Here is a 288,358-nt window from a genome sequence, read left to right as displayed (position 1 = left end):
CAGAGTTCAAGAGATTATGAATGTGGCGTGCAATGATTACATGGCTCAATGATTGTTTGTCATGTAGGAGGCAGTATAGATATGTTCTCGAGGGAAGCAGAAGGTCAGCACTGCACTGACCGGGTCACAGTCGGCAGAAATAGCTTGGACATCTTTTCACCTGTACGAGATGGTGAGGGAACTTTTCCATCCGGTCTTTCACAGATTTGGCCTCTATTTAATATATGTACACCTACTACCATTGGCATTTTTAAGATTTGTTCATTTAAAAAAATTCTCCAAGGCTGCATTTATCGATCAAAATTTACAATTTCATATATTCCTGGTGCGAAGCTGAATTTTCAGCATCATTACTCCAGTCTTCAGTGTCACATGATCCTTCAGAATTCATTCTAATATGCTGATTTGCTGCTCAAGAAACATTTATCATCATCAAATTTATTAATTGAAACTATGTATGTATATACACTAATTAAACCATCAAACTTCCTATTATCATCAATTTTGAAAACAGTTGTACTGCTTAATATTTGGTGGAAACTGTAATAAAAATTTTTTCAAGATTCTTTGATTAGAACAGCATTTATTTGAAATGTAATCTTTATGACACTTTTGATCAATTGAATGTGTCCTTTATGAATACAAGTACATACTGAGCTTACTGACCCCAAACTTTTCATTGATAGAGTATGTGTGTGTACACATGTATATACATATTTACTAATTAAACCATATCTCTATAGATTACAAAGGACACAGACTGAGTGATGCATCTAGTGGAAAGAAAGGCAAGTTTGTACTAATGACATTTTAATAAACTGTAATGAGCAAAACAACATGGTTTTATCTACCTTTACCAACATAAACACTTCCTGTGTTACTAGACTTTGAATACCTACCTCATTTCCCTGGTGGGTCGTCCCAGAGGAAGACCCCATTGGGCACTCCAGGAAGTCGCTGCTACAGTCCATCTGTGGTTCAGACTCCTCCATCAATCAAAGAAGAGGAGCCCATCACTACCCCACCACAACAGACTGATGTACAGAATGCCACCAAGGTCCAACTCGTTTTGATTATCATCCAACACATTTTTGTATTCATGAATTCAACTTACTTTCCTCTGGATTATTAGCCTGGGAAAACCCAGACAACTTCCGGCAAATTTAGATTTGCTCTGCAAGTAGTCTGGCAAAGAGCTCATTCAAGCCCATTTCTAATCCGTCGAAATCGCAGCACCAATCAGAAACGTTGGGGCGGGCTTTACACGATGACGATCGCTCTGATTGGTTTTAGGTCTATCCAATTGCGCCCAGAGGCATTTGAGCGACGTGCGTTGGTGAAGCGCAGCAACTTTTAAATGCATTATTATATTAAAATTACAAACACATGAGGACAGTCTCCATGAAAGACCCACTGGCAGATGAACGTGCTTCTACATTTCTCTCCGAAATGGTAGGAAATGAAATAGATTTAAAAGAGGATTTTAACTGTGACAAGATGATTGACAGGGCAGTTTACGTGACAGGACGCACGCGACAGATCCGTCCGATAAAGATGACGAAGTAGTATGTCCCAAAGCTTGCCTACTTTTTTGCTACACATTCAAAAGTAAATACCTTTTCTTCACAAAAAGAGTACATACTTTTATGGCGTAGTGTAACTTAGGCGAATTGGGACGCAGCATATGGCTTTACATGATGACGACCGCTCTGATTGGTTTTAGGTCTATCCAATTGTGCCCAGAGGCATTTGAGCGACGTCCGTTGGTGACGCCCCTTTGGAAATGAGTTATTAATGAAGCTTTGCCAGACCATAACTCAGTTACTACTGAGAATGGTCTGGTTTTAACCAGGCTACTGGATTATTGACAGATGGAGAAAAATAACGGCCTCCGCCAGGAGTATGATGTCTCAACCACGCCACCTGCTGCTCAGAGCACACGCGTTCAGTCCACGCAGCCGCTCAACACTCCCGAGGCCAATCAGAGGAGAGATCTGCTCACCCAGCTCACCTATGATTCGCCTGTCAGCGGAGCTCCTCCTGCAGCTGCACCCGGTATGTTTGAATGGGCCACAATTAGATTAAAAGTAATTTCAATGGGACACAATGTGTGACAGATGTTTTGATCTAAAGCTCCAGCGGCAGCAGTCGTATCTGGAGCCGAGGGCCGTGGAGCTCCACTCACCGCCGTTCAGATGAGCTTTGTCCGTAACATGATCCACGAGGCACTGGAGGACTTCAGGTGAGTCACCACATATTTGTCATTAGATTCATTTCGAGATAACAGACTGGGTAAACTTTTTTTTTTTTTTTTTAATGTCATTTATTCCTGTGATGCAAAGCTGAATTTTCAGCATCATTACTCCAGTATTCAGTGTCACATGATCCTTCAGAAATCATTCTGATATGCTGATTTGCTGCTCAAGAAACATTTATCATCATCAAATGTATTAATTGAAACTATGTATGTATATACACTAATTAAACCATACATTCTTTAGACATTTACATATTACTGACTAATCTAACTCGAATTTTTTTGTTGTTTCCTCCAGGGACACCTGTCATAGAGACATCATCAATTTACAGGTGGAGATGGTTCGCCAGTTCTATATTCAGCTGGTACATTTGTTTCTTTTACCAACCAAATCCATAATTAAATAGCTAGAAAAATAAATGTAAAGGTAAAAATTAATATTACACCCCTTTAATAGTGACATTTATCTTTTACAGAATGAAATCCATGGTCTGATTGAGAAGTACTCGGTGAACGATTCGCTCATGGAGGAGATAGAAAGACTGAAGGAGGAAAACAAACGACTGCGAGCCAATTATTAATGACATCCATGGACCCGTGTCTCCCACTGCGGCGGTCCGGAATACTGACCGGAATCAGAGGACGGATAGTAGCTCAAGATTCTACTGGTGCCTTTACTCTGCAGACCACCGCTCACAGTCTGCTTTTCCATTTGTCATATTGGCACACGATTTTGTATTTGTTTCAGGTTATAAAGCGTTTTGTAAGATTTATATGCCTTATAATCAGATAGCAAGGAAGAGAACACGCTTTGTTTTTTCTCCAAGGTGTGTGTTTTGTATATCCTGACTAGTTTACAGGAAAAAAATGACACGTATTGGCACTTAGGATTGTAAAAAGCATGAATGTGATAGAGTGAAGAAACATCTCAGCGTGGATTTTGCCACTTTTGAATTGTGCTCGTTTGAAATTGTTATCCGGATCATTTTTGCAAACCACATGCCAAAAATGAAAGGCCACTGGTGTTTTTGTCTAAGAGTAGAACTGTAGGTGTTTTCCAGCTTTAAAAGGAGTGTATGGAGATTGTGTGAATGCTAGTGCTTCAATACATGACTTCTTTTGAATTAGTTTCATACGATCTTGACAGTGCATTTGGCAACAAAAAGCAAAAGACTAACTCAAAAACATTGTCCTGTACACTGTGCACCTAATCTGCATTTGTAAGGTGTCTTGGCCTAAATAAATTATTTCTGCATTCATCTAAAGCTGTGTTTTCTGTTTTGTACAAGCATGACTATCAAATGAAAAGGTATGCGTAAACAATTGTTTTATGTCAAGCGCTAGGATTGTTTTTACCTTTGAGGACTTTTATTTTGCCTAAGATGTCTATGGTCAGTAAATAAAATGTATATTTTTACGTAAATATCACCTTGAACTGTTTACGTATAATAGCAGCAATAACATTCTATTTGTAGCCAGCTAGTGTATCAATTATTTAAACCTTTGAGGACTTCTATTTTGACTTCATGTTTTCGACGACTGCAGATGTAACACTCCTGCTTATGGTTTTCAAAGCGGCCAAAGGGCAATATGACACATTAGCAAGTAAGTAGATTAAAAACAACTCTTGTCCTTTTTAGTTTTTCAGTGTTACGGTTGAAATCTTTTCAGTATTCAGTCTTAAGATTTTATGGCAGTCTGCTTTGAAAAAACATTCAAGGTTGAGTCAACAGTCCAGTCATTTTATGAAAAAATGTAGGACAAGTTGCAACGGAAGCAAACTCAACTGATTTTGTATTCTCAATATGTCCTGAGGGAAATAAAATCCCCTAAGAATCCCATCAGGGGGAAGTTTCGGAAAAGACCCAAATAAAGCCTATTCATACGCCTATTCATTATTTTTCTTCACGTGAATAAGGTAAAAATGTTAACCTTTAGATATCGCCATGAAAATTACTGAGTTGATTATTTACATCAAGACAAACAAAAAATGTTTTACAATTGTTTTGAAATAGTTTGTTAACATGGACAAACGGTGCATAATCTAATTGCGTGCTAATCTGGATAAATACCACAACAGATCTAAACATTGGGTATAGCCAGGTGAAAATGTCTTGATGAATTTTGTAAAAGACAATGTTAAGGTTTGAATGGAACCCATTTAGGCTACCCATGAGCACTAATACATAGAGGCAGGAAGAAGTTACCAGCCTTTATTAATTATAATAGCAGAGATGGGGTTTGGGGCTGGGTCCATGGGACTGTTTCTGGGGATTCACTTTTTATTTTACCTACCTTTTGTCTTCTGCATTCTCCTTACCCATGTCTCCTGTTCTTCCCTCAGACTCATCCCCCAGAAACAGTCCCACGGTAGCCTAAATGGGTTCCATTCAGACCTTAACAAAGCATTTTACTGTTATATATCAACAAGACATTTTCACCTGGCTATACCCAATGTTTAGATCTGTTGTGGTATTTATGCAAATTAGCACATACATAATTAGATTATGCACCGTTTGTCTTTGTTTACACTTTAAAAAAAAAAAAAAACTTGTAATACATTTTTTGTTTGTCTTGATGCAAGTAATCAACTCAGTCATTTTCATGGTGATATCTAAAGGATAACATTTTTACCCTATTCACCTGAGAAAAAGAATGAATAGGCATGAATAGGCTATATGGGTCTTTTCCAAAACTTTCCCCTGATGGGATTCTTCAGGGCTTTTTTTCTTTTTCTTACTCAGGACATATTGAGGATACAAAATCAGTTGAGTTTGCTTCTGTTGCAATTTGTCCTATGTTGACCCCCATTATGGCTTAAAATGACTGGACTATTATACGCAGGTTGTGTTAGGCTGAGATCAGAACAATCACTGGGAAATGGCCAATCCACTCCGAGCAGAGGTAGCACAACTATACAAAACTGTGAGTACACTGCCCCCTTCATGCTTTTAAATGCCATATGTAATATGCACATACATAGTATGCATCACTAAATTTATAATTGTAAGTGTCACAGGGGTTTTAAATCTGAGTAACTACAAGGTATTGAGTCAAAAGTCCAGCTACAGTGAAAATGTCCCATTATTTTTGGTAGCAAAACAACTTTTGTTGTCTATGCACCAAATGACCTTCAAAAATATCTATACACTCAAATATATTAATTGTAGTAAACCGTGTGACAACTAGCCACGGTCTACGTCACAACCTTCCTTTATATCAAGAAAATAAACATATTAAAGTATTTCTACTGCCTGCAAACATCTGTGACTCCTGTAATCCTGTCTTATGATTCTTCTGCTTGAAGTTGCTGTTTCTTGGACGGGAGTATCCGAAAGGAGCCGACTATTTCAGAGACAGACTGAGGGCTGCGTTTGCCAAGAATAAAGATGTGCGAGACCCAGAGAAGATCAAAGAGCTCATCAGCCGAGGAGAATTTGTGGTGAAAGAGCTCGAAGCGCTGTATTACCTCCGGAAGTACAGAGCTTTGAAGAAGCGATATTATGAAACGGAGTGAATTTAGCCTGTCATTTACATAAACAACAGAACAATAGCAATGTAAAGACTGTAATAGCTACATGTATAATCACAAAAGTCACTGTTACAATAAAAACAGGCAAAAATGTACAGAAATTTATTTTATTTGAAGATCATAACAAATGCAAGTTTCGCTATTGCTAACAGTGTCGAATTGTTGCCACTGGTGTGATTTTCATATCTGATATGTTTTAGAAGGATCTTTCTAATAAATCAGTTGGTTGGCAGTGCCTTATGCTGGTTCAAACACCAGACAATACTACTCATTTAAAAAGTGTTAAATAACACTCAAAATAAGACTAAAAGACAAACGGAGTCACATGACCAGCTGTGAGGTAGAAACTGAGTCCTGAAGTTGTGCACGCTCAAGAAAAACCACCACTGATATCTGATATATCCGCTCTGCAGATGGGACAGGTGGCGTTTTCCTGTAAGAAAAGAAGGAAAAATGATTAGCAAAACATGACTTTGAAATGAATTATGGGATTGTGTCGTTAAAGCGAGCCAGACCTTTAGCCAGCGGTCGATGCATTTCACGTGGTAATCGTGGAGACATGGAAGCATCCTGAGTCGTTCACCCGTCTTGTACTCGCTGAAACAGATCTGGCAGCTGCAAAGAGAGTATGATTACAATATTGCATTATGGGAAATCTCATTTGTGGCGTCCTGCTCTGTGACTTACTCTGTCTTTCCTGCGCTGTGTGCGGGATCGTAGGTTTTTATGGGCAGCCGTTCGATCTCGGCCTTAGTCAGAGTGTTCTTGGATACTACAGCACCTTGTTGCTCCTCGAACGCTAAGAGAGCCTTATAAAACAATGAATAATACCGAAGATGAGGAAGCACGCAATAATTAAGCATGTGATATCTGTGAAGTAGCATAACTCAAACCTCATAATTATTTCCCTGGCTGTCATCAAACAAGTTCGTTTGTGAGCGGGCCGGTCTGCGTCGGGAATTCTGAGTTCTGCTGGATTGCCGACGACCCTGTTGTCTGCCTGTCCAAATTCAAAATGAAATAAAACTAAATGTATATATTTTAAAATAAATTAACAAATATACATGTATACACTACCATTCAAAGGTCTTTTTTTAAATACATTTTTTTTTTAAGATGCATAAAATGTATTTTATATAAATGCTGTTCTTTTGAATGTTCTATTCATCAAAGAATCCTAAAACATCTATCACAGTTTCCACAAAAATATTACTCTTTTCAACATTGATAGTAATAAGAAATGTTTCTTGAGCAGCAAATCAGCATATTCGATTGATTTCTGAAGGATCATGTGACACTGAACACTGGAGTAATGATCCTGAATATTCAGATTTGCCTCACAGGAATAAATGACATTTTAACTTACAGTAAAAAATAAAATAAAACTTACTGTATATATTACTGATAATATTATTCACAATATCACTGATTTTACAGTATTTTAGATCAAGTAAATGCATACGTGATGAGTATAAGAGACTTTTTCCAAAAATATTTTTAAATCTTACTGACCCCAACTTTTGGCTAGCAGTGTATATATTTATTTTGAATTATTTAATTATATAAATATATAAGTTATTAAAATCTTTAAATAAAATGAAATCATCAGGACAGAATCAAATGATTTCTATTTGAGCTGATATATCTGGATCATCTATGGTGACTTACGGGGTTGTTCTCCAAAGATGGCCTGCTGTAGCTCTGCAAGCTCAGTGTCTCCATGTGAGAACGAAGCCGAGTTCATCAATGAGGCCCAAGGAGAGATCCAGCCCAAACCAACATAGGGATCAACCTGCATGAAACCTGCATCACTTTCTGTTTGCTTATGATCACACAGCACCATCATTCAGTGCTCGGAAGAAAAACAGCAATACGAATAAAGTAGGGCTGCATCTAACGATTATTTTTGTTGTCGATTAATCTATCGATTATTTCTTCGATTAGTCGACTAATCTAACGATTATTTTTCCGATTAATCTAATGATTATTTTTGGGATTACCTGATTTATGCATTGGCAAACTTTCCAATAAATAATAAGTACAACAATATATCAGCTGTATTTTGAAGAGGGTAGTGCATCTGTATATTATTTTAACATGAAATCTATAAATGATGACAAAAAAAATTGTATTTCAGAAAGGGTAATTGTCATTTTATTATGAAATATGCGAACAAGAAGCATTTTTTACTTTATTTTTAATGGTACTATTTCATAAAATGTAAGATACACAGGCCTATTTAGGAAATGTGTTTACTATAGTCTGTTATTAATTACCGTAGTGGGAGTATGATTTACTCAATTAACTTGTCCGAAAATGCACTTGTGTTTATCTGCAAAAAGGTTCACATACACTAGATTGCAGCCTAGGCTACTGTTAAATATAATGTTAGTCGTTTGTTTTTAAAGTCTACATTAGACATCTGCGCGGGATGGATTTCTCCCTTAATAATTCCTAAAAAGCTGACATCTCAGTTCATCGTGATCTCACAAATCTCTGTTATTATAAATGAAACTGGCTGCACAATGAATCTTTCATAATATCTACACTTTGTTTGCTATAATCAGATGATTTGCCAGTATGCAGAATTCAGCACTGAACAAAAAGTCCATTTTGAGCGGTGAGGGGATTCTATCTTAAATGCATCTGATTGGCGTTCAAGAAATCAACACATATGTCTGTGATTGGCTACATTGTTCAACGCTGCAAACATGTTATAAATAGATAGAGACTCTGGCCTGTAAATCGTTTCTATTTTGTTTTAGTTGTTCTTGTTGCTTTTGTGCAACAGATGAATGACAATTTATTAGTTTTTAGATGTTCAATTTATAGATAATTCTATTTTGCGGGAGTCCCGCGAATCGTTTTATTCTCCCGCAACCAGCACACACACGAGTGCATTACCGCCCGCGCCCGCACTCGGCCATCAGATCTATGTTCCCGCGCCGCACTCGGCCATCAGATCTATATTCCCGCGCCGCACTCGGCCATCAGATCGTGGGTCCCGCGGGAGTGCAGGTCTAGTCTACATGTGCATACACAACTTTTAAAAACTGCCAAATGCACTGAAAGCTTCGTTAACAGATTTAAGTTTAAGTTATAAATTAAAGTCCATTTTATCGTCGCCGAATGGGGCATAGTTTGCATAGTGAACAAAGCACCTTTCTGTTCGGCCGTAGTTTAAAGTATTCCCATACTTTGGATGATCGTGGTCTGTCATTTTCACCATGAGAGGGAGCAGAAGCCAACATTACTCGATATTTAAACGTAAATAATGAATGTGACGCATCGACGCATTTCATGCGTGTCGACGTATTTTCATAGTCGACGTAATCGATGACGTCGACACGTCGTTGCAGCCCTAGAATAAAGTAAAAAACAACAACTGACCATATGGTTGTGGCTGTTTCTACTTGGCGATCTGTTCTGTTGCCTCTGCTGCTCCATCCGCTCCTCCATATCAAACTGTTCCTGCACACACCAGAATAACAGAGTTAGTCACTTCCCTAATGTTGCTTGATAAGGACCAGCAGAGCGAGTCGTACCTGAAGGCTTTTGGCATACGCCTCATCATCAGCCATCTGAACGAAGCGGGCCATGCTCTCGTCATCATCAACATCGTCCTCTATGATGACAATATCTTCTGGTATCGGACATAGAGGTGAACTTGCTGGCCCTTGCATTCTCTTTGCTATAAACAAACAGAAAGACTCATTATAGAATGAGAATAGGTTAATGAGGAATATCCAAACGTGTGGATCCTGGTTAACTGTACCTGCATCCAGTAGTAAAGCTTCATCCTCAGTGGCGAGTAAAGGGAAGTGTGCTGTTGTACTTTTAGAGGCTTTAGATTTGGTCTTGCTGTAGATGCTCTTTTTGGACCTCTGTTCTTTTCCATTACTTGCGTTTAGTGTCTTTCGCATAGAGGTACGACCGGTCACTAGCAGCTTGTTTAAATATGTCGGATCACTAGTTTGATCCGGTGCACATGTGGAAGACCCAGCTGAGGACGAAGGCTTGCAAGATGCAGAAACATGAGAGGCAGAGGAGGTTGCTGGACGTGGAGACTCCAACCATGTAAAATCAGAGGGTAAAAGAGACGAGGCCGTTACAAATCCATTTGCTCCCGGCGTAATGCCGGAGTATTCGAGCAGTGCACTCGGATTTGAGTCCTCCAGTCTGCGCCGCTTCATTGTTCTTAGGGAGGCTGGAGTGGTGCTGAGGTATCCTGGGATGTGTTCTCGTCTTTCCCATTTTTTCTCATACAAACAGGACGAAGTCGCCTACAATTAAGAACAACGTTTTAATCAAGCATGAAAACATTTATAAATATAATAGAATTTTTTTTATCTTCTGAATGGAATACTATAATTCTGAAATTGCATTCTGTTTTGTACTGTACTGTATTGCAATTTCATATCACTTCAGGTGTCTTGGTAGCAGAGGTGGACAGTAACAAAGTACATTTACTGTACTTAACTACACTTTTTGAGTATCTGTACTTTGAGTATGATTTTTTCTGGAAACTTTTTACTTTACTTCACTACATTTGAAAGACAAATATCGTACTTTTTACTCCACTTCATTTCTGTCAGGTCCTTAAGTAAAAAATAGTAACGTCACTCAGGGGATGATTTTGGTTGCAGGGGATGATTTTGGTTGGAAATTAAAGTCGGGTTGATGTCAGAACCCGACTGATGTTGGTTTCTGACGTCAACCCCTATTTTCATTTTCAACCACAATACAACGTCTGTCCAACGTTGGAGATTAACGTCAATCTGACGTTGGATTCCGACATCAGCCTGATCTTAATTTTCAACATTTGGTTTGGTCTTCTAAATGCAAATTTTGTCATTGTTTTGTAGCACACTAGCTTATAGATAACAGTATGGCAAACATATTCATACTAAAAGCCAAAAAACTTTAAATAGGGCACTTTAAGAGGGGACAGCCATTTGGGTGTCCGAAACCATTGTGGACGTTATTGAGTGCATTTATTCAATCTCACATTTAATCCCACTACTGGAACTGTGTTCTAGAAATAAATTTGATATTGATATGAGGGTAGGTAGGCAGACATAGATTCAGAGGCATAAGGTACAGTATTACAACAATGCAACAATAATAAAACAATGCATTGACATTTACATTTAAAAACGAGTCCTTCTGTACTTTTACTTAAGTAAAACTTAACAACTTTTACTTGTAACGGAGTAATATTTGACCAGTAGTATCTGTACTTTCACTCAAGTAAGAAAGTTGGGTACTTTTTCCACCTCTGCTTGGTAGTGCTGGAAATGAAAGGTTGCAGCATGCAGGGATACAGTATTCTCTGTTGCACACTGCACATTTTAGCAAATGTAGTAGGACATCCAATACTGGTATGCATACAGAAAATGTTATACTGTGCGTACTGCATACATACTGCAGAAATATATTAGTATAGTAGCATGGCAATGTGAACTAGCCCTTTTTCTCTTACCAGACTTTTGTCGTCATCTTTTTGGGAGTCTCGTTTTCCTCTGTGAATCAGTGGGCTGTAAAATTAAGTTATTTGCTCTCGTTAATATGAATTAACGACTTGTCTATTACATGCCAAACACACAAATAATTTATATTAATATGATATTTACAAATGAAATAGTACCTGGGGGTCTCGGGAACAAAAGTGGAGGAGAATTCATGAGACAGCTGAGGGTCTTCAAACAGGTAGTCACTGTCATTCAACAGACAGGCGTTGTTCAGGGAGTCCGGAGTGTCTGGCTCCATCCGAAGACTGTACAGAGGACAACCGGCCTCTGAGTCTGAGCTTTTCTGTAGGTCATCCATCCCTTCTGAATATGGCTTAAAGTGTTTGTACTTTGGCTATAGCTTAAAGGCTGTGTGCTGTTGAGTGTAGGAAGAGGGGAAACAAGACACGAAGATAAATAAAAGCCTCTTTAAACGCATCAAGACCATGACGATTTGTAATTATGCCCCCAATTTTAAACTTTAAATGTTCACCTTTTATACTTAATATCTTACGGACAGGCAAAAATGTACAGTTCTTTGTTAATGAATTAGTTATTCATGATATCCAGACAGGAATTCGCGGTCCTCCGGGTGTGAGGGTTTAACGTTACGTTAACTGACCTGCGGCGAAGCAGCCGGTTTGAGTCGACGTTTAACCGAAGCTGGTAACCGTTTAACAAGCAATTACATTAAAATCGTAGGGCCACAGTTTACTATGGCATTGAAATACACAACTCACCATCTTTACAAATCAAACCACTGTGTAAAGCAAAAATATTCGCTTATATACCGCATCGGCGAACAGGGAAGTCACAATGGAAAACACCGCCATAGACTTTTCGGGGGTTTTTTCCGGTGACGTCACTTCCGGAAGCTCCGGCACATGGATAGTTGTATTTAAAGGATCCTTATATTTTTTCCTACTCTCATGTAAAGAAAATACTTATCTTATTCAAATGTCAAGCGCGTTTAACTTTTGTCAAATGTTTAGTTATTTTTTTCTTGAAATCTATTTGAATGTTCATTGATATAAGCCACTTCACATAAATGTAACTAATGAGACATGCAAGTTCATTCAGTCTTATATATATATATATATATATATATATATACACACATACATATACATTTAAAAAGTACTTTTTCAAGAAAATGTATTGATGACTCATCCTGCACAACACATCATTTTGTCCAATCAAATGCTCTCTATCATGAGAATATCCCACCCACCAATGCCATCTGTAACCAACAAGCAAGCAGTAAAAAAAATATGCATGGCTGTGATGTGGGTTATTTAAAAAAATGGAAAGCTCTTTGACATGTCCCACCCAAACCATTCTGCTTCAATAGAAAATTCCTCAACACAGGAAGGAAAACTTTTAAACTTGACACTGGATTAAAAAAAAATAAAGAAACATCTATTTGGATAATTTTATATAATACAACAGGAGTACAATTATTTATTAAAATGAACAAATTGATGTAAAAGAAAAAACAGAGATAACTTATAAACTCATATTCAATAAAAGAAACCTTCCTTTTAGAACATAAGGTTAAGTCATCTACACCCTATTTCTATTGATGACATCAGAACAGAAATATGTTTTTTTTCTTCAGAACAGCATGGATTGGAGGGACTTCCGAACAGTGGCCATCTCCTGCTGTTGCTGTAATAATAAAATAAAAACATTGTTCATAAAAGTTAAATACATTTTCATTGTTTTGAAATTCATTCTTACATTGAACTGAATCTGCTATTTATGAAAAAAAAAAAATCTTGTTTTCCATAAATGAGCTCCAAGCCTGATTTAGTAACTTTGGTGATGTAGCATTCATTACATTGAAAGACTATTTAAAGCAGACATGTTTAATATCCAGAGTCTAAACTCTGTTGTGTGAAATCTTTTCGTGAAGCACTCACAGTGTCCATCATTATCTTCTTCTGCAGAAGAGCCATCTCCTTTCTAAGCTCCATCTGGGTGCCCTGCAGGAAGCCTTCGTGGCTTTTCTCCATCTCCTCCATGTTCTGCACAGAAATTAAAGACCACACTCGGTCAGACAAATTATGAAAAAAAAGGTCTTGGTTGATTTTCAAATAATTAAAGTGATGATTGCATCAGTAACCTTGACAAACTGCTCATACAGGTCTTTGATGGTTTTCATTTTTTGGTTTTGCACAACCCTTGCCTGCTGGAAGAGCTTCTGCTGCTGGCGAAACAAATTCTGTGAAAACAGAAATTAGGAAGTTCAAAGGCAAAGTGAGAGACGTTCACATCAAATATCTCTAAATGGCTGCTAGATATCCCAAAAATCGGTATTATATTTTTCACAAGACCCTTAATCCTACAATTAACATTTCCCTTAGTGGGATGTTGTGACCCAAAATGACATGTTGCAACTTTTAAAACTTCTTGGCTTCATCTTTATGACGAATCTCTGGCTCTTACACAGTGCCGGTCCTAGACTTCTGGGGGTCCTTAGCAAAACATTGTCTGGGGGCCCCTGTAAGTGCGTTCATAAAAAAAACCCCAAATGACCCCAAACCCCTTAATCTATTCTTTCAGGGCAGTTTCACTGTCAACCAACAACAGTGAGTTAAAATGTTCAGTAATACAATAAAAACTAAAAACAACAGGACTGTGGCAAGCAGGACGAGGGCCGTGAGAGAGCACCGGCACGAAGTATCTCGTATCTCTCACGGAGGAGCGGAAGCATAAGGAGGAGCGACTACAGTGGAGATTGAGAGAGGAACAGGCCTGGACTTGCGTTGAGTTTGATGTTTTATTATATGTGACAGCAGTCATCCGTGAGGGGCTGCTGTCTTTTACTTTCATTTTGTATTTGTTTCATTTTTGGCATTAAAATGTGTGTTAAAGTTCGCCGGTTCCCGCCTCCTTCCCATAACAACGAATTGCGTTACAAGGACAAATACAACAGAAAAAAAAAGAAGATATGAACGAAATGAACAATTTAGCCTACTGATACACCGATGTGAGAATTGTGGCCGATACCGATAACAATTTTGCTGTTATGGCCGATACAGATTAGGGATGGGGCCGATCCGATCCATTATCGGTATCGGGACCGATACCAGCGTAATTCACGTATCGGATTTTCCCGATCCAACCTGCAGAGATATCCGATATCCATGAGTCATGTCTGCGCTTTAACGTTGTCTGCTGAAATGACTCCAAAAGTGATTCCCGGCGGCTAGTCTGCAAGCTGGCTGCAAACTGCGGAATGGATTTCCTGAACGGAGGTGCGGCTCAATGAGACACAGAGTTATGAGACACGCCCCCGCTCAGGAAATCCATTCCGCAGTTTGTGGCTAGCCAACAACGTTCGCTGTGTGGAAATACTTCACACTGAAAAACACCGCAGACGCAGAGCAAGACAGCAAAATGCAATGTTTGCAAAGCCGTAATTCAGAACTCTTTGAAGCTCCCTCGTGTCGTACAACACAACGAACGCAATCAAACATTTAAAAAAGCACCACGTTACTGTGCGTTCACACCAAACGCGAATAGCGCGTCAAATTCTCGTCTACCGCGTCTAGTTGGACGCTTGAATATTTTAATCCATTCGCGCGTCCAGAGAAAAATGTACGTGCGTAAGATGAGGCAAAATCCGCTTGTCTGTTTGCAAGATGCTGATGTTGATCGAGCATTCATCGAGTTACCGCATCGGAGCGAGGATCACCCTTCAGATAGTGTGTGTGTAAGATGTTTACACTTGCACTTTTCTTATATTTCAAGACTCAAGTATTTGACATTTTGGGAATGTAATAAATATTGACATGATAATCAATTTGAAACCCTTACAGTTGCATTACGTTATTTGTTTTCAGAATGGGATTTTTCCTGTTAACAGGATTTCTTGTTTTTCTGACATCCTTTTCTGAACTTATACTTACCTCAAGTTGCCTTTTGGGACATACATGCATACATACGTACATATCATACTTGCCTGTTGAGAGAAGTTTATTTCAGCATCATATAAAATAAACAATAATGATAATAATAATATTAAAGCAAACACAGCTCTGGTATCGGAATAGTATCGGTATCGGCCGATATCCAAATTCTGGTATCGGGATCGGATCGGAAGTGAAAAAATGTGGATCGGTGTATCCCTAATACAGATATTTACCGATGTCGACATCTCTGTATAGGAAACACATTTTTATGATAATCAAATAAAGAGCTTTTTTCCATTTTTTACTTTTGTAATTTATTTTCAGAAATGACTGATATTGGGCACCTTTACCCGTGTGCAAAATATGTCATCAGATTTTCAGAAGAAAAAATACATTTTTATAAAGGATACAAGTGTGTCCTGAATTCACACTATGAATAAGGATGAAAAGGCAATGAATAAGCAATGTCAATGTCTGAGAGTTTTGTATAACATGCTCATTGGGTTAAATGGTGAGATTGACAAGTGGTGAGAAAAACTGTGCTGTTGAATTTACGCCTCCAGCTCAACGATTGTGTCGGCTGCTCTGTACCTAACCTGTCATTAAGGCGAGACACTACAGGTGAATAGCCCTTTTACTTTCACAATTGGTTGCTGATAAAAAGGAAATGACCATATTTGGATCCAACAGCATTGTAAAGGAGAGAGAGAGCTTTCCGGCGTGTGCGTGTGATGACAGGAAGAAGACAGAGATCGCGGTGCAGTGGGAGGATTAAGAACGCCAACTTTTGTTGAATTTATGAGAAATCTACAGACGCGAACAGAAAAGTGTAGTAAAATAAAGACCTAAATGTGTATTTCAGACTTTTTTTCACCACAAGTCTGAAAGAAGACATGTTATTGAAGACAAATATCCAAAAATCTCAAAATTGACCAGTAAAAAAGAAAACAATGTTTTTGCCTGCCGTGTCTCGCCTTAAGAAACATCCAGAAATTTCCCAGATATTTATAAACACCCCTCAGCGATCTCTGATATATTAGGGGAATCCCAACAAAATCCCAGTGCATAAACTTTCAATTATGTCCATGGTACACGTCAACACACGCTGAACACTTGCTACGTGTAGGCAGGGGCGTAGCACAAGATCCCGGGACCAATGCATAGGCAGTCCTGATGGGCCCCCATGTTCCTCAAAAAAATGTATAATAATAATAATATGGCCTCTGCACACATGAATCTGTAGACCTAGATATTTATAACGTAATAACTATTAACTGTAATGCTTAGAGTAGCCTGATAATTTGTCATGTGTGCACACACATTTCAAACCTCCTTTCAACATTCTCTAGCCTACTTTACTGTGGTTACTAAGTTTAAGCTAAATTATATTACAATATTTGTTTTGTATAACACCCAACGTAGGCTATATAATTGCAAATTTGAGATATTATAGCCTATTAATTTAAAATAAAACAGGTTTCAATTTAGGCTATTATAATGGTGTGTTGTATGCAAACAGCACTGTTAGTGTACAGTATATTTATTTAACCTCAGTTTACATGTATAACCTAATTATCATCTGAAAGTGTATGTTCTGCTCTTTCAGTGGGTTGTCTCAGTTCATTTTTAGCACCAACGATCGCGGAGATATTCAAGCAGTTTAGCACTATAGATTTCGTGTTCTTGATTGTGCTCACCTTTCTTTGAAAATAAGTCAGTTACCAATTGTTTCCCCTCATTTTGTTTTCTTTCCTTCTAATGTCGTTCCTTTCATTTTGGGGGGCCTGATTTGGCTTTCTTTGAGAAAGACATTTCTACCGCAGAAGTTTGCGCTCCACCAGATGCACTAACTAACATAAACAAAATGCGGGCAGATGGACTAAACCATTTGGCGCATTAGCAAGGGGTGGGACCAGTCAGTCAATCAACCAAGTAATTCAGCCAATACACTAACTTTACATTTCATCTGACATTCATTATGAAATTTAATTAAGAAATGAAAATATCCAGGTAACATAAAATATATTCCAGACTTTTCAAGGGCCCTCTCTCCCCTTGGGGCCCTGGTAATCAGTACTGGTTTTACCCCCAGTCCGACGCCCCTGCGTGTAGGCTTGAATAAAGTTGGGCTGCAGCTACAGTGGATATTTTAATTGTTAGCGTGCTTTTCATCCATTCAATGGTGAAACGAAACTCTTCTTATCACTCAAGGAAGATATTTTTCCACCTCCACATAGGCTGTTTTTTTTACTAGGGTGACAATACATCAAGACTTTAGAGCAAAAGCAAGTTGCAGCCGATCGATACTGTATAGGCTACTGACCCGGCCTGGAAGTGTACGTGCATAGCCCGAAGGTCGTTATAGCTTAATTTCTACTATGTCGCCAAATATATGGATTGAGCCAAACTGGACTGTTTGGCAAGACGACTGCTGTTCTTTGCAATTCCTATTACGACCATATAACTACATTCTACCTGATACTAGGACTGTCACTTTTGAGAAAATCTAATTCGAAACGGGTATCATATATCAAGAAATGTATTCGAATATCTACGAGTCAAAAAACGATCAGTCAAAAAATGCGTCATGAAGAGGAAAAAAACATATATAAGTCGCACTGGACTATAAGTCGCATTTATTTAGAAATTTATTTCACACACAAAAAAAACAATGTTACGGACGTGAGCGCTCTGAAAGCGGCACTAAAAGACTGCTTTAAAACTTTTACAGAGATCTCAAACAGAAAGCACAAAGCCTGTCTTTAAATGTAATTTCGTTTTGTATTAATTGTATCTTAATTGTAATCAATGTTTCATCAACCAATTGCCTGGATTTAAAGTAGGGCTGTGCGATATAGCTAAAAAAATTATCACGATATAATGTTTCATATCGTTCGGTATCGATAATTATTGACTTTTTTTTATAACCTTTTTTTTTTAAGACAAGTACAAAAGTTTGAATTTAAACCACTGTTTTTTTTTGTTTTTTTTTATCCACATTATTAAGGCAAACAACAAATGATATTAGTTTTAGCAGTCCAAAATTTAATGTAAACAAAAATATCTTCTTTATGTCTTATATTAAGATAAAAAAGTAAGCGTTAAAGAAACTCTTGAACTTAAATAAAATGTTACAAAATGTGTGCAATGTAAAAGTGTAAACGTAGAAGAATCAAGGTAACAGTTAGGTCTTGAAACTTTGAGGTAGGTCAACATCTGTAATAAGAAGGGGTGTAACGGTTCACAAAATTCACGTATCGATACGACACAGTGGTGTCACGGTTAGGTAAATGTTTTGATACAACAAAAAGAAAGAAATGCCAAAGAAATTTCCTTGATTTAAAAAATATATAATTATTAAAAGAGAAATTATTTTAAATAAGTTTAAAAAGAGTTTTCCCTACATCTTGAAACTTTTAGTTTTATAAATGGGGGTAATGTATTTGAAGGATGAACAAATAATGTTTCGGTCATCACATTACAAATAACATTTAAATATGATAATATTTGAGTTTTGAAGTGCTGGAAAAAGATGTGTGACGTACTTGAAAGCATTTTACTATTCCTGTCAAACTTCCATGGTTACAGTGAGTGTTACTACAGTAAAGCCATAGCCTATACAATTAATGTTGCTGATCTGTGGACTTAAAGCCTATAACTAGTTCATTCATGGCACAATGTTTCTCCTGGTTTCCACGTCAGCGCTGTTTGATCCGTTAATAACGGAGAAGTGTGAATGCTTCTCACTAGATCTTGCAGCGATGTTATTACTTCAGTGGCGAATTCAAATGCTTTCTTTACCGGATCTCTTAGAGCTGTGTAGTAACAGTGTCGCTTGATCAAGATCGGCTCACGCTGCACTCACTGACATTGATGGTCCAAACTGATAAACGGTCCGTAAAGCACAAAATAACGCAGTTTCGTTCCGCTTTCATTGCGCTTGCCATTTGATGTTGGGCAACGTTGTGGTGGTCGCGCGTGCATTTGAATGAAAATATTGAGCGCCATATCGAAAATTTTTCATATCGTTACCGACAATGGTGTACCGGCGATAAATACCGATACCGTTTTATCGCCCAGCCCTAATTTAAAGGGTAACTAAACCCCTGGTCAGAGCCTGACTCCACCCACTGGCAATATTTGAAAAATGCTGGAAAAGTGGGCAGAGCCCAGTGGAGAGGGGGCGTGCATCTGAGACACATCTCTCTGTAGGCAAGGGTGTGGTTAGCTGGTACCCTCTGACGTCAGAGGGTACCACAACTTCCAATAGGAAAATTCGACTGCAGTAGCCACTGTTCAACCTCAAGAGGGCAGCACTCAGACGTTTTTACACCATATATTGTAGAATTAAAACACTTTAAACCCAAATGTCAAAAAAATTACTTGAATTAATGAACAGCATTAATAAAGCCCCAGTCTTACAGATCATTAACTAAAAAAAGTTGTTTTAGGGTTTAGTTACCCTTTAAAGCACATGCAAATAATGAACTGCAAATTAATTGCAGTGTCCCGTACCTCTGCATTAACGTGTGATGTGTATGTACGTCACGTTGTACAGTATGTTGGGACGGCGATGCCAGAACTGCTACTAATAGAATGCACTGTAGCACAATACTATAATATTTTAAAAAAAGCAGATCGTGGAGACATTTTAATCGTCCACGATTAAAAATCATGATATCACACACCCCTAAAGTACAGGCTACTTTGGGCTTCTGGCATGCGCTTAAACGGACAAATACACAAAATGTGTCAATGTCCGTCCTGGGGACGCATTCAGTTATGCCTTCACTGAACATAAGCAGCTTGGAAAGTAATCGAATGCTTGTCAGCGTATTAGATCTGTGCATTTGATCTTAAAGTGAATCATGAGAAAATGAGAGAATCATTCACTGCTCTACACTGAATAACATTAGTAACTTTAATAAGAAGCAATGTGTATTTAATTTAAATAGAGTGAAGACTATGAATTTTTGTATTTATTTCTTAATTAAATTAATTTATTCAATTTCTATATAGTAGGCCAGGGGTGCCCAATCCTGCTCCTGCCGATCGACTGTCCTGTACAGTTCATCTCCAATCCTAATCAAACACACCTGAAGCAACCAATTAAGGTCTTCAGGATCACTTGAAAATTAAAGGCAGCTGTGTTTGATTAGTGTTGGAGATGAACTGTGCAGGACAGTCGATCGGCAGGAGCAGTACTGAGCACTATGGAGGTATTTTTGGTGCAAAACTACTGAACGCCTGTGACAGTGGAATTTGAAGTTGTAGAGAATAGCCACACATGTGTATCAGTAAATTTGAAGTCACAGAGAGAAATGTTTTAAGAGTTGCAAACTTGTAGACTTTTTTTTATCTTCCACAAACACAACACAACAGTTACACCTTCTCAAATTCTTCATTGCAGGTGCACAAATCCTATTCTACAAATCACAAATTAAGAAACTCATACGCTCACATTTTTGCTACAGTTGCTGCAGTGAATATGGTGCAAAACGCATTTTACACACCTGCATCAAAAAATGTGAAGTCACGGAGAAATTTTGCTCATCTGCAAATCAGTATGTGAATTCATCCAATGAGAGTTGCACACTTGTAGAATATTTTCTCATAAATGTCTTGTATATTTTTCTAGCACAAACACAAGTACATAACTACAGTTGCTTGAATCTGCTGCGACGAATCTCAAACACTGTTTTTCGCTTTCAAGTGACAAGTTTCGCGCGCTCTCCCTTTTGCACCAAGTGCACCGTGAAATGTGGGGCAAAAGTGAGTTGTGCATCTGTAGAGGCAGTGGGCGGAGCCTACATGAATATTCATGAGTTTCCCGGCCGGGCATGCGCGTGGAACTGCTCATTCTAGTTCACGCTCCTCGTTTCTCAGCAGGTTTAATGGATTATTTAAAAAAAGGTAAATATAGTTTCAGCGCCAACTTAAACTACAATTGTGTATCATTTCATAAAGTTCATAATGTTTTTATTAGCTTGCACGTTTTGTGCTCCGCCCACTGCCTCTACAGATGCACAACTCACTTTTGCCCCACATTTCACGGTGCACTTGGTGCAAAAGGGAGAGCGCGCGAAACTTGTCACTTGAAAGCGAAAAACAGTGTTTGAGATTCGTCGCAGCAGATTCAAGCAGCTGTAGTCATGTACTTGTGTTTGTGCTAGAAAAATATACAAGACATTTATGAGAAAATATTCTACAAGTGTGCAACTCACATTGGATGAATTCACATACTGATTTGCAGATGAGCAAAATTTCTCCGTGACTTCACATTTTTTGATGCAGGTGTGTAAATGCGTTTTGCACCATATTCACTGCAGCAACTGTAGCAAAAATGTGAGCGTATGAGTTTCTTAATTTGTGATTTGTAGAATAGGATTTGTGCACCTGCAATGAAGAATTTGAGAAGGTGTAACTGTTGTGTTGTGTTTGTGGAAGATAAAAAAAAAGTCTACAAGTTTGCAACTCTTAAAACATTTCTCTCTGTGACTTCAAATTTACTGATACACATGTGTGGCTATTCTCTACAACTTCAAATTCCACTGTCACAGGCGTTCAGTAGTTTTGCACCAAAAATACCTCCATAGAGCACCCCTGTAGTAGGCTATTAGTAGCAGTAGTGGTGCACGATATATCGGCCGCCGATATGGTAATTTTTTTTACACATAGGTATTGTTACGATGTCAAAATAGGGCCGATGTGAACAGGCCGATAATCATTCCTGTGTATTTGACGTGTGAAGTTGACGATGCTGACTCGCGATCTTCGCAGTTGTCAACGCGCCTGAGAGAAATGCACATTTCATACGAATGACAAGCAGAGAACAGTCAGTTTTCTTTCGTTTTGAATTGTTCTGTTTAAAAGTACACATTTCAAGCTTTCTATATATGTCTCAGGTCTGTGAGGCAAATAGGCTCCCTTATACGCTGAGTTTCGGTTAATTTATGAGACAAGCTCCAGGTTCACGCGCCGGCGCCTCCGTGTTGTGATTAAATATTTTCTACTATATTTACTTCTTATTTATTAACCTGTTAAGCTTCACCAGTGCGTCGGCACACTGAAGCGTTTTTTATTTATTTAGTTCAAAGTTACTATCAGATTTAATGTTATACCTTGACAAACTATACATCATTAAAAAGATATAAGACTCAAGTTTCAGTATTTGACCACTATTGTATTCTGAGAAACTTATAGTGACAGTTATGTCTTAATTTGTGTCAGGAGTTATGAAATGGAAAAATGCGTCGATACCTTTATATGAATTATGAGCGTCGGCTGCTCCATTCTGAAAAAAAAAAAAAACGTGCTGTCCTCATGACAGCGCTTCACAAAACAACGTCCCTCAGGGTTTTAGCTCAAAAATGTGCAGATTTGGAGAAATATTGATAGATTCTCATAGATTTACATCATGTTTCTATAGACAGGAATAATATTTACTGAATTTATACCCAAATGCATCGATGTAATCATTATGAGCGCTTTCATGCTCTGATCTATTGTGTTTTCAATCCATTACAGCAGCCTGAGGGCGCTATATGCACAGTATTAGTCCATTTAATGAGCATGAAGAAGAGCCATAATCATGTGACATTCCAGGAAGTCACAGACACACAAACAGCTAACAGAGATCGCTGTAACATGCAGATATATACATTTTGAAGACAATAAACATGATTGCAATGATATTTGATTTGCCTGTGTTCTTCAAGCCATGCCAGGTATTTTCATAATAATAGATTATATTTATAATGTAATGCTAATCGATATAGACTTTATTATCGTGCAGAATACAAAAAAATAATATATTTTCTGTCAGATTTTTTAATCTGAAGCCAAATTAGATCACAGAAGATTATTTAAAACACTCGACATGATCTTGAAAAACATTTAACTAAAAACAGAGTTTTAGACTTATCATCTCCAGGTTTTACATATAACATGGTCAGACATGTGGCTTTAGCTGTAGTGCATTTCTAGATTTGCTACAGGGCCAACTTCAATTTTATTTTCATGAGGATGTTTCATAAAAATACATTTCTAATAACTTTACAAACTTTGAAGCTATTTATATAAAAAAAATGAATTATGACAATAATTAATTCTACATTTACAATAAACTGCCAGGTGTCAGCTTTCAAATGAGATCATACGTGTGCTTTTAGTACAAAGGAGTCATGAACTGTATCTGTTTCAGTTTGGGTATGTCATTTCTGGGGATTTTCCAAAAGTGGGGTTGCAGCTTAACAGGTTAAAGCCTTGCCGGTTAAACATTTCATTCGCATGCTGATGTGCTGTTCTAACATGCACTTTTCTGAGTACATATACCCGAAGTGCACAGGCACTAAAAGTGCACTTGCAAAATAGTAAAACCAACTTGAAAAAGAATCGTGATAAAAATTGTGAATCGTGATTTTCCTGAAAAAAATCGTGATATGATATTTTTGCCATATCGCCCACCCCTACTGTACCAATGTCCGTGTTTCTCTCCATCTCGGATCGCGCGGACAAAAAAGCCACCTGTTGAACAGCGTCTCTTTTGTAGCTCAATAAGCTTTTGCACGTGGTGTTACATATTTGGACTGATTTGGATGTTGGGTGACAGCGCAAGTGGCATTATGTTTTCATAATCGTAGGAAGGCAAAACCAAAAACTAAACTAAAACACAGCTCTAAATCATTCTTGAGAGCTACGCGTATAAGGACCTGCACTGCTCTTACATTTAGTTTCTCCTCCTGCTCCTCAGATTTCTGAACGTCAGTCTCCCACTGCTGAAGCACAGACAACACCTGCTGAGAATAATCTTGTGTCAGCTTCTGCCTGCAAAAAAAATCAACATGAACATCAAAGTGGATGTGAATAAAGAAGAATGTGTCATTTTCTATTAGGGCTGGGCAAAAAAATCGATTTTTCGATTAATCGTTTTTTAAAATGTGGTCGATTCAAAATCGATTCTCAAACGCCAAGAATCGATTTTTTTCCATCTTTATGTATTAGTTTTCCTCCACTGTTCATAGGCTTGCAAACTCAATTTTATAGCTAATGCTGTGAGATTTTATGGTAGTTTTATCTAAATCATAAAATAACCTCAATTAGTGCTGCACGTTTAATCATATCGCAATCGCTATGACAAGCCGATACGCAATTAGGCTATATGACCAAAATGCTGCCAAAATGCTGTCGTGACTGTGACAGAAAAACTTGCGATGATATCGTGCGTGCGCACAAAACAGCACAGAATAGAATTATCTTTCGCGCTTGAACGAAGAACACACACAATTATGCCAAAATGTATTTTTGTCGAGTATCTTTATAACATAAGAGCAGTCTTATGACGAACGTGAAGAGTTGTGCCTCGTGAGAGAATGAGTCCGCGTGTGAGTTCCGCGTCTCTGTCAACAGCGGCTGGTCTTAAAGGGACAGTACACTGTAGCCACTAATTATCTTTGTCATTTAAGTTAATCAAAGAACAAAGAGAACAGAGAAAAACACTCACTGCTCTTGAATAAAGAACTTTTGTAACTTTGATTAGTCAATATATAATTTATAATTAATGCAACACAGACTGTTTGATAATTTTATTCAATTTCTGTATGGCCTAGCTGTTAGACAGGAAGGGCACATATTATATTATATGCAACGTTTTTATATGTGGGTTTATGTGAGGATTGTTAACCTGTTTGATCAAGACATGCGACTGTTCTGACTTGTCCAATTTTCAGCATCAATTTTTCATCTTGCATCAAAATCCTGTATATTCATTGTATGCATTTGAAATATAGAGTTCGGTTCTGTTTTAATGTACCCAAGTGTACCTAAAATAAAAAGAATTTAATATACAGGTTTGTAGCTCTTAATTTCTTTTTATTAATTAAACACTTGAAAACTTGTTCACTTTTTTTTCTTTTCTTTTTCTTTTTTTTAATAAATATAGGATTTGTATTTAATATTCACTGAGTATGTCGAATCGAAATTAATTTAGAATCGAAATTGGAAAAATCGAATCGAGAATCGAAATCGAAAATCGAATCGAGAATCGAAATCGAATCGAATTAGAGCTTGCGAATCGAAATCGAATCGAATTGTAACATCTGAATCGATACCCAGCCCTATTTTCTATACAGTGCTTTCATTTACCTCTGATTCTGCTGGCTTTTCCACATCTGCTCCAGTTTCAGAGTGCTGCCTTTTAAGGAGGTTTTGGTGAGAACCTCCAAGCGTTTCCTTTTGGTCTGCATGGCCTTGCTGATGTCCGCTAAATGGCAGTTCAGTCATGTTTTTGAGTATTAAACAGTATTTCAAAGCAGACTATATGCAGTTGTCGACTTCACTTACCACCGAATCTTTCCAGCATATTTTGAACCTCATTCCTGAGATAAAGGACAGCAAATGATTTTTCGATCCAGAGAAAGGCTTCATAACTTTGGGCTAGGTTTATATATCTTGCTGACTTACCCCATACCAGCATGTACTAGTTCATCATCATCAAACGTCTCTGCAGATCTTTTCTTGGTCAGCTTGTCAATGATTGGAGTTTCTAATAGATCAGAACAACATAAAACATGCTTCACAACTAACGTTACATGATTTGCTCCCTCCCTCTCTCTCTATACATATAAATTAAAGGTGCTCTAAGTGATGTCACGCGTTTTTTAGGCCAAAACATTTTTTGTCACATACAGAAAACATCTCCTCACTATCCGCTAGCTGCCTGTCCCCTGAACACACTGTAAAAAAACGCGGTCTCTCTAGACACCACAGGCTCCACAAATGGCAACAAAAACAAACTGGGCTCACCCGCACCACGAAACACAACAAACAGTGCTCCAGCCAATCACCGACAAGAAGTATTTGAGGGGTGTGGTTTGGGGGTTAGTGCGCGTGCACATGAAGGGGGTGTGTGGAGGAGAGAGAAGCATGAAGAGGGAAGTCTGAATTATGGCCGACACACGAATAAAGAGACGACGTTCCGATGAACAAATTGCAAAGAAGAGCAATAACAAGGATAAGACCCAAGAATAAGGAACGCGCGAAGTCCCGAATTTACATCGGAAAAACCCTCGAAAGGTGGCGAGAACTCCGCCGGCAGAAGGGCTTCCAATCCGACATTCAGTTGCTCTGTTTTTGCAGAACAGGTAAATCCATTTTTCTTTCTAAATTGACGTTCATGTTCGCCAAAGCAACACAAGGATGTAATTAGCTAGAACTATGCAGTCAGCGTTAGCTTTGGTGAATACAACATATATGTTTCAGCTAGCGGTCAATCTCTATTGTAAATGGTCAAGCAAATTCACAGTAGGGCGACAATTTGTGTGAATGATTGTTTTCACCCACTGTTTGTTATGGATTTGAATGTTCATTTATAGGCTATCGACAACTTTGACTAAATTTGTTTACGCCGCCGCCGTTGTTTATGCTCACTGGGAAACGCGAAGCTAACGTTATCTTGCTATTATTGCGTCCTTGTATGGGAGCTATAGTTATAACCTCAGGTGGCGAAACAATTTTAAGACAATGTTTCTCTTTTTCTGCATTCTGTTCTGCAATATATAGGCCTAAAAGCATTTATCTAACTTGGTGACACTACACATTGAATGAAGTATCAGTAAAACTTTACTTTGTTTTTAGTGACTACTTTGACTTTCCTTTATGCCGGAAGGGAGGGGAGGAGGGAGGAGACGGGATGAGGAGGAGGGAGGGTCTAGCTAGCCTCCGTTTTGTTTGACAACAATTCGAATGTCAACACTCCCGGCATCACTTAGAGCACCTTTAAATCGATTTTTATTTAAAAACAATTTAATTATGTAATTAATTACCACGGTAAAACCTTTTCACTTGTTTCTCTCTCTAGCTATATACACATATAAATATATAACTATATTTAAATTAAATAAACATTTTATATATCTGCTCCGGGTGTGTGTGTGTTCGATACTCACTGCTACCATGGTATTACCTGTAATGGCATCACTGTAACACCATTTACCTTTTTTTAATAGTATATAATTATAAAATAAACTATTTAGTAACAAAATAGACAGACACACCATCTCTCGGATCATCCTCAGATCCGCTTCCTTTCTTTTCCTCCAGATTTTTGAAGTCAAACGCTTTCAGGTCTGTGGAGCTGTCAGTGTGTTTGGTCTTCTTGTTTTGTTTTCTCCCTGAAGCTGCCATAGTCTCAATGTATGAAGAGTATTTAGCAGTAGTCTGAAGATCTAACGTTATTCAAATACAAAGCAGCAACAAATAACAAACCAGCACATGCTAATCAATTAAAAAAATGTATTAGCTTTAACGTTACTAGCTCTAACGTGGTATCGTTCATAATTAAAGCATCGTATTAAAATAATTTAAACCAGATATCATACGTTATATAAAACTATTTTTACTCACAAAAGCTAAAAAAAAATACTTTATGTAGGGTTAAGTTAACGTTACTCTCTGCAAGAATCATCTGGATCTTACCTGACGAGCGTGTGTGATCTCTTTACTCTAATCAATCCTTCCAGCCTAGAAAACTATCAAAAATGTAATGACTTTCACCAAGTATGAAATTAATCTATAACTACTTAGAGAAAAATATTTAATTCTTTTAATGTTTGGCGACGGTTTTATCTGCGTCTCTGAAGTGATTTTTCGCGCGGATTGTATTTTGAGCGCGAGAGGATGACGGCGCGCAGCTCACGTGACGTGCCTGAAGATGCACTTAATAATTATTAGACTAGAGAAATGATAGGTCTTTAACTGAAACGTAAGCTATTAATCATATAAAAAATTAGGTTAAATACATTTTCTTTCCAAGAAAAGGAGTAAAAAAAAAAGTAGCTTTATTTTACGGTTCACATTTTAATACAATAAGAAATGTCTTGTAAAAAAAAAAAAAAAAAAAGGGAAAGCAATAAAAATGTATCACATTCAAAGTCAAAAAGCCTACTGACTTGAGTAATATAGAGTGTAATGTACAGTTGCCAATGTACAGCTTAGTTTTCATACAAAAACATGTGCAGTGTTCATACAAAAACATGTGCAGTGTTCAATATTTCTGTACCAAAAGACAGATAATTCATATGCAGGTCAAATATCAAACTTCTCTTCACATACATAATGTCCATTTTCCTCATAATCGTCTCGTGTGACCACCATCTCTTCAAAGTCAGGATTTTCGGCCAATAACTTCCCTCCTTCCCATGGGTAGCAAATAGGACTGCAAACAAAAGTGAAATATTCAGTAAAGAATAACCAGACAAAATGTCAATCAATTTTTCAGAACTCTCAAAACATACTTCTGTGGCAGAACGACAGAAACTTCATATTCTACGGGAGCGAGTGCACGGACTTCTTTGTAAACCCGATCTCTGAATCCAGGGAACAATGTGTTGCCGCCAGTAAGAACAATGTTCTTATAGAAGTGGGATTGCATCTCTGGACATAAAAAGTAGGCATACATTAGAGTACTTAAAATGAAATAACATTTTAAACCATAAATACATCTAATGCCAGATGAAATCTACCTTCCGGCATGTTGTTAATGGAGTTGACCAAAGCCTCAGGTATGCCCATCTCCTGAATGCCGATGTCGGAGGGGTGAAAGAGCATCTCTGGGACTGCAAACCTCTCATTGGTGAGCCGCAAAATCTGCTCCCCTGTCTTATATTTTCCAGTAAAATTCATCTCCTCTCGAGGCTGCAGCACAAAAAAAAAAAAAAAAAGCTGTATTAGTAAAAGACAAAGTGTACTGTGTTTTATTTTTTCATAGTATGCCAAATGGTTTACCTTGCAAAATCCCTTTTTGATAGAGCTGAAATCTGGCAGCACATAGTCTTTCATGACCATATTATCTTCTCCTTTAAATCTGTCAAATCACCAGAATTATTTATACTACATATACACTACTGTCCATAAAGTTTGGGGTTGGTAAGATTTTTTTTAATGGGACAGTTCATCCCAAAAAATGGAAATTCTGTCATTAATTACTCACCCTCATGTCGTTTCAAACCTGTACGACCTTTGTTCATCTTCGGAACACAAATGAAGATCTTCGATGAAATCTGAGAGATTTCTGTCCCTCCATTGACAGCTGCGCAACTACCACTTTAACGCTTCAAAAAGTTCATAAAGAGATTAAAACTAATCCATATGAATTGAGTGGTTTAGTCCAAATTTTCTGAAGAGACTCGATCGCTTTATGTGATGAACATTTAATTTAGGCTTTCATTCCTATTTAAACATTGATCAGCAAACATAAACCGAAGCTCAACCGAACCAGCTTGACACTCGAGAACAAACCTCTTGCTGAAGCTCAAATGTGCTGCGTAACACGAGAATGAACCTCATTAGTTCTCACACGTCAAGCGAACATGCTTTTGCTTCCGTTTACCACAACTGATGTGCGAGTTGATCAATGTTTATATGTGAATAAAAGCCTAAATTCAAGCTGTTCATCATACATAGCGATGACTATCAATGGAGGGACAGAAAGCTTTCAGATTTCATCAAAAAGATCTTAATTTTTGCTCCAAAGATGAACAAAAGTCTTACGGGTTTGGAACGACATGAGGGTGACTAAATAATGACAGAAAATTCATTTTTGGATGAAGTAACCCTTTAATGTTTTTGAAAGAGGGCTATTATGCTCACCAAGGCTATATTTATTTGATCAAAAATACAGTAAAAACAGTAATATTGGGAAATATTACAATTTAAACTACATTTTACAATACATTTAAATAGGAGACAATGTATTCCTGTGATCAAAGCCGAATCAATTTGCTAATTTACGATCAAGTTGATGCAAACTTACTGTGCAATCTCCATGTCCTTGTAGAAATCCTGAGACACATAACACACATCCTCCTTGACCTGATTGATCACATGGGTCTCATCCATCACATGCAGCTGCCTTTAAGACAAAGATTGACACAAGCTCAAGGAGAAATCTGCTCTAAGGAAGAAACACCAAAGAATTTCCCTACTCAAATGGTGGCAAGTGTACCTGTATGAAATGGTCTCCTTCAAATGGTTGGTGAGCAGCTTTCCTCCTACATTTATTCTAGAAGTACACAGAGACTTATGAAATGTTCAGCGTTAATACGACTTATATGGCTAATGAGCAACTCACCTGCAAATGCCCTCTTTCATTTTTCTTCCCCTGCAATAAGGAACTATGTGTGTGAAGGAGAAGCCGCTGTCCACCACAATGCAACACAGCTCAGAGTTTTTCTCATGGAAGTATCGATGAGCACTCAATGATCCAGCTGTATAAAATAAAAAATAATAAATAAAAGAATTTACATCCAAGTTGGCTGCATCTTAGTACACTAAACTTACCATTAATCCTGAGGGCTGACTGGAACTGATATTCTTCGAATAAAATCTCATTCATGGATTCTTGAATTGAGGTGAAGTTGAAGTACGGTTCTGTTATCACAATGTTGGTATCAGCAAAGTCCACCTGCAAATGTGTTGCGTGCTCAATATCTCATACTGTACAATTATGAAGCAGATAATGTGATAGGTTTGTAATCATTTAAGTACCTTAAACATCTCCTTTCCAAACAGATGATCCCAGACTTTACGCTGCACATCCCAGTTCACAAGATAACCCTAATATAGATGCAGACGAGATCTGAAGTAAGACACAATACGATTTATATAGAATGCAGTTATAATTCATATCGATGCAATACCTTTTGAAACGGGAGGATATAGAAGAGTCCGGACGGGTCTTTGATTTCATCCAGCTGATTGGCAGTGAAAGTTTTCAACCTGGAGGTCTTCGAACGGAATTGGCTATTTGGGATAACACTAATGGGGGGGAAAATCGGTATGTAGCTCAACATAACTACCATATACTAGAATACGTTTTAAATAACAAGGAAATGCATAATAAAAACACTATACCTGACTTTCTCATGGCTGTAACCGATTTTGGCAAAGTACGCACCATTATCCAGTACGAGCGTTGTCATTTTTACATCTCAGTTATTCAAACGTACTGGTTTAAATCACAAGATGAGATAGTCAATTGCATTAAGGTACAAATTATTAATCAAACTGCATTTAACTGAGTGATCTAAATAAACATTGAATCAGCTCAATGATCATGCCGCTCTATGGGCGTCTTATTCTATATTTCAGATACTAGAGATCTAAAAACACTGAACGCGTACTGCCCCCTACTGTATGGGAGTTTATTTGTGTGCGAGCACATCATAAAAAAAATGACAACATTGTAAATTTAACATTTATTGTACCTTTTGGGGGAAATAGAATTCATCTCTAAAATACTTCAGATCACCATAATTACATACAATTATACACAACAGACGACACAAATAAAGAGAAGGTCACAATCGAAGACTAATAAAGCACAGCAGCATCCAAGCTCCCTCGTTAGATTCATTTCATCAGTTATTTGAAATGCTCCAGTTAATTTTTTTTCTTGGCACAGTTCCCAGTACATTTTGCAGGTCCTCTAAAAAGACAAGTCGATCAGTGGAGCCGCGTTCTCAGTATTTTCCTTCTTGTCCTCTGGACTCCACTTTATAAGAGGCGAACTCAGGTCAATTAACTGGGGGATGAATTAATAATTACAAATGAATATGTCATTTAAATAAACAGTATACATACATGAATAACGCAAGCAATATAAGAATTTACACTACAGTTCAAAAGCTTGGTATCTGAGGGGGCTTAGTTTAAGCCAGGATTAGGCCTTAGTTCAATTAGGACATTTGAGTAGCTTTTATAAACATGCCTAAAGAAAAAACATTACAGGTGTGCATCTTGAGACAAAAAAAAAAAATGGCACTGACATATTTAAAGATATATCAGTTGCTTTGCAACACGCATTTTAGTCTGGGACTCGAATTAAGCCTCGTCTGTGAAACCAGGGGATTCAGTTTTATTTTTACACTTTAATTCAGCATTGACAAATTAGATTGATTAAAGCAGCAGTAAAGAAATGCATAATGTTCTATTTCAAATAAATGCTGCCATTTAGAACTTTCTATTCATCAAAGAATCCTGCAAAAAATTGATTGTGGGTTCCACCAAATTTGTTTTCAACATTGATAAGATGATCTTATCGACATTGATCTTATCGACCCCAAACTTTTGAACGATACAGTGTATATGAAATGTCCTCTCACCTGTCCTCCCCAGGGCTTTTCAGAGGAGGTTTTGATCAGGTCTGGGGTGTTGGAGAGATCAATTAGCAGCTTCTCTGACAGCTGAAGTGTTTCAGATGCTAGAGGTGCAGGTGCATCCACAAGCAAAACCTACAATTGCAACATTTTCAGATCTGTTTAAGTTTTTCTAGCAAATTTGATCTAAAAATCGATTCAAACTGAGTTTATTTTACCTCTTTAACATCCTTTTTCTCCTTGTTCATGAGCAGGTTGTGTTTTTGGCTGTCGACTGTGTTTGGAAGTGTTGGAGGTTTCATGTCGACCTGAGGAGGCTCTGGATCACATGTCGAAGGCTCAGAGGGATTCTCCACAGCTGCTGGCTCACAGGCAGGAGGTCCTTCAGGCTCATCCTCCAAATTAAAGACCAGGGAGCAGGGCTGGAGGTCAGCTGGAGGGCAGGTCTCCTCATTTGACACTGAGGTTTGCTTATCTTCCTGCTTCTCAGTTTCCTTCATGTGGTCTGGGCTGCATAGATAGACAGTTTGATTTCTACTTATACAGAGAATGAGACAAGCTATAGATTAACTGAGATCAACTGAAGTATCTTAGAAGCCCATAAAGTAGCACCTTGGATGAGTGGCCACTTGGCTGGAGGTCGATGAGCGCTCCGTGAGCTGGGAAGGTTTACTCAGGCGTGACACGCTCTTGGGTGTGAGAGCAGGGATGCCAGAGATACGACGGTTGACTGGGGTGGGAAGAGCCGAGGGTCTCCGCAGTTTACTGCCCATAGCCGAGGGCGTCAGGAGGCCCGCAAGATGATCAGGAATACTACCAAAACATGTATCAGAGTTAAGAGAATCCTTTAAAAGAAATGGAATGATGTTCTGAGAAAATATTACTATATTACCTATCCACACTGCAAGCAGATAATAATTTCTTTGGCTTCATGATACGAGGAACGTCAGGCGAAGAGGAAACTATAAAAATCAATAGAAGTTAACATGACTGAATGCAAAAATGTTAAATCCCACAAAAAAACATGTTTCACAGGGCACATTTCACCTCAAAATCCCCCCCAAAAAATTTGGAAATTATATTCAACATAAAAATAACTCTCTGTAGGACCATTAAGATTTTTTTGCATTGTGAGATTATTTTCTTAAAATAAAATACACTTTTTTTTTGTTGCAAATTCTCATTGTAATAGATACTTTAAATACAATATTTTAGTAAGGTAATACGTATTAAATTAAATTAAATATAGAAATTATAAACAAAAATATTTATGTGTGCAAAAATAATATTTTAATATGAAAAAAAAAAGTCACTGTAAACATATATTGGGTATTTGTACAGCATTTTATTCTTTATTTTTCTCAAAATACTTTATTTTTCTTTAAAATGATTTCCTCCTCAAAAATGATTACGGTTAAGAGAATTTGTGGATAAAATGTCTTAAATGGTCAAGAAAACAATTTCAAGCAAAAAATCTTGATGGTCCAAAAAAAAAGCTTAATTTTCCATATTTTAGTGTGAAGTGCTCTTGACACAGGTTGAGTGAGATTCATCCTAACAGTTCCTATACATTAACACGATTATGTTTTTCCTCACCCTCGGATTTGTGAACTCCCTTCAGGTAGTTAGTGGGTGTTGGCACCACTGGGACCTTGAGTTTAGGGTTTCCCCGTAGAGCACTTCCAATCTTAGCATTAGATGCAGAGATGCTGGAAGTGGTGGTCTTTTCAGCAGTAGTCTTTGCTGGGGTATGAAACTGTGGAGGTGGGAATGGGTCCGTTTTCTTAACGGGCGTAGCTTTGACAGGCCTGGGGAGAAGTTCAGATGCTCTCCTCCCCTGTGTAGAGATGGAGGTCCGTCTGCTGACGGGGGGCTCTGGGTTTCTGGTAACAACAGAGGATTTGCGGCTAGAACTGGGCAACCTGCTCATACTGCTGTGTGAACGAGCACCGATGCTGTTAGTGCTGGAGTTCAAGGATGAATTGAGTTTGGCTGGTGAGAGAAGGAGTTGATATATGTAAATAACCAGCAGATGGCAGTAGATACATAAGTTGCATTAAGGTGCATCACTTGATCACAATGAAATCAAATTCAACCACATTTTCTTTTCAAAACTACATATTCATAGGCTTGTAAACAATTAAATCATAAGAAAATGAACAAATAAATCATTTTGAATGCCTCACATGGATTTAAGCATCACAGCATTATAATGTAAAGCATGAAAAATTGACACTCATTTTAAAATTTGCTAAAGATCATTATAACCTATTGAATTATTAAAAACTATAAGTAAGCATTAGATGATGGCAAAGGTCACCTTTGCTTCCTGGGGAGATAGTTAGACTAGAGTTGATGCTGGACACAGAAGACGACGAGGACGAGGTGTTTCTCCTCCTGTCCACAACCCTAGAGCTCTGAAGTGAAGGAGCTTTAAGAGCAGATGGAGCTCGCATTTCTGTCTGAAGGATATTGAAAAATGTTTAAATACATAAGTATATTTTATTCTGCATTGTCGAACAATTACCTAAATCGTGCATCCTCCAATATTAGTGGTAAATTGCACTAAATTACAAAACAAGCCTATTGTGCATTTTAAAAACAATGTACACTGCTGTTTAAAAGTCTGGTGAAAAGATATGCTTAAAGATATTAATACTTCTATTCAGAAAGGACGCATTCAGTTTTATCAAAAGTGACAGTAAAGATTTCCATTTCAAATAAATGCTGTTCTTTTGAAATAACTATCAAAGAGTCCTGAAAAAAAGTGTATCACTGTATCCACATAAATATTAAAGAGGTCATATAATGCTTTTTAATGGTTTCCTTTTCCTTTAGTGTGTAATGTATCGGTTTGTGCATGTATACGATCTGCAAAGTTACAAATGGCGCTTTTCCACTGCATGGTACGGCTCGGTACGTCTCACCTTTGGAGGGTTTTCCACTGTCAAAAGTACCTAGTACTTTTTTTAGTACCACCTTGGTTGAGGTTCCAAGCGAGTCGTACCGATACTAAAATGTGACGTGTAAACACTGCAAAACTAACACTGATTGGTCAGAGAGAATCGTCACTACCAGCGTCATTGGATTTGGTGCAACCTCAGCCTCGATCCAAGTTTAGATATTACTACCTCAAACGTACACAACGTAAAATATTGCCGCAAAGAGAGAAGACGAGGCTTCAGTGAATTGTAATCTTGTCACCATGTCACGGAGACGCTGATGCGAAAGCAAAACCACTTTTGCTTTCAGAGGTTAAGATTTATTTCTAAGATCTATTTCTGTTCCTGAGCAGTATAACCCAAAAGTTTGCTTGTGCATAGCGCTTTTTACAGAGGACTGCTTCCTGAACCTAGGAGAGCACAACACAGGCTATATACAAAGACTACTTACCACTGTTAAACATTCTGATCAAGTCATGCTTGCAAAGTTGGTAAAGTACGGTCAAAATGAAGACATTATTATCAACTGCGTGTTTACAAATGGTTTAGATTGAAGCTGAAGCTTGTGATTATGGTGAGGGGCGTTACATATCTGACACACGCTTGAGGTGTTCAGCCAATCACAAGGCACTGGGTCAGCTGGCCAATCAGAGCACTGAGCTTTCCGGAAGGAGAGGGTTTGTAGAAATCAGCTTTGTATTTTTTATCAAATAAATGCAGCCTTGTTGAGCATAACAGACTTCTATCAAAAATAATAATAAAATCTTACTAACCCCTGACATTTAAACAGTGATGTATGATCATTATCAACAATTGTTGAAGTACATTTACATTTTTTTACATTTATTCATTTAGCTGACGCTTTTATACAAAGCGACTTACAATTGCTATATATGTCAGAGGTCGCACGCCTCTGGAGCAACTAGGGGTTAAGTGTCTTGCTCAGGGACACATTGGTGTCTCACAGTGGATTCGAACCCGGGTCTCTCACACCAAAGGCATGTGTCTTATCCATTGCGCCACCACCACCCCTATAGACATTTGGTGCGTGTGCTTGGCTGAGGAGCCACTGGTGCGAAGCTACCATCTGCGGGATTATGACTGAACGCCTCTAAGTCAGAATCCCGCCTAGAAGGAACGATACCGCAGCGCCGCGGGACTTTGATTGGCCCCGGATAGCCGGCCCCCGGGCCGGCGAGGAAGGCCGTCCGTGACCGGAACCGGGGGGCGGCCGAAAGAGCGTCGCCCCTCTCCCCCTTATCGCACCTCAAGTTTGTGGAGAACCCGGTGCTAAATGACTCGTAGACGACCTGATACTGCAGTACTGCAGTATAAAACAACATACAACAACGACAGGTCCTTTTACCTTGTTCCGGGCTGGAATGCTGCTTCTTCCTTGCAAACTAGTGTTAAAAGAGGAATCGCTGACATCAGAAGCAACACTGGTGGTATCAGAGAGAAGGTCTTCAGAAGAACCAGCTATACTTGTGTTTCTACTGCTAGGACTGCGCTTCAGCCCAAAATTACCCTGAAAGACATTGAAACACTAAAAATAAATCTCATGTGTCAAACTGTAATGGTGTATAAATAAATGGAGAGAAGTATTAATACTTTGCTGGGAGGAGGAAGCCTAGTTTTAGTGGCTGCTGGCAGTTTTGTGCTGGAGGAAAGTCGTGAGTTCCTTTGTGCTGTGGGTTTGCTGGGTAACACCCCACTACTAGCCACAAGGGCTTTGCCTCTAGAAGGCATCTTAGGCTGCGTCACAACAGTCCTGACTGGACTCGACGTACTGAGACGTGGCTTGCCAAACCTGGCCATCCCGTTAGACTTCAGCATTTGCTTCTGGATGGCGGGTGGAAGCTGCTTCATCGGGCTGTCCTGCACAAGAAAGGTCTCTCTTTTGATGGGACTCAAAACAACAGCTGGCTTGATGAACATACTCAGTTTGGCTGTTGTGTCCTCCTCGAACGCCTCAGCTTGGCACGAGGACACTGCGCTGCTCTCGGCTGAAGAGTCAGTGATGGTTTGCTCGAGGTGGCTGGCGACCAGATGAGCTTCTTTGCAGATTTCATCAAACTTCTCTCCTGTGAGGGGGCTCCAGCTGGGCTGTTCTCCCAGAGACGGGCCGCTGCTCACACTGTCCTTCATGTGAATCTCCACTCCATGAGAAATGCATTTCTCTTTATGACCAACCGGACCCACGAAGACCTCATCCTCAACATCATAATCTCCTTTAGAGCTATGAGAGAACATTTCCATAGGACATACATCATCATAAAATGTTAAAACCACATTATAATTCATATTGTATAGCACACATTAAAATTGTAATGGCTATGGGAGTTAAAATGGGTTTTTTTTGTATTAATACTATAATAGTATTTATTCATTTTGTTGAAATAGCTTTTATTTTTATATTTTCACTTTTTTAATGTAAGGTCAAGTTTGAGTCATTTTGTTATGTACTTATGTCATTTTTATTAGATTATCTTTTATTATTTAACTTTCCTCCCCCCCCCCCAGTTTTTATTCTAACTTTCATTTTTTAAGTTTAATTTTGTTCTCTAGTATTTATATTTTATTTTATGTCACAAATAACAAATTATTTTTAATAGTTTTAGTTAACAATAACAACACTGCCTTAAACAAATTAAACATTGAAAACAAACCTCGCAGGAGACAATGAAACATCAAAGTCAAATTTCTCCTCAGCCAGTGAAACAAAATCTAGAAGTAAAAAACACACAGTTTTAACCACTGATAAAATTATGTTAAAATATATGTTTAAACATGCCAAATCAGTGTTTATTTTCTTTAGCTTGTTATACTACACTTACAAAAAAGTACAAATACTGTGGTGTTTCTGGCATGTACCAATTTAATGTTTTTTTTTTGGCTAGTACCACTACAGTACTTTTTTGTAAGTTTAGTTTAGACATATAGTGATCAGATAAAACGTCATTACCACTGTGAGCCATTGATGCCATCTTCAGCCAGGAAGGAAAACAAATGGAGGCCACAGTCCTGCTAACATCAGTTTACAGTTAATGTGGTTCCCCTTTTTGATTACAACACGTTTGAAACACCAAAAAGTACATTTTAACCCAAATGCAGTTTAAAATACTCGAAATAAAACGAACGGTACTCAATAAAACGAGCACTTTATCTTATAACTAACCAAATACATAAACATAATAGAAGTCGTGGAAGCTCATGGATTCATTCGGTTTAATCAACGATGCTATTCTAATTTAATCTTAAAAACAGATGATAAACATTTACTACAGCCAAAATACTTACTGTTCGCTTGCAGTACAGGGGTTATATTTATTAATCTTAGTGTTGTTGTCTGTTCACAAAAAATAACTGGCGATCTGTTTCCACATTTCAAATTTCGTGGCCAGTGGCCAGTCTGATTTCGAAGATCACGTGACAGGAATCCTGTGACAGGATTGGTGGAGCAAGTTTCCGGAACCCAGCAGTCGTCATGTTGACGTTGAGCAATGCGCAGAACAAAATCTAATGACTACTTAAAGTGATGTTCCAAACCTGTATGGGTGTTCTTTCTGTTGAACACACCTTAATATTTCTTGTTTTGTGTTCAACAGAACAAAGAAACTCATACAGGTTTATTAAGATATAGGCCTACTCATTAAGATGACAGAATTTACATTTTTGGGTGAACCCTTTAATTGAAAATGTGTATGACCATGATTATGCTATTATGTTTTTACTTGAATAACTTGAATAAGTCACTAAAAAACATAATGCTTAAGAAATTAGTAGTTCATGTATATTTAAATATGAATATATGAAGCAATTACATTTCTAATTTAGTTTAATGCACATTAATACTATTATATAATGTCATGATGCTCATATAAATGTGGAGTGTGTATTCTATAACCAATATCCAAATTAAAACCAATGATTAGGTTAAGCTAAATATGAATATTTTATTGGCAAAAACCATACACATACTTAAAGACTTCCAAATGTAAATTAAACCACAATAACCATTTACATTTACAAAATTATATTCCATAAACAGATGGAAAATATTCATTCCCAAAATGTGAATGAAACTACAGTGAAATAACAAAATTAACCCATAAATTCTCTCCAATTCTTTCCTATTTGCTTGTACTACTCTTATATTGTTTACACTTCTGTAACAAATCCTAAACCACATTCTGCTGAAACCATATTCATGTCCCCACATATTACCATCACAATATTTCATACAACAGGATCTTGACTGAACCTCATAATTGTGTACTGTGCTTGAGCCCTCGTCTGTAGTTTAAGGAGGTGGAGTGGATCAAAGCTGATAAAAACACTTTAAACAGAAAATACACTGTTACATTTTAGCGTGGCCTCCCTGAACTACCACATGTCCTTTCTTCATTTTTATTTGGTCAACTAAAGAAAGAAAGAATTTCATTCCCTTAATAACACCTTGGATGTGTCATTTTTGTGAGTACAGTTACTTTTCATGAAATAAGAGTCTCAAAATCAACATCTTTAAAGGTAAGGTAGGCAATTTTTTTCATAAACACTTTTTGTTACTCTCTTTACATCCTGATAGCAATCAATAATAGAAGTGGCCTAAATATATATTTTTTTACATATATAAGTGGAAGTCTCAGGACCAAAAAATTGGTCCGACTGCAATGATACAATGTCCTACTTGCCTGTCAACATATGTATTTACATACCTCCACGCACCTGCTCGCACAGACATCACACGTCATCAGCCTGTTCCGTAAGGCTATGCAGAGTTGTAAACAGACAGCCACCGAGCACCACAAACAAACAGCCGCCGCCTTTTACAGTTCCTTCTGAACCAAAACAACGAGCTTGTACTGCTCACGCCATCCCGTAACCATAATTACAAGATGGCAACCCGTGACGTTCTACCCGGAGCTGTTTGATAAGTCATCAACACTATCAGCGCAGACATGAATCTGCAGCAGTTAGGTGGTACAAGCGTTCATTATTATTGTAATGTTGTGTGCTTTGAGACACAAGTCTCTCGTGACACTTTGCAGACTCTGCTCTGGCTGTTTTGAAAAACACTCTGAAGGGAGGGTGGGATGTAATGCTTTCAAAGCTAGCTTGCTATTGCTAGCCTCTCCGAAATTGCCTACCCTACCTTTAACTGTCCTGCAGTACCCCTTAACATTTTTTTGAGGGATTGCATCTTTTCCCATTTAATTTTCATCTTCTAGCTTTCTAAAAATCAAAATCAAAACCTATTTAGAGGCAAATAGTGCACCTTCAAAAAGTTTTTGTGCTCACAATTAAACAGAGCAGCAACTACATGTGAATCTTTTTTTGTCCAAAAACGTCTCAAAATGGTTTAACTATATGAACAGCCACATCATTTATCAAAATTTATAAGTGAACAAAATATAAAAGGGAAAGAATTTGAACAATTGAGCAACACTTCATTCCCAAACCGTACACTTTCCATGTGTGCAGGTAAATAAAAAACAAAGAACGAAACAACCCCCCTATGAAATTAAAAACAAAACAAAAAAAAACAAGTTTTGCTACTTTTCCAGTTCACTATCAGAGGCCCAGAAGCCCTGACCTTGTCCTTAATGTGCCCTTGGTTGTTGGCGTGGTCTGACGTAGGTGGTAGTGGATTAGAGAGAGGTCTCCAGGCTGTGAAGGGGGCTTCCAGGAGTTGGAGGAAGGACAGTTTTTGCTAGATCTTTGTGGTGATGGTAGCCCCTGTTGTCGGTTGCATTATTGTTCTGATTAGGGGAGGATAAAACTAGAGGCAGTGGGGAAGGAACCGTGTTGCGTTTAGTAGGTGCGTCCTCCTCAGGGTCGGTGTCATCGATGAGGGGGATGGACGGCTCTGAATCCTCGATACGGAACTCTGGGTGGCTCATGAAGTTGTGAATGGAGCTGCGAGACTCCGGCGTCTCCAGGCCGTCGTAAGGGGACATGGTATCCCGGAAAGCATTAACAACACGGATCTGAAGAAAAAGCACCAAAACCCAATGGAAATCAGAGGTCAGTGAACTCAGAGAGCGAAACAACATAACCCTTCACCACCACCAACAACATCCCCAATTGGGCATTTCTTTAACCAATGACACTTTCTGCACTGCAGATTTAAAATATCAATTTAATGTTTGAGGTGGGTACGATTTTTTTCATATTTTTGAAAGAAGTCTCTTATTCTCACCAAGGCTGCATTTATTTGATCAAAAATACAATAAAAAAAAAAACTGATTTCTTCTATTTTAAAATGCAATTTATTCCTGTGATGCAAAGATGAATTTTCAGCATCATTACTCCAGTCTTCAGTGTCACATGATCATTCAGAAATTATTATAATATGCTGATTTTGGTGTTCAATAATCATTTTTATTATAAGCTATTTTTTAAGGATTCTTTAATGAATAAAAAAATCAATCAATTATTTGTCAACTAACCATGTCAAACAGTACACATATATTAGAGAAGTATTATTTAAATTAAATTCCACTACAGTGTCATTTATACCACACTGAATCAAATCAAAATTATGTATTGTTTTAATATCCTTCTGTGATGGATTACATTTTAAGTCTCAGGTGTCCCCAGAATGTGTCTGTGAATTTTTTAGCTCAAAATAGCCCACAGATCATTTACCATGTGGTAAATACCCATTTTTAAGTGGAAGCAAAAACATTATGTTTTCGTGCATGTATCTTTAAATGCAAATGAGTTGCTGCTTCCCATCCAGAATAGCACTGTGCCTTTCCAGCTCATGCCTTGGATACTCTGACAAAAACTAACAAAACATCTGTTTGGTTTTGATTATACTCTCACGCTTCGTCATCATGAAAGTTCATTATTTGCATGCGTTTTAAAGCCATATCAGTTTAAACCTTTGATATATAGTTTTCTGAGCGCACAGAAAGCTGGCTGTCAGACAGCAAGTCGAATGAGTATTAAACGAATTCCTCTTTCGCGTCTCATTGCGCTTAAAATAACAAATACACACAAGGTTATGTCTGTGAACCTAAAAAGCAGGGAGAGAAATCGCATGTGTATATTAGAACTGTGTATTAAAGTGAAAGCAGCGTAATAAACAGAATATCTACTGCTATATACAGTATGATGTTAATATGAATCAACAACAAAAGAAAAACAGAAAATCACTCACTGCTCTTGATTGAATAACTTTAGTAGCTTTAATAAGAATATATTTCTTACTTAAATGCTGCTGTTAAATGCTCTGGCAAGGAGATAAACATGGCGGACTGTGTACAGCTCACTCAGGGAGCTAAGGAGCTAAGCTAATAGGGCAGATTCAGTGCCAGTTGTGGGCGGGGCCTGTTCCAATGTGAAGTCACATTGGAGTACATTCCTGGGGTGCGTTTCCTAAAAGCATCGTTAGCCAACTATGTTCACAAGTTCCGTCGTTATCAGCATAGTTCAACGAGTCAGTGTTTCCCAAAACCATCATTCTAACGAACATTCACAAACAGCATCGCAAAGTTGTGTAGTTGGAACGACAGCTCTCGACCTTTGGTTAGAAGCATAGTTTCTAGTTTGCATGACATGTGGACTTAATAAATCCTTATCTTGAGCAAAATATGCAAGCTGACATTCAGTACAACCTGTGTCTTTTATTTAGAATACATACAAATGTCATTTACGTCTTTTAGTTTGTCAAGAGATTTTAAAGCACCGTTTTTGAAGAGTGCGCATGTGCGAACGTGCTCTACTATGTAAGAACGAGCCTATGATTGGAGTAACAAATGGAGTGGATGGATTTTACCACAATAGGGTGGTTGTGTACACACACTGCGGACACATAATTATGTTCAAAAAATATATTTTTGCATAACAGGTTAAACATTTTTGGAATAAAATGGAAAATTCCTTTGTCTTGCTAAGGCTAATTTCATAGCTAGCATTTTATTCATGTTAAATACACAAATATTTTCATATTTTATACATAATTTGTAAACAATTACAGCTTGATTGGCAATGACAAACAATTAATATATTCTGCTCACAATCTCTCACTGACACTGTTGTGTTTGTCTGGTTGAAATTGTGAATTTTGTGTAATTTTTGAAAAAATAATTTTCACAATATTTTTTTTCTCTTTTAGATTATAGGTCTTTAACATGTAATGATTTTTATGATGGATTTTATATTTTAAGATTGAGAATCTAGGACAGGGATAAAAACAAAATCTATGCATAGAAGGCATCTGAAAAGTAGCAGAAAGTATCAGTTTTGTGACCTTTGTGAATATATGTGACCTTTATATATTAAAAATAATGTTAGCTTTAATAAAAATGTAATACTGGGACATAAAAGTGCCTGAAGTTGAAGAAACATCCACATATTGATTAAAAAAACAACTAAAAAACAAAGGAGTGAAAACTTTATTCAGTACCTGTGTCTGAATTCTGTTGAGACCCCTACACCACAAAACCTGCCCCCTTCTCATCTCCATCTCAGCATGGTCGATTTCATCCATGTCTTCCATCTCCTCCAGCTCATCCTCAGGGATCTCCTCCTTCTGAGTGCCATGACCTGCTGTCATCAGGAACTTCAGGCGACTTGTGGGAATGGTGGTAACCAACTGTCAGAAGTCATAGGGGTTTTGGTGAGGAAAACTATACATTTCAACCAGTGCATCATATCAAAGTTCAGCAGGAGTTGTTGTATAGTAATTGATTGGTTGTTTTGTACATGTGTGGTTTCTTTAAGAAAAATTAAAACAAACAGACAAAAAAAGTCAGCAGGAGTTTAAATGCTCTAAAAGGCCTACCTGCCCCCAGAGAAGAGAGCCAAAACCGATGAAAACACACCACATCCACTGCTCAATAGAGAGACCTACACAGCTAAAAGGCTTCCCTCCAAACTGCACGATTACGATCTAAAAAACAAAACCGTGTTGGAATTCAGAACAACTGTTGATAATTGACGCAGGCTTTTAGAGATTAAAATGCAACGTACCTGGATTACAAAGGTCCCGAATACGATGGTGCAGAAGATCATGTTTTTGAAGATGCCCTCAAAAACGTTTCTCTCACCGTGGATCTTTCGAGCGTTGATCTCGTTGAAGAGCTGCATCATCACGAAGGTGTTGAAGACGATGGTGTAGTGCTCTGAAGGAGGAGCGTGAAGAGGAGCGTTCCTTCCGCTGTCAATGTCGAAGATCTGCTCACCTATGAGAAAGGTAAAGTCAGAGATATATTAGCCGGTTTACTCCGATTGGATGCTCTAAATATTTCGGGATGATGCTCACCGGCAAACAGCAGTGTGAAGATGATGGTTAGCTGATATACAGCATGTCCGAGGATGTTCTTCATCATGGTGCGGGAAATAAGGGGCTTGTTGCGGCCGTACGGTTTGCGCAACAGTAAAGCCTCATTAGGAGGCTCCGTCGCTAGAGCTAGTGACGCAAACGTGTCCATGATTAAATTAACCCACAGCATCTGTACAGCTTTGAGAGGGGAGTCCTGTATACAAAAAGCAAAAAGTTTAAGGGAAAGAATGAAGTGGTACAAGATAGATAGACAGAAGAAAGAAGAAGCAGTACTCTGACCTGTGTAATACAGGCTCCAGTGAACGCCACAATGACAGCCACCACGTTAACGGTCAGCTGAAACTGGAGGAACTTGGAGATACTGTCATAGACGTTCCTCCCCCACATCACTGCCTTCACAATGCTGCTAAAATTATCATCTGTCAGAATAATGTCTGATGCTTCTTTGGCCACATCTGTACCAGCAATGCCCTAAAAATGACACATTACTGTCAAAATGTATTCACTTACTCAACATTCATTCAATGTTCAACATGCATTCCTTTTCCAACTAAGTATGTTCATGCTATTTTTGCGATATTGCATTACAAATGAAAGTGACTTTGGTGCGAGTGGTTCTTCATGCATCGTTACACTATTGACAATGGATAAGGACCGTTATTTGCCCAAGAAATTTTAGTCTAATAGAATGTAATAATGCGACTGAATGTGGTTTAATGTGACCACACATTAAGATAAAAAAAAGATTAAATTAAATTAAATTAAATGTATTATATTTATTACTAACTTCCCTGGTGATTATCCTGGGGAATTTTCATTTGTGCTTATTTCGCCATAAGTAAACATTTTGTTCTCTTGAACACACGGGATGAAACACTGCTTCATTTGCTCATTATTTTTTGCAATATTCAGATTAAATTTGCAACATGGATTGAAACATAGTGAGATTTTTTCATTTGTCGTAACTTCAATACTCATTTGAAAGTGTTAGGTCTGTTACAGTGATGTGCTAATCAGTTGTTTAAAACTGAAAAATCATACCATCGCAAATCCAACATCAGCTTTTTTTAGCGCAGGACCATCATTGGTTCCGTCTCCAGTGACAGCAACTACTTGTCTCTGTTCAAGGACGGTGCTATCGATTATACCTTGAAGAAACAGCACAACATTTCAAATGCAGTCAGACTGTAATATGCACCACAAGTATTAGCAATAGTCCCGTTTTAAATTGATTACCTTTGACCAATGTATGCTTATCAGTTGGAGAAGATCTTGCAAGTACGCGCAGTTTGGGCCAGACCTTGTCCAGGCGCTCCTGCTCAATCTGAAAAGACGATGAGGCCTTTAATATCAACCTTTTATTTAAATGAAAAATGATCAAGAACTTTTTCTGACCACCTCACCTCTCCCAGCTCATTGCGTATCCGCCTGTTAAACTCTTTGCCTTCAATGCACAAGAAGTCGTCACCGGTATGGATAATGCCACACTTGGTTGCAATAGCTCGAGCGGTGTTAATGTTGTCTCCTGTGACCATGCGCACAGTGATACCTGCTCTCTGGCACTTCTTAATAGCATCGGGGACCTGTGGAGATTATACCACCCAGGGTTTAGGTGTTAACAAACACATGCTGACTCACAGTAATGAGCACTTCAGCTCGTCCTTGCTTTGTTTTCACTACCAAATGCACATTTTCCATGTATGAAAGTGGATGGAAGAGGATTAAGGGTCATGTGAGCAATTACCTCCGGTCGAACAGGATCCTCAATGCCCACCACACAAATGCAGGTGAGACCAGTCAGGATATCTGCCTCATCATCCCAATCAGGCTCTCCATCTGAAACAGGGAAGTCCCTGTAGGCGAGGCAGATGGTCCTCAAGCCCTCAGAGGCCATGGGCTCAATCACCTTTTTCACCATGTCATCCCGGTCTATGGGCTTGAAGACTCTGGCATCGCCATTGCTTGATAGGACTTTACAGCACCTGGGGAAATATAAAAGATTATAACTTGTAAGTTAATGATACAAGTACGTAGTCTCGCATTCAAAGCAATTAGTATTACTAAGCTTTCATTTGTAACATTATCATTTTCATTTGTATTAAATGTATTTGCAGTCATTTTTGATCAATTTATTGCATTCTAGGTAAATACAAGTGTTGATTTCTTTCAAAAACATAGAAATATCTAAAAACAGGAATCAGCAATATCTGTAATTTTTCATAAGGGTGAAACATTTCCCCAAGCATATCCAAGTTTTTGTCCCATATTTTTTCCATATGAATGGTGCTTTGTGCATCTATTGACAACAGACAATGGACCTTTTTTGGCAGTTAAATTTCACTAACATTTTGGTAATGTGACTGTGCCTTTAGTGTTTCCAAACTATTAAATGCTCCATCTCTTCCAGGAAAACTGGATCAAAATTAATGATGACTCACCCTGAACTATACAGATTTTTGTCCACTCAAATGCTGTATTGAGAATGTTTCTCCACCCTAATAATACCACCAGTAACCATCTAGCAAGTAGCAAATAATCTCAAAATCATTCTCATCTGAAATATTAAATGCGTACTTACTTTTTCAGGAGGATTTCTGATGCTCCTTTGCTGAACATACGGTAACTTCCATCTGAATTTTTGAGGATGGTACTCATGGATTTCCTGACTGAGTTAAATGTGTATACTTTGTACAGTTTTTCCTCAGGATATTCACAGCGAATGGCTTGGTAATCTTTCCGTAAATCAGTGGTAAACCCTAGCAAGGCACATTCAGTTTTGTTCCCAACTTGTCGTGGCAGACCACCCTCTTTCTCAGCAACCTAGACAGAAAAAAGGGATTTATAAAAATCATGAAACCAAGTCTAATCTAACAAAAAAAGAGCTTAAATCATTTAAATGATGACAAAAAAAGTTTTAACGTAGTGTGGTCCAAAAGTCTGAATCCACATTTATTTATCTTTAAATAAAAATATATATTTCTATAGACATGAATTAGAAATAAAGGTTATGACATAAAATGAAGAAATTAATTAAATATAGTATAATATACATAAAATGAAGAAGACATTTTTATATAATATATTATACTATATTATATTTTATCTATTATACTAACTTGTGACACTGATTATTTTACAGAAGCTTGTGGAGTTCACGCAGCTCATGTGTTGGTGCCATTAAATCAAAATGGGGCATAATTAAAGTCACTCAAATTTCTATACTAAGTGATAATATCATTTGTAATGAAAAAAAATATGCAAATTAGAGGCATTTTCTCCTGTGGTCACATTTTTTAGAACCCACTGTATATTTAAAAGTATGTTGATGACAGTTGCTGGTCTTTGAGGACTCTCTCACACAAACACACATTCGTGCAAAATATTGTTTCTTACCATTATTTTTGAAGTATACGCACAGTTAACACTGATGCCTGTGACGAGCAGATTCATGATGTTGCCAGGAATCATATCAGGTTCTGGGACCTTCCTGTAGTATCTGTCTCCAATATACACCTGAACCACTGTCATTCTGTTCATCGTAAGTGTGCCCGTTTTATCAGAGCAAATCGCAGTGGCGTTGCCCATCGTCTCGCAAGCGTCCAGATGTCTCACCAGATTGTTGTCCTTCATCATTTTCTACAGAGAATGACATAGATGACTTTACTACAGTATGTACCTTTTGTATGTATAAGTTTGTCATTAAAGTTCTGTAAACCACATACTTTCACAGAATAGGCCAATGAGATGGTGACGGCAAGGGGTAAACCCTCAGGCACGGCAACAACCAGCACAGTGACACCGATGATGAAGAACTTGACAAAGAACTGGATGTAGATGGGAGTGCATTCTTTGATCCACGGAAGCCCCTGGACCCAGAAAGTGTCCACCAAAAAGAACACGATAAGAATGATGACTGTGATGCCCGACATGAGGAGACCTGTCAAAAAAAAAGAAGAAAAAAACACGCACATGCACATCACCTCTATGAGTTGTGAAACAAGGCAACACATATAAATTGGACCAAAATGAATCGTAGTATCTAACAAATTTTAAGAAATCACAGATTTATGTTTTTTTTTTTACCTGCTTTCCCAATTTGTACAGCTAGTTTAGTAAGCTTCCCTTGAAGTACCGATTTCTCTTTCTTTGGCATCTTGTTTTTTTTCTGCTCTTCTTCTGTTCCATCATCACTGTTGAGGGGCTCCATCTCCACTGTGCCTCCATCCTTCTCTGAATGAGGCAGAAACCAAAAAGTTAAAGGTGCTCTAAGCGATGTCACACGTTTTTTTAGGTCTCGTTAAAAAACGCGGTCTCTGTAGACAGCCCAGGCTCCACAAACGGCAACAAAAACAAATTGGCCCAGCCTGGACCACGAAAGATAACAAACAATGTTCCAGCCAATAACCGACAAAAATGATTTGGGGACGGGATGAGGAGGAGGGAGGGTCGAGCTAGCCTCCGTTTTGTTTGACAATACTTCGAACGTCAACAAGAAGTGACGTCACCAAACATCGCTTAGAGTGCATGTATCGAACTGTTACTGAACTCAAATTATTTGTCATGTAACCTAAAAATGTGTCTTTTAAAATGAAGAGGTTTCATTGAAGTCAAAATGACTGAACCCGAATACATTGCGCTACGAAATACAAAATATACGAAATAGCTTCATAATGTAACTGCATGTTAACTTTTTACAGTGTTTATTAACTTTTCTATTTTAATATATTTAGGGCCCGAGCACCGATGGTGTGAAGACCCTATTGGAATTGCTCTGTTTATTTTAAAATGTAATTTATACCTGTAATGGCAAAGCTGAATTTTCTGCATAATTACTCCAGTCTTCAATGTCACATGATCTTTCCGAAATAATTCTAATATGCTGATTTGTTGCTCAAGAAACATTTCTCATTATTACCAAAAACAGTTGTTCTGCTTAATGCTTCTGTGGAAACTGTGACACATTGTTTACTGTGGAGATCTACAGTTTGTGTCTGCCTGCATGTGTTTGTATGTGGACAAGAGGAAAAAGTAGAGCTGTAAGGCCAAAGGCGTTAATCTTCTTACTGCTAATCATATCAATCTTCTTACTGCAAAAGAGCAACTATTGACTGAACAATGTCAGTGACTGCTACTTCCTGTAACTAATTTTCCTGTAGTGGTTCTCAACTGGTTTTGTCATGCAAAAGTGAAAATGTCCTTAATTTTTCCCCCCAAACCTGATTTTTCCCCCCAAACCTGTTCAGCGGAAATCCCGCCCTGATTCTAAAGATTTCATTGGTCATGTCAATCACTGTACTGATTGCCTACTAAACCAAACACTGATCCCTAAACCTAGCCGTCACTGTAACCTTAACCAATGAAATTAGCTGAAGGGCGGGAATTACGCTGAACTGGTTTGGGGGGGGGATCACGCTAAACATAAAACATTTATTAATATTATCACTGCATAGGCCCATCAAAATGACTTTGTGACAATGAGGTCATGTCATCTACCTAATTTGACTAGATTTATCCAAGTGGCAGATGAATTTGCACCAAAAAATACTGTCTCATTGGTTTGATTGATCAACAACCAAAGATATAAGAAGCAATGCCTGATTAAATGGTTAGTCACATTTTATCATTTGCATTTAGAAGTGTTTTTGTCAGTTGTCAAAATCTGCAACCCATCAGAACAGACTTGCGGCACATTTATGTCACGACCCACCAGCTGAAAACCACTGATCTAAAGGAAATGCTATGATCTACGACTACAGCATATGTGCTGATACACACCTTTCTTTTTATCTGTTGCATCTGGCTTTTTGTCTGTTGAAAAGTGACATGGATCAATCACATATTTGTGATATTTATAGATACAGACCATTTGGAGATGATGTGAGATTTTAGTCATGTATGTTTAAAATGATGCATCTACACAGTTCCTGGCCAAAATTACAAAAGAAATGCATTTCAAATTCTAAACTCGGTTAGAAAAGAATCGATACTTGAGGAATTATTTTGGAAATGCATTTCAGAAACTCATCTTGAGCAACGTACTTTTCTTTTTTTCTTTCTTCTCCTTCTTCTTCCTCTCTTTTTCTTTCTTTTTCTCCTCTTTCTCCCTCTTTTTCTCCTCCTTCTCCCTCTTTTTCCTCTCTTTCTCCTCATCGTCATCATCATCATCGTCATCATCTCCGCCTCCGAGCAGAGTGAAGATGATCCCCGTCTGAGAGTTCACCCCCACTGCAATGACCAGCATTTTTCCAGAGCCCTCCATCACATGCGTGCCTGAGCAAACAGGATAAAAATGAACATGTAAATAGGGATGTGAGTATTGCAATGGCCTTTTGAATTTTACGATTATTGTCACTCCAAGAAAAGCAAAGGAAAAACCTGAAAGAAGCATGGGGTCTTTGTCCAGAGTTTTTTTGACATGGTCTGACTCTCCAGTGAGGGAGCTCTCATCAATTTTCAGATCGTTGCCTTGGATTAGTACACCGTCAGCAGGAAGGAGGTCACCTGCAAGCACAAAGGACAGATGGTGTCGTCTGAGACACAATAGACAGATGTTTGCAAGCCAAAAGAGAGGTTTTAATCGAGCAAGACCGATGCAAACCAAAACGCAAGAACAAAAAACAGACTAATGCAAGAAACCTGTATTTTATTTTTAAAGGAATAAATAGTTCATCCAGAAAAGATGATTTTGTCATCCTCGTGTTGTTCCAAACCAGTATGCAGCTTGTTTCCCCTTCATACAGCTCTTTTCATTCAATGACAATTTAAAGAACCACAACACCAGTTCACATGACTCCCATTTACTGATAATATTGACTTCCCTTGAACCTTTCATCTAGCACTTTCACATGCAAAAAAAAAACAAAACAAGTGTCCTTTTTTTAAAGCTTGACAGATATGGTCACCATAAACTATCACTCTATGGCTAGAGCTGTATACATATTCTTCAAAAATTCCATCTAACAGCATAAAAAATATGTCAGACTATATTAAAAACAGTTTTGAATCAGAAGGGAGACCATCATTTTACCATATTTTACTTGCGCGATGTCTCCAACCACAATCTCGGACACAGGAATCTGAATGACTTGACCGCCTCGAAGCACAGTAAACTTCTGTTCTTGTTCGATGCGGCTCTGCAGTCCTCGGAATTGTTTTTCTTTGCTCCAGTCGTTGAATGCCGTGACAAGAACCACACAAACGACGGACAAGAGGATGGCAGCACCCTCAATCCAGCCCGCATCTGCCTCCCCCTCGTCCTCAGCTCCTCCAGCCGCCCTACCACAGTCTACACCAATGTGAAAGTAACTGTAAGAAATAGCTACAATGGCAACTTGTGTATATAAGTCTTAGATTTTAAGACTAGATATATGTTAAATGCACACTACCTTTCGAATTTTTCTTTTTTTTCCTTTTATTCAGCAATTAAATTCAGTTGTGACAGTTCAGCAGTGACTTTTATAATGTTACAAAAGATTTCTAGTTCAAATAAATGCTGTTTCTCTTTTACTTTCTATTCATCAAAAATGTATCACTGTTTCCACAAAAATAATAAGCAGCACAACTGTATTTTATCATTGATAATAATAAAGCAATTCAGCATATCAGAATGATTTCTGAAGGATCATGTGACACTGAAGACTAGAGCAATAATGCTGAAAATTCAGCTTTGTATCACAGGAATTATTTAAAATAGAAAACAGCTATGTTAAATTGTAATAATATTTCACAATATTACAGTTTTTACTGTATATTTTATCCAATAAATGCAGATGATTAGTGTATATAAGTCTGAAGTGTTAATTTAGGAGAATTTCAGGTACTTTAGTTGCATGTGCAGCATAAGCAGGGTCCAAATTTAACATTGAGAGACTGACTCATCTTGAATATGATGCTGCAACTGACCCATTGACCCATGTTTTTTCAAATAAAAATAATACAACATACTTGGGGCCAGCGCAAACCGTCTTTTGGCATTAAAAAACTACTGTCTGGATTTACTAAATACCCGCAGTGAAAAATCAGCGATGAAAGGGCATGGACACAGTAATTTTTACTCCTGACCTTATTGCATATGCATTTGTAGGACTTTCCTTTTCATCCGCAATATTTATGGGAGGAGAGTATTTAAATGGATCATGCAACATGATTTACTAAGGTTTGTGGTAATCAATTCACTGGTATTTGCAAGATTATTTAAAGCCACAAAAAAGCATGTCTTAACCCATTCTTTGCCTGTGTTGTCAGTAGATCACACACACCCGATTATCATCAGCTCTGTTTGTTTGCGACCTTATGCAAATTTGTCTGTGTCAGTAAATAGCATGCAGAACTTTCCACTCCCATTGGTGCTTTTACAGGATTGCAGTCTCACGTTAAAGGGATAGTTCACTTTGAAATTAATTTTTGGTATGTTTTAGCTTACCTCAAGGGCATCCAAGATGTAGGTGTCTTTTTTTCCGCAGTAGTTTCAATTTTTATATTTTTAGGTCAAACCGTTCTTGTCTGACAGTCATATAATGCAGGTCTATGGTCATTATCTCAAAACACAAGCACAGAGTCCAAATTAAAACAATTCCCCGTCGTCCAAATTAAACAATTCCCCATCGTAAGTACACATTGATGGCCTAAGACACGAAACGAGCGGTTTGTGTGAGAAAACGAACAGTATTTATATCGTTTTTACCTTTTATACGCAGCCATGTCGAAGTGATCTGATCTGACGTGTACGCAGACTGGTGCATAGATATATACACTAGATGTCGCCTTTAAGACATTCGTTCCAATGAACTGCCGTAGACAAGGCGACATCTAGTGTGTATATATCTATGCACCAGTCTGCGTACACGTCAGATCAGATCACTTCGACATGGCTGCGTATAAAAGGTAAAAACGATATAAATACTGTTCGTTTTCTCACACAAACCGCTCGTTTCGTGTCTTAGGCCATCAATATGTACTTACGATGGGGAATTGTTTAATTTGGACGATGGCGAATTGTTTTAATTTGGACTCTGTGCTTGTGTTTTGAGATAATGACCATAGACCTGCATTATATGACTGTCAGACAAGAACGGTTTGACCTAAAAATATAAAAATTGAAACTACTGCGGAAAAAAAGACACCTACATCTTGGATGCCCTTGAGGTAAGCTAAAACATACCAAAAATTTATTTCAAAGTGAACTATCCCTTTAAACTGGCCCATGGAAGGCAATTTCATAGATGGCAAAATGTCAGTTTTGCACCTTGTTTATAAGTAAAGGATGCCCTGCTGAAAATCCGGCATTGCTGTTAATCAATAAAAGGTGTGTTTTGCATGATGGTACCAGAATGGGAAACGGTAATGGGGGTGGACTAGCTACACCAGCTCAGTTTTGATTGAGAACCGCATGACTATTTTGGTTCACTAGCTATATCAGCACTATGGAATTTATGGAATTTATGCTGGATTTTTCAACAGGGTTTGCAGGACTTTACTGCTAAATGCAGAGCAGGGCTCAGATAAAAGTATTTTTTTAAATATTTTTTGCTAAAACCAGAAGCCCTGGGTGAGCTGAATGCATAATAGCACTACGTCACCTTCAGGCCATGTTACAATTTCAAATTCATTGTTATTCCAGAGTACCACTGAGCAAGAGATACAGAGGCATATTACTCATTGCAAGCTTAAAAGCCCAACGATACTCACATTCTCTCTCGCCATCAGGAGGTTTATAGAAGGAAAGGCCTAAGGATATTATGGCTGCAACTTCCAAAATAATTAGAGTCACATCCTGCAATGCTTCCCACACCAACTGAAGGAATGTTTTGGGCTTTTTAGGTGGTATAAAATTCTTTCCAAATTCTTCTTTTCTTCTTGCAATGTCATCAGAATTACCACTTAATCCTAGACAAAGAGAAAGAGCAGGGTAAAATTACTTATGCATTACTATTACAGAAAACATTAAGGTATAGATAATAAAAATGTTGTGCAATAAAACTGGATTTTAAGGGCAAATAACCACAACAAATATTGTATTTATAATATTGTATTAAAACAATTTCTTTTATCTAACAAGGTTATGGTTCTGATTGTAAAAATATTATACCGCCATTACAGTCAAAGAGGATTTTCTAATTGCATAATTTAACACCCCTGCATTGTTCAAAGATGAAGAGATTTCTGAAAGGTTTTTTAGTAAGATAATGTTTGGATTAGATTTGACTTTTAGATGACCTAAACATCTTTAAATCACACCTTATGGGGTATCTATGGCTACATTCACACTGTCAGTCCAAATCAGATTTTTGTGAATCTGATCTAAAATGATCGACTGTCCACATTGTGTATTGCACCTGTTCAGATCCGAATTTTGTCCTATGCCACTCTTTCATTTTCCAGAATATCTGCATCGGTTTCTATGGAAATGGCCTTGTCCTAAATGGCACACTTCATATGCACTTTCGGTCTTATGGACCTACAATGGCTGCCGTGTGCACGTGCGCATGTCCATTAAGTCCATGAGAACATAGGGTGTCCCATTTGTCATTTTAGGTTTCAAAAGAGTGCGAGCGCCCCCTTTGCAGTTGATAGGCACCCTTGATGCCCACTTTTGCAGAGACTTGTAAGAAGACTGCGAGCGTTTAAGGTGCCATTTTGGACAGGGCCAATGATGTTGCGTTGGTAGGTATACGCCAAAACACAACAACAACCGCAACATGGAGGGGTTTGCAATACAAATGTTGTCTTATTTACAAAATGACAATGTGTAGACGCCACGCTGGACTACTGTGTCTTATGAGGCAGTGGGAGAAACGTACAAGGCTGGTATGCGTGCCTTTATTCCAAAAAATGTATGTGGACTGAGTCTGAATAAGGCTGAGGTTAATATGTACTGAGTTTGCAATTGTAAATCATTTTGTAAAATGACAGTGACAGATGGATCAAGTTGAGTGAACAAGTCAATCCTCAAACTTGGACTTATTCTAGTTCTATTTTACAATGCTTGAGAAATTGAATTGGATTTGGAGAGGGTTTATATTTTGTGTTGTTTTTCATTTTAAACATAATGGATTCCAAAACATATCAAGCCAACCCCTGCGCAAAGCAAGAGCACAGCCTGAACACTAACACAGTGTAATCCCTCTCTTCCCGCCCTTGCTCAATTGCAAAACGCTAGTCCGCTGTCCCCACAAAGGTTTACCCACTGTTGGCAAGGGCAAAAATGAATGTAAACCCCATGCAGCAGAGCAGCGGCCAGTGAGATTAGCGTGAAGCGGTGCAATGAAGAGCCTGCCTCGGTTTGAGGTGAGTGGGATTACATGAGGTAAACTGATCTGGTCCCACCTGTCACAACTACAACTGTCTGTTATGGCTCATGACAGAGCTAAATATGTCAGCACAGAGCAGTAAGCCAGTGCAAATCGAACCAGACAATATAGATGGATGACAAGATAAATTGGACTTAATGCACCAATAATCAAGATCAGATTGTTACAAGAGAGTCTTTCAAAACAGACAGACCGTGTATTTATAATGCACATAAAAATCTTAAATGAAAGAATCACAAGAGTAGTTGTAAACATATTTCGCTGGAATTATCAAGGGAAACATAAGCTTATCATGGTGTAAGACAAATGATTGGAGTTGAGTTTGTTGAAATATTATGCAGATGGATTGGTCTAAAGCACAGAAGGAGATGAATAAAAAGGGAAATTTGCAAACTGGAAAGGGTCTGAAAAATCTAAGACGACATGGTCACTTTGATAACCATGACGATTAAGTGACAAATGCCAGATGCCTCTTGCTAAGCAAGAAAGGCAATCATTTCCAGTGGTTAAAAATATTTTAACTGACTGACACATAATAACTGAGATTTAACTACAAGTGGTGTAAGGCAGGTTAATTCAACTTTTAAAATATTTGTATTCATTATAGCTTTGATTCCTAACCAGGGGCACTTAGAAAGACTTGGAAAAACAGAAATAATGACTAAAATGTTAGGGTTGTCAATCATTTAAAATATCATTAATACTTTACAATAAGGTCCCATTAGTTCATGTTTGTTTATACATAAACTAACATAAAATAACAATGAGCAAAAAATACAAATGTTCATTGTCCATAAAAAAAATATTAACAACAGATACAACTTTTGATTTTAATAATGTATTAGTAAATGCTGAATTTTACATTAACTAAATAATAAATGCTACAAATATTTTCATTGTTACTGTAAGTTACTGTACAAATTAAACATTGTAAAGTTTTACCAAAATAATTACTATTATCGTGATTTTTTCATTTCCTTTTCTATGTAATGAAAATTATGTATGTTATTCATTGTACATGTTTTATAAATTTGTATTGATCACACTGTTTTTTATTTAAAAGTGACTTCAATGGTAATGCAAAATGACATAGGCCTATACTGTAAGACATGAGTTAAGGCCCATTCACACCAAGAACAATTACTATAACGATAACTATATTAGCGTTCACACTAATGCATGATATCCTTCTGTTTATTCTCAGTTTTGTAGCCTGCCGTTTTGAATGCTCACGCTCTTTAAAGCAGGATGGATTCTGATTGGCTGTCAATGCTTTTATGTTCATTAGCTGGAGAAAAAAATCTACACGCGCTAGATGAAAATCCTCCCTAATATGGTCAAAAATAGGCTGCATAAAGTGGTCACCTGGAGCATGCAGATGAACTATGTACCTCATTATGGGCTCCATCGTCCACAGGAGATGCTAAGAGAGTCTTCAAAGCTAATATATTGTCCTTGATCAAAGCTATATGGTCCTTGATGAAAGCTACAATGCTACGCACACAAGCAAATGGAAAAAGATGTCTGAAACGTCTAATTGCTAATTAGTTATTTAACTGACGCATTTATCCAAAGTGATTACAGTACACTTGTTACAGAGACAATCTTCCTGGTGGGGCCTGAGGTTAAATGCCTTGCTCAAGAGCGAAATGGTGAGAGGTCATGGATCAGATTCAACCTTTGCTCAGCTCAGATCTATAGTTTAACCACCAGACTAAATCAGCCTCAGCGTCACTAAACTATTTGGTTTAATAAGACCTGTGGCTCAGCAGAGCTGAAAGTGATGTTTTTTCTAGGCATGCATGATATATCGGTACCATATCGGTAACCGGACAATATTAGAGATTTTGTACATTTATCGGGATCAGTTTATATTGGATTTAATTGTGCATGCTTATTTCCTATGCACTGTAATGCAAATAAAAAAAGATTAATAAGTCATGGCAACAGTTTTTCCATTACTTTAATTTATCAAAATAATTTGACCAATTTCAACTTTATTTTTAAGTTATACAAGATTAATCTAGGCAATATTTAAAAAGAATAGTTGAAATGACTTTAACAGCTTGCCTTCTACAGTAAATTTGATAGTTTTCCAGGTTAACCAAATATAAAGTTAAATATTTACCCTCTGTTGGTGATGATTTTAACCTGGAGCAGAGTCCTTGAACATCTCCAAAGTACTCCTGAATCTTTTGTAATCCATCTGTCCCTCTGAATTCCATGAGAGAGCGTAGCTCTTTGAGTGTACAACCAAACTCTCCATCATGATTGGCCTCTGCCTTGTACTTCGACCCACGGAATGAGTTTCTGGCCATGGTCCCGAAGAAGCGCACCAAAAAACTGAGGAGAAGTGGCTTCCCCCTGGGCAAGCGGTGACAATATCCAGACTTATTTCCTCAGGGATGCAAAAAGCGACTCTTTTGATGACAAACCAGGTGTAATTCGAATGCCATTTCTACTTGATTTTCTGGTGTATCTTCTCTCATCTTCGTTTGATTGGGGTCACTGAAGGTCAAATCATCAGATGTGCACCAAGTTACATCTGAAACAAAACCATAAAGCGAGTTCATTACATGCTCTATCATTCAACGTCAGGTTTTATGAACATTTAGCTCTTGAAGCCAAATAAAATGTGACTATTCGTGTCCTGTCACAACTGCCAGATCCAGTGATACCACTGTCAATCAATAAAGGAAGTCACATCAAACCATGTGTCACTGTGATGTTGATAGGAATACAAAGTGACATTAGGCTTTTGTAATGACCCTTCAGTGGAAAGATCCGTTACGTCTGCTTTAAGAGCGGAATGCTAAAACTAGTTCTGTTACATAAAACTGGCATCTCGTCTAGAAGAGACCTGCCAAAAACAATAGACGTGACTCAAAAGTTCTGTTCAAAATACAGAGAGTGGGAAATAAAGTTTTAGAGGATATAACTGAATGAACAGATCAAACCAGTGTTATTTTAGTCTTATTTATACTATTATAGTTTTCATTAACATTTTGCAAATAGTTTACTTAACAATATTAACTCTGGATTGAACAAACAAACAAATGAACAAACAATTTACACTGCAAATCAGCAATAAAGTCCTGCATTATTGTAATTGTAAATTATGTTAGGATTTAAAGGCTGTTTGGTGTGACATCTAAAGTCCTCTCAAAGGTCATAGACAACACAATATGTTCTGGTTATCTTGAACAAATGTACAGTTTTAAGACTTTAAAGCACCTCATATTTCTTCAGACATTAAATGCAAATTTACTTTTGATCAGTGTCAAATAAGTCTATATTCCCAATTAGAGAAGAAAACAATAAAATCCAACCTTGACATGCCAATCAAACGACTGAAATCATTATTTTACAGAAGCGCTAAACTAGAACCCACCGTGACAGTCGGCATACTTCAATTCATTATCATTAAACCGACGAAAAAGTATATATACTCACAGATTTGTTTCCATTCCTGCAACGAGACAAATGCAGCACATTGACCAGCACAGTCAGAAGGTGCTGATTTCAGGGACTGTGTGACTCGCTGTCATGTACAATTACCCCAAACAACACAATAGTCCGTATTACAAATCGACATGCCAAAAATGATCCTTTACTTCAAATTATTTGACCTTCAGTTTACAGTCTTGAAGAGCACAGTCTCCATTAGAGAAAATGGCTTGCTGAATGATTATCTTAGGAAAGCTTCTTGCTTAATCTAATTAGACAATCCGTGGCAGTAGTGAGACACACAGCCAGGGCTTCTGTATGGAAGAGTATGCGCTGTTGAACACAGACAAACACATTTACTCATTCCTAGATAGTACCCTCAGTTCATTCAGACTTCTGAGGGAGCCAGACAGAGCCTGGGGCCCAAGTGTTGCTCTTCTGTATTTAAAAAAAAAGAAGACGCTTTTATTTGGTACATTTATTTGAATCACAAATAAACTTGTACCAGTAAAAGGGGAATTTTATAAAGAACAATATGTCACTATTTGAGGTTTTATACACAATAATTTGATGTGAGATCCAAACTGGTATTGTAAGATTATAAAATCTGACTTTTATAAAGAATGTCCACACACAGCTGCACCTTTTTCAATGTGTCAAACCAAAATCCATATTTATCCATGCTGTGAATAAGAGGTGTGAGTCACTTGCATCATGCTCTGGAAGTCAGATATGGAATAGTGAGAAGTGTTAATGAATGAGCATTTGACAGGAATATCTTGTTGTTTTACAGGACTTTAACTATATCTAATATGTTCAGTATTGTATATTTTTGCTGTATGACATCAAATATCACATGACTTTCACATAACTCTTATCACAATACACTTTCTATAGAGAGGCACAATGTCTATAGTCTATGTTGGCAATGGTTATTCCATATTTAGGCCTATGGCAGAAACAAGAATAACTAGTGTTTTAAAACGGCATCAAATAAAGTATTAAAAGCCTTTAAGGCATTAAGGGATTTTTATTTGATGTTTGTCGCACACCCCAGGTTGTCACCCCAGCGAGTTAATAGTTAGCTATCTTTAAGAACTTTTAAACCAAAATACTTGTGACAAATGTGTAAACCCATAATAAAAAGATAAATAGTGGTATGTACGTTTCATTGACGTGAGGAAACCTCTCGAGCAGCTAACTGTTGCTATGGTTATCACCATCTGTTCGCTAGTGTCTGTGTATATTAACTTTGTGGTTACTTCAACAACAACAAAAAAACGCTTTGAGATCCCATCAACGTTTTGGGTTACACTTTATTTGGTAACACTTTTTTTTACAGTGTCCTACATGTACTTACCATAATAATAACAGTAAATTATGCATAATTACAGGCAACTACTAACCCCTTAACAAAATCCTAATCCTACCCTAACCCTAAAGTAAGTACATGTTGCTTAATATTACTCAGTACTTAAATAGGCCTATATAATTACAATGTATCAATGACAACTTACAATAAAGTGTAACCCTTTATTTTAAGATGACGTAGTTACATTGTAATTACTCAAATAAGTGCTGAGTAATATTATTAACTACATGTACTTACTAGAGTTATGGTTAGGGTTTGGTTTAGGGTTAGTTACTTGTAATTATGCATCATTTACTGTCATTGCTATAGTAAGTACATGTGGTAACGTCACCTTAAAATAAAGTGTTAACATTACCACAATTTGTTTTGACTACTGCCCACAATTTGCACCCTCACTGAACAGGATAAAATGTTAATATTATGACATTCATCACCATCAAATTATAAACATATTCTACTATTGGTCTATTTTATAAACATAAAATTATAAACTTGAAATGACCTACAGACAAATCAAACCTAAAGCTCATGGCCCCCAAAGCAGAAAGCATGATGCAGGCAGTTATGATTATGAAGTCATTGTGTCATGCAAAAATCCTCCTGGCGACACAAACAGCATTGCGCGCAGTAATGGGCCCATAAAGGATCCCTGTGTTGCAAGCGCTTTATGGGCATGAAGTTGGGCTACAACAAGGAAGACTATCGAGTCTCAATCACAGTTCTCGTTTACTAACGATTCGACTGACACACGCGAACTTTATCAGAAAAAGGCCTTAGTATCTAAAAATGTAATACTGCTTTACATTAGATTCATCTGAGAGAAAAAAAAAAACACCATTATTTTTTTCTCCTCGTTGCATTGCCTAAGTCTGGTGGAATATTTAGAAAGGGACGGAACAGTAAGGAATTTTCATAAAGAATAATTTTTTGCTGTCAGAAAGTATAAAGCAGAACATAAGGAGGAAATCTTAACAGGCATGCAAAAACGACGCGATTTCCACAAGATAAATGTAAGAATAACTTCAAGTTGCCTATGTTTCCGCTATTAAACCGAATCTGTTATCACTTGCCATTTGATAAAATTTGAATTTGGTCCCCACTGTAATATCTGAAACAATCATATCAACATAATAATGCATTTTATTGCATACATGGGTAGGCTACTCACTTTGAACCGGTGCGCGTCAGTTCCACTTGGCATCAGTAGTCTCGCGCAGTGGATCTACAACTCGATCCGTAAAGACCCGCCCACCGCGCTGGAGTCTGTGGAAGATTTACGTCAGAGGCACGGCTCGGGATTTAACGCAGACTCCCATTGGCCAGCGCTTGTCCCAGGTACAGGTGTCATCCCATGTTGAAACAGCTGTCATCACCAGCAAAGATAGGGCGATGTGATGGACAAGCGGGCCATGATAAACTTGATGTATTATTATTAGCAACAAGAGGAGGGCCAACAGAATTATCTTATTGAAGGCTTTGGTTCCACTATCCAGCCACATAAGAGTGAATTGGTATTTTTTGTCTAAAGATTGAGAAGCCATTGAAGAATACTATTTATAAAATATATTTTTTTTCTTCTTGAAAATAGTTGGAATGTGTCGTCCCATATAAGCCAAATAAGCATAGAAAAATCCCCTGTGATATTTATAATGCTAAATAGCCCCTTGGGATGTGTTTTTTTGTTTTGTTTGGTACGATGAACCAAAAGCGCAGGCGATGCTCCTCGTACGCTGTCACGCGAGCGTTTAACTCCACGGCTCTGTCTCAGGGACGGTAGAGAGCATGACCTCGCTTAAACAGGATTAGCTATAAATAGTGCTGCCTATCCTCTACACTCGCGACGCGCGCTCCATCGCTAAACCCGCTGCACTGTAGCTCAGGTTTGATTGAGCATCCATCCCTACCTCCACCTTCGCTATAAGATGGAGGCACAATCAACCCCTGGTAAAAAAAAAAAAAGGGAAAAAAACAAGTGTGGTTATTTGAATGTACTGTGCACGTGTAGTGTACTTCAAACCTTAAATGAATATGTAAACAAAAAAAACTAAAAAACTAAAATAAGGGACTTGCAGATAGCCTAATATTAATCAAATAAAATGCTTCTTAAGTGTACTTAAATAGAGTATCATGATGTTTCTTAACACACTTAAGCACAGTTTTTAAAAAGTGCACTTTGTAATAAGGTCAAATTAAACATTTAACTTTAAAGTACATTTTGATTCATATTTTAATAATCCTTTGTCATGTTTTAAAGAAGTACATGTAACCCCTCAAGTCCTACTCGCCCCGCTCCGAGCGGGACTCTAACTGGCGTCTCCGGCATGGGAGGCGGGCGGACTAACAAGGACGTCAAAGACCGCAGTCTCTAGCGTCAGTCGCTACAGTGCCTCTTGTGGCCAGGCGAGTGAGGTTCACTCACAAAGCTCTTATTAGCTGGCCTCCGTTACACTCACCCCTCTAAACCTCACTCTCAACCGGGTCACGGCACCAAATGTAATCGGTCCTACTTGACCTGTTCCGAGCGGGATTCGAAACGGGTTCTCCGGCGTGGGAGGCAGGCGGACTAACAAGGACGCTAAAGACCGCAGCCTCTAGCGTCAGTCGCTTTACAGTGCCTCTTGAGGCCAGGGGAGTGAGGTTTACATGCACAGCTCTTACTAGCCTACTTCCCGCTCCGAGCGGGAACCAGCGTCTCGGCATAGGAGGCGGGCGCATTAACAAGGACGCTAAAGACCGCAATCTCTATAGCGTCAGTCGCTAGTACGCCTCTTGTGGCCAGCGGAGTGAGGTTTACATGCACAGCTCTTACTAGTTGGTCTCTGTTACATACACATATTTTGATGTGTTGACCAACATACCAAAGCAGATGTGAAGTAGGCCTACTTGATAATAATTAAGTGTAGTGTTATTTGATATTACATTTAGGTACTAAATTGCAACTTCATCACCACTACTGATCGCTTAAATAACACCTGGATTAATACACATTCCCATTTTTTAAACCCACAATATCTGCAGCATGACACCAGATTTTTAGATTGGTTAAAAAGTTGGAACAGCTGATCTGAGACTACTTACTATCTTCATCCTAACTCCAGTTTGTCATTCCGAACTGGTCGTTCCCCTCCCCCAGCCACGCCGCTGGTAATTTAGAGATCAAGCCAAATGTCTTTCCTGATCCAGGCCCTGCCCTCCTGTATCACCTCAGTGCCGCAATGACGGCTGATGATGTCAAACCCTGCCCACACATGGAGTCGAGTGTGTGCCTGTGCAGCCGGCCATATGGCGTAAATGATACTAAACGCACAAGGCATGTATGCTTTAACTTTGACGACCATTCACGTGCACAACTGCTCGCTGTCATAGGATTACATTGAAGACACACACTCGAGCGAACACATACATACACACACACACACACACACACACACACACACACACACACACACACACACACACACACACACACACACACACACACACACACACACACACACACACACACACACACACACACATAGCAGGATTACCAACACAGTTCCACACAGACATAGCAAGATTACAGAGACACATACAACCCCCTCTTCTTCCCCAACACAGGATACAGACTGCTGGATTAGAGAGACACAGATTCACATAGAGGGAAATTGCAATACAGTGCATGTCAAAAACTCTCTCAAATGCTCTGTTGAGAATAAAAACACATGCATGCTCTAATAAGATCGTATTTATACACCTAAATATGTTAAATACACATCCGTATCTGATCCAGATGTTGATTTTTTGTATAAAATGGCCATTTTGGTCATTTGAGTGACAGATGCAACACTTTACATAAGGGCCAACGTGATTCTGAAAGACAAGGGCTTGAGGTTTAATTGTTAGTTGGATCGATCAGGCTCTGTTGGAGTGCTCACATTGAGATATTGAATAGCATCCTTGCACAAACAGAACGTAGAAGTCACAAACAGAACGTAGAAGTCACAAACACACCATCAACCTTACACACTTCATGTGCACACGCGCAGGCACAAACACACCGTCACAGAATAACCTCACTAATCTTCTCTCAATGGTTTAAAGCCGCTGAAGAAGCTTAATAATTTAAGAGGAAAACAGCATCAGTGCTTTTAAGGACATATGCACAGAGATTAGCCCCCTTGCACCACGCAGAACAACAAAGGACACCCTTTCACATGACTGAACTGATGATGCAAAATGCATTTTGTTATCAATACGATAAAGTAGAGTGGGCAATATATCGATGTAACAGAGTTTTGCTCGTTCTACTTCTGTATGATGTTCAATATGTGCCAGAAAGGAATCGACTGCTTTTTACTATACATTTGTCTATGTCATTGAGTACTTAAAGTCCCCCTGTGGTGAAAATCAAGCTTTTAATGTTGTTTATATGTCTATGTGGTGTTTTGAATATGCTTTAAGACAAATCATGTGCAAATGCATAAGTTACACCATTGCTGAGTATTTTCTCCTTAAAACTGCAGTGAACAAAAGACAGTCTCAAAATTGCAGTTTGAAATCGCTGGTGTTTCTGACGTCACAAACCACCTTGTATTGTAACCAATCATGTCAACGAGCTGGTGCGAGTGAGTGGAGGTGGGGCTAATTTGCATATTCATAGAACTGCGTGTACTAAATAAGGCAACGGTGTAGAGTTACATTCAAGCTATTTTAAGGCATGAAGACATTGAAGGAAAAAACATTTAAATATGTAATTTTGGTGATCAAAGATGAGTTTTAAGGGATACAATTGTTGACGGGGAGGGCTTTATGAAAAATGAGATGTGTATGTTCTTTGTTTATGTCATGTTGTTCTGTCGTTTATGAAAGGCTGTTTTAAAAAAAATTACAGAATTCTGTTTGTGCCAAAAACAAAATCTGTTGGGGTGCTTTTACACAAGCAGTTTTGGTCAGCACTCGGGTGCGATTGAGGTCGGAGTTCGGTTTGTTTGGATGATGTGAACTCTGCTTTCCGAACTCAGGTGCGCACCTGCGAACCTTAGCCGAGTCCACATAAAAAGGTTTGGGGGTGAACATGATTTCACCAAGCAGAACATGTTCCTGGATCAACATTACAATCAACCAGTCAAATTGAGAGATATGCTTACAGTTTAGACTTAAAACAAGGGTTAGAGGCTTTTACATCATTCTTATTCACCTATCATTTCCCTCTGATTTTAGGGATAAGTAATGGGCATGGTTAGATTGCAGACTATGTTTTTGGCCAGGAATGTTGTTCCAGGATCAACAAAAGATGTTGATCCAGGAACATGTCTAATGTCTTTACTTGGCAAAATCACAGTGACCGGCAAGGGGTAGGGGTGAGCAATCAACCGCAGGTTCAGACCAGGCAATCGAACCACGTGTGAAAGCACCCTAAAACTATAAACATTATGACGGAGCATGAAGCTGAAACATAAAGACTATAGGCCAATTCACACTGCACCACCAGACACCGACAGACAGCAACAGACACTTCGTCTGGTTTTGTTGGATCAGTTTGTTAGCCCTGTCTGAGTCTGTTGGCATCTGTCTGTGCTTGTTTTCTCGGGATGAACATGGTGAATAGGCGCTTGTCGGGTTGTAGAATGTCAATACAGGTGAAACAATAGACATAGACAAATGCATTGTACAAAGCAATCAAACGGCAATCAAAAAAAATATGTTTTTGGCACAAACGGCATGCCATATTTACACACTTTCCTGTCTTTTAAATGCATCTGATAGTTTTATGCATCAGCTGCTTGGCAGATCTAAGCATTAACTGGGCCACATCTCTCTTGTCCAATTAGTTGATGATTTGTATGCTGACACTCCATCCTGACAGGACTTGTTGACTGTTTCTTCATTAGGGAAGAAGTCCCTCTCTATTATTAATAGTTTAGCAGAGGCTTGTAAAGGTCAAATGCATTGGTTGAGATTTCAAACATGCTACATGAAGATCTGGATAGGATAATAGCAGCTGTTCATTTATATAAAGAGCACTGTACTTATTTTATAAGTAAATCTTATGTGGAGATGTTTATAACCCATTATTATTATATTAATTATAACCCAGCTCACGTCGTGCCTTCGTGTAGAGTGATACAATGTTCTTTCACTGGGCAAAGGGCATATAGCCTACCTTTCATAGACCCAACTATTATTATTTAAACTTTTACATTTTAATCTTGTGGAATTTGTGGAAAGATGTACTTTTTCATATCCTTCATATCCATATTCATAAAACAACGTCCATCTGCTTATATTGGGATATCTCATTTCTCACCTTCACCATTGGGTGGAAATGTGTTGCTTGGTTATGTTTTCTATGATGGGACAAAAGTTGTCTTCCTCCAGGTGGCGCATGGCTGAGAACCGCAACCTCCACGAGTACATTAATAAAAATTTCAGGACGTTATTATTGGATACATTTGTTCACTAAAAAGTATAATTGGTTAAATCTATCAATAGCCTATGTTAAAACGTAGCATGCAAAACTGACCCACGAAAAATTATTTAAAAAAATCCTCATCTTCCCAAACGACTTTGATTGGTCAATTCTGATCATCGCTGAGAAAAGTAACAGTTGTCACCAGATTGTATTGTCCAGTGGTGCCTGTTATTTTTCTCAGCGCTGTTCGGGATAGACCAATCACAGTTGTTTGTGAATACCGTATGACAAGAATATAAACCTAAAAAATGACACTAAAAGACTAAAAGAGTCTTTTAAATGAAAATAAACAGAGAGGAGCTAAAAATGATAATTTATACATATTAGAGACAACCTCCGGTCCACTAAGCCACGCCCCGTTTAATGTTAATTCCTTTCTTTGGTCTTTAGTTTGGTCTATTCTAGCCAGTAGCCATAGAAAGAGCTCGTTAGTGCGTTTGAGTTTAATGATTTAAGCACACGTAGTAATTCTGTTTAGGTCAAACTAGATTTTGCATTTCGACACGTAGATCTATAAGCATTCCAAAGACGCATATTCGCTCCTTCAATATAAGGGCACTTAGTAGGCAGCCTATCCAGGATGTGCTCGTACGGCGCCATTTTCCTTGGGAGGGAATGTTAACAGAAGCACACTGCCAACGTGCACTATTAAGGGCCCTAGAAATCTGTTTTACGAAGTGATATAAAATATGGATTCAGCGTCGACCAGCTCTAAACACATCTATAAAAGTAAGTCGTTCGTTTTTGCGCGAAACTAATAAGTAATGTGAGCTTTAAGCTAACTAACTGCCTGTTTTATTTGCACTAGTGTCTACTGAGGATATCACAAAACTGATACAGCTGCGGTCGAGCAACTCAGCGCTTTTTGACGGGAGGAAAAATTCGTCAAAAACAGCCTGGAGGTGCGATTTTTAACCTTAGAATTTGCCCTGATCTCTCACAGCCTGTATTCTGATTAAAAGTTATTATATTGTTAATTGTTTCCCCCCAGTGCAATACTCAGAGAAATGGGGCTTGATGAAAAGATGACAACTGAGCAGATTGCCAAAAAGTGGGAAAACCTGAAGGCAAGATATAAGGTTGGTCTCACTGCCATTTGTGTTTTTCAAATGCCAACATATTCAACAGTTTAATGAATTTACCAATTAATTACAAGGATGCAAAATATCCTCCCACCGGTGTGGAGAAGAACCCCACCTGCTGGAAATGGTTCAATCTCATGGACGATGCTCTGAGTGAAGAGTTTGAAGAAAAGATCAGCCAGCAAGTGATCACGTCAGAAGCTGAAAATGATAATGCACCTCATCCGAGTAAGAAGTTACGCCAGATCAAAGTCGGAGGGGAAATATTGGAATTTCTGGAAGAGGAAGGAACTTCCGTGAACGTGCCAGCAGCCACCAAAACACATCTGGTTAAGCAGGGAATACAAAAAGGCAAACAGACAGCAGAGAGCTATTCATTGGACATGATGAGAACCAAACTTCAAAGAGATAGACAGCTTCTAGAGAAAGAGCTCGGAGGCCTGGACAGAGAAAAAGCCCTTCTGGAGCGGGAAAGGGCCCTTGCAGATCGGGAAAGAGCGGCTCTTCACCGGGACAGAGCCCAGGTAGAGAAGGACAAAGCTGCGGTTAAAAGAGACAAGGCGTCATTGGAACAGGACAGAGCCCGACTGCAGAAAGACAGAGACGCATTGGCCTGGGACAGAGCGGCCCTTGAAAGAGACAGAAGGTCGGTGGATTTCACAAATCACGTAAAAAGCAGTTCAGGATGCAATGGACTGGACTGTCCTCATGAAAAGAACAGAGAAAAATTAATATTCTTACTTGAAAGAGTAATTGAAAAAATGTGAAGCAACTCTGAGAATGAGGCAAACCTCAGGGAAAATACTGTGAGATAATGGGATATCTGAACACTCCTTAAGGATTGGGTTGTTGTCTTTGCAGTCTGAAGAGACATTAAAACACCTTATTTTTGACTATTAAAATTATTCAAAAAAAATGTGTTGTAATTTTCACTCCTAAATCAATCACATTTGTCAAACACAGTCTTGACCAGACTGGAGTTTACTTACCACATACATTGGCAGGGTGCACAAGGGCCCCTAAAATAAAATGTTTTTGAGATTTGTTAAATTATTTGTGAGTGTTGACTGAGAAACACGGAATGTGATGCTTTATTTCTGAGATAATGTAATATAATAGTGTCTGTCAGTAAAGTATACCGTTTGTGCCATACAATAAAGGTCAAAACCCAAGATTGGCGGTCCACTGTGTTTTCATTAAGATGCGCAAGGGAGAATTGAATATAGTTTACCAGGGTGTTAGTTTTGTAGCTTAACAGGTAAATGTATTACTTTAGTGTTAAAAGTTTGTTAAAAAGTATAAAAAGCTGTTTAATGACAGATTCCATCTTAGTCACAAATGGCTAATGTTTTTCCAATGAGCGGTAAGGTGTTCAACAATAAACCTACACTAAAAAATATACACTAGATTAAGTGAAACAACTAGGCCTAGTCTCAGTTTTTTTGTGTAATTTTCACTCAAATGTTAAAGCATGAAATAAAATAATAAATAAAATAATTATATTATTATGATAAATGTATATTAATAATGTATATTAAATAATGCAGATAAAATAAAATAAAACGATTAAATTAGCCTTTTTTTTCATGAAAATAATTCAAAATAAAAGCATTTAGACTTTTGGATCCAACTATATCAACGTGAACTCTTAATTCTCTCAGCAAAATCTAACTGTTGACAGTTGACAGTACTTACAAATTAGTCACTGATTGCAAATTACATGACAAAAAAAGGTAAATAGTTACGTAATTCATTACATTACTCATTTAAATTAAGATAATATGGCTTTTAGATTACTTTTGACCTAATGTCACAATGTGTTCGTCAGGAGTTGATTAGATATGCAGTGTTGCAATGTTAAAAAAAAAAAATAAACAAAACAGTTCGTGAAAAATGTTCTGTAAATCCTGTGATCATTTGCTTTGGATCTCAGTGTGGAATTCCACAAACCTGGAAGACCTTCTGAATGTGTATAAGCAGTAGACTTTTTTTAGAATAGGAAAATGAAAAAGATTTACAAAAAAAAGTAGGAGGGTGAATCAATGAATTATGAATAATTTACTGCCATTGTGAGAATAACATGTAATCATGTAATCAATAGAAAAGTAACTGTAGTCTAATTACTTATTAGCATAATTACTTAGTAGCATATTTAAAAATGTAGGCTAACAAGTACTTACTTTTTGGAATCAGATACATAATCCAGATTACATGTAAAAATTTACCCAGTGCCTGTTGATCAGCATTATTTTAGTGTTTACAGTTTTGAATAATCTTTTGAACTAACTTTTATTTTTAATATTTTCAGTTTTCATGTTAATTTTCTTTTTTTATGTTTTTTAATTTTTTTATTAGCTTTTCAGGATATTTTTCCAGTTATTTTATATTTCCAGTGATTTTAGTTGTTCATCTTAAACTTATTTCAGTTACTTGCCAGGAAAACATTTCTAATATTCCTTTAGTTTGAGTTTTTAATAATATTTATAATTATAATATGTTCGTTGAATTTTATTTTAGCTTTTATTTTATTAGCTTAAAAAAATGATTTAGCGTTTTTTGTTGTTGTAGGATTTAGACTCGATTTCTCATAAAACGTGTAGATTTAGGATCTTTAACTGATTATGAAATGTAATTTCATTCAGCTGTTTTGCTCCTGACAACTAGAGGGCAATAATCTGACATCATTCGTTTGGAAATGGGAAAAGCTGTGAAGAAGTGCTGTCTGCAACAGACACACTAACGGTTGATGAAGTGAAAGAAATCCATAATATTCATGATATTACGTTATATCTCATTAGAGGAGTTTGGCCACCTCTCTCACTTTAAGAAATGGCGCAACCATCTCAACAGTGTGAGTGTCATTCTGTAAAGCTGCACTGAGTCTCCACGCATGCAAAACTTTCGCACATTTCTGTAACTCTCTTTTATGAGTTCATGTGTAATTCAGCGTGGATTTAAAACCAGTTTAATGTACATGACATACGCAGTTGCATTAGCTTAATAAATAAGGATTTATTACTATTATTTCAGACAGCCAGTTATCAGTGTTTATAATGTGGTTTGACTGGGCTGTTTGTTTTGTATATAAAATCACATACAAACCTACAGTGAATTCATATTGTCCTGTTTGTTTGCATTGCGGTTCTGTTTCAGGGTCTCACAAGGACACAGAGACACTGATCAGGTGGCGCATGGCCCATGGCTATTTATTCTCAGGCTGGAGAAACACATGCAGAAATGGCTGGGAGTATGTATTCATTGTGATTCATTTTGCATCTGTAGTACATGTTTATATACTCATTTTCTATGCTTATTGTTTTTTGTTGCAATTGTTTTACAATATAGGGGTTTTCACATTTTTCTTACCAGGGACCCCCATTTATGGTAACCGCCTTTCTAAAATTTTAAGTCACATACTTCATCTATTATAATTACCCATATTGTGTTATATTAACAATACAAATATTGATTATATTAATTATTGGCTGTATTATATATAAATTATTTACGTTTATTTTTTATAAGTTGCTATGCAATTTATAATAATCTTTAATCAATTAATATTTTTTAATGTTTAGTTATGATTTAGTTATTTTAATTTGATTTATGTATTTGTTGCTACTCACTTTAGATTAGTTAGATTACAATTTAATGTTAAATACATTTAATAATTTTAGCAGTCTTCACAATAAATATAGTTACAAAGCAGATTTACAGAGAATATTTTCTTACAGCACCAAACAAGCCAGATTAAGGTCACAATGGCAAAAGAGATCTCATTAGAAATAAACAGCACAAGTAATGGTTCAAATATAATATATTTTTAGAAATTATTCTTAAATAATTAAATAACAATATAAAAAATCTATAAATATAATAAGATAATAATTGTGTTAAACATGAAAAAATAGTAAAACAATTAAAAAAAAATTAAATATCTCACATTTTTCATAGACATTAGTGTCACCCAAACAGTTCTAAAAACCCCAGTCTTAATCTATATTCAGTTGCAAAATCAATTGAAATTGACAAAGAGAGTTTTCTGTTTGTAGGATGTTCATTCAAGAGACAAAATCAAACCTGGATGGAAATATTACTTGTCAAAGAGCAAAACGAAAGTGGGAGAACTTAAAATGCAAATACAAGGTAAGATGGATGCATAGGGTGTCTTATATTATTAAAATGATTTACTTGTATAGCTGCACACCACTCATATTTTATTTTCTTCAGAAAATATACAAATCTAGTTATAAATTAAATATATTTGCATGCAATTGTTTTCTCTACGCTTTTTGCCTAGGTTTTAAAAGCTCTTGCGAAGGATGTCGAAACGGTTAAACCTGAATCCTGGCGGTGGTTCAGGCTCATGGAAAAGGCAGTAGATGGCGATCCCACTGAAGTCGACCCTCCTAAACCGACCTTACTGACCAACCTGGCGGATGAGACCGAATGTGCAGCCCAGCCCTGCAAGAAGATGTATCAGGTAGAAATGGGGAGTGATATTTTAGAATTACTGACTCATTCGGTCATCGAGGTCAATACTCAAGCGACGGTAGCCGATGATGGACCCTCATCAGATACAGCAGAAAGCGTGAAAGAGAGACCGATGGAAAAAAGCCCCCCAGAGACTAATGACGAGCTACACTTTGAAAGAGCCAAACTCAGAAGAGAGCGACAGCTTCTGGAGAAGGAGCACGCGGACCTGGACCGAGAGCGAGTGCTGTTGGAGCGCGAGAGAGCTGTCGCTGACAGAGAGAAAACGGCATTGGAGAGAGACAGAGCCCAGTTGGAAAAGGACCGAGCTGCAATTGACAGGGAAAGAGCGTCTCTGGAACAGGACAGAGCGAGACTGGAGCGGGACAGAGCGGCCCTTGAAAGAGACAGAGAGACTTTAACCGCCATGGCTCTTGAGACAAATGGCACAGGACACACTGAACCACACTCCCCATATGCCGAGGACAGAAAAAGATTAATATTTTTGTTCGAGAAACTAATCGAGAGATTTTGAAATCATTCTGAAGCACTTAAAAGCATCAATGTTGCTCATTCTGTAGGTATTTAAAATAATAAATTATTTAAGGTAAAGTGTTTCATGTTAAGGTGCCCCTTTTACTTTAGACACATTTAGAGGAAATGTGTTCAGAGCAGTAAAGTTCTAGTTCATTGGAGTTCAGTACAATACATAATGGATAATTCATGTTAAGTTTATTCCCCCTATTTTCAGGTTCTTGGATGCATTGATTAAAGTTATTGTTTCAGTTTTTGAGCTGAATCATTCATATTTATTTAGTGCCACACAATCTAGGCCCTGGTTTCACAGACAGGGTTTAGATTAAGCCAGGATTGGGCCTTGGTTCAATTAGCTTTTAGAAACGTGGCTTAGAAAAATACATTACTGCTGTGCCTTTTGAGACAAAACAATGGCACTGACATGTTTTAAGATCTGTCAGTGCAAGTTGCTTTCAGTTGAGACAGCTCAAACATGCAATTTGGTCTGGGACTATTTTTAAGCCTTGTCTGTGAAACCGGGCACTAGACTAGAAGAAGAGCTGTGTCCCTTTTTGAAGGCTGCATATGTCATTGAGGATTTCTCATTTCAGAAAAGTAACCATTATAAAACTGACAGTTATTCCTCACGGAGCATGAATTACTCTAATATCATTCTTGCTTTGGAATGTAATGGTTACTTTTCTGAAATGAGGCAGCTTCAATTATGTATGTATGTGACCAACAAATGTGACCTCAGGAGGATGTAGCCTTCGAAATGAGAATTTTTTTTTTTATGGAGATATTAAGTAGAATATGTTTTCCTATTGTTTTGTTCATAGAGAGTTGCTGATGAGGTGACTCATTTCGAGCATTGAAATGACAGCTTAAATTGAGATTAAAGGAGGGCTCGCATTTACCATTTACTGTAAATTTTAGCTGTGAAAATCCAGTAATTTTAATAGAAATCCACGCAAACTGGAATTACACACGAGGGTTGAATATTTCCCCATTGCAGATTTTGTAACATGGATTTGCTGTGTTGACCAACAGAAAGCTACTTGGTTTGAATTAGAATTTTTTTGTTACTGTAAAATCTGCAAATCATTTACTGAAACTGCATGGCAGGTTTGCATTAAACAACATATGCAAAAGACAAAACAAAACATATTTTTATTAGATTTTGCAATTCAGCTTTTGTGGTAACTGTTTCCTCATTCAGGTCTCGCCAATAATATCATAGCTTAAATATACAGCACAGCGACTGTCTTTCAATAATTTACTCATTGTGGAATCTGAGTCTGTTAAACTATTAAAAATGGACTTTAAGAAAACAATTATTTTCCAAGTGTGATAGTTGAAAAATAAGCACATGAAACACGCTAATACAATTTCTATACGAATCAACTAGTTCCCATAAAACAATGACCAAAACCATGGTATATTTGCATTCTGTTCTTCCCTTATTTTTTCCCTAACTCAAGGTCGGTTCAAGTGCTGACCATATCCTTTCTGTAAAACTAAATTCTGCTTATGGTTTACTATTGTTATCTGTGGAGCCCCCTCCCAAAACCACAGACAATATTAAACCTATAAAAGTTTCATAGTATGCATTTGACACTGAATTGCCAGGACTTATTGTCTGACCAAACTTTCTAATTGAAACTAGTTCTCATTAAAACACATTTGCAGCTAAAAGAAAGCACTTTTAAGTTGTTTTAGGATCAATCAGTGAGATTTATATCATTTCAGTCATGGACAGCTCACCAGAAATATTGGATTTTGATTCTTCAGATGAAAATGGGTAAGGAACTTTTTTTTATTCTGCACTTAAACTTACAAAGCAGGCTTCAAACTTTCTACAAATCAACCATGCTTCTTTTTGGAAACAAATTCAGTGTAACTGTCAAATGTGCGTTTTTAAGTCCCGAGAACAGTGGAATATTTCTGCAGCAGTGGGACGCACAGGTTCGGCCCTACATTGAGATGATTGACTTCATGAGGCGGATTGGCATTGAGAGGGAACTTGCACTGCCGGCCATTGCAGTGGTGGGAGACCAGAGCTCAGGGAAAAGCTCTGTTCTAGAGGCGCTGTCAGGAGTCGCTCTGCCTCGTGGGAGTGGTATGTTGTACACCTACAATATACTGTATATATCTTATTTACATTCTTCTGCTTATGTTGGGAGGCATCTGTATATTCTGATGGTCCATTCAGGTATTGTCACTCGCTGTCCACTGGAGCTTAAACTCAGGAAACTGAGTATTGGGAGCAACTGGACCGCCATAATCTCTTACAATGATGTGCGAGAGACCTTTCATGATCCCACACAAGTTGAAAGTTACGTCAGAAGGGGTGAGGTTATATTTCAAGCTATTATCATTTATAAATAATCATTATAATATTAGCTTAATATATAATGAATGAATGAATGTTGAGTAAGTATGTAGTATTTGTCTTTAACAGCACAAAATATGCTTGCTGGAGATGGGGTAGGAATCTGCGATGATCTCATCAGTTTAGAGATCGCATCACCTGATGTTTGCGACCTCACACTGATCGATCTACCTGGTATAACAAGAGTACCCGTAAAAGGGCAACCGGAAGACATTGGAGACCAGGTGATACGAAAATTGTTGCACTTCATTTTACAGTATGTGCACTTAAATTTACTTACAGCGTATTTACCTAAGAAGTACTGGATAATATAAGGTAATAATATGGGTTAGGTTTAGGGGTAGGTTCATGGTTAGTACCTAGTTATTACTCCATTATTACTAGAATAAGTCCTGTTCCCCGTGTACATACTATGTACTTATTACAATAAGTTTAAAGTTTGTACTAATTACAATAACTGGGTGTAACTAGGTATTAACCCCTGTAGTTACCTTATAATACCCATTATTTTCTTGGTACAGTGTAAGTACATGCAAGTACACGTATTGTAAAATAAGGTGCATCCAAAAATGAGGAAAAAAAATCATGAATTAAAACCTGCAACATGATGATGTTACATGCATACTATCTAGCTGTAAACTCTGTTCACAGTAATAGTTATCTGTATATTATATTCATAGGACAATCTATCTGTAAATTTTTGTTTATAATAGTATTCAACTCTATATTTATTCAGTACATATCCATGTTCTGCACTTATGGAACCACTGTATATCCTGCACTTGCTGCTATTGCACTTCTGGTTAGACCTAAACTGCATTTCGTTGCCTTGTACCTGTACTTGTGTAATGACAATAAAGTTGAATCTAATCTAAAAAAAAAAAATACTACAGTTTTAAATGTTTCAGGTCTTCATTGTCTTATAAATTAGCCTTTGATTAACTGCAGATTCGACGCCTGATAATGAAATTCATTGGAAAAAAAGAAACCATTAATTTGGTTGTTGTTCCCTGCAATGTTGACGTCGCAACCACAGAAGCACTTAGAATGGCTCAGGGTGTTGATCCTGATGGCTCAAGGACTTTAGGTATTATTACACATCTTAGTACTTAGATTAGAAAATGAGTTTTGCTTGATACAACACATAATATCACAGCATGGCAATTTCATTCATGTCTGTTCAAACACTTTTTATTGCTTCAGCAATATTGACAAAGCCAGACCTGGTAGATAAAGGAGCAGAGGCTGACGTCTTACAAGTACTGCAGGGTAAAGTGGTTACTCTCAAAAAGGGCTTCACCATTGTCCGATGTAGAGGCCAGAGTGACATCAATGAAAACGTTTCTCTGGCTGAAGCCACGAGACAGGAAAAGGAGTTCTTCGCCAATAACACGCACTTCAGGTATTACGTTGCATTTAACCTGGTAGATATTCTTTAGTTATCTGTTATTTTATGTAATGTTCAAAGCCACTTAAGAGTCTTTTATTCTGTTGCCACCAGTTATCTTCTTGAAGAGCAGAGAGCCACAATATCCTGCCTGGCCACCAGACTCACTAAAGAGCTGGTCGAACACATCAAGGCAAGTCTAAACATTGCAAAATAATCTAAAACTTACTCTAAACACTAAAGTTATGAGTTATTCCTTATTTTACAGGCTTCACTTCCATCTCTAAGAGATCAAATTCACATCAACTTGTCTGCAGTGAGATTTGAGCTCAAGAGTTATGATGATGGTCCTCCTTTAGAACATGAGCGCATGGGGCCTTATCTCAGCAAGGTACAGTAAGTGCAAGCATTAGCTGTTACTTGTAATGTCCAATATCTGAGCAGTCCTGGCTGAAATGAACTTCTGTTTCTCTGCACGTGTAGAAAATCTTGGAGTTCAGTGACCAGATAAGTGAGTTGTGTAGAACAGGAGATTCAGACAATGGGAACATCTACTCGCTCCTTCGACCAGTGTTCAAGCAATGGGAATGTCAGCTGAGTAACTCCAAAGCATTGTGTAGGTCATACGTCATTGTGACTTAACATTGTTGAGAACCATTTTTTCTTCAGTTTTTTTTAGTCTTGGTATGATTTAGCACAATTTGGATATTCTGTCTCCACCCATTAGGCCCAAATTACATTCGCTCCTCCTCGCTGGACATATATAGCGAGTAAGGCTATGTTCACACTTAGCGTCTTTTTTCAAACTGCCAGCGTCTGTTCTACATTATAACCCTATGGAGTAAACCGTTTTTTCAAAAAAGTCCTGAGCGCTTTTTTAGACGCCACCGCCGGCGTCTTTTTCTGCAGCTCAGAGCGTCTTTTTAAGTTGAAAAAAGTTCAACTTTTCTGAAAAGAACGCCCTACGTCAAGCGCCTTTTTGACAGCTGACCAATGACAAGCGAGTAGCGAGACCTGTCGTTTCCATAACAACAAGAACAACTGTCTGTCGTGCACCCACAAACGTCTTTGTGAACCGACATTCTCCTCCCCGGTAACTTCAAAAGCCAACGCAAGAGCCAACTTTCTCTTTCTTGACATTTTTTGCATCACACAGCACTAGGCTACTGTTGCAGCTGTTGTTATAGCAACAAAAGACGCGCTCGGCTGCTATTTGTAACCGAACGCTGCCGGCGTTTTTTTTTTGCTAAAAAAACGCCGTTGTCAACTTTTTCTTGTCAAAAAAGACGCTAAGTGTGAACATAGCCTAATACAGTGAAAAGAACAAAGTGCTGCTGCTCAACCAATCAAATTTGAGGAACTAACATACAAAACTTTCACCATTGACCTTTAATCTTATAATTTGTGGTAACTATCCTAAGTTTATTTTATTTTAGTCAGAGAGTCTGTAAAAGAGATGACAGAAAAATATGACGAGGCCCATCGTGGGAGAGAAGTGGTGACCTTCAGTGACTACTGTGTGTATGAATCAATGGTAAAGAAACATGTTGGAGATCTTAAACAACCAGCATTGGATACTTTGAGGCTCATCCGAGGTAGCTGCCTGAACTTTAACTGGCTTTTTTTTTTAAACGTTGTATATGGATTTCATTTGAAAGTATTTATAATAACAGTTCTCATTTAAATATAACCTTAGGTATTGTGCAAAAGGAGTTCAGGGTCGTGTGTGAGCTGTGTTTCCCAAACTTCCCTCATCTGAGACACGTAATACTGGTGTGTTAAAATTACACTTGTTGATCACATTAAATCATCTTAAAAGACAATAAAAGTATTAAACATAACATATCTGATGTTCCCTTAGAACCATATCGACGAAATTCACTCAAAGCAAGAAAGCAAGGTGGATAAGAGGATCCATGAGTACATTAACATGGAGAAGCTTGTGTACACACAGGATCCCATTTTTACCCAGAAAATTGTAGACTTCAAGTTTGTGGAAATGAGACAGCAGCATGAGTCCATTTGTTTGGATACGGGAGAGAACGCAACCTCACCCAACAACTGTGCTGTGTTTGACACCAGGAGCCTGACACCTGATAAACTGATCATCTACTACGAGGTGTAAATCAGTTTCTGACTTCATTAGCTGCTCGTGTTCTTTAATATTTGGTTTTGATTGCACTGAAAAACTCCCACATGGTCTCTCAATCAAACAGATTGTGTATCAGCGGCTGGCCGACTACATTCCCATGGTGATCCTGCTGTTCATACTGAAAGAAGCTGCCGTGATTCTGCGGGCTCATGCGATGGACCTGCGGGATGGAGCGGATGTTGTGAAGCTGCTCCTGGAGGACACAGAGGCTGGTCGGAAGAGAGCAGACTTACACCAACGCATGGAGCGGCTGCGTCTGGCACAAGAACAAATCACTATACATCTCTGAGACAGAAGTTTTCTCTGGTAAAGAGCTGTCCTAATGGACCAGCCACTAAAAATTAAACAGGCTATTTTATGGTCAGCAGCAAAGGAAAGATGATGATCAACATTATAATCTTCTTACAAAGAGTCCAGTGTTTGTGGGATTTAATGAACATATAGATTTTTCTTAAATGTATTTGATCAGATTGAAACTGTTTAAGCTCCATTTAAAAATAGATATGTATCTGAAATAATAAACCCTCACCAAGATAAATGACTATGTGGTTAACTATATAACATTTGTAAATGATAAACCATCAGTGATAGTTTGCTAAGCTACTGTAATAAAGATCATGTATACTCATGTATATAACATACCGACATGTATACTTACATTTAAAATACAAATGATCTTACAAATAATGTCTTCATTCAAATAAAATGTCATCATACGTTTTCTTATATATTTTTAAATATACAGAAATCAATTTCTTATAATACAGTGCAACATCACCTCGCATTGTTATTTTGTGTGAGAAAAATCACACTAAAAGAAAGAGACAAAAACGTTTTTTCATTTTTTCCTTGATTAAAATTACTCGCGTTTGATTGGCTTATACAGTGATTATTTTATATATACAGTGGCTTATGAGTGCTTATAGATTATTTTATTAATGAATCCTGTCAAGTGAAATTAAATAAAAGACAACTCTGATCAATCCAATTCAAGAACAAATCCTTGAGTCGGAATTGCCAGCTCGCTCAACTGATTCACTGAAAAGAAATATGAACTACCAGCTCAGGATGACCTAATAATAAATGTTTCAAATTACAACATGGAAGGCACATAGCCTGAGGCAGAGACTGTTGTAAAATATAGCACACCTCTACAGCCATGATGTAGCCATGGTTAGCATATTTTGTGATGCAGGACTAACCCACATCCCTAAAAAACACATGGGGTGCTTCTCATTTCTTATTTGTGCATCCTCGTTTCCTTTCCTCGCTTCCTTTCCTCGCGTCTCAGCTCCGCCCCCTGTAGGATGCGAGGGAAGGCTGCAAGGAAAAGACGCGAGGACGGAGGAATCGAATGTAACTTTTTTAAAAACATTGGAATACTTGATCACTCAAGCGTCACTTCATCGCGTCATCAGCAGCGCTCAAAGGATCTGCCCTTATGTTGTTGAAGTTTGTTTATTTAAGAAATTCATAATAAATAATAATAAAGCAAGATACCCTGTTGAAATATGTGAGATGTGTGGTGTATATAAACTGCAAAGGTAAAGTATAAATTAAAATGATTGTGACCGATGTGAAGGGGGAGGAGAATTTAGACGTGCGTCACGTTTAAGTCGATAAAACTCTTCCGCATAGGATACACCTGTGTATCCTTGCTCATGACTCCTCAGGAAGCCTCCTAACTCCTCGATCCTCGACTCCTCGCGGTGCAATTAGAGAATTGAGATGTCCTTCAAGATGGCTGAGCTCGATCGGTTTCCGGGTCATAGGATGGAGGACGGAGGAGAGAGGAGACGAGGAGGGATATTGAAAAGCACCCATAGTGTGGATGAGAGCACAAGAGCCTAAACATCCATTATGATTATTTCCCCTTCCTTACTGGGGCCCATTAAAATCTATTGCTTTTAAATTCATCCTTAATTGAGTAAATCCTGCAAAGACCAAAACAATGGTACATGTTTATTCATAACTGAATCAAGACTCCAAACAAATAATTCATTCCTATCTGTGAACTTCAGCAGGATGAATAAAACACAGTATGTTTGTTTATTTGGTTACACTTTTTTAAGGTGTCCTTGTTACTGTCACGTGAGGTTGCAGGAAGGCAGACGGAGACAAGGATATATTTCCAACACAAATGTTTAATGCTAAATGATAACAGAACAGGAAGCAACACGGGGATCGGACAAAGACTGACTGAACAGACGGAACTTTAATGCAAACACAGATGACACTGATTAACGGAACAAAGGTGATACAGATGAACTGATAATGACAGTGAAGATGATACGTGACGTGACGACAGGCAGACAAGTCCAAATGAGAACAAACTAAACCAAACACCACTGTGACAGTTACAGTGTAATTATACATTTAAGTACAGAGTATAATTATCAATTACGTTATAGGGTAAGGGTTTGGATGAGGGTTTGGTTCAGTTGCATGTAATTATGCATAATCTAGTTATTACTAGTAACTAAATGTAACCTGTAATAAGGACACTGTAAATAAAGTCTTACCATTTTTTCCAGACTTTGATCATCCATTCAAGTGGATAAAAGCTGTATGACCAGTGTTGGGGAAAGTTACTTTTTAAAAGTAACTTGTTTGTTTTTAACAACAATAAAAGTTCTATTTTTTGGCAAATGTAAAGGCCCTTTCACACCAAAAGTAAAATGAATAAGCCTCAGGCTGAAGGAAATGCAAATTCATGCCTGTACAGTAGAGGGTGCAGCACAAACAAACCTTTCAGCTGTGCTTTCATTTTGGATCGAAGAATAGGATGCAGGAAAAGAAAGTTCAACAAGCTTACTTCAGCAATAAAAGAAAAAAAAGAAACATAAATGTGATGTTTATCAAAAGTCATTTTAGCTTATTAGTAGGCCTATAGGTTGAAGTGGAACCTGTCGAAATTCAGCAGCAAATACATTGGTTAATAAAGTGAGATTATATTAAAGTATATTTGTGCAATTTAATATATTTAATTATTGTAGGTTTGCGTAATATTGTGAGATTGTATTTCACTGTTTTTATCAAATTTGAGTAATTCTGAATCTTTTTTTATTTTTTTGTTTTGCAAGTGAGATGAGTAAATGCCTGCTCACATTTAGTCTAAAACTACAATAACTATCAGTTTTACACAGCGCACACAACACCTCTGCACTTAAAATTTCTCTCAACATAACTCATAACTTGCATATTCAGATATTGTATTGTAAATTTAAAAGTAATGCATTACTTAGTTACTTGTAATCTGATTACGTAACTCAAGTTACTTGTAATGCATTACCCCTAAGATTGTATATGACTACAAGTATATGTTTGGAAATAGCTGTCTGGATGCAATACCAATATTTTAATCCCTGAAATGTGTCACAGTGTCTGGTTTTGTGTATCCCCGGGTAACCACTAGAGGTCCTCTTCCCCCATGGTGTCATTCATCATGAACTGCATTTCCCATAATCCTTTGTCTGAACTCATCACTGATCATTGCACACAGCTGTTTCCACTCACATTGTTTGTACCTGTCTATTTATACCCTGTCTGTTTCTGTGATTGTTGTGGATTCCTTGTTTAATGTCTATTTGCACTTCTCTGTTCCACTCCTGGTTGTGTCTTGTTTATTGGACTGTCTTGTATGGATTTTGACCTTTTGCTTGGCTGGATTGTGAGTACGGATTACCCCATTAAACTGCACTTGGACCTACCTTTTTGTGTGTGCATCCTGTGACAAAATGTTTCTATGGCAATAAAGAGTGAGGAGGAATGCATAAACTGCTTTGACTAGTGTTACAAGTTGGTCATACATTTCTGGCCATAACTTTTTAAAGTCAGCTGCATAAAAAAAATATATATTGGTCAAATTAAGACTGATTTAAGAAAGTATTGCTTTTTAATAAATAAACTCAACATCAATTAAAGAGGAACATTGACATTTATTAACAGCAGCCAAAACAGTGGCATCCTATCACCATACACACTAGGCCATCTCTGTTCACTTTCTGCATATGAGGCAACATACTAGACAGGGTTGCCAATAAAACAAACTGCTATCATTGCACATGGAGTGCAAAACAAAGAGGACCATCAGAGTCCCACCTTTTCATGGGGTCTCAATCCGCTTCCAATTGAACTCTGGTGGGGTTTGACTGAACTATGAATGCAACACGGACCAAAGACATATGATTGATTAAAAACACGACGTGATGTCACATGATGCAACCCTGAAAAGGACAGAATGCTCAAGCATACCTGGTTTCTCTCATCATGGTTGCCCATTACGGGCATCAGAAGCGCCATCTCCTTGCAGCAGATCTTCATGTGTGTGTAATTCCTGGTGCTGTTTTGACTCCTTTACACATTTTATAAGTTCTTCGTGAGTTCTCAACTGGTCAAAATAAACCATCACATGTACGCACAAAATATGAGCACATTTAGCCCAACACACAGGATTCTTTTTGTCACAAAATGTACAACGTAAAAGCTGTTTTTTTGTTTTTGTTTTTTTTGGACTATATGTATCCTTTTCTTTTTTGATCATGGATCAAAAGAACCAAGCAAACTACATAACACATCCAAGACACAGTTTAACATAGTTGCATTGTGCAACTGGCCCCTGATCCTGCCCTGCAGGCACATCAGGTACACGCACAAATGCATTTCCATTTAATCAAAATTTATGAAAATGTCTAACATTATTCTGTCTACTTTCAATTTCATTCTTATACACTATAAATTCAGTCTGACACACACATTTCAACTCTCTTTGATTTCTCAAATCAACATGAACACTGTGTTTGGGTGAAACCTAAATTGAATATTTGTTAAGAGTTATCCAAAAACAAGGACATTAACTGTTCCCATAACTAACTTTGTTTTTTCCTCTTTTGTTTTTCTATAAAATGAACAGTTCAAGCGTATTTTCTTTATTCTCTTCTCGAGATCGAAGAAGTGATGATGACGAAGACAGTGATAGCTCTCAAAACGAAAGGTTAGTCAAAAATTTAATTTGCTTGTTACTAAACTATTTTTTTAAGATAGTTAATTGTAAATTTATTTAGAAATACATATTTTATGTGTTTATAGGCCTAATTTATTTCTTGTTATGTACAAAAAATTGGAAATTTATATGGTAACACTTTACAATAAGGTCTCATAGTAGTTAATGTATTAACATAACTAACAATGAGCAATGCATTTGTTACAGTATTTATTAATCCTTATTAACATTAGTAAATAAAAAAATACAACTGTTCATTGTTTGTTCATGTCAGTTCACAGTGACTAATGTTAAAAACACAAATGTTGGTTTTAATAACATATTAGTAAATGTTGAAATTAACAGGAATAAATGCTGTAGATTACTTAGGTTCTTCTTAGGTCATGTTAACTATAACGTATTTTACTAATGAAACCTTTTTGTAAAGTGTTACCATTTATGTTAATTTATACATTTATTTTTAAAGTTCTTTACATTTGTATAATATTGAAAGTAGTTTTTTTTAAATCAAACCATTATATCATACAAATAAAAAAGTCATAAATAATAAAAATAAAGGTTTAATCAAAAATGGATTAAAACAAATTAAAGGGAAAGCATGTTGCCTACATGAAAGGACATAAACTGAATAAGATAATAAAGGTTTTTTTAAACAAACGTAAATTTTTGTCTTTATAGTGAGCAAATGAGGGGAGAAGTTCACAGTCATTTAGAGAAGAGCATTCGTCCATTCATTGATCTCATCGACACTCTGCGGTCAATTGGCATTCACAAGGACTTGGCATTACCGACTATTGCAGTGATCGGAGATCAGAGTTCTGGGAAAAGCTCTGTGTTGGAAGCGCTATCTGGAGTTGCACTACCAAGAGGAAGCGGTGAGCAGTGTTGGGAAAGCTATTCAAGAAATGTTACTAGCTAAGAGTAGTTTACTCTATAGAAAAGTTGAAGTTGAAAGCTGCCTTTCAGAGAAAACTAGCTGGTTACATTACAAGCTTGGAAAAACATGGAAAAACTAGGGGTGAATTCAGGCTGATTGGGACACTTTTTTCCAGTCATCTCAAAGGCAAAAAATGTCCCAATCAACCTGAATTCACCCAACTTAATTTTCATGCGTAATATAGTTTAAATTGTTGCTAAGTTTTAATTTGTTCACATACATATTTATTTAAGCACACTTCAAGGGGTATAAAAATAGTTGTTTTTTTTTAAGGAGAGAAAGTGACCTCAGAGAGATGGATAGACACAGTGAAGTGTGAGGGTGCGGATTCAACAAAACAGACCATAATTTGTTCTGATTCTAAACAGGAGACAGACAATACTACTGTAAACACATCTTGCTAAAAGGTGCTAAAAATGTAAAGTTTTAGCGTTTCATAGTCACCCTTCAACTTAACCAATAAAATAGCTTCTACTGAAAAGAAATTTAGAAAATATGACATTTCTGCCCACATTCTGTTTACATTCGAAATTGTTTATGCATGGGCCTATTGTTCTTGCAACGTTATCAGTTTTCTAATCATTTTTAACTGAACTGTGTTTGCTATAGGAATGGTCACCAGATGTCCACTAGAGCTGAGGCTGAAGAAGGTAACGGGTGGAGTCAGCTGGAAGGCTGTTATATCTTACCGTGATAAGAAAACTGAATTTGTGCATTCTTCATTGGTTGAAAGACATGTTGAAACAGGTTAGTAAAATTACTTGCAATCTGTTTGGGCTTTCTTTAAAAAGTGTTAAGAATAAAGTGTTCAAAGCTTGTAAAAACACTGTTGCCTAATTTATCTACTGTTGTTTTAGCTTGTCTTTTTCATTTTAAGTTAGAACTGCTTATACTCAGTTTTTTCCCTTGTAAATTTATTAAGCAAATTGCTTTGTCAGTGTGGGGGCATTTTAGGAGGCATTTTACCCCAGCTGTGGGTCAAAACAACCCCTTGGTACAAATTAATGTAAGAATCCAATAACAAGAAAACGGTGGACATTTTTGATACTTGGTTTATGATTTGTCAATGTCACTGAAACGATAACTATTCTAGACACATCTAAACACATTTCATTCCTTGCTGTTTATGTTAATATCTTTATGGTTATCTTTAGTTAGCCTATTGCTCTTGGTGTGAATGGGCCTTTAGTCTACTACAGTATTTTCTGGAAATGAAGTCGCACCTGACACACTGCACTGACACCAACGCAATCACCAAATTACAGTTCATATTTGATCCTATAAAACAATTAAGTAAAACAAATTTTTTTTACAGCCCAGAATGAGCTGGCAGGAAAGGGGGTAGGAATATGTGATGAGCTCATCACTTTAGAGGTCATGTCACCAGATGTGTGTGACCTCACACTGATCGATCTACCTGGAATTGCCAGAGTCCCAGTCCCAGGACAACCAGAGGATATTGAAAACCAGGTGAGCCGCATGATCTGATTTTACAAGTCACATTCGGTACCATACCAGTTTTAAAACTATGTCTCATGTCTTGTAGATTAAAAGTCTTATAACAAAGTTTATTGAGAAGCAAGAGACTATAAACCTGGTAGTGGTTCCTTGTAACACTGACATTGCAACAACAGAAGCATTAAAAATGGCACAAGAAGTAGATCCTGAGGGCAGAAGAACTATCGGTAATGTACTCTCACCAAATAACTTTGATTTATGAGCACCTGTGTCAACAAATGCACATTTTACTGTTCTTAACTTTTTTTTTTTTTTTCTTCACTGATGTAACTATTCTTATTTTTAACATTTAACTATTTTTTTAAATGTTTGATATATAATTAAATGTTTTGAAAGGATTATCCTCGGTCATCTGGGTAGACAGTTTTCAGATTTACAAGATCCATTACAATTTGCAAATCGAAAAGGTGTGGGAGTAGATGATGTCATACTTTTTATGTTGCATAATATTTATAATCATTTGGAAACAATTGCCAGTTCTGTTAGGATTATGTTTAACGCTATCTCACGACCTCATGATAAAAAGGTGGCTAATTTGTACAAATTCGTACGATTTGTCTAAACCCACGTGATGGGTAGGTTTAGGGGCGGGTTTAGGGGCGGATTCAGGGGTAGGTCATTCAGTATGAATTCATACGAATTGGGCAATTCGTAAAGATTTAGCAAAAATCGTACTAATTCGTACGAATTAGCCACCTCGTAGAATTTGTACGAATTGCCGTGAGATCAGGCTGTTTTAACCTACATAGTACAACTATTGGATTATATTCTATGTCGACCCCAGTTTGTTAGGCTGAGTGATAAAATGTCTGACATTATTATGACTAAAAAAAGTTTTTTTTTTACTTGCATTGTATACTTCTGACTAAAGGCACACTCAGACATTTTGTATACAAATGTTTTCAGACGATACTGCCCTTGTGGGTTTAATAAATCAAGGTAATGATATGGGCTATAGAGGAGAGGTTGAATTATTTCTTTCATGGTGAGATGAAAATTACCTACAATTGAATGTGGAGAAGAAGTAGATCATTGATTTTAGACGGAAAAAAAGAAGTGAAACCCACCAATGACAATTAAAGGTCAATAGAGATTTGTTCAGTCTTATGAAAATATTGGCGTCCATTTGGATAGTAAATTAAAAAGGAAGAAGAACAGTGAGACAGTTTTTACGAAAGCAAAATCAACACTATTCTTTTTGAGGAAGTTGAGTTCCATTGGTTCCAAGATTAGTAATGCCTCAGTGTTCTACAGAGTGATTTAGAAGGTCTTTTTTTCCTACTGCAGTTAGGTTTTTTAATGAAGTTGTGTAATTTTTTGTATGTATTGATTGTTGTTCTTTTTAATGTTCAATTGTCTATTTGTGTTGTTTGTAATGTGCAATGGTGGCAATTGAGTTTCCCCTTACAGGATTAATAAAGTTTAATCTTATCTATTTTTCATTCTCATTTTACAGCTATTTTGACCAAGCCAGATCTCATAGACAGGGGAACAGAGAAGGACATTCTGGCCATTGTCCACAACAAAGTGATTCCTCTCCACAAAGGTTACACCATGGTGAAGTGTAGAGGACAACAGCAGATCGATGAGAAAATTCCTCTGGAGGAGGCGATACAAATAGAGAGAGATTTCTTCCAAAACCATGACCATTTCAGGTTACTGTCTGTTTTTCTAATTGAACTTTGTGTTCCCAAAAATGATTCTGAAAGATTTGATCACACTGTTTAGGTCAGATTTTGTTTTCAATTTCAACCAGTTTTCTACACTCACACAGTGGGGTTCACAGTGATGCCACAGAAGAACAGAACCTTCTTTTTTGGATACATTTTTTTCCATGGACGTTACTATTCTTAATAGCTGGTTAGCAAGATATTTGGAATAAACTAAACCACCTTACAAAAAGTGCTTTGTCATTTTCAACAGATGCCTCTTGAATGAGGATAAAGCAACTATTAAATGTCTTGCTGTCAAACTGACACAAAATCTTGTTGATCATATCAAAGTAAGTTTTTAAATGTCTCACTCTAAAGGCCTGTTTATACTTAACATGAATTCACTGTAGATGTATTGCAAAAATGCAGATAGATTGCGAGACTATAATTTTTTTTAATGTTTTTTTATCCATCTTTGCCAGAAATCACTGCCACAGCTCACTGAGCAGATAAAAACACAGTTGTGGGAAGTGAAGAATGAGCTCAAGGAGTGTGAGGCTGGACCGCCACTGGACACTAAGGGAGCCAAACAGTACCTCATTAAAGTAGGATCTCAAGTCATCACATCTTCTTGCTTCTGAGAATTATCATTTGGAGTTCAAGCTGCTAGAACCATATTGTGTTTGTTGTGATTTTCTCCTTCTTCCTTATGTAACGGCTCTAAAAATATCTTGGCGTCAGAGATAGTCTCAAATCTCATCACTGTTCAGGCACACGTACACCCCACTGTCTGACACTAGGTGGTGCTATGGTTATGGTAGAGTTCGTATTCTAAATTATTTTCACACCCAAATGTCTTTTTCTACCTCCCCAGAGACAACACTTTTGCCGTAAAATGATAATATACAATAACATGTTCATGTAACAAATATTTTCTCTTTATCACAGATCCTAACAAAATTCAATGGTCAAATCTACTCCTTATCATCAGGGGAGCTGATTAATGCAGATAATTTGTTTGTCCAGCTTCGGGCTGAATTCAAGAAGTGGAATGATCATCTTAACAGCACAAAGCCATCCTGTCAGTATATTTTCAATACTAAACATTAAACCTTGAATTCACTGTTGTTGGGATTTTACAAGAAAGTTAAAGTTAATTTAATGAGAAATCCATCTTGTTCCTAAACAAGTTTGCAGTTTGAAAGAGTTTTGCCAGAATTATAGAGGGAGGGAACTGCTCGGTTTCAGCAACTACAGAGGGTTTGAGATGGTTCTGCAGGAGCATGTGGCCAAACTTAAGAAGCCAGCCATTGAATTGCTCATTGCAATCAAAGGTACCATCACACATCTGATCTCCATTATAAAACCAAAAGATTAGATCACAATTGAATTAATGTTTAATGGCACATATTGTGAAACTTGTCTTTCTGATATTTGTATTTCTCCCGAAGCCATCATCCTCAAGCAATTCAAAGATGTGTCCTATAGATGTTTTCAGAACTTCCATGTACTTCAAAACATCACTGTGGTAAATATTGCTACAATAATCTTTTTTCTCTCTCTTTTTTCCCCCCAGTTATTTGGGGGATAAAATCTATTTTATTGGCCTAATGTCATTGTTTTATTGTTTGTTTTTGCAATAAATAGAGAAAATAAGAAAGAAAAATTACAGAACAATGTTGGCTTTCTGACAAAAAGTTAAACAGTTCAGGTTTTTCAATGGCGAGTGCATTTTATTATTTAACAAAAAATGTTCAAACAAATATTATTTTAATTATTATTGAGTTTTTCACAGCAGTTTAAAAATTCAAATTGCCTCACTTGCCGTGCGCTCTTGTGTTTTTAACCAAATTCTTTGAAAAAGAAGAGGAAGCAAGAGTCAGAATTAAAGGGTTAGTTCACTCAAAAATGAAAATTCTGTCATTGTTTACTCACCCACACGTCGTTGCACGCACTTAAGACTTTTGTTCATCTAATTAAGGAACACAAAATGAAGATATTTTAAATTAAATCTGAGAGCTTTCTGTCTCTCCATTGACAGCTGCGCAACTACCACTACCACAGACAAGTTCATAAAGAGATTAAAACCTCTCCGTATGAATTGAGCAGTTTAGTCTAAATTTTCTGAAGAGACACGATCGTTTTATATGATGACCAGATTTAATTTATTTTATTCACAATTCATCAACTCACACATTGGTTATATAGTAAACGGAAGCTCAAGCATGATTGTTTGATGTGCAAGAAGTCAAGTCAAGTCGAGTATATTTGTATAGCGCTTTTCACAATACAGATTGTATCAAAGCAGCTTCACAGTATTCAATTAAAATAATACAACAAAGTTTGTTTCAAGAGGAATTTATTGATTGATAAAATTAAATGAAATATCCCCAAAATATCCCCGACTGAGCAAGCCAAAGGCAACAGTGGCAAGGAACCGAAAAACTCCATCAAGTGACCTAATGGTGTCCTAAAACTCCATCAAGTGACCTAATGGTGTCCTAAAACTCCATCAGGTGACCTAATGGAGAAAAAAAACCTTGGGAGAACCCAGGCTCAGTCGGGGGCCAATGAGAACCAATGAGGTTCATTCTTGTGTGTTACAGCACGTTTGAGCTTCTGCAAGAACCTCAAGAATGTTGAGCTTCGGTTTATGTTCTCTGGTCAATGTTTATATGTGAAAAAAGCCTAAATTCAGTGTCTGTTCATCATTTAAAGTGATCATGTCTCTTCAGATTTTTTTTTACTAAACCGCTCTTTTCATATGGATTATTTTTACGATCTCTTTCTGACAAAGTGGTAGTGGTAGGATTTTAATGACATGAGGGTGAGTAAATGATAACAAAATTTACATTTTTTGATGAAAATATCCATCTTTGCAATGATAATCAACATTATGCCACAAATGCTTTTAATTGAACTGAATTTGTACTGATCCAGAAAAATATCCCTTTAATCAGGTACTCTTTCCTCCGTACTTTTTTATTTGAAACCATAGAACAAAATCTACAATATTCAGTCAAGTCAGGAAGACAAAACGGAGCAGAGGATCTTAGAGCAGTTTGAAATGGAAAACATGGTCTACACTCAAGATCCCATCTACTTGAAGTTCTTGAGTGAGATTAGCGAAGAGACATTTTCAGAAGATCAGTTACCTGTCTTTGACATAAAGAGCAAGTACAGTGAAATGCTCCAGGCATATTATGAGGTAGATATTCTTTCAGTAACAAATATAATTGTTTTTCTCCATGACTGAATGGACTGCAGTACTTGTGTGACTGTGAGGATGTTACTCTTTGATTGTCTTTCAGATTGTGGTGCAGCGAATGGCTGACCAACTGCCCATGATGATCTCATTTTTCATGTTGAAGCAGACTGCTCAGCTCCTGTCTACTGACATGTTGAGTTTACTGGATGGGGCAAATGTGGGTGAGCTCCTGTTTGAGGACTCTGAAGTTGGTACAAGACGCAGATTCCTACAGGCTCGCTTGGACCGTTTAACTGCTACTCAGGAAGCACTTAGTGATTTTAATTGAGGGACCTATTGACTTGTCATGTCTGTTTTTGGTTGGAACATGTCATGTTATTTCTTGATCTCCTCATGCGTTCTTCTACTTCTTTTGATGTCTTATGGCAGTTGTCAAACCAGCTTATGGTGCATATTCCACCACCTACTGGGATGGAGTGTGAGGTGTTGATATCAAGAGTAAATGTAAAACCTATATTTCATTATATAACTGTAATTATCAGGATATTTATAAGAGTTTTATGACCTTTATAAGAACTGTTTAGCCCATTCTGTAATCTCAGAGAATTAATGCCATTTAACTCCTCTTAACTGGAGTCTTTCACAATCAAATGCCTATACTTTTAATCAACACATGCTCTACTGTTTCTGGAAGTCCACAATGATTACACTGGCTGGATTCATGTTTTTGATTGATTAATCAAGAGTAGAGTGTCCAATTTTTCACCGAGATATACCATCCCTTCTATAACCATAAGCAGCTCTTACATGACCAACTTTTTTTAATGAATATTATACAAATATTGTCCTTTGTTTTCTTTATGCATCTCTCTTGCCACATCTTTCTGACACCCACTTTAATTCAATCTTTATTTTACTCTTCTTTCAAGATGAAAAAATTTACTCACATGGTGTCAAAACACTCTTTCTCCAGTATCTTCACGAAATCTTACCAAAACTTTCCACAAATTAGCGGGACACCGTCTTCTGGCAGCGAGAGAAAATAAGCGGAAACACAACCTGCTTTACCCTGACTAACTATGTAAAAGGTCCGTGTTACATATAACCCCACGTTAGGTTGTTCCCCGCGCTCTGCTACAATGGTCTCATCCCCACAGAAGTAAACCAAAGGCTAATAAAGGTTTTAGGAGTTTAGAGATATCTTGCTTACAGAGAAGGGTGGGTGTTTCATGCAAATGTCATATTGTCCTTAAAAAGGTGTAAACCCTGGAGTCCGTGATTAATGCAAATTCCCATTGTTATAGCATTTAGGAGCCTTATCTTATCTAACCTTTGTCTGGTGGGGTATACTACACTGTCAATAAAGTTCTTAAACCTTAAAGGTGTAATAAAAGTGTGTCTGCTTGATTGTTTAATTGATGCAGGGGAATGTCAAAGCACACCTCCTTAGTTGTATTTTAACAAATGTACTGAGCTCTTTATTGAGCCTCTGCACGGCATTCTCCAACAAAGGGTCAAATTTTCATGATGTTACAAAGTCCTAACCTAACTACTGGTCTTCAATCAATACCTCCTGTTTCATTGCTGTCCTGGTTGGAGTTATCGTTGTAGAACCCAAATGAATAATTTACAGGGAGCGATAGCTTTTTACTATTTAAAAATATTTTCATTAGCTATCTGAGGATTTTGAGAATTTATATTCTAAAGAACCTCTTGAAAGAACCTTTTGTGCAAAGAATGTTCCATGGAGGTTTAAGGTTCTTTACGGTACCATTCACGCACCTTGTTTGCGTGTCGGTCAAAAATGACCTTTTTTTTTTTTTTCAATGAAATGATTGTACTATATTTTAGTTCGATAATGTTTTTTAATTAATATGTTGTATTTTCTAGGGCATATTTATGAAAGACTTTTTACTGTAAAACTGTGAGAAAATCAAAGCCATAAATCTAAACAAGCTGTGTTCCAAATTTGAGGTTGATATCCACTAGAAGAAATTCATCTCCCATTCATTTCCAATACGATCATTTTTGATCGTGAACAAAGTGTGACTATTTTTTTCAGGACCATTTAACTTTTTCGAATCATGTGCATTTTTTTTTGTGTGTGTTCACACAGCAAGTGCCAAAACCTTTACCAAGTTTCGTACCATTCCGAACCAAAGCGTAAAAATTTTCGGTCAAAAATTATTAAACAGCACCAGAGCAACCACCCAGAACACCCTAGCAACTGCCTAGCAACGCCCTAGCATCCACCCAGAACACCATAGCAAAAAGTGGGTTAAAAGGGTGCAATAGGACTCACTCACCTGTCTGTCACGTGTTCTACCTCTGTCTGCTTGCATTTGCATTGTTAACAAGGGTGTGTTTCACTATAAATTCAGTCTGAAATATAGATTTAAACTCATTTTGATTTCTCTTCAGCATCACCTCAAATGCTCTTTGGCTGAAACCTAAATTATACAATTTACAAGAGGCATCTAAAACTAAGAACATTATCTTTTCTCAGAACTGACTTTTTAATTTCCTTGTTTATCCAGAAAAATGTCTACTTCAGGCTTACTTTCTTTATTCTCATCTCCTGATCGAAGAAATGCTTATGATGATGATGAAGATAGTGACAGTTCTCAAAATGAAATGTTAGTATATTTTATTTGCTTATTATTGAACTAATGCTGAATTTTTATGTAGAAATATTTGTACATGCTTTTATTGGCCATGTTAATTTCTTGTTATCTAGATGTAAAAAAGAAAAGAAAAAGAAATGTACATTTGTATACAAGGCAATGTGAGTTTATTAGGGCAGGTCACTTGAGTGTACTATAGACCTTTTTCAGAGCAGCGCCATGACAAGTATTAAAAGCGAGGCTGTGAGGAATAGACTTACCGTCTTTTCAGTGGCATCCGCTGTAAAAAGCTGCATAAAGCTCACAGATCACTTATAATTTTACATAGCTAATTTTTTTCTGGAGTTTTTTGTCGACTGAAATTCTCTGAAATATATTTTTGCAGTGTTTCAAAACAATTCAGAACAATCCAAAAACACATTAAATAACACAACCCTCTGAAGGGATGAATGTCTATCCCTCTATCCCCCACAGAATATGTTCTATGGACCTGACTAAATACTCACACTTGCGGTCTTTGCACTTGACCACTTACATTATGTATTTCCTGTATTTGTAAGTGTTTGTACTGCAAGTGTGTAGAACTTTTGATTACCCGATGGGACACAGACACACTTATAGTGTTGCAAAAACGCAAGTGTTTACAGAGCTTTTTTTTATTTGTATTTTTCATTTTAAATTGTAGCGCTTCTAATTGTGATAAAGTGATAAAGAGCAGTTGCTAATGTTGCACAAAATATACACACACTGTTTAAAAAAATCTATAGAATCTACTCAATAAAAGTGAGGTAAAAATTTGCACTCATTTTGTTTGGGTAGATTTCATCCTATATTTTAGTAAGGAGTACCTGAATTTAACAGCTATGATATAATAAATTAAATTAGGTAAGGTCTACCTAATATTTCTCAATACATTACACATTACTTATAAAAATTGAGTAATAATAACTCTATTATTAGCAGAAAACAGTTATTTAATAATAATTCATAAAAATAAGTCAATAGAAATAATTAAACATTACTTATTCAGAGATGGTTAAATTTACCTAAAAATGGCATACACGGGACTCTAGAACTAAAAGGAGATTCATTTTAGTGACAAATACAGTGGCCCTTCAAGCTCAGTGTGCTGCAATTTAAGAAAACATGCAAATAGACTAAGACAAGCTAATTAAGAAAAAAATCAATCTGACAACACATGTACATGTTCAGAAAAAGCAAACAAAAATGTTTTCAGTGGACATTAGTGCTAAACACGGCTTAGAAACGCTTGCTCTCGGTGTGGTTTGTAAAAGTGGGTTTATGTTTATGTTGTGGGCTGCTACTGCTACTGCTACTGTGTGCATGCATAAAAAGCAAGTGCTGCACACAACTCACAGGACCTTGCGGAGCCAAAAGAGAATAAAGAAATGAGAATTTAAATGTCGTTTTAATTATTTTGAAAGACATTTGACATACCATACATGTATCCTGCTTAATAATAATAATAATAATAATAATAATAATAATAATACAGACAAGATATATCCCAGGGTATAGGCTAAAGTAATGTTGCGTCCCCAACCCTCTTTGGATTTAACTCGCCTAAAGTCCTTTTAGGATGCAGCACCGGATTCAGATAGTGTCTCTCAACTGAAATATTTTTTTTGCATCTAGTATTTATATTACTTCTGAGACAAGATATTGTTTACCTTTGTTTTAGAGGAAAGGAACAGGGGTGTATTCAAGAAAGCAAGGTTAGATAGCTGTTAGTCTCGCATAGCCAGACCTTCAGACTGACGGCAGAAGGTCTGGACTCTATCGCAGCATTTCTTGGCCAAGGACCGCCCAAGAGGACGTTTGACTGACATGTAACACAACCAATCACAGTTTGTTTTGTACCGAGTCATATTTAGGGGCGTGACAATATAATGTTGATGTCCCTACAATAACAGACCGGCGTGCATCTAATAAATTATTTATTCAAGAACCTTGTGCAAGTTTACTGCATCAATGGAGCCGCGAACTTCACATACTTTTGAAAATACAGCGTTTAGTTGATCGTGGTAAGCGCTCATTGTCTCAGTTGTAAAAACAACGGCTTTCTTCTTCCACGAGGGGTTTTGGCGTCATGACATTTGTTTCCCGGCGGACCGAAAATAAACGCGACACTCGCGCCCCCCGGAAATCAGATAAAATTCAACCAATCAGATGATGACTTCGACATTCCTGAAGTGTTTCCAGTTAAGTGTACCATATGCATCAGACGTTTAGCCAACGTTCCGTGGGCGTGACGTCTGAGGCTGAGACTAGATAGCTGTGAACACGGAGCGGAGAGCACAGCGCACTCACACAGCGGAATGCGCTTCGAAGTTGTGCATCTTTGGAAGCGGAGCGGCTTGCAAAGTCACAAAACATGCTGAGCCAGAGTAAAACTTGATCGCTAAACACGGAGGGGAGGCGGCATATTTTGGCCTTTTTTCTCTTTAGGGCAAAAAACGAAAATGCCATTTTCGGCAGATAACTTTCTTTATAACTTTGCTTGTTTTGCCTATTTGCATGTTTTTTTAAGTTACATTTGTTGGGCTTTCAGGGCCACCATAGATACTTGTTTCTGAAAATAAAATTGTGAAAAGAGTAAAGCAAAAAGAGACCTCATTTACAGTGTTCAGGAGAGGATGCATCCTGGTACCAAAACTCCTCTTTGGCATGCATCAGCTGCAGAAGACATGGTGTGTACCTGTCAAGATTCAGCATAAATGTCTCTTCCAAGGAAATTGTTGTTATCCGTCGGAACTCCTCTTTGATCTAGTAAAGGAGTAAAGGGACAACATAAAAATACAAACATTTTCTGTTATAGTTACTAATTATAAAGGTCTAAAGTTTAATTAGACAAATGAGATGACAAACATTCTCACTTGAGCCTATAATCCCGGCCACCTCTCTCTGAAGTGACTCCAGTCTTCGAATTGAAAAGGTTTTCAAAGTTTTTTCTTCAATTTCTTTTGCGTTGTTGTTCATCATGTCAATACAGACTAACTCAAGCCTCTCCTTTTCCAATGTGTCCTGGTTTTCTCCAACAGGATGTGGAGAAAATTTACTTTCTTTTCACATTTTTGGCTGGCGCTGCATTGGTCGGTAGCTTCCTCTTCAATGTATTTACCTCCAATTCTGGATATGTATATTTTTGTGATTTCAGGCTTGGCACGGAAATTGTGCATATTGTACTTGAGGCATTGCTGCCAGCCATACATCCCTGCAAAGGACCCAGGCTCCTTTAAGCATGGAAACTTCTCAACAAGGGTTTCCGCCACTGAGGGGTAGGCTGTGTAAGCAGCTTTGGCAAGGTCTTGCATTATTGCAGTTTTAACACTTGTATCATGAAAGTGCATTCCAGAGGCATGAAATGAATTGTTTGCCTCTGCAAGGATAAGTTCAATGTCATGGGAAAACTTTGGCACTTGAAACGCCACTGGCCATGGAGCTGGGAGAAGAACATTATGTTGTGAGCTTGACGGTTCACCCCCATCTGCAAGGGAGGTGTACATTACAACGTCATCCACAGTGTGGGTGTCAAAGGTACTCAGTGTAGGGGACAATCCTGATTCATCTTGTGGAAGCCAGTCAAGGATGAACAAAGGCTCTTTTCTAACTAATTTCACGGTGGCCTTGTCTTCCAGGTCGGCAGTTGAAGTGACGGTGAAAAATTGGTTGCCAAAGCTTTTGTCTTCATAGAGTAGTCCAAATTCCCCTTGTAATTCGAATGTTTGAACAATTTAAGAAACAAGATCTTCTACTTTATTTGGAATTCCCGATGGAAGCATAAATTTTCAGTTTTCTTCAGTGATGATTGCAACTGGACCGACATTTTCTTTCGGCAGTTTGTGTTCAGCAGAAAGAAAAAGAAGAGATAGCAGTTTGTTAACATTTGGCACGTTTACTTGGCACACCCACACATCATTGATAAGGCATGAATAATTCAACTGAAGTGTAAAACCTACTCTGTTATGCAAATGGAGTGTTTCAGGGACACCATTCGACCATCTAGTGCTTTGTATGCAGCCAAGGGGGATGCATCTTTCAATTCCGAATACTGAAGAATTTTAATCTCTCCTGTGGGCTCTATTTTGAAGCTCCTCAGGTGCTCATGGTACCACCCACTTAGCAACTTCAGAACAATGACAGGATTGTCATGCACAATGATTATTTGGAGTATTTCTCCAACCCTCAGGCAACCCTCCTGTCGATCCGAAAGGCAACAACATTCCAGCACAATAGTCAGTGCCTAAAATGGTGACTTTGTTTGTCCTGTTCACAACAGTTGCCCTGGGAAACTTCTTTGCAAATGATTCCTTAATAGTGTATTTTTAGAACCTCCAATGCCACTTGAGTCATTCTGGACACAGAGAGTTTTGGCTTTGGAATGTTAGCATCATGGATGTGATATGCTATCATTGATTGGTGTTTTCTTGCCATTGTCATGAGAATGTTTCTGAATGATCCAGTCTGCCTCACAATTCTTTTGAAGAATCTGTGTTTGGCTTCGAATTGCATGGTCCAGAGAAACACAAGTGGTCCAAAAGCAGTTGTTAGCAATGGATAATGTTTAAGGAAGTTGTGACGTGCCTCTGGGCCCGTATTATTGTAATGAGTGTTGTTTGAGCTAATCATGATGTGAAACACCTGCAGATAATGATAAAAGGTGAGGAGTCACAGACTTCAGCCTTTTTGGTTACCCCTTTGTCATCTGTCGTTTTGAGTTGCTGCTTTATTTATTTATTATTCGTTTGTTTTGTATTAGTTATAGTTTGGGAAGTTTGCAGGCCTGTATTCTTTGGAGTATACATTTTGTTTATTATGTAGCTTATTCTTTATGTTGATTCTCTGAACGGAATGTTTTCCGTGGTGTTTATTTTGGTTATGTTTGATTAAATAAATACTTTTAATTCGCTTTCGTTCTCGTTGCCTCCCTCATTTGTCGCGGCTCAGAGCCGGCTGTGACAGATATGGGGGCTCGTCCAGCCATTCGTTGTAATCAGGAACACCGGTTGGTTATTTCCTGGTTATTTCCGACTCTGTGAACGAGTGTACAGCGTGCGCTGTTTAGTTTGTTTGGGAGGCTTCGAGACGAGTAATAGTTGATTGGAGAATAAGCATATGATTTTGGTTATAATTTGAATTTGAAAAACACTTTGTGTAAGTTAATATAGCCTAGTTGCTGTTGCGTATTGATTGGACTGTAGAAGAGACGAATTTGGTAAGTTACAAATTAACTGAATAACTTGATTGTATGTGTACAAATATATGTATTTATCAGTGTTTTTTTTTTTTTTGTTGTTGTTTTGCTTAGTGATTGGTTTTGTTTGCTTGGTAATTTCGTTAGGGGTAGCTGAAAAGTTAAATATGACTTCCAATATTGAAGAGTTCATTCATAATCCGTCGGAAGATCTTTTAAATGAGTTTTCAAAGGATCAGTTGTTAGCGCTTGCGAGTCATTATGATGTTGTGCTTTCTGTTGCTGATAAACGGTTAAAGGAAAATTTAAAATCATTCTTGACAGCTGCTTTGATAGAACAGAATGTTCTTGAAGGAAAACAGACAGTGTCTACTGTTCAAACTAGCAGAATGTATTTGACTTATGAGCAACAGAAGGATTTACTTTTGATAGAAATGAAGTCTAAGGAAAAAATCGAACAGCAAAAAATTGAAGCAAGACATGATATTGAAAACAAGAGATTGGAGCTTGAGCGTTATAAATTGGATTTGATAAATGCTGGGAAAATTTCTAGAGGAGCCAGAAGATCTTCTGGTGAGGGTAGTGACCAGGATTTGCTTGATTTTGATGTGGTCACAAATTTAAAACTGGTGCCCAAGTTTGATGAAAGTGAAATTGATTCCTTTTTTTCACTGTTTGAGCGAGTAGCTGGTACTAGAGGTTGGTCTGATTCAGAGCGTGTTTTGCTATTGCAATGCGTTTTCACGGGAAGAGCTCAAGAGGTTTTTTCTTCATTAAGTACGCAGGATGCGGAAACTTATGAATGCGTTAAATCAGCCGTTTTGAAAGCTTATGAATTGGTACCAGAAGCATATAGACAGCGATTTAGAGGTTGGCAAAAATCTGAAAGACAAACGCATGTGGAATTTGTGAGAGAAATTCAAACTCATTTTACCCGCTGGTGTTCTGCTTCTAATGTCGAAACTTTAAGTGACTTAAAAGAGTTAGTATTGTTAGAGCAGTTTAAAAATTCAGTTCCACCCCGTATTGCTACTTATGTAACCGAGGCTAAAGCTCGTACGGCGTATGATGCTGCAGTTCTTGCAGATGAATATACTTTAATTCACAAAAATCAGTTTGGACAGAAGGCATTCAGAGAAATTAGACGAGAACCGGGTTGGGTTGTACATGATAAGAGTAGGGAAAGTCCGGATATGTTTAGAGGAAGATCGTTACATTCATCTGGGGAGATTGAATTAGGTGATGTGTGTAATTATTGCCAGGCCAAAGGGCATTGGAAAAATGAATGTCCAATGCTAAAAGCCAAAGCTCAATATTCATCAGGAAATAGAAAGCCCCAAAATGTGCTGTTGGGAGCAAAATCAGTAGGACTAGTAACATCCATTCATCCGTCATTCGAACCAGCCATTGAAAGTGATTGCGAAACCTTGAATTCTAGTTTGTCTCCATTTATCACAGATGGTTGTGTCTCACTAATAGGTTCTAACGAGAAAAAACAAGTAAAAATTCTGAGAGACACCGGTGCGACGGAATCGTTTATTTCTGAGAATGTTCTGTCTTTCTCCAGTGAATCTTATACGGGAAGCAATGTTTTGATTAGAGGAATAGGACTGAATGTAGTATCCGTTCCTTTACATAAAGTCATGATGGTCTCAGATTTGGTTCAGGGAGTGGTAACACTTGGGGTACGTCCCTGTTTACCAGTGGTAGGTGTAGACATTATTCTTGGAAACAATTTAGCTGGAGGTAGAGTGTGGTCTGCTGGTTCCCCAGCTTTGATAGTGTCTCCCTCTGTATTGATTTCAGAGGGGTCAGAGGATGAAAATGCCCAGAGTTTTCCAGAAGTGTTTGTATCTTCTGTTGTGACTCGTGCTGGGAGTAAATCTTTATCTGGGACTCAGTCAGATGTTAAGGGAGATTGTAAGACACTGACTAAAATACCATCAATTTTGACTATCTCACGTAGTGATTTGGTGAGAGAACAACAGGCAGATGTCTCGCTTGTTGACTTGTTTGACAAGCTTCTGTCTCCAGATGTCCTGCAAGATACAGCGTCAGGGTATTATCTGGATGGAGAAATATTAGTCAGAAAGTGGGTGCCCCATGGTAAAGATTTTGTAGGAGACCCGATTGTTCAGATTGTTGTTCCAAAAAATCTCCGTGATCTTGTTTTGATGACCGCTCATGATTCTTCAGGACATTTGGGTGTTAAAAAGACGTATCAATTAATTTTGAAAAGTTTTTTTTGGCCCAAGCTTAAACGAGACGTGTCTGCATACATTAAAACCTGCCCTACTTGTCAGTTGACTGGAAAACCCAATCAGATCTTGAGACCAGCACCGCTTTTTCCTATTCCCGTGGTTAGCCAACCATTTGAACATTTAATTGTGGATTGTGTGGGTCCCTTACCCAAGTCGAAGGCAGGTAGTAAATATTTGCTTACGATAATGTGCCAAACCACTAGGTTTCCAGCTGCATATTCGTTACGCTCAATTACTACAAAGACCGTTTTAAAAGCCTTAACGCAATTCATTGCTCTGTTTGGAATTCCTAAGGTCATACAAACGGACCAAGGATCAAATTTTACTTCGAAAATATTTGCTCAAATATTAAAGCAGTTGCATGTTAAACATCAGAAAGCTAGCGCATACCACGCTCAAAGTCAGGGGGCGCTAGAACGCTTCCACCAGACACTGAAGTCGTTGCTAAGATCTTATTGCACGCACATGAAGGGTGATTGGGAAGACGGTTTGCCCTGGCTTCTTATGTCTGCTAGGGAAGCGTCACAGGAAAGCACAGGGTTTAGTCCGAATGAGCTTGTGTTTGGACATTCGGTACGTAGTCCAATGTCACTTTTGTCTGAGGATTTGAAGGATGTCAATCCACCGAAGAATTTGTTAAATTATGTAAGTGATTTTCGTAGGAGATTGTATGAATCCTGTGCACAGGCAAAGGCGAATTTGGGGCATTCACAAGATCGAATGAAGCGGTTATTTGACCGTCGGGCAGAGGTTCGAATATTTAAGTCTGGTGACCAGGTACTCGCTTTAGTGCCAGTTGTGGGTTCTCCTTTTCAAGCTAAATTTGTAGGCCCTTATACGGTGTTGCGTCAGGTTTCAGACTTGAATTATTTGATTGAAACTCCTGATAGGAGAAAGAAGGTTCGTGTTTGTCATGTGAATTTACTGAAACCCTATTATGTACGTGATGCTGTTAAAGATGCTACCCAAGGGGATGCTAATTCCACTTTGAGTTTGGAGATTCCAGAAGGATTCCAAGTGAAACCTGTGCTTGTGGTTGGTGCAAGGGTGGAAACATCTTCAAGAGCTGTTCAGGCGGTGCCTGTTTCGGACGATGAGGGTCTAGATCCGGGTGAATCTGTTACACAGGGCTGTTTGGAAAACACAGAGGCACTTAAAAATTTGGCCGTGATGTTGAAGCATCTCCCTGACGTTCAATCCTCTGATGTGACTGCCTTAATAAATGAGTATGTCTCTCTTTTCCCAGATACTCCCACACAGACGAATTTAATCGAACATGATATTGATGTGGGTGACGCAAAACCCGTTCTTCAACACTATTACCGTGTTCCGTTGGAGAAAAAGCGACATCTAGAGGCTGAGGTTGAGTATTTGTTAAAAAATGGGTTAGCGGAGCCTTCTTATTCCAGCTGGGCATCTCCATGTATTCTGGTTCGAAAAGCTAACGGCTCTTTTAGATTTTGTACAGACTACAGGAAAGTAAATGCACTAACTAAACCTGATTCCTTTCCTTTGCCACGAATTGAAGATTGCATTGACCAGGTTGGGTCTGCCACTTATGTTAGCAAATTTGATCTGCTAAAGGGTTATTGGCAGGTGCCTTTAACAGCTAGAGCCCAAGAGATTTCTGCATTTGTTACTCCGTCAGGCCTATTTTCCTATAAGGTTATGAGTTTTGGCCTGAGAAACGCTCCAGCTACGTTTCAACGATTAATGAATCAAGTTATTTCTGGCCTGGAAGGTTGTGCAGTTTATCTAGACGATGTAGTCGTCTATAGTGACACTTGGTCCGAACATCTTTGTCGGATTAGAGCTTTGTTTGATCGTCTGGCTGCGGCTAACCTTACGGTTAATTTGAGCAAGTGCGAATTTGCTAAGGCCACTGTAATCTATCTGGGCAAGGTCGTAGGTCAGGGCCATGTATGTCCTGTTCGAGCTAAAGTGGCCGCAATCGATCAATTTCCTACTCCTACAACTAAAAAAGAGTTAATGAGGTTTCTTGGGATGGTTGGGTTTTATAGGGGATTCTGTCAGAATTTTTCTACTGTGGCAGCTCCTCTTACCAACCTGCTTCGAGATAAGATCAAATTTGAGTGGACTTCTGTGTGTCAGAGAGCATTTGAGGATGTTAAGTCTCTTCTCACTGTGTCTCCAATTTTGGCAGCACCTAGACTGGATAGACCCTTTAAATTGCAAGTTGACGCTAGTAATGTGGGAGCTGGAGCTGTGTTACTGCAGGCCTCAGAGGATGGTGTCGATCGTGTGGTGGGGTACTTCTCTAGAAAGTTTAATGCTTATCAACTTAACTATTCAGTTATTGAGAAAGAAGCATTAGCTTTGATTTGGGCATTAATCCATTTTGAAGTTTATGTGGGTTCAGGTGTAGGACCGTTGGTGATTTTTACAGATCACAACCCTCTAACATTCCTTCATTCCTTGCAGAATCCAAACCAGCGACTCATGAGATGGTGTATCTTCCTACAAGGGTATCATCTTGATATAAGACACATCAAGGGAACCGAAAACGTGATTGCGGATGCTCTATCAAGAGTATAATGTGTTGCTACAATGTTGTGTCTTCTGGTTTTCTGTTTCTTTCCCCTACCTGTCTCTTCTCCTAGGTGCCGAGGTTGATGAGTAGTAGGGGGAGATGAGTGGATTCTGGAAGATGTGACTTCGGAGTTATTTGGGAGTTATAAATTCTAGTCAAGGTTTATTTTTTATTTTTTTTGGTATGTGTACATCCCAGTTTAGTTAGAGGGGGGTGGGGCTTGTTTTTTTTGTTTTGGGTGGTAATCCTGAGTGGGGGTACACTTCAGTGTCCTTCGGCAGTCCTGTTTATGGGATTGTTGAGGATGCTGAGTTTAGTGTTTAAAGCCGCCCCGAGCTCGGCAAGCCACTGAAGACTAGAGAGGCTTTAGGTAGTTTGTGATGTTGGTTAGGAGGTTGGGATGTACCCTATTGGAATTATGTTTGTGTATATATATTTTTTGTTTTTGTTGGTGTGTGTGGTATAGGGGTTTACCTTTTTAAGGGAGGGTGTGTGACGTGCCTCTGGGCCCGTATTATTGTAATGAGTGTTGTTTGAGCTAATCATGATGTGAAACACCTGCAGATAATGATAAAAGGTGAGGAGTCACAGACTTCAGCCTTTTTGGTTACCCCTTTGTCATCTGTCGTTTTGAGTTGCTGCTTTATTTATTTATTATTCGTTTGTTTTGTATTAGTTATAGTTTGGGAAGTTTGCAGGCCTGTATTCTTTGGAGTATACATTTTGTTTATTATGTAGCTTATTCTTTATGTTGATTCTCTGAACGGAATGTTTTCCGTGGTGTTTATTTTGGTTATGTTTGATTAAATAAATACTTTTAATTCGCTTTCGTTCTCGTTGCCTCCCTCATTTGTCGCGGCTCAGAGCCGGCTGTGACAAAGTGATGTTTTGGTTTCTTCACATTCATTTTCTTCACTTTCCCACGGATCTACAATCCACTGCATAGTGATGTGTGGCAATAGCGGCAACATACACTTTCAGGGAGGAGGGAGACAGCCTTTGCTCCAACCTTCAGGAAGGCATCCGTGCCAAGGGTCCCCTTGGCCAGGGAGTAAAACAACTGGCAGTGGGATGTTTCTGGAGCGGCAAAAAGCCCTACCTGTGCAGCTCCGAAGCGCCTCAAGATCAGCTGGACCGCCTGGGGATGGAGTCTTCACTCTCCCAAAAGCGCAGGCTGACGTGATAACTCGTTGGCTGCACGATTGAGCACACCCAGAATATGAATGGCACGAAGTAACCTCAGATGCTTCTGACTCCATTGGAGGAGATGGCGGGCGAGTTGCGTCATGAGACGGGAGCGTAGACCTCCTTGATGATTGATGTACGCAGCGGCCGCAGTGCTGTCCGTACAGACCAGTACGTGCTTGCCTAGTTGTGGCGATTTGAAGCAGCCCAGCGCAAGCCATACTGCTAACAACTCGAGGCAGTTGATGTGCCAATGCAGTTGGGGTCCCATCCAAATAGACGCCACTCGTAAGGCCCTAGACACTTTGAAACTTTGTTCTGTGTGACAGCCTATATTCTGCATGTGTATAGTGAATCTATCCCGTGTGTTTAGTAATTGTATGTAACCGGCTTGTGTACTGTACTGTCTCATCTCCATTTGTTCTACCTCTGTTATTGTGCACTGGTCACATCCGAGGTTGGAGAAAGGGACTGTCATGGCTCAAGGGGAAAAGTCAAGGATTCAATAGCAAGTGAATACTGGTGTTTATTAACACAATAGAAATGGAAGTGCAGGTTGAGATGTCAGGCAAACAGTAGAATGACAGGCTCGGCAACGCAGGACTCAGTGGGCAGGCAGCAACAGACGAACTGCAGACAATCCTCAGAACAGGCAGACGAAACTCAGAACGGGAACACAGGAACTCGTGTCCGATCCACAGAACAGGCAAACGAATCTCAGAACAGGAATTCAGGAACTGGAGCGAGGGAGAGAGAACTGTGAGCTGCGCCTGAGAACCTCCACAACCATCTGACAAAGACAAGACGAGGTGACAAACAATATATAGGACATCCTCATTCAAAACAGCAGGCGCTGATCAGCTAATCAGCGATAACGAGCCGTGCTGATGAGCCACGCCCATTCATACCACACGCACACACATAGCAAGGGCGAGTCAATGAATCCATGAACCGTGACAGGGACAGGTAAGAAAGTTGCATGACATACATTGTGCACACCTAGGCTCCATTGAGCTCCACCTGTTGTATTTTGCATTTGGGTAGTTAGTGAAGGTCAGGTAGTGTGTCAGGGGACGTGAAGATTATTTTCATTTAATTACTTTCTTTTGGCTGTTAGGTTGGAGATTGGATATATATATATATATATATATATATATACTTCACTTTTTGTAAATAAAACACTCGCTTGCAGTTCAGTTCAGCTGTGTTTCTGTTTCAAATTAATGTTACTCCCCTTTACTCCTTAATCGACCACCTCAGGGGTCGTAACAGGAGGACTTTGTACTGATATGCCAGACCCTTGAGCACAAAATGTAGGAACGGTCTGTGTTGAGGGAGAATAGAGACTTGAAAGTACACGTCCTTCAGTTCGATCACTGCAAACTAATCTCAGGGACGGATGCATTCAAAAATGTGTTTCTGCATCAGCATTTTGAACAGGAGCTTGTTAAGGGCCCGATTCAAAACTCTCAGGTCCAAGATTGGCTGTAACCCACTTTCTTTCTTGGGTACAATGAAGTATGAGCTGTAGAACCCCAACCTCATATCGGCTGGAGGTAGCGGCTTTATCATGTCCTTCACCAGCAGGACTGCGATCTCCGCTTGTAAGACAGGAGCATCCTTGTCCAGCACTGAGGTGAACCGAATGCCGCTGAACTTGGGGGGACGCCGGGCAAACTGAATCGCATAGCTGAGTCTGATGGTCCGAATGAGCCAACGAGATGAGCTGGGGAGCTCTAGCCAGGACCCCAGGAACCGTATCAGTGGGGTCAGAGGAACTACAGAGTTCTGGCAGCGAGGTGGAGCACAGGGACCCGACCCTGAAGGCATAGCGTCCCAAAGTGGGGTCTAACTGCACGGTGCAACACATACCTGACTCCACGGTTGGGCAGGGAGTGCATGAGAAGGCATAGCATCCTCGAACCGCACCCCGCAGGCGATAGCAGAGGGGGATGAGAGTGGCAAGGCATAGCATTGTGCAGTGATATATGCGCCCTCTTGGGGCCCAGAGAAAGAGGAAACTGCTCTTTTATTGATCATTTGGGTACAAAAACAACATAAACAAAACTGAACAAAGGATTTTCTCTCACACTTTACGGGTTTGGCTGGGGCCTGGACGGGCTGTGCCACCTTCCTGGGACAGGCTCCACGCTGTGGCCTGTGTGGAAGCTACTACTGAGGCTGTGCGGGAGCAGAGGAAGTTGCAGGGGTTTGTAGCCGGCGGCAGGGTGGAAGCAGCAGCGGGCCACTGGGGCAGGATGTGTCTGATTGCCTCCGTCTGCTTCTGTGCAACCAAGAACTGTTGGCCGAGAAATCGATATTTGTCTGTGTTCTCTCTCTTACCTGAAGATCATGAGGTGGAGGCAGAGAGAAGGATCAGAGAAAGAAAACAGAGACTTTGAGAAAGCTGGACACATTACAACATTACAACTCCGCTTTGCGTCCTGCCTAACAACGCCCTTCAGCGTTGACCACAAGTGTGGGTATTTGGACAGGCCCTGTACTGTATCTGGAGCGTACAATCACACTGGTGTGATTGGAACTTTCAGTGCATCACGTGATCAACTGCTAAATTCAAATGTGCTTTCGCACGTTGGCGCTATAGACCTTTTCACGTTTCCGGGTTTCTCAGAAGCGGAAATTGGTTGGGTAAACTAGTTGGGTAACTAGTTGGGTAATTAGTTGGGTAAACTTCTATAGTGGTGAATGAGAGTCTACATTAAGTATATTTTTTGTGTTCCCATATGCTCAAATAGCAAAAGAAAAACTCCATAATAGTGTTTTCACAACTTTCAAAAAGAGGGAAAAAAATAGAGAGATTGATAATGGCAGCCAGAAGAGAGAAAGAAATCAATTTTACCATCACTCCCATAGCCGCTGCATTAGAAATACCCTCACAGCAGCATTAACTAGTTTCTAAATTTGATGCAAAATTAATATAATACAAAGTGTAGTGTTAAATGTGTAACACTCTCCTAACCGCTAGGAACAATCGTCCAGTTTCCGAAATATTAATGAGGAAGAGAAAAAACTATCAACAAGGACACAAGATCCGTTTATCCAAGTGTATTTACACAAAACAACAAAAAAATCTGAAATAACATACAAAGAAGCAAAACAATAATATTATGGTTGTGTGTGGGTGTAAAAAGTCTTTTTTGTCCAGTGGTGCACCACAACGGAGTTTAGATCAGCCTCACCGGTAAAAAAATGTCAAATCCGTGAGCAAGATCTTAGAAGTTTGTGACTACTGTAAGTCCTTGGTTTTTGAGTAATCTCTCCAACAAGTTCCCCGAAATACTCCTCCAAGGAACGGCAGCGAAGCGCTCCCAGACAGTCCACAAAAAAAAAAGGTAATCCTCAATGAATCAAAATTCATGAAAGAATGCGCGCTTCCCTCGCGGAGGTAATTTCAAATGAGATCTTGGAAACCGAGCCAAACCACAAAGTAAGGAGATGCACGAAGTTTCTACAAACGACAAACTCTATTAAAGCCAAACTGAGATCATGAACATCCACGGACGGCATGATTGATGAGCAAAGCCGACGGGTTACACCACTATATGAGATTATGACTCCAAAGATGGCGCCAGCATGTTGCACGGCAAGCCGTCATGTTCACCGTTTGTTCGCAATTGTTTATGCTCTTATGTTAATAATGCCCTTGCTCTCGTGCGTAACCTCAGCGGTGTTGATGTATGATCGCGCAACACTCATGGACATCCAAGCTTCAATTAATTACATGGATCAGTATTATATCAGCAGTGGACATAGCCATTATTCTTCCAAACATCTGACGTCGATACCACTGGAGGTATCTCGCTTGCACTGTGGATCGCACCAAAAAAAGAAGCGCCACAAAAGACGAGGAAAGCGCGGCGGACGCTTAGTAAAGAACGCGAGGGGTGCCCGGACGGTTCGTGGAAACTACACGCTTGTACGGACTTGGATCCTGGATCCTGAGCAGCCTGCGCCAGGACTTCGACCTATATTGAAAAGGATTAAACGGAGTCGACGGATGGATTATCGTCATTGTTATATATCTGCTTTCTTGTGTAATCAGATATCTCTTACACACTCTGCCGAATTAAATCAGTCACACGCTTGATAGCTTTCTACATGGCGTCTTTACTTTTCTGCCTCTTAACGTGAACTCCCCCTACATCCGGTCTTGCATACATATTAGTACACTCACATCTTAAAGATACAGACCATCATTCTAATACATGACATCCCCTCCAAAGTCGGATAGAGACCTTTAACACTCGACTATCGTCTCAGTATTGCCAAACAAATAACATGTTCATCTAACTGATGATTTTCACATTCTTCAACTTATTTTAAACTCAATTATAATATTAACCATGAACATATCAACTACGTTGTCTGCATTTAACCTGCATTCAAAAGTTCAACCAACGATAAAGTCAGCAAATTTTTGAGGTACTTTTTTTTGTCTTTGGGGCTTGACATATGTAATGTCTTGGTGACACTCAACCATAGGCACAAGTCTCTCTGATTCCTCTGACAATGTCTGTTGATCTGAATCTGTGGAACAGTCAGCATTCCCTTTCTCGCTTTCTACATATTTCTTTACAAATGTTGTGTTGCGACTGTACTGGGCTCCGGTGGGTGACTCGACAGTTATTTTGTTCCCAGCTTTGCTGACCACTGTGTGAGGTGTTGCGTTAAACGGTGTGGTAAACTTGTCCGTCTTGTCCTGCCTGATCAGAACCCGATCTCCAAAAGCTACATTTGAGAAATCTGCTTTGCGATGTTCATCTGCATACAGTTTATATTTTCCTTTTTCCTCAGCGTCATGGTCGTGAACTTCGAGATCTTTGTCTACTGGTGTGAGTTCAGGTAACTTGCCTCTCATTTTTCTTTTAAACAGAAGTTCAGCGGGGCTTTTGCCTGTGGTGTTATGTACAATTCCTCTGTACACTGTAACATACTTCCTGAGTTCCTTTTGCCAGTCAAGTCCTTCCGACTGTGCAATGCGGATTCGTTTCATGATGGAGGCATTCTGGCGCTCGACTTCACCATTCGCTTGAGCCCATTTAGGCGTTGTTTTCAGGTGTCTGATCCCGTTTTCTTCACAGAAACTCCTGAATTCATCTGATTTGAATTGAGGTCCATTATCTGATTTTAGTGTGGCAGGAAGTCCATGCCGGCTGAATATGTCCTCAAGGCTGTCAATCACTTTTGTTGCAGTGGTTGAGGTCAGTATGTCATACTCATAATACCTACTGTAGTAATCCACCACAACTAGGATTGAGTGTTTTGATGGCAGAGGACCCAATAAATCTACTGCTAGATCTTGCCATGGTCCATCTGGCAATGGTGAGGGTCGCAATGGTTCTGGCGCATCAGGACGAGAGACAATTTGACAGCCATGGCATGATTTGCAATATCTCTCGGCCGCTCTGTCCATGCCAGGCCACCATACTTTGCTCCTCAGGTGCTGTTTGGTCCCAACAATACCTATGTGTCCCTCGTGGGCAAGTGCTATTGCTCGTGGTTGTAATGTTTTTGGAAGAACAATGCGTGTTCCACGTAGTATTAAAAAACCTACCACGCATAGCTCCCTAGCAACAGCTGCATATGTCATACACTTTTCAAAGTGTCCACTTTCAATAGCTTTTCTCACCTCTATTAGTTCGGGATCTTTTTCTGACGCCTCTTCCACTTCCCTTGTGGTTAGGGCTCTCAGGGTGGCATTAATGGCTACAAATCTCACATATTCATCCGAATCATGCAAGTGCTTGTCTCTCATTGCTGTGCTTCCTAGAAGTCTTGACAAGGGATCAGCAATGTTCTCTTTTCCAGAAACATAGACAACCTTAAAGTCGTATGGTTGAAGACGCAAAACCCACCGCTCAATGCGGGCACAGGGCTTAGAACGTGGACTGTAGATTGTCTCTAATGGCTTATGGTCTGTGACCAGATCAAATTGTCTTCCATAGACATATGGGTGAAGCTTCTCACAGGCTCATACAAGGGCAAGGGCCTCCTTCTCAGTCTGGGAGTACCGTCTCTCACAATCTGATAAACTTCTACTGATGTAGCACACTGGCACCATTTGTCCTTTTTGACACTGTGTCAATACAGCCCCCAACCCTACAGGGCTGGCATCGGCTATAACTTGGGTTGGTGCATCTTTGTCAAAGTATGCTAAGGTCCCTGATTTTGCCAGTTCTCCTTTTTCGAGCCTTAAATGCACTTTTTTGTTCAGGACCAAAGATGAATTTGGAGTCTTTTCTGGTAAGACGTCTCAAGGGCTCTGCCAAGGTTGCAAATTGTGGAAAAAATCTGCTGCTGTAATTGACAAGTCCAAGAAAACTCCGAACCTCTGAGGCGTTCTGTGGCTCTCGAGCCTCCACCACAGCCCTGACTCTCTCATCAGTGGGCCCGATACCTTTTTGTGTGAGTAGAATCCCCATAAAATTTAAGCGATCCATACTGAACTGACATTTTGCAGGATTCAGAGTTAGCCCACATTCTCTCAGACGTTTCATGACAGCATGTAGACGGTGATTGTGTGTTTTATGGTCAGGCGCATGCACAATGACATCATCAGAGATGTTTTCAACTCCCTCTATTCCAGCAAGGGCAGACGCGATCTCATGTTGGTATTGTTCACTTGCAGAAGATACTCCAAAAATGAGCCGCTTGTATCTGTACACTCCATTGTGAACTGCAAACGTTGTGATCTGGCGGGACTCTGGCGTTAACTCTAACTGGTGATATCCCCATTTAAGATCTAATTTGCTGAAGACCATAGACCCATTCATACTCTGTAGCAGCTCATCTACAGTGGGGATGGGGTATCTTTCCCTAATGATTGCTCGATTGGCTTGTCGCATGTCAAGACAAAGCCTAATTTCAGCATTTGCTTTTGGAACAATCACAACCGGATTAACCCACGGAGTAGGCCCGTTCACTTCTTCAATAATGTCCATTTCTAAGAGTTCTTTTATCTTTTCTTCAACAGGAACCCTTAAATTAAATGGAATCCGCCTTAAAGGCTGGGCAACTGGCTGAATCTTTGGGTCTATGTACAAACTAATTTGCTTGGTTTTCAGCTTACCAACTCCTTGAAACACTTCTGGGTATTGTGAATGGAGCGACTGCTTGAGGTCTGTTACAGCTGCAATGTTTGTGCCGATCTTCAGTACTCCGAGTTTCATGGCAGTGTCTCTCCCCAACAGTGGCTCTTCTATCCCTTTAATTACAATGAATTCAGCATATACCGACCGGCTGCCTATTCTTGCTTCACACTTGAAAGCTCCCTTTAGTGGTAATGGCTGATTAGACGAATAAGAGAACAATTTCCTCTCTGTTTCCGGAATGTACGAATGGCATCTAATATTCTTTGCCTTCAGTTCCTCCCATGTTCTTTCATCAATGATATTGCTGGTCGCACCAGAGTCTACAAGCATTTTCAAATTGACATTTCCCAAGCAGATATTCATTCTATCAGCCATGTAGTCGTCTTGAATGACAAATGCATATTCAGCTTGCCCTTCAACATGGTTAACTGTTTGCTGCTTCACATTTTTAGTTTTGCACATTTTTGAGAAATGATCTCTTCCTTTACATTTGTGGCATGTCTGGCCTCTCGCAGGACATTTTAAATCTCTTCCCAAATGATCTGTATTCCCACATCTGTAGCATTGTTTGTTCAACTTACAGCATTCAGCTTGCTGTTTTCCCTTGAATTGTCCTTTCATCTTTCCCCCTTTTTTCCAGACGCGATTCACAGACTCAGTGTCAGGCTTTGATACGTCACTCACCGATGATGCAGCCATCTGTTCCTCTATCCGTTCACAGAGGGCAGCAACCTCCAACGCACGATCGAGCGTGAGATTAGGTCCTTCCTCCAAAAGTTTACGACGCACGTACATTGATAAACATTTGCCTACGATGGCATCCCGGATTTGATTAGTCATGTCATCTGCAAATGCACAGTCCTTTGCTGCCTGTCTGAGACGTGTTGTGAACTGTTGAATCGTTTCACTTGGGTTTTGGGAAAGTTTATAAAAAGACTGCCTTGCATACGCAGTATTCACTCGTGGCACGAAGTATGCATTCAAAGCTGCAACGGCCGCGTCGTAATCGGCAGCACCTCCCGTATCCGCCAGAGTGGAGAATATATCTTGAACATCAGGTCCAGCGTAATGCAAAAGAAGTGCTCTGCGCCGCTGACGAACTGCAGCAGCGACATCTTCTTCAATTATAAGTCCTTTACCGTCCGCATAAAGTTCAAACGATGTCAGCCACCTCGTCCATCTCGAACCAAGTGTCGCAGGATCTTTGTAGCACTCAAACGTAGGAATACCAGACTTTTCCATCGCGTGCAATCAGTGCTCACACCCCACTTGGCTGCATCCTCGTCGCCAATGTTATATATCTGCTTTCTTGTGTAATCAGATATCTCTTACACACTCTGCCGAATTAAATCAGTCACACGCTTGATAGCTTTCTACATGGCGTCTTTACTTTTCTGCCTCTTAACGTGAACTCCCCCTACATCCGGTCTTGCATACATATTAGTACACTCACATCTTAAAGATACAGACCATCATTCTAATACATGACAGTCATTTAATGGAACTAACGTACTCACCACTAACACAAGCACAGCCTGTGGATCCCGTCAAAGTTAAAGCTGCACTGCTGAATGTGAGGTCAGTGGGAAATAAAACGTATATATTACAAGATTTTATTACATCACAAAAGTTGGATTTTTTGTTCTTAACCGAGACTTGGCTCGACCCGGCGGATACTCATTCTGTCCGAGTTGCTGCCCCCAAACTACAATATTTTAAATACTGCAAGATCCACCGGTCGAGGTGGGGGCGTGGCCACACTCTTCAAGGACAGTTTTAAATGTACCCTACGACAAGTAGAGAAATATCCAAGCTTTGAACTGCAACTGATTAAGCTGGAATTGATTCATCCTGTCTACTGTGCACTTATTTATCGACCTCCGAAATACAATAAGGAGTTTATCCAGGACTTTTCAGACTTTCTTTCTCTTATTGTTCTGACCGCTGATAATCTTCTAATCATCGGGTATTTTAATATTCATGTATGCTGCCCTTCTAACCCACTTGCAAAACAGTTCTCTGAACTTATTGACTCTTTTAATTTAACACAGGCAGTTTGTGATGCCACACACAGCCATGGTCACACTCTTGACTTAATTTTATCTCTGGGTCTCTCCCTTAGCAATGTGACTATAGAAGACAATTGCATATCTGACCATAAATCTGTTTTCTTTACTTTTGATATACCTGTCATCATATCAAATGACCAACCTGTTGATTGTTACTTTAGACCTGTAAATGAGGTGACAACAAATCTTTTTGCTGAAGCATATATATCTAGCCCAGTCCCTTCTATCATCGAGGCTTCTGGGCCCTGGTTAGATACAGAAAAGTTAACGGACACTTTCAATTCTGTATGCTCCAAAATTATGAATGATGTTGCTCCGCTTAGGATTAAAAAGCCGAAACTTTGGTCTCAGCCGTGGTTTAATAATGAAACGCGGGCCCTTAGAAAGACCTGCAGGATAGCTGAACGCAGGTGGAAGAGAGACAAATTACAAGTGTCCTATGAAATGCTAAAAGACACGCTCAATAGATACCAACTTGCAGTTAAAGCTGCTAGAACAAAATATTTTTCAGATTTAATAAACAGAACAGCACACTGCCCAAGAGTTCTGTTTGGCACAATAAACACTGTGCTAAACCCGACTATTGCGCCTTCATCAAACTCTATATTATATACTTGTGAGGATTTCATGAACTTCTTTGTAAGGAAGATTGAACTAATAAGAGAAAGAATTATACCCTCCAGTATTGTTCTAGAAGCTCCCACGCCATGCTCTTCTTTATTGGATCACTTTGATGTTGTCTCTCTTCCAGTTTTAGCAGATATCGTCAAGCATATGAAACTGTCATCTACTCCACTGGATCCTATACCACCCCGACTTTTTAAAGATGTGTTTGCGACTATAGGTCCTGGGATACTATCTATCGTGAATAGTTCATTATCAAATGGGGTTGTTCCGCCCTGTCTTAAACAAGCAGTGGTCACTCCCCAAATCAAAAAACCAGGCCTTGATTATACTGACATGAACAACTTTCGTCCAATTTCAAAATTACCTTTCATATCTAAAATACTAGAGAAGGTTGTCTTACTCCAAATTACTCCAGTTTTATGTGAGAATGATATTCTGGACAACTTCCAATCTGGATTCAGAGCTGGGCACAGTACAGAGACAGCTCTGGTAAAAGTGCTCAATGACCTTTTAACAGCAACTGATTCTGGGCTGGCAGCTGTTTTAATTACATTGGATCTCAGTGCCGCATTCGACACTGTCGATCATTCGATTCTCTTAGACCGACTGGAGTGGGAGGTTGGCATCCGTGGAAGAGCGTTAGCATGGGTTCAGTCATATTTACAGGACAGAACATTCTCTGTCCATTTTCCTAATGCTTCATCCGCTACGGCCACCTTAAAATATGGTCTCCCTCAAGGCTCTATTTTAAGCCCAACATTGTTTTCTCTGTACATGTGCCCTTTGGGATCTATCTGTCGTCGCTATGATATTTCTTATCACATGTATGCAGACGACACACAGATTTATTTACCCCTCAAAGTTGGGAATGAACAGTCACTCAAGTCTTTGTTGGACTGTTTGAAGGAGCTTAAAGTTTGGCTATCGAACAATTTTCTTCAACTTAATGAAACAAAGTCTGAAATTACAATATTTGGCCCACCAAAATTTAAAGAGAAGATAGCCGACACCCTGGCTCCATTAGAAATGACGGTGAAAGATAGTGTGAGAAACCTTGGGGTAATAATTGACTCATCTCTAAGCTTTGATAAACAGATAATTCTGTTGTAAAGAACAGTTTTTATCAGCTTAGATTGATTTCTAAGATAAAACCCCTTCTCAGTTATAAAGACTTGGAGATTGTTATTCATGCTTTTATTACTTCCAGACTGGACTACTGCAATTCTCTTTATGCAGGGATCCCCCAGCGTCAACTATGTCGTCTGCAGTTGGTACAAAATGCCGCAGCAAGATTTCTGACTGGCACTAAAAAAAGGGACCACATTACTCCAGTACTATCTTATCTTCACTGGCTGCCGGTTCAGTACAGGATTGAATATAAGATTTTATTAATGGTTTTTAAAGCATTGCACAACAGGTCCCCAAAATACATTGTGGATTTTTTAGACTCTTACACAACAGGCAGGACACTAAGATCCACGAACCAATCTTTGCTGGCGGTCCCCTTTTCTAAAAAGAAGTCAAAGGGTGACCGAGCTTTTTCAGTTGTGGCTCCTAAGTTGTGGAACAGCCTACCCCTTCATATCCGGTTAGCTCAATCAATAGAAATATTTAAGTCGCAGCTAAAAACTTACCTTTTTAATTTAGCCTTTAGGTAAGGGTGGTATACACTGTAGGTATACACTTTTATTTAGTTTTATTTCTTCATACACACTGATCTCATTATGCTGGTGGGTGAGGGAGATGTTTAAGAGTGTGAAATATGCCTTCATCCGCTAGGCTTGATATGTTCTGTTTTTATATATGTATGTCTTTTTACTGTAACTGTGAAGCACTTTGGGCAACAACGTTGCGGGTAAACGTGCTATACAAATAAATAAAAGTTGAAGTTGAAGTTGAAGTTCCCTCAAACCGGAGTGCTGGTGTGGTGAATAATCCGGTTACTCGGTGTGAATAGTCCGGGCGTAGGACCCCATTAGTATGCCAGTAGTATGCCTGATCTAAATCTGTTCTCGCGATAACTTGTAGCTAACGTGAGCTGTTTTAGTGTTATTATGTGGTAGCTTTATGTAGAATGCTAACTCACGCTGCTACAGTATACGCAAGGTAAGATTAAATTAAATTGTATATTGTATATGTAAATTGTGTATATTCTATAGCTAATATTTAAAATCTCAAGTTGCGTCAATAGCAGAGGAGAAAGACCGCGAAATTTATGTATGAAAGTAGTTTTAAGAGTTTTTCAGTCGACAATGTAGTTGTTTCAATCTCAAATATGTTGTTTGTTTATACAGATAGCGCCTAATTAAAATTTTGATCTGACGTTTTCGGAGATGTGAGATCCAAGGGATCACCGGGCGCTCAGCGCTCATGTATCCGGCCTGGAACAGCCTTACCTCGGCAAGTGGTGCTGACGTTTGCTGCTGGCTTATGTCTCTAGTCTAGTGGTTAAACATGAGATATAATTCGTTTTGTGTAGGTTATATCTAACTTTGATCTCATTAATCTATAATTTGTTCCCTGGTAAATCGTTTTGGCTGAGGGCAAAGTTTAGTTTCATAACTTTATATAACGTTAAATTATTTAGGCTAGGCTATTTATCTTTAACGTTGTAGCCTGCTGACTTATGTTTGACTGAATCGTTTAACTTACTTTATTTCTTGACTAGCTTCGTATACCTTTTAGGCTACTTATACTTTTATAATGGCTATTATTGATCAATAAAACTGAAATTTAACAAAAAGAGACAGGGTTGTGTCATTTTATTTTATATAGCCTATGTAAGAATATTTTAATATATATATAATATGATATCACCAACACGGCATGTATTTTTTTTCATGTATGGGATGGGCAGTATTTCAGAGTATGTTGAATTGAAAGAAATCAAGCATCACTGACAAAGGCTCAAAAGAGACCATGACTTTCTAAAAAAATCTTTTAAAAACAGATTGTTTGTGTTTTTTGTTTTACTTTTAGGACTGGAGAAAATCTGGCAATGGGATGTCACGACTTCTTTTCTGTTTGTTAAATGCTTAGTTAGGTTTGGGATCTCTGCAAAGGAGTACCTTCTCACAACATAGCGACACTTTATAGTTAACTTAATGAATTACTAACGTAATGATAGTAGTAGCACCAAAACGTACTTTGCAAGATTAAGTGCTGTTTTATATGGATTAACCCTTTCATGCATAGTGGTCAGTACAGTGGACAGCTATTAAAAAAGCATTTTCTTAAATTTGCATGGGTTTTGATGGCATAGTTGCACATCATCCTCTTCAGTGGACCCTGGTGCATCATCCTATACATTGCAAAAGTGGCAAGCCGTTGTGTTTTGATTTTTTTCCCTTCCAAACCAAGATGGTCAATGGTCAGTCAGAAATGCCAAGTTGCTCCGGAATATCCAACCATTCCTTCTTTCCTAGGACTCTTGTAGATAAAAAAAATATTGCAGCATCAAGCAATATCTAATGTGTCATATCACAGTTAAATTTTCCAAGTTTTGATTTTAGATTGGGAGAAAAATCTGATTAATCATCTGTCCACTGTAGTGGACCTCATGCATCAATGGCTATATTTCAGCTACAGTTCATACTTATACTGTGAATATTGTTTTTGAAAATACTTAATCTGCAGTGACATTTATGTAAATAAATGTATTTGTATTATTAGAATGTAATGTGCGCTTACATAATGTATGTGACTTGTATTGCATTAATTTACTCGTAACATCAAAAAGTGATCTGATTATTTAATGCATGTTACTTGTAATGTATTACTTTACTTGTAAATGAGTAATAAATGAGAAGAGTTGTAAATGAGAGATAACTTCTTAATGAGTTTGTCTTATATAAAAGCCCTTAAAGTGATGAAAAAAAAGAATGCAATAAATATTGTTTGCATTAAAGAAGAATATGATTTACAAAACAAAAACACAACCAAGCCCCTTTAACCTTTCAATCTTTTTTGTTTAATACTATGATTATTATTTTTCTTGTTTTATTTGTATTTCTTTTATGCACCTGTTCTGTATATTCTAATGCAAAGATGTAATGATATTGCCATGCCGTTTGTACATGACAAAAAAAAAAAACGTATTAGAGATAAAGTTTTTTCACCAATACAATATTTTTGCACACATCGAAAGGGCTATATATATATATATATATACACCGTGGGTACGGAAAGTATTCAGACCCCCTTAAATTTTTCACTCTTTGTTATATTGCAGCCATTTGCTAAAATCATTTAAGTTCATTTTTTTTCCCTCATTATTGTACACACAGCACCCCATATTGACAGAAAAACACAGAATTGTTGACATTTTTGCACATTTATTAAAAAAGAAAAACTGAAATATCACATGGTCCTAAGTATTCAGACCCTTTGCTCAGTATGTAGTAGAAGCACCCTTTTGATCTAATACAGCCATGAGTCTTTTTGGGAAAGATGCAACAAGTTTTTCACACCTGGATTTGGGTATCCTCTGCCATTCATCCTTGCAGATCCTCTCCAGTTCTGTCAGGTTGGATGGTAAACGTTGGTGGACAGCCATTTTCAGGTCTCTCCAGAGATGCTCAATTGGGTTTAAGTCAGGGCTCTGGCTGGGCCATTCAAGAACAGTCACAGAGTTGTTGTGAAGCCACTCCTTCATTATTTTAGCTGTGTGCTTAGGGTCATTGTCTTGTTGGAAGGTGAACCTTCGGCCCAGTCTGAGGTCCAGAGCACTCTGGAGAAGGTTTTCGTCCAGGATATCCCTGTACTTGGCCGCAATCATCTTTCCCTCGATTGCAACCAGTCGTCCTGTCCCTGCAGCTGAAAAACACCCCCACAGCATGATGCTGCCACCACCATGCTTCACTGTTGAGACTGTATTGGACAGGTGATGAGCAGTGCCTGGTTTTCTCCACACATACCGCTTAGAATTAAGGCCAAAAAGTTCTATCTTGGTCTCATCAGACCAGAGAATCTTATTTATCACCATCTTGGAGTCCTTCAGGTGTGCTTTCATGTGTTTTGCACTGAGGAGAGGCTTCCGTCGGGCCACTCCGCCATAAAGCCCCGACTGGTGGATGGCTGCAGTGATGGTTGACTTACTACAACTTTCTCCCATCTCCCGACTGCATCTCTGGAGCTCAGCCACAGTGATCTTTGGGTTCTTCTTTACCTCTCTCACCAAGGCTCTTCTCCCCCGATAGCTCAGTTTGGCCGGACGGCCAGCTCTAGGAAGGGTTCTGGTCGTCCCAAACGTCTTCCATTTAAGGATTATGGAGGCCACTGTGCTTTCAGGAACCTTAAGTGCAGCAGACATTTTTTTTGTAACCTTGGGCAGATCTGTGCCTTGCCACAATTCTGTCTCTGAGCTCTTCAGGCAGTTCCTTTGACCTCATGATTCTCATTTGCTCTGGCATGCACTGTAAGCTGTAAGGTCTTATATAGACAGGTGTGTGGCTTTCCTAATCAAGTCCAATCAGTATAATCAAACACAGCTGGACTCAAATGAAGGTGTAGAACCATCTCAAGGATGATCAGAAGAAATGGACAGCACCTGAGTTAAATATATGAGTATCACAGCAAAGGGTCTGAATACTTAGGACCATGTGATATTTCAGTTTTTCTTTTTTAATAAATGTGCAAAAATGTCAACAATTCTGTGTTTTTCTGTCAATATGGGGTGCTGTGTGTACAATAATGAGAAAGAAAAAAAGAACTTAAATAATTTTAGCAAATGGCTGCAATATAACAAAGAATGAAAATTGAAGGGGGTCTGAATACTTTCTGTACCCACTGTATAAATATGTATATGTTACACAGGTTTTAAAAAAACAATTTAACGCGACTCATCAATAAAATATTGTCATTTTTAAAGACACTTGAAAATGACCAATGAGAATGTCTCATCACTTTTTTTTTTTTTTTAAATGCGGGACTATATATACGATTGCCATGTTTCACAGGTCCCTTTCGTCAGAAATTCTACAAAGTATCTCTGCGAAAATTTCATCTTTGGACATCTGTGCATCTCTCTGGACAGTTTCATCTCTGTGACCAAACATCTCTGGACAATTTCATCTCTGCGACCAATGCATTTACCTTACTTAATTCAAAAATACAATTTAATCATCAATTTAACTTTACATTAATTATTGTGTTTTTTTTCTCATCACCCAACATTTCAGTATGTATATCCATCACCCAGTGTATTTTAATAATGTTTAATTGTAGTTATATTTTAATATAAATGAAATTATCGGCCTGTAATAATTTTTACCGTTATAGATACTTAAGACAAAGTTCATAATTATTGCATGAGCATGCTTTTCTTTTGGAAAAAAAATATTTGCAATGTTATAGGCCTAATACAATTTGGACGAAAGTCTTTATTGCCGAATGAAGAATTAAAAATTAAAGGTCTCAGCTCGTGTAGGCACTTGCATAAATACATCAAAGCGAGTATGAGCACCTGGGCACAGTTGCATTGAATATATTAATAACTCGTGCTATCAAAGTTAACGCATGCGATTATTTTAGTCCAATTTAACGCGATAAAAATAACGCAGCATTCATTTTTTTTTTCTGTCATCCTTTAGCTAGCGTTACATTTAACATGCACTTAAAGCAAATGGTTTAAAAACATTAGAGCGCGAAAAGACACACACATGTCCTGACCATAGACTGTAAAAAAATATGGACGTAGTGTCCGTGACGTCACCATAGACAGTATATAAACTGGACACAGCGACCCCATTGGATTCAACGGAGACAAGTGAAGTCAAATAGAAGCACTAACTTCCTGATGGTCGAGCGTACTGCGCAGACTCAAACTGAGCTTGACGACATAGATGTGACGTGAGCAACCCGTCTATCTACTAGTAGCTGTGCCGAGAGAAATCTGAATCATTCCCTTCCGAAACTTGCAGAGACGGAGAATGTGAGTAGGAGGTGTCCATGAGCTAGAAGCAGGAGCAACTTTCGCTAAGTATTCTGATTAATTACTTTGTCATTTTGCCTCCACGTCCCCGCGATTGCGCGCGAGCTTCTCCTCCTGTCCATACGGTAATCTCTCTACTGTGTGACAGAGAGTCGAGTGGTTATGACGCAATCGTTAGCCTATTTTTACAAAAAAGCCAATGGCTAGCCAATGGCGGCGCCCGGGGCTACTTCAAAATAATATGAAACCCTGCCCCCCTGGACGTCACCCGTAGGTTTCTGAAGAGCATTTTTGAAGCCTAAAGTAGGCGGAGCCGGCCGGCCGTCGCCATCTTGGCCTTGCGTCACTCCCGGATAACAGAAAATAGGCAAAGAGGCGGGGCGTGAGTGGAGCAGGGGGGCAGGGTTTCATATTATTTTGAAGTAGCCCCGGGCGCCGCCATTGGCTAGCGGACCATCACCTGCTGTTAGCATCCCATTGACTCCCATTCATTTTGGCGTCACTTTGACAGCGAATAACTTTACATCTGAGGCGTTTAAAGACTCCATTTGTCCATTATTTATTTCTAAAGAAACACGAAAATGTATAAAAGGCTCCATTACCTTGTATCTTACGTTATGGCCCCGTAGAAGCAGTTTTTGTAAAAATAGGCTAACGATTGCGTCATAACCACTCGACTCTCTGTCGCACAGTAGAGAGATTACCGTAAGGACAGGAGGAGAAGCTCGCGCGCAATCGCGGGGACGTGGAGGCAAAATGACAAAGTAATTAATCAGAATACTTAGCGAAAGTTGCTCCTGCTTCTAGCTCATGGACACCTCCTACTCACATTCTCCGTCTCTGCAAGTTTCGGAAGGGAATGATTCAGATTTCTCTCGGCACAGCTACTAGTAGATAGACGGGTTGCTCACGTCACATCTATGTCGTCAAGCTCAGTTTGAGTCTGCGCAGTACGCTCGACCATCAGGAAGTTAGTGCTTCTATTTGACTTCACTTGTCTCCGTTGAATCCAATGGGGTCGCTGTGTCCAGTTTATATACTGTCTATGGAGTGGAGCTGAGGAGCCTTGCTATGATTCTGTACTATTCTGCTAGTTGAAAATGTATTATGCAGTAACTTAATATTACTCTGAGAGTGTGTGTGACAGTGATTTATGTGCTTAACGTTACATGTCAGTCACTCTCTTTTTATAGTCTATGGTCCGTCAGCGCGGCATCGCTCAAGTTCGTAGAGAGCTTATTCAGTCCATTTTAAATTCTGATTTTGGCCGCCTCTCAAATGGGTTAAACCATGATAGATATAATGCCTATGAAGTTCAAGTAAATGCGCTAGAAAATCCGCGCTCATTCATGGATGTGCATTTATTGCATGGACGGAGAAAGCGCCGACACCTGCAAGATTTCATCTGACGGTACATAAGCATATTATAATAATCTATCTGTTCCGTGAGAGCAGAACGAATGAGCCTTTATTGACGTTTTTAAATCTGAAAACTCCAAAAAGCAACGAAATTGTCAGACATCCATTAGTGCATGTTCACAGAGGAAAACAACTGAAATACAGCGCTGGTTGTTCTCTCGACGACAACGACGGAATCCTAAGCCGTGGGCGAAGTAATGGGTGTATTAAATTGTATGAAATAATCCCGGAAAAAAGCACAAAACACTGCAGAGATGGCAAGTTCAGCAGCTAAAATTTGCTGAGGTGAAGTGAAGGCTAGTAACAACAGCAGACAAACAGCTAGCAATGACATCAGCGGGAATCCATCTGTCACTCAAGTGGCCACACCCTTAATTATGCAGAACTTTAAATATTAATCAACTAAACGGATGAGTTATAAAAAAATTCACCCCCCTCACAGTTGTTATGAAGGGCAAAATTAGCTGTATAGACCAAAGCCACATAAAGATCCAGGCTGTAAACATGTTTTTTTCTGCTGTAAAGTTGGTAATTTTAACATAGGGGAGATACAGATTTGACTCACTTCTGCAGCCAGCCCAAGCGGCCAGTCAATGAATTGCAGTTTAACTCACTTCCGTGTTGGTTTCAAGAGAGAGACAGGGAGGTTGCCGCTTGGTCCTGACAGTCACGCGCACCATATGGTGCGCACTGCGCAGCAGTAATTGGCAGTCGGCAACTGCAGGTCTTAAAGGGACAGCACCCAATATAGCTGTCTCACTCGAGGTCAATCAAATAACAATGGGAAAAGAGAAAATTACTCACTGCTCCTAACTAAAGAACTTTTGTAGCTTTAAAAAGGATTCATTTATATCTAATTTATAAATTATGCAGTGCACAGTGTTTTATGCTTTATTCAATTTCTTTTTATTTCCCATATTTATCAAGACAGCAGTAGCTGTACACACTAAAAAAAAATGGTTCTTCAGCGGTTCTTTGCGGTGGTTAAGGTGCTATATAGCACCACTACCATTTAAAGAACCTGTTAAGCCCAGTTTGGTTCTTCAGCGGTTCTTTAGTGGTTCTTTGGGGTGGTTAAGGTGCTATATGGCACCTCTTATGGTTCTACATAGCACCATTTGACAAAGGTATATGGCACTTAAAGTGGTTCCCCTATGATTACAAGCCAATGAACCACTTTTAGTGCTATTTAGCACCATTTTTGTTTAGAGTGTATTAGTATCAGTGATACTGGCCTTCATGTATATAAAAATATATGTCATTAAACAAGTAGTTAAAATATAATGTCTTTATTTAGTTATTTTATGTTTTTCTACATTAATCTGGAGATTAAATGTGAAAATATAAAAACGTATAGAGACTTGGGCAACACTTCATAATAACGTTCAGTTGTAGGCCATTAATAATGATGAACTAATCATTTACAAAACATGCATAAATGATTAGCAAGTGATATACTAACATTTTATGTATGTTTTTTTTATTCCGTTACACGTGATTAGTAAATGATTAACTAATTATTTATGAAACATGACTATGTGTTCATAAAGGATTAATAAGTGATATACTAACATTTTATGTATGTTTTGTACATTTCGTTACAAGTCATTTACAATTGATTAGTTAATGATTAACTAATAATTTACAAAATATGACTATGCGTCTCATAAATGTTCATTATGTTAAATTTTTTTGTATGATTTGCTCACATCAGGTGCACAGTGGTTAAAGATTCATGTGTTTCAGAGAAGACAGCTGTCTACCCTCACCAGTCAGCACTTACACTGCAGTGCACACTACACACTACAGTGTTCAACACCTGTTATAGATGTAAACGCATAAATAAATCATTTACAACACTTTTTGCATCCCCAAATCTAAAGTGTAAACTATTAATTACTTGTAAATGTGTTACGCTTACCTTTTACAAATAATACTTACCTGTTACAAATGATCTGTATGTGTATTCAAGGCATTTACAACACTTTCTGCACCCTCTAATTGCTACATACATACAAAAAATTAAAAAAATTAAAAATGATTAAACATGTATGAAACGCATATTCATGTTTTATAAAAGATTAGTTAATCATTAACTAATCACTTGTAAATGACGTGTAACGGAATTTACAAAACATACATAAAATGTTAGTATATCATTTGCTAATCATTTATGAATGTTCTGTAAATGATTAGTTCATCATTAACTAACCACTTATAAATGACTTACAACTGAACGTTATTATACAGTGTTACTGAAACTTGAGTGTTTATGATTGCGATCAATCGCAATTAATCAGAACAAAAGTGTAATTCATCTAGTTAATTTTTTAGATCGATTGACTGCACAATTAATACGTTTAATCAACCTAATATCATTACTTTTGTTTTGCATTAAAGTTATGTTACAGTTTGCGTTGCATGCTGAGGTGAAGGAGTACCTGGAGCGTGGAGTTTACCAAGTGAACGCCGACAACGGAGGCAAGAGAATTGTCAGGCGTTCTGCTAAGAGGTTCATTGTGCAGGGGAAGTAGAAAAAATATCATTGCCTTTTAATGTGTTATGTATTCTGTGATTTACAGTATCCGCTACGTTTGCTTATGATAAAACAACTAATTTTACATAATATTTTCTTCAATAAATAACATGATTTAAATACTGTGTGTTGCGTTCCCTCACATTACCTCTTTATGTCTCTAATACAGGTGGACATCTTTATTACAAGACTGCAGACGGATCAAACCGTCTAGTTGTCATGGATGAGAAACAGAAGGAACGAGTCCTTCGGGACTGCCATGACAACTCAGCTACAGGTGGGCATCAGGGGAGAACAAGGACATGCAATAAGATTGCAAGCGCATACTATTGGCAAGGCATCTTTTCGGACGTCACGAAGTGGGAAAGATAATTGTAGACTCAAATTCCAGAACCACAAGATGGTTTCATACAGCCCCTCAAGTGTAAATATTTAACTCATGGGTACGTTATGTAGCGGCCACGACATATTATATTGAGGCCACAAGATCATATTATATGAAATACTTAATGGTGTTAAGTCGTGTCCTCAAGATCCTATGTTGAGTTTGAGACCCCTGATGTAGTTGTACAAAGTAATGTGTTTCTGTTGTTTGTAATGTTACAAACACCTTTAGATTTTTTTAGATTGCCCAATGTCCACAGTGTCAGCGTAATGATACTATTTCTAATCAGTTTTATTTTGATAAACATGACGCAATACAACATCGCAACTACATGAAAAGTGTCCATCCATGAAACCATGGGGTTCAACGAGCTAACTACGTTCTGCTGCGTTGCACCTTTGGGCTTGCATATCAAAGTAAAAACAGTGAGTGATGTTCCATAGCACTAAAGACTGTGCAAGTTGCACATGACGTGTTGCAGCATGTTTGTGTGTTTTTGCAGAGTTCCCTCAAGCCAGTCCATGACACCTAGTCCAGCCTCCTCGCCTACCAGGTCACCATCTAAAGGGGAAATTGACTGACTTCATCATCTAGGCCTTAGGATGGTTCCACAAAGAATTGACTGCATATGACAACATGAATTTACTTCAAACTAAAGATTTGACTTTTCATACAGCAAAAGACACTGCATCTATTTGTGTCTCATTAGTTCTCAAAAAACTTTAACCTTACAGTTCATTAAATATTTAAACACAGCTAACTCAACATTCATTGTTTTTAAATCTTCACAATGTATAGCCAGAGAACTATCACAAAAGTATTTTAGGAAAGTAAAGACATACAAAAGTATGTCTGTTTAAAGCTGCTTTGTATTGTTGTGTATTTTTAAAAGCTCTTTAAATGTCCTAAAACGATGTGCATTTTGCTTGTAGTTTTGTGTTAATAAAAATGTAATATATTACATCTCATAATGCAGTTTAATTCATTATGTATTGTATTGTGTAATTTAATAAAAATTTTATACAAGTTTTGGTTCACTAATTTTATTACATTAAATGTCATTGTGTTGTAAAGATGTTCTGTATTAAAGGGATAGTTCACTTTGAAATTACATTTTGGTATGTTTTAGCTTACCTCAAGGGCATCCAAGATGTAGGTGTCTTTTTTTCCGCAGTAGTTTCAATTTTGATATTTTTATGTCAAACCGTTCTTGTCTGTCAGTCATATAATGCAGGTCTATGGTCACCACCTCAAAGAGCTTGCACAGAGTCCAAATTAAAACAATTCCCCATCGTCCAAATTAAACAATTCCCCATCGTAAGTACACATTGATGGCCTAAGACACGAAACGAGCGGTTTGTGTGAGAAAACGAACAGTATTTATATCGTTTTTACCTCTTGTACACAACCAGGCGCTTGCGCAGACTAAGCCAGAACACGCGTGCGCCCTCAGATCACTTGGACGTGGTTGTGTAGAGGTAAAAACTATATAGATACAGTTCGTTTTCTCACACAAACCGCTCGTTTCGTGTCTTAGGCCATCAATGTGTACTTACGATGGGGAATTGTTTATTGTATAATTAACACGTGCAGCCCCGCCCATAACGCTTCTCATTGGTTAGGGGCAAAGTGATGACGTCGATCGAGGCGGGGCCGCACCTGGGGCTTCTCGTTGGTTAGTGGCACAGTAATGACGTCGACGCCACGGTAAACAGGAAATGCGGTTGAAAACTTATGCGCCATATCGCGCTGACAGCGCATGCGTCGTATTTGCGTTAAGTGGTGACGTCTCGCGTCTTAAAAACGCTTGCGCAAATTTGAAATAATACTTTCATAAATGATAAAGTATTAAAACAACTCTAAAGTAATAATGAAAGCAGCAAAAAGTAGTAGAGCATATATCCATAGTTTTAACTATGTCTGATCTAAGGTAAACATAAGGAATTACAGAGTATAGGCTATATATTGTGCAATATCTGTGTAGTATTTTAAAAGTTTTTTACATTCTGTTGCACTTCACTGTGTAAATTACAAAATTACTGTAAACATTAATGGCACCTTATATATTTCTTATTTTAATCATTCCTCTGTAATAGTTCTTGTTTATTTTTGTGCATTAGGTTATTATAAAACATTTATGCCAATAAAGTAGTTTTAAGTTAAACTAACTACTTACAGTACATTGTCAATCTCTGTCTGTATCCCATATTATGCATGCCAACTCAAAAAACCAAACTCATACCAGTGATAACTTTTATTTCAAAACAAAAATAATTGTGTAAAAGAGATATGCACACATACAGATAATCACGCACATCAACCGTACACACACACGCGTACATACACACACACACACACGTGTACGTACGTACACACACGCATACGTATACACACAGACAGACGCGTACGTACACACACACACACACGCGCACACACACACACACGTGTACGTACGTACACACACGCATACGTATACACACAGACAGACGCGTACGTACACACACACACGCGCACACACACACGCGTACGTACATACACACACACACACACACACACACAGACAGACGCGTACGTACACACACGCGTACGCACACGTATGTGCGTACACACACACACACACGCGCGTACACTCACACGCACGTACACTCACACACACTTACACTCACACACACTTACACTCACACACACTTACACTCACACACACTTACACTCACACACACTTACACTCACACACACTTACACTCACACACACTTACACACACACACACTTACACACACACACACTTACACACACACACTTACACACACACACACACACACACACACACACACACACACACACACACACACACACACGTATGTACACACTCACACACACACACACACACACACGCACACACACGCACGTACACTCACACACACGTACGTACACTCACACACACGTACGTACACTCACACACACGTACGTACACTCACACACACGTACGTACACTCACACACACGTACGTACACTCACACACACGTACGTACACTCACACACGTACGTACACTCACACACACACACACACACACACACACACACACACACACACACACACACACACACACACACACACACACACACACACACACACACACACACAAACACACACAAAGTGTGTGTACGTACGCGTCTGTCTGTGTGTATACGTATGCGTGTGTGTACGTACGCATGTGTGTGTACGGTTGATGTACGTGATTATCTGTATGTGTGCATATACACTCACACACGTACGTACACTCACACACGAACGTACACTCACAAACACACACACGTACGTACACTCACAAACACACACACGTACGTACACTCACACACACACGTACGTACACTCACACACGTACGTACACTCACAAACACTCACACACACATACGTACACTCACACACGTACGTACACCCACAAACACTCACACACGTACGTACACTCACACGCGTATGTACACTCACACACAATCTACTCAGCCTGAAAAAAAAAACAGTCAACCGAGCAATAGCCCTCAACCTCCTTCTCAGAATAAAGTCCCCGCAGGACTCCGCTTCGGCCATCACCCACAGACCCAGGTGGGCAGTCCTTGTATACTTCAGTGCAGTGCAAGCACAGAGTCAGCGAGTAGGGCACCCGGAACTCTTGCCTATATTGTCTGGAAAATGCACTCCAGTTCACAACACCTAATTTAGATAAAATACAGAACAAACAATATTGAATAATTTTAAAGAGAGGCATTAACATAGTACAGAGTCATACAAGGAATTTCTTTTTTATACATTTTAAACATATTATAGGAAAATTTTAGACAAGATATGCTTGAGTGTTATTGGCTTTGTCTGTAAAGTACCTAAGAGACTTACTTTGTTTATGAACAACAAACTAGTTAAAAAAGTTTGTCAACACAAACTTTAATTTGGCTTGAGAAAGCCTATCCTAAAAGTTTGAAATAGTTTTAAAAGCTTGAAGGTTATTTTTATATATATTTTTTTACCTTATATTTATATATATTTATATATATTAATAACAATAATATCAAAATACATTTAATCAATGTATTCATAGAAAAAGAATATCCTACAATATATCTTTGTATATTAATATTAACTCTTAAATCCTAGCCTATATTTCTTCTCCTGGTTTAGTTTTGCCACTATATTTCTTTTTAAGGGCCTCTGTTGTTTTAACCTATGGTTTTAACACTATATATAGTACACACACGCATACGTATACACACAGACAGACGCGTACGTACACACACACACGCGCACACACACATGTTCACAGAGTAAACGCAACAACGTATCTGACTTGCAACACACACACAGCAGCAGCTGTGCTCACTCAAGGTGATTTTTATTAATTAAACAACCAATCACAAATATACACACTCTCATTACTAATCACGTGACATTTCATTCAACTCAATCAACTCAGACATAAATATCAATCAATAAAGAGACAAAAAAAAAAAAAAAAAAATACACATTGAGAGCACACGGTTAACACCCCCACTTAATCTCACATTGTTAACAGAGTATAACGCATCATTTTCCAAAAATCAATGCATCAAACTTCATCAACTTATACTTGGTTACAGGCTTTGTCAACACATCTGCTATCATCTCATTAGTGGGACAATACACTAATGTAATGTCACCATTATTTACAGAAGACCTAATAAAATGGTACTTGATGTCTACATGTTTGCATCTTTGCCTGCTCACGGGATTTTTCGCTAAGGCGATTGTACCTTGATTATCTTCATATACCTTAGGTTGCGAGTACTGACATGTATCAAGATTTTCCAACAGTTGTTTAAGATAGAGACACTCCTGTATGGTTGTGGCTAGGGCTATATACTCTGCCTCACAGGTGGACAGTGCGACAGTTGGCTGTTTCTTTGTTTTCCATGAAATCAAAGCACCACATTCAGTTAGACTTACACAATAGCCTGTTGTACTACGTCTGTCATTACTAGCCGCCCAGTCTGCATCACTGTATGCTCTTATTCCCAGTGTCTCATTACATTTTCTGTAACACAGTTCTTTGTCAAGTGTACCTTTAAGATACCTCAATACATGTTTAACTGTGGACCATTGCTCAACAGTTGGCTCTGTGAAATATTGTGACAGTTTGCTTACAACAAAACTTATATCAGCTCTAGTACAGATGGACAAATAAATGAGGCTTCCCACTGCCTCTCTATATTTTTTCACATCAATCATCTTTTCGGCATCATTAGTGTAGTCAAGTTTTTGTTCACAAGGAGTCGATCTAGGTTTGCAATCCTGCATGTTAAACCTTTGCAATATTTTTGTCACATATTTTGCTTGTGACATTCTCACACAGTTGTCACTCTGGTTAAAATCAACACCTAAAAAATGCCTTAATTTGCCCAAGTCTTTCATTTGGAATCTTTCAGTAAGCATGTCCTTCACACGTCTAAGAACATTTTCATCACTTGCCACAATCAACAAATCATCAACCCATATTACAATGATCACTTTTTCATTGGCTGTTTCCCATGTATACACACAATAGTCAGCTTGATTCTGCACAAAGTGATTTTTGGTCAAGTACTCATGTAGTACCTTGTTCCAGTTTCTGCCCGATTGTTTTAACCCATACAATGACCTTTCCAATTTACAAACCAATTTTTCATTTGTACCAGATTTTACTTCATAACCCTCTGGCTGTTCCATGTAAATTTCGTGATCTATTGGTGCGTTCAGGTAGGCAGTTTTTACATCCATATGGTGCAAAATCAAATTTTCTTGTACTGCTTTTTGTATTATCACACGGATACTTGTCAAGTTAGCCGTAGGGGAAAAAGTATCTTCATAATCGACACCTCTCTTCTGACTGTATCCTTTGGCTACATAACGTGCTTTGCACTTTTCAGATCCATCTATGTTATTCTTAATCGCATAAACCCATCTACCCCCCACTGCTTTCTTACCTTCAGGCAAACTACTTAGGGTAAATGTGTGGTTTTCTCTAAGTGACTGCATCTCCTCATCCATTGCAGTGACCCACTCTTTTGATCTGTCCGAGGTTACAGGTTCTGTGAAAGTTACAGGTATATTACATGTCACTCTATAACAGTAATCTATGTTGATCTGCACCTGATCAGTTTCCTCATCAGATACCTGTTGAGAAACATAGTCATGGAGATAGTCTGGCTTCTTCCTCACTCTAGAAGGGTATCTTGGAGGCCCAGGCATAGCTTCAACTGTTTGGGTCTGAGGAATACTACTCAGTTCCTCCTCTTTGACTGAAACCTGGTCACTTGCTAGACTTGAATTTACATCCTGCCTAGTTCTATTGGCTTTCTGCTTCAGAACATTATCATCATCATCATCATCAACAATGTTAGTCTGAGTCTGTTGCTCAACACGGGTTTTAGAAAGAAACTTAACTAACCTGTGCTTTTGTACTTTCCTGCTGTCAGGGAAATAGACAATGTATGCTGGACTGCTTTTATCATAACCAATAAAAACACCCTTTTCACTTCTTGGATCCAGCTTTCTTTTATCTTGTTTATAAACAAAACACTCTGAACCAAACTTTTGCATCCTGGCAAGATTGGGCCGTCTCCCTGTTAGCATCTGAACTGGTGTATGTTTGGTGCGTCTGTTAAAGCACCTGTTCCTGATTATGGCTGCGGTCTGCACTGCATAAGGCCATAAATCTTTAGGTAACTCACTCTCTATTAGCATGCACCGTGCCATGTCAAAAAGTGTACGCCAATTTCGCTCTGCCGTACCATTTTGGTGGGGAGAATATGGCGCAGAAGTCTCGTGTCTAATACCATTCTTAACCAACAGGGTTTTGTATTGCTTTGCAGTAAACTCAGTGCCATTGTCTGATCGAAGACGCTGAATTTTACCATATGGGGCCATATCAGCAAGAAACCTCTCCGTTGCTTGTAGTGTGTCACTTTTACTTTTAAGACTATATACAAACACGGCACTGGTAAAATCATCAGTGAATGACAAAACATATTTATACCCCTCTCTGGACTCTGGGTGAATTGGACCGGCCAAATCTGTGTGCACTAGCTCTAGAGGCCTTTTAGCTCTTACATCAGGCTTTCTGTTTCTGGTTTGTGTAAACTTGCCTCGGGTGCACACTTCACAAGTTATAGGTTTGTTTGTTGAACCTTCAATTTTCATACCATCAACAACACCTTCTAATCTCTGCACATCATCAAAATTACAGTGTCCCAGTATCTCATGCCATGTTTTTAAATCATAACATCCATTCACTTGGTCATCACATCCATCAGGTACTGTATGCAAATAATATAATCTATCATGTAAACGAATGGGAAATTTTGTACCGTCTTTGTGCACCAGAATGTCCTCATCTTTCCTGAACGTCACGCTTGCTCCACTGGAAGCCGCTGCTTGCACCGAAAATATGTCCTGTGGGTATGAGGGAATGTACAGCGCCCGTCTCAGCATTGTTTTTAGGTGGCGTCCGCGAATGTCCACCAAGCATACCTCAGCATCACCTCTGCGCTCTGCTACTCCCTTACACCTTGTGCCGTCAGCTAGCTCCATGTAATGAGTCCCTGCCTGGAACTCATCATCGAACCTCTTGAACTTGGAGATGTCGGTGACGATATGCGAGGTTGCCCCGCAGTCGACCATCAGGCCCCTCACGTCGACACCCTGGTTGCTTGGCTGGGATCCTGCCGCTCCATCGGTCACCCTGAAAACATACTCGTCGGTCGCCTCCTCGGTGACCCTGCATGTTGCGTCCTGGCGCCGTCTCCTCCTGCAGGTTACGTCGCGATGAGTATTACTCTTGCAGTGGCTGCACCACAGTTTGCGCCGGCAAGCGCGGGCAATGTGTCCCTTCAGACCGCATCTGTAGCACACCACATCCGCTGCAGCCCGTTCAGTTGAGTCAGCACTGGTGGGTCTCGCAGGCCACTGTTTTGTCCGCACAGCCATTACATTATCCTCTGCAGCTGGAGCACGCATCTTTTCGATGTCCTCGTAGCTCCGAAGTTTTGTTTTAAATTCAGCAAACGTTATCCTGTCATCCGATTGCGTTATATGGATGGCGAACTGTTTAAAAGTCTCAGGAAGCCCCTTTAGAACCATAGCCACCAGCAGTCCGTCACTCAAAGTCTCTCCAGCATTTCGTAAAGCCGTGATAGCAGTTTCAGCACGAATAACATATTCAGTCACACTCTCGCTGCTTGATTTTTGAAGCGAGGTTAGCTCAGTATACAGGCTTATTACTCGTGGCTTTCCTTTACCTGCATAGTAGTCTCTCAAAATCTTTAACGCTGCGCGCCCATCGTCGGCTGCTTCTCGCATTACAAGCGACAAACTTTTATCGTCCAAGAACTGGATTAACTCTGCATATGCCTCGGCATTTGAAGCCGCTTCTTCCGGTGTCTCCACACCCGCTGATTCCGTAGTAATTATCTCTTTCAGGCCTTGCAGCCGGAGGTGGCCCAAAAACTTAACCTCCCAAAGTTCATAATTCTTTTCATCCCCATCGAACAGTAGCCGCGACCAGCGACCGCTATGTTCCGTTTTTCTGGCATTAGGCCTACTCATGGCTCTACTTAGACAAACGCTTGACTTCTTGACTTACTGGGCCCATAACCTGTTCACAGAGTAAACGCAACAACGTATCTGACTTGCAACACACACACAGCAGCAGCTGTGCTCACTCAAGGTGATTTTTATTAATTAAACAACCAATCACAAATATACACACTCTCATTACTAATCACGTGACATTTCATTCAACTCAATCAACTCAGACATAAATATCAATCAATAAAGAGACAAAAAAAAAAAAAACATAATACACATTGAGAGCACACGGTTAACACGCGTGCGTGCGTACGTACGTACGTACGTACATACACACACACACACACACACAGACAGACGCGTGTGCACTATATATTATATGGCAAGCCAAGAGGCTCAGAAATACGCCATAGATTAATCGCGTTTAAAGCCAAACGGCGTAAAATACGGCGTTTTAAACCGTATTGGACGCCGTAAAATACGCCGTTGTAATTACAAACGCCGTTGTAATTACAAACGCCGTAAAAGACGCGCGAAATACGTCAATGACGCCGTATTTGACGGCGTTTTAGTGTGCATGGAAAGCGCCGCTTTTTACGCCGTTCATCTCGCCATATGACGCCGTAAAAAACGCCGTTTTGGTTGCACAGAGCGCGCGCTATTTTACGGCGTTCTGCTTATAGTATAATGAGACACTCCCGCTGATTTCCACAGCCAGTAAGTTTGAACTGTTCTCTCCCAATCAATGATGAACTGAGTCAGACCAGACGAATTCAGCACGGATCATTTGTGGTAATCCAATTCGTATGCTCCCAAGGAATTATTAATTTTATGTATTAAAATAATCCAAGCTAAATAATAAACTGAAATTAAAGAAAATATTAAAGAACATTCAAATCAATAAAGCAAAATGAATAGGATTTTCACATTTTAAAAGGGTGTCACACAGGGCTTAATTTGATCCGGAACATGTGAACATGGGTGACACATGACTTGCGCGCTTGTTGTGCTAGTTGAGATTGCTGTTAGCCTCGATCGTTTCACTCAGGGGAAAAAATGTCAAAAAGACAGCAAAGTTTGCTTAACTTTTTCAAATACGCTGGCCAGTCAGATCCCAAACAAGCAAAAATCGTTTCCGCTGATCAAGAATGTGGAGACCATGGTGGACACAGCAGTAGTATCGACATAATATCTCGTTATTTCGACATAATAAGGGGACATTCTAATCTGCAATAAGCCACATTAAGCGTTCTTATAATGGTTTTCTATGGGGGGAAAATACTTAACGTGTAATTGCGTTCTGGGCTCATCTGATTTTATTTTATTTTTTTTACATAGCATAGCCCACATTGTTATGATTTTAGTATCATAATGATTAATAAATGCACGCACAATTATCCGTGAACTTGATTTGAACAAATGCCTTTCAACTTGTGTGTGCAAAATTCAGTATTAAATGAATGTGCAGCAATTTGTACAAATAGAGAGTCTGTAGGCCTACTGTACTGTTGTAGCCATTAAATAAGCGCATTTAGTTTCATATTTGTTAAAATATTATGTATAAATATATGTTATTTTTTCCATTTATGCTGATTTATGAAAAGTGAACAGCACGAGTAAGATAGGATGCGCAATATGAGACATGGAGAGGTTCAGACATGATTTTGACCACTTCATTAAAGGACAATTCCGGTATTTAACACTTTGAGTCTATTTTGTAGTTTGTTTTGGATGAACAAGAGTGGTGGACAAAGAAATTTTGACAATGGTTCCTGTCTCGACTTTTTGACTATTTTAGAATTGCCCATGACCGCTTTAGAATGGGAGTCTATGGCCATGCACAAACATGCCCTTAAAACAACCCTTAACGTTCGTTTTCAAAACTGTGCAACTCACCGAATGGTTAGTGGTGTTCGTTGATGATTAAAAACAAATATATCTCCGCAATGTATGATTTCAATCCGTTTATTTTTCTATAGTGGAACTATTTTTTCAGATACCTCACAACCGCGTATAAACTTCCGCTCTTCCGCAACTCCCGTTGCTCTGCTCACTCTAGCCTTCTGAGAGACAGAGAACCGAGCGAAAAGACCTAAAAGACTACAACCAAATGTAAACAGCCCCCTTTCCGTCTCCGGTCGCGCCGTAATATCAACGAAATCAATGGGATTTTACAAAACGCCAAATAAAACACGACAGAAACTGTATTTCGCTACGCTACTTGTTTTGGAACATCAACGAACACCACTAACCACTCAGTGAGTTGCACAGTTTTGAAAACGAACGTTAAGGGTTGTTTTAAGGACATGTTTGTGCATGGCCATAGACTCCCATTCTAAAGCGGTCATGGGCAATTCTAAAATAGTCAAAAAGTCGAGACAGGAACTATTGTCAAAATTTCTTTGTCCACCACACTTGTTCATCCAAAACAAACTACAAAATAGACTCAAAGTGTTAAATACCGGAATTGTCCTTTAAGTTTTGTTTTGTAGAAAACCTTTCTTTAAAGTGAATTTCGTTTTGTATAAATTGTATCTTAATTTTAATAAATTTTTCATCAACCAATTGCGGACAATATAATCATGGAGGCGCCCGCGCGGTCTCTTGCATTGCACGTTAACTGGAGCGCATCTCATCCTAACACTTAACGAAACTCAGTGTATGCCTCACACAGAGAAATACATCAAATACACAAAGCTTGAAATGTCTTTAAACTAAATAATAAAAAAATAAAAAAATAAAAAGGCTAGGCCTACTCTCTGATTATGTAATCCGTTATGTGCATTTCTCTCTAGGTGCGTTCACTTATGGCGATCGTCAACTTCATGTTTGCAGCAGACAGTCAGAAACACTAGTTTATTAATAAAAATCAATGCACACGTCACCGGATTTACAAATGCACATCTTGCTTGTTGCACGCACACATATTATGTCGAAATAACGAGATGTTATGTTGATATAACATTATTATTAATAATAGCCTACATCTTTTTGAATAGCCTATTTGATTGTGCTGAATGCTGAATGTTGCGCTTGTTCAATTTAATACAACTTTAATTGTGATCATTAAAATAATTGAATATTAAATATTTAGTGGCCAAGTTTTGCGCTGCTCCCCCTGTCAATGATCTAGCACCCCCTCAGCACATGCGTTAAAAATTCTCTGGCGCCGCCCCTGCAGAAGGCAGTGTATTTTTTTTTATTTTTTTTTCGTTACCTCCAACCCCCGTTTTGAGTCGCCGGATACGCCCGAAATTAATCCAGTTTGTTGATAAAAAATTATAATTCTCATTTCCGTTTAGTTTAAGTTTTTCAACTAATAGTTATATTTTCCTTTATTTCAGGTTTATTTCGATTAGCATTTAAATGTTTTTAATAGTTTTAGTTTTACTTTACTAACCCTGCCTGGGCAAAACATCAACAGAACTGTCAATTTTCCAACTCTTTCAAGCCACGAATTTTTACAAATATTCACGAATTATTTAATGCCGGTCTGGGACACAATATTAGGCCAATCACACTCATCCAGGCCAATTAACCTACAGCTATTGTTGCAAGCATAATTTACATTTCTTTTAAGAATAATGACTCAAATGTGGGAAAGAAATAACTAGGCTATGTTATTTTTATTTATTTATTTATTGTCATTTGCTGAGTTTGCTCCCCTTGCACCTTATGTTTTATCTTTTAAAATGACGGAAATTATTTCAAAATTCGTATTTTAAAAACGGCTTTACTCACTGAACTTCTATACCCACAAACGGTTGACTTTTCCCCCCAAGTCGTTTATTTCACTATGAACTGGACGATCGAAAGGGCAAAATATTTGAATCTTCATTTTACAAAAATATATTGGATATAACGAAATGTAATAATGCTATTTAATGAATATATAATCAAGGTAATATGAATAAAACACGAATTTAATTAGCCTACAAAAATCGGAATACTATTTAATTCTGGAAGGAGATAGCTTATAGGACATACCAACAAACCTGCCACATTTTTTAGAAATAGCAAAAAATACATTCGTCTTATTTTTTTCAAATAGGCCTATTTAAAACACAAATTCATAGGGCATTCTATGGGTTATAATATTTTGTGTTATTCAGCACTTAGATGGAAATGTGCCGAGTTAAGCCAATACGACCTGGATTCTTTTCCTTGTTTAATAACTCCTCATATATGATCATAAGAATTGGATTAAATGATCCGTGCTGAATTCGTCTGGTCTGACTCAGTTCATCATTGATTGGGAGAGACCAGTTCAAACTTACTGGCTGTGGAAATCAGCGGGCGTGTCTCATTATACTATACATGGATTTCTCGGCGACGTCATCACTGCATGCGCACGCAACAAGGAGGCAGAAAAGACCCGCGGCCTTCGTACCAGAGTAACGTTAAAGGGTTTAGGGTAGGCTAGTAGCATAGTGGTGGTGTTGTCGCTAAGTCAAAATGCTAATTATCATGTTAGACTAAGTTAGTAATGTAACAGCCAATGTTAGCAGTGCAGCATCTATAGAGCCCGAATTTGCTTTTATATCATTTAACCTTCTTTACGTTACTTTACGACCTGCAACATTTCATGACTTCACACATATAACGTGGCGATAATATTAAAAAACGTACTCTCAGCAATGGTGAGATCTTGCCGGATCCCTACGCAATACATGACGATCTTTGGATTGTGGATGACAAGTGGCCAGCAATTGTATGGCCTAATATAATTATTTTATTCGAAATCCATGTATAGCCTACACTACTGTTCAAAAGTTTGGGGTTGGTAAGATTTTTATGTTTTTGAAAGCAGTCTCTTGTGCTCAAAAAATCTGTAAAACAGGAATATTATGAAATATTATTGGAACATACATTTTAAAATGCATTCAAAAGGAAAACGTGTAATTTATTAAAGCTGAATTTTCAGCATCATTACTCCAGTCTTCAGTGTCACATGATCCTTCACAAATCATTCTAATATGATGATTTGATGCTCAAGAAACATTTCTGATAATTATCAATGTTGAAAACAGTTGTGCTGCTTATTTTTGTGACATATTTTATTTAGGATTCTTTGATGAATAGAAAATTCAAAAGAACAGCATTTATTTGAATGTTCTCTTGTAGTATACTACACACTTGGTATACTAAATGTCAAATTTGCGATCTAAATAGCTGTTTGAAAAAATAAACATGTATTTTTTTCACTGTTCATAACTGGTTGAGCAGTTAAACTCTAGTATGTGCTCATGACAGCACGTATAATCCATCGTCAAATCTTTGATTTACAGTAGGCCTAAGTAACGTTATATGTGTGAAGTCATGAAATGTTGCAGGTCGTAAAGTAACGTAAACAAGGTTAACTTATATAAAAGCAAATTCGGGCGATGCTGCACTGCTAACATTGACTAATACATTACTAACTTAGTCTAACATGATAATTCATACATGCATCACAGTATGTCCGGATTTTGATTCGTAAACAGTTGGACTTTTTACATAATGTTATATTAATATGAAACACAAACAAACAGATCCAACTCTGAAATTGCAGTTTATTATTGAGTCAACAAAAAATTACAAACAATGCGAAATCTACGTTAATTACAATGTTATTTTATTCTTTTATTACAGAACTCGGCATAACAGATAGCGTTTTTTTGCCTCCTGGATGCGCGCGCATCCGGTATTGTTTGTATACAAGAAACCCGTGTATAAGCAAAACGCCGTAAAATAGCGCGCGCTCTGTGCAACCAAAACGGCGTTTTTTACGGCGTCATATGGCGAGATGAACGGCGTAAAAAGCGGCGCTTTCCATGCACACTAAAACGCCGTCAAATACGGCGTCATTGACGTATTTCGCGCGTCTTTTACGGCGTTTGTAATTACAACGGCGTATTTTACGGCGTCCAATACGGTTTAAAACGCCGTATTTTACGCCGTTTGGCTTTAAACGCGATTAATCTATGGCGTATTTCTGAGCCTCTTGGCTTGCCATAATATTATGTATCCTAATCCGAGTAAAGTTAGCACTACACGATCTCATTTTTACACCAATTAACAATACATCACACTAAACGCCACTGCAGAATTAAAAATGGTAAAATAAAATGTAAATAAAATTAGAACAAAAAAAGAGTAGCTTGCCTGTAATGTACTCACCATGCAGCGATGAACATGAAAACATGCTAGAATCACGTCATGACTTCACGCCACTAACCAATGAGAAGAGATGTTGGCGGGAATAGACCAAGCGGGAAGGAAGTCGACCGGAAGTTGAAGCCGGCCGCGTGCCACCATCTTGTAGCAGAACTTCACCTGCTGTTAGCATCCCATTGACTCCCATTCATTTTGGCGTCACTTTGACAGCGAATAACTTTACATCTGAGGCGTTTGAAGACTCCATTTGTCCATTATTTATTTCTAAAGAAACACGACAATGTATAAAATGCTCCATTACCTTGTAGCTTACGTTATGGCCCCGTAAAAACAGTTTTTGTAAAAGTAGGCTAACGATTGCGTCATAACCACACGACTCTCTGTCGCACAGTAGAGAGATTACCGTATTGACGGGAGGAGAAGCTCGCGGGCAATCGGGGGGACGTGGAGGCAAAATGACAAAATAATTAATCAGAATACCTAGCAAAAGTTTCTCCTGCTCCTAGCTCATGAACACCTCCTACTCACGATCTCCGTCTCTGCAAGATTCGGAAGGGAATGATTCAGATTTCTCATGCCACAGCCACTAGAAGACAGACGGGTTGCTCACGTCACATCTACGTCATCAAGCTCAGTTTGAGTCTGCGCGTCAGGAACGGAAGTCCTAAAAAATCGCTGAAAATGGGCTTCACTTGCCTCAATTGAGTTCCAATGAGATGACTCTGTCCATTTCTTATACTGTCTATGGAATAGACGTGCAGCCCCGCCCCAGGTGCGGCCCCGCCTCGATTGACGTCATCACTTGCCACTAACCAATGAGAAGCATTGTGTGCACCCCCGCCCAAATCTGCAGGCTGCAGCCAGGTGCTTCTCGTTTTTCCAGTCTTACGCCACACCTGTCTGTCACGTGTTCTACCTCTGTTTGTATTTGCATTGTTAACATGGGAGTGTTTCACTATAAATTCAGTCTTAAATATAGATTTAAACTCATTTAGATTTCGCTTCAGCATCACCTCAAATGCTCTTTGGCTGAAACCTAAATTATACAATTTACAAGAGGCATCTAAAACTAAGAACATTATCTTTTCTCAGAACTGATTTTTTTATTTTTATTTTTTTCATTGTTTATCCAGAAAATGTTTACTTCAGGCTTTCTTTCTTTCTCATCTCCACACCGAAGAAGTGCTAATGATGATGATGAAGATAGTGACAGTTCTCAAAATGAAAGGTTAGTATAGGCCTATTTTATTTGCTTATTATTAAACTATTGCTGAATTATTTAGTAAATTGTTTTTATTTATTTATGTAGAAATATTTGTGCATGCTTTTATTGGCCATGTTAATTTCTTGTTATCTAGATGTAAAAAAATAAAATAAATAAATGTACATTTATGTACAAGGCAATGTGAGTTTATTAGGGCAGGTCACTTGAGTGTATTATAGACCTTTTTCAGAGCAGCGCCATGACAAGTATTAAAAGCGAGGCTGTGAGGAATAGACTTACCGTCTTTTCAGTGCATCTTCTGTAAAAAGCTGCATAAAGCTCCCAGATCACTTATAATTTTACATAGCTCATTTTTTTCTGGAGTTTTTTGTCGACTGACATTTTTCAGAAATATATTTTTGCAGTGTTTCAAAACAATTCAGAACAATCCAAAAACATTAAATAATACAACCCTCTGAAGGGATGAATGTCTATCCCTCACAGCATCACAATCATTCCTGTTAAAAACGGCAAAGATGGCGCTGTTATGAATATGTTCTATGGGCCTGACCAAATACGCACTTGCGGTCTTTGCCCTTTACTATGCTTGTTTACATTATGTAGCCTATTTCCTGTATTTGGCCCGAGTGTTTGGACTGCAAGTGTGTGTAGAACTTGTGATTACCCGATGGGACACAGACACACTTATAGTGTAGCAAAAATGCAAGTGTTTACAGAGCTTTTTTATTTTCATTTTTTATTTTAAATTGTAGCGCTTCCAGTTCTAATTAAGTGATAAAGAGCAGTTGCAAATGTTAAGAATGGCAAATATGGCGCTGTTATGAATATGTTCTATGGGCCTGACCAAACACGCACTTGCGGTCTTTGCACTTGACTATGCTTGTCTACATTATGTATTTCCTGTATTTGTAAGTGTTTGGACTGCAAGTGTAGAACTTTTGATTACCCGATGGGACACAGACACACTTATGGTGTTGCAAAAATGCAAGTGTTTACAGAGCTTTTTTATTTTTATTTTTTATTTTAAATTGTAGCGCTTCTAATTAAGTGATAAAGAGCAGTTGCAAATTGTGCATAAAATAAACATACACTGTTTAAAAAACCTATAGAATCTACTCAATAAAAGTGAGGTAAAAATTTGCACTCATTTTGTTTGGGTGGATTTCATCCTATATTTTTGAGTAAGGAGTACCTGAATTTAACAGCTATGGTATACTAAATGAAATTAGGTAAAGTCTACCTAATATTTCTCAATACATTACACATTACTTATAAAAATTGAGTAATAATAACTCTATTATTAGCAGAAAACAGTTAATCTACTTAATTAATAATAATAATATAATAATAATAATAAGTCAATAAAAACAATTAAACATTACTTATTCAGAGATGGTTAACCCCTTTAACCCGAAGTGTTTAATTTAGAATTTTAGACACATTTCCACTCGTAATTTAATGAAACATGCTCAGATTGTGGAAAATGACACATCATTATTTACAGCAGATGCTTACGCTCATAAACGCTGCTTTATCAGGAAAGATAAAGAAAGATTCAATCGTAATAACAAAGAAACTTTTCTAAGGACCGTCAGTTCACTTCAGATACATTCATATAAAAACACCCGCGCCGCGTTTTGATTTTGAAACGTGCAGTGCTCATGTTTATTCAACGATGTCAATGCCAACCACAAATAGATTTTCCAAAAGGCTGTGTTGATATTGTGAACCAATGTATGGGAAACACTGTAATATAATTTGACAGCTATCAATTATAGTTTAACCTATCCATCTTCAAAGTCACGCTTAGTAACACGTGCATCACCACAGTGCAACAGTGAAAAAGGACCGCGCCGCATTCCGATCGTTATTAAAGCGACATACACCGGTATGTCGGTATGTTTGGGGTCAAGCAAAACGTCACCGGACCAACACATCGTCTTAATCATACACTCGATTTAATTATATCACATGGAACCGATCCAACCGATATAGATATCATTCCATAAAGTGATGAAGTCACTGATCACTACATGGTAACTTGCATATTACGTACTGCTGTAATATGTCATGCGGCGTTGCGTTATCAACCAGGCAGAACAATCCTCCCATCCACCATAGATAATTTCTCAAATTGCTTATCTAATCTGTCTCAGCTGCTGCCTGAACCCAAACAAACAGATGAACTAGAAGAACTAACTAGCACTATGAGCACCATTCTCTCTAGAACATTGGATGTGGTTGCACCTATTAAATTAAAAAAGGTCAGAGAGAAAAATAAAGCACCATGGTATAACAATACTACGCATGTTTTAAAGAGAGAAACCCGTATTTTAGAGCGTAAATGGAAACAAACTAATTTGGAGGTCTTTAGAATCGCGTGGAAAGACAGTATGTCACGTTATAAAAAGGCCCTAAAAGCGGCCAGGGCTGAGCACCTCCGCAAACTAATAGAAAACAACCAAAACAATCCAAGGTTTTTATTTAACACCGTGGCTAGACTAACAAATAAACAGACGTCCTCCGAACAAAATATCCCGTTACAGTTCAGTAGTAATGATTTCATGAACTTCTTCACTGAGAAAATAGAAAGCATCAGAACCACAATTGTAAACGTTCAATCTTCAATCGCGCCTTATAATTCAGCTTCAATTATCACCCCGAAAGAACAATTACAGTGCTTTACAACTATAGAACAAAAAGAGTTAAATAAACTTATCACTTCATCTAAAACAACAACATGTTTATTAGATCCTATACCAACTAAACTACTGAAAGAAGTGTTACCTGTAGTGGAAGATCCTCTCCTCAATATTATTAACTCGTCTTTATCTTTAGGTCATGTTCCAAGAACATTTAAACTGGCAGTTATAAAACCTCTCATTAAGAAACCACAATTAGATCATAATAATCTAGCAAATTATAGACCCATTTCAAATCTTCCATTTATGTCTAAAATATTAGAAAAAGTGGTGTCCGCTCAACTGGGCTCTTTCTTGCAACAAAATGAGATCTATGAAAAGTTTCAGTCTGGATTCAGACCGCATCATAGCACTGAAACTGCGCTCGTTAAAATCACAAATGATTTACTTTTAGCTTCTGACCAAGGCTGTATCTCAAAACTAGTTTTACTTGATCTTAGTGCTGCGTTCGATACTATAGATCATACATTACTCTTAGATCGACTACAAAATTATACTGGTGTTCAAGGACAAGCACTAAGCTGGTTCAAATCATACCTATCTGACCGCTACCATTTTGTCTATTTAAATGGAGAAAAATCGATCATAACTCCAGTAAACTATGGAGTGCCGCAGGGATCTGTATTAGGCCCTCTGTTATTTTCAATATATATGATGCCACTTGGAAATATTATAAGGAAACATGGAATTAGTTTCCATTGTTATGCTGATGACACTCAAATATATATTTCATCACGGCCGGATGAAAACGCTAAATTTTCCAAATTGACAGTGTGTTAAAGATATAAAAGATTGGATGACCTGTAATTTTCTTTTATTAAATCCAGACAAGACAGAGGTAATACTTATCGGTTCAAAAAACCGCCCACAAAACCTCGCACAATACAACTTTAACATCATAGGATGTCCTGTTACTTTATCCTCTACAGTAAAAGACCTGGGTGTTATACTCGATTGCAACCTGTCTTTTGAAAATCATATTTCATATGTTACAAAAACAGCATTTTTCCACCTTAGAAACATTGCTAAGCTACGTAATATGCTATCAGTTTCTGATGCAGAAAAGTTAGTTCATGCATTCATGACCTCGAGACTGGATTACTGTAATGCTTTACTAGCTGGTTGTCCTGCATCCTCAATAAACAAGCTACAGTTAGTCCAAAATGCCGCCGCTAGAGTTCTTACTAGATCAAGAAAATATGATCATATAACACCGATTTTATCATCACTGCATTGGTTACCTATAAAGTTCCGTATTAATTACAAGGTATTGCTACTGACTTATAAAGCCCTAAACGGCTTAGCTCCAGTCTATTTAACGGATCTTCTATCGCCCTATAATCCATCGCGCTCTTTAAGATCACTAAATTCAAGGCTTTTGGTCATACCTAGGATATCCAGAACCACCAAAGGAGGGAGAGCATTCTCACATTTGGCTCCAAAACTCTGGAATAGTCTTCCTGATACTGTTCGTTGCTCAGACTCGCTCTCCCAGTTTAAAACTAGATTAAAGTCGCATCTCTTCAGCCAGGCATTCATATAATCCTACAGTTCAAACTACAATCCGGCCTCTAGCTCATAAATGCCAGAGGAGAACTGGCCCCCGACTGAGCCTGGGTTCTCCCAAGGTTTTTTTTTTCTCCATTAGGTCACCTGATGGAGTTTTAGGACACCATTAGGTCACTTGATGAAGTTTTTCGGTTCCTTGCCACTGTTGCCTTTGGCTTGCTCAGTTGGGGATATTTTGGGGATATTTAATTTAATTTTATCAATCAATAAATTCCTCTTGAAACAAACTTTGTTGTATTATTTTAATTTAATACTGTGAAGCTGCTTTGATACAATCTGTATTGTGAAAAGCGCTATACAAATAAACTTGACTTGACTTGACTTGACTATTGCGGTATTTAAAAAATTAATATCATAACAAAAATAAACACCGGTATTCGGTATGAACCGGTACACCGCCCAGCACTAGGAAAACGTCCTTCTCACACGAGTCTAAGACTTCAATTAAGGATGGGTACAGGTGACCCCCATCCACCTTTCGTTTGAGCAGTTGCACAAATACTGTAAATTCAGGACCTTCCACTCCAAGTCCATAGTGCTTGCTCGGTACCTGTAATATTTCCATCTGGCCAAACGCGTCAGATCCGGGCAGCAAGGAGGCAGCAGCCTTCATTATTCTGTAGGAGTCACTCTAAAAAGTTGTTGTTAAGTTCCATTAGCTGTCTGTCAAAAATGGAAATCCACAAGGATTGCAAATCTAAGTCACTCATAATGGGCGCACACCTACCCACTGTAGAGGTCACATGAGAGTCGGAAAGCCTGGCAGGTAATTTTTTGTTACGTGCACCCACTATGTCCCAGTTGTGCACATCGTTCTTCTTCATGACGTCATCAGTAAGCCCAATGATTCTCTCAAATTCCCCATCTGAGTTATTCCTAAATGTAGTAAAAGTTTATTTTAAACCCTCAATCATGTGGACAGAGTCAGTAACAGAAACAGATAGGGACTGTAGGCCTTTTGTCGCAAATTCACTTGCACTAAACAGCTTAGAAAATGCAACAAGGAGAAAGATGAACCTCTTGGTCTGTATTTGTTGCAAAAGAGACTCTGCATCTATTTTGGTCTGGCCTGAGCCTTCTGCAAACTCACTCAGTGTTTCCAATATGACGTCGTACAACTTCAAGACTCGACTCACAGACTCAAGATTTTGAGCTCCATCTAATATCCGTGGAGCGCACAAGCTCCAGACAGGTTTTGTCGGGGTGTAGCTCTTTTTGGATCTGTAGAAACCGTGCGTGTCTGTTGGCTCCGGTCATGAAATGGTGCAGTGAATTTATAACATCAAAAAAAGTGACCATAGTAGGAGACACTTTTGAGGCTGTTGAAAGAACAAGATTCAGGCGGTGCGAGTGGCAGTGTACACACTGCATGGGGAAACGTTTTTTTGAGGAGCACCTGCACCCCAGCTCTCCCACCTGACATGACTGCCGCTCCGTCAAAACTGAAACCCACACACAATTCAGGATCCAACTGCAAAACTGTCCAACTGCGGTTTCAGTACTTCCAAAATGTTGCCAGCGATGCCAGAAGATGTCATATCATCTGTTGCCACAAATCCGACAGCTCTCTCTCTTAGATTGCCATTAAATATATACCTCACACAGACAGCAATTAGTTCCTTCTTCGAGAGGTCCTTGTACTCATCAGCTAAAACGGCATAATAGGTATCAGCCTGTGCATGCAATTCTGCTCTGATTTTTCATCTGAGAAGTGATGCTGCAGTTTCAAGGAGGTCGTTTTGAATATCTGGGCTCATCATTTTTGCATTAGCTGGAAGCTCATCAAGGCGTTGTTTTATTTCAGGGTCATATTTACATATAAAAGTTTCCTCTGTTAAGACTTTCTGTGTCTTCCTTGTGACCACGCAGTCCGGCCTCTAGCTCATAAATGCCAGAGGAGAACTGGCCCCCGACTGAGCCTGGGTTCTCCCAAGGTTTTTTTTTCTCCATTAGGTCACCTGATGGAGTTTTAGGACACCATTAGGTCACTTGATGGAGTTTTTCGGTTCCTTGCCACTGTTGCCTTTGGCTTGCTCAGTTGGGGATATTTTGGGGATATTTAATTTAATTTTATCAATCAATAAATTCCTCTTGAAACAAACTTTGTTGTATTATTTTATTTTAATACTGTGAAGCTGCTTTGATACAATCTGTATTGTGAAAAGCGCTATACAAATAAACTTGACTTGACTTGACTTGACCACGCAGTCCAATCCCTTGTTTCGCACAGAAAAGTAAAATGTCAATGATAACTTTGACATGTGCCCGGTTTCTTTCAGTCGGGTCAGTAAAATGCCCCTGTGAGTCTTTTGTTACCTGATGCATGATGTCACCTTTTCCATGATGCCCATCTTTATGCAAATTAATTCCGTCGAACGCGACGCGACTATCCAATAGAAGTAGACATGGGCGTCGGAACCATTGTATATGGTTGGGACAAGACCCACCCACTTTTTAAGACCAATGATATTGGACCCACTTACTTTCACCGTCTCTGATTCAGCGCATTTGTCTTTTCATAGCGCCGTCAGTCAAATCCATTCCACTTGAGGAATTCCCTAATAAATTAAACTCCATTTACGCTGAATAGCTACATTATATTTCTCAACGAGCCGCAACTGACGAAAGTAACCGCCCGTTGTACCCTTCCAGTCAAATATTGCGTTGCAAACATCAATAACAGCTTTAAGTTGTCATTGCTGGCAAATTACCATGGTATTAGCGGGATAATCCACGGATAGCTGTACATTTAATGCACGACGTGGAGGCAAAGAACCGACGTGAAGTGGAGTTTAGTTTACTTGTTTTAATTAAAAGGCACCAGAATACATGAAATGGTATTTAACAGTTACTCCAGTAAACATTTTTCTGGGGGAGGACCCACCCACTTTTTTTTTTCTTCCGACACCCATGGAAGTAGAGCATATGGAGACGGGGGGAAGTCTCTTGCAGGTCCTCTGTTCTAATACGCAACATTTCCCGCTCGGTCAAAACCACGCCTATAGAGGTGAACGCCCATCATTACAAATGTGGGGAGGCATCGCGACACCACGCGACAGTCGTATCGGACAAGTGGATCAGTACCGTTAACGTTGTGATAGTCTACATGAAAGCATGCGAGTCGCCTTACAGATAGATGACCTTCAGGGCTGACTGACATGAGTACCAGGCATAGGCCTATTTAAATTCACTACCGAAGCACTGATCTGCTATATTTATCAGGCGTGTAAGTTACATAGGCGTCATTTGCCAGGGTCGATATTGTCCCCACCACTTTTTAAAACATCTCGAGGCACAAACATACCAATTCTACAAATAAAACATCTCCAGTTAACTGGCAGAGCAGATCATTTCGTTCGTTTTTTAAATAAGAGACGCTGAAATGTGTTTTATTTTTAATCAAGTGATCAAAGTGCTCATTGCCGCTGCGATCAGTGGCGCGGATACTGTGTTTTATCGTGTGGTTCGCGCACACGCTGCACTATCTTCACTCGGACGCACGCTTCAATCCGTTGCGGATACTCTCTATTCGTTTTGGTGAAATCACAATTCACACAAACGTGTCCCTGCTTGATATACAACCACTGATGAACATAATCGGTTTTGATGAGGAAAAAAAAACTATACGAAAAAAAAAACGATATGATAGTCAAATAGTCGGATCTATGCATTTATTCACACGAAAATTCTCGGCACTGACAACATATATTAGGCTACATCTCATTAAACCCCATGTAGCCTACTATTTAAATCGATTGCTGGATATCGTAATGTTATTGTACATATCTGATTTAGCAAAGTTACGCCACTGGCCGTGTATATAAGCTTAAAAAACAGAGGCCCCTCCGTATATTCACCAGGCCCACCTATTAATGAAGTTCTGTATCCACCACTGCTTGTCATTTTTACTCTTTAAAGTGTACACTTGCAGGTGTTGATTATAATTAATTTACTGTTAGGCCCATAAATAATAATAAGGAACAATATTTAAAAAGTATATAATTATATAACATATGACTAATTAAAAATTAACCACAACACATAACATGCTACATGGGGGATATCTATAGACCTACAGTATCTAGCATAAAACAATTAATTGTCAGAATGTCGTCTCTCAGTTGCTGAATGTCGCGTAGCAACATTGCTACTGTAACAGCCCTGTCACGTCTTAAAATTCTACGTACAATGTTGCGAGCACGTAGACAGCGACGTTGCCATAGCAGAAATGCAACGTGCCACAGACGTTGCCACAATGTAAATGTGTTTGCTGGGCTGCCACTGTGGGTGGCACCGGTACAACACCCGTGGCTACGCCTGGACTGATTCCGTTTACTGAACTTTATCGTCCGGCTTTCGACTACTGTCTGCCATGTACAGAACCGGTTTTGTTCATTAAATGTTCTGATCTTTGCTTTTTATGTTTTATTTATTATACTTAAAAGAAATTAGATTATTCATTTATTTCTTTTTTTTCTTTTTTCACAAATGTATGACTTTTGGAAGTGCAATTTAATTACCATATATATAGTTAGTTTTAAAGGGATAGTTCACTTTGAAATTAAATTTTGGTATGTTTTAACTTACCTCAAGGGCATCCAAGATGTAGGTGTCTTTTTTTCCGCAGTAGTTTCAATTTGGATATTTTTAGGTCAAACCGTTCTTGTCTGTCAGTCATATAATGCAGGTCTATGGTCACTGTCTCAAAGAGCATGCACAGAGTCCAAATTAAAACAATTCCCCATCGTCCAAATTAAACAATTGCCCATCGTAAGTACACATTGATGGCCTAAGACACGAAACGAGCGGTTTGGACTCTGTGCATGCTCTTTGAGACAGTGACCATCGACCTGCATTATATGACTGACAGACAAGAACGGTTTGACCTAAAAATATCAAAATTGAAACTACTGCGGAAAAAAAGACACCTACATCTTGGATGCCCTTGAGGTAAGCTAAAACATACCAAAATTTAATTTCAAAGTGAACTATCCCTTTAATAAAGTTGAATTAACGTAACCTTCTGTAATTTTTACTCTTCAAAGTGTACACTTGCAGGTGTTGATTATAATTAGGCTAATTTACTGATTGTCCCAATAAATAATAATAAGGATAAACAATATTTAAAAAAACGATATAATTATCTAACATCTGACTAATTAAAAATTAACCTCAAAACATAAAATGCTAAATGGGGGGATATCTACTGACAGGCCTATCTAGCATAAAAAGAAAAAATTGTCAGAACGTCATCTCTCAGTTGCTGAATGTCACGCAACAACGTTGCTACAGCCCTGTCGTATCTTACAATTCTACGTTGTTACAATGTTGCGAGCACATAGACAGCGACGTTGCCACAAAAGAAATGTATCCAAAACCTGCCTTAAAGTTTTCGTGTTGGATAGCAGTAAATTGGAATGTGGAATTTTGTGGAAGTTTGCTGAAGGAGATAAAATCTGAGTTCCTTGGTGGGGAATGAGCTATTTTTATAGCCTTTGGACACGCCCATTCTGGCAGGCTCTGACATGCTAGGGCGCGAAGTGCCCTGATTGGTTCGCCCATCTGAGCCGCATCGCCATAGGTTCGTGCAGTTGCTGCAGCACAGCCAATGACCGTATTCGCCATTCGTCTGTGTATGCTGTGCAGCTGCACTACGTTTTAAAGCTACACTGTGTAGGATTTTCTCCCATCTAGCGGTGAAATTGTTTATGACTACCAACTGAATATTACTTTCTAGCCCCTGCCGGCAGTCGCGAGTAATCTCCCCCTCGCATTTGTCACGGTGCCACTGAGTGTAAAAACCAAGCGGCAACCTCCCCGTCTCTCTCTTGAAACCAACACGGAAGTGAGTTAAACTGCAATTCATTGACTGGCCGCTTGGGCTGGCTGCACAAGTGAGTCAAATCTGCATCTCCCCCATGTTAAAATTACCAACTTTACAGCAGAAAAAAACATGTTTACAGCCTGGATCTCTATGTGGCTTTGGTCTATACAGCTAATTTTGCCCTTCATAACAACTGTGAGGGGGGTGAATTTTTTTATAACTCATCCGTTTAGTTGATTAATATTTAAAGTTCTGCATAATTAAGGGTGTGGCCACTTGAGTGACAGATGGATTCCCGCTGATGTCAATGCTAGCCGTTTGTCTGCTGTTACTAGCCGTCACTTCACCTCAGCAAATTTTAGCTGCTGAACTTGCCATCTCTGCAGTGTTTTGTGCTTTTTTTCCGGGATTATTTCATACAATTTAATACACCCATTACTTCGGCCACGGCTTCGGATTCCGTCGTTGTCGTCGAGTATCGTTCGAGAGAACAACCAGCGCTGTATTTCAGTTGTTTTCCTCTGTGAACATGCACTAATGGATGTCTGACAATTTCGTTGCTTTTTGGAGTTTTCAGATTTAAAAATGTCAATAAAGGCTCGTTCGTTCTGCTCTCACGGAACAGATCGATTATAATATGCTGTAAGTTACCGTCAGATGAAATCCTGCAGGTGTCGGCGCTTTCTCCGTCCATGCAATAAATGCACATCCTTGAATGAGCGCGGATTTTCTAGCGCATTTACTTGAACTTCATAGGCAATATATCTATGGTTTAACCCATTTGAGAGGCGGACAAAATCAGAATTTAAAATGGACTGAATAAGCTCTCTACGAACTTGACGAGCGATGCCGCGCTGACGGACCATAGACTATAAAAAAGAGTGACTGACATGTATGCACATAAATCACTGTCACACACACACACTCTCAGAGTAATATTAAGTTACTGCATAATACATTTTCAACTAGCAGAATAGTAGTAGTACAGAATCACGATACACAGTCTCACTGAGTCTCACGCCTACTTTAGGCTTCAAAAATGCTCTTCAGAAACCTACGGGTGACGTCACGGACACTACATCCATATTTTTTTACAGTCTATGGTAAAAACGCGAAAGGCGAAGCTTGAATTTCCAGGTATGTCCCTCTTTGGCTAATGTATTTTCAAAATGGAGGCGCATCATGGCTGCCGCCATTCGAGTGACTCGCTCGTATGTATTCTAAATGGCAGATACTACGCTTACGAGAATACTTGATTAGTTGGTAGAAGTAATTACACATTAATGAGCACATATCATTTTGAAAGAACAAAGTGTTTTTTGCTAAGAATCAACTTAAATGACACAGTGTAGCTTTAAAGATTTGGCTTCAATATTCTTGAGAAAAGGAGTTTTTCCATAGGGTAAGCTAGCCTTACGCAATACGAGAGACCTCTCGAAAGGGAACGGGTGGTGTTTCACAAGACAAGCATGACCATGCCATGAAAATAATAAGGTGATGCATTCTAAAATAACTGTTGCCTTAAAGGGATAGTTCACTTTGAAATAAAATTTTGGTATGTTTTAGCTTACCTCAAGGGCATCCAAGATGTAGGTGTCTTTGTTTCCGCAGTAGTTTCAATTTTGATATTTTTAGGTCAAACCGTTCTTGTCTGTCAGTCATATAATGCAGGTCTATGGTCACCACCTCAAAGAGCATGCACAGAGAAGTCCAAATTAAACAATTCCCCGTCGTAAGTACACATTGATGGCCTAAGACACGAAACGAGCGGTTTGTGTGAGAAAACTAACAATATTTATATCGTTTTTACCTTGTACACAACCACGTCCAAGTGATCTGAGGGCGCGCCCGCTTCCTGGTGTGTGACGTGTGCTCGCGTTCTGGCTTAGTCTGCGCAAGTGCCGGAAAGCGCCGTGGTTGTGTAGAAGAGGTAAAAACGATATAAATATTGTTCGTTTTCTCACACAAACCGCTCGTTTCGTGTCTTAGGCCATCAATGTGTACTTACGATGGGGAATTGTTTAATTTGGACTTCTCTGTGCATGCTCTTTGAGGTGGTGACCATAGACCTGCATTATATGACTGACAGACAAGAACGGTTTGACCTAAAAATATCAAAATTGAAACTACTGCGGAAACAAAGACACCTACATCTTGGATGCCCTTGAGGTAAGCTAAAACATACCAAAATTTTATTTCAAAGTGAACTATCCCTTTAAACACTCGCTGGGGGCTCAGCTAGAATATTTTAAACTGAAAGGGTTATTTATGACAATTATGATAACTTTATATTGTAATTATACATACATCCATGCCAGCTTTGTGGCTTAATTGATGGTATAATAATACAATAAATGATTGTGGCGAGCAGGATGAAGCCCAGGGCCGTGAGAGAATGGCACAAGGCCGGTGGAGTGATTGAGGTGTCGCTCATCATCAATCACATCACTGCCTCGCGCAGTTCTCTCACGGCTCCAGGCCTCGTCCTGCTTGCCACAATGTTAATTTGGTTTTTCATGCTTATGTTCATAATCATTCGAATATGAATTTAAAAACCTCCAAACAATAATAAACAGATCTCAACAAGTGTACAATACTGTATGTATTTATTATTTTGTATTGAAATTCTCTTGTCCAAGCAGCATTTTGCACTCAGATAAGATACTACAAAGGGCATAGTGCCCTCAGACGACCACAATAATACGATTATTTCCAATATATTAGAAATAATTTTACCATGTGATTTTTGAAGAAAGAAAACCTGTACCATTAAGCTGAATTAATGCCTAAAAACTGAATTAATACAGTGCATTAATGAGATTTGTTTATATAGGTCTGCAAATGTACGTTTTTATCTTTACAGTCAGGAAATGAAAGGAGCAGTTCACAGTTATTTAGAGGAGAGCATTCGTCCATTCATTGACCTGATTGACACTCTGCGGTCTGTTGGCATTCAGAAGGACTTGGCATTACCGACTATTGCAGTGATCGGAGACCAGAGTTCTGGGAAAAGCTCGGTGTTGGAAGCGCTGTCTGGAGTTGCACTACCAAGAGGAAGCGGTGAGGACTGGTTTACTCCCCTTTGGTATTGGAAATTCATATAGACACAATGACCATTTTAGGTAGCCTACACCTTTCCAATTTTGCTCTATTGCACTTCCAGCCTGAAAGGTAGGATGGATCCATGAATTCAAATTGTTTATGCCACAGTCTGACCCTACCATCTGCATTTCACAGCAGAAAGTTGGTCTGGCAGCAACAAACCACTTAAATCAGATTTCATTAGATTGACTAATCAGATATTTGCATCAACAAGCAGGTGTAAAGGTAAAGTGGTTACCAGATCATCAGTAATGCATGAGACACATGCAGTTAATTTTCAAGTTTATGAAAGATGTGTAATTCAGAAGTATTTGTTAGGATTAAATAGTTGTTTTTACATTTAAAAAGGTTTCTGGAGTCTGGCAGAAGATGTTGTTTTTGGTCTTTTAACTACGGGTGGTCAACTCTGTTATTGATATCAATTCTGTTACAATCAATGTCAACTCTGTTTGTTTTAAGGTTTTGCTTTAAAAATGATCATTATGTGTTTTATTGTCAACAAATTGATCAGAAGCTGATAAGCATAACTAGTATTCTTACTACATGCAATTTTAAAGGATTTTATTCATTTTTAAAGCTATGTTTAATGAAAATGCATACCATCTTTGCAACTTTTTAGTTAAACGTTGATATTTTTACTCCAAAACAATAAGTCTCTTAGGCTTAAAGTTGAATTAATGGAAGAAGAGACTAAAGTTATCTTAGGGAAGACATGGTTTTTAATTGTGTTACATATATTAACTGTATATGTTTGACCCAATTTGTCTATAACAGAGTTGACAGCTTTTTCTGTTAGTACATTGATTTTCAGAATTATTTTAAATCTTACAAGTTTAAGATCAGCAAATATTGAAAATATTACATTTAAAGTGTGTTCCATGAAAAAAAAAAAATTAACAGAATAATTATTCCTATTTTTGTTTTCTTTCTCTACTTGAAATGTACCCGCAATTCTGGAATGGGTCGTATGTTCAAGTTGAATTCTGAAGGTCTGTTCACACCAAGAACCATAACTTTAATGATAACTATAACGATAATTATATTAACGTCCATAATAATGTTCTGTTTATTATAAGCGCACACTTCAGTTTTGTAGTCTGCCACTTTTAATGCTTGAGCTCTTAATTCTTGTGCAGCAATTAAAAAAAGTCTGAAAAAACTGTCAAAAAACTGTCATACAAATGTTAAGCTTGGGAGCACAGACTTAAGTTTGGTCTCATTTTTGCTGAAGTTAAAAAAGTGGAAAAAAGTGAAACCAAAAAAAGGTCATAGAAGTTTAAGTTTATGAAAATGATTTAGGAACATTATGAACATTATTTTATATAAAAAATATATTTTATGAAACATGTTGAACTCTAAAACATATAAATCCAAAGCCATAAATCTAAACAAGTTGTGTTCCAAATTTGATGATGATATCTCAAAAAATGAGCTTCCAGTAAGATTTTGTTTGGGCACAGTAACAGATTTTCCCCATTAGATGCCAGCAAAACTCGTTTTGCAGTTGAGTTTTTCTCTCAAATATTACAAGCACATTTGTTTTTTATTACACACATACAAACCACACTCTGACATCCATACCAACACACACACACAATTATCGCTGCATAATTGATCCAATTGGCTCTATAATATGCCGAAGCAGTAAACAGGAATAAAGCGAGTATTTGCTTTATAAGCCAAACCTGAAAAAATGGCACCATCTGGAAAAAAAAATAGTAAAAAAATGTATTTTGAAGCCTTGCCAACAGAATGAAAGCCTCTTAATAAAGATTGCATTATTTTATAGTTAAATGGCACTGGGATTAAAAATTGCATTTTTGTCCAAAAGGCGCTGAGAGGAACTTTTTTTTTTTAAAGGAAATGGGGGTGAAATAGTACAAATCCAATAAAAATACACACCTGTGCCACATTTTATGCAGTTAGTATTAACACAGTGATCAAAAAAAACAAAACTGAAAAAGACAAAAATTGGCTTTCAAAGTTTTTATAGTTTATCAGCTGGAAAAAACACTCAAGTGATTGCAACAATATATTTTCTCTGTGCCATTAATATCCATATAGTTGTGGTTTGGACTCTGCTATTCATTTACATACATATAATTGTTTTTTAGACATCTTTATCACTTTCGTTATCGTCCATGGTGTGAATGGGCCATAAGAATTAAAGAATGATTACTTTTGTCAGCACATGCACTGTTGTCACACCATTTTCCACTGTCAGTTTTCTTGGTTGCTAACTGGACTGTGTTTGTTATAGGAATGGTCACCAGATGTCCACTGGAGCTGAGGCTGAAGAAGGTTACTGGTGGAGCCAACTGGAAGGCTGTTCTATCCTACCGTAAAAAGAGGACTGAATTTGTGGATCCGTCATTTGTTGCAGGTTTATAAACTGCTTGCAGTCTCTTTTGCGTTCTTAACTTGATGTTTTTTTGCAACTGACTCGAAATGATCAATCTTACAAATGAATTTAAATTATGAAATTTTGCAGGTCCTATTAAAGCCGGCAAATTGGCAAATGGAAAGGTAGCATATCCAACTTATGATTTGAAGAAATTTGAATTTGGAGATCCTTCATTAGTTGAAGAACATGTTGCAGCAGGTTAGTAAATCTGCAGGAAAACTCCTTTCTTTTCAGAGTTACTAGAACATAATATAGAGATCAAAATCTCAAGCTGTAGTCACAATCAGTAAATAAATATAAAAATGTGTTTTGTCTTATAAAATTGATGGCTGTTGTCTTGGATGCTGATTCAGTCAATTAAATGTATTATTCCAGTTCATCATATCACTGCACAGAACTCATATTGCAAAGCAACATCCTGTTGTATGAAGGGCTATAGGTGCATGTACGCCATGAGAGGCCGCTTTACCCCCTGACTGCTGCAGATTCATTTAAGTATTGAAAGTGTTGCCATAGAAACACACAATTCTGAGTCTGAGTATAACCAAAGTCCCTTTAAGGCAACTCATATCTCTTTGAATGGGAACATTTGTATCAGTGAAAGAGCTAAAGAGAAGCTTCAGGCTCATGCTGCTTTAAAGGACATCTTTTTTCTTATAAACACAGTTAATTTTGCAGTGTGTGTGTGTTGTACAGCCCAGAATGAGCTGGCAGGAAAGGGGGTAGGAATATGTGATGAGCTCATCACTTTAGAGGTCATGTCACCAGATGTGTGTGACCTCACACTGATCGATCTACCTGGAATTGCCAGAGTCCCAGTAAAAGGACAACCCCAAGATATTGGAAACCAGGTGAGCAGCATGATCTGATTTTGAGCACCACATTTTAGTACCATAGACATCCAGTTTTAAAACTATGTCTTCATGTCTTGCAGATCAAACTTCTGATTATGAAATATATTGAGAAGCAAGAGACTATAAACCTGGTAGTGGTTCCTTGTAACACTGACATTGCAACAACAGAAGCATTAAAAATGGCACAAGAAGTAGATCCCGAGGGCAGAAGAACTGTCGGTAATGAAGCAGATGATCCGAACACAACATCTAATAACATTAAATATCTTTGAGGATTTGAGGCTTCAAATAATCAAATGGACTTTTTACAAAAAAAACTTTTTTCATTCTCACAGCCATTTTGACCAAGCCAGATCTCATAGACAAGGGAACAGAGAAGGACATTCTGGCTATTGTCCACAACAAAGTGATTCCTCTCCGCAAAGGTTACACCATGGTGAAGTGTAGAGGACAACAGCAGATCGATGAGAAAATTCCTCTGGAGGAGGCGACACAAATAGAGAGAGATTTCTTCCAAAACCATGACTATTTCAGGTTACTGTCTGAAAATAATATAATTAAACTTTTAGCATGTCATTTCTGAATTCAAATTCATTTTATGTTTTGAGGTGCATAAAGTAACAAAAAAAAAAAAAAAAAAAAAAAAAAAAAACTTTCAGGGTGACAACTATCCTGATATAAGTCAATAATAATAATAATAATAATTATACAAAATTAAGAATAAAATTAATGAAAAGAAAACCTTAAGTTTGGTATAAATATTTTCACAAGACATGAGCTTTGCTGCTTATTAATATTCTTGGAAAAAAAAGTTTGTCCACAAAATCATATAGCTATGTGGAAAGTACAGGCAATAAAAAAAATGTATCACAGAAAGAAGCCTTGCAGACCCTTAAGACTGTAAATGGTAAATGGTAAATGGACTGCATTTATATAGCGCTTTCACAGACCCAATGGCCACCAAAGCGCTTTACAATATTGCCTCACATTCACCCATTCACTCACTCATTCATACACCGACGGCGGTGTCAGCCATGCAAGGCGATCCAGCTCGTCGGGAGCAGCTGGGGTTAGGTGTCTTGCTCAAGGACACCTCGACACTTGGTCAGGTGGAACCGGGGATTGAACCACCAACCTTCTGGTTTGTAGACAATCTACATGAACCACTGAGCCACTGCCGCCCCTAGCTATGTGGAAAGTACAGGCAATAAAAAAAATGTATCACAGAAAGAAGCCTTGCAGACCCTTAAGACTGTATCAAGGTCAATAAGTCTCAGATATATTTCACCTTTATGTGACAAGGCAAAGTTAGTTCAGATTGGAAAATGTCATGTGGTATAACTCCCCCAAAACCTAAAAAAAAAACCTTTTTTATTAATGTCAGATTTCTGTGATGTTCACTTTGACCATTATTATTTTTTCAAGAATACCTGTTTGCCAAGCTACAGTAGTAGTCCAGGCAAAGTAGCGTTTTACGACAGACTAATTGTAAAATAATTTTTTCCAGCATAGATCATTTCTATGAGGTGTCCAGAACAACATACTAAAAGTCCTAAGAAATCGAGGAAATATGTTAAATTCTCATCAATCCGAGATGTGTGCCAAAAAGGCCAGGCAACAATACACCCCAATGGGGCTATTTTTTCCCTTTACTCCTATCAAAATGAAACTTTACACAATGAAAGTACCCATGAAAAGTAAAAAAATTTGTATTACAAGTTTCTTTGAAAATGAATTTGAATATGCAAATAAGCTATACACTAATCAAATATGCCCAAAATACACCCAAATAGGCTTAATTTTTTCCTTTACTCCTACCACAATAAAACTTGTAATACAAAAAAAGTATACATGAAAAGTAACTTTTTTTGTATTACAAGTTTCTTTTGAAATGAATTAGAATATGCACATGAGAGCCACACCTATTGAATATGTCCTAATTGGCATAGGCAGAAACACCATTCATATGTATGACAAATACATCGGCCCAATCTTCATCCAATCATCCTACTGCCAATGGGTGATGGCAATGCTGCTTTTAGACTCTAACCTGAAAACTGCCTGGCTTGGTAGTACCTGCCAGGGGTATAACCCCCGCCAGTATAGTCTTCAGGGTCACGGAGGCACACAAGCCTCCACCACGACAAGGTAGCAACAACAGGGGAGGTTTCTTTTTGGTGTTTTTTATATTTTTTTACTAACTATATTGCTGTTGCTAGCTTCTCATAACACTGCAAAGCTACTTTACAAACGGTGGAAGTCTGATGTGTGGCCCGCCTGGTCTGAAATACTTGCTAACTACAAAAAGAGAAGCAGTTTTGGTGTCTGGCAAAATTATTGTAAAGAGCTGGAATGTCTGGAAAGTGTGTCTATCTGGTTTTTCATCTGTCTTCTGTGTGAGAGTGAATCGTTTAGTTGGTAACAATGTCTTCTGCCTGTAATCTCGTAATCTTACCAACAATACCAAATCATTTGTAAATCTACCAGCCCAAAATTTAATCTCACCATGTTACTAATGACTAAAATGGCTACTCTGACTTTCTTCTTATGTTATCTGTGGGGGAATGTCATTAGGTAAGGCTTGTTCGCAAAAAAAAAAAAAAAAAGAAGAAGAATTTAGAAAGCAACTCGAGGCAAGATTGTGCAATCAATTCTTAAGGTCAATATAAGTCTTTTTGTGGCAAGTGACCCAGGTAAGTGTGGCAAGTGACTTTAAATTTTGGGGTGAACTAATCCTTCAAATTTATCGTGTTTATGCAACTTACTGAATGGACAAAAAATAAAAAAATAACATAAAATATGGACATAATAATGGACATAAAATAATGGACATAAAATAAAAAATATTTTACAATTAATTCTATTTTTGGCTCCGAAATGAGTTACTTTGCCTGGACTATAGGCTATATGAGCTAAAGTAAACCCCATCTAAACTAAGTGCCTTCTCTTGTTCTACTACAGAGACCTCTTAAATGAGGATAAAGCGACTATTAAATGTCTTGCTGTCAAGCTGACTCAGAATCTTGTTGATCATATCAAAGTAAGTTTTTAAATGTCTCAAACTAAAAGTCCTAAATGTGGTGAACTGCATTTGTGGTTTGTGAGAAACTATAACCAAATTGTTTCTTACCTATCTTTGTCAGAAATCACTGCCACAGCTCAGTCAGCAGATTAAAAAAAAGTTGTGGGATGTGAAGAATGAGCTTAAGGAGTACGAGACTGGACCACCAGAAGATCTTAAGGGAGCCAAACAGTTCCTCACTGAAGTAGGACCTCAAGTCATAACATCTTCTTGCTTAGGAGAATTATGATTAGGGGTTCAAGATGCTGGAAAATTAGCAGCCCTTTAAAAAGATAAAAACACAGAATACAGAAAAAAGTCAAAATTGCGAGATCATTTTGTTTGTGTGTTTGCAAGAAAAAAAAGTAAGAATAACAACCTCATAAATTCTGAGAAAAAACGTTTTTTATTGCAAGATTTTTTTTGTAGAAAAAAAAATGTTTTTGCAATTACCTTAACAGAAGTAAAATGTTAAAAGAAGTAAATGTTTGAAAAGCAAGGTTCATTCTGTTTAAATCCACTATGCTTTGTCTCGTGCCTTGTGTGAACAGCCCCTGAAAATGTTCTCTGTTCAGATAATACCTCTTTTACCTCCTCAGAAGATTCACTTTTGCTGTATAATGATATTGTAAAAGGCTAATGAAACGAAAAAAACATTTCTTCACAGACCCTAAAAAGATTCAATGATCAAATCAACTCTTTATCATCAGGGGAGCTGATGAGTGAGGAAAATTTGTTTTTACAGCTTCGGGCTGAATTCAAGAAGTGGAATGATCATCTTAACAGCACAAAAACATCCTGTCAGTTTATTTACAACATGCTTTGAACTTTGAATTCACTGTTGATGTTGTTTTCTTAGGGTTCTGATAAAAATGAAAAAGTCAGTTAATTTCATAAGAAATCTATTTTGTTTCCAAACAAGTCAGCAATTCAAAAGACTTGAGCCAGAAAAACAGAGGGAGGGAACTGCTCGGATTCAGTAACTACAGAGTGTTTGAGTCGGTTCTGCAAGAACATGTGGCCAAACTTAAGAAGCCAGCCACTGAATTACTCTATACCATCAAAGGTACCATCACAAAAGACTTTATGGTTATTGTGGAGAGCCAAAAGATTAGATCATCAATTTAATGACATTAATAGTTTTAACAAATGTGGCTGTTTGTCTTCTTGACTTGATGTATTTCTCCTGAAGACATCATCATCACACATTTGACTGACGTGGTGAATCAGTGTTTCAGGAAGTTCTCTGTCCTTCAAAACACTGCTAAGGTAAATATTGCTCCTAATTGGTGGATCCAATTCAGTTTCCAGTTTAATCAAGTTCTCTTTCCTCTCTACTTTTTCATTTGACTTTTTCATTTTGCCCATAGGACAAAATCAACAACATTCAGTTAACCCAGCAAGAAAAGACGGAGCAGAGGATCTCAGAGCAGTTTAAAATGGAAAACATGGTCTACATTCAAGATTCCATCTACTTGAAGGTCTTGAATGAGATTACGAATGAGAAGTTTTCAGAAGATCAGTTACCCTTCTTTGACAAAAATTGCAAGTACAGTAATATGCTGGAGGCGTATTATGAGGTATATTTTCTTAGTTTTCAGAAACAAATAGCAGTGCAGTGTATGTGTATGTGGAAGTAACTTAGTATCTCTATTCTTCTTTCAGGTTGTGGTGCAGCGAATGGCTGACCAACTGCCCATGATGATCTTATTTTTCATGTTGAAGCAGACTGCTGAGCTCCTGTCTACTGACATGTTGAGTTTACATGGGGGAAATGTGCGCGAGCTCCTGTTTGAGGACTCTGATGTCAGCAGAAGGCGCAAAGACCTACGAGAGCGCCGGAATCGTTTGAGTGCTGCTCAGGAAGAAATTAGCACTTTTTCTACTGACTAGAGGGTATCTGAAAATACATATAATGTATCTATGTCAATCTTATAATGTATCTGACAACTTCTAAACAAACATCCATTTTCCATAAATAAACCTATAACATTTTCTTCAGAATATTAAAATATACATACATACATTAACCCACATCTTACTGTATACTTTTTGATTGTTTCCATGTTACTCACAAAATGGGCTAAAGCAGGGCCGATACATTTTGTTTTCTAAAATAGCTAAAAGCTTCAGTGCGTTATCTACAAGTTAAGGTCTAACTTAAGATTAGGTCTAACTTGACATTTAATGATTTTTTGGCTCATATAAAATGTTTAAAAATATGCACAAAAATATATATATAGGCTATTTATAATTTTTGAGGGCCAGTGAAAATGATGGCAGTGCATTCAATCACTGTAGTTCAGCGAGTATGTAAGACTGGAGTTAAGCCGTCTGGCTTAGAGAAGGTATACTCTTTGAGAAATCAAAGGACATTTCTGAAAATTAACATTTCAAATAGCAAATTGTAAAGAAATATTGCAATAGGCTCAAGGTGCGATTTGTAGTCAGATCAGCCCCAGATGTAATCCAGTCACTCAGCATTATGTATTTTTCTGTATTATGTATTTTTTTCCTGTTTTTTTCTGAGCATTTGATGTTTTGTATTGATTATCTTTGAATTGATTATGTAATTGGCATGATACATTTACCTGAATATTAATAAATTGTAACATTTGAATTTATTCTGACTTACTCTGAAATTATTAACTCTAGTAGATTACTTGAATTCCTTAACACCACAAATCTACGCTCAGGTTAGATTAACAGACTAAAATACAGCTTAGGTGGAGCAGAGACTGAAGACTGATGTTTTTAGAGCTCCGTCTAACACATTGGCATTAGTCATGTATACTTAGACTGTAGAGGCTAATAATGGGTTTTCTGTTTAGAACAACTGGGTGTTAGACCAATCTAAATAGGGGTGAGCCTCAACCTCTAATTATTGTAATATTATTCTTACTAAGTGTATGTGGAAAACCACGGCATGCTTATATAAAGTTACCATTAGAGGACGTTGAGTTGGTCAGCTTGGCTCTATGGTAATGGTCATAACCTCTGGTTAGATAGTCTATTTAATTAAGTGTGTTCAGATCTATGGGGACTAAATTATATATTCTAATGAGCAAGTAGAGTGTGGCCGTCTAGAATATTAGTCATTACTCCTTATATTAAATATATATTAAAGCTTGTATTTACATGAATACATTTATTTTAATGGTAATGCAAAGTTTAATATTAACTGTCAATTAAATTAATTCTGAAGACATTATGAGTTACGAGCTGAGATTATGAGCTAATTCATATGAATTAGCAGCAAAAAAATAACAATTTTGTCTCTAAATTCTTTCACTAGAAACTGTTTTTAATTTGGAGCGAGAGATACAGGGGGAGTGTCTTTACTGCATCAGATTTGTCACTTTGCTCACAGCTGATTGGTCCAGTTTTGGTTTGAGATCTCTAACCCAGAATAAAATCTGCTCTGGCGCAGGGGCCTGATGTATAAACGTTGCATATGCACAAAATAGGCATAGAAATGTGTGTATGCAATTTTCTACACACAGGGATTTATAAAGAAAAATTAACTAGGCATAAATATTTGCGGACTCTCTAGACAGTACACACACTCTTTTATTGATGGAGCGAAGAAAGAAAGAATAATTTTAAACTCAGTTTTCCACTTGAACCTTTCCATTTCCACATTTAGATTAAATATACCACTCTTATTAAAGGAGTTAAGCACTGAAATTATATGAAATCATTATCCAGAAGTAACCATTTTTTAAATGAACTTTAATGGAAGTATTTGTAGTGGATGCTTTTGAACACATTTCCTGTGGCATGCTGTGATTAAATGTTGTAACTACAGCGAGGACTGCTTAATGCAATTAATTTTCAACAAGCTTTTGTTCATCGTGAGCTCATCATTGTATTACGAAAAGAAAATGATTCACAATAGTGTGCCTTAGGATAAAAAGTTTCAGAGAAACTAAACTATATTAAAACAGATGATGAGGTGCAGCCACGGGAGTTCATATACACGACAAAAAAAAGTCTCAAGGCAAAGTTATAAAAAAGGTGAAGAATGCAAATCATGAATGTACACTATTATGTCCCTCATTCAGCTGTTACGTGAACGTAGCCTTAGTTTCACACAGATACGTGTTTTCTGATGCCATTTTAAATGACCAAGCCATTTAAATCTCTTTCCACACAAAGAACAAAAATAACGTCTGACATCTGCATGACTTTTCAGATGTAGCTGTAAGTGTGATTGCAAAATATTTATTTTATTACACATCACATTCAAATGGTCTTTCTTCAGAGTGAATGCGCAGGTGATTTTTGAAATTGCTCCTTTTTGTAGACTTCAGACTTTTGTAGACTTTTTGTCACATTTAGAGCCCTGCGATTTCTTTCTAGAATGAGTTTGCAAATTTAAAATTCAGGTCTCTTTGATATACGTAAAACTCTTCTTGCACTGAACACATGTAAAAGGTTTCTCTCCAGTGTGATGTCTCATGTGAACCTGAAGGCTTGTGTTCTGATTGAAACTCTTTCCACAGTGAGAGCATGTGAAAGGCTTCTCTCCAGTGTGAATTCTCATGTGAACCTTAAGGTATCCTCTAAATCTGAAAGTCTTTCCACACTGCTGGCACTTCTCACTAGTGTGAATTATTATGTGCTTGTCAATGCCTTTCTTGTCTGGGAATCTCCTTCCACAATGAGGACTGAATCTTCATATGTAAATTAAGGCCACAGTGACTTCTAAAACATTTTCCACACACAACACATACGAATAGCTTCTCTCCTGTGTGAGTTGTCATGTGATTCTTAAGATTTCCTTTTCGTGCAAAGCTCTTCCCACACTGTTCGCAGGTGAACAGGCTTTCTCCAGTGTGTCTTCTCATGTGCGAAACAAGGAGTGCTTTATGTGTGAAACTTTTGCCGCACTCTTTGCATTTGTAAGGCTTCTCTCCAGTGTAAAGTGTCATGTGTCTCGTGAGGCTATCTTTATTGCAAAATAAAGGTTGTCTTTATATAAAACGGTTGTCCCCTGAGTGAATCCTCATGTGGTTTTCAAGGCTTACTTTAATTTTATAACTCTTTCCACACTGGTCACATGCGAAAGGCTTCTCTCTAGTGTGGGTTCTCATGTGGGAAATAAGGCCTCCTTTGTAAGTAAAACTTTTTTCATACTGTTCACATTTGTAAGGCTTTTCTCCATTGTGAATTCTCATGTACATGAAAGGACATAAACTGAATAAGATAATATAGTGCAATCAGTGAGGTTTTTTTACACAAACGTAAATTTTTGTCTTTATAGTGAGCAAATGAGGGAAGCAGTTCACAGTCATTTAGAGGAGAGCATTCGTCCATTCATTGATCTGATCGACACTCTGCGGTCAATTGGCATTCACAAGGACTTGGCATTACCGACTATTGCAGTGATCGGAGATCAGAGTTCTGGGCAAAGCTCTGTGTTGGAAGCGCTGTCTGGAGTTGCACTACTAAGAGGAAGCGGTGAGCAGTGTTGGGAAAGCTATTCAAGAAATTTTACTAGCTAAGAGTACTTTACTCTATAGGAAAGTTAGCTAAGTTGTAAGCGGCCTTTCAGAGAAAACTAGCTGGTTACATTACAAGCAAACATGGAAAAACTGAATTCAGGCTGATTGGGACACTTTTTTCCAGTCATCTCAATGGCAAAAAGTGTCCCAGTCAATCTGAATTCACCCAACTTAATGTTCATGTGTAATATAGTTTAAATTGAAGCTAAGTTTTAATTTGTTCACATTCATATTTCATAGTGCACTTCAAGGGGTATACAAATAGTTGGATTTTTTAAGGAGATAAAGTGACCTCAGAGAGATGGATAGACACGGTGAAGTGTGAGGGTGCGGATTCAACAAAACAGACCATAATTTGTTCTGATTCTAAACAGGAGACAGACAATACTACTGTAAACACATCTTGCTAAAAGGTGTTAAAAATGTAAAGTTTTAGCGTTTCAAAAAATAGCTTCTACTGAAAAGAAATTTAGAAAATAGCAACACTATTGAGAAATTTCAATGACATTTCTGCCCATAACTTGCAGTTAAGACTGTTTACATTCAAATTGTTTATGCATAGACCTATTGTTCTTGTAATATTATCAGTTTTCTAACTGAACTGTGTTTGCTATAGGAATGGTCACCAGATGTCCACTAGAGCTGAGGCTGAAGAAGGTAACTGGTCGAGTCAGCTGGAAGGCTGTTCTATCTTACCTTGATAAGAAAAACGAATTTGTGCATTCTTAATTGGTTGAAAGACATGTTGAAACAGGTTAGTAAAATTTCTAGCAATCTGTTTTGGCTTTCTTTAAAAAGTGTTAGGAATAAAGTGTTCAAAGCTTGTAAAAACACTGTTGCCTAATATGCATTAACAGAGCCAAAGTGGTTGAGACTGAGGGAACATTAACACTCTGTGTGTAAAGTGTAATATAGATAGACTAAGCTACTAGCCTACCAAATAAAGTCTATATTTAATGTAAAATTATACATTATTTAACACAAAGTTAGGCCTAAAATAGATACAGTCACACTTTATATTAAAGCAGAACTCGGCAACTCTAGCGAATAGGGGTGGGCGGATCGATCCTGAAGTATCGATACGATCCATCCTCACATAAAAATATCGATCCAAATGTGTGTTTTTTTTACCAGTAATTTTGATTAATTTAGCACGCAATTCAGTGCGTAAAATAAGCTTCTAAGTGGAAAAATAAACGAATGTTAGCGGATAATTGTGTAGGATAGAACTTTTTCTCCTAGTCATCTGGACGAAACCAATCAATCACAGAGAGCGTTCGATGCTGGTGCTTCGCTGAGCTCTCAGGCCCAGTGCGTTTGGGAAACGAAGCCTTGCTTAGCCTTAGATGACAGAGAAACAATCGGGAGTTATTTCGCAATAAACAAACCAAAAGTGTACATAACGGTTCAAAATGTTGACGTCAGTAAGATATTTTTAATTAATTCAACAGGGATTGATGCATTAAATTGATCAAAAGTGACAGTCAAGGGTTTTACACTGTTAAAAAAAAACTACTTCATATAAATGCTGTTCTTTCAACTTTGTTCATCAAATAATTCTGCATAAAATGTATCATGGTTTCCACAAAAATATGAAACTGTTTTCAACATTGATAATAATAAAAAATGTTTCCTGAGCAGCAAATCAGCATATTAAAATGAATTATCATCATGACTGGAGTAATGATGCCGAAAATTCAGCTTTGATCACATGAATAAATTACAGTTTACTATGACATAGAAAACAGATAGCCTATGTTAAATTGTAATATTACAGTTTTTACTGTATTTTTGATCAAATAAATGCAGAAGAGAATAAAAAATCTTACAGATCCCAAGCTTTTGAACAGTAGGCTAGTGTACAATAGTACATTTACTATAATTAGGGTAGTTTTGTAAAAGTCACTGACTAATTACAGGTGAGTTGAGAGCACAAATCACAAAATATTTAGTAGTCTTGAAAACGTATTCAGATTTAGCATATTACAGTTTTTCTCAAATGCTAAAACACATTTCACAAACGTTTCCTCCATGTTCCCCAATGTCTAAACACAACACCCTTTTCTAAAGCTACATAAACACAACCACACCTTCTCACTTCAAAACTCAAACTTTCACACCAAAAGAGCAGCTCGAAGCTTTCAAAAATGTAAACACTATACACATCATTACACACTACAGCAAAACAATTGAAAACACAATGCTCAATTTGTGAGAAGGTTCTTTGTTTCATAACTGCCAATGCATATTTTTAGAAACTTTACAGTAATGGATCTTCTTAGATCTCTACAGAGGATTAGGCATTTAGATTTGTGAGTTTCATATGAAGAGTATAAATCTATAGTAAATTCTGCATGTACACTACTGTAACACAACTCAATGCAAAAACAGAATCTATTGCACACAACAGTACTCTTGAAAACATGATCAGGGTGTGAAGTTTTTTTATTTACTTTATTCACACCACAATCACTGTGCGGCATCAGCTCCATTGCCCTTAGGAGGTTCTCTCTAGTGTATGGTTGTCTGTCATAAACCTTCCATCTCCACGATGAGAAGAACTCCTCTATAGGGTTCAGGAAAGGGGAGTAGGGTGGCAGACAGACGTTTAAAAAGTGGTTACTGTTGGTGGTGAACCACTCTCTGATTTGGTTTGTTCTGTGGAAGCGTACATTGTCCCAAATGATCACATAAATGTGATGTGCGGGCCCAGGATGGTGTTGTTGGCGGTCCAGGAGGATGTCTTTTAGCTCCTCTAGGAAGGTGAGGAGACGTTGGGTGTTGTAAGACCCAAGGACAGCATGCCGGTGGACAAGCCCCTCCGAACCCATGGCCGCACAAAGAGTAATATTACCCCCCCGTTGGCCAGGAACCTAGGTGATGGCTCTTTGGCCAATGATGTTACGGCCTCTTTGCCTTCGTTTCTGCAGGTTGAAGCCAGCCTCATCCAGGAAGAGGTACTCATGAGGTCTGGCCATCGCGTCCAACTGTAATATCCTCTGTGAAAATGTGAAAGTGCACAGGTGTTCAGAACAACAGTCAATCAGGTAGCACAGTATTGTCCAGAAGTAATGTAGGCCACTGAGCAACACAGTATGTCCACTAACTGGACTGTGAACATGGATGTATACTTACTTACTTACACATACTCGTAACGTAGGTCTTTGTGTCGCGCAGAGTTGCGCTCAAAGGGAACCCTATAGGCCTGTTTCATCCACATCTTTTGGCGCCGGAGAACTCGATCTATTGTGGCCAAGGTGACATCATCAATGATCTCAAAGTTGACATTATCGGCAATGACTTTGTCTCTGATCTCCCGGAGTCTGATGAGGTTGTTCTCACGAACCATATCCACAATGAGGGTTTCTTGTGCCGCTGTAAATATGGCAACCCTCCCACCTCTGTGTGGCATTATTTCAACTCTAAAGAAAGAAACGTGTTGTCAATTGACATGTTTTACAATACAGTAACAACTGATTTGAAACTAATAGACTACTTTCACAGGCTTGTAAAATTGTATTGTGACAAAGAAAGCAATAGAGTACAATACCTGTTGTGTTGTCTGAATGCCCTGATAATGGTGGCCACGGTGAACCTACTCAGGTTTGGACGGACTCTTAGTCCTGCTTCAGCCATTGTCATGCCATGGACAATGACATGGTCAATGACTGTTGCTCGCATCTCGTCCATAATGATGGTGCGAGGTTGTCTTGCTCTCCCTCCTGGACCTTCTCCTCTCCCTTGTTGGCCTCCTCCTCTCCCTTGTTGGCCTCCTCCTCTTCCTCGTTGGCCTGCTCCTCTTCCTCCTCTGATTTGAACTCCTCTTCCTCGTTGGCCTGCTCCTCTTCTTCCATGGCCAGCTCTTCTCCCTCCTCTGACTCAAATTCCTCTTCCCCTGACTCTGCCTTCATCCATTGTGTTTGTTTGGAATCTTCAGCAAACTGTGCACTCTGAACTTGCTTTTATACATGTGGTCACAGCATTAGCAACAAGTGTCTTCAATTTTGAGTCGTTGTGTGTAATGAATGACGCCAGGTGTGTTCATTGTGTTCAAATATTGCTGACTGTGGCAAGCATTTTGCATCACATGAGCTTTCATTTGAGAATATGAGCAGAGTTCTTTTGCAACTTGTGTTTTAGCAAGGAAAAATGTGTTAAGATTTATGAAAACGGAGGATTGTGTTTTGTGAATTGTGTCTTCATGTGAAATGTGTTTATGATATTGGAAAATGATGGCTAGATTTAGTAAATGTGTTTAGACAACTGGTCATTTGGTTTAGAGGATTGGCTTTTGTGTTTTAGCATTTGAGAAAAACTGTAATGATGCATTCACCTCATAAATCATGACACACTGCTCTAGCACAGGAAAGTGCATACAAGTTCAAGTGCATGCTTTTAAAATAAAAAAGTATTGGTATCGGTATCGATATCGGCGATACTGGCCCTGTATTTACTTGGTATCGGATCGATACCGAAATTTGCAGTATCGCCCACTAGGGTTGCCACCTTTGATTTGTGAAAAACCGGGACACTCAGATGATTTTTTGTTTTTGATTTTTTTTTGTTCTTTGTTTTTGCATGATTTTCCAGTGCTGTTTTTCTTTCATATTTAACTGAAAATGTTTTATTAGGTTTAGTGACAACATGTTACAATGTTTATATCTGGTACAATTTCTGGTAAGCTACGTTTTTTATTATTGCTTGAAACAAATTTCAGGATTTCAATTCAGTTCAATTCTTGTGATTTGATTTAACTGACTAATTTGGATAAATATTAGGTACACAAGATAGGCATTCATTTTTCTCAAGAAAAAAAATCTCACCTAATGCTGTAAACATACAGAGAGCCCTATCAGCTGCTAGTAGGCCTATTATTTAAGGTTAAAAATAACTCAAATTAAATATAATAACAACTTTATTTAATGATAAGTAAAAATATAATAAAAATGTAATATAGTAGCCTACACATATTTAGCAAAATACTCTCTATAGCTCTTTTTTTCTAGCCAACTAACGTGCTATAGCCATATATTATGGTCATCAAATGGCTTTCCTGAGGTAAATGTTATGTGACAATTGTTCTCCAGCTGTTTTATTGACCCTTTCCGCGGTTGAAAAACACTGTTTGGTCGATATTATGTATGATGAATATACATTTCGGTAAGTTGTACTGTTTCTTTTAACATTGTTCATTCGTGTTTATTTACTATTAGCTAGATCGGTTCACGTGCCGCTAGGGATCTTTCACGTCATATTTACAAACGCCAAAACGGTATTGTTTGAATTTCGTAATAAAATTTACAGAATCTGAGAGCTGAGATTTTTTTTATATCATAAGTAACCTGCTCTGTCTACCGGTCTCCGTGTCCTCCGATTTTTCTGTGCGTGAGAAAATGGATGTGTGGCGTGAGAGCGTGTGAATTGCGTGTGGCAGCTCTACAGTAACAGTAGAAGGAAATGTTTTAATTTGAAACCAGGAAATTCTACTTTAGAAGTACATTTTCACAAAAAAACTGGACAATTTGTGTCCCGGGAAAGAATATAAATTTTCCGGGACTGTCGCTCAAAAAAGAGAACAATCCCTGGAAAACCGGGACGGGTGCCAACGGTATCGCCCACCCCTACTAGCAAACTCTAGTCACTTCTTCGCTGATTTTCCCTTTTGTTGTCAAATGTTTTCCCCACGAGCTCCCCCTACAGCTGTGGTGGGTGTATATTTCACAACACGCTCGTAAAAAACTCATTTGCGGCGGCCTCCTCCCCCTCTCTACCGCTGCTCATGTGCGTTTGTTTTGATCGGAGCAAGCCAACTGTATCGTGTGGAGCTATGTCTACCGAGGTGGGTAATCTGGTAATACATCATACATGCGTGTGCGTTTATGTCGAATTGCCATAAAGCAATTCGTGTTTCACGCTTGTTCTCGCTTCTCACGAGACTTCAAATTTCTATCTTGTTTCTAACAGTTTAATATGGCAGGCAAAAAAACATTTTTACGGACTTCCGGTTTGGTAATGTGGTGTTGAGACGCACGGTGTCGAAGCTCCGCATTATTTCATGTAATCTCTTCAGAATACACCCTATTCTATCAGCACTTCGTATTCCTTTAATTCTTTTTGTATGTTTGAAAAATTCCGCCTTCGGAATATTTCACTTAAAATGAGCAAGTCTACGAGGACGGGAGGTAAACAGCAGTCTCAAGTTCAACATGCACAGGCCTCTCAAGAAAGCAGCAAAATGGCGGAGAACGAGCCCGAACCTGCACATCTCACAATCGAATCTCTAGTCAAAGAGCTCGAAAGATTCAGAAAAGACATGACCGGGGAGTTTGTTGCACTTCTAAATAGTTCTCTGGAACCAATTCGATCTTCAATTGAATCGATCGGTACGACCCTGACAACACAGGCAGTGACCATAAGATCGGTTGGAGAGGACGCTGGCGCGTTTTTGGCTGCCGCTTCTCCCTCCGGGAAATCAAATCAAAACTTCGTACTGAATCAAAACTGCCTCAGAACTTACCTGGACCTTTTCGCCTGCACGTCTCTGCTACCGAGGGACCCGACCCAGTTTGGTTCGGTTGCGTTTTGGGACTACGGATTGTATAGTTGGCAACGCCGCTGGATCGATCGGGTTAACACCCGCACTTTCGGGCGGTAACGCTAACTTCTCCTGCCCAAGACGACCCAATCATCCCTCCCGGACGATGCAGTACCTGGTCCTAGTTCTTTTTCTGCTCTCCATCCTGCTTCCTTGGTTGCAAAACTCCACTAACAACTTCATGGCTTTCCGGTACTCAGCTAAACAGCTACTTCAGCTAAACCGCTATCCATCGGCTACTCCGGAGCTCACCGCTGAAATAAGAATCTTCGGACTACTTCAACGCCACCGTTACATCCACAGAGGCTCCCGTAGAAACTTAATACACATATCCACCGGGAATGACAGCTTCGGCACAACACTTCCTCAGCGCTTCTCTTCCGCATCCCGGCATCTAAACAGCAACGCACAACGTCATCTGAGCCAACGTCACGTGAACCATTTCAACCTCCGGTCAGTTCCCATTTCCGCTTCATCCCCTTCAAAACAAGAGTCTCTCAAGCTTGGACTATTGAACATAAGATCCCTTAACAATAAAAGCACCATTCTCAACGAATTCATTCTGGACTCACAATTAGACTTAATCTGCTTAACTGAAACCTGGCAAATACCTCATGACTATTTCTCCCTAAACCAAACCACCCCCACTGGATTCTCATACATGGACCAACCTCGTCCTGAAGGCAGGGGCGGTGGTATTGCTGCCATCCATAGACAAACTCTCAAGCTTCGCCCTCTCCCCATCCCATCTGTTCCCTCTTTTGAACACCTCTCAGTTAAACTCTTAGGCCCCACTCCTCTGACTATTTCAATAATCTATCGCCCTCCCAAACCCAATCCTTCTTTCCTGTCAGATTTCTCAGAATTTATAACTCAACTCAATATTCACATCGACTCTTCCACCTCCAAACCCACAATGGATTTCTTGGACATTATACACAGTTTTAATTTCATACAACATTTCAATTTTCCCACTCACACCCGTGGACACACTTTGGACTTGGTCTGCTCTACTGGACTTAATATTGACACTCTCTCACACACAGACCTGGCCATATCTGATCATCTCGCCATAACATTTCACATCAACCTCCCCAGCCCTCATTCCAAGCAGACACGCACCATATCTTTCCGAAATCTAAAGTCCCTCTGTCTCACCTCCCTCTCCTCCCATATCGCAAACAAAATTTCCATACCCAGCATCCCTGAAAACTTAACCACCGACGACCTAGTAGTTCACTACAATCGCACACTCACATCCAGCCTCAATACTCTCGCACCAGTTAAAACTGCAACAGTTACATTCTCCCGCTCTGCTCCCTGGTTCACCCCTGAACTGCACAGACTCAAAAAAGAACGCAGACAACTGGAACGCCTACATAAGAAAACTGGACTCACTGTACACCTACAAGCCTACAAGGATCACAGCCATCATTATAGATCAGCGCTCACATCAGCCCGCACAGCTTTTTATTCTGGTATCATTCACTCTGGATCTTCCAACCCCCGGACTCTGTTTGCCACAGTTAATAAACTACTCAAACCCATTGACAATATCACTCACTTATTCACCGTGGACAAATGCAATAATTTCATCGACTTCTTTAAATACAAAACTGACAGCATTCACCAAGAACTCTCTGTGAACACCTCTCCCAGCACAGACCTCCAACACGACTCATCCCTTCAATTTCACACCACTCTTCCCTCCCTATCAGTCATTACAGAAACGGATCTCACTAACCATTTCAACAAAATCCACCTCACAACCTACCCACTGGATCCCATTCCATCTGCACTGGTCAAGCACTGCCTCCCCTGCCTCAGCCCACTCATTATGGTTATCATCAACTCCTCTCTCACCACTGGAACAGTTCCCTCTTCCCTCAAAGTTGCCGCCATCACACCAATACTTAAAAAACCTGGCCTGGATCCTGATAACCCCAACAACTTCCGCCCAATCTCAAACCTACCTTTCCTGTCTAAAATCCTGGAACGCTCGGTTGCCTCTCAACTACAACATCACCTCCTCTCCAATCAGCTCTACGAAACCTTTCAGTCTGGATTCCGCACTCATCACTCTACTGAAACTGCACTACTCAAAGTAACAAATGACCTCCTGCTTGCCTCTGACTCTGGTTCCCTCTCCATTCTCCTCCTACTTGACCTCTCTGCCGCTTTCGACACCATTGACCACTCCATTCTTCTACAACGCCTACAACATCTTGGTATCTCTGGCTCAGCTCTCTCCTGGTTCACCTCCTACCTCACCAACAGATCTCAATTCATATCCATCAACAACTGTACGTCTCACACCATACCTGTCAATCACGGAGTCCCTCAAGGCTCGGTGCTAGGTCCCCCTTTGTTTATTCTGTATATGCTTCCCCTTGGACTTATCATTCATAATCACGGACTAAAATTCCACAGTTACGCAGACGACACACAACTATACCTCAGCACCAGATCCATCACTCCTGCCACAGTATTAACCATAACAAACTGCCTGTCTGCAATAAAATCCTGGATGAACGCCAACTTCCTTAAACTCAACTGCAATAAATCGGAAATCATCGTCATTGGTCCCAAATCACTCCTCCCCTCCACCCAAGACTTCACTCTATCTGTCGATGGCCATACAGTTACCACCTCTCCCCAGATCCGAAATCTTGGTTTCATTTTTGACCCCACACTCACATTTAAGCCTCATATCCGTCATATCACCAAAACTGCCTTTTTCCACCTACGTAACATTGCTCGCCTACGCCCCACCCTCTCCACATCTGCTGCTGAAACTCTCATCCATGCATTTATTACATCAAGACTTGACTACTGCAATAGCCTCCTATATGGTCTCCCTTCCTCTGATTTACAAAAACTGCAATATGTTCAAAACTCCGCTGCCCGTCTCCTCACCCACACCCGCTCCAGAGACCACATCACCCCCGTCCTTCAACAGCTTCACTGGCTCCCTGTACAACAGCGCATCCATTACAAAGTTCTGCTCATCACCTACAAAGCCCTCAATAACTTGGCCCCTCCATACCTTACAGACCTCTTGCAGCACCACAACCCCTCCCGACGCCTCCGCTCTGCCGACTTAAACCTTCTCAAACCCATCACCAAATCAAAGTACCGAACCTTGGGAGATCGAGCCTTTGCCATCGCTGCCCCCACCCTTTGGAACTCACTCCCCATCCACATCAGAAACTCGGACTCACTGACCACCTACAAAAACCTGCTCAAAACTCACCTGTTTCAGCTCGCCTACAATCTACAGTAGCACTCTCATTTTTTGTTTGTTTTTGTTTGTTTGTTTCATTTGTAAAGCGTCTTTGCGTTCCTTGAAAAGCGCTATATAAAACTTATGCATTATTATTATTATTATTATAAGCGAGATGGAATCGGGTCTCTCAGACCATAGCGACCGAATAGCTCAGCTCGAGCATGATGTGAGCGCTGTTCAATCAAAACTGACGACAATGGAAAAAGAAAACACGGCGCTCAAAGCTAGCGTAGAAGATCTGATTTCTCGCTCGAAGCGGCAGAATATACGAGTGGTAGGCCTTCCTGAGGGCCTTGAGGGAAAAAACGCACGAGAGTTTATGACTAACCTGCTTTCTGAACTCCTCGGTGACTCCCTTACAGAACCACCTGAGCTGGATCGCGCCCACCGTAGCCTGCGGCCCAGACCTCGCGCAGAGGAATCTCCACGCCCGCTGATTATCAGATTTCATCGTTACATCGTGAAGGAAACTGTCATGAATTGGGCTAAATCCCACAAAGTCATGTCTTACAAGGGCCACAAAATCAAGATGTACGAGGACTTCAGCGCCGAGGTGGCGAAGAAACGAGCGGCTTTCAACAAGGTCAAGAGCCTACTTTATCAGAAAGAAGTGCGCTTTGGTATGCTGTACCCTGCTCGCCTTCGAGTGAGTCGTAACGGCGTGGAACGGATCTTTGATTCCCCTGAGGCAGCGGAGTCGTTTTACCATCAAAACTTTCCTAATTAGGTCGTGGGCTATACCCGTGTCCGAATTGGGATGGTAAATTCAACAAGTACAAGCTGCTGTAAATAATTTAAGGACAGCGTTGAGCTCTCACTGTACTTGTGATCAGCCTTGCCCTTGAAGGAAAATTAGTCTGCCACACTACGTCTACGAGTGCATCTGTCTGCTTTATTTAGTTGTTATTCACGCATCCCCAAATTATATATTTTATGGATTGCACAAGTTATTCGGTTGATGGTTTTAAATGTCATACCACCTGATCCATGTTGGTAATGCCGTCTTGTGGCGGATCGCTTATATAACTTACCAACTTTAACTTTTTTTTTCTTTTTTTTTATCTGTTTTCTTATCATCTACTTGGTTGTTTATTTTTTATTATTATTATTTCTATATTTATATAGTTTCTCGGCGGATATCTAAGCCTTGATAGCTGCTTTAGGTGTATATCTAACTTTTAGGAGTTGACAGTTCTACGTGGTTAATCGGTTGTGAGAATTGTTGTTCTGGCTACTCGTCATGTTCCAAAAGACGAGCATCAGAGTTGTAAGTATAAGTTTTTTTTTTTTTTTTTTTTTTTTTTTTTTTCTCTTCTCTCTCTCCTTCTTTCCACACCTTTTATTTACTCGTCTCAGACTCTCTTTTTTTCTTTTTCTCTTTTATCCTCACGATAACAAATGATTAGTCCTAAAGTGAACATAGAGGGGTTGGCTGGTCATAATGTCAAATTTGTTACATGGAATGTTAGGGGTCTATGTGGTCAAATTAAAAGGTCAAGGGTGTTCTCACACTTAAAGAGCCTGTCTTCGGATATTGTTTTTTTACAGGAGACTCACCTCAGGGTTAGTGATCATGTAAGACTACGTAAACCATGGATTGGTCAAGTTTTTCATTCAAACTTTAATAGTAAATCTAGAGGCACCGCAATTGTAATACACAAACGTATAAGTTTGTCCCACACAACGTAATATCTGATCCTGATGGGCGCTACGTAATAGTATCTGGGATTTTGTACCAAACACCTGTTATATTAGTTAGCGTTTATGCCCCTAACTTTGATAACCCTGCTTTTATGACCTCGCTCTTTTCCCATCTTCCAAATCTGGATACCCATCACCTTATTTTAGGTGGGGATCTTAATTGCACAATCAACCCAAGTTTGGACCGCTCACAGCCCAAGTCATCAGCTCCTACGTCAATGTCTAGATCCTTCTCATCTCTAGCAGATCAGACGGGATGTGTAGACCCTTTGGCGCTTATTCTTAATCCAACTGCAAAAGAGTTTTCTTTTTTTTCAAATGTTCTTCGTGTTTATTCACGTATTGATTATTTTTTTATTGACAAGGCTCTCTTATCACAAGTTAAATCTACAGAATATTCAGCGATAATTATCTCAGACCATGCCCCACACATTTTAGACCTCTCTTTCCCACAAAACTTGTGTAGACATGCTGGAGGCTGGAAGCTCAATACTGGGTTGTTAGCTGATAAAGAATTTTGCGATTATATTTCTAATAACATTGATTTTTTTTGGGAAACCAACAAATCAGAATCAGTTTCGCCATCACTTCTATGGGAAACATTTAAAGCTTTTATACGTGGGAGGATAATTTCCTTTAATGCATATTGGACTAAAGCTAGGAAATTAAAACAGCAGAAACTCGTTGATAAAATCTTAGAGATAGATAGGCTAAATGCCAGGTCACCAAACCCTGTTTTAGAGACACAACGGCTAAAATTACAAACTGAATTTGACTTATTGACAACCAACAAGGCAGAGTTTCTGCTAAAACGCACAAGGGCAACCTATTATGAGCATGGCGATAGAGCTGGCCGCCTGTTAGCATCTCAGCTCAGATACCAAACTGCTTCTCAGTTAATCACACAGGTGTATGACTCCTCAAATAACCTTATTAATGATCCGGTTAAAATAAACTCAGAGTTTTCTTCTTTCTATTCTAATCTTTACAAATCTGAAGCTAACGTAGACATTGCTGCTATTCAGTCTTTCCTTTCCCAATTAGAGATGCCTAAGATTAGTCCTGATGTAGCCAACAGCCTCGACGAGCCTATTAGCCTGGAAGAGATAGCCTCCTGTATCCTAACCATGAAAAATAATAAAGCTCCTGGCCCTGACGGCTTTCCTGCTGAATTTTTTTTTAAGTTTTCCACTCAATTGTCCCCCTTATTATTAAATTTGTGCAATCACTCCTTAGATCAAGGCTTCCTATCATCATCCTTAAACCAAGCTTTGATTTCCTTAATATTAAAGAAAGACAAAGATGCTAAACTTTGTGGCAGTTACAGACCTATTAGCCTAATTAATAATGACATTAAATTACTAGCTAAAGTATTGGCCAAACGCTTGGAGGCTCATCTCCAGTCAATTATATCAGAAGATCAAACTGGCTTTATACTTGGTCGTCAGTTGTCTTCTAATATACGTAGACTCCTAAATGTTATCTTTACTCCATCTAAGTCATCAAAGCCAGAAATGGTTATCTCGCTAGATGCGGAGAAGGCTTTCGACCGGGTGGAGTGGGATTATTTATTCATGGTTTTACAAAAATTTGGGTTTGGACCTAAAATAATATCATTGATTCGTCTATTATACTCCACTCCATCAGCTTGTGTGAAAACTAATTCTGAAACGTCCCCTTACTTCTCTCTTTCTCGTGGCACCCGTCAAGGCTGCCCACTTTCGCCTCTCCTTTTTGCCTTAGCTATAGAGCCTCTCTCTATAGCATTAAAATCGTCTTCAGTGTTTTCAGGTATTTATAGAGGAGGAAGGGAGCATCGTGTATCACTGTATGCAGACGACCTCCTGTTATATGTCTCAGACCCTCTAAACTGCATAGATAATATAATGCACCTTTTGAATGAGTTCGGATTAATTTCAGGTTATAAGTTGAATTTTGCTAAGAGTGAGTGTTTTCCCATAGATGACTTGGCGAAACAAATTCCTCCAGCTATGCTCCCTTTTCACATGTCCTCTACAGGTTTCCGTTATCTAGGGGTTCATATTTCAAACTCATTCAGGTCATTGCACAAAGAAAACTTTACTAAATTAATGGGCCACATTAAAGTAGATCTCCAGCGTTGGAACAATCTTCCACTTTCTCTTGTAGGCAGGATTGAATCAATCAAAATGAATATTCTACCAAGAATCCTTTTTTTATTTCAGACTATTCCTGTTTTTCTTCCTAAATCTTTTTTTAAATCATTCGACTCCATTATATCCACATATATTTGGGCTGGTAAGCCTCCGCGTGTAAACAAGTCAACTCTTCAAAGAACCAAACAGGATGGGGGTCTCGCTCTTCCAAATTTTCTTTTCTATTATTGGTCAGCTAATATTCAGAAATTATATGCATGGTGTAATTCTCAGAATATTGATTGGTGTATAATGGAAGCTAACTCCTGCTTATCATCCTCATTATCGGCATTAGTTTTTGATCCCAATTTGAAACGACCTTCTAAATACACCACCAACCCAATTGTGCTCTCATCACTCAAAATTTGGAAACAGTTTTGTCGTCATTTTAAATTAAACTCATTGTCCACCTTAATGCCTATTTGCGGTAACCATCTTTTTGTTCCTTCTACTTTAGATTCAACTTTTGCCCAGCTCAGAGAGAAGGGCCTTGTTCTATTTCATGATTTGTTTCTTGATGATCATGTATTTGCGTCATTCAACGATTTGTTGAGTAGATTCAAAATATCTAGATCCAATTTGTTCCGCTACTTTCAATTGCGTGACTTTGCTAAAGCGCACTTTAATACCTTCCCTCACCAGCCAATGAAAACTTTAATTGAAAATATAATGTCTCTCCCGAAATCGCATAGCCATATCTCCTCAATTTATGGCTTGTTACGATCTTCGCAATTCCCTCCTCTCTTTGCGCTCAAGGGAACCTGGGAGAGAGAGAGCTGGGTCTGGAGCTTGACATGGAGCTGTGGAATAATGCTCTAGCTAAAATTAACTCTGTCTGCATTTGTGCTCGCTTGAATCTTATTCAGTTTAAAGTTGTTCACAGAATTCACTTCACCAAAGCTAAATTGAAGAAACTTTCTTTAATAGAAGATGATAGGTGCAATAGATGTTTGCTCTCCCCAGCAGATCACACTCATACATTTTATACCTGTCCTAAATTGTATTCATACTGGTCTTCTTTTTTTGATACACTGTCAAAGGCTCTCAATGTTTCTGTGAAACCCTGCCCAATAATTGCGATTTTTGGAATAACACCTGTTGATGGCTTGTACAACAAACGTCATGCTGATATTATTGCTTTTGCTTCATTGGTAGCCAGAAGACGAATACTGTTGCATTGGAAATCTTCATGCCCCCCTTCTAATCTTTCTTGGCTGAAAGACTTAATGTCCTTTCTACATCTGGAAAAAATTAAACACTCCATCAGGGACTCTGTTGACTCATTTTATAGAGTGTGGAATCCTTTTATCTCCTTTGTTGAGACTGTACCTTCACTGGAGATTTGATTTTTGTTTTTCGTTTTTTTTATTATTTGTATGTATGTGTGTGTGTATGTATGTATACAAAATGTATTATTATAATTTTTTTTTTTTTTTTTTTTTTTTGTGAGTGTATGGGATGTTTTGGGTTATAGTGTTAAGAGTGTTCTGTATATTTGTATACATTTTCTTTACTCATTCTTATGGTTGAAAAAAGCAGGTTGTGTTGTTTTTCATATGTCATGCACATTGTCATTTAAAAATCTGCTTAATAAAAAAAAAACATTTTTACACTGGTGATCGAAAGCTTGGAATAATTAAGGTTTTTCAATGCCGGGACGCGATATTTTTTTTCCCAGGATGGTAGGGGAAGCCTCATGAATATTCATTAGGGAAGTCATCCCTGATTGGTCTGATGACCTACCCCTAACCCTACCCATCACTGGGGGTATTATGACCTCCCTAACCCCACCCCTAAACCTACCCGTCACTGGGGTTAAGACCAATCAGGGATGACTTTCCTAATGAATATTCATGAGTCTTCCCCTACCATACTGGAAAAAATATATATATATCGCGTCCCGGCAAGATAGAAATTGGAAGTCTCGTGAGAAGCAAAAAAAAAAAAAAAAAAAACTGCCGGGACGGTAGTCCCCAAGTTGCAATGTTGGTTTTCCACCTGGGAACGCTGGGGGGAGCAGGGAAAGTCACCAATATCACCAGAACAGGTTGTTTAACCATCCAAATGATTTCTAGACAGTTTTATTAAGTTAAAAAAAAAGTTACCAAGTTCTGCTTTAATGTATTAAGGCACATTCACACCAGGACGATAACGAGGCCCTATGTGTCACAATATCACTCAAGGGAGACAGGAATACCAAAAGAACTAAAACTTTATTTAAATTTAAATAAAGTTAAATTTAACTCTGAAGAAATGTATACACTAAAGTAAATCCAGAACAAAGTAGATGCAAAGGAACAAATCAGGATACTCTTAAAACTCATAAAGGAATAAACTCAGGATAGTCTTGAATTCAGGATATACACAGTCACAGATTCACTTGAAGCTTGATTCGACTCACGAACGCTTGAAGCTAGATTAGAATAAACTCAGGATAGTCTTGAACTCAAGATATACAGTTCACAGTCACAGATACACTCGCAGATAGTTTGTGTGACCACGCTCACAGAAACACATGAAACACAGGAAATCCTCTCTCGGACGATCCTTAGAATATCACTCATAGATGCACTGGAATCCTCTCGAGTGGGGAACACTGAGCTACTTGCCGAGGACCTCAGGAGCCAGTAGGCTACCTCAAATATCAACGGCAATGGGGAAACAGAACAAGACATGATGTTTAATACCCGGCACTGAAGGAGTGAGAGCAAACAGCTTATAAAGGCTGGGGATGAAGTGATAATGACGTGATGGAGTTCAGCTGCGGTGCTGAGGGAAATTATTGCAGGTGTGGTGAGGATCCAGGGGGTTGCTGGGAAATGTAGTGTAGTGGAAAACCGTGACACTATGATTGTTTTAAAAAGGTTATACATATAAAAGAATAGCACACCACAGTAGTCCACACCACAACTACAACAATAACGACAGAGAAACGATATAATTGGAATCATTTCAGAACAATTTTTTTCCAGCTGATGAAAAACTTTGACAGCCAGAATAGGCTACAAGAGCTTGAGCAGTTAAAGCGGCAGACGACAAACCTTGCAACGTGTGCTTAGAATAAGCAGAGCTTTATGGTGGAGTGGGGTAAAACGCTACAATGCAACAATAACTAACTATATTTTTAATATGAGTTCATTAATAACTATTCATATTCATCTACTGTTGTTTTAGCTTGTCTTTTTCATTTTAAGCTAGAACTGCGTGTACCCTGTAAATGTATTAAAGGGGTGGTTGATTGTGATTTCACTTTTTTCATTTTAAATGGTGTGTAATGTTGCTGTTGGTGCATGAACAGTATCTGCAAAGTTGCTGCGCTGAAAGTTCAACGTAAGCAGAGATATCGTCTTTTAAAAATCAGGAAGTTTAATGCCTACAAAAACGACTGGAATGGGACTACAACGAGATACTTCCCGGGTTTTATACGTAACTAACCCATGCAAAAAAGGGGGCATGGCCATATTTCTGCGGCTTTGTCGAAGAGGAAGAGTTATAGTGGAGAGCTGTAGCCATGCCGTCGAAAGTGTGTTATTTTCACCCAGCTGCCAGGTCTTCTGTGTTCGGGCTTCATACGGACGCTGTAGTTCGTCAACAATGGCTAAAATTTATGTTTGATTATGTTCCTGAAAATTTCAATCGTAATAGCTCTCTGTGCTGCGCATTTTACGGAAGACAGCTTCCAGAATCTCCACGAATTCAATGCCGGATTCAACAAGAAACTGTTACTAAAACATGAAGCAGTTCCAACTTTAAAACCAGAGGCAGCAGTTGTTGGGCCACAACCTGTAAGTAAGACTTAATAATGTTTGCATGTATAATTTCAGACGTAAGTTAATGTTTTAGTTTTATCAAGGACGTAAACAAATGCCAGCGCTGGCTTTAGTAGCCACTTACACGTACAAACGCGTACAAACATTTTGGACCTGAATTTGTAATTATGTACTAATTTTGTAAATGTATTTTCCATGTATATTTTATGACGTAATTTTTCGATTTGATCAAGAACGTAAACCAATGCCAACGCTGTTTGTTTATAGCCAGTTAGTTCGATGCTATTTTGTGTGTATAAGACAAACGTGTATAAAGTTCAAAAAAATATATGTAATCGCAACAGCCAACTTCAGCTGCTAAAGTTAAAACAATAACTTTAAAAAACGGTATTACTCAGTCATTTATTCAGTTATATTAAATGTTTAATCAGGAGAAAACCGTATCTCAAAAGCTAACAAGCAGCAGTAGCATTTTCAAGTAACAGCGTATCGAAATAATAATAGTAGATTAGAATAGAATAGAATAGAATAATAATAATAAAAAATGTACCATTCAGAAACGTTTTGTAAGAGCCGTGTTTGGGGAGGTTGCTTGATTCTCTTCATTGCCGCTTTCTGGGTCTGATTCTGATCAAACTGATACGGCAGTATTGACACCATTATTTACATTTGACCGGAGCACATGCAACTTTCGCCCGTAAAGGTAATGGGCGTGAAGTTTCCGGACAACATGCACTACGCAGTTTAGCCAATTACAACACACCGGCCCAACTAACCAATCTGAGCCCATTGCCTGTTTCTGAGGGAGTGGTTTCATAGAATCAGGAAGTCAACCGGTCGTTCAAGTGACAGAGGAGAAAGCAGCTTACAATAAAGGTGAAATTTATGAAAAAAAAAAAAAAAAAAAAAAAAAAAAAACCCCGCAGACATGTTATATTGCACCCCATAAACACAATCATGCAAAGAAAAAAAGCAGTAAACCACCCCTTTAAGCAAATTGCTTTGTCAGTGTGGGGGCATTTTGGGAGGCATTTTACCCCAGCTGTGGGTCAAAACAACCCCTTGGTACAAATTAATGTAAGAATTCAATAACAAGAAAATGGTGGACAGTTTTGATACTTGGTTTATGATTTGTCATTGTCACTGAACCGATAACTATTTTAGACACATCTAAAAAACAAAATTCCATAGAAAGCAATTAGCCTACATGGTCCTCAAGGGGGCGTTTTCCCCACATACCATATCGTTCCTTGCTGTTTATGTTAATATCGTTATGGTTATCTTTAGTTAGCCTATTGCTCTTGGTGTGAATGGACCTTTAGTCTACTACAGTATTTTCTGGAAATTAAGTTGCACCTGACACACTGCACTGACACCAACGCAATCACCAAATTACAGTTCATATTTTATCCTATAAAACAAACAAATGATAGTGACATTCATTATAAACAACATTTACAATAAAGCCAAGCTTAGCCTAAACAAATTTATTTAACGTTTCTGTGGAAAACTTTACCCCCTAATATTTTTATACATTTGTATCTTGTATGGCAGGCTAATGTTGTCAGTTGTGCTATAAAACAATGATTTGATTCTTGCAATTCAATTAAGTAAAACTTTTACATTTTTGGTAGCATAACTGCCACCTTTTCATATGAGGTCTGCCACTTTAGAGGTCATGTCACCAGATGTGTGTGACCTCACACATAGATCGATCTACCTGGAATTGCCAGAGTCCCAGTAAAAGGACAACCAGAGGATATTGAAAAGGTGAGCAGCATAATCAAATTTTACAAGTCACATTCTGTACCATACCAGTTTTAAAACTATGTCTCATGTCTTGTAGATTAAAAGTCTTATAACAAAGTTTATTGATAAGCAAGAGACTATACCTGGTAGTGGTTCCTTGTAACACTGACATGGCAACAACAGAAGCATTAAAAATGGCACAAGAAGTAGATCCTGAGGGCAGAAGAACTATCGGTAATGTACTCTCACCAAATAACTTTGATTTATGAGCACCTGTGTCAACAAATGCACATTTTACTGTTCTTAACTATTTGTTTTTTCACTGATGTAACTATTCTTATTTTTAACATTTAAAATTTTTTTTTTAAATGTTTGATATATAATTAAATGTTATGAAAGGATTATCCTCGGTCATCTGGAAAGACAGTTTTCAGTTTTACAAGATCCATTACAATTTGCAAATCGAAAAGGTGTGGGAGTAGATGATGTCATACTTTTTATGTTGCATAATATTTATAATCATTTGGAAACAATTGCCAGTTCTACCAGAAAGACTCGGGAGAATTATTTCAATAAATCGTACATTTATTGACTGCTCAGCAAGCTGGTAATATACAAAGTCCTTTGGCGTAGTGCATAATCGGATCTGCAATTCCTGCCTGAAGACGAAGGCAGGGGCGCAGCCGACCCCCCCGGGAGGTATGGACAGGACCATCCTGGTGGTGGTGGGGAGGATGGGGGTAATCGTCGCTTCAGTATCTGCGAACTCAACATGTGTAAGTACCGAGCTTTTATTCAGTGAGCATAAGAATAAGATTGGATAGAAGTGAAGGCAATAGGTGACGTAGTAATTGAGTCTTCCCGGCAGAACTTATGCTAAAGCTTTCATTTCTGTTAGGATTATGTTTTTGCGTTTTAACCTACATAGTTCACCTATGTAGGTATTGGATTATCTTCTTTGTCGACCCCAGTTTGTTAGGCTGAGTGATAAAATGTCTGACATTATTATGACTAAAAAAAGTTTTTTTTTACTTTCATTATATACTTCTGTCAACTCAGACATTTTGTATACAAAAGTTTTCAGACGATACTGCCCTTGTGGGTTTAATAAATCAAGGTAATGATATGGGCTAGAAGAGAGGTTGAATTATTTCTTACATGGTGTGATGAAAATTTCCTAAAATTGAATGTGGAGAAGAAGTTGATCATTGATTTTAGACGGGAAAAAAAGAAGTGATACTACCATTTAGATTTAGACTAGATTTGTTCAGTCTTATGAAAATATTGGAGTCCATTTGGATAGTAAATTAAACCGGAAGAAGAACAGTGAGACTGTTTTTGAGAAGGCAAAATCAACACTATTCTTTTTGAGGAAGTTGAGTTCCACTGGTGTCAGGAAGCTTCTTTATGTTTGTTATCAGGGAATCATGGTCAGTGTTTTGTTTTATGCTGTGCTCCATTGGGTATAGTAGTAGTAAATGATAAAAATAGGATTAATAAACTGATTAGAAAGGCTGGTTTGGTTAGTGGCCTTAATCCTGATTCACTTGAGGTCATTGTGGAAAAGAGAACAAGGGCAAAATTAAAAATGATTCTGTTTTACAAAGGTCATCCACTACACTGTATCTTTAGTGGACTTAAAAGCTCATTTAGTGGAAGATTAGTAATGCCTCAGTGTTCTACAGAGCGATTTAGAAGGTCTATTTTTTCCTACTGCAGTTAGGTTTTTTAATGAAGTTGTGTAATTTTTTGTATGTATTGATTGTTGTTCTTTTTAATGTTCAATTGTCTATTTGTGTTGTTTGTAATGTGCAATGGTGGCAAATGAGTTTCCCCTTACAGGATTAATAAAGTTTTATCTTATCTATTTTTCATTCTCATTTTACAGCTATTTTGACCAAGCCAGATCTCATAGACAAGGGAACAGAGAAGGACATCATGGCCATTGTCCACAAAGTGATTCCTCTCCACAAAGGTTACACCATGGTGAAGTGTAGAGGACAACAGCAGATCGATGAGAAAATTCCTCTGGAGGAGGCGACACAAATTGAGAGAGATTTCTTCCAAAACCATGACCATTTCAGGTTACTGTCTGTTTTTCTAATTGAACTTTGTGTTCCCAAAAATTATTCTGAAAGACTTGATTCACACTGTTTAGGTCAGATTTTGTTTTCAATTTCAACCAGTTTTCTACACTCACACAGTGGGGTTCACAGTGATGCCACAGAAGAGCAGTTTTTGGTTCTCCAAAGAACCTTTTAGTGAACAGTTCTTAAAAACATTTTTAGTGTGAAGAACATTTTATACACTAGCACCCTTTTCCATAAAGAACCTCCTTTTTTGGATTAAAAATGGTCCATGTTACTATTCTAAATAGCTGGTTAGCAAGATATTTCGAATAAACTAAATCACCTTACAAAAAGTGCTTTGTCATTTTCAACAGATGCCTCTTGAATGAGGATAAAGCAACTATTAAATGTCTTGCTGTCAAACTGACAAAATCTTGTTGATCATATCAAAGTAAATTTTTAAATGTCTCACTCTAAAGGCCTGTTTACACTTAACATGAATTTAGATGTATTGCAAAAATGCAGATAGATTGCAAGACTATAATAAATCATGTTTTTTAAAAATCCATCTTTGCCAGAAATCACTGCCACAGCTCACTGAGCAGATAAAAACACAGTTGTGGGAAGTGAAGAATGAGCTCAAGGAGTGTGAGGCTGGACCGCCACTGGACACTAAGGGAGCCAAACAGTTCCTCATTAAAGTAGGATCTCAAGTCATCACATCTTCTTGCTTCTGAGAATTATCATTTGGAGTTCAAGCTGCTAGAACCATATTGTGTTTGTTGTGATTTTCTCCTTCTTCCTTATGTAACGGCTCTAAAAATATCTTGGCGTCAAGAGATAGTCCCAAATCTCATCACTGTTCAGGCACATTTACACCCCACTGTCTGACACTAGGTGGTGCTATGGTTATGGTAGAGTTCGTATTCTAAATTATTTTCACACCCAAATGTCTTTTTCTACCTCCCCAGAGACAACACTTTTGCCGTAAAATGATAATATACAATAACATGTTCATGTAACAAATATTTTCTCTTTATCACAGATTTTAACAAGATTCAATGATCAAATCTACTCCTTGTCATCAGGGGAGCTGATTAATGCAGAAAATTTGTTTGTCCAGCTTCGGGCTGAATTCAAGAAGTGGAATGATCATCTTAACAGCACAAAGCCATCCTGTCAGTATATTTTCAATACTAAACATTAAACCTTGAATTCACTGTTGTTGGGATTTTACAAGAAAGTTAAAGTTAATTTAATGAGAAATCCATCTTGTTCCTAAACAAGTTTGCAGTTTGAAAGAGTTTAGCCAGAATTATAGAGGGAGGGAACTGCTCGGTTTCAGCAACTACAGAGGGTTTGAGTTGGTTCTGCAGGAGCATGTGGCCAAACTTAAGAAGCCAGCCATTGAATTGCTCATTGCAATCAAAGGTACCATCACACGTCTGATCTCCATTATAAAACCAAAAGATTAGATCACAATTTAATTAATGTTTAATAGCACTTGTCTTTCTGATGTATGTATTTCTCCTGAAGCCATCCTCCTCAAGCAATTCAAAGATGTGTCCTATAGATGTTTTCAGAACTACCATGTACTTCAAAACATCACTGTGGTAAATATTGCTACAATAATCTTTTTTCTCTCTCTCTCTTTTCCCCCCAGTTATTTATTTGGGGATAAAATCCATTTTATTGGCCTAATGTCATTGTTTTATTGTTTGTTTTTGCAACAAAAAATAGAAAAGAAAAAAAATAAGAAAGAAAAATGACAGAACAATGTTGGCTTTCTGACAAACAGTTAAACAGTTTAGGTTTTTCAATGACGAGTGATTTTTATTATTCAATAAAAAATGTTAAAACAAAGATTATTTTAATTATTATTGAGTTTTCCACAGCAGTTTAAAAAATCAAATTACCTCACTTGCCGTGCGCTCTTGTGTTTTTAACCAAATTCTTTGAAAAAAAGAAGAGGAAGCAAGAGTCAGAATTAAAGGGTTAGTTCACTCAAAAATGAAAATTCTGTCATCATTTTGTCACGGTTCATGAATTCACTGTTTTCTTCTTGTCTCGTGTTGTAGTTGTTGTTATGTGTGTATGGGTGTGTGCGAGTGGGCGTTCCGCTCATTTCAGATTGATTAGCGATCCAGCTGATCTCAATTGCATCACCAGCTGCAGCCTATTCCCTCACCTTTATATGGCAATCTTCTCTCTTTGTCAGATCTCGTTGTTTGATGTCCTTCGTGTGTGTTTGGTCCTGTTCCAGTCAGCGTCTCGGTTTCGTGCTCCTGTTCCTGTTCCGTGTTCATCTGGCTTTGTTCGTTGTCTGGAGACCTCACCATTCACCCACTTCATCACATCACATCATCTGCCGGATTGCTGACCATCTTGTCCCTGCGTCACCAGTCTTCCAAAGATCCTCAAAGTGTCATTCTTCTAAATAAAAGAGTTACTTGCATTTTTGCTTCCGCTTCATTGATCATGACAGAATGATCTGACCTACCAATGGAATCAGCGAGTAATCCGTTGGAAGAGTTTGTGAACTCCAGCATTCTGCGCATGGACAATCAGAAGAAGAATCTGAACGACACGGCACGAGCTGTTCAAGCGCTGGTGATGCAGGTGTCCGAGCTCACCCAGCAAATACAACATCTGTGAGCTCCCACTGCGCCACCCACACCGCCCGTTCCCCCCACACCACCGGAGAGCGGTTCTCAGTCAGAGCCCCGCCTACCAGTTCCAGAATCATACGCCGGTGAGCCAAGCTTTTGTAGAGCGTTTTTGACTCATTGCTCAATGCATTTTTCTCTTCAGTCCAGGACCTTTTGCAACGAGCGAGCCAAGGTTGCATTCGTGCTCACCCTTCTGACTGGGAAAGCAGTGCTATGGGGGACGGCGGTGTGGGGGAACCAAGACCCATGCTGCGCCTCGTTCCAGACACTCTCCGCCGAGATGAAAAGAGTCTTTGACCAAGCCGTCGCCGGGAGAGAGGCGGCCCGGGTGCTTGCGGAGCTCAAACAAGGAGAGAGGTCTGATTACTCGATCGAATTCAGGACTTTGGCGGCAGAGTGTCAGTGGAACGAGGAGGCGCAGTGGGACATGTTCCTACTGGACCTTCCTACTTCTCTTAATGGACTTATTGAATTGGCTCTTCAAGTGGATGCGCGACTGACCAGGGTCGAGCGACGGATGCTGCCCAGCCGGGTTGTGGGAGGAGCCGAGAGTCAGCGGTCCAGCGGCAGGGATGCGGTCAGCCCCGTCTACGATCACGAGCCCATGCAGGTCGGGCGAGCTCGGCTTTCCCGGGAGGAGAAGGAAAGGCGGAGGTCTCAAGGGCTCTGCCTGTACTGTGGAGCGGCGGGACACTACGCTTACAACTGTCCAGTAAAAGGCCAAGCCCGGCAGTAAGTATGAGGCTACTGTCGGGTGGGATCTCCGCTGAAAAGACCTCATCAACATCTACTCTCCTCCCGGTAAGACTAAGATGGTCAGCCCACAATCACGACTGTCAAGCACTGGTGGATTCCGGGGCAGAAGGTAATTTCATGGACCTCACCTCTCGCACCGATTGTTCTTGGACACCCCTGGCTCATCGATCACAATCCTAAGATAGACTGGCAGCAAAGATCAGTGTTGGAGTGGAGCAGTAAATGTCATGAGTCCTGTCTTGTGTCTGCCTGTTCGTCGGTTTCTGTCTCTGTGTTTCAGGAGGAGGCAGTGGATTTATCAAACGTGCCCACGGAGTACCTAGACCTGAAGGAGGTGTTCAGTAAGTCTGTTCTGCTTCTCTTCCTCCGCATCGTCCCTATGACTGTGCCATAGATTTACTGCCAGGTAAGTCTCTGCCTAAAGGCAAGTTATATTCGCTTTCTGTCCCAGAAAGGGAGGCTATGGAGAAATATATTTCTGATTCTCTAGCAACAGGGTTCATCCGCCCTTCCTCTTCTCCAGCGGGGGCGGGGTTCTTTTTTGTGGGGAAGAAGGACGGATCTCTGCGACCTTGTATTGATTACCGGGGGTTGAACAGCATCACGGTAAAGAATACTTATCCTTTGCCGTTGATGTCTTCAGCTTTCGAGGGGTTGCAGGGAGCGTCTATCTTCACTAAATTGGACTTACGTAATGCCTATCATTTGGTCCGCATTAGGAAGGGGGATGAGTGGAAGACTGCTTTTAACACCCCCAGGGGGCACTTTGAATACTTGGTCATGCCTTTCGGTTTGTCCAACTCCCCAGCAGTCTTCCAGGCACTCGTCAACGACGTGCTGCGAGATATGGTCGACCAGTTCATTTCAGTCGACCAGCCTCGCCCCTGACTGCTTTGACCTCCCCCAGAACTGCGTTCAGGTGGTCAGATGCAGCTGAAGCTGCGTTTGCCAAACTGAAAGGTCGCTTTGTTTCAGCCCCCATCCTCATTGCCCCTGATACATCACGTCAGTTCGTGGTGGAGGTCGACGCGTCAGAGGTGGGGGTAGGTGCAGTGATATCCCAGCGTTCTCCCACAGACGACAGGATGCATCCGTGCTCGTTTTTGTCTCATCGTTTGTCCCCTGCCGAACGCAATTATGACATTGGTAACAGAGAGTTGTTGGCAGTCAAGTTAGCGTTGGAAGAATGGCGTCACTGGTTAGAAGGGTCGGGGGTACCTTTTATCGTCTGGACCGACCACAAGAATCTGGAATACATTAAAACCGCTAAAAGATTGAACTCCAGGCAGGCTCGGTGGGCACTTTTTTTGGGACGTTTTGATTTTACTCTCTCATACCGCCCGGGTTCCAAGAACATCAAACCCGATTCTTTATCGCGCAGTTTTGCCCGTTCCGAACGCCCGTCTACTCCCGAGTGCATTTTGCCCGAGACCCTATTTGTCTCCACACTCGTATGGGAGGTCAAATCGAAGGTCAAGACCGCCTTAGAAGGGGTAACGCCTCCGCCCGGTTGCCCACCGAACCGTTTATTTGTACTGGAGGGATTACGGTCTGACGTCATTCAGTGGGGGCATTGTTCCAATGTGGCTTGTCATCCAGGAGTTAGTCGTACTAAGTTTTTGGTCAAGCAACGATTTTGGTGGCCACTTATGGCTCCCGATGTTCACAGTTTTGTTTTGGCTTGCTCAGTTTGTGCCATTGGTAAGACCTACAATCGACCCCCAGATGGGTTACTTCAACCGCTGCCTGTCCCTTCGAGACCCTGGTCCCATATTGCGCTAGATTTTATCACCACCCTTCCGCCCTCTCAAGGTAACACGGTAGTTTTGACCATGGTGGACCGGTTCTCGAAGGCGGCCCATTTCATTCCCTTGCCCAAATTACCCTCAGCCAAGGAGACAGCGTTGACCGTCGTTGATCACGTCTTTTGCTTACATGGCCTCCCGACAGACGTGGTTTCCGATAGAGGACCCCAATTTGTGTCCAAATTTTGGCAAGAGTTTTGTAAATTATTGGGAGCGACTGTCAGTCTGTCCTCCGGATTCCATCCCCAGAGCAATGGTCAAACTGAGAGAGCCAACCAAGATCTGGAGAGAACGTTGCGATGTTTGGTCTCCAAGACTCCTTCCTCATGGAGCCAACAACTGTCAATGGTGGAGTACGCCCACAATACGTTACCAGTGTCATCTACGGGCCTATCTCCGTTTGAGTGTAGTGTAGGTTACCAGCCACCAATTTTTCCTAGTCTGGAGTCCGAAGTCGCGGTTCCCTCCGCTCACGCCTTCATCCAGAGGTGCCATCGCACCTGGACTAGAGCCCGTGAGACTCTACTCCAGGTGGGAGCACGCAGGGGCGTCATGCAAGCCAAAATTCTGGGGGGGGCACAATCTGAGATATGGATCATGTTAGGAGGGGTCAGGGGGTTTCTCCCCCTGAAAATGTTTAAATTCTGGCTGCTAAACATACCATTTCAATGCAGTTTGGGAGGGACAGAAATACCTTAACGGAGCTAGCAGCAACCCTCCTCTATCTGAGGACTAAGTTAAAGTATCTATTTTGTAAGTTTATGTAAAAGACAGGTTGATGAAAGAACTGTAAGCTCAAATTCAAAAGCTTTTGAAGTCTACTTCTTTAAAGCATGTTTACGCACACACTTACTGTACACTTAGGCCTACTACACATGATTTTAAAAACAGTACCATTGCAGTTTTTATGTTATGATTTTAAATTGGTATGTGACCTAAGAACGATCTTACATTAAAGGTGCTGAGGTCTGACTTTGTGGTGCTCTGAAATTAAGTTACTTTAATATTAATATGTGATGAAGGACTTTGAAAGAAGTTTGACAGATTTCAGTGCTGAATAAGGTTAACACTACCCCGTTTATTTGAAAATGGCTAATATTTGACAGAAATGTAAAAAAGTAATCAAATCAAATGTAATATGTAACATTACTTTAGTAAAATCATTGAAATACTGTAGTTACACTGCTCATTATTATTATATTTTAAATAAGGAACTTGTAAAGAGTAATTTATGAGCTAATAGAAAAGCTAGTAACTTGTAACTTGTACATTTAACCTATGAACCAGACAGAAGGGCTAGCTAGCCATCCGTGAAGAACCGTGAATAACAGTCTATGGGAGAAACATCAAGTCGATGCCTTGATAACGTTAGGTTGGATTTTGCAGTTAGCCTACAACAAATTTAACACCCTCGTTTCTATGAAACTGAAAACAATTGAACCAGCTGGAGACTTTGACACAAGACAAAACAGAACAGATGTTTCAAAACCGATCAGATAATGTTACTATGGCTTTGTATGGCAGTAACGTTAGCCAACTAGTTTACGGTTAGACTAGGCTAGCTATCGATAACGTTACACTGACACAACTTAAGTTAATGCTCTGAATTCGCAGCTAATATCAAATCCATAACTTTTTGATCAAGTTAAAATTTCCAGGTCAACCACAAATAATCCCACTACCTTTTAATATCATCCGATAACTAATTCAATGCCGATTTGTTGCTTTGCCCACTTACCACTTCAAGACCATCTGTAAAACATTGCCAGCTCAACGTGCGAGACGAGTGAGTTGCTTGAACATACACAGCAAAGATTCTAGAGCGCTATGCGCGTAGCGCTCTAGATTTGATATACACAGACACCATATTAGGAAAAAGGGGCGGGCTGATGCTGACTGATTTATTACACATCCAGAAGAATACATTTGAGTCGTTATAGGCTCTGGTATATTATGGAGCATAATAGGAATAAAGTTGTGACAAAAAAATTATCAGGGAGTTATCACTTTGAATGGGCATGACGCCACTGGGAGCACGCACCAAGGCCAAAGCCGATCGCCACCGGTCTAGGCCTCCCGTATACGTCGTTGGTCAAAAAGAGTGGCTTTCTACCAGGAACATTCCTCTCCGCTCCGTCTCTAATAAACTTGCTCCCAAATTTATCGGCCCGTTCACTGTCTCCAAGATCATTAGCCCGGTGGCAGTCCACTTGTCTCGTGTAGTTGTTGTTACATGTATGTGTGTGTGGGTGTGTGCGAGTGGGCGTTCCGCTCATTTCAGATTGATTAGCGATCCAGCTGATCTCAATCGCATCACCAGCTGCAGCCTATTCCCTCACCTTTATATGCTCATCGCAATCTTCTCTCTTTGTCAGATCGTTGTTTGATGTCCTTCGTGTGTGTTTGGTCCTGTTCCAGTCAGCGTCTCGGTTTCGTGCTCCTGTTCCGTGTTCATCTGGCTTTGTTCGTTGTCTGGAGACCTCACCATTCACCCACTCCATCACATCACATCATCTGCCGGATTGCTGACCATCTTGTCCCTGCGTCACCAGTCTTCCAAAGATCCTCAAACTGTCATTCTTCTAAATAAAAGAGTTACTTGCATTTTTGCTTCCGCTTGATTGATCATGACACATTTACTCACCCACACGTCGTTGCACACACTTAAGACTTTTGTTCATCTAAGGAACACAAAATGAAGATATTTTAAATTATATCTGAGAGCTTTCTGTCTCTCCATAGACAGCTGCGCAACTACCACAAGTTCATAAAGAGATTAAAACCTCTCTGTATGAATTGAGCAGTTTAGTCTAAATTTAATTTATTTTATTCACGATTCATCAACCCATACATTGGTTATAGTAAATGGAAGCTCAAGCATGATTGCTTGATGTGCAAGAACCAATGAGGTTCACGCAGCACGTTTGAGCTTCCTCAAGAAGGTCGAGCTTCTGTTTATGTTCTCTGATCAATGTTTAAATGTGAAAAAAGCCTAAATTCAGTGTCTGTTCATCATTTAAAGCGATCGTGTCTCTTCAGAAATGTTTTACTAAACCGCTCTATTCATATGGATTATTTTTACGATCTCTTTCTGAACTTTTTGAAGTGTCAAAGTGGTAGGTTTTTAATAACATGAGGGTGAGTAAATGATGACAATTTAAATTTTTTGATGAAAATATCCATTTTTGCAATGATAATCAACATTATGCCACAAATGCTTTTAATTGAACTGAATTTGTACTGATCCCGAAATATCCCTTTAATCAGGTACTCTTTCCTCTGTACTACTTTATTTGAAACCATAGAACAAAATCTACAATATTCAGTCAAGTCAGGAAGACAAAACGGAGCAGAGGATCTTAGAGCAGTTTGAAATGGAAAACATGGTCTACACTCAAGATCCCATCTACTTGAAGTTCTTGAGTGAGGTTAGCGAAGAGACATTTTCAGAAGATCAGTTACCTGTCTTTGACATAAAGAGCAAGTACAGTGAAATGCTCCAGGCATACTATGAGGTAGATATTCTTTCAGTAACAAATATAATTGTTTTTCTCCATGACTGAATGGACTGCAGTACTTGTGTGTGGATGTTACTCTTTGATTGTCTTTCAGATTGTGGTGCAGCGAATGGCTGACCAACTGCCCATGATGATCTCATTTTTCATGTTGAAGCAGACTGCTCAGCTCCTGTCTACTGACATGTTGAGTTTACTGGATGGGGAAAATGTGGGTGAGCTCCTGTTTGAGGTCACTGAAGTTGGTACAAGACGCAGATTCCTAATGGCTCGCTTGGACCGTTTAACTGCTACTCAGGAAGTACTTAGTGATTTTAATTGAGGGACCTCCTGACTTGTCATGTCTGTTTTTGGTTGGAACATGCATACCTGTCAACACTCCCGTTTTCCCCGGGAGTCTCCCGTATTTCACACCCATCTCCCGCCCCCCTCCCGTTTTGTTATTTCTCCCGTGAAACTCCCGTTATTTGTATGGCCCAAACGTCGTTATATGAATAATCACATCAATATATTATTCCAAGGTTGTCAAGTTGCCAGATCTTATATGAAACCCATCCAACTCGCGCAATCAACACATCATACAAATTTCAACCCATTTGTGAGCTCAACCTAGCAACCTAGGCCTATAACCCAGCAACCTAGGCCTACAACCCAGTTGTGCCGTCGATATCTGCGCAGGTAGTAGACGCGGGAAGTTGAATAAGCATTACTGGTAGAAATGGGAAAAGACTCAGTGGTAAGTAAATATTTAACGCAATTAATGCAGCATCCTTTTTTTTCTGTCATCCTTTTGCTGCATGGCATTACATTATATGATGCGCTTTTATTCTTGCTAATGCTTTTAAACCATTCAAGCCATCTTTAAAAAAAAAACTTAAAACTTTAAAAGCGGAAAGCGCATCACTCATTCCTGGGAATACATTTGACATCGCAGTCTGACCTTGACGGAAATAAATATCCTACGCCAAAAGTACCAGAGAAAAAGTCTCGGCTGTGCTCAGATTTGTAAACCGCACAGTTGCTTTGGTTTTTAAATCCGTACCCGTTTTGCCCCATGGCTCAAAAGGGACACAACAAAAAATAGGGACACACGAGAAAGCCAAAATAGAATGCAAAATTTATTAACAAAATAGAACTATGGGAAAAATAGAACGTCGGGAAGTGACGATGGCGCCTGTGTTTGGCTTTGCCGCGTCCCAGATACTTATTTTAATATGCCTTTTAATGCCACTATTCCTGTCCACAAAAGTATCAGCAACCTTGGTTTACGATCGGCAATTGCTAATGCGAATTAGAGTTGAAATGACCGGTTGTATGGGTATCGAGGATCCACCTCCATTACCACCCTGTGTTCGTTTGTACATACCTGGTCACAATCTCACGCTGCACTGCGACGGGAGAAGAAAGTCAGCGTACCTGCCCAAGAAGCGTGGGAAACGGAGGAGGCGAGGGACCAGAGCAGGTTTCCAGGTTAAGAATCGCTGCTTATGGAAATACTCCCTTGCTGACCGGACGGACTGCCTGCTTGTGGATTGTAATCCTTTACTTTTCTACCAACCGGGCTTTGCCTGGCCTTGGATCTCCGAAAGAGTATCCTATTTGTGGCCAGTGTTTCCAGATGCGTCCGGTGGATTGCTGAAGAGACACCCACCTCCCCCCCACCTTGGCTGGGCCCGTCGTGGACTGTCTGCGCTTAGGACTATCGAGTGCACATCATCTGCCATTTCTGAAGACTCAGTCATTTCTTCTGTGAATGTGTGCTTGTTAAATGCCCGTTCTGTCACGAATAAGGCGCATATTTTGAATGATCTGATTGTAAGGCAAAATCTGGACTTTTTATTACTTACAGAAACTTGGCAACGCAATGCGGAATTTATTCATTTAAATGAGCTGTGTCCTGTTGGCTGCTCGTATATTGGATCCCCTCGTCTTTCTGGCCGCGGTGGAGGTCTTGCCATGGTATGGAGAGATAGCTACCACTGTCAACTGGTGAGCGTGGAAACTTTTTCCTCTTTTGAACTTCAAATCACGAGAGTTGGTCGGATAAAGCCGTTCTACTGCATCCTCATTTATCGTCCGCCTGGTCCTGCTGGGCAGTTCTTAACAGAGTTTACGGACTTCATGTCATCCGTTATTAATTTTGAAAAATTATTAATGGTTGGGGATTTTAATTTTCACACTGAAGTTGCTGATAATCATGCTGCAAAAGAGTTTCTTAGTATTACGGATTCACATAATCTAAAGCAGCATGTTCATGGACCCACACATACTGGTGGTCATACATTAGACCTGGTTTTTACTTTAGGTTTGGATGTCGATGCATTATGTTGTGAAGATATGTCGATTAGTGACCATAAGTGCATCTTTTTTAATCTTTCTACTATTGCAGACCCGCCTTGTCAGAATCGTCTGATAAAATCACGCATTATTACGCAAACAACTGTTGAGCAATTTAGCTCTCGATTTGACTGTGATTTTAATTTGATGGGTTGTAAAAATGATGTTGAGTTCTTAATGCAATCTTTTAATAATGTCTGCTCTTCCGTCTTGGACGAAGTGGCCCCTTTAAAAATAAAAACTAAACCCATCTGTAACACCACGCCTTGGATGACGGAAGATGTGCGTTGTTTCAGGAGGAGGTGCCGTACCATCGAACGCCTGTGGAAATCAACCGGGCTTGAAGTGCACCGCCTGTATCTTAAGGAACTTATGCAGGATTTTAACGATTTAGTTGCGAAATGCAGGGCTGCCTATTTTTCTAATCTAATCTCCTCCTCTAAGCGTAACCCTAAGATATTATTTGATACCATACATAATATTGTATCACCCCCAGCAGCTGTGACAACAATTGATCCTCAAAATGATTGTGATAGACTGATGTCCTTTTTTATTGATAAGGTGCAGTCTATTAGATCAAATATTCTGCATGGACCACACTTTATTGTCGATGATATTCGTTCAGCTAGGCCGATTACCATTGAGTCTTTTAAACCAATCACTCTTCCAGATTTGCTAAATTTGATTAATAAAATGAATATATCCTCCTGTCCACAAGATATTATACCATCTTCATTATTCTTAAAAGCACTCCCTGCAATTGGTACTAGTATAGTAGATATTATCAATTGTTCACTGGCCTCAGGCTGTGTTCCGTCTTATTTTAAACATGCCACTATTCATCCTATAATAAAAAAGCCTAATTTAGATCCAGCAGTTTTGAAGAACTATCGGCCAATTTCAAAGTTGCCATTGCTGTCTAAAATTCTAGAGAAGGTTGTTGCTAATCAACTTACTGCTGTATTAGAGAACTTGGAATTGTATGATATATTTCAGTCAGGATTTAGGAAGAGACACTCGACTGAGACCGCTTTAGTGAGAGTTAATAACGACCTTCAAGTGGCATCGGATGCAGGCCTATGTTCAGTGTTGGTACTTTTGGATCTGAGTTCTGCCTTTGATACTGTGGATCACAATATTATGATTATGAGATTGCGTGAGTGGGTCGGCGTGTCAGGAGTGGCCCTAGATTGGTTTAGCTCATATCTTACAGATAGAAGTTTTGACGTATCTATTGGTGATTTTAAATCTGCCTCGTCACCCCTGCTTTGTGGTGTTCCACAGGGTTCTGTGTTGGGCCCAATATTGTTTATTTTATACTTGTTGCCTCTGGGTCAGATCATACGAGATTTTAATATTTCCTATCATTTTTACGCAGATGACATTCAGCTTCACTTTACCTTCCGGCGAAATGAGTCATCTAAACTTTCGAGGCTTTTAGATTGTATAGATGTCATAAACAGCTGGATGGCCGAAAGTTTTTTGCAGCTGAATCCAGATAAGACTGAGGTTTTAATTGTAGCACCAGACAACGCTATACCTCTGATTATACAGGACATTGGACCTTTGGCATCTGCTGTGCGGCCTAGTTTAAGGAACCTTGGGATTATATTTGATAAATCCTTATCTTTTGAAACCCACATTAAATCTTTGACCAAATCTTGTTTTTTTCATTTACGTAATATTAGTAAATTGAGGTCTGTGGTCTCTCAGTCGGAACTGGAGATGCTCATTCATGCTTTTATTTCATCCCGTATTGATTATTGTAACTCACTTTTTTCTTCACTCAATAAATCTGTTCTTCATCGACTACAATCCATTCAAAATTCAGCTGCTAGGTTACTTACCCGATCAAATAGGCGCACCCACATCACCCCAATACTCTGTTCTCTTCATTGGCTTCCTGTAACTTACAGGATCCAATTCAAAATTCTCACCATAACATATCGAGCCTTATATGGCCAGGCCCCTTCTTATCTTGCGGATTTAATTAATTTTCATACACCTCTCCGGTCCCTCAGATCTAATAATCAAAATCTGCTAGCTACGCCACGAACTCGGCTAAAGACAGGTGGGGATAGAGCTTTTGCTGCTATCGCACCTCGTCTATGGAATGCTTTACCGATCAGTATTAGGTTTGCTGAGAATGTGGACATTTTTAAGAAACATGTGAAGACTCACTTGTTTAAGTTAGCTTTTGGGTGATCTATGTTGTAGATGTTGTTAATTTTATCTGTTTCAATTGATTTCAAAGTGTTTTTATGTTTTATTGTCTATTGTAAAGCGCCTTGTGACCCATTGTGTCTGTGAAGGGCGCTGTATAAATAAATTTTACTTACTTACTTACTTACTAACTATAAAAAAAAATATATAAAAAAAAATACGTACAAAGGTAACAGTGAACAAATTCATAATCCGTGCACGCTTTCGCAATCGTTGTTTTGTAAATCGTTCTTTCGCAATTGTTGTTTGTAATATTCAGTTCCTGTGAAAAATGTTGACAGGTATGAACATGTCATGTGATTTCTTGGTCTTATGGCGGTTGTCAAACCAGTTTATGGTACATATTCCACCACCTACTAGGATGGAGTGTGAGGTGTTGATATCAAGAGTAAATGTAAAACCTATATTTCATTATATAACTGTAATTATCAGGATATTTATAAGAGTTTTATGACCTTTATAAGAACTGTTTAGCACATTCTGTAATCTCAGAGAATTAATGCCACTAGATTTTAACTCCTCTTAACTGGAGTCTTTCACAATCAAATGCCCTACTTTTAATCAACATATGCTCTACTGTTTCTGGAAGTCCACAATGATTACACTGGCTAGATTCATGTTTTTGATTGATTTATTAAGAGTAGAGTGTCCAATTTTTAACCGAGATATACCATCCCTTATAACCATAAGCTTTCTGAAACCTACTTTAATTAAATCTTTAATTTACTCTTCTTTCAAGGGTATGTGCATTGTATGCTTAAGAGCCTGTTTGATCTTGTCCACCTCCTCATTTCCCTCCACTTCAACATGAGCCGGCACCCATAAAAAAACTGCTATAATTCGCAGTTGGCATATTCTGTACAAACTTTGTAGTTATTCTATTTTTATAATCATTGATTATTCTACCATAATCATTTGATGACGTAATCAATACACAGTATACCCTTTTTAGAGAATGCCTTGTGGTTGTCGCACAGCATTCCACTCCTGCCACTCCTGCCTCTAAATGCCTTCGTCGTGAGGTCAATACAGCCAGACGTTACACCATCTACACTCCCAGATACCTATAGTGATACTTGCTCTAATGTTTGTTTATGTAACTTTAATTTAACTTCAGGAGTTTTTTTCTTTTTTGAAAAACATATTACCTTTGTTTTTCCCTTTTTTCCCTACATACTGCAGGTTTCTCCCTCTTTTCCATTGAGCTCCGTCATCCCTGTATAGTGTTTTTTCTATTCCTGATTCTCCTATTCCTGATTCAATTTCCCCCAAAATATAATTTATCATAATATAAAAAATATTGGGCTTCAAACACTACCTTGAGGGGTTCCATTATCTATTTGATAAATATCAGAGAAGTCAGTACCTACTGTACTCTCACTTGTATTGTTCGCTCTTGCAGGAAATCCATAAGGGTGTCGTTTGGGTTTTTTATGATACCGGTGCCAAATCGATACTTTTAAAACGGCCTAAACGGTGCCTGAACTAATACTTTTTTAAAGAAAGAGACACAAAACGATGGTGAATAACAATAAAGAAAAGCTTTTTATTGAAGAAAAAAAAAATCTTAAAATTGAATAGTATACTTAAATACTATTGTAGTATACTTATGGTATACTTAAATATATAAGTAAATTCAAGACAGAACTAATTTACATAACAAAGTCACCTAACCCAACTACAAAAATGTAACACTAAATAACAGTTACAGTAGTCTACTAACAACAGTCTGTAGCTACATGCTACAAACCAGCTTTAAATTTTAGCAATCTTTTGCAGAAATATGACCACATTTGCCTTCTCTGAAAAAATACGACACTTCTCCTGACTTATTGCATGTCCTGCACAAGGTGAGCATTATTTTAGAACTCATCACCCTAAAGGTGCTCTAAGCGATGTCACGCGTTTTTTAGGCTGAACATTTTTTTGTCACGTACAGCAAACATCACCTCACTATCCGCTAGCTGCCTGTCCCCTGAACACACTGTAAAAAAAAACGCGGTCTCTGTTGACAGCCCAGGCTCCACAAACTGCAACAAAAAACAACCTGGGCCAACCTGCACCACGAAACATAACAAACAGTGTTCCAGCAAATAACCGACAAGAATGATTTTGGGGTGGGGGTTGGGGGTGAGTGCGTGTACACATGAAGGGGGGTGTGGGGAGTGGAGGAGAGAGAAGCATGAAGAGGAAAGTTAGCTAGAGGAGAGATGTCCTAGACAACGACAACGACTAACGTTATAATTTTATTCTCTTGAATTTTGATATTGCCGACACATGACCAAAGAGACGACGTTCCGATGAACAAATAACAAAGAAGAGGGAAAAGGAGAAGGAACGTGCAAAGTCCCAAATTTACAAAGGAATCAAATTACTTTGCCACACTGAAAAGACAAAACGTGCAGGTTTCCTTCACCCGCCCTACTGGAAAAAAAACGATGGGTTACTTAACGTAATCCCGGGTTCTTTGATAACAGAGTGAGGTGTTTCACTATGGGAATCGCTTTGGGCGTGACCAACTACGGAAGCTCCTATGCCACCACGTCTGTCTTTGACAGACAGGTCGACCTGAGATCAGGCTCCGCCCCCACCTATATTACTCAGGTCGACCCCTACGAAGTCATTATAGAGAGATTTCTTCCCGTTCCTGTGCAAGGAGGGAAGTGTTGGTGAAACACCTCACTCTGTTATCAAAGAACCCGGGATTACGTTAAGTAACCCATCGTTCTTTTTCTAACTTCGCTCGGTGTTTCACTATGGGAGATATAGACCACTCCCGGATTGCAACGTACGCTATACCTATCATATGGGACCTGACGTGCTGGCTCCTAATACTGCATGAGCTAAGGATGGCTCAGACACATTCAGGCGTGGCCCAGCTTGCTGCAGCACAGATCTCCTGGACCGAAACGCCCCTAAGTAAGGCCCATGATGTAGCCATGCCCCTAGTGGAATGGGCCCTTAAGCCCTCGGGAGGTTGGGAACCTCTGCATTTATATGCTAAAGAAATAGCTTCTACAATCCAATGGGACAGTCGCTGACATGACAATGGCTTCCCTTTGTGAGGAGTAGCCCATGACACAAACAGCTGGTCATTTTTTCTGAAACCTGCTGTCCTTTCCACGTACACACGAAGCGCCCGTACAGGACACAAGGTATTCAACCCCCTATCCTCCGGAGAAGAGAACGGAGGAGGGTGAAAAGCTGCAAGATCTGTAGTTTGACATCTATACGACGCATCCACTACTTTAGGTACGAAAGCAGGGTTAGGGCGAAAGGAAACCCTTGTAAACCCTGGAGAAAACTGCAGACAAGACGGGCTGACCGACAGAGCCTGTAAGTCACTCACCCTCTTAGCTGATACCAGCGCTAACAGTAGTGCTGTCTTAAGAGAGAGAAACTTTAACCCTATAGCTTCCAACGGCTCAAAAGGGTGTTGAGAAAGGGCCTCTAAAACCGTAGACAAATCCCACAATGGGACCATCCGCCTGGCCACTGGCCTCTTACGTCGTGCCCCCTTCATAAAGCGACTTATTAAAGGGTGCTGACCTGCTGTCTTGTCACCAAAACCCACATGACAAGCAGATATAGCCGCTAAGTATACCTTTATCGTAGAAAAAGCTTTCCCTTTTTCTAACAGATCCTGGAGGAAACATAATATGTCCCTCACTGAACATTGAAAGGGGACAATATGACTCCGTCCACACCATCCTTCAAAGACTCGCCATTTATTACTATACAGTGAGCGAGTGGAAGAGGCTCTTGCACTCTGTATAGTGTGCACGACTGATGGGGGCAGACCTGCTGCACTTAAATTCCACCTCTCACGGGCCAGGCCCAGAGAGCTATCCTGTCTGGGTGAGGATGGTAGATTTCCCCCCCCGCTTGTGACAGGAGGTCCCTCCGGGGTGGGAGGGGCCACAGCTGACCCGACAGTAGTTGAACTATCTCGGCCACCCAATGTCTGGATGGCCACCGTGGAGCTATCAGTATCAGTGACAATCCCATTTCCCTCACCCTGGCCAGAGTGGGTGAAATCAGGCTCAGAGGGGGAAATGCATACAGCGGGACATTTGGCCATGGGTGGGCTAAAGCATCCACACCCAATGGTGCATTTCCGTCCGCCAGAGAGAAATACAGAGGACATTGAGCGTTTTCCTGCGAGGCGAAGAGATCTACGACCGCCTGGCCGTATTTCTGCCATATCTGCTTCACCACCTGGGGATGAAGCTTCCATTCTCCGTACAGGGGATTTCCTCTGGACAATAAATCTGCTCCCCTGTTCAATATCCCTGGAACATGGGTTGCCCTGATGGATAAAAGCCTTATGTCGCACCACACAATCAGCTCTTTTGCCAGCTGGTGCAGTTGAAGAGAGCGTGTGCCTCCCTGTCGGTTGATATAAGCAACCACTGTGGAATTGTCTGTTTTCACTAAAACATGCTGGCCCCTGATGAAGCTCAGAAAATGTTTCAGCGCTAGAAACACTGCCAACAATTCCAAGTAATTGATGTGCTTGTGAATCAGCTGTGGAGGCCACACACCGTTCACAGCTCTGCCCATCAGAGTCGCTCCCCAGCCCTTTAATGACGCGTCCGTCGTCATAGTGACTCTCGACGACACTGTCCCCAAGGGAATCCCCGATCTGAGGGTCGAGGGGCTTTTCCAATGTCTGAGCGCTCTGACGCACGCATAAGTCACTCTCACCGGTCGGTTGAGATGACGCCGAGAACACAGACGCAGATGCGCGACCCAGCGCTGAAAGTCTCTCATTATAAGTAGTCCCAGCCGTACTACAGATATCGCTGAAGCCATTAAACCCAGCATTCGTAGACACAGTCTGAACGGGACAATTTTCCCCGTCTGAAAACGGGAGAGACACTGAGTGAAGGACGCTATCCTCCTCTCTGTCAGAGTGACTCGATAGGAGAGGGAGTTTAAACTGAGTCCTAGATATTCTGTGTGCTGAGCTGGCTCTAAGCTGCTCTTTTCCATATTTATTCTGAATCCCAAGCTGTCGAGATGCAATAACACCATGTCTGCGTCTTTGATTGCTTGCTCTTTCGACGAGGCGCATATCAGATAATCGTCTATGTACGACAGTATTCTTATCCCCTTGTTTCTCAACGGAAAAAGTGCTGCTTCCACACATTTGCTGAATACTCTTGGTGCTAGAGACAGACCAAAGGGCATTGTCTGAAATTCGTAAGCAGTGCCTCGAAATGCAAACCTGAGATACTTCCTGTGAGACGGGTAAACATCTATGTGAAAATACGCATCTGACAGATCGATCGTCACAAACCAGTCGTTCTGGCGGATGGATCGACAAAGTGTTTTGTGTGTCAACATTTTGAATGAATATTTCCGTAGGTGCTTGTTTAACACACGGAGATCTAGAATTGGACGCAGAGATATGCTCCCCTTCTTTGGGATCACAAAGTAACGGGAATAAAAACCCTGACAGCTCACTTCCTTTGGCACCACTCTGATGGCTCGTTTGTCTAAAAGAGTGTCTATCTCGGCCGTCAGGACACGAGCTGATTCTCCCTCGGCCACTGAGACTATCATACCATTGAATCTGGGTGGTTTCATGGCAAATTGAAGTCTGTATCCCCGTGAAATCGTGTTTACAACCCACGGATGAGCTGCGCATGCGCGCCAACTGAGTATGCGAGCCGAGAGAGGTCCCCTGTATACTTCCCCAACGCAGGCGCGCTTTGATGACGTCATTACCGTCTCTGCGCTGACCCTTTCTGAAGGCGCGCGCGCTCCCTCCGGCGGAGAGGCTAGGGACACACATTTCAATGTTTGGATTTTTTTGCAATCTATCGCCCTCGGCTTTCTGCCTGGCTGCGATAGTGAAACATTTATTGTGTTTATTGAATTCGGGGAGCATATCGCCCTTAGCCTGTGGCCTGGATGCGATAATGCATTCTTTATTAAACATTCCCCTGAACTGATGGGCGTTTGAAAACCCCGTGTGAGTGCTTGGTGACACTGGAGAACATTTTGAACTTGATAGCTTATAGCTGGAGCCCTTACTGAACTGAGAACAACAGGGCTGGACCCCCTCCTTCTCTTTGCGGGCGGAGAGAGAAGTGCAGGGGAACATACGCGTGTCAGGTCGCACGCTTTTTCTTCCGGTCCTCGGGGTGGGGTGGGCGGTTTCTCGCCGCCGCGGCCGCAAATGAATGCTTCCCCCAGGGTCCAGAGCCATCCGATCTCGGACGATGGCCAGATTGCTGTTCGCTGGGAGCCGGTCTCACACTCCTAGCCCCCGTCTGTCTCCCTCTCGCCGCAGCGGCTGCTGCAAAACCCTGCCGTGCTGGCTGAGAGGGTGGTCGCGGTGTTTGCTTGCGTGGTAAACAGAGGTTAAACGCCTCATCCTCCTGTTTCCTGAGGGTGCTGGTTTCTCTCATTTTCTCGAGAGCTGGTCCGAAAAGGCCCTTAGTTGGGTCGAACGCAGCGTCCATCACCTCTGCTTTTTGAGCGTCGCTTAATCCAGACAGGTTCAGCCATAACGCTCTCTCACCTGAAACGGCCAAGCCCATAACACGGCCACAGCCCTGAACCGCGCCACGAGAAGAGCGGAGAATTAGGTCGTTTACCACACATATCTCGTCCCAGAGTGCTGGATTCGGCACTCCCGTATCTAGTTGTCGCCCCATCTCCTCCAAAATCTCTGCCTGGTACGCTGACAGTAAAGTCACCGCGTTCAGCGAGCACACTGACTGCGCCGCATACTTGTACATCCTCTGATAGACGGACGCGGTCAGACGCTCCATCTTGTTCGGCAGCGAAATTTGGGATGAGGCAGAAATAGATCGGCGATTCGGATGGAGGTGATAGGCCACTGAAGACTCTATCGCTGGGGGTCCGGCCAGCCCCAGCTCTCCCATTCCTTGGATCTCAAGCTTAGAGCGTCCCTTGGTCGGGAGCTTGCTCTTAAAGGGGCTACCCCAATGGCGGGACATCTCCTTCATGCACGCCGGCACGGCGGGTAGGAGTTGCCTCGTTGTGGTTTGAGCAGGCGGTAGCCTTTTCCCGTCATAAAGGTCCCTCTCTGCTCCTTCTGAATCCTGGGCCGCGGGCCACGCTAGGCCCAGTTTTGCCGCGGCTCGCTTGCACACCTCGTGCAGGTTACCGTCCGCCTGAGAGCCAGTGTCAGTCGCGCTAGGGGGTCTAGACTGCTGGACAGGGAAGAGAGAGTTGTCTTCCTCCTCCTCGTCGTCCATGTCCAAGTCGAGGAGGTCAGAGTTAGCATCGCCCTCCGCGTCCTCGTCCCCCGGCTCCCCCTCCTCGTGTGCGAGAAGGCCATCGAACAGAGGAGGCATATCCGAGGATTCGGCTTCCATCATATCAGCCCAGCTCGTCGGGGTAGCTCGCTGATGATCGGTAGCCTTAGGTTTCGCGATGGCTCTGGCCAGACATGGGTCCTGCTGGCTAGCCACCGCCACTCTCAGCCTTCTCTCCAAAATTTTTACCGGCAATGACGCACAGTGAACGCACGTTTGTGGGTCCGCAAGCGACGTTTGAGCGTGCTTAGCGCCCATGCACACGATGCACATGGGATGGGGGTCCCTGCCCGAGACGGTTGCTCCACATGACGATGGACACGGGCGGGGTGCAGGTTCCCTGCTTTTCGACTCATTCCCTTTGGCGGGGGTAATGACTGTCGACATAACGGCTGGAGAGAGAAGGAGTGATTCAAAGACTCGTCACAACACGTTAGTCCGATCGATGGATCACAGGGTAGTTAGCCCTTTTCGCGGCTCGCCTGACGCGTAAAGCCTACGGTGGCTTGACACCACTGAAAATTCTACCGTCGTGATAACACGCGATATTCCTAAAAGAATAGCTCGCCTTGACGCGGACACTATTCGGTGTGACACTCAACACAGTCCCAATCCACTGAAGTCGCGTTCGGTAGCGTAATCCAATGACGGCCCGCCTGTTGAACAGTTAAGCGAAATCAGCGACAGGGTCGGACGTGCTGAGAGAGCTTGTTGTAGTCCCTCACGGGAAGAAAGCGAGAATGACTTCGTAGGGGTCGACCTGAGTAATATAGGTGGGGGCGGAGCCTGATCTCAGGTCGACCTGTCTGTCAAAGACAGACGTGGTGGCATAGGAGCTTCCGTAGTTGGTCACGCCCAAAGCGATTCCCATAGTGAAACACCGAGCGAAGTTAGAAAAAGAACGTTGGGTCCAATGGTTAGGCCTTACAAAGTAGTGACCCCAACATGATATCGCAACTCAGGCGAGCAACGTCTTTTCAGCAAAATATTGGGATTTGCAACCAGCAAGAGGTTTGGTCTTCTTCTCTTTCTTCAGCTGGTAAGTCAATTCTTATTTGGCTTTTTAGAAGTGTTGAGGGAAAAACAGACGCACCCCATATAGACACATTTACATTTACATTTACATTTATTCATTTAGCTGACGCTTCTATCCAAAGCGACTTACAATTGCTATATATGTCAGAGGTCGCACGCCTCTGGAGCAACTAGGGGTTAAGTGTCTTGCTCAGGGACACATTGGTGTCTCACAGTGGATTCGAACCCGGGTCTCTCACACCAAAGGCATGTGTCTTATCCATTGCGCCACTACCACTACCACATTTATAGAATGGGTCGGCAATACCAAGTGTTAAGACCGGAGACTGCATAAATCTGGTGGGGCTTGAGAATTAGATAACAACCACATTGCTTCAAGGACATGATAGCAGCAGTGTTGATTAGGAAGGAAATCATTGCTATGAATTTAAAGATCTCTTTGTTTGCCTAAGCAACAAGAGATGAAACATAAATTGGAATATCATCTTCCAAATTATGTTCTGGTACTCGGTGTAGAGTTGTAAGCCTAAAGTTTTAAAATCAGCAAATTGCCTCTCTATTTTTTTATTGGTTTTGTTGCAACAAACAAGCAACCCTTTGATTAGAAAGAACAAACAGCAGAATAAAAATTCAAAATGCATAAACAATTGCGAAACATATAATTTGATAAATGAAAAGGCAAGTTGATGCATTTGTTTATAAGCAAAGTTGGGAAAAACAGGGTGATGTGAAACATGGCCAAAACAGAACATGACTCGTTCTTCAGGGAACCACAGTCGTAACCTGGGACATTTTTTAATGTGATTTGAGCTGAAGAAACACAATTTATAAAATCGTCAGATTTTTTTTTTTTCGTCAACCGTTTTTGATATTTCAAGATTTCAATCTTTCCCATGCATTCAAGTGGATAAGATCTGTACTTGGATGACTGACACTTGTTGTCCAGGGGCAGTTTCAATATAATCTCGGAGACAAATGACTCATACAAAGAATATTTTTCTAACCTGCCATATAGAAATACCAGGCACACCCACATAATTTGTTTCTTTTGCATTATTATTATGGGTATGTCACACTATAAAATGAGTCTGACACTGACTCTTCAGCATCACCACATACGGTTTGGTGAAATCTACATTATACAAATTATAAGAGGAATAAAACATAAATAAAAATAAATAAATAAAAAGATACTATTCTCAGAACTAACTCTTTTTTAATTGCAAAACATTTTTGTCAAGAAAATGCCCTTTACTGACTTTTTTCCTTCATTCTCATCTCCAGATCGAAGAAGTGCTCAAAATGACGAAGATGAAGATAGTGATAGTTCACAAAACGAAAGGTTAGCATAATTTAGATTTTTTTTATTAGTACATTTTGAGATAAATATTTGATATGGTTTTTATAGGCATAGTTTATTTATTGTTATTGAACAATTAGAAAAAGTACATTTATATTTATGAGGTAATACGAGTGTATTTATATAACAAATTTCATATTTCCAAATGTTTTACACTGGCATCATAAAGTGTGTGTGAGAGAGAAAAAAAAGGGTAAGGATACTTAATGTATCAAATAATGAGACCAGGGGTGCTTCTCAATATCCCTCCTCGTCTCCTCTCTCCTCCGTCCTCCATCCTATGACCTGGAAACCGATCGAGCTCAGCCATCTTGAAGGACATCTCAATTCTCTAATCGCACCGCAAGGAGGCGTGGATCGAGGAGTGAGGAGGCTTCCCGAGGAGTCATGAGCGAGGATGCACAGGTGTATCCTACAGTATGCGGAAGTGTTTTAGCGACTAAACGTGACGCACGTATACATTCTCCTCCCCCTTCACATCGGTCACAATAATTTAAATTTATACTTTACCTTTGCAGTTTATATAAATCACACATCTCACATATTTCAACAGGGTATCAGGTATAAAAAAAACAATTAAAAAGGCCATTATGAAATATGAACAAGTAAAAATAGACGACAAGATATAAAAAAATAAAAAAAAGTTTAATTAACCCTCTGGTGCTGTTTGGTCATTTTTGACTGAAATATTTTACGTTTTGTTTTGTTTTGTGTTTTTATTATTATTATTATTATTTTTTTTTTTACTTAATCGGAATGGTACGAAACGAATCTTGGTAAAGGTTTTGCCACTTGCTATGTGAACACACACACACACACACAAACAGACAGACACACTAAAGGTTAAAGGTTAAACGGCCCTAGAAAAAAAGTGTCACACTTGTACTGTTCGCGTCAAAAATTACCACATTGGAAATTAATGGGAAGCAAATTTCATCTAGTGAAAACATTTGGTACTGTGCCAAAATAAAATCTTACTGCAAGTACTGTAAGAGAGTAAATAGCAAGAAAGTAAATATGTATTTAATGTAAAAGTTTAAAATATAATTTTTATGTATGTTTCAAGTGAAACTTTTTTCACTTCAGCTATAGTCTGGCAAGTGTTTTCTTTAAAAAGAAAGATACAAAATATTTAATAAAAAACATTATCGAACTATGCAGAGCACGCTTAGCTGTCTGCTCTTGTTAACTTTAAACTTTAAACAATGCTATCAGCGACTTCCTCTTATACTTTTAACTTAGTATAATTAATCTTCACTCTCCTCGTCGGAGTGAAGCTCTTCCGTTCCCCTTCACAATCTCTTCCATTCAGACAGCCCTATAATATAATAAAATATATCTACCTTGTTTGCTGATTTGCCAGGGGTGTCACCAAGAATAATTGCCCGCATCCTCCACCATTACTGTTAGGGGTTAACAGTTTAGGACCCAAGGACCAGATGTTTGAAAGAAGACCCGGAGTCAGAATTATAAAAAATGTAAGAAAGGTTTTACTGAAGATAGTTTGCCGTTTCATCAGCAGAAGTCAGCTTCAAGACTCACACAGGAGTTCGTAGGCCGCCCCGCTTACAGTTACAAAGATCACAGCAGTTATACCATTTCCAAGGTCTAAGCTACGTCATTGCTTACAGGTTGAATGATTCTCATTGGCTAAGAAACAGATAAACATAGTAATTTTCCACACATATACAGATAAACTGAAGCATATCTCCATAGATTATGCAGCTGACACTCAGACCCTGAAGTCAGGCACGTCGTGACCTTCCAGTTCTCAGATTTGGGTTGCTGGGTGCCAGCATGTCCCGAAAAACAACTCAGTCAATCTCCAACAATGCCAGTGGTTCCTTAACCTGTAAGCAAGAAGACTAACACACACACCGACACACATCTTTTCCAAGGTTGGATTTGGCCAGGCTCTAACTATAAACAGGAATCTCGTCTCAAAACATCAAGATAATGCGTTCTTTCTCAAGAAGAGCTACATTTTAGTCGAACTGGAAAGTAAGGCTTTAACTGAGAAATGGTCCCTTAAACTATTGGCTTCAATGACCCCTATGTGTTTTAACATGTTGAAGACCTTTCTCAAACACAAAACATGTCCCTATTTCATTTCGGGGCGTCCAGGGGCACAAATCAGCAAGACCAAAGTCAATATTGGAGTAACCTTTCCCAGATGGAAAGAGCTCATGAGGAGCAAAGATTGAAATGTAGATTAGGATGACTCTGAGGTGAGACTTTCGTCTCGATAGTGCACAAGGGGGAGTTCAAATGTTAATTTCCAGAGAGGTCCTTTGTGCTCTCAGGGTCTGGTCATTCTTCAACCAGACTGTCTGGCATTTTCTAATTTCTTAATTCTTACAGCTTGCTAAATTGACACAGAAAAACTGTAATGACATTAACCATTAGTAAGACACACTGGGCATTCTAAAACCAATCTCTACACTGTCATTATGTTGACACTAATGCTAACTAAATTTTCTCTTTATTTTAAATTTTTTATTTTTTATTTTTTATTTTTTTATAACTTATCTAGGCTTTAAAGCCTTAAACCTTTATCAATTTTTAGAGCCTTTATCAATTTAATAATTCTCAAAATTCACCAACAATCTTTAATAAAAATGTATCTCTGTCATAACAGAAAAAAACAAGTCTTGAGTAACTTGAGATTTTTGTGCAATACATTTGAGATGAATGTGCAATACATGTCTTCTGAGTCCTGAAAATTCTACTGATGTATAAATGTTGACGTTGTTAATCATCCTATTCAACAAAGGGCATCAAATGTTAAAATAAATAATATTTCAGTCAATTTGATTTCTCCGTATCCAAACACTTTAATGAAATGGTTTCATAGTTTTACATGTTTTATCATTTGGTTTTTTTTAAGAAGAACATTTAAAGACACATGTAAAATGTAAACATAGAGCTTTCAGCTCACAGAACCACACTGATAAAGGTCTTATCCCATACACAGCAAAGATCCATGAAATGGAAGAAAACTAAAACTATCAACATAAAGCTATGACAATAATTGTACTGTATTAAAGCTATCACAAAGCATGGTAATGTGTTCTTCATTTTTCTGTGGATTACACATGTACAGTAAATAAATATTCTGTGTTGACCTTTTCGGCTGAATGTGCTCTATTTGTCGAATCGCATATCTGTTGAGGGGGGAGGGATTTGTTCCCTTTTTTATACATGTATATGGATTTTAGGAATGCCTTTCTTCTAGAAATTGCACAAGGTTGCAAAACAAATCTATACCATGATTTCCATCATCTTCAAATGGATCAAAAGTCTGCTCAAGTGTATGCATTGTTGTGTCACTGATGTTAATGTTAATTGATGGAACAACAACAACATTATTATTATTTATCTGTTAGTCTGAGAGTGTTATGTTTTCATCAATACCAAATCCAATGTCTGTGTCATAAATACCATTCATACTTGGGTTATGCATTCCTGCATTGTTGACTATGCCCCTTTGCCACAGCTGAAGAGGAGTTTGCCCCCCTTGAGTTGATAGACCATGGTTATTCCACTGGTTCTGAAATTCAGCAGCACTTCTTTGAATTTGTGGCAAATAAATATAGTGAAGACAAAATAAATGAAGCTCATTAAGTGAATCTAACACACCATGCTCCTCCATAAATTTGAAAGATTAACTAAATGAAATGACACTACTTGATTTAGCTCTGCCCATAACCTCTCAATTCTTTGATTTTGCACTGACCTGCCAATAACACTATGGCTGTTTAATCCTAACCTGTAAAGCATAAAACGGGCAACACCATGTAAGTGTGTGTGAGAGTAGAAATGTATGTATCTGAAAGGATAATCTAAGTGTGTGTGAGAGTAGAAATGTATGTAGGCCTATGTGAAAGGGTAATGTATGAGTGTGTGAGTAAAAATATATGTATGTGAGTAAAAATATATGTATGTGAAAGGCAGCGGTGGGTAGTAACAAATGAAGTACATTTACTTCGTTACATTTACTTGAGTATTTTTTTGGTACATTTTTACTTTTAAGAGTAGATTTAAATGTGGATACTTTTACTTTACCCCAATTACAATTCTAATGAAAAAACTGTACTTTTACTTCGTTACGTTGGGCGACGTTCCTCTCGTTACTTTATTTTAATGCAATACATGTTGTTAAATGCGTAGTTTATACCAAGCGCGCTGTCATTTTTCTGGGCATGAGTGATGCTCAATTCACAAATAAATCACTCTTTTTTGAGTCGATTCTGTTCAAAGACTTCATCAAACAAGTTGGCAGATCTGTCTAAATCGGTTCACGAATCAGTTTGAATGATCAGGGCCCGGTTTCCCGATAACGTTGTTTCTTAGCGCGCTACGAAGACTCGTAAGGTATAACTTAACTAAAGGTATACCATTACTAGGCGTGTTCCCCGAACTATACCTTAGAAAGCTGCTTAAGATATTCCTTCTTACGTGCGACGTTACCCGGTGCTGTCCGTGGCGATGGTGCTGAATCTGTTGATATCGATGACTCGAGAATCAATTATTCTCATGTCCAGGCGCTGTTTCACTGTTATATGCTAGAAAGTGGTGTTCTTTATAAAAGAAGCTGAAGTGAAGATAATGGGTAGACGCTCAGTCTAGGTGCTAATTCTGGGTTTATCACCAGGTTCACTCAGGAGTGTCGGCCAGAACACCACTTAAGGCCAAATATTCCAGAGTATGAAATGACGAGCTGAGAGATAGTTCTTATTATTCTGTTTATTCTTTCCTCTTTCTTGTGTCAGTAATTTCCAGTGTGTAATTTGAGTGTGGTTTCTATACAGAGAGAAACAAAATACAAATGAATAAAGGAAACATATGCATACACATAATTTCTCCTTAAGCACTAATATACATTACCATATAAATAAACAATAGTCAGAATATGACTATATATATCTTAAACTCTAAAATGTAGGCAGAGAAAGATTCAAACACTTACATGGGATTCTCAGATTTTCTATGCATTAAATCACCAATAACGAACTTTCTGTCCAGATAATAATATTTAACACAACTTACTTCATATTTTACTCAACCACAAAGTACTGATAAGTAGTAAAGTATAAATCAGGTGGACCGAAGCTAGAAAGTAACGTCCGAACGCGAATATAATTAACACAACGCTCGCGTCGCGACCCTTAAACTCCTAACTCTCATCCATATCAAATAACAGAAATAACAGCTAACAAAGAAATGCAATATCACGAGTAATACAGCAGAAATACTTACTTTTCTCATTCACGCACACTCTGAGGAAAATGTCGCTCACAATGAGAATCCAACTGACTGACGATCTCTATCGTACTGCGTACTAACTAATGACAACCGACCGACTATCTTTCATACTGCATACTAACTGCGTGACGTCACATACAATATACAAACCAGCGCGCGCGTTCGCTATCCTATTACAAGCACTGAATAAACGGCAGTAAACGTAAAACATAACTCACAATATGGTCAACTATACTAAATAATAGCAACACAAACATAACTTTGAGGCCTTTTCTACAGCCGCCCCCGAATGTATGTAATACATTCGCTCATCATTAAAGGCAACAAAGTTCTATGGCTGGGGTGTAGTGGCAGGAGTAAAATCGTCTCCATCTTCTCCAGAAGGAAGTGCAGGGAGGACAACCAGCCTGGCAACTGGCCGGGTGTAAATTCTCTCCTTCACCTTTACATCAGCGGACCTGATGTGCCCGTCAGGGCTGGGATGAGTCTTGACTACTTTTCCAATGGGCCAGAGGGCTCTTGGAAGATGTGGATCAGCGATCATCACTACACAGTCCTCTGCAATGTCGGCTGGTGAAGCCTGCCACTTCTGGCGAGCTTGCAGACTCGGCACATAGAGTCGGATGAAACAGGCCCAAAAGTGATCAGACAAGATTTGGGAGTGTTTCCAACGGCGGCGAGAGATGAGCTCACTTTCGGGGTAGACTACCTGAGGTAGCGAACCATCAGGCCACCCCATAAGAAGAACACTGGGAGTCACTGGATCTGGGTCACTGGCATCTGAAGACACATAACCCAAGGGCTTACTGTTAAGGATCGCTTCCACCTCAGTAAGAACGGTGCGAAGCACTTCTTCTGGAACAGGCTGAGCACCGACTGTGGCATAGAGTGCGCTCTTAACTGAGCGGATCTCCCTCTCCCACACCCCTCCGAAGTGGGGAGCTGCTGGGGGGTTAAAGCGGAAGGAGATCTTCTGTGGTGCAAGTAGACGTTGTAATTCGTTAGACATTCCAACGAAGGTCTCACGGAGTTCTCGCTCACCTCCCTTGAAATTTGTCCCCTGATCGGAGAATATTGCAGCTATACTGGTAGCGCCGGACAGCCTCACGCCCTCGCAGGATCCAGAAGGAGCGGCGAAGCTCAGCGAACACCCGCTCTGAGCCTGGGTGGTGGAGGCGGTTATCAAAGTCTTGGATCAAGAGCGTAGTCACTCGATGACCTGGGTCTAAGATGACTGGATGAAGAGTGGTCAGTTCTAGGCCTTCTGCTCGACGTCGTCCTCCAACACGGATGAGCTCTCCTTTTTCATCCAACTCTGGAGACAGCGTGCGAAGTCGACTGCTGCTGGGGACGGGTTTACCAGCTTTCAGGAGGCTGTACTCCTGTTGAAAACTATCCCTCTGAGCCCTCTGAAGTATCAACTGTTCAGCCTGTCGGTAATCTTCAGCTGTAGGCTTATCATTAGAGTTGGCCGCCCCATGCAGCTCCTGCACTGTCACTTCCAGCAGCTCCTTCCACGAGCCGTATTGGCCCACGTCTGAAGTCGACTGGCTTGATGCAACTGCGGCGACCCCACAGAAGATAGACTTGCGCAGCTCTGAGGTATCTTCTGCTTGGTCAACAGTGTGGTCCTCTGGCCATGAGTCTGGACTGTTCAGGAGGAAGGCAGGTCCCAGGCTCCATCTATTTGGCTGAACAAGCTCTCGCAGCTTCTTCCCTCGTGTTACGTCATCAGCAGGGTTTCTTGCTGTATCAACATATCTCCAGGCATGCCTGTCAGTCAGCTCCTGTATCTCGGCAACGCGGGTGCCCACAAAGACCTTGAACCGGCAGGATTCAGACCTCAGCCATGTCAGCACCGTTGTGGAATCTGACCACAGGGTTGTCTGATCAATGTGGATGGTAAGCTCCCTCTTCAGCACCTGTGAGAGCTGTGCACCAGTAAGGGCAGCACAGAGTTCCAATCGGGGCATAGAGTGAAATCGCTTGGGAGCGACTCTGGACCGGGCCATCAGGAATGACAGATACACTTCACCGTATCTGTCAGTGGTCCGGAGGTACGCCACTGAGCCATAAGCCTCCTCTGAAGCGTCACAAAATACATGTACCTCTCTCTGAAGACCAGAGATGTCCACAGCCTTCGGCAAGTAAGGTCAGGGCAGGGTGACTTGAGGTAAGACTTGAAGTTCTTCTTCCCAGTCTTTCCACTGCTGCAGAAGCTTCTCCGGTAGTAGTGGATCATCCCATCCCCTGTGTTTGTCCCAAAGGTGTCGGACAATTATCTTAGCTCTGGTGGTGTAGGGTAAGATGAAGCCCAAGGGGTCGTACTGACTCGCCAGCACCTTGTAGATATTACGCATTGTGGGGACACCGTACTCCACATGACGATGCTTGTAACCAAGGACATCAGTGTGGAAGAGCCAGCTTAGCCCTAGAGTAGATTCTGGGGTATCTGTCTTGTTCTGAGCCAGCCATAGCTCAACACTAGCCGAGCAGCTCTCTTCTGGTAGGTGACTTATTACACCTGGTTCGTTGCTGGCCCACTGACGTAGATCGAAGCCTGCAGACGCAAGAAGGGCTCGTAGTTTGTCGACAAGGTGCCTCGCCTCAGCAATTGTGGGGACACTCTGGAGGCAGTTATCCACATAAAAACATTTCAGAACGGATATCCTCACATCTTCATCTGGCTGGCTATTATCTGAGACATGGCGTTGTAAGGCGAAAGTGGCACAGCAAGGGCTACATGTTGTACCAAACGGTATCACTTGCCACTCATACACTGCAGGAGGTCCTTCTTGACTGATGTCACGCCAAAGAAATCTGAGCAGAGCACGATCTTCTGGGAGGAGGCGAACTTGGTGGAACATGCCTCTAATGTCGCCGCTAACTGCAACTGCATGCTCTCGGAATCTTAGCAGAACTCCCAGTAGTGATGCTCCTAAGGTCGGACCAGGCAGTAGATGTTCGTTGAGGTTCTGCCCTCGATACTGATAGGAGCAGTTGAAAACCAGCCTATTCTTGCCATTATGGTTCACCATATGGTGAGGGATATACCATTCCTCACAACCTTCCTCGTCTGAAACTTTCGGTTCACACTTGATGACAGAGCCCGCCTTTATAAGTTTCTCCATCTCCACTCTGTAGGCTTCAGCCCGTGCAGGATCTCTGGCAAGACGCCTCTCTACACTCCATAAACTGGGCATGACGGCTTCTTTAGTAGCCTGAAAGAGCGGCATGTCTTTCCGGCGGAGCAGCGGGGTGGCGTAACGGAGTATGCCATCAACCTCCACCCTGATGGTTTTGGTCTCCAGGATGCTGATGGCCTCTTGGTCCTGCCTTGAACGAGTAACTAGTTTCTCGCTCCTGAATGGGACAGTGTCGACCTGCCATAATCTCTCAACATGTTTCATCAGCTCGCTCACCTGGGGTGTTACTGTTGTAAATAGACACTGCTGTGGTTGGGCGAGGTGACGGACTACACTCGTTGGGCCCTGTAGAGTCCAGCCCAGCCTTGTCCGGATGGCAGCAGGCCCAACTGGAGGTCCCAATCTGACAGGTTCAATGGGAGTAACGAGATGGGGATGGTCACTCCCAATGAGAAGCAGAGGCTTGATATTTGTAAGAGTCCGTATGGGAAGGCCAGTGAGGTGCTTGTAGGTTTTCCGGAGTTGATCCATGGGGTAAGTATGGGTAGCTAGTCCAATACGACCACTGGTGAAGGCACCTACAATCTTGAACTTGGTCTTTGGCTTTGACGGCGAAGAAATAGAGAACGACACTGATGCACCACGGAGGGTCTGCACGTCATCTCTAATGGTGCGTAGTGGTAGATCCTCCTGAATCCCCTGCACACCTAGCTTCTCTGCAGCATCTGACAACAGCATAGTTCTCTCCGAACCGTCATCAAGTATGGCATAGGTATTGATTGATTGGTCACCATGGTGAATGCGGACTTTGACAACTTTCAGAAGGACCCGACTGCCTTCAGTGGGTCTGTCCAGATACAGAACCTCTGTTGGGCCTTGGCTTTCCGCTGCCGGTGTTGACACTGCCTCCTTGGGTGACCTCATATTCACCTCATGCAGAACCTGAAGGTGTTTCCCTTGGCAGAGGCTACATGTCTTCTTTAAGTTGCACTGGGCCGCCTGGTGTGGCCGTGCACATCGCCAACACCTCTTGTTGCTCCTTATCCATTCAGTCAGCTGATCCTTTGTTAGCCTGGATACCTCTGTACACTGGCTAAGGTAGTGTTCCTCATTATTGCAGAATGGACAATATGGCTTGCTCTTGTTCCCTTTGAAGGAGCGGCTTGGCACTGGAGCCTCAGGTTTCTTAGCTGTATCCTTCGCACCATGGAGGACAGTGGTAGGTTGCTTACCCTTCCTACCCTCATATCTAGACACCGGCTTCTCTCGAGCTCCTCTCACAGCTAACTGTCCTTCAAAATCATGACACCAAGACTCGTATTTCAACCAATCTGACAGATTAGTTAAGGTGTGGGTTTGTGTGCCCTGATGGTACATGCAGCGGCGAAACTCCGCTCTCTGCTCTGGCGGCAACTTGCTCAGCAGACGAGCAACATGTGAGCCACACTGTAGTTCCACTTCACCCTCGTGGCCTAGTGTCTTCAGCATCCCCACAAGTGACTGTATCTGGAGTGCAAACTTCTCAAATGCAGCAAAGTCTCCCCGCCTTATGTCTGGTGAGTCCATCACAGCAGCAATACGCCTCAGCGCTATCTGATGTGGTTGGCCAAACTTGTCATTCAGGGCAACCATTGTGTCTGAGAAGGGTGTTGGGGAGTTAAGGTAAGCATCTGCTATTAACCTGGCTTCTTCTAGTTGTAGGTGATCAACCAACACTTGGTATTTAAACAACTCAGATGCATCATGTGGTAAGAGGTTCTCCAATGAGATCTTGAGCCGTGCGAACTCACTTGGGTCCCGACTTGAGAAGTTGCGGATTGTTGGGCGTGGCCCCCGGTAACTTGGCTCTGAGACGTAGTTATGACCCCGAGGTGAGCTAAAGGGCAGGGGCTGTGTCCATGCCATGCCTGGATGTCGCTGTTGGGGCGTTAGGTTGCAGCCAAGCTCACTCCGTTGACCACCATAAGCCGTAGGGTACTTGGGCTCAGCTGGAGGTAATCTGTGTGGCTGCGGAGGAAACTGAACGGGCTTGAGCCAGGGCGATAGATGACGGGCAGTGTCATCCCATGGCTTTGCAGTAGGAAGGGCCCCACGTGCTGAGTGATTAACTTGTGGCTGACCCACATACATGTCAGGAGCTGGGGCTGGCAGTGCTTCTTCCTTAATTCTTGGAACCTCATCTATCCTCCTAATAAGAGATGGTGCCATAGGTGGGTCTAGCGGAAGCTTGTCCATTACTGGGTCTGGCCATGGTGGTGGTGCAGGCCAATCATCCTCTTCCTCAGCTCTAGATTCACTTTCAACAGGTGGCCGTGGCGACATCACCATTAACTCTGGCTTTCTGGTATGAATAGAGGTAGGACTCTGCATGTTGCGAACAGCATCTACTAATTGTCTCATGTCTGCTCGCAATGCTCTAAGCTCGACTAAGTCTGATGCCATGTGCCGCTGTGTCTGCTGCAGGAGGTGTCTTCCATGACGAATGTCATCTAACTCAACTCGGCACTCCTCCTGTGGATGTATGGGGTGCAGCGCTGAAGGTAGGGGAGTAGAGTAATCTCGTAGCTGTTCCCTAAACTCTCTCTCCGGAAACCGCTGGGGGGCTAGCTGATTCTCCTGGCTGTGCTGTTGGTTCTCCGCCCTATAGCCCAGGTCCATCTCCTGAAGAATAGCATCCCGCCTCTGCAGGCGAAGGGGAGAGTCATAAGGGGAGGTGAAGGGTGTCATCCTGGCATTTCCCTCCTGGTGAGTATTCTCTAATTCCTCTCTGTACCTCTCACCGATGTAGCCTCGATAATCGACCTCATAATCTGCATAGCGCACAGGTGGGCGAATGTGCCGCTTGGGACGTGTACCACAAGCATCATACTCTGGATGTAATTCCATCTCTGACGTAAACCCAGTGATCCGGCTCGAAGGACCATCAATGAGGTGAAGATAATGGGTAGACGCTCAGTCTAGGTGCTAATTCTGGGTTTATCACCAGGTTCACTCAGGAGTGTCGGCCAGAACACCACTTAAGGCCAAATATTCCAGAGTATGAAATGACGAGCTGAGAGATAGTTCTTATTATTCTGTTTATTCTTTCCTCTTTCTTGTGTCAGTAATTTCCAGTGTGTAATTTGAGTGTGGTTTCTATACAGAGAGAAACAAAATACAAATGAATAAAGGAAACATATGCATACACATAATTTCTCCTTAAGCACTAATATACATTACCATATAAATAAACAATAGTCAGAATATGACTATATATATCTTAAACTCTAAAATGTAGGCAGAGAAAGATTCAAACACTTACATGGGATTCTCAGATTTTCTATGCATTAAATCACCAATAACGAACTTTCTGTCATCTATGATATAGCTACTCAATAGCCTAGATAGCCTATAATGGTCCAGATAATAATATTTAACACAACTTACTTCATATTTTACTCAACCACAAAGTACTGATAAGTAGTAAAGTATAAATCAGGTGGACCGAAGCTAGAAAGTAACGTCCGAACGCGAATATAATTAACACAACGCTCGCGTCGCGACCCTTAAACTCCTAACTCTCATCCATATCAAATAACAGAAATAACAGCTAACAAAGAAATGCAATATCACGAGTAATACAGCAGAAATACTTACTTTTCTCATTCACGCACACTCTGAGGAAAATGTCGCTCACAATGAGAATCCAACTGACTGACGATCTCTATCGTACTGCGTACTAACTAATGACAACCGACCGACTATCTTTCATACTGCATACTAACTGCGTGACGTCACATACAATATACAAACCAGCGCGCGCGTTCGCCATCCTATTACAAGCACTGAATAAACGGCAGTAAACGTAAAACATAACTCACAATATGGTCAACTGTTCTAAATAATAGCAACACAAACATAACTTTGAGGCCTTTTCTACAGAAGCACTTCAGAAATAGTTGAAATTACATTTATTAGGACTATTGGATATTATAAAAAATAATCCAAACTATAATAGCCTATAATAGCATAGCCTACATATTTTAAAATTGTAACATATATTGCTGCCACAATAACCATTTCAAAAATGTTACGTGCTTTCATCTCTTTCCCATTTTTGTTCGCTGAGGTGGAGCTGCGATGAAATATTGTTCTTGTAAATACTTTCCAGCATTTCAGTAATAAAAGTTTACATCTTATGTACGGTGCTCGGCAGTGATCAAAAAGGATTTAAAGAGTGAATTTTGAATCTCTTCTTGTAAACTCAGAGATGTGGATTCAGACGGCAATTAAATTAGCACACGACCTGTTTGTCAAAAAATAGTAGGTACTAATTTGGCCAGGGATTTTTACGCGGGTTGGGTGAGAAAAAACACTGATATTATGGATTCGGACGGCACTAAAATCACCGACTTACCCCTGTAAATATTTAAAATACCGGACGAGCCCATGAGAAACAATATTAGCGTCCGAATAGAACTTAACTGACAGTAGCCTATGCTTTCACTGGCCTTTAAAAGCGCTCTTTTATTAAATTAATAATATAATATATAATAATAATATAATAAAAATTCTAACAACAATCAGTGTGATTGACAATTTTATTCTTTGCATGAAAACACTTGAATTAGCCTAAATGAACTGTCTGTGTGTATTAAAACTTCAGAATTATTGTCATATAGACCTGCAACAGTGATAAGGTAAAGCTAAGAGTGGTCCAGACCAACCTTACGAAAGTGTGACTTACAGAAGATATACTAAAGGCCTATTTATACTTCTGCGTCGAACTGCCGCCGTAGCTACGTCGTAGGCTGTGTGTAGCGCGCGTACCCTTCGGCGTACCCTGACGTGCACCCCTCCAAAAATGTAACAAAGCGTCAATTCTACGCGGACGCAAGCGCTGTGATTGGTCTGCCAGAACCCCTCCCTCGGGGTTTCACATGCTCCCTAGGTGCGCGTCAACGCGGACAACAACGCAGAAGTATAAATTAAAACCAACACGTTGCCTACGGCGTATAGGCTCTGGCGTAGGTTCGACGCAGAAGTATAATGAGGCCTTGTGTGTAGCGCGCGTATCCTTCGGCGTACCCTGACGTGCACCTCTCCAAAAATGTAACAACGCGTCAATTCTACGTGGACGCAAGCGCTGTGATTGGTCTGCCAGAACCCCTCCCTCTGGGTTTCACATGCTCCCTAGGTGCGCGTCAACGCGGACAACAACGCAGAAGTATAAATTAAAACCAACACGTTGCCTACGGCGTATAGGCTCCGGCGTAGGTCCGACGCAGAAGTATAATGAGGCCTTTAGCGTACGAACGCGTCGGGAATCGTGCCATAACGTTAAGAGAGAGGTTAAGGAATAGGTTAAGAACTACTTAGCGATAAGAACGTTTTGGGGAACCGGGCCCTGTTCAGTTCCTGCACGCACTGAATCGTCTGAAGCGCCTTCAATTCACACTTGACTCGGAGTCGTAACAGGAAGATTTAAGAACATCAAGAGCGTTAGATGAAGTGGCCGTGGACCTACAGTAGGCTACAGTCAGTGAAAGCAAATCTGCAAATGCATCATATTTTTGCCAGCGATGAAGATCTTTATTAGTTGAACATCTTCGTAAGCTGTCTGTGAATGAATACAGGACGATACATTCGATTTTATTTCATAATACATTTTACAACCAAATAGATTATTACGCCACGATAGCACTACTACAAAGTATGACATTACCCGTTTTTTGGACATATACATTAATTTATACATTAAATAAGATACCATTGTCCACAGTTTATGAAATGAACACCCGCCATCCCGCGGTAATGTGTGTGCAGTAATATGAATGCAAAACTCTGAAGAGTCACTTTATTTCGACATTGTCTAATAATACAAATGTAGTTGTATAAGTTACTATTGTACAAACCAAAGGACAGGCAATTATTTTCGGGCTACAGATGGCAGAAATAATGCTTGTCTCTTCTGTTTTTGTTGCAAAGATAGCCTATCTAATTATGATAATAATAGTAATTTAAATGAAAAATATCTAAATAATATCATATCATATGATCATATATCATATATATATATATATATATATATATATATATATATATATATATATATGATCCAAAGTAACTAGCTACTAGTTTTTTCATTGGATACTTTTTCATTTTACTCAAGTAACTATTAAGATTATTACTTTTACTTTTACTTTGAGTAAATATTTCTATAAGTAGAAATTTTTTTGGTAACGCTTTAGATTACAGCCCGGAAAGTACTGCGTAATTAAAATGAAAGTACAGTATAACTTTCGGTAATTAAAGTGTACCTATAAAGTACTTACGTGTAAGTATAGGGGAACAATATGTAAAGTCTTGGGAATAAAGGTGTAACAACCAGGAAAATACTGCGTAATTAAAACAAAATTACAGTGTAACTTTCGGTAATTACAGTGTACCTATAAAGTACTAACGTGTAAGTATAGGGGAATTATATGTAAAGTTTTGGGAATAAAGGGGTAACAACCAGGAAAATAACAAATTATTTAGGCAAATTATTTAGATTATTTAAGTATTTTAGAATCTTACTTTTGGGAGCAATTTAGCGAGTAGGCTACATACACTGCACCTTTTTGTAATAATAGTGTATAAAAATACATAAAGGCTTTTTTTAAATTGCGGGGTACATATCAGTGCATTTATAAAGTAGGCTAATTTGTTATTATTGCAAAGGTGCACTGATTAAGTTTCAGGGCAAGTAAAACTATTGCAACTTTTTATTTTTTTAAATGCTAGGAAAATATACTCTTGTTCCATGTAGTTACAGGGTAAGTGTGACATTGCGGGCTGTAAATTAAAGTGGTGCTTCTTACCCTCTTGTTTCATGTAGTTACAGGGTAAGTATGACATTGCGGGCTGTAAATTAAAGTGGTGCTTCTTACCCTCTTGTTTCATGTAGTTACGGGGTAAGTATGACATTGCGGGCTGTAAATTAAAGTGGTGCTTCTTACCCTCTTGTTTCATGTAGTTACAGGGTAAGTACAATAAAAACACATGTACACACACAATCTGACATCACTTGGAAAACCTTTATTTGAAAAACAACTTATTTCAAAACAGATTTACAACATATTACACTTCTTATTCTTTATTATTTTTTAAAAATCAACTTTTCATTTCAAATACTAAAGTCCTGACAGAAAGTAGCATGTTTTGTCCTTTTTTGTCCCTCTTGGTCCTCCTCTTCTTTTTCTATCGTTCCACTGATTAGCCTAATCTTAAGAAGGAGTCTTTTTCTATTCTGTATTATGTATTAAAAGAAAATACAGTAGGCTACACCCAGAAATGTTCTCATAATTTACTCATCTTTTCGCTACCGATCAACTGTCACCAGCGAGTGCATGAGAGTCGGCTTCATAGGGTCGGCTTGAATGGCTTCGCGTTTGGTGAAGCTTTAAGCGTTCATTGCATTCTTCTCACGGGAGTTTGATGTGAAACTCGCGCGAGAACTGGTGTCTGTTCTTCTGCATGGTTTGTTTTTCATTATTATTATTATCTGTTATTGTTTGTATTTTGTTGTAAGCAATAATGAAAACATAAATAAATAAATAATTCGACATTCGGTTTTTCGGTGCGCTTACGTCACGCTTTAAATTGTCAAGCGTAAACGTACTCAACCCTCTCATGAACGCGCAGGTGACAGTTGGTCGGAAGCGATAGTCTACAGTTTAAAAATGTAAAATATTTGGTATTTTTCTTACAAACGCTTATCGTTTCACTTCAGAAGACATTGATTCATCCATTGGGGTCGTATGGATTACTGTAGTTATTGTTGTATGTGCTGTTGTCAACTTTTAGGAACACATGAGCTTGCATTATATGCATTCACAGAGATTATTTATTTTTCTAAAAACTTTGTTTGTGTTAATCTGAAGAAGGAAATTCGTATACATCTCGGATGACATGAGGGTAAAAGATGAGTAAATGGTGAGGACATTTCTGTACTGTATTTTCTTTTAACACATAATACAGAATAGCAAGAGACATGTCATGGGATTCCTTCTTAAGATTCATCAGTGGAAAGAAGAAGAGGAACAAGAGGAGGAGGAAACCAAGCAAGAGAAACAAATTGCTGTAAATCAGTTTTGAAATAAGTTGTTTTTCAAATAAAGTTTTCCAAGTGATATCAGATTGTGTGTGTGTACGTATGTTTTTTTTGTACTTACCCTGTAACTACATGAAACAAGAGGGTAAGAAGCACCACTTTAATTTACAGCCCGCAATGTCATACTTACCCCGTAACTACATGAAACAAGAGGGTAAGAAGCACCACTTTAATTTACAGCCCGCAATGTCATACTTACCCTGTAACTACATGGAATACTTAGTCTAAATAATTTGCCTAAATAATTTGTTATTTTCCTGGTTGTTACCCCTTTATTCCCAAAACTTTACATATAATTCCCCTATACTTACACGTAAGTACTTTATAGGTACACTGTAATTACCGAAAGTTACACTGTAATTTCATTTTAATTACGCAGTATTTTCCTGGTTGTTACACCTTTATTCCCAAGACTTTACATATTATTCCCCTATACTTACACGTAAGTACTTTATAGGTACACTGTAATTACCGAAAGTTACACTGTAGTTTCATTTTAATTACGCAGTACTTTCCGGGCTGTAATCTAAAGCGTTACCATTTTTTTCTATAAGAGAGAGAGAGAGAGAGAGAGAGAGAGAGAGAGAGAGAGAGAGAGAGAGAGAGAGAGAGAGAGAGAGAGAGAGAGAGAGAGAAGAAATGTATGTATGCGAAAGGAGAATGTATGTGTGTGTGAGAGTAGAAATGCATGTGAAAGGAGAATGTATGTGTGTGAGAGTAGAAGAATGGATTTTGGCTTGTACGACCCCTCATACATTTGCCTGGAAGACTCACCCTCCTTTGTGTACAAGTTATCCCTAAAACTCTTGATAACTTATTACCTTTTGGTTTACCTCTTTGGGAATGGGGCATTTGTTCCAGTCGCACTGAGACATTTCAAATGATACCAAACATGTGTAATACTGTATGATAATTATTCACATTAAACTATATAGATTCTTGGGTGAATTTTGGTGATCTCAGCATGAGGGAGAAGAGATGGGAGAAGAGGGAAAGAAATGTAGATTAAGATCATTCTGAGGTGAGACTTGCATCTCGAATGGTAATGCTACCTTCACAAGAGTGAGTTCAAATGTTAATTTCCTTTGTTCTCTCAGAGAGTAGCCCTCTCTTCCAGTTCTTCCAGTCTTACACCTCACCTGGTGTTACATGTTCTACCTCTGTTTGCATTTGCATTGTTAACATGGGTGTGTTTCACTATAAATTCAGTCTGAAATACAGATTTAAACTCATTTTGATTTCTCTTCAGCATCACCTCAAATGCTCTTTGGCTGAAACCTAAATTATACAATTTACAAGAGACATCTAAAACTAAGAACATTATCTTTTCTCATAACTGATTTTGTACAAATTTTTCTTGTTTATCCAGAAAATGTCTACTTCAGGCTTACTTTCTTTCTCATCTCCAAATCGAAGAAATGCTAATGATGATGATGATGAAGATAGTGACAGTTCTCAAAATGAAAGGTTAGTATATTTTATTTGCTTATTATTAAACTATTGCTGAATTATTAATTAAATTGTTTTTATTTATTTATGTAGAAATATTTGTACTTGTGTACTTGTGTAATTTCTTGTTATCTAGATGTAAAAAAGAAAAGAAAAAGAAATGTACAAGGCAATGTGAGTTTATTAGGGCAGGTCACTTGAGTGTACTATAGACCTTTTTCAGAGCAGCGCCATGACAAGTATTAAAAGCGAGGCTGTGAGGAATAGACTTACCGTCTTTTCAGTGGCATCCTCTGTAAAAAGCTGCATAAAGCTCCAAGATCTGGAGTTTTTTGTCGACTGAAAATTTTCTGAAATATATTTTTGCAGTGTTTCAAATCAATTCAGAACAATCCAAAAACACATTAAATAACACAACCTTCTGAAGGGATGAATGTCTGTCCCTCACAGCATCACAATCATTCCTGTTAAAAATGGCAAATATGGCACTGTTATGAATATGTTCTATGGGCCTGACCAAAAGACCAAGGTCTTTACACTTGACTATGCTTGTCTACATTATGTATTTCCTGTATTTGGCCCAAGTGTTTGGACTGCAAGTGTGTAGAACTTTTGATTACCCGAGGGGACACAGACACACTTACTGTGTTGCAAAAATACTTTTTTATTTTAATTTTTTATTTTAAATTGTAGCGCTTCTAATTAAGTGATAAAGAGCAGTTGCAAATGTTGCACAAAATATACATACACTGTTTAAAAAATCTATAGAATCTACTCATTAAGTGAGGTAAAAATTTGCACTCATTTTGTTTGGGTAGATTTCATCCTATATTTTTGAGTAAGGAGTACCTGAATTTAACAGCTATGATATACTAAATGAAATTAGGTAAAGTCTACCTAATATTACTCAATATACACATTACTTATAAAAATTGAGTAACAATAACTCTATTATTAGCAGAAAACAGTTAAAGGTACAATATGCAAGAATTGTTTTGCCGCTAGAGGGCGCTACATTCCAAACAACAACAACGACGTAGCTTGATGACGATGTGAAGGAGCGTGGAATGATGGGAACTGTCGTTTTAAACTCCACCGTGGATGTAAATCAGTCAGACGGGAATCGAAAAATCATGTTCATGGATGAAGCTAAGTTCTATTTTTATAAATGTTGCATTTAATGACATGCTTTTTGTGGCGAGGGGGGCGTGGTTCAGCGCGGTCTGTGATAGGAGAGAGAAGAGACGAGCAAGTAGGTCAAGTGCAAATTACGAACACCTGTGTCTTATTGCAGTATTATTGGCGTGGAGAGACCGCTTATAAGCCACGCTGGAACGAGAGAGAGACTGGAGAGAAAATTGGACGCAGAGGAAGAAAACCGGTGGATCCGAGCTCTCATTTTTTAACTGTTTTGTGCCGTCGCGGTTGCCACAGTGAATGCACGTTGTGCGCGGCTTTTGTTTGTTTTGCTTTATTTTAATAAAGTACGAGTCCCAGTCACGTCGATCCCTGTCTTCTTCCTTCCTGACTCTTAAACCTCATCACACTTTTATTTCATTAAAATGAATTAACCGCTAGAAAAGTAAGGTTTAATACTAAATTGGTTATCATAGATGTTACTGTATTTGTTGTAATAACGCTGCGCAGTTTTACGTGTTCTAAACAATTGTTGTAAAAGTACATTCGAACATACCCACATCATTTGCCAAAATACTGGTTAATCTTTATGTATAACATGCTATGTTTATTTACATGGCCATAAACACCAGACGTGATAAACAATGTCAATAAACTAAACACAAATCTAAAGCAATAATACTTTCCTTACATAAACATAACTATTACCGAATGCTACATTTGGAAAATATAAAATTAAGCATGCTTTGTCGACAGAACCAGCTGCAATCGGTAAAGAATAACTGTAAACGACTGCAAGAAACAAGCTAAAGTTTGTACAACTACAACTTCCGCATTTGTCCAGGACTCCACGCAGTACGAGCGGAAACCGAGGGTAACGTGGATATGACGCAATTGACTGGCGACTCCCAGATCTCCCCTGCTCTAACGCCCCATTTCCTTGGTTAAAATCGCAATTTTCTCACGATTTAAAAATAGTTGGAAACATTTGGGATATTGTAAGTAATCAACTTAACAAAATATATAACACTGGCCTTGAGATTTTGGGATATTTTAATGCAAAATTCTTACATATTGTACCTTTAATCTACTTAATTATTATTAATAATAATAAGTCAATAGAAATAATTAAACATTACTTATTCAGAGATGGTTAAATTTACCTCAAAATGGCCAGACACGGGACTCTGGAACTAAAAGGAGATTCAAATACAGTGGCCCTTCAAGCTCAGTGTGCTGCAATTTAAGAAAACATGCAAATAGACTAAGACAAGCTAATTAAGAAAAAAATCAATCTGACAACACATGCACATGTTCAGAAAAAGCAAACAAAAATGTTTTCAGTGGACATTAGTGCTAAACACGGCTTAGAAACGCTTGCTCTCGGTGTGGTTTGTAAAAGTGGGTTTATGTTTATGTTGTGGGCTGCCTTCTGCTACTGTGTGCATGCATAAAAAGCAAGTGCTGCACACAACTCACAGGACCTTGCGGAGCCAAAAGAGAATAAAGAAATGAGAATTTAAATGTCGTTTTAATAACATTTAACATACCATACATGTATCCTGCTTAATAATAATAATAATAATAATAATAATACAGACAAGATATATCCCAGGGTATAGGCTAAAGTAGTGTTGCATCCCCAACCCTCTTAGGATTTAACTCGCCTAAAGTCCTTTTAGGATGCAGAACCGGATTCAGATAGTGTCTCTCAACTGAAATATTATATTATTTCCATCTAGTATTTATATTACTTCAAGATATTGTTTACCTTTGTTTTGGGGGAAAGAACAGGGGTGTATTCAAGAAAGCAAGGTTAGATAACTGTGAACACGGAGCGGAGAGCACAGCGCACTCACACAGCGGAATACGCTTCGAAGTTGTGCATCTTTGGAAGCGGAGCGGCTCGCAAAGTCACAAAACATGCTGAGCCAGAGTAAAACTTGATCGCTAAACACGGAGGGGTGGCGGCATATTTTCGGCCTTTTTTCTCTTTTGGGCAAAAAACGAAAATGCCATTTTCGGCCGATAACTTTCTTAATATGCTTGTTTTGCCTATTTGCATGTTTTTTTAAGTTCCATTTCTTGGGCTTTCAGGGCCACCATAGATACTTGTTTCTGAAAATAAAATTGTGAAAAGAGTAAAGCAAAAAGAGACCTCATTTACAGTGTTCAGGAGAGGATGCATCCTGGTACCAAAACTCCTCTTTGGCATGCATCAGCTGCAGAAGACATGTCGAGTCGTCTCCTCACGGGCGTCGAGTCGTCTCCTCACGGGCGTCGAGTCGTCTCTTCACGGGCGTCGAGTCGCCTCTGCACGGGTGTTGGGGCACGCTCTGCACTAGTGTCCCGAGATAACGACAGAAAAGCAGATGGGAAATAATTAGCGTAGCTGCTGTTCATAATATTAATGCATTCAATCTGATTCAACTGTAGTATAAAAGATAAGTATTATGTGAATGCTTGGCTAAAGAGATGCGTCTTTAATCTAGTTTTAAACTGGGACAGCGAATCTGAGCCTCGAACAATATCAGGAAGGCCATTCCAGAGTTTAGGAGCTAAATGTGAAAACGCCCTCCCTCCTTTAGTGGTCTTAGATATCCTAGGAATGACCAGAAGCCTCGAATTTTGTGATCTTAAAGAGCGCGATGGATTGTAGGGCGATAGAAGTTCCGTTATATACCCAGGAGCTAAACCATTTAGGCTTTATATGTCATTAGTAATACTTTGTAATTGATACAGAACTTAATAGGTAACCAGTGTAGAGATGATAGAATTGGTGTTATATGATCATATTTTCTTGACCTAGTAAGAACTCTAGCAGCTGCATTTTGGACTAACTGTGGCTTGTTTATTGAGGATGCAGGACAACCAGCTAATAAAGCATTACAGTAATCTAGTCTCGAGGTCATGAATGCATGAACTAACTTTTCTGCATCAGAGACAGATAGCATGTTACGTAGCTTAGCAATGTTTCTAAGGTGGAAAAAGGCTGTTCTTGTAACATATGAAATATGATTTTCGAAAGACAAGTTGCGATCTAGTATAACCCCCAGGTCTTTTACTGTAGAGGATAAAGTAACAGGACATCCTTCTAAATTGAAGTTGTATTGTAAGAGGTTTTATGGGCAGTTTTTGGACCCATAAGTAATACCTCCGTTTTATCTGAATTTAATAGCAGAAAATTACACGTCATCCAGTATTTTATATCTTTAACACACTCTGTCAATTTAGATAATTTATTGTTTTCATCTGGTCGTGATGAAATATATATTTGAGTGTCATCAGCATAACAGTGGAAATTAATTCCATATTACCAAGTGGCAGCATATATATTGAGAATAGCAGAGGGCCTAACACAGATCCTTGCGGCACTCCATAGTTTACTGACGTTATCTTGTATTTAAACAGACAAAATGGTAGCGGTCTGATAAGTATGATCTAAACCAGCTTAATGCCTGTCCATGAACACCAGTGTAGTTTTGTAGTCGATCTAAGAGTATTTTGTGATCTATAGTGTCGAATGCAGCGCTAAGATCGAGTAAAACTAGTATTGAGATACAGCCTTGGTCAGAAGCTAAAAGTAAATCATTTGTAATTTTACCGAGCGCAGTTTCTGTGCTATGATGCGGCCTGAATCCTGACTGAAATTTTTTCATAGATATCATTTTCTTGCAAGAAAGAGCACAATTGAGCGGACACAACTTTTTCTAGTATTTTAGACATAAATGGTAGATTTGAAATGGGTCTGTAATTTGCTAGGTTATTATGATCTAATTGCGGTTTCTTAATAAGAGGTTTTATAACTGCCAACTTGAATATTCTCGGAACATGACCTAAAAATAAAGATGAGTTAATAATATTGAGAAGAGGCTCTTCCACTACAGGTAACACTTCTTTCAGTAGTTTAGTGGGTATTGGGTCTAATAAACATGTTGTTGGTTTAGATGCAATGATAAGTTTATTTAGCTCTTCCTTTCCTATAGTTGTAAAGCGGTGTGGTTGTTCTTGAGGGGCGATAATTGAGGCTGAATCATAAGACACCATTAAAGATTGTACATTTACAATTGTGTTTCTGATGCTTTCTATTTTCTCAGTGAAGAAATTCATAAAATCATTACTACTACACTGTAACGGTATATTTTGCTCAGGTGATGTCTGTTTATTTGTTAGTCTAGCCACGGTGTTAAATAAAAACCTTGGATTATTTTGGTTATTTTCTATTAGTTTGCGGAGATGCTCAGCCCTGGCTGCTTTTAGGGCCTTTTTATAATGTGACATACTGTCTTTCCACGTGATTCTAAAGACCTCTAAATTAGTTTGTTTCATTACAGGAAATGTCTCTTCTGCTCTAAAAATGGCTGCAGTTACGCCAGTTCTTAAAAAAGCTGGTAGCGATATCACTGACATGTCAAATTATCGACCCATTTCCAATCTACCTTTCCTGGCAAAAGTGCTTGAGCGTGTGGTTGTTGGCCAACTCCATACTCATCTCCGTACGAATAGCCTATTAGAAAGATTTCAATCGGGGTTCAGATCTGGACACAGTACAGAGACGGCTCTGGTCAGGGTTCTGAATGACCTCCTTATTATAGCTGACTCTGGGGCATGTGGCATTTTGGTCATGTTAGACCTTACTGCTGCATTCGATACCATATGTCATAGTATATTATTGGACAGATTGCATAAGTGGACCGGTCTGTCTGGAACGGTGTTAAACTGGTTTGAATCTTACCTCTCAGGTCGTTCACAATTTGTCTACCTGGGTTCAAACAGATCTGAGACTGTTTCTCTGTGTCAGGGTGTCCCTCAGGGGTCAGTCTTGGGTCCTATTTTATTTAGTGTTTATATGTTGCCTCTTGGGCAGATCATTCAGAAATATGGCCTGAGCTATCACTGCTATGCAGACGACACCCAGATTTATATCAGCTCTCAGCCTGATCTTAATTCTTCCTCTTCAAAACTGTCTGACTGCTTAATGGAAATTAAAGGGTGGATGAAACTCAACTTTCTGAAACTAAATTGCTCCAAAACTGAAGTCTTGTTAATTGGCACTCCTTTGAATGTCAGTAAAAGTAAGGATTTTAGTATTTCAGTAGACAACACCAAATTGTCCCCTTCTGGTCAGGTTCGTAATTTGGGCGTTATTTTTGATGCCCAGCTAACTTTTAATTCTCATTTTAAAAACATAACGAAGGTTGCTTTTTTCCATCTGAGAAACATTGCGCGCATTAGACCGTTTCTCTCTAGGCCTGATGCAGAGAGGCTTATCCATGCCTTCATCACGTCAAGGCTTGATTATTGTATCTCTCTCTTTGCGGGTTTACCAGCAAACTCTATTAAGAGGTTGCAATATATACAGAACTCTGCCATACGTGTTTTGACTCACACATCATCTCGCCATCACATTACACCTGTGCTCCAGCAACTGCATTGGCTTCCAGTTCAGTCACGTATTGATTTTAAAGTTCTGATTTTAACTTATAAAGCAGTACATGGGCTGGCTCCAGATTACATCTCTGATTTGGTTACTCCGTCCATTCCTGCTCGCTCTCTCCGCTCTGCTGGCTCTCTCTCTCTGTGTCAGCCTCGTTGTAAATTAAAAACTATGGGGGGAAGGGCCTTTTCCTGTAATGCGCCAAAGTTATGGAATACATTACCTGCGTCAATCAGGGACGCTGATTCTGTGGATTGTTTTAAGAGACTTCTTAAGACACATCTTTTTAGTCAAGCTTTTAATTGATAAATTGTGTATTTATGATAAAGATTTTTTACTGCAATGTTTGTTTGATTGTTTGATTATTTTGTTATGTATGCTGTAGCGCTTTGAGTATGTGAAAGGCGCATTATAAATAAAATTTATTATTATTATTATTGACACGTTTACTTGGCACACCCACACATGATTGATAAGGCATGAACAATTCAACTGAAGTGTAAAACCTACTCTGTTATGCAAATGAAGTGTTTCAGGGACACCATTCGACCATCTAGTGCTTTGTATGCAGCCAAGGGGTATGCATCTTTCAATTCCGAATACTGAAGAACTTTAATCTCTCCTGTGGGCTCTATTTTGAAGCTCCTCAGGTGCTCATGGTACCACCCACTTAGCAACTTAAGAACAATGACAGGATTGTCATGCACAATGATTATTTGGAGTATTTCTCCAAAGTCAGGCAACCCTCCTGTCGATCCGAAAGGCAACAACATTCCAGCACAGTAGTCAGTGCATAAAATGGTGACTTTGTTTGTCCTGTTCACAACAGCTGCCCTGGGAAACTTCTTTGCAAATTATTCCTTAATGGTGTTTCAAGGTCATCAAAACCTGCCACACTGTGTCATCTTCTGGTACTTTGTCACCTATTATCAAAGGTAGCATCAAGTTATCAAGGTAACAAGCACCAGTTTTCCAAGCACGATTCGTTGACCGACAATGCTTGCAGGTTGCCTACTGCTAAATTCAAAAATGCAAAATTAATATAATACAAAGTGTAGTGTTATAACACATGATTTAAAAAATTAAATAAAATGTATATATATATTTATATATGTATATATATGTATACTGTATATGTATATATACATATATATATATATAAAAAACTTTGCAGGATTTACAATGTGGATGACCTTTAAAACACGTCGTCACAGTCTGTGACAAGCACGCGGCAAGCGGTGCGACAAGCAGTGCGTGACATCATCAATCACGTCACCGCCTCGCGCCATTCTCTCACTGCCCCAGGCCTCGTCCTGCTTGCCACAATGTTAATTTGGTTTTTCATGCTTATGTTCATAATCATTCGAATGTGAATTAAAAAAACTCCAAACAATAATAAACAGATCTCAACAAGTGTACAATATTGTATTATTATTTTTAGTATTGAAATTCTCTTGTCCAAGCAGCATTTTGCACTCAGATAAGATACTACAAAGGGCATAGTGCCCTCAGACGACCACAATAATAAGATTATTTCCAATATATTAGAAATAATGTTACCATGTGATTTTTGAAGAAAGAAAACCTGTTCCATTAAGCTGAAATTAATGCCTAAAAACTGAATTAATACTGTGCAATAATGAGATTTGTTTATATCTACAAATGTATGTTTTTATCTTTACAGTCAGCAAATGAAGGGAGCAGTTCACAGTTATTTAGAGGAGAGCATTCGTCCATTCATTGATCTGATCGACACTCTGCGGTCAGTTGGCATTCAGAAGGACTTGGCATTACCGACTATTGCAGTGATCGGAGACCAGAGTTCTGGGAAAAGCTCGGTGTTGGAAGCGCTGTCTGGAGTTGCACTACCAAGAGGAAGCGGTGAGGACTGGTTTACTCCCCTTTGGTATTGGAAATTCATATAAACACAATGACCATTTTAGGTAGCCTACACCTCTCCAATTTTGCTCTATTGCACTTCCATCCTGAAAGGTAGGATGGATCCATGAATTCATGCATGTCAAGGCAGAAAGTAGGTCTGGAAGCAACAAACCACTTTAATCAGATTTCATTAGATTGGCTAATCAGATATTTGCATCAACAAGCAGGTGTAAAGGTAAAGTGGTTACAGTAATGCATGAGACACATGCAGTTAATTTTCAAGTTTATGAAAGATTTGTAATTCAGATGTATTTGTTAGGATTAAATAGTTGTTCTGGAGTCTAGCAGAAGATCTCTGTTATTGATATCAACTCTGTTACCATCAATGTCAACTCTGTTTGTTTTAAGGTTTTGCTTTAAAAATTATCATTATGTGTGTTTTATTGTCAACAAATTGATCAGAAGCTGTATTCTACTACATGGAATTTTAAAGGATTTTATTCATTTTAAAAGCTATGTTTAATGAAAATGCATACCATCTTGGCAACATTTTAGTTAAACATGTTGATATTTTTACTCCAAAACAATAAGTCTCTATCTTATTAGGCTTAAAGTTGAATTAATAGAAGAAGACAAAAGTTATCTTAGGGAAGACATGGTTTTTAATTGTGTTACATATTATGTTAACTGTATTATGTTTGACCCAATTTGTCTAACAGCTTTTTCTGTTAGTACATTGATTTTCAGAATTATTTTAAATCTTATAAGTTTAAGATCAGCAGATATTGAAAATATTAAATTTAAAGTGTGTTCCATGAAAATAAAAAAAGTTTAACAGAATAATTACTCCTATTTTTGTTTTCTTTCTCTACTTGAAATGTAACCGCAATTCTGGAACGGGTCGTATGTTCAAGTTGAATTCTGAAGGCCTGTTCACACCAAGAACCATAACTAAAGATAACTATAACGATAACTATTAGCGTCGATAATAATGTTCTGTTTATTACAAGCGCACACTACAGTTTTGTAGTCTGCCACTTTAAATGCTTGGGCTCTTAACCCTTATGCATCAATTAAAAAAAAGTTACACATAAGTCCATAGTGGACAAAAATGTCCATGTCAAAAAACTGTCATACAAATTTTAAGCTTGGGAGCACAGACTTAAGTTTGGTCTCATTTTAAAGAAGACCCTTGGCAGATTATTGCTGAAGTTAAAAAAGTGAAACCCAAAAAAAGTTATAGAAGTTTAAGTTAATGAAAATGATTTAGGAACATTATGAACATTATTTTATATAAAATATATATTTTATGAAACATGTTGAACTCTAAAACTGATATAAATTCAAAGCCATAAATCTAAACAAGTTGTGTTCCAAATTTGAGGATGATATCTAAAAAAATTAGCTTTCAGTAAGATTTTGTTTGGGCGCAGTAACAGATTTACCCCATTAGATGTCAGCAAAACTCCACTGGTGCACACAGTGATTGGATTTTAGTTTTGCAGTTGAGTTTTTCTCTCAAATATTACATGCACACACACGCACATTTGTTTTTTATTACACACATACAAACCACACTCTGACATCCATACCAACTCACCCACACAATTATCACTGCATAACTGATCCAATTGTCTTTATAATATGCCGAAGCAGAAAACAGGAATAAAACGAGTATTTGCTTTATAAGCCAAACCTGAAAAAATGGCACCATCTGGTAAAAAATTTGCCTGGTTAAAACCAGACCATTCTCAGTAGTAACTGAGTTATGGTCTGGCAAAGCTTCATTAAAGGGATGGTTCACCCAAAAATGAAAATTCTGTCATCATTTACTCACCCTCAAGTTGTTCCAAACCTGTATGACTTTCTTTCTTCTCCTGAACACAAAAGAATATATATTGAAGAAAGTCAGTAACCAAACGACTGATGAACCCCATTGACTTCCATAGTAGGAAAAAAATATACTATGGAAGTCAATGGGGTCCAGCAACTGTTTAATTACCAACCTTCTTTAAAATATCTTCTTTTGTGTTCAGGAGAAGAAAGAAAGTCATACAGGTTTGGAACAACTTGAGGGTGAGTAAATGATGACAGAATTTTCATTTTTGCGTGAACTATCCCTTTAATAACTCATTTTCAAAGGGGCGTCACCAACGGATGTCGCTCAAATGCCTCTGGGCGCAATTGGATAGACCTAAAACCAATCAGAGCGGTCGTCATCGTGTAAAGCCATATGCTGCGTCCCAATTCAGCTTAAGTTACACTACGCCATAAAAGTATGTACTCTTTTTGTGAAGAAAAGGTATTTACTTTTGAATGTGTAGCAAAAAAGTAGGCAAGCTTTGGGACATACTACTTCGTCATCTTTATCGGACGGATCTGTCGCGTGCGTCCTGTCACGTAAACTGCCCTGTCAATCATCTTGTCACAGTTAAAATCCTCTATTAAATCTAATTTAATTTCCTACCGTTTCGGAGAGAAATGTAGTAGCATGTTCATCTGCCAGTGGGTCTTTCGTGGAGACTGTCCTCATGTGTTTGCAATTTGAATATAATAATGCATTTAAAAGTTGCTGCGCTTCATCAACGAACGTCGCTCAAATGCCTCTGGGCGCAATTGGATAGACCTAAAACCAATCAGAGCGATTGTCATTGTGTAAAGCCCGCCCCAACGTTTCTGATTGGTGCCGCGATTTCGACGGATTAGAAATGGCCTTGAATGAGCTCTTTGCCAGACTACTACTTGCAGAGCAAATCTAAATTTGCCGGAAGTTGTCTGGGTTGTCCCAGGCTAATAAAAAATAGTAATTTTTTTTTTTTGAAGCCTTGCCAACAGAATGAAAGCCTCTTAATAAAGATTACATCATTTTATAGTTAAATGGCACTGGGATTACAATTTTTATTTTTGTTCAAAAGGCGCTAAGAGGAACTATTTTTTAAAGGAAATGGGGGTGAAATAGTAAAAATCCAATAAAAATACACACCTGTGCCACATTTTATGCAGTTAGTATTAACACAGGCAAAGTGATAAAAAAAACAAAAAAAAAACTGAAAAAGACAAAAATTGGCTTTCAAAGTTTTTATAGTTTATCAGCTTGAAAAAAAACACTCTGAAAGTGATTCCAATATATATTTTCTCTGTGCCATTAATATCCATATAGTTGTGGTTTGGACTCTGCTATTAATTTACATACATAGATTTTTTTTTTTTTGACATCTTTATCGCTATCGTTATCGTCCATGGTGTGAATGGGCCTTAAGAATTAAAGAATATTACTTTTGTCAACACATGCACTGTTGTCACACCATTTTCCACTATCAGTTTTCTTGGTTGCTAACTGGACTGTGTTTGTTATAGGAATGGTCACCAGATGTCCACTGGAGCTGAGGCTGAAGAAGGTTACTGGTGGAGCCAACTGGAAGGCTGTTCTATCCTACCGTAAAAAGAGGACTGAATTTGTGGATTCGTCATTTGTTGCAGGTTTATAAACTGCTTGCAGTCTCTTTTGCGTTCTTAACTTGATGGTTTTTTTGCAACTGACTCGAAATTATCAATCTTACAACTGATTTTAAATTATGAAATTTTGCAGGTCCTATTAAAGCCAGCAAATTGGCAAATGGAAAGGTAGCACATCCAACTTATGATTTGAAGAAATTTGAATTTGGAGATCCTTCATTAGTTGAAGAACATGTTGCAGCAGGTTAGTAAATCTGCAGGAAAACTCCTTTCTTTTCAGAGTTACTTGAACATAATATAGAGATCAAAATCTCAAGCTGCAGTCACAATCGATTCAGTAAATAAATATAAAAATTTGTTTTGTCTTATAAAATTGATGGCTGTTGTCTTGAATGCTGATTCAGTCAATTAAATGTATTATTCCAGTTCATCATATCACTGCACAGAACTCATATTGCATAGAAACATCCTGTTACTGTGCGTTCACACCGCCGGCGGCGAGAGCGTCAAAGTGGCCGGACGCCATTCATTTTCAATGAGAGCCGGCGGCGAGCTCCGGCGAGGGCGGCGCGGCGCGGCGCATCTTGAGAATACAAGAGAACACAATCCTGTAAGCTTTGGTTCCGACCACATTAGTTCCTAAGCAAAATGGAGGAAAAATGAATAATTTCTGTTGCGGGTTTCCCGTTATTGTACGACTTGTCCTTGTTTACATACAGGGACATTAATAAAAAGAATGTCTTTTTTTTTTGTGAATTGTTTATTTTATTTTCGTTAGCAAAATAACTATAATTTTTAAGGTCTTTCCATCTGTCATTTTGTTACTTTCACATTTAAAAGATTTCATTAGGTTAACTTATACCCTACGTGAGGCCACTCTGCACAAAATAGTGCACACATAAACACTGATTTATGTTCAGTTCTTATTTGCTTTGCGGCCCCTTTAAATAAAGTTTTTAAAAAATCACGCATTCTAATCTACGTCAGAGCGTCCCCGAATCTTTCTACGGCGTCGGTGGCAGGGCGGCGAGAGCGAATTTTGCCGCTCTCGCCGGCGGCGGTGTGAACGTACAGTTAGGCTATAGGTCCATGTACGCCATGTCGTAATTACGAGATTCCGACTTGTAAAAAGCACATGTCCTCGTAGAAACTCGTAATTACGACTCAGAATTTCTGGAGAGCTTCGACTTAAACCACATGACCGCTTTACCCCCTGACTGCTGCAGATTCATTTTGGCATTGAAAGTGTTGCCATAGAAACACATAATTCTGAGTCTGAGGACATGTCCCTTTAAGGCAGCTCATATCTCTTTGAATGGGAACATCTCCAAAACTGTTTGCAAAGCTTACGATTAAATTTCATATTTCAAATCACCAATGAAATTTGACAACAACTGTCTCATAAATTTTATTTCTAAACGCTTGTATCATGACAAAAAAACGGATTTAAAAAAAAAGCTGGACCAAGCTAATGCACATGTGGATTCCTAAGCACGCGTCTCGGTCTCATAACACTGAAGCTGCGTCCAAAATCGAATACTTCCCTACTATATAGTATGCGAAAAACAGTACGCGAGCAGAGTAGTATGTCCGAAATCATAGAATTCGAAAAACAGTAGGCGAAAAGTACCCGGATGACCTACTACTTCCGGCGAGATTTTGAAGTACGTCCGGACTCCATTCATACTACCCGTATTCATACTATATAGAACGTACTTTTTTAATGGTCGGTCGCGAAGTACGTTCTAATTTAAATGTAGTACCTACTCACATAGTACGCGATTTTGGACGCAGCTTGACTGTTTCTATAAGACCTTATGTAGCCCCGTCCCTTTTCAGCGCCGTGCTCGTTGTCTTTTGACTTCCGGTCTGTATTTTCACAGCGATCTTACGTATTTATGAATGAACGGCTCGTTTTAAAATCTTCCCGGTCTACTGTAGCCTGGTAATACCAAACTCTGCTACTTCGCTTTGCTTCGTAGACAGAGTCTGGAAGGGCATAATTGAAAAGCGTTTTCTTTCTCGCGGGAGGGCGCTTGTCTGAAGTTTAAAATCATTGGTTACCCGCAAGCCAATCACATAACGTTTGGTTATGACGTGTGTTATGCGCTGGCTCAGCCGCATCGAACTTCCACTGTAAACACATGTATGATGCGAAAACAAAACCATCGAGCGAAATACCGGAGTGAACATGGCTGTGAACGACTTTTGCAGATTATGTGAAGTAAATCTACGCATCCACGGTACAATCAGCGTCTACGTCACGGCTCTCAGCCCGCCCTCTGTTCGTTGTTTGGCCGGCTGTTTTCAGGCCGGAGGAAAACTGAGAGATAGGTCGCTATCTCAGACTGAGTACTGAAGCGAACTGAAATTGAGCGGAAGTACGAAGTCTGACGTAGTCAGGCTAGGTCTACTGACATTTGTTAAGACATCTGCTTTAAACATTACAATCCTCATAACTTTCATTAACTTTACATTAAAGGGGACATATCATGCTAAATCCACTTTTTTTAGCCCTTAAATGCATTTTGTTGTATATTTGGAGTGTTTAGAAGTACAGAAAAGTTGAAATTATTCTCTTCAGGTGCTTCGTTGATATCTTTATAATCAGTTTTGGTCATATTTTTCAACCGGTTCAGATTTTTCTGTCATCTATGACGTTTTTTCAACTATTACATCACAGTATTTGCAGCGGAACTGCCAAATAAGGACATCGACTTCCGGCCCAACACTTCCAGCAATCCGCCATTTTTATTTCTCGCTGCAATTTTGTAGTCCAAGCTAAAGGATGCAGAAGTTACGAGAGGGTAAGTTAAAATGTTCGGTTGTTGGATGTAGTAACCCACACGCTTCATTACACCGTCTAATGTAGATGAACTGCCGTGCTTGTGACAGGGCGCATGTTTAACTGAAAGAACGAGCAGAGAGAGAGTCTCTTCGGAGCCAGGCGAAAGTGTAAACAAGACTTCACTGTCTCCAAACTAGGCGCTGTCTTGCTCTCTCTCCCTCGCACATATTAATCAAAATAAATCGACACGGTGGTAAAAGGTCGGAAGACCAAAGTTTCATGTGTAAATACAGTAACACACCATTGCGATACATACATCCATATGAAGACGTTGTTCTGTCGTCTTCATTTTCATCTCGTTCCGGCTCTGACTCTGGCTTGAACATGTAAGGCTGCATGGACAAGTCTTCCGTTGTTGACATTTTGTTAATAACGTGTGAATAAAAAGTTTCTGTGCCGCTAGATAATCGTATCTCTGCTATCAAACTACAAAAATGGCCGAACGGGGTGGAGTTGAACCGAGTGTCACCGCTACAACCTGGAGAGGGGGCGGGGTATGAAGTGTCTCAATTGCATTTAAAGAGACCGCACCAAAACGAGTTGCTCTCAGACGCACATCAGAAAAGGGGTAGAAAAGGGGCCTGTGGGGCTATAATAATGAGGAATTCAGACCCAAGCATTGCAGTTCCGCATTATATAGACCACAAATGTATGATTTATATGTAAAAAGGAACGATTTAAAAGCATGATATGTCTCCTTTAAGTAAATCCACTTCAAAAGCTAAATACTCCTGGACAGCAATGCCATAGAAATAAACAGAGCGACCGCAAAAACGGAAGTTCAAAGAAAATTTTCGAAAGATGGCGGCGCCCTCGTTTCTCTGGCGCATATGGTCTATAGCAATCGGATCTTCTAACGGCAGCTGCAGTGATGCAATGACTTTACCAATCGCCGATTGACTCTATGGAAGGCGAACGGGACCAAAAGTCTTTAAACGAAACGTGTGAATTTTGACCGCCTCAACACGCACTGTTTGTCCGCGTTAACGCGGCAATTTTTGTACGTGTTTCTTTTGTTTGTGTAGACATGCACATTCTGGTCGTGTTAAGGCGTCAGTTTTCATCGCGTTACTTTAGTACGTGTAAAGACGCACAGTTTTACCATATTAAGACGACTAATTTGAACGTGTTTCTCAACGCGCACATTCTGGCCATTTTCGAACTTGTAATATTTTTTTAAAGCAGACTTACTTTTAGATTTACCCACATTTTAATCCTTTAGTTTATTGTGGCCTTTTTTTTTACTGATATCTTAAGTGCTAGAGTAAATTAATAAATGTTACATTGTAAATTAAGTAAATGCATTCCATATTATAAATTATAATTAAATGTTTGTATTCCAGTGTTTGTATGAGTTATTAAATGTTTGTTTAAAGTTATTGCCCTATTTTCAAAAGTATATAACTTACACAGCATTGGCTATATTTATAACTGAACACACACACACACACACACACACACACACACACACACACACACACACACACACACACACACACACACACAACTTTATTCACTTTCACATAATAATGTTTTTGTAATTTGGTGTTCAACCCAAAACCTTTTATTATCATATTTTTTTGTCAGAGCTGTTGTGTAAACAAATTAAAATAAAAGTCAAATAAGACAGCAGGTTAAACGATGTCCTCAGAACAAGTGTCTGTTTTATCAGTAAAAGCCAATAGCCAACTGGATAGAAACAAACTTCTTAAAATTCATTTTCACTTTGTGAATCACAAGTGGTGATAAATGTTTTAAAGTCTAAAAACTGTAACTATTTTAAACACAAATGGAGACATGAGTTCTGACCCTATAGTTTGTTTGTGCTGTTCTGTCTCTGTGTTGTTTACAGTAAACATCGTCTTGGATGCTGCAGGCTGATGAGTGCTATAATGGAATTAGTACATCATATTTAAAATATGTTTTGATATGTATTACAGGCTCGACATTTACACTCCTCCGGGCTAAGTGGATTTTTTGAAGGGACAAGTGAAAGAGAATTTTACTTGCCCGACCGGACAAATAGCCTGATTAAAACGTAAATAACAAAAATTACTACTCTGCATTCATGTAGTGTAAGTTGCGACTGATAGTGAATACAATATCCTAATATAATATATAATGTAGGCTACTGACGCTAACACGGTTGTGCGCGCCTAATTTGGAAACAAATGAAACATTCAAAATGTGGAGTTTTTATAACATATGATAAAGTTAAGGCGAGACACTACAGGTGAATAGGGTAAAAATTTTAACTAGCAGATATCACCATGAAACTTTCCCAGTTGATTACATACATTAAGATGAGAAAAAAATGTATCACAAGTTTTCTGTAATTTAATGTTTAAATATGCAAATTAGGCTATATCTAATTAAATATGCGCGATTTTGCATATATTTTAAAAAACGAAATCTGAGTATTGGATAAAGCCAGGTTAAAAATTATTTTTTCATTGTGTTCACATATTAGATGGGGAAAAAAAATACAGAGGGATTTATGGATATCTACTTTTGTTATTCTTTAAATCAGAATATACTGTCAATAGCCTTAAAAAAATGATTTTCGCCATGTTTTTTGGAATAAAATGTTATATAAATCAGGCTAGGAATAATACATTTACAAATCCCTCTGTAAATGTCTTCATAATATAACTAGGTACAAGACTGGAAAGTTTGGTGTATATAGGTGCTACTGAAGTGGAGATTTCGGACTTAGAGTGTGAGAGAAAGGTCATTTTGAGAAAACGGGCTTTAAAGATTTATCATCAGCCAATAAGATTGCGCATTCAGTCCTTTTACTTTCACAATTGGTTGCTGATAAAAAGGAAATTACCATATTTGGATCCGACAGCATTGTACAGGAGAGAGAGAGCTATCCAGCCGTGCGTGTGATGGCCAACTTTTGTTGAATTTATGAGAAATCTACAGATGCGAACAGACAAAGTGTAATAAAATAAAGACCTAAATGTGTATTTTGGACTTTTTTTCACCACAAGTCTGAAAGAAGACATGTTATTGAAGAAAAATATCCCAAAATCTCAAAATTAACCAGTAAAAAAAAAACGATGTTTTTGCCTGCCGTGTCTCGCCTTAAGCAACATCACTCGACCAAGAGCGCTGAATACCATCACGATTGAAAATGTGACACTGATTTCATATTACAGTTCAATAAACAAGTAATTAATATTAAGTCAGTTGAATTTTAGACACAATATTGGCATTTTTTGTTCTATTTCAGCAGCGAAAATAGTTCCACAGCGCATCTCAAAGGAAAACTCAACCATTGTTTCATTACCGAATGATTCAGTGTTTTGAACGAATTGAATTCCTATTCATTTACAACCGCCTCATCCCTGAATGAATCAGCCGTTTGAATGAATCGTTTGAATAAATTACTCAATGACTCACTCATTAAGACGGTCGCCTGCCGCCTCCTACTGGTGGTTTAAAAATATTATTTCTATATACAAATAATATTTCTTATTTGTATATTCAAAACATTTTTAAATTAATCTCATTACATTATTTAATGCAGTTTAATTTGATTGGCAATAGCCCTTTAGCATCTTATTATTATATTTTAATTTATTGATCAAATTTAAGAATTTTAAATGAAAGATGAAGCATATATTTAAAATGATTAGGGAAAAATGCCCTTTAGAAAGGTTAAAATATCATAAATATGCCGTTTTTTATATGTTAAAGCTGACTGAACAGTAATGAGAATACTGATTCGGAGTAAATTATATTTACAACACACACAAAAAAAAAATCTTTTTTTTTTTCCTGGACAAACAAATGTTTTTACTCGGACAAGTGAATGACCAACCGAAGGTCAATCAAATGAAAAGGCTTAATGTTGAGCCCTAGTATATATTTTTTATTATTATTCATTTATTTACCCATAAACCTGTCTTTAGGAAGCCGTACAGTGGCAAGAATAACTTTGTGAAATCTTTGTTGGTGGTGGACAGGGTTTAAATTAAGACAGGAGTATACCTTAATCTCGTTAATCGTGCATTTCTTTTCTTTTATTCCACAGCTGATGTGTGCAGTTTTTTATTGCTTGCATTAAAATAATTTTCTCTTGTTTTGTTTTTTAATTGCAGTCTTTTTCTTCTGCCATTCATTCTTATCAGCTCCATGCAATCTTAAGCTTTTCTTGGTTCAGCTGCACGCAGTCTGAAAAGTTTTTTTTGGCAGTTTGCTAAAGTAAAAGAGCCATTCTAAGAGCCATCGTTTAAGCTGTTGACTTTTCTACCTTGAGAAAGAACGTTACACGAACAACTTAAAAGGACATGACAAATCATGACATAAGACTGACATCACTCACAACGTACCAATGCATTATCCCTCATAAATATAAATATATAAATATATATATATATATATATATATATATATATATATATATATATATATATATATAAATATAAATATATATAAATATAACGCCTGATGTTTGCATACGTGCATACCAGTATACCATAAACATGACGTCTGATGATTGTATACATATATACCAACGTACCATCACGTCACATACACAAATGTAGTCTCAAATACAACAATTTCATTGGCTGCTGTACGTGTTGTCGCGTTAACACGGCCAAACGGTGCGTGTTGACGCGGTCAAAAATTATGCAATTTACGTAATTTGTGTGTTAACACGTCATTTACACATTAACGTCATTCACGTGTAAACACGTATGTACGTCTTTACACGTCAGTTTCACAAGTTTGGCCCTTTTGGCCTTCCATAAAAAATCACACGTTTCTTTTAAAGACTTTTGACCCCGATCGCCTGCCATACTTTTCTGTAGAAGGCGGGACTCATTCCGTCATATTGCGCGTTGCACTTTCTCCCATTCATAATTAATAGGAGTGAATCATCTTTATGTATATAAAGTCTTTGGTAGAACATATGAAGAGTTCAGATGCAAAAGCCTCTAAGTGCCATCTGACATTTTCTTCTAGAATGGTCATTTTTATCAAGCTCGTATATTTAAGTTCAGTAATTTGACTTAAATGACAATGAATAGGTAATTTGCATTGCCATTTAAGTGAAATTACTGAACTTAAACATACGAGCTTGATAAAAATGACCATTCTAGAAGAAAATTTCAGATGGCACTTAGAGGCTTTTGCATCTGAACTCTTCATATATACAGTAGACATATATGAATCATTGCACTGGAATTGATCAATATTGTCATTAGCATATTGCTAAGCTAATAGTAAGAGAAATGCAGAGTATATAATTATTGGCTAAATAGTGTTTTTAATTTTTAACATTAAAATTATATTGAACTATTTATTTTTTATTGATACTTTTAAGTACTGATTTAAATATGTTTAATTAAAATTATGATTTTAATTAAACATATTTCATTCAGTACTTAAAAGTATCAAATCGTTGTCTCTAACATTTAGCCTACTGTTTCTTGAAAGAAACATTTGTATCAATGAAAGAGCTTAAGGGAAGCTTGAGGCTCATGCTGCTTTAAATGACGTATTTTTTCTTATAAACACAGTTAATTTTACAGTGTGTGTGTGTGTTGTACAGCCCAGAATGAGCTGGCAGGAAAGGGGGTAGGAATATGTGATGAGCTCATCACTTTAGAGGTCATGTCACCAGATGTGTGTGACCTCACACTGATCGATCTACCTGGAATTGCCAGAGTCCCAGTAAAAGGACAACCAGAGGATATTGGAAAACAGGTGATCAGCATAATCTGATTTTGCGCACCACATTTTAGTACCATAGACATCCAGTTTTAAAACTATGTCTTCATGTCTTGCAGATCAAACATCTGATTATGAAATTTATTGAGAAGCAAGAGACTATAAACCTGGTAGTGGTTCCTTGTAACACTGACATTGCAACAACAGAAGCATTAAAAATGGCACAAGAAGTAGATCCTGAGGGCAGAAGAACTGTCGGTAATGAAGCAGATGATCCGAACACAACATCTAATAACATTAAATATCTTTGAGGATTTAAGGCTTCAAATCATCAAATGCACTTTTTAAAAGAAAATGTTTCATTCTCACAGCCATTTTGACCAAGCCAGATCTCATAGACAGGGGAACAGAGAAGGACATTCTGGACATTGTCCACAACAAAGTGATTCCTCTCCGCAAAGGTTACACCATGGTGAAGTGTAGAGGACAACAGCAGATCGATAAGAAAATTCCTCTGGAGGAGGCGACACAAATAGAGAGAGATTTCTTCCAAAACCATGACTATTTCAGGTTACAGACTATATATTTAAGAATATAATTCAACTTTTAGCATGTCATTTCTGAATTCAAATTAATTTTATGTTTTGAGGTGCATACATTCAGGGTGACACAACTGTCCTGATAAAAGTAAATAAAATAAAAAACTTAAGACTGAAATGAATGAAAATAAAACCTTAAGTAGTTTGGCATAATCTTTTGTAAATATTTCTTAGGAAAAATATTTTCACAAGACATGAGATTCGCTGCTTATTAAGTCAAGTCAAGTTTATTTGTATAGCGCTTTTCACAATACAGATTGTATCAAAGCAGCTTCACAGTATTAAATTAAAATAATACAACAAAGTTTGTTTCAAGAGGAATTTATTGATTGATAAAATTAAATTAAATATCCCCAAAATATCCCCAACTGAGCAAGCCAAAGGCAACAGTTTTTCCAAGAATTAATATTCTTGGAAAAAATTCTTTTGTCCACAAAATCATATAGCCATGGCAAAAAAAATCACAGAAAGAAGCCTTGCAGACCCTTAAGACTGTATCAAGGTCAGTAAAAGTCTCAGATATATTTCACCTTTATGTGACAAGGCAAAGTTAGTTCAGATTGTAAAATTGTAATATGTGGTATAACTCCCCCAAAACCTTTTTTATTTTTATGTTAGATTTTTGTGATGTTCACTTTGTCCATTATTATTTTTTCAAGAATACCTGTTTGCCAAGCTACAGTAGGCTATATGAGCTAAAGTAAACCCCATCTAAACTAAGTGCCTTCTCTTGTTCTACTACAGAGACCTCTTACCGTCTCTAAATAAATTGAGTGAGGGTAAAGCGACTATTGAATGTCTTGCTGTCAAGCTGACTCAGAATCTTGTTGATCATATCAAAGTAAGTTTGTAAATGTCTCAAACTAAGAGTCCTAAATGTGGTGAACTGCATTTGTGGTTTCTATAATCAAATGGTTTCTTACCTATCTTTGTCAGAAATCCCTGCCACAGCTCAATCAGCGGATTAAAAAAAAGTTGTGGGATGTGAAGACTGAGCTTAAGGATTACGAGACTGGACCACCAGAAGATCTTAAGGGAGCCAAACTGTTCCTCACTGAAGTAGGACCTCAAGTCATCAGATCTTCTTGCTTAGGATAATTATGATTAGGGGTTCAAGATGCTGGAACTCTATGAAATGGAATGTAAACATTTCTTAATATGCATATTGTGAAACAGACAGATCCTTTCATCCATAAAATTACCAGCCCTTTAAAAAGATAAAAACACAGAATACAGAAAAAAAAAAAGTCAAAATTGTGAGATACATATTTTTTGTGTTTGCAAGAAAGAAAGTCAGAATAACAAACTCATAATTCTGAGAAAAATTTGAATTGCAAGATTTTTTTCTTAGGAAAAAAAGAATAAGAAAATATTAAATCAGAATTGTGAATAATATTTTTTTGAAATTACCTTAATGTCAAGTTAAAAGAAGTAAATGTTTGAAAAGCAAGGCTCATTCTGTTTAAATCCACTATGCTTTGTCTCGTGCCTTGTGTGAACAGCCCCTGAAAATGTTCTCTGTTCAGATAATACCTCTTTTACCTCCTCAGAAGATTCACTTTTGCTGTATAATGATATTGTAAAAGGCTAATGAAACAATTTTATTTATTTCTTCACAGACCCTAAAAAGATTCAGTTATCAAGTCGACTCTTTATCATCAGGGGAGCTGATGAGTGAGGAAAATTTGTTTGTCCAGCTTCGGGCTGAATTCAAGAAGTGGAATGATCATCTTAACAGCACAAAAACATCCTGTCAGTTTATTTACAACATGCAACAACTTTGAATTCACTGTTGTTGTTGTTTTCTTAGAGTTCTGATAAAAATGAAAAAGTCAGTTAATTTCATAAGAAATCCATTTTGTTTCCAAACAAGTCAGCAATTCAAAAAAGTTGAGCCAGAAAAACAGAGGGCGGGAACTGCTCGGATTCAGTAACTACAGAGTGTTTGAGTCAGTTCTGCAAGAACATGTGGCCAAACTTAAGAAGCCAGCCATTAAATTACTCAATACCATCAAAGGTACCATCACAAAATATTTTATGGTTATTGTAGAGAGCCAAAAGATTAGATCACCAATTTAATGACATTAATTTTAACAAATGTGGCTGTTTGTCTTCTTGACTTGATGTATTTCTCCTGAAGACATCATCATCACAAATTTGACTGACGTGGTGAATCAGTGTTTCAGGAACTACTCTGTCCTTCAAAACACTGCTAAGGTAAATATTGCTCCTAATTGGTGGAAAAACTAATAACTAAACTAAAACAAATCCAGTTTAATCAAGTTCTCTTTCCTCGCTACTTTTTCATTTGACTTTTTCATTTTGCCCATAGGACAAAATCAACAACATTCAGTTAACACAGCAGGAAAAGACGGAGCAGAGGATCTCAGAGCAGTTTGAAATGGAAAACAGGGTCTACACTCAAGATCCCATCTACTTTAAGTTCTTGAATGAGATTACGAATGAGAAGTTTTCAGAAGATCAGTTACCTGTCTTTGACAAAAAATGCAAGTACAGTAATATGCTGGAGGCGTATTATGAGGTAGACATTCTTAGTTTTCAGAAACAAATAGCAGTGCAGTGTATGTGTATGTGGAAGTAACTTAGTATCTCTATTCTTCTTTCAGATTGTGGTGCAGCGAATGGCTGACCAACTGCCCTTGATGATCTTATTTTTCATGTTGAAGCAGACTGCTCAGCTCCTGTCTACTGACATGTTGTGTTTACTGGATGGGGCAGATGTGCGCGAGCTCCTGTTTGAGGACTCTGATGTCAGCAGAAAGCGCAAAGACCTACGAGAGCGCCGGAATCGTTTGAGTGCTGCTCAGGAAGCAATTAGCACTTTTTCTACTGACTAGAGGGTATCTGAAAATACATATACTGTAATGTATCTATGTCAATCTTATAATGTATCTGACAACTTCTAAACAAACATCCATTTTCCATTAATAAACCTATACAATTTTCTTCAGAATATTAAAATATACATACATACATTAACCCACATCTTATACTTTTTGATTGTTTCCATGTTACTCACAAAATGGGCTAAAGCAGGGCCGATACATTTTGTTTTCTAAAATAGCTAAAAGCTTCAGTGCGTTATCTACAAGTTAAGGTCTAACTTAAGATTAGGTCTAACTTGACATTTAATGATTTTTTGGCTCATATAAAATGTTTAAAAATATGCACAAAAAAAATATATAGGCTATTTATCATTTTTGAGGGCCAGTGAAAATGATGGCAGTGCATTCAATCACTGTAGTTCAGCGAGTATGTAAGACTGGAGTTAAGCCGTCTGGCTTAGAGAAGGTATACTCTTTGAGAAATCAAAGGACATTTCTGAAAATTAACACTTCAAATAGCAAATTGTAAAGAAATATTGCAATAGGCTCAAGGCGTGATTTGTAGTCAGATCAGCCCCAGATGTAATCCAGACACTCAGCATTATGTATTTTTCTGTATTATGTTTTTTTCCCCTGTTTTTTCTGAGCATTTGATGTTTTGTATTGATTATCTTTGAATTGATTATGTAATTGGCATGATACATTTACCTGAATATTAATAAATTGTAACATTTGAATTTATTCTGACTTACTCTGAAATTATTAACTCTAGTAGATAACTTGAATTCCTTAACACCACAAATCTACGCTCAGGTTAGATTAACAGACTAAAATACAGCTTAGGTGGAGCAGAGACTGAAGACTGATGTTTTAGAGCTCCGTCTAACACATTGGCATATAGTCATGTATACTTAGACTGTAGAGGCTAATAATGGGTTTTCTGTTTAGAACAACTGGGTGTTAGACCAATCTAAATAGGGGTGAGCCTCAACCTCTAATTATTGTAATATTATTCTTACTAAGTGTATGTGGAAAACCACGGCATGCTTATATACCATTAGAGGACGTTAAGTTGGTCAGCTTGGCTCTATGGTAATGGTCATAACCTCTGGTTAGATAGTCTATTTAATTAAGTGTGTTCAGATCTATGGGGACTAAATTATATATTCTAATGAGCAAGTAGAGTGCGGCCGTCTAGAATATTAGTCATTACTCCTTATATTAAATATATATTAAAGCTTATATTTACATGAATACATCTATTTTAATGTTATAGGTCATTTATGTAGAAGAAATGTGAAGAATTTTTTTAATTTTGAGCTTTCTAGACTGAGAAAAGCCAGAAAATGTATTTTTGGCTTATGTGGATGAAAGACAACAACTCCCAGTTGTTGCGCTGCCCTAGGAGGCCACGCCTAAAGCGCAGTTGAAAACAACAAGGTTAGGCTACCAGTGAGTCTCCGTGACGAGTCTGCCTGGGATTTCGGGATCACCAAATGTCTGGGATTCGGCTTTTGCGTTCTACAGTCGCCATTCATTATGTTTACTGTGGCAAACAGGACGAGGCTGACGGCCGCGGGAGAACGGCGCGAGGCCGGTGGCGTCATTACTGAGACGCACCGGTCTCGCATCTCTCACGGAGGTGCGTGCAGGAATTTTCTTAGCAATGTTAAAACGCACATCAACCGATCACATGTTTAGCGTTCATGTAAACACTACATTCAGATTCACCGATCGGAATTAATTCAGTTAGATTGAAACAAAAGGTGTGCATGTAAACAAGCAAAAGCTGAATCCCGGACATTTTGAACGATCTCGCCCGCCGGACAAGTCCAGGAAAAGGAGGATGGTAACCCCTACTACTAAGCTTTCTCCTACTATTCAGCTTTCTCCACAGAACAAGAGCCTGCTAGCTTAGCTTCCAAAGAAAGACAGCTGACTGTGTGTATATTCTGTGAGTGAGATCCCACCCTCTATGGGCGGGTTGAGAACATGCGGGACAGCTCCTCCTACTGGCTGTAGTCTTTAGCCTCTGGCCAGAAAATCCTCCGATGACGCAAAATGACGATTTTTGCGTCATCGGAGGATTTTTTTCAGACAAAAAATACATAAATCTCTCCTCTCAGGGGGATATGAGGGTGGAAAGCACGGTAATTCGAAAATACTACAGGTTTTCTACTAATACAAAGCTTAATGCTAAATCCTGAAGTATCCCTTTAAGGTCTGCATTCACAGGTGACAGCAGCCAGGAAATGGTTCACTCCACCAATAAGGACCAGTGGGGGTGTGGTTGCATCTTGCAATAATCCACAAAATGGTTGAAGAGTGTGACATCTGGGTCCAAGCCTCTCACCTTAAACTACACCAACCAGCCTCAACGACCCCACACAGCATAAAGTGGGGATCATAGGACATGCTGGTAATGTACCTCCCTCGCCAAGGAAGGAAAGGAAATCCCATTGCAACGGCTCGCAAAGAGTCACCCTGGTGAAGAGGGAACGTCCGTGGGGCAAACGAGATGACCTGGAAGAAGATGTGGACCAACTAATGGTTTACATTTAGTAAGAATCCGTTTGTGTGATGATTTTATTTGATTAAATTAAACTAAAGGGTCGAGTATTGATATACATTTCCCGATTTGATAAGTTACTGATTCATTTGAAAATATTTCAGGTACATGTAAATCGAAAAGAGTTAAATCTCTTAATACTATACTATAGAGACTCTCACTAAGTACATTATTGTAAAAATAAATGATCTAGGGATTATTAATGAAGAAACTTGAAGGTTTTAAAATCCAAATGCAGACATTACAACCATAGATGCTACAATTTGTTAATAGTTGCAACAGTTGTTTTCTAAATAAGAGAGGATATGTGATGAGTAGCTTTGCCAGACCAGGTCAGAATATTCTCATGCAATCCGATTAAAGCTTGCAATACATGGCAAAAAGAAAATCTGGCTTGTCATAAAAATCTGTGAAGTATGGTATTAGTTATGGAAAAGACAACTACAAGGTTTAAAACAATAGATGAAAATGATAAAACTTTTACTGGTAAGATCTTATAAATAGGTCGTTAAAAACAGCTTTCTAAGTAAAACCATATCACTGTAAACCTAATAGTTAGGAAAATGGAGATAATATAGTGTATGGAGCTGGGCATGGATTACTGGGTTAAATAAAAAGGCTGCATATGTGGGAGATAAGGTTGTATGTGTTATTCTGATCATTTTAATATTCATGTGTGTTAGCCTTGCATTTGGAAAATAATCAAAATGACAGTGTCCAACTTAGTTGGTGATAAAATGATCAGACTGAATAATGACAGTAATTTTCCTGACATATATCCAAGACAACCATGGGTGCCAGGAGGGCCCCATGAAAGAAAGTTTGGTAGTGACGGCTATTATTCTGCAGATGATGACATGTAAACAGGGTTAAAAACAGCAGTCATCCATTTTACGTGAATGTTTTGAAAGAATTTTGTGTTAACATGTCTAATGAATAAGAAAGAATGTAAAATACTTTTAGGTTGATTAATAATAATCAAAAGAAAGGAGTATTATGGCAATTAATTTTACTTCATGTAATGTATGTGCTTGCATGACAACAGACAATAGTTTAGTGGAAAATTACTGTTTACTGTGTCCAAATGTGAGCTGAAGATGTCTTTGCAACAAAAGCTGTTACGTCTACTCGACATCCTGCTATTTCTTAGAAACAGTTCCTCTATCTTGGGTCTAGAGAATGAGAGATGTTTTTCTCTCTTTTTATTGTATAGATCTTTCTCAATTAACATAACAGGAAAACAGCAGACTGAAGTGTGAGTGATGTATAAAAATGCAGCCCGCACTAGGCGGGGTTGCCCTTTGCAGCAGAAAACTCTGAAGTCTGTATGTGAATGGCCTTCTCATTGCAGTCTCACCACTAAATAGATAATTTTCTCAACACTCCCTATTTATTCTCCTTGTGTTTGCAGTCCTGTGCCAGATCGTCATCATATGTATTGAACATATGCCCTCTGTGCCCTCTGTGTGTTTCCCAGTCAGGTCTAGTCAAGTTTTGCTGCTAGTCTTGTGTTCCCCCCTCAGGGGTAGTTTTTGTTTGTTTTTGTTTTATTTTGTGAGCACATTTTCTTCTGCACATTGAGTCCTCACCTCTTTCCTCAACCCCTCAACCCCAACCGTGAAAGTTTTGTAAACTTGTGACAGGGTTGAGTTATTCACTTCATTTATGAATCATTTTAATTAAAATGTAATTTAATCTACACATTTTTTTATTAAAATGATCATGGTATCAGTAAATATATACTTACCAAAATCATGACAACTCATAGCTTTGTTATAAATATAATATGATGTAATGTGTCCACTTAAACATTGACAAGCATCCTATGTTAGAAATGGCAGTCACATCAGCAGCAGAAAGACGATATGTTGACCTAGAAAGAAGGGCACAATATGAGATACATTTAAAAATAAAATTCCCTTCAGACCTGTTATAATCTTCAACCCAGTCACACTATTCTCAACCTTTGTGTTCGCATCAGGGCAGACTGAAATCCCATGGACGACCTCTGTGGTCATATCAGAGCAGACAGGAAGTTTGCGGGCTGGAACCACCACAGGACTGAGCTCTGAGGCTGAAGTGGGCTCTGGAGCGGACTCATGGGCTGGAGAGCAGTGTGCGGCCCAAGCACACAAAATAGCCATTGCCGTAACAGGGAGTGCAACTGACAGTGGGACCACCTCTGAGTCCCCAGACTTGGTATCACCACAGAGATACCAGCTGATACCAGCTACTTCAGCGGTGTGTCCTCCAAGCTGGATGCAAGTCTCAAACGCCCAGGAATCACCTTGACAGCTTCAGATAGGACATTCATGATGACCGGAAACACTGATATGGCGTCCATGATGGCTGACAACTCTGGCGTGGCATACCATGGAGGCTGAAGACTCTGGTTTGGCGTCCATGGCGGCTGAAGACTCTGGTGTGGCGGCCATGTTATGAACAGGCTGTGGTGTGGGAACAACCAGTCTGGAAGGTAGTGATAGTACAGGACTAACGATCATCATAATTGGACATGCTGGTGACCGTGGTGGGTCAAGCTCTGTGGCCACCGGAGCTTGGTATGTACTGCCCCCTCCCAAATTTTTCTTTAGTGGAAACGTCCTCCTCAACCTCCCCGACAGTGAAGGAGGACCCAGTCAACTGAAGGGCATACTCTAGGAACTCGCTCAGTGATCCTTGAGGACTATCACAAATCAATGTGGATTGTAACTGATTGTTGAGTCCATAACAAAAGAAGTCAATGATAGCATTGTCTTGGAGTTTAGTGAAATTAGCAATACCTAGGAATGGGGTCCTCAAGCGGGCGAGTTCCCTGAAGAAGGTGGACGTGACGTTCAGGTCTCCCGGGATCCACCACCAGTCTTCAGCAGACCTGACTTTCTGAATATCTCCAACTCTGTTTGCAAAAAAGGTCTGGTAACCATAACTGTCTCTTTCGAATGCTCCTAACACAGTTTGGCTGTCCAGTAGATGGAACCATTGACCGATCTCTATTTGACTGTGCCTTTCAATGTAACTTCTGAGTCGTGCTGCGAAGACTGCACCACATATTTCAGCTTTTACTTCTTCTTAATTAGCTTTTGATCTAATGGTGACAGCTTTGCTTTGGACTCAACCAATCAAATTTGGACACCTTTTTCTGTCTCCCACCTGAAGTACACCACAGCTCCATAGCTCTTGTCACTTCCATCAGAAAATGTTACTCCACAAAGTTTTCCCAATCCAGTTGGCTGGTGTGAGGCTTCTATGGAAAGTGACTTGACTGAGTCGGACATATTCCACAAATGGCTTCTTCCCTTAACTTTTCAGAAAGTGGCTTTTCCCAAGTGTCTCGAGTCAGACATCTGCTCCCAGCTTCCTGAAATGCTTTTCTTACCAGAATGGCACCCTTTTGCTTAGCAGGTGTGATGAGACGTATTGGATCATTAAGGCTAGCTACTTGGCTTAGCAGCTCTCTCCTAGTTAGTGGGTTAGGAGTTTTTCCTCTCACCTCTTCTCCAAGGAGATTATTTCCAACTCTCATTTTCTTTTTTCTTCTTTGAGAAGTTAATTGAGTTCAGTGGATGCAAAAGGAATTTTGGTGCCTGAATGAATCAGTGTTTTGAACAAATTGGTAAAAAAAAACCTCCACCTTCCCCAGCTCCACCTGTATAGATCTGCTATGGTATTTGATATATGCTATTTGTGCAGCAGCAGCATGTGTACATACTCACAGAAGAGTATCGGCATATGTATTGGCAGTAGCAAATTCCTGTACCTGCTCTGCAGCAGCAGCAGCAATAATCAACAACAACAGCAATAATCAACAGCAGCAGCAATTCAGCAGCAGCGTAGCAGATCTATTCCACCAAGACCATATACATTAACATTGTCATAACCATTACCATGCTAAAAAATATCCAGAGAGTTGTCATTATAGAAATTAAATTTATTGCATCAGAAAACCTATTTCCTACTATATATTGGTTATGTGAGGAAAACGTATTAGCTAACGTCATGCACTATTGTAATTGTTTTGAGGTCATAAGATATTGTTCGAGGAACAGGACAAAAAATATTAATACATTTTATTTAATCAATCTGCCCTTGAAATCATAATTTAAAAAAGGGGTCTCCTACTCACAGGGAGACAAAGGGCCCTCACACTATATTCCAATTCATAGCCAAGGCAAACTGCACAAATAGGTAAAATGGGGCTTGGCATCAGTGCTTTTGAGGCACAGCATAGGCAGATTTAATGTGACTCAAAATGTAATTAATGTTGAAAAAGGACTGCTATTTTCGGACGTTGTGAGGTTTAGGGTCAAAATGCACTTATATCTCAAATTATATTAAAATAATTACACCTAAAACAGTTACAGTCGTGAATTGTATGCCTTAGAGCTACACGATTCTGAATAAATTGAGAATCAAGTTTTTCTAATCTTCTAATAAAGATCACGTTTATTTCAGTGATTTACAAAATCAGAACATTAGTCTACTAAACAAAACAATATGACATTAGGTTTAAATAGAGCTTTAAATAGAGGCAGTCACAAGAGTACCCTAGGAGGAGTATTTGAAATTCCACAGCATGCCATTAAAAAAATAAAATAAATGGTAGATTTCCTGTTGGGCGGAGCTAATGTCTGTGGTGTGAAAGTTGTCCGGCTTGATGAGATTTATATATGTGCAAAGATTGGTGACCGTAGCTGAAAGGGGATATTGTTAAATCTGAACAACCTGTGTTCCAAATTTGAAGTTGATATCCACTAGATGAAATACATCTCCCATTCATTTCCAATACAGTCATTGTTGACCTCGAACAAATACAAGTGTGACTATTTTTTTCAGGACTATTTAATCTTTTCGAATCATGTCATGATTTGTTCACTCAGCAAGTGTCAAAACCTTTATCAAGTTTCGTACCATTCCGATGAAGTGAAAATTCTAAAGAAACAAAACGTAAAACTTTTCGGTCAAAAATGACTGAACAGCACCAGAGGGTTAAAAGTGTGCAATATAACTCAACTATCTGTCACGTGTTCTACCTGTGTCTGCTTGCATTTGCATTCTTAACATGGGTGTGTTTCACTATAAATTCAGTCTGAAATATAGATTTCAACTCTTTTTTGATTTCTCTTCAGCATCACCATAAATGCTCTATTTTGCTGAAACTTAAATTATACAATTTATAAGAGGCATCTACAACTAAGAACATTATCTTTTCTTAGAACTGACTTTTAAATTTTTTCCTTGTTTATCCAGAAAATGTCTACTTCAGGCTTACTTTCTTTATTCTCATCTCCTGATCGAAGAAATGCTTATGATGAAGAAGATAGTGATAGTTCTCAAAACGAAAGGTTAGTATATTTTATTTGCTTATTATTAAACTAAAACTGATTTATTTAGTTTTATATATTGTACAAGCTGTTATGTCTTGTTATTTTCTGGTTATCTAGATGTAAAAAAAGAAAAAGAAAAAAAAATGCATTTATATACAAGGCAATGTAAGTTTATTAGGGCAGGTCACTTGAGTGTACTATAGACCTTATTCAGAGAAGCGCCAACAAGGCTGGAATAGACTTACAGTTTTTTCAGTGGCATCCACTGTAGATCACTTATAATTTTCCACAGCTCATGTTTTTTTACTACTTAAATTTTTTCTACTTAAATATATTTTTGCAGTGTTTCAAAACAATTTAGAACTATCCAAAAACACATTAAATAACACAACCCTCTGAAGGGATGGATGTCTATCCCTCATACACTGTAAAAAAAAAAATCGTAAAATAACGGTAAAAAGTCTGGCAGCAAAGTTGCCAACCACTTACCGTTAAATTACAGCAAATAATCATTTCACAAAATTAGAGGCAAAAAATACAGAATTGACTTTACGGTCAAAATTAATTAAATTACAGTACATTACTGTTGATGGCTTATTAAACCATGGAAAAACGGATAAATGATGTCAAATTACATAAAAAGAACATTTAACTTTCAGGTTAAACTGTAAATTTAGTGTTTTATAAAGTTATTTTATAATAATGCTGTCTATCTACAGTAATTATCTTTTAATATATAGTTTTTCTGTGTAAAATAACTATGAAGTTATGTATAAAAATGCAATAAGTACATAAATTCAAATACAAAGTTTGTACATTTACAGTTTTAATTTTTGCAGATCCAATTTCACAACTTTGACCAATCTCTAATTAAGTACTTAATAATAGCAAATGTACAATCAATTTCTGTTAAATTAACTAAACGTACAAGTACAGAATACCTGCACATTTACAGTATTACTCATTAAACAAACACTGAACATCAAGATACGTGAATGATACAAGCTTAGTATATAATTTAGAACATGTAAAAATATCCACATTAAAAGGCAATTGCTGTATACCTTTATACTCTAATATTTACACATTTACAATTACATTTTATCCAAAGTGACTTAAAATTAAGTGCAGTGACATGTCCCAGTTAGTGTAGCACAGTGCACAATTATTATTATTTTTTATTATTAAAACAAAGATTTAGTATTATTGGGTCAAGTGTGTATGAAAAGATGGATCTTTAGCAGTTTCTTGAAAATGTGTTGAGTTGGGCAGGTCATTCCACCAGCAGGGAACAGTCCAGGGAAAGGTCAGTGAAAGTGATTTTGTGTCTCTTTGGGATGATGGCACCACAAGGCGCCGTTCACTTGCAGAACACAAGCTTCTGGAGACACATAGATCTGAAGCAGTGAGTTTAGGTCTTGCTGCAGCATTTGGATCAGTTGCAGAGATTTGACTGATGCTGGAAGAGCTGCCAGGAGAGCATTACAATAGTCCAGTCTGGATAGAACAAGAGCTTAGACAAGGAGTTGTGTGGCTCCGACAGGAAGGGCCGGATCTTTCTGATGTTGTATAAGGCAAATCAGCAGGATCGCATGGTTTGGCTGAAACCATAAGCAGTTCTGTCTTGGCAAGGTTGAATTGAAGGTGAAGGTCATTCATCCAGCAAGAATTTTCCATCAGGTAGGCTGAGATGCGAGCAGTAACCGTCAGATCCTCTAGCTGGAATGAAAGGTAGAGATATGTGTCATTAAGTGGTAGGAAAAGCCATGTTTCTAAATGACAGAACCTAGTTACAATACAAAAAAATACAAAAATTAAAATAAAAAATAGAAGGGTGGAATCTAACACAATCGAGGTCTTACTCAAGCAAAACCAAACCTTGTGCAGCTACAGTGGCCTCACAAGGATCAAATGAATATTCACATGGGAAAATATAGTATAAAACAAATTAAATTTTCTGCCACTTTTAGTGCAATCATATGGAATCAGAAGACTCGGCCATTACGATATTTTAAATTACTTCTTCCCATACCTTGTTTGCCATGATCATTCTGCTTTCCACTTGACCTGAAATCAGAAAAAATTTATATAATATTTTTACCAACTCAGTATTACATTTACACATGTCAGAATATGTTCCACTGAGACAATGCAAAACCTCAACTGACTATGATCTGGAAGCTGAGCAGGAAAGGCTAACAGTGAAGTTTTGAGCTGAGACACCTAGGGGTGTAACTGTCTGTTAATCTGGATCAATGCAATTTTCATAACCAATGATCAAAAGTATCCTATGAAAAAGGCTACTATGATGACCCCAGGCCATCCAAAATGTAGATAAGTTCATTTCTTCATCAGAACACAAACATTCTATCAACTTTAATTTTATAAGCCTAATATAATATGCACATGTATGCATTCTATAGCTACGTGTTAACAAGCAGATGCAGCCAGAATATGCAATTTATCATGTTGTGTTCATATTCAAGTCGCCTGCTTTCCTGTATCATCAACAAGTACAGTATTTACTGAATTAGTTTTCTTAACAGTCTTGATAGCCACGTTAACCCTTATGAAAATTAACTATGGTTTAAGCACAAAGAAAAAACAAACAAACAAACAAACAAATCCATGGTAGGCCTATTTGTAGTATAACTGTGGTTCCCTTTCGTCAGCAGGGAACTCCGACGCCTCGTCGGGGGAGTTCCCCTGACGAATTGGGATCACGCTAGGGAGCCAATTGCCTTCGAGAGAGTTAAGAACGAGCCAATGAAGAGAAACTGAATTGGCATGCAAAATTTGCATTCCAATTCAGTCGCGGCTCGATGATTGGTGTGTCGGGGCGGCCTGCGCTGGTCCCCAGCGTCCCGCCCCGGTCCCATTCTTCCTGGAGGTGCATGAGGAGTTGACGAAGTCGTGGATGGCCCCCTTGGCTGCCAGACACAGACCGACTCATTCCTCCTCCCTCACCACTCTGGATGGTGGAGCGGTGAAGGGATACGAGGGAATCCCCCCAGTGGAGCGGTCGGTTGCGATGCAATTGTGTCCTAAGACCGCTTCCACTTGGCGGGGTGCCCCTTCACTCCCCTCCCACGCCTGTAGGTTCTCTTCCGGTCACCAGGCCAAAGCACTTCATGACATGCAGCAGGGTGGTCCCGACCCAGGGGTGCTGCAGGAGCTGCGTGTGACGACAGACTTCGCCCTCCGGGCGACGAAAGTCACCGCACGTTCTCTGGGACGGGCGATGTCCACTTTGGTGGTCCAGGAGCGCCACCTCTGGCTTACCCTCGCAGATATGCGGGATTCAGAAAAAAGTAGATTTCTGAATGCCCCCATATCCCGAGGGGGCCTTTTCGGCGACGCAGTGGGGGACATCGCCCAAGATTTCTCCACTGCCCAGAAGCAGTCTGAGGCGCTTCGGCATGTCCTGCCCAGAAGGCGGAATGCTGCTGGTCCGGACTGCTCGTTGCCGAGGGCGCCCTCCTGCGGCCGCCTCCGCTCCTCCTTCTGGGCAGCAGTCCAACCCTAGGAGGCAGCGTGCCGGTCGTAAGAGGGCTCCCCCGCCTGCTCAGCCGCCTCCGACCCCCAAGAAGAAGTCCAAAGGGAAGAGGCGTTCCTGAGACGGGCGACCCGGAGGACCGAAGAGCTGCTCTTCAGGAGGGGGCCTCTGCTCCTTTCCTTCCCCCGGTGGAGGGCAGGGTGGAGGATCCTTTGTTGAATTTAGTTTTTTCTGTTCCGGTACCCAAAACCTCATTAAAAGAGCAATTTCTTCCTCCTCTGGGTCATTCACGGTTGGGACTGCTGAACAAGCAGTCTCTCCCGTTCGAGAGTGGGACGTCAGTGTGCGCCACCCTCGGGTCTCGCCACTCTCAGTCCCCTCTCCCCAGCTGTCAGATAGCAGTGGCGCCTCCCCGGTCACGTCACTCCTGTCTGCCGCTGGTTGGGAAGGCACGCGGACCAGCAGCTGCCCTTGGGCCTCGCTCCCCGTCTCCTCCCCTTCCCTCGACAGGCCACAGCCCGCAGCAGAACACTCTCGGGTCTTCTCTGCCGTCTGTCCCCCGGTGGAAGCAGGTAGGCATTGTCCAAGTACACACCCAGACCCCGCTCTCGGCCGCTACAATGCCACCGAAGCCGTGTCCCTGCCTTCCACCTCGCTACCCCCCCCGTGGGTACGCCGGCGGGGCGGGTGGGCTCGTTGCGGCGGTTTCTCTGAGCCTGGCTAGCGCTCCCGAGGCCGTCGCGCTGGCTCATCCGCACCATCCGGCTCGGCTATGCAATTCAGTTTGCACGCCGGCCTCCCAAGTTCAGGGGCATCCACTTCACCCGTGTGCGTCCGGTGGATGCTCCTGTCTTGCAGAAAGAGATTGACGCCCTGCTGGCGAAGGACGCGATCGAGCCGGTCCCTCCAGCCGATATTAGGTCAGGGTTCTACAGCCCTTACTTCATTGTACCCAAGAAAGGCGGCGGGTTACGGCCAATCCTGGATCTGCGAGTATTGAATCGGGCCCTGCACAAGCTCCCGTTCAAGATGCTCACACAGAAACGCATTTTCGAATGCATCCATCCCCGGGATTGGTTTGCAGCGATCGACCTGAAGGACGCATACTTTCATGTCTTGATTCTTCCTCGACACAGACCATTTCTACGGTTTGTTTTCGAGGGTCGTGCATATCAGTACAAGGTCCTACCCTTCGGGCTGGCCCTGTCGCCCCGTGTCTTCACGAAAGTCATGGAGGCAGCTATTGTTCCCATGAGAGAACAAGGCGTTCGCGTCCTCAACTATCTCGGCGACTGGCTCATTCTGGCGCACTCGCGAGATGTGTTGTGCGATCACAGGGACATGGTGCTTCGACACCTCAGTCAGTTGGGGCTTCAGGTCAACTGGGACAAGAGCAAACTCTGCCCCATGCAGAGGATCTCTTATCTTGGTATGGAACTGGACTCGGTCGCTCAGACTGCGCGCCTCACGGAGGAACGCGTCCAGTCAGTGCTCAACTGCCTCAACTCTTTTCGAGGCAAGTCAGCGGTCCCACTGAAACAGTTTCAGAGGCTCCTGGGCATATGGCAGCCGCAGCCGCAGCCGCAGTAACGCCGCTCGGCCTGTTGCATTTGAGACCGCTCCAGCGCTGGCTTCAAGATCGAGTCCCTGGGTGGGCGTGGCAGAGCGGCACGTTCCGGGTCAAAGTCACCCTGCACTGTCGCCAAACCTTCACCCCTTGGTCGGATCCTGCGTTTCTACGGGCTGGAGTGCCCCTAGTCCAGGTTTCCAGGCATGCTGTGGTGTTCACAGATGCTTCTGTCAAGGGCTTGGGGGCCACGTACAAAGGGCATGCAGTCTCAGGTCTGTGGACGGGGCCCCAGCTGCATTGGCACATCAGCCTAGAGTTGCAAGCAGTACGCTTAGCCTTGTGTCGCCTCAAGGGGCTTCTCAAACACAAGCACGTACTGGTCCGTACGGACAGCACTGCGACCGTTGCGTACATCAACCGTCAAGGTGGTCTACGCTCCCGTCGTATGTCGCGACTCGCCTCCCACCTCCTCCTATGGAGTCAGAAGCATCTGAGGTCGCTTCGTGCCGTTCATGTTCCAGGGGAGCTCAATCGTGCGGCCGACGAGCTTTCACGGCTGCCTCCCCTGCCAGGAGAATGGCGACTCCACCCCCAGGTGGTCCAGCTGATTTGGCGAATTTTCGGAGCCGCGCAGGTAGACCTGTTTGCCTCTCCGGACACGACCCATTGCCAGTGGTATTACTCCCTGACCGAAGGAACTCTCGGCACGGATGCCCTGGCGCACAGCTGGCCCCGGGACTTACGCAAATATGTGTTTCCCCCAGTGAGCCTTCTTGCACTGACCCTGTGCAAGGTCAGGGAGGACGAGGAGCAGGTCCTTTTGGTGACCCCGTATTGGCCAACCCGGACTTGGTTCTCAGAACTCATGCTCCTCGCGACAGCCCCTCCTTGGCCGATTCCTCTGAGGAAGAACCTCCTTTCTCAGAGACGGGGCACTCTGTGGCACCCGCGTCCAGACCTCTGGAAACTCCATGTCTGGTCCCTGGACGGGACGCGGAGGTTCTAGATGGCCTGCCTCAGGCAGTGGTAGATTCCATCTTTTCAGCTAGAGCCCCCTCTACGAGGCGCCTCTACGCTTTGAAGTGGAACCTGTTCGTCGACTGGTGTTCTTCCCACGGGGAGAACCCACAAACTTGCCCGATCAGAGTCGTGCTCTCCTTCCTACAAGAGGGGTTGGAGCGAAGGCTGTCTCCCTCCACCCTCAAAGTGTATGTTGCCGCAATAGCCGCACATCACGATGTAGTTGAAGGTAAGTCCTTGGGGAAGCACGACCTGGTCATCAGATTTCTCAAGGGTGCTAGGAGGCTAAATCCACCTCGCCATTTGCACCCTGTACCCTCTTGGGACTTAACTTTAGTGCTTAGAGCGCTCCAAAGTCCTCCTTTTGAGCCTTTGCCGACAGTAGAGCTTAATTTGCTGTCCATTAAGACAGCGCTCCTGTTAGCATTGGCTTCTTTCAAGAGGGTAGGGGATCTGCAGGCATTTTTGGTCGACGAATCGTGCCTAGAGTTCGGGCCTGGCCTTTCTCATGTTATATTGAGCCCCCGGCTCGGATATGTGCCCAAGGTTCCTACCACTCCCTTCGCGGACCAGGTAGTGAACCTGCAAGCGCTGCCCCAGGAGGAGGCAGACCCAGCCCTAGCTTTTCTCTGTCCCGTCTGGGCCCTCCGGATTTATTTAGACAGAACGCAAAGCTTCAGGACCTCAGATCAGCTCTTTGTTTGTACGGAGGCCAGCAGAAGGGGAAGGCTGTCTCCAAGCAGAGGTTAGCCCACTGGTTAGTGGATGCTATCACCAGGGCTTATGAGTCCCAGGGTGAGCCCTGCCCACCCAGGTTGCGGGCTCACTCCACTAGGAGTGTTGGTGCTTCCTGGGCTCTGGCACAAGGCGCCTCGTTAACAGACATTTGTAGAGCTGCGGGCTGGGCGACACCGAACATGTTCGCTAGGTTTTATAGCCTACGTGTGGAACCTGTTTCCTCCCGAGTACTCGCTACGGCCAGTATTCAGAGGGAATAGGTGTGTCGGCTTGCGACGCCATTCCGTGAGCGGATACATGCGTCTTTTTGCTCCGCTGGTTACCCAGCAAACGGCTAACCTCGTGAGTTCCTCCATCACCCCCTCCGGTGCCAGGCGTTGCGGACCGCCAGCACCAGGTCTGCTGCCTTCAGTAGGAGTTCCTAGTAGACTGGGTGTCTTTTCCAGTGGTCCCTGCGGCGACCCATGATTGCCACGTGCAGTTCAGCCGTGTCTTCCCCTTGACAGACTCATTCTGTCGTCCTCGTTAAGTACGCTCCTCACTCCTCCGGACTGGGACTACCTTCAAGAACTGCCATATGTTTTACTACCCTACGTGGTTAGTACATGTGTGTATTTGTGGGCCTTCCTCTAGGCGGCCTCAGCTTCCGCAGCGAGGTGGTGACCATAGACCTGCATTATATGACTGACAGACAAGAACGGTTTGACCTAAAAATATCAAAATTGAAACTACTGCGGAAACAAAGACACCTACATCTTGGATGCCCTTGAGGTCAGCTAAAACATACCAAAATTTTATTTCAAAGTGAACTATCTCTTTAAGTGATAAAGAGCAGTTGCAAATGTTGCATGCTTGCATGCTTGGTATCTATGAACGTCTAGGTTATGTATGTAACCCCGGTTCCCTGAAGGAGGGAACAGAGATGTTACGTCAGAACTGAACGGACGAATTGGGATCTCGCCTCAGAGCCCAATCAACTTCGAACGTAACTAAACGAGCAAATGCACACTGGCTTGCAAGATTTGCATTGCAAACTCCACCCCACAAAGCGGGTATATAAGGAAGAGCGAGTGCAACGCACATTCAGGTTTTCAATGAGGAGCTGAGCCGATGACCCGGCTGCTCAGTGGTGATACAGCAATTGTGGCAACAGGATGTAACATCTCCGTTCCCTCCTTCAGGGAATGGGGGTTACATAGGTAACCTAGATGTTCCCTTTCAGTCAGTCACGTTCAACGTTACGTCTGAACTGAACTAACGAATTGGGATCCCAACCAAAGCGCCACTATTGCTGCCCCTTTCAGTGCTCTGTGTAAGCCACCTGATCCCCCCGCACGTACTGGGGAGGAAGATGGGACAGGGCTTACGCAGAAAAGGTTGATTACTGCTGTTCCGCTTGACCCGTACAGTAAGACTATTGGATAACATTGGGAAAGCGTGCCTTTTTCAAGCAGAAAGGGTCTTGCACACTTATTTCCTGTCACATTCACATGCTCTCAAGTGGCCAAGACCACAAGTGTGGGTATTTGGACAGGCCCTGTACTGTATCTGGAGCGTACGATCACACTGGTGTGATTGAAACTTTCAGTGCATCACGTGATCAACTGCTAAATTCAAATGTATTTTCGCATGTTGGCGCTATAGACCCTTTTCACATTTCCGGGTTTCTCAAAAACGGAAGTCGTCATAGTTGGTTAAACTTCTATAGTGGTGAATGAGAGACCACATTAAGTATATTTAACTATGCTCCCATTTGCTCAAATAGCAAAAGAAAAACTCCACAATAGTGTTTTCACAACTTTCAAAAGGAGGAAAAAAATAGAGAGAGATTGATAACGCCAGTCAGAAGAGAGAAAGACTTAAATTTGACCATTCCCCCATAGCCGCTCTATTAAAAACACCCTCACAGCTGCAGCTTTAACTAGTTTCTTGTAGTGTTATAAAAGTAGGCTACATGATAAAAAATAAAAAATAAAAATTGCAGGATTTACAATTTAGTAGATGTCCATTAAACAGTCTGTGAAAAGGGTGCTGTGTTATGTGACAAGCATGACGCGTCGCCATGGAAATAATAAGGTGATACGTTCTAAAATAACAGTTACCTTAAAAAACACACACGCTGGGGGCTCAGCTAAAATATTTTAAACTGAAAGGGTTATTTATGTCAATTATGATAACTTTATATTGTAATTATACATACGTCCATGCAAGCTTTGTGGTTTAATTGATGGTATAATAATACAATAAATGTTGATTTGGTTTTTAATGCTTATGTTCATAATCATTTAAATATTAATTAAACTCCAAACAATAATAAACAGATCTTAACAAGTGTACAATATTGTATGCATTTATTATTTTAAGTATTGAAATAATCTTGTCCAAGCTGCATTTTGCTCCCAGACAAGATATTACAAAGGGCATAGTGCCCTCAGACGACCACACTGGTTACCACCAGAGAGATCCCCTGACTGGATTGTAAAGCGCTTTGGGTGTACAGTAGTACATATGAAAGCGCTCTACAAATGCCTCATTCATTCATTCGCTAATAAGATTATTTCCAATATATTAGAAACAAAATATTTTTGAAGAAAGAAAACATATAGCATTAAGCTGAATTAATGCCTAAAAACTGAATTAATACTGTGCAATAATGAAATTTGTTTACATACAAATGTAAATTTTTATCTTTACAGTCAGCAAATGAAGGGAGCAGTTCACAGTTATTTAGAGGAGAGCATTCGTCCATACATTGATCTGATCGACACTCTGCGGTCAGTTGGCATTCAGAAGGACTTGGCATTACCGACTATTGCAGTGATCGGAGACCAGAGTTCTGGGAAAAGCTCTGTGTTGGAAGCGCTGTCTGGAGTTGCACTACCAAGAGGAAGCGGTGAGGACTGGTTTACTCTCCTTTGAAATTGGAAATTCATATAAACACAATGAACATTTTAGGTACACTACACCTCTCCAATTTTGCTCTATTGCACTTCCAGCAAGGTATGATGGATCCATGAATTCAAATTGTATATGCCAAAGTCTGACCCTACCATCTGCATGTCACAGCAGAAAGTTGGTCTGGCAGCAACAAACCACTTATTCAGATATTTGCATCAACAAGCAGGTGTAAAGGTAAAGTGGTTACTAGATCAGTATAATGCATGAGACACATGCAGTTCATATTCAAGTTCATGGAAAATTTGCAATTCAGATGTTTTTGTTAGGATTAAATAGTTGTTTCTTCATTTAAAATGGTTTCTGGAGTCTGGCAGAAGATGTTGTTTTTGGTCTTTTAACTATGGGTAGTCAACTCTGTTATTGATATCAACTCTGTTACCATCAATGTCAACTCTGTTTGTTTTAAGGTTTTGCTTTAAAATTATCATTATGTGTGTTTTATTGTCAACAAATTGATCAGAAGCTGATTAGCATACTAGTATTCTTACTACATGGAATTTGAAAGGATTTTATTCATTTTTAAAGCTATGTTTAGTGAAAATGCACACTGGCAACTTTTCAGTTATTTTTACTCTAAAACAAAAAGTCTCTATCTTATTAGGCTTAAAGTTGAATTAATGGAAGACGAGACAAAAGTTATCTTAGGGAAGACATGGTTTTTAATTGTGTTACATATGTTAACTGTATATGTGACAACAGAACTGACAGCTTTTTCTGTTAGTACATTGCTTTTCAGAAGGAATATTTTAAATCTTACAAGTTTAAGATCAGCAAATATTGAAAATATGAAATTTAAAGTGTGTTCCCTGAAAATAAAAAAGTTTAACAGAATAATTATTCCTATTTTGGTTTTCTTTTACATTTCTACTTGAAATGTACCCGCAATTCTGGAACGGGTCTTATGTTCAAATTGAATTCTGAAGGCCTGTTCACACCAAGAACCATAACTATAAAGATAACTATAACGATAACTATATTAGCGACCACACCAGTGGACAGTAATGTTCTATTTATTATAAGTGCACACTGCAGTTTTGTAGTCTGCCACTTTAAATGCTTGAGCTCGTAACCCTTGTGCATTCATTAAAAAAAAGTTACACATATAGGTCCATAGTGGACAAAAATGTCCATGCCAAAAAACTGTCATACAAATTTTAAGCTTGGGAGCACAGACTTAAGTTTAAAACAGAACAGAAAACAGGAATAAAGCGAGTATTTGCTTTATAGGCCAAACCTGAGAAAATGGCACCATCTGGTAAAATTTTTTACAAATTAAAATTTTGAAGCCTTGCCAACAGAACAAATATTGCATCATTTTATAGTCAAATGGCCCTGGGATTAAAAATTGCAGTTTTAATGGGTTTCAATGCGGACATTTTTGTCCAAAAGGAGCTGAGAGGGAATATTTTGTGTAGGCTACCTAGTGCAAAAAATATTTTTAAAGGAAATGGGGCTGAAATAGTAAATTCCAATAAAAATACACACCTGTGCCAAAATTCATGCAGTTGGCATTTACAGAATAAAAAAAAAGTTACACATAGTGTAATCCATAGTGGACAAAAATGTCCATGTCAAAAAACTGTCATAAAAATTTTAAGCTTGGGAAGACAGACTTAAGTTTGGTCTCATTTTAAAGAAGACCCTTGGCAGATTATTTCTGAAGTTAAAAAAGTGGAAAAAAGTGAAAATAAAAGAAAGAAAAAGTTATAGAAGTTTAAGTTTATGAAAATGATTTATGAACATTATGAATTATTTTATATAGATTATATATTTTATGGAACATGTTGAGCTCTAAAACTGATAGAAATTCAAAGCCATAAATCTTAACAAGTTGTGTTCCAAATCTGAGGATGATATCTTAAAAAATGAGCTTTCGGTAAGATTTTTTTTTGGGCGCAGTAACAAATTTTCCACATTAGATGCCAGCAAAACTCCACTGGTGCACACAGTGGCTGGATTTTAGTTTTGCAGTTGAGTTTTTCTCTCTCAAATATTACAAGCACACACGCACATTTTTTTTTATTACACACATACAAACCACACTCTGACATCCATACCAACACACACAATTATCTCTGCATAATATATCCTATTGGCTCTAATATGCCGAAGCAGAAAACAGGATATTTGCTTTAGTAGTAAGAAAAATAGTAAAATAATAATAATTTTGAAGCCTTGCCAACAGAATGCATCATTTTATAGTTAAATGGCACTGGGATTAAAAATTGCATTTTTGTCCAAAAGGTGCTAAGAGGATTGTGTACCTAGTGCAAAATAGATTTTTTAAAGGAAATGGTGGTGAAATAGTAGCCTGGTCCTACCAAGGGGGTAATCTATTAGCCGGAAACTGAAGCTTCCCCGGGGGCCACCATTGATTAGCAGACCATCACCTACTCTTAGCATTCCATTGACTCCCATTCATTTTGGCGTCACTTTGACAGCGAATAACTTCACATCTGAGACGTTTAAAGACTCCATTTGTCCATTATTTATTTCTAAAGAAACACGAAAATGTATAAAAGGCTCCATTACCTTGTATCTTACGGTATGGCCCCGTAGAAGCAGTTTTTGTAAAAATAGGCTAACAATTGCGTCATAACCATGCGACTCTCTGTATATTACCGTATAGACAGGAGGAGAAGGGGACGTGGAGGCAAAATGACAAAATAATTAATCAGAATACTTAGCATAAGTTGCTCCTGCTCCTAGCTCATGGACACCTCCTACTCACGATCTCCATCTCTGCAAGTTTCGGAAGGGAATGATTCAGATTTCTCTTGGCACAGCTACTAGAAGACAGACGGGTTGCTCACGTCACATCTACGTCGTCAAGCTCACATTGCGCACGAGCTTCTCCTCCTGTCCATACGGTAATTTCTCTACTGTGCGACAGAGAGTCGCGTGGTTATTATGACGCAATCGTTAGCCTATTTTTACAAGAATTGCTTCTACGGGGCCATAACGTAAGATACAAGGTAATGGAGCCTTTTATACATTTTCGTGTTTCTTTAGAAATAAATAATGGACAAATGGAGTTTTTCAACGCCTCAGATGTAAAGTTATTCGCTGTCAAAGTGATGCCAAAAGGAATGGGAGTCAATGGAATGCTAACAGCAGGTGATGGTCTGCTAATCAATGGCGGCGCCCGGGGAAGTTTCAATATTTTATGAAACACTGCCCCCCTGGTTTGAGTCTGCGCAGTACGCTCAGCCATCAGGAAGTGAGTGCTTCTAATTGACTTCACTTTTCTCCGTTGAATCCAATGGGGTCGCTGTGTCCATTTCTTTTACTGTCAATGGGTCCTACCAGACTCTTGTACAAGAGAGTCTGGCCACTCCCCATTGAGAAGCGTTAACTTCCTTGAAGGCGGGTACTCTGTTGTAGTTTAAAACTATTGGATCTGCCCAGAGCCACTCTGGATCTGCCATAACCAATTGGGCCGTAGAAAACCTGTGAATGTACCGCAAACCCAGACGACGTACTGAAGGAAAATGAAAATTGAGTGGAAGTACGTAGGAGGGCGAAGCCAGGCTAGTGAAATAGTAAAAATCTAATAAAAATACACACCTGTGCCACATTTTATGCAGTTAGTATTAACACAGGCAAAGTGATCAAAAAAACAAAACTGAAAAAGACAAAAATGTCCATAATGGATTCTGATTGGCTTTCAAAGATTTTATAGTTTATCAGCTAAAAAAAAAAAAAAACATTCTGAAAGTGAGTTTTCTTGGTTGCTAACTGGACTGTGTTTGTTATAGGAATTGTCACCAGATGTCCACTGGAGCTGAGGCTGAAGAAGGTTACTGGTGGAGCCAACTGGAAGGCTGTTCTATCCTACCGTAAAAAGAGGACTGAATTTGTGGATCCGTCATTTGTTGCAGGTTTATAAACTGCTTGCAGTCTCTTTTGCGTTCTTAACTTGATGTTTTTTTTGCAACTGACTCGAAATTATCAATCTTACAACTGAATTAAAATTATTTAATTTTGCAGGTCCTATTAAAGCCAGCAAATTGGCAAATGGAAAGGTAGCACGTCCAACTTATGATTTGAAGAAATTTGAATTTGGAGATCCTTCATTAGTTGAAGAACATGTTGCAGCAGGTTAGTAAATCTGCAGGAAAAATCCTTTCTTTTCAGAGTTCTTAGAACATAATATAGAGATCAAAATCTCAAGCTGTAGTCACAATCAGTAAATAAATATAAAAATTTGTTTTGTCTTATAAAATTGATGGCTGTTGTCTTGGATGCTGATTCAGTCAATTAAATGTATTATTCCAGTTCATCATATCACTGCACAGAACTCATATTGCATAGCAATATCCGGTTATATGAAGGGCTATAGGTGCATGTACGCCATGTCGTAATTACGAGATTCTGACTTGTAAAAAGCACCTGTCCTCATAGAAACTCGTAGAGCTTCGATTTCGACCAAATTACCGCTTTACCCCCTGACTGCTGTAATTCATTTTGGCATTGAAAGTGTTGCCATAGAAACACATAATTCTGAGTCTGAGGACATGTCCCTTTAAGGCAACTTATATCTCTTTAAATGGGAAAATCTCCAAAACTGTTTGCAAAGCTTACGATTAAATCTCATATTTGAAATCACCAATGAAATTTGACAACAACTGTCTCATAAATTTTATTTCTAAACGCTTGTATCATGACAAAAATATCCTAAGCATGCATCTCATAACACTGTCTGTTTCTATAGCAATTGGATCTTCTAATGGCAGCTGCAGTGACGCAATGACTTTACCAATCGCCGATTGACTCTTTTCCTTAAAAGGTGACGTAACCTTTCGTGGTCACTACGAGTTACATTGTGACGACAAATGGGGTTCCCAGTCTAATCACGCCACCTTGGCTGTCTTGCAGTGCCCTGCGTATGTCTGAGATCCCTTTCGTGAGACTGGCACGGACAATGGACTCCTACTTATCACAGGAATACCAAGGTACACTGGGAAGCATATCTCATTTGAATATGCAATCAGTGCCAGAATACACATATGACCCGGAGGGAGCTGCATATGGAGAATCACTGGGGTGTCCAGCCGCAGGTGGAATATTTCAACCCCAGGGTTGGCAAGGTGGCTTGCCGAGGGAAAGACTTACAGTGGAAATACACACGTGGGGGTCGCCCAGAGGGGGAACCATGCACATGGAGGCACCTGGTCAACGCGAAAGCTGCCAATGGCATAACTCTGGCGTTGACGTCAACAGCGCTGGAAGAAACTCAGGGCTTATTAGGCTCAACTGAGGAGAATATCGCATGTATCCCGTCCGTGGAGAGGATTGGCGAGCAAGCGAAGACACCTGAGCAGAATCTAGTACTGGCTGGTTGAAGCGAGTACATGAGTAGAAACTGGTTCCACTAGGAGATTGTAGAATCTCACAAATGTGTTGGGTATCGCCCAGCCTGCAGCTCTGCCGATGTCTGTTAGTGAGGCGCCATGCGCTAGAGCCCAAGAGGAGGCCACACTCCGGGTGGAGTGGGCCATCACACCAAGGGGGCATGGTCGACCTTGCTGCTGGTATGCCAAAGCAATGGCGTCCACTATCCAGTGACACAACCTTTGCTTGGAGAGAGCCTTTCCCTTCAGCTTCCCACCATAACAGACAAAGAGCTGGTCTGAGTTCCTGAAACACTGCATTCTGTCTACGTAAGCACGGAGGGCGCGTACTGAACAGAGCACTGCCAAGGCTGGGTCTGCCTCCTCCAAGGGCAGTGCTTACAGGTTCACCACCTGGTCTCGAAAGGGAGTGGTGGGAACCTTGGGCACGTATCCAGGCCGGGGTCTCAGGATCACGTGAGAGTAGGCCGGGCCAAATTCCAGACATGCTTCATCAACGGAAAATGCCTGCAGGTCCCCTACCCTCTTGATGGAGGCAAATGCAACCAGGAGCGCTGTCTTTATTGACAGGAACTTAAGCTCCAGTTGATTGCAGAGGCTCAAAGGGAGCACTCTACAGGGCAGTTAGAACCACTGAGAGGTCTCAAGAGGGTACGAGAGGAGGGCGAGGAGGATTCAGTCTCATCGCTCCTCTCAGGAACCTGATGAACAGGTCATGCTTTCCCACGGACTTACCTTCAACTGCGTCGTGATGTGCGGCGATAGCGGCAACGTACACTTTCAGGGTGTAGGGAGACCTTCGCTCCAACCCTTCTTGCAGGAAGGAAAGCACAACACTGATCGGGCATTTCCTGGGGTCTTCTTGGCGAGAGGAGCACCAGGTGACGAAGAGGTTCCACTTCAACGCGTAGACATGTCTCGTAGACGATGCTCTAGCGGAAGTGATGGTAGCCACCACCGCTGGTGGTAGGGTACTCAAACCTGCCTCGTCCCGTCCAGGAGCCACACTTGGAGGTTCCAAAGATCGGGACAAGGGTGCCATAGGGTGCCCCCGTCCCTGAGAAAGGAGGTCCTTCCTCAGAGGGATTGGCCAGGGAGGTGCTGTTACGAGGAGTACTAGTTCGGGGAACCAAGGCCGGGAACCAAGGCTCCTTGTCCTCCCTGATCTTGCACAGGGTCTGTGCAAGAAGGCTCACTGGGGGAAACGCATATTTGCGGAGGCCCCGCGGCCAGCTGTGCGCCAGTGCGTCCGTGCCGAGCGTACCCTCGGCCAGGGAGCAATGGGACAAGTCGTGTGAGGCAAACAGGTCTACCTGTGCATCCCCGAACTGATCCGAAATCAGCTGGACCGTCTGGGGATGGAGTCTCCATTCTCCAGGGAGAGGCTGAAGCTGTGAGAGCTCGTCAGCTGCACAGTTCAGGTCTCCCGGGATATAAATGGCTCGAAACGACCTCAGATGCTTCTGACTCCATAGGAGGAGGTGGCGGGCGAGTTGTGACATACGGCGGGAGCGCAGACCACCTTGTCGGTTGATGTACGCTACTGTCGCGGTATTCTCTGTTCGGACTAGTACGTGCTGACCCTTGAGCAGTGCATGGAAGCGGTGCAGGTTGAGACGTACTGCCAGCAATTCGAGGCAATTAACATGCCAAAGGCCCCCCCAGCTCCTATCCAGGAGCCCGCTGCAGCATGTACATTGCACATGGCACCCCAGCCCGGGGCATTGCCACCGACCATAGTGAAGCGGACTCCCCTGAAGCGGGGAGGAGACCGTGTGAACTGAATCGCATAGCCAAGCCTGATGGTTCTCGCGAGCCAGTGGGACAACTTGGGAAGCTCTAGCCAGGCTCCCAAGAACTATACCAGCGGGGTCATGCGGACCACAGACGCGGCCTCGGGGGTGCAGCAAGGCAGAATGACCGGCCCGGACGTGGGTGGCATAGCGGTCCGGTGTGGGGGCACGGTCATTAGTCACATCCTGCCAGAGGAGGCCAGGGAAGGACCAGCCCCCACGGGGGCGTGCTCTGGCAGGGGTCTAGCGACAGAGGGGGATGAGAGTGGCGAGGCCCTTGGGCGGCACGCGCACTGTCGTCCGAGAACTCTGTGAAAGAGGGGGACGAGAGTGCCCACAGGCAGTTCTTAACCGCCCAGAAGCAGACTAAGGCTATCAAACATATTCTGCCCCGACGGCCCGCTGCTACCTCCACCCAGCCGTCGGCACAGAATCCTCAGCCTACTCCTTCCCGTGGGCAGCGCGCACTGTCATCCGAGAACTCTGTGTGCTCAGAGATGGGTATGTCAGTTCTTTATTTAACCACTTTAGGGTGCTGCTCGTCGTGGGAACGAGCAGCGGGGGTGGGAAAACCAAGGATTCTCCACCGGGGGAAGGAGTAGGCTGAGGATTCTGTGCCGACGGCTGGGTGGAGGTAGCAGCGGGCCGTCGGGGCAGAATATGTTTGATAGCCTTAGTCTGCTTCTGGGCGGTTGAGAACTTTTGGGCAAAGTCCTCGACCGCTCCGCCGAAGAGGCCAGCCTGGGATATGGGAGGAGTGTCGAGGAACCGGGTTCGCTCGGCCTCTCTCATATTGGCTAGGTTGAGACACAGGTGTTTCTCCTGGACCACGGCTGTGGACATCAGTTGCATCGCAACAGAGCGTTCAACCTGGGGAACCACAGTGTACCCTTTGGCAGCAGCCTGGTCGAGGGCAGGAAAGGTGGAGAAGGTCGCTGAACGATCACGGGAAGACAAAGGAGTCTAATGAGACAAAGGTATTGGGGTTGGACGCCGACGGGGATTGGCGGCCGCACCCAAAAACCAATCGTCCAGCCACGAACGCACTGGGCAGAGCAGAGGGCTCCACTCTAACCCAATGGCTGCGGCTGCCCGGGAAAGCATGGCAGTCAACTCAGGATCCGACTCGGGCAGTGCTGGCATAGGCAAGGCAAGGCAAGGCAAGTTTATTTATATAGCACATTTCATACACAATGGCAATTCAAAGTGCTTTACATAGAAGAAATTAAAATAATAAAAAGAAATAAGAATAATTAAAACAGTTTAGAAAAATAAAATAAAATACAGTAGAGTAGAGTACAAACAGTCGGACGAACAGCGGCACAGTGCTCATTCAGTAAATGCATAGCTAAACAGATGTGTTTTGAGTCTGGATTTGAATGTGACTACTGTAGGAGCACGTCTGATCTCTTCTGGAAGCTGGTTCCAGTTGCGGCTGGCATAATAGCTAAAAGCCGACTCGCCATGCTTAGAGTGAACCCTTGGTATTTCTAGCTGATATGATCCTTATGATCTGAGTGATCTGTTGGGTTTATATTCAGTGAGCAAATCTGCAATGTATTGAGGTCCTAGGCCATTGAGTGATTTATATACCAGTAATAATACTTTAAAATCAATCCTAAATCTAACTGGGAGCCAGTGTAAAGACCTGAGGACTGGTGTGATATGTTCATATTTTCTGGTTCTGCTCAGAATCCTGGCGGCAGCGTTCTGTATGAGCTGCAACTGTCTTATGGTCTTTTTGGGAAGGCCAGTGAGGAGTCCATTACAATAATCCACCGTGCTGGTGATGAAAGCATGCACAAGTCTTGTCTGGGAACAAAACATCTAATTCTTGCAATATTTTTCAGATGAAAGTATGCTGATTTAGTTATTGCTTTGACATGACTACTGAAACTAAGGTCTGACTCTAGTGTCACACCAAGATTCCTGACTTGATGTTTAGTTGTTTGACCCCTAGAGTGAAGGTATGCGTTCACCTTGAGAACTTCATATTTGTTTCCAAACACAATGACTTCAGTTTTGTCTTTGTTTAACTGAAGAAAGTTTTGGCACATCCAACTGTTGATTTCATCAATGCATTTGCACAGGGAGTCAATGGGGCTGTAATCGTTAGGCGATAGGGCTAAGTAGATCTGTGTGTCGTCTGCATAGCTGTGGTAAGCAATTTTGTTCTTTCTCGTTATTTGGCTCATTGGGAGCATATACAGGTTGAACAGGAGTGGCGCAAGAATCGAGCCTTGAGGGACTCCACATGTCATGGATGTCCACTCAGACTTATGGTCTCCTATACTCACATAATAACCTCTCCCATCTAAGTATGATATACCTCTCCCATCTAAGTATGATGCATACCCGAAGGCGGTAGCGCAGCCGAATCGTCATCTCCCAAGGACTCCTGCCCACCTTGTGATGCTGCAACAGACATAGAATCGTCCTCTGGAGCACCAAATGAAATCTGCGGGGCATCCAAAGACGAAGCCGCAAAATCAATTGGAATGCTCGCGGGTTGCAACGCTGGAGAGGGGGGGCGTGGGCCGAGGAGGAATCGTCAACGCTTTGTTCCACACCGTCACCCTCAGGTCACCCTGGCCACCAGCCGAAGTACTACCTCTCGTGGAGGCAGTAGATTGGGATGTGGATGAGGGGACTCTCCCTCTGACGAGGTCATTGAGTCTCGACCGGAGCGTTGCGATGGTCATGTTCCCGCAATGAGAACATGACTCATCCACAAACGCTGCTTTAGCATCATCAATGCCCAAACCCGCAAGACAGCGATTGTGCCCATCAGAGTCGGAAACAAGTTGGCCGCAACCAGAAGTGCACGGGCGAGACATCTTTAAAAAGACATGCCACGCGCAAGCTCTTTTGTGAGAGGAAATGTCTCCGCAGAGTGTTGAAGCGATCAGGGAGATGAACACACAAACACTGGCAGATCACTGCACAGATCAGCAGGGAATGTGCACTCGCCGGCACTTGCCGTCACACCAACACCTGGAGAGAGAAGCTCGTCTCGAAGAGTAGAGATGATCTATGATCTCAGGATGGCTCCGAAGCGAAAACATATCTGGATGTTGCCGGCGTACTTCCTTATAATACCCACAAGGTGGGGCGTAGTAACGCTATGCAAATTCCGCAGACCCATGGCATTTCTTTGCCAATGGCTCATTTTAATTCTCGAAGAGGAGAGGCTTTCTAGGCGAAACCCCATTCGTCGTCACAACGTAACTCGTAGTGACCACGAAAGGGAACCGTCTTTATGTATATAAAGTCTTTGGTAGAACGTATATATACAGTATACATACAGTATATGGATCATTGCAGTGGAATTGATTCATATTGTCATTAGCATATTGATAAGCTAATATTAAGAGAAATGCAGAGTATATAATTATTGGGTAAAATAGTGTTTTTAATTTTTAACATTTTAAATTTTTATTGATACTTTTGAGTACTGAATGAAATATGTTTAATTAAAATTATGAATTTAATTAAGCATATTTTATTCAGTACTTAAAAGTATTAAATCATTGTCTCTAATATTTAGCCTACTGTTTCTTCAAAGGGGGGGGCCATTTCTATCAATGAAAAAGCTAAAGGGAAGCTTCAGGCTCATGCTGCTTTAAAGGACATATTTTTTATAAACACAGTTAATTTTGCAGTGTGTGTGTTGTACAGCCCAGAATGAGCTGGCAGGAAAAGGGGTAGGAATATGTGATGAGCTCATCACTTTAGAGGTCATGTCACCAGATGTGTGTGACCTCACACTGATCGATCTACCTGGAATTGCCAGAGTCCCAGTAAAAGGACAACCAGAGGATATTGGAAAACAGGTGAGCAGCATGATCTGATTTTGCACACCACATTTTAGTACCATAGACATCCAGTTTTAAAACTATGTCTTCATGTCTTGCAGATCAAACTTCTGATTATGAAATATATTGAGAAGCAAGAGACTATAAACCTGGTAGTGGTTCCTTGTAACACTGACATTGCAACAACAGAAGCATTACAAATGGCACAAGAAGTAGATCCTGACGGCAGAAGAACTGTCGGTAATGAAGCAGATGATCCGAACACAACATCTAATAACATTAAATATCTTTGATGATTTGAGGCTTCAAATCATCAAATGCACTTTTTAAAAGAAAATGTTTCATTCTCACAGCCATTTTGACCAAGCCAGATCTCATAGACAGGGGAACAGAGAAGGACATTCTGGACATTGTCCACAACAAAGTGATTCCTCTCCACAAAGGTTACACCATGGTGAAGTGTAGAGGACAACAGCAGATCGATGAGAAAATTCCTCTGGAGGAGGCGACACAAATAGAGAGAGATTTCTTCCAAAACCATGACTATTTCAGGTTACAGACTATATATTTAAGAATATAATTCAACTTTTAGCATGTCATTTCTGAATTCAAATTAATTTTATGTTTTTAGGTGCATACATTCAGGGTGACACAACTGTCCTGATAAAAGTAAATAAAATAAAAAACTTAAGACTGAAATGAATGAAAATAAAACCTTAAAGATGAACTGAACTGAAAAAAAAAACATTAATAACGTGTTGTTTATGACAATTAAAAGTAAATTACACCAAAAAAAATTATTAAAAATATCAATATAGCTTTTTTTAAAAGCAACACAAAAATTGCGTTTGTTAGTATAAGAACGCTGGCAATTCTGATGACGTCACTGGAATGGTAGGACCTGCGAAGGTATATGGCAGCTGCAACTGCAGGTCCTATACACACGAAAATGAGTCATTTTGGTTAGGCGTTTGAGCCTGTGAGGGACAGGCCAGTAGTACTGACTACCACCACAAGGAGGACGATCAGTTTCAGGCTCCACCTACAGTACAGGACCGTTTGGGGGGAGCGGCGCGCGCTGTATCGATTCGAGTTGAACTCCCTGCATCAACAATGTTTCCTGACACGATGAACATCAGCTAGCTTCAGGGTGAGTAGAGAGGGACATTGGATTCTGTTGACAGACCTGCTGCGGTTTAGTTAGCTGCTAGTAAACGCATTATTTAGGCAGCTGGGGTTACGATACATTTTCACAGGCTAACGTTACCTTTGACAAGGAAACCAGGCTTTATAGCGTTCAACAAAACTGAGACTGACACACTCGACATTCATTGAAATTGAGTCACAAAACCAAGCTAGATACCAAACGATCCAACCTAGGTAAAGAGCTAGCAGCTAAACACGTTGGAAGCACTTTTGTCAAACTCCACAAGCTAGCCACCACTCCGACCATATAAACTGTATAAATAAATAATGACTCCGACGATATTACAGATCGATAATAATGCGTTTACTAGCAGCTAACTAAACTGCAGCAGGTCTGTAAACAGAATCCAATGTCCCTCTCTACTCACCCTGAAGCTAGCTGATGTTCATCGTGTCAGGAAACATTGTTGATGCAGGGAGTTCAACTCGCAGAACTAACGTTAGCTGCTAGGTCCATAGTAAGAGGTATCTGTGTGCAGTAACCGGCCGTGCAGTATTTTGATTTTAACATTTTGCGTGCAGCTAACTGAACAAGCGATCCCATTGGATGAATTCGTCCAATCACATTTGCCATTTATCTGCCTTGACTTTCTAAAACGCACAGTACCTCAACCATGTGTTAGTATTTTTCTCTAAATGCACACGACATATATAAGCAGTCTCTATTTAATAAAATGCATAATGTGCTTGTATACAATAAATGAGAGTGCATGACAGGCTACTACAGCCCTCCAACCTCCCACCACATTTCCCTCTTATAACACCATGAACCACTATTGCTCCATTAATAATTGACTATGTACATTGCAAATACAATCTGGATCAGTAGCGGTTTTTGGCACGGGCGAACCGGGCAATCGCCCGGGGCGGCATTTTTGGGGGGGCGTCGTCGCCGGCACGAGCAAAAAAAAAAAAACATGCGCCGCGAAGCGGTTTTCTATTATCTATCATTTCACTGTGTGGGGAATTGACAAATTTGCGCCCCCTGCAGCTGCAGGCGCCCCTGAGAAGATGCCGTGCAGGCGTGCACAGAAGCTGTTTGTTTGAGAAGGGGAAAGGGGAGGGGGCGCGGATGACAGTTCAAGCGGGCGCTCGAAGCGGGTCTCGCCCAGTAATTCAATGTAGAACCGCCACTGATCTGGATCATACCTGCATTACTTTTATTTCGTGTAATTTACAACGTAACGGCGTTGCATGCTCGTAGTTTCTTTTGCACTTGATCAGTGAGGCGAATCGATACAGCGCGCGCCGCTCCCCCCAAACGATCCTGTACTGTAGGTGGAGCCTGAAACTGATCGTCCTCCTTGTGGTGGTAGTCAGTACTACTGGCCTGTCCCTCACAGGCTCAAACGCGTAACCAAAATGACTCATTTTCGTGTGTATAGGACCTGCAGTTGCAGCTGCCATATACCTTCGCAGGTCCTACCATTCCAGTGACGTCATCAGAATTGCCAGCGTTCTTATACTAACAAACGCAATTTTTGTGTTGCTTTTAAAAAACGCTATATTGATATTTTTATTTTTTTGTGTAATTTACTTTTAATTGTCATAAACAACACGTTATCAATGTTTGTTTTTTTCAGTTCAGTTCATCTTTAAGTAGTTTGGCATAATCTTTTGTAAATATTTCTTAGGAAAAATATTTTCACAAGACATGAGATTCGCTGCTTATTAATATTCTTGGAAAAAATTCTTTTGTCCACAAAATCATATAGCCATGGCAAAAAAAAATCACAGAAAGAAGCCTTGCAGACCCTTAAGACTGTATCAAGGTCAATAAAAGTCTCAGATATATTTCACCTTTATGTGACAAGGCAAGTTAGTTCAGATTGTAAAATTGTAATATGTGGTATAACTCCCCCCTTTATTTTTTTTATTTTTATTTTTTATGTTAGATTTTTGTGATGTTCACTTTGTCCATTTTTTTTTTTTTCAAGAATACCTGTTTGCCAAGCTACAGTAGGCTATATGAGCTAAAGTAAACCCCATCTAAACTAAGGGCCTTCTCTTGTTCTACTACAGAGACCTCTTACCGTCTCTAAATAAATTGAGTGAGGGTAAAGCGACTATTGAATGTCTTGCTGTCAAGCTGACTCAGAATCTTGTTGATCATATCAAAGTAAGTTTGTAAATGTCTCAAACTAAACTCCTAAATGTGGTGAACTGCATTTGTGGTTTCTATAATCAAATTGTTTCTTACCTATCTTTGTCAGAAATCACTGCCACAGCTCAGTCAGCAGATTAAAAAAATGTTGTGGGATGTGAAGAATGAGCTTAAGGATTACGAGACTGGACCACCAGAAGATCTTAAGGGAGCCAAACAGTTCCTCATTGAAGTAGGACCTCAAGTCATCACATCTTCTTGCTTAGGATAATTATGATTAGGGTTTCAAGCTGCTGGAACCCTATGAAATGGAATGTAAACATTTCTTAATATGCATATTGTGAAACAGACAGATCCTTTCATCCATAAAATTAGCAGCCCTTTAAAAAGATAAAAACACAGAATACAGAAAAAAAGTCAAAATTGTGAGATACATATTTTTTGTGTTTGCAAGAAAGAGAGTCAGAATAACAAACTCACAATTCTGAGAAAAATTTGAATTGCAAGATTTTTTTCTTAGGAAAAAAAGAATGAGAAAATATTAAATCAGAATTGTGAATAATATTTTTTTTAAATTACCTTAACGTCAAGTTAAAAGAAGTAAATGTTTGAAAAGCAAGGCTCATTCTGTTTAAATCCACTATGCTTTGTCTCGTGCCTTGTGTGAACAGCCCCTGAAAATGTTCTCTGTTCAGATAATACCTCTTTTACCTCCTCAGAAGATTCACTTTTGCTGTATAATGATATTGTAAAAGGCTAATGAAACATTTTTTTTTTTCTTCACAGACCCTAAAAAGATTCTGTGATCAAATCAACTCTTTATCATCAGGGGAACAGATGAGTGAGGAAAATTTGTTTGTACAGCTTCGGGCTGAATTCAAGAAGTGGAATGATCATCTTAACAGCACAAAAACATCCTGTCAGTAAATTTACAATATGCTACAACTTTGAATTCACTGTTGATGTTGTTTTCTTAGGGTTCTAATAAAAATGAAAAAGTCAGTTAATTTCATAAGAAATGCATTTTGTTTCCAAAAAAGTCAGCAATTCAAAAGACTTGAGCCAGAAAAACAGAGGCAGGGAACTGCTCGGATTCAGTAACTACAGAGTGTTTGAGTCGGTTCTGCAAGAACATGTGGCCAAACTTAAGAAGCCAGCCATTGAATTACTCTATACCATCAAAGGTACCATCACAAAAGACTTTATGGTTATTGTAGAGAGCCAAAAGATTAGATCACCAATTTAATGACATTAATAGTTTTAACAAATGTGGCTGTTTGTCTTCTTGATGTATTTCTCCTGAAGACATCATCATCACACATTTGACTGACGTGGTGAGTCAGTGTTTCAGGAACTACTCTTTCCTTCAAAACACTGCTAAGGTAAATATTGCTTCTAATTGGTGGAAAAACTAATAACTAAACTAAAACTAATCCAGTTTAATCAAGTTTCCTCGCTACTTTTTCATTTGACTTTTTCATTTTGCCCATAGGACAAAATTAACAACATTCAGTTAACCCAGCAAGAAAAGACGGAGCAGAGGATCTCAGAGCAGTTTGAAATGGAAAACAGGGTCTACACTCAAGATCCCATCTACTTGAAGGTCTTGAATGAGATTACGAATGAGAAGTTTTCAGAAGATCAGTTACCCTTCTTTGACAAAAAATGCAAGTACAGTAATATGCTGGAGGCGTATTATGAGGTAGATATTCTTATTTTTCAGAAACAAATAGCAGTGCAGTGTATGTGTATGTGGAAGTAACTTAGTATCTCTATTCTTCTTTCAGGTTGTGGTGCAGCGAATGGCTGACCAACTGCCCATGATGATCTTATTTTTCATGTTGAAGCAGACTGCTGAGCTCCTGTCTACTGACATGTTGTGTTTACTGGATGGGGCAAATGTGAGCGAGCTCTTGTTTGAGGACTCTGAAGTCAGCAGAAAGCGCAAAGACCTACGAGAGCGCCGGAATCGTTTGAGTGCTGCTCAGGAAGAAATTAGCAAATTTTTTACTGACTAGAGGGTATTTTCTGAAAATACATATAATGTATCTACGTCAATCTTATAATGTATCTGACAACTTCTAAATAAACATCCATTTTCCATAAATAAACCTATACAATTTTCTTCAGAATATTAAAATATACATACATGATTGTTTCCATGTTACTCACAAAATGGGCTAAAGCAGGGCCAATACATTTTGTTTTCTAAAATAGCTAAAAGCCTCAGTGCGTTATCTACAAGTTAGGGTCTAACTTAAGATTAGGTCTAACTTGAGATTGAATGATTTGTTTGGCTCATATAAAATGTTTAAATATATGCAATATATATATATATATATATATATATATATATATATATATATTTATAATTATTGAGGGCCAGTGAAAATGATGGCAGTGCATGTATAAGATTGTGTACACTGATGCAGTGAATAGCATTCAATCACTGTAGTTCAGCGAGTATGTAAGACTGGAGTCAAGCCGTCTTGCTTAGAGAAGGTATACTATCTGAGAAATCAAAGGACATTTCTGAAAATTAACATTTGAACTCTCTCTTGCGAAATTAGCATCCCCATCCGAGACGCAGTCACACTGTGTTGATCACCTCAGTATTGTCTTAAAGGTCCCATTGCATGAAAATTTCACTTTATGTGTTTTTTTAATCTTAATATGAGTTTCCCTAGCCTGCCTATGGTCCCCCAGTGGCTAGACGTTTTGATCGGTGTAAACCAAACCCTGGGTGTTTTTGAGAAAATGAAAGCTCAG

At 39.4% G+C, this 288,358-nt stretch overlaps 15 protein-coding genes and 2 long non-coding RNA genes across 29 annotated transcripts in view; 9 read left to right on the top strand and 8 right to left on the bottom strand.

Annotated features, from left to right (window-relative positions):
• Nucleotides 1–3,516, top strand: part of nedd1 (NEDD1 gamma-tubulin ring complex targeting factor) — a 9,667-nt gene extending 6,151 nt beyond the window's left edge. Inside the window, 7 exon segments of the mRNA XM_082159481.1 lie at nucleotides 68–172; nucleotides 744–788; nucleotides 885–1,057; nucleotides 1,872–2,055; nucleotides 2,134–2,242; nucleotides 2,556–2,622; nucleotides 2,734–3,516. Coding sequence (XP_082015607.1) covers nucleotides 68–172; nucleotides 744–788; nucleotides 885–1,057; nucleotides 1,872–2,055; nucleotides 2,134–2,242; nucleotides 2,556–2,622; nucleotides 2,734–2,838 — 788 coding nt within the window. The 3' untranslated portion in view covers nucleotides 2,839–3,516.
• A 202-nt stretch (nucleotides 3,517–3,718) lies between these two features.
• On the top strand, nucleotides 3,719–5,890 carry lyrm5b (LYR motif containing 5b). Of its 2 annotated transcripts, none has more exons than XM_082159491.1 (3): nucleotides 3,719–3,862; nucleotides 5,102–5,182; nucleotides 5,565–5,890. In XM_082159491.1, the coding sequence occupies exons 2-3, from the start codon at nucleotides 5,138–5,140 to the stop codon at nucleotides 5,772–5,774; spliced, it is 255 nt and encodes an 84-aa protein (XP_082015617.1). In that variant the 5' UTR covers nucleotides 3,719–3,862; nucleotides 5,102–5,137; the 3' UTR covers nucleotides 5,775–5,890. The 2 variants fall into 2 exon arrangements, with proteins under 2 accessions (XP_082015617.1, XP_082015618.1); XM_082159492.1 differs by having other exon boundaries at nucleotides 3,803–3,864; nucleotides 5,106–5,182.
• LOC309490359 (uncharacterized protein) lies at nucleotides 5,883–12,170 on the bottom strand. Of its 3 annotated transcripts, XM_082159487.1 has the most exons (12): nucleotides 12,040–12,154; nucleotides 11,793–11,921; nucleotides 11,437–11,675; nucleotides 11,272–11,326; nucleotides 9,565–10,072; nucleotides 9,335–9,480; nucleotides 9,180–9,260; nucleotides 7,458–7,581; nucleotides 6,683–6,789; nucleotides 6,477–6,598; nucleotides 6,305–6,404; nucleotides 5,883–6,222 (listed from the first exon to the last, which is right to left on the bottom strand). In XM_082159487.1, exons 3-12 carry the CDS (start codon nucleotides 11,616–11,618, stop codon nucleotides 6,160–6,162), a joined length of 1,488 nt encoding a protein of 495 aa, XP_082015613.1. In that variant the 5' UTR covers nucleotides 11,619–11,675; nucleotides 11,793–11,921; nucleotides 12,040–12,154; the 3' UTR covers nucleotides 5,883–6,159. The 3 variants fall into 3 exon arrangements, with proteins under 3 accessions (XP_082015613.1, XP_082015612.1, XP_082015611.1); XM_082159486.1 differs by lacking the exon at nucleotides 11,793–11,921 and having other exon boundaries at nucleotides 11,437–11,648; nucleotides 12,033–12,170; XM_082159485.1 differs by lacking the exon at nucleotides 11,793–11,921 and having other exon boundaries at nucleotides 12,040–12,168.
• Nucleotides 12,171–12,629: 459 nt separating this feature from the next.
• sycp3 (synaptonemal complex protein 3) lies at nucleotides 12,630–28,002 on the bottom strand. Its single transcript, XM_082159420.1, has 8 exons — nucleotides 27,270–28,002; nucleotides 25,678–25,759; nucleotides 25,558–25,592; nucleotides 25,360–25,477; nucleotides 23,943–24,042; nucleotides 13,425–13,523; nucleotides 13,222–13,326; nucleotides 12,630–12,967 (listed from the first exon to the last, which is right to left on the bottom strand). Exons 1-8 carry the CDS (start codon nucleotides 27,397–27,399, stop codon nucleotides 12,914–12,916), a joined length of 723 nt encoding a protein of 240 aa, XP_082015546.1. The 5' UTR covers nucleotides 27,400–28,002; the 3' UTR covers nucleotides 12,630–12,913.
• A 35-nt stretch (nucleotides 28,003–28,037) lies between these two features.
• actr6 (actin related protein 6) lies at nucleotides 28,038–31,347 on the bottom strand. The gene is made up of 11 exons (XM_082159418.1): nucleotides 31,126–31,347; nucleotides 30,912–31,029; nucleotides 30,760–30,828; nucleotides 30,553–30,676; nucleotides 30,344–30,479; nucleotides 30,218–30,274; nucleotides 30,026–30,124; nucleotides 28,999–29,077; nucleotides 28,737–28,908; nucleotides 28,509–28,647; nucleotides 28,038–28,429 (listed from the first exon to the last, which is right to left on the bottom strand). Exons 1-11 carry the CDS (start codon nucleotides 31,191–31,193, stop codon nucleotides 28,300–28,302), a joined length of 1,191 nt encoding a protein of 396 aa, XP_082015544.1. The 5' UTR covers nucleotides 31,194–31,347; the 3' UTR covers nucleotides 28,038–28,299.
• Nucleotides 31,348–31,454: 107 nt separating this feature from the next.
• Nucleotides 31,455–38,807, bottom strand: gtse1 (G-2 and S-phase expressed 1). Of its 3 annotated transcripts, none has more exons than XM_082159411.1 (12): nucleotides 38,612–38,807; nucleotides 38,277–38,338; nucleotides 37,981–38,038; nucleotides 36,923–37,550; nucleotides 36,678–36,839; nucleotides 34,690–34,831; nucleotides 33,966–34,361; nucleotides 33,262–33,331; nucleotides 32,982–33,182; nucleotides 32,588–32,903; nucleotides 32,376–32,504; nucleotides 31,455–31,795 (listed from the first exon to the last, which is right to left on the bottom strand). In XM_082159411.1, exons 2-12 carry the CDS (start codon nucleotides 38,296–38,298, stop codon nucleotides 31,700–31,702), a joined length of 2,220 nt encoding a protein of 739 aa, XP_082015537.1. In that variant the 5' UTR covers nucleotides 38,299–38,338; nucleotides 38,612–38,807; the 3' UTR covers nucleotides 31,455–31,699. The 3 variants fall into 3 exon arrangements, with proteins under 3 accessions (XP_082015537.1, XP_082015538.1, XP_082015539.1); XM_082159412.1 differs by having other exon boundaries at nucleotides 38,277–38,335; XM_082159413.1 differs by having other exon boundaries at nucleotides 32,588–32,879; nucleotides 38,612–38,803.
• Nucleotides 38,808–39,253: 446 nt separating this feature from the next.
• atp2b1b (ATPase plasma membrane Ca2+ transporting 1b) lies at nucleotides 39,254–62,036 on the bottom strand. Of its 2 annotated transcripts, none has more exons than XM_082159409.1 (20): nucleotides 61,903–62,036; nucleotides 58,044–58,460; nucleotides 54,294–54,491; nucleotides 51,634–51,891; nucleotides 50,982–51,107; nucleotides 50,646–50,876; nucleotides 48,690–48,836; nucleotides 48,329–48,543; nucleotides 48,000–48,242; nucleotides 47,185–47,426; nucleotides 46,351–46,588; nucleotides 46,010–46,189; nucleotides 45,843–45,930; nucleotides 45,648–45,754; nucleotides 44,886–45,077; nucleotides 44,586–44,799; nucleotides 44,294–44,505; nucleotides 44,106–44,213; nucleotides 43,728–43,916; nucleotides 39,254–41,301 (listed from the first exon to the last, which is right to left on the bottom strand). In XM_082159409.1, the coding sequence occupies exons 2-20, from the start codon at nucleotides 58,231–58,233 to the stop codon at nucleotides 40,963–40,965; spliced, it is 3,717 nt and encodes a 1,238-aa protein (XP_082015535.1). In that variant the 5' UTR covers nucleotides 58,234–58,460; nucleotides 61,903–62,036; the 3' UTR covers nucleotides 39,254–40,962. The 2 variants fall into 2 exon arrangements, with proteins under 2 accessions (XP_082015535.1, XP_082015536.1); XM_082159410.1 differs by lacking the exon at nucleotides 61,903–62,036 and adding an exon at nucleotides 59,369–60,703.
• Nucleotides 62,037–67,581: 5,545 nt separating this feature from the next.
• Nucleotides 67,582–69,442, top strand: LOC309490929 (uncharacterized protein). Its single transcript, XM_082160263.1, has 4 exons — nucleotides 67,582–67,917; nucleotides 67,997–68,090; nucleotides 68,180–68,267; nucleotides 68,345–69,442. The coding sequence occupies exons 1-4, from the start codon at nucleotides 67,878–67,880 to the stop codon at nucleotides 69,035–69,037; spliced, it is 915 nt and encodes a 304-aa protein (XP_082016389.1). The 5' UTR covers nucleotides 67,582–67,877; the 3' UTR covers nucleotides 69,038–69,442.
• Nucleotides 69,443–70,974: 1,532 nt separating this feature from the next.
• On the top strand, nucleotides 70,975–73,531 carry LOC309490318 (uncharacterized protein). The gene is made up of 4 exons (XM_082159419.1): nucleotides 70,975–71,121; nucleotides 71,424–71,517; nucleotides 72,323–72,416; nucleotides 72,571–73,531. Exons 1-4 carry the CDS (start codon nucleotides 71,100–71,102, stop codon nucleotides 73,276–73,278), a joined length of 918 nt encoding a protein of 305 aa, XP_082015545.1. The 5' UTR covers nucleotides 70,975–71,099; the 3' UTR covers nucleotides 73,279–73,531.
• Nucleotides 73,532–73,620: 89 nt separating this feature from the next.
• On the top strand, nucleotides 73,621–79,916 carry mxh (myxovirus (influenza virus) resistance H). Of its 4 annotated transcripts, none has more exons than XM_082159416.1 (13): nucleotides 73,621–75,378; nucleotides 75,472–75,609; nucleotides 75,721–75,875; nucleotides 76,600–76,738; nucleotides 76,855–77,053; nucleotides 77,153–77,231; nucleotides 77,307–77,429; nucleotides 77,522–77,654; nucleotides 78,475–78,633; nucleotides 78,735–78,811; nucleotides 78,900–79,157; nucleotides 79,255–79,496; nucleotides 79,559–79,916. In XM_082159416.1, the coding sequence occupies exons 1-12, from the start codon at nucleotides 75,051–75,053 to the stop codon at nucleotides 79,477–79,479; spliced, it is 2,013 nt and encodes a 670-aa protein (XP_082015542.1). In that variant the 5' UTR covers nucleotides 73,621–75,050; the 3' UTR covers nucleotides 79,480–79,496; nucleotides 79,559–79,916. The 4 variants fall into 4 exon arrangements, with proteins under 4 accessions (XP_082015542.1, XP_082015541.1, XP_082015540.1 ...); XM_082159415.1 differs by having other exon boundaries at nucleotides 79,255–79,506; nucleotides 79,569–79,916; XM_082159417.1 differs by having other exon boundaries at nucleotides 73,625–75,060; nucleotides 75,182–75,378; nucleotides 79,255–79,916.
• Nucleotides 79,917–83,933: 4,017 nt separating this feature from the next.
• On the top strand, nucleotides 83,934–92,888 carry LOC309490859 (interferon-induced GTP-binding protein Mx3-like). The gene is made up of 13 exons (XM_082160140.1): nucleotides 83,934–84,183; nucleotides 84,871–85,067; nucleotides 85,739–85,876; nucleotides 86,445–86,599; nucleotides 86,676–86,814; nucleotides 88,104–88,302; nucleotides 88,571–88,649; nucleotides 88,782–88,904; nucleotides 89,248–89,380; nucleotides 89,490–89,633; nucleotides 89,751–89,827; nucleotides 91,298–91,507; nucleotides 91,611–92,888. Exons 1-13 carry the CDS (start codon nucleotides 84,095–84,097, stop codon nucleotides 91,833–91,835), a joined length of 1,908 nt encoding a protein of 635 aa, XP_082016266.1. The 5' UTR covers nucleotides 83,934–84,094; the 3' UTR covers nucleotides 91,836–92,888.
• Nucleotides 92,889–142,053: 49,165 nt separating this feature from the next.
• On the top strand, nucleotides 142,054–197,843 carry LOC309490857 (interferon-induced GTP-binding protein Mx3-like). Of its 2 annotated transcripts, none has more exons than XM_082160138.1 (14): nucleotides 142,054–142,397; nucleotides 155,353–155,549; nucleotides 157,852–157,974; nucleotides 158,083–158,193; nucleotides 158,692–158,846; nucleotides 158,930–159,068; nucleotides 159,185–159,383; nucleotides 161,811–161,889; nucleotides 161,993–162,115; nucleotides 162,578–162,710; nucleotides 190,049–190,192; nucleotides 190,298–190,374; nucleotides 197,297–197,506; nucleotides 197,604–197,843. In XM_082160138.1, exons 1-14 carry the CDS (start codon nucleotides 142,306–142,308, stop codon nucleotides 197,826–197,828), a joined length of 2,007 nt encoding a protein of 668 aa, XP_082016264.1. In that variant the 5' UTR covers nucleotides 142,054–142,305; the 3' UTR covers nucleotides 197,829–197,843. The 2 variants fall into 2 exon arrangements, with proteins under 2 accessions (XP_082016264.1, XP_082016263.1); XM_082160137.1 differs by lacking the exons at nucleotides 190,049–190,192; nucleotides 190,298–190,374; nucleotides 197,297–197,506; nucleotides 197,604–197,843 and adding exons at nucleotides 162,833–162,976; nucleotides 163,103–163,179; nucleotides 163,281–163,490; nucleotides 163,576–164,534 and having other exon boundaries at nucleotides 142,059–142,397.
• LOC309490864 lies at nucleotides 151,473–155,345 on the bottom strand. The gene is made up of 2 exons (XR_014202858.1): nucleotides 152,601–155,345; nucleotides 151,473–152,490 (listed from the first exon to the last, which is right to left on the bottom strand). It is a non-coding gene; the product is annotated as an uncharacterized lncRNA (long non-coding RNA).
• Nucleotides 197,844–219,174: 21,331 nt separating the features above from the next.
• Nucleotides 219,175–223,867, bottom strand: LOC309489978 (uncharacterized protein; the record flags this gene model as incomplete). The annotated part of the gene is made up of 2 exons (XM_082158933.1): nucleotides 223,711–223,867; nucleotides 219,175–223,364 (listed from the first exon to the last, which is right to left on the bottom strand). Exon 2 carries the CDS (start codon nucleotides 223,051–223,053, stop codon nucleotides 219,175–219,177), a length of 3,879 nt encoding a protein of 1,292 aa, XP_082015059.1. The 5' UTR covers nucleotides 223,054–223,364; nucleotides 223,711–223,867.
• Nucleotides 223,868–229,523: 5,656 nt separating this feature from the next.
• On the top strand, nucleotides 229,524–254,380 carry LOC309490853 (interferon-induced GTP-binding protein Mx3-like). The gene is made up of 14 exons (XM_082160130.1): nucleotides 229,524–229,768; nucleotides 238,009–238,205; nucleotides 241,563–241,685; nucleotides 241,795–241,905; nucleotides 250,076–250,230; nucleotides 250,314–250,452; nucleotides 250,566–250,764; nucleotides 251,538–251,634; nucleotides 251,730–251,852; nucleotides 252,413–252,545; nucleotides 252,667–252,810; nucleotides 252,934–253,010; nucleotides 253,126–253,335; nucleotides 253,421–254,380. The coding sequence occupies exons 1-14, from the start codon at nucleotides 229,674–229,676 to the stop codon at nucleotides 253,649–253,651; spliced, it is 2,034 nt and encodes a 677-aa protein (XP_082016256.1). The 5' UTR covers nucleotides 229,524–229,673; the 3' UTR covers nucleotides 253,652–254,380.
• Nucleotides 243,115–248,901, bottom strand: LOC309490863. The gene is made up of 2 exons (XR_014202857.1): nucleotides 244,321–248,901; nucleotides 243,115–244,248 (listed from the first exon to the last, which is right to left on the bottom strand). It is a non-coding gene; the product is annotated as an uncharacterized lncRNA (long non-coding RNA).
• Nucleotides 254,381–261,377: 6,997 nt separating the features above from the next.
• Nucleotides 261,378–287,721, top strand: LOC309490856 (interferon-induced GTP-binding protein Mx3-like). 3 transcript variants are annotated; one of them, XM_082160134.1, is made up of 14 exons: nucleotides 261,378–261,553; nucleotides 271,056–271,252; nucleotides 275,076–275,198; nucleotides 275,308–275,418; nucleotides 282,143–282,297; nucleotides 282,381–282,519; nucleotides 282,633–282,831; nucleotides 285,508–285,604; nucleotides 285,699–285,821; nucleotides 286,376–286,508; nucleotides 286,630–286,773; nucleotides 286,895–286,971; nucleotides 287,082–287,291; nucleotides 287,377–287,721. In XM_082160134.1, the coding sequence occupies exons 1-14, from the start codon at nucleotides 261,462–261,464 to the stop codon at nucleotides 287,605–287,607; spliced, it is 2,031 nt and encodes a 676-aa protein (XP_082016260.1). In that variant the 5' UTR covers nucleotides 261,378–261,461; the 3' UTR covers nucleotides 287,608–287,721. The 3 variants fall into 3 exon arrangements, with proteins under 3 accessions (XP_082016260.1, XP_082016262.1, XP_082016261.1); XM_082160136.1 differs by lacking the exons at nucleotides 261,378–261,553; nucleotides 271,056–271,252; nucleotides 275,076–275,198; nucleotides 275,308–275,418 and adding an exon at nucleotides 279,528–279,624 and having other exon boundaries at nucleotides 287,377–287,717; XM_082160135.1 differs by lacking the exons at nucleotides 261,378–261,553; nucleotides 271,056–271,252; nucleotides 275,076–275,198; nucleotides 275,308–275,418 and adding an exon at nucleotides 280,901–281,068 and having other exon boundaries at nucleotides 282,127–282,297.
• The last annotated feature ends 637 nt before the right edge of the window (nucleotides 287,722–288,358 follow it).

Source organism: Leuciscus leuciscus, assembly GCF_965113295.1.
Source record: "Leuciscus leuciscus genome assembly, chromosome: 25".
Lineage (NCBI taxonomy): Eukaryota > Metazoa > Chordata > Actinopteri > Cypriniformes > Leuciscidae > Leuciscus > Leuciscus leuciscus.
The sequence above is the reverse complement of the archived record's forward strand: the minus strand, read 5'-3'. Positions and strand labels throughout refer to the sequence as shown.

Excerpts from the sequence above, each read along its gene's own strand:
- LOC309490859 (XM_082160140.1), top strand. The coding sequence starts at position 84,095 with ATGAACAGTTCAAGCGTATTTTCTTTATTCTCTTCTCGAGATCGAAGA. Across the intron at positions 85,068-85,738 it reads TGCACTACCAAGAGGAAGCG|GAATGGTCACCAGATGTCCA; the intron begins GTGAGCAGTGTT and ends TGTTTGCTATAG. Across the intron at positions 88,650-88,781 it reads ATCTTGTTGATCATATCAAA|AAATCACTGCCACAGCTCAC; the intron begins GTAAGTTTTTAA and ends CATCTTTGCCAG.
- gtse1 (XM_082159411.1), bottom strand. The coding sequence starts at position 38,298 with ATGGCATCAATGGCTCACAGTG. Across the intron at positions 38,039-38,276 it reads GGCATCAATGGCTCACAGTG|ATTTTGTTTCACTGGCTGAG; the intron begins GTAATGACGTTT and ends TTTTACTTCTAG. Across the intron at positions 34,832-36,677 it reads GCATTCCAGCCCGGAACAAG|ACAGAAATGCGAGCTCCATC; the intron begins GTAAAAGGACCT and ends AATATCCTTCAG.
- atp2b1b (XM_082159409.1), bottom strand. The coding sequence starts at position 58,233 with ATGGCCAGAAACTCATTCCGTGGGTCGAAGTACAAGGCAGAGGCCAAT. Across the intron at positions 54,492-58,043 it reads AAAATCATCACCAACAGAGG|GATTAAGTGGTAATTCTGAT; the intron begins GTAAATATTTAA and ends CTCTTTGTCTAG. Across the intron at positions 45,078-45,647 it reads CTGATGTTGGATTTGCGATG|GGCATTGCTGGTACAGATGT; the intron begins GTATGATTTTTC and ends TGTCATTTTTAG.
- LOC309490318 (XM_082159419.1), top strand. The coding sequence starts at position 71,100 with ATGGCGCAACCATCTCAACAGT. Across the intron at positions 71,518-72,322 it reads ACATGCAGAAATGGCTGGGA|GATGTTCATTCAAGAGACAA; the intron begins GTATGTATTCAT and ends TTCTGTTTGTAG. Across the intron at positions 72,417-72,570 it reads ACTTAAAATGCAAATACAAG|GTTTTAAAAGCTCTTGCGAA; the intron begins GTAAGATGGATG and ends CTTTTTGCCTAG.
- LOC309490929 (XM_082160263.1), top strand. The coding sequence starts at position 67,878 with ATGGATTCAGCGTCGACCAGCTCTAAACACATCTATAAAA. Across the intron at positions 67,918-67,996 it reads CTCTAAACACATCTATAAAA|TGTCTACTGAGGATATCACA; the intron begins GTAAGTCGTTCG and ends TATTTGCACTAG. Across the intron at positions 68,268-68,344 it reads ACCTGAAGGCAAGATATAAG|GATGCAAAATATCCTCCCAC; the intron begins GTTGGTCTCACT and ends ATTAATTACAAG.
- LOC309490857 (XM_082160137.1), top strand. The coding sequence starts at position 142,306 with ATGTTTACTTCAGGCTTTCTTTCTTTCTCATCTCCACACCGAAGAAGT. Across the intron at positions 157,975-158,082 it reads GGATCCGTCATTTGTTGCAG|GTCCTATTAAAGCCGGCAAA; the intron begins GTTTATAAACTG and ends GAAATTTTGCAG. Across the intron at positions 162,116-162,577 it reads CCAAACAGTTCCTCACTGAA|ACCCTAAAAAGATTCAATGA; the intron begins GTAGGACCTCAA and ends ATTTCTTCACAG.
- LOC309490359 (XM_082159486.1), bottom strand. The coding sequence starts at position 11,618 with ATGGATGACCTACAGAAAAGCTCAGACTCAGAGGCCGGTTGTCCTCTG. Across the intron at positions 7,582-9,179 it reads GAAACAGCCACAACCATATG|GTTGATCCCTATGTTGGTTT; the intron begins GTCAGTTGTTGT and ends GGTTTCATGCAG. Across the intron at positions 6,790-7,457 it reads CATCTTTGGAGAACAACCCC|GCAGACAACAGGGTCGTCGG; the intron begins GTAAGTCACCAT and ends GAATTTGGACAG.
- sycp3 (XM_082159420.1), bottom strand. The coding sequence starts at position 27,399 with ATGGCAGCTTCAGGGAGAAAACAAAACAAGAAGACCAAACACACTGAC. Across the intron at positions 25,478-25,557 it reads TATGCTGGAAAGATTCGGTG|CGGACATCAGCAAGGCCATG; the intron begins GTAAGTGAAGTC and ends ACTGCCATTTAG. Across the intron at positions 13,524-23,942 it reads AGCAGGAGGAGAAACTAAAT|AATTTGTTTCGCCAGCAGCA; the intron begins GTAAGAGCAGTG and ends CTGTTTTCACAG.
- LOC309490856 (XM_082160134.1), top strand. The coding sequence starts at position 261,462 with ATGTCTACTTCAGGCTTACTTTCTTTATTCTCATCTCCTGATCGAAGA. Across the intron at positions 271,253-275,075 it reads TGCACTACCAAGAGGAAGCG|GAATTGTCACCAGATGTCCA; the intron begins GTGAGGACTGGT and ends TGTTTGTTATAG. Across the intron at positions 275,199-275,307 it reads GGATCCGTCATTTGTTGCAG|GTCCTATTAAAGCCAGCAAA; the intron begins GTTTATAAACTG and ends TTAATTTTGCAG.
- actr6 (XM_082159418.1), bottom strand. The coding sequence starts at position 31,193 with ATGACAACGCTCGTACTGGATAATGGTGCGTACTTTGCCAAAATCGGT. Across the intron at positions 30,829-30,911 it reads ATATCCTCCCGTTTCAAAAG|GGTTATCTTGTGAACTGGGA; the intron begins GTATTGCATCGA and ends CATCTATATTAG. Across the intron at positions 28,430-28,508 it reads TCTGTCGTTCTGCCACAGAA|TCCTATTTGCTACCCATGGG; the intron begins GTATGTTTTGAG and ends TTTTGTTTGCAG.
- LOC309490853 (XM_082160130.1), top strand. The coding sequence starts at position 229,674 with ATGTCTACTTCAGGCTTACTTTCTTTCTCATCTCCAAATCGAAGAAAT. Across the intron at positions 250,765-251,537 it reads CAAAACCATGACTATTTCAG|AGACCTCTTACCGTCTCTAA; the intron begins GTTACAGACTAT and ends GTTCTACTACAG. Across the intron at positions 251,635-251,729 it reads ATCTTGTTGATCATATCAAA|AAATCCCTGCCACAGCTCAA; the intron begins GTAAGTTTGTAA and ends TATCTTTGTCAG.
- mxh (XM_082159416.1), top strand. The coding sequence starts at position 75,051 with ATGAAAATGGGTAAGGAACTTTTTTTTATTCTGCACTTAAACTTACAA. Across the intron at positions 76,739-76,854 it reads TGATGGCTCAAGGACTTTAG|CAATATTGACAAAGCCAGAC; the intron begins GTATTATTACAC and ends TTATTGCTTCAG. Across the intron at positions 79,158-79,254 it reads AACTGATCATCTACTACGAG|ATTGTGTATCAGCGGCTGGC; the intron begins GTGTAAATCAGT and ends TCAATCAAACAG.
- lyrm5b (XM_082159491.1), top strand. The coding sequence starts at position 5,138 with ATGGCCAATCCACTCCGAGCAGAGGTAGCACAACTATACAAAACT. Across the intron at positions 5,183-5,564 it reads TAGCACAACTATACAAAACT|TTGCTGTTTCTTGGACGGGA; the intron begins GTGAGTACACTG and ends TTCTGCTTGAAG.